General features: G+C 39.1%; 3 protein-coding genes, 2 non-coding genes and 1 pseudogene across 9 annotated transcripts; 3 read left to right on the top strand and 3 right to left on the bottom strand.

Moving 5' to 3' along the window:
• Positions 1-29,033: 29,033 nt before the first annotated feature.
• Positions 29,034-39,480, bottom strand: METTL2A (methyltransferase 2A, tRNA N3-cytidine). Of its 4 annotated transcripts, none has more exons than XM_057536882.1 (9): positions 39,348-39,480; positions 39,040-39,141; positions 36,973-37,331; positions 35,831-35,880; positions 35,426-35,486; positions 33,806-33,945; positions 32,222-32,328; positions 30,729-30,794; positions 29,034-29,873 (listed from the first exon to the last, which is right to left on the bottom strand). In XM_057536882.1, the coding sequence occupies exons 1-9, from the start codon at positions 39,352-39,354 to the stop codon at positions 29,719-29,721; spliced, it is 1,047 nt and encodes a 348-aa protein (XP_057392865.1). In that variant the 5' UTR covers positions 39,355-39,480; the 3' UTR covers positions 29,034-29,718. The 4 variants fall into 4 exon arrangements, 3 of the variants coding, with proteins under 3 accessions (XP_057392865.1, XP_057392864.1, XP_057392866.1); XM_057536881.1 differs by having other exon boundaries at positions 39,050-39,141; positions 39,348-39,474; XR_009006430.1 differs by lacking the exon at positions 30,729-30,794 and adding an exon at positions 30,795-30,949 and having other exon boundaries at positions 29,743-29,873; positions 39,050-39,141; positions 39,348-39,474.
• A 3,926-nt stretch (positions 39,481-43,406) lies between these two features.
• On the bottom strand, positions 43,407-87,746 carry EFCAB3 (EF-hand calcium binding domain 3). 2 transcript variants are annotated; one of them, XM_007175804.2, is made up of 10 exons: positions 86,600-87,746; positions 80,808-80,898; positions 78,360-78,436; positions 64,728-64,871; positions 63,178-63,249; positions 61,978-62,098; positions 56,026-56,219; positions 55,493-55,677; positions 48,720-48,842; positions 43,407-45,413 (listed from the first exon to the last, which is right to left on the bottom strand). In XM_007175804.2, the coding sequence occupies exons 2-10, from the start codon at positions 80,879-80,881 to the stop codon at positions 45,093-45,095; spliced, it is 1,311 nt and encodes a 436-aa protein (XP_007175866.1). In that variant the 5' UTR covers positions 80,882-80,898; positions 86,600-87,746; the 3' UTR covers positions 43,407-45,092. The 2 variants fall into 2 exon arrangements, with proteins under 2 accessions (XP_007175866.1, XP_057392933.1); XM_057536950.1 differs by lacking the exon at positions 86,600-87,746 and adding an exon at positions 85,854-85,916.
• A 127-nt stretch (positions 87,747-87,873) lies between these two features.
• On the bottom strand, positions 87,874-200,709 carry EFCAB13 (EF-hand calcium binding domain 13). Its single transcript, XM_057535190.1, is given in 14 exon segments — positions 87,874-88,354; positions 89,827-89,874; positions 93,166-93,219; positions 103,547-103,597; positions 114,647-114,790; positions 119,567-119,638; positions 139,171-139,314; positions 146,737-146,808; positions 149,116-149,253; positions 151,305-151,796; positions 172,134-172,205; positions 174,846-174,989; positions 182,275-182,349; positions 200,316-200,709. Coding segments are annotated over 14 exon segments (1,926 nt in total). The 3' UTR covers positions 87,874-88,328.
• LOC114236929 (small nucleolar RNA U13) lies at positions 107,517-107,620 on the top strand. Its single transcript, XR_003622776.1, has one exon. It is a non-coding gene; the product is annotated as a small nucleolar RNA U13 (small nucleolar RNA).
• LOC103004391 (polyadenylate-binding protein-interacting protein 2-like) lies at positions 115,013-115,553 on the top strand (annotated as a pseudogene).
• Positions 183,741-183,846, top strand: LOC114236926 (U6 spliceosomal RNA). Its single transcript, XR_003622773.2, has one exon. It is a non-coding gene; the product is annotated as a U6 spliceosomal RNA (small nuclear RNA).
• Positions 200,710-206,213: the final 5,504 nt, after the last annotated feature.

The following is a 206,213-nucleotide window of genomic DNA, read 5'->3' as shown; positions in this document are numbered from 1 at the left end:
GAGCCGGCGAACCCCGCCCGAACTTCCCCGGAGACGCCCAGTTAGTGAGTTGGCTGTGCCCACCCGTGTTGGCTGGCTCCCACGCCCCGCCACTCTCCAAACTCACCCTCCCACTCCCCAAATCCAAGCCGCCTTGGAAAGCGGACAGCGCTTCACCTCCACGTACCTGGTTGGCAGGACGTCTCCAGGGACAAGAGGTCCTCTGGGATCAAGGCTGAGTCCCCACCCCCACCAGGATGCTGCCCCAAAGGGATTCTCTCGGTGCCCCCGGGGGGAGGTTCCATTTCAACCTTTGATTAAAAACAAGGCCCTCCTGGGTACTTAGGGGGCTCGGAGGGTAAGGGCAAGAACGGAGAAAACAGGCCTGCCCCTCAGTGTCTGCTGAGGAATGGGAAATGTGAAAGGGTGCAGTAGCTCCCGCAGCTAGGAGGGCTTCCTGCACAGAAAAAGCCTCCCATTTTGATCACCCAGCACCGGAGAAAAAATCACATTCTCCACGGACTTCTATGAGCCAGGACACTGACTTCAACGCAAATACCCAACTTTTTATTTTCCTTTGATGCCGCCTTGATCAGATGTCTGAAGATGACTTAAGGACTACAGGCAAATCACTTGGGAAAAATTCAGATAATGAACAAGAGCCTTGAACTTTTCCAGGGGCTAGGCAAGTACTTCAAGTGGCGTTTCTGCCTTTCTTTCTTCCTTATTCTTAATTCATCCTGTATTAATGGAACACAGACCTGCTGGAAGGGCAAAGGATGGCAGTTTACTTTTTGTTAGTTGCCCAGCCTTCCAAAGCCTTGGACAAATTCAAGCACTGTGGGAAAACTCCATTCAACCAAGAGTCACCTTGCTTCGAACACAGCCAGGTTGGGCCCTGTGCACACACGTATTTCCAAAGATAACAATGTCTGAAGGGGAGGGGGAGAGCAAGTTCCAGGCAGAGGAGGGTAGGAAAAAGGGCAAAGTGAAGGACCATCAAGAGAGCAGGAGAACCAAGAGTACCTTCCCCTACAACTCGAAAAACAAGTGAGGCAAGCTCTGTCATTATAGCGAATGATCAAAAAAGTAACTCCTTAAAATGACACTGGAATGTCTCAAATGAGAAGAGTTTAAAAGGAAGAACACCAGACAGAGTTGGAGCTGAGTTCCAGCCAGCTCTTTCACAGACAAGCTGCATGGACCAGTTACCTAACCTTTCAAGTTTCGCCAACCTCATCTGTGAAGGAGTTTGGACTAGAGGATAATAAGAAAATAATAAGGCTATGATTCCATTTTTTGAGCTAATTTTTTTTTTTTGGCCACACCATGCGGCATGGGAGATCTTAGTTCCCCCGACCAGGGATCAAACCCGTGCCCCCTGCATTGGGAGCACGGAGTCTTAACCACTGGACCACTTGGGGAAGTCCCTGAGGTAATTATTTTTTAAAAAATAAAAGTAGTTACTGAAATACAGGAAAAGATGAGATTTTTACTTTCACTTTGCCTAGTGCGTTTTCCTCTGCATGTCAAAGAACTTACACTGCCATAGGTCTGTTCACAGCCCCACTCCACATTTAACACTCATCCCAACAGGAATTGCTCATAGGAATTTAATGAATTTGCTTACCACAAAAATGAGGTGCTTCTGTTTATAAGCATCATATAAATGAAAATATCAAATATCAACAGTAAGGAAAAAGAACAATAGGTGGATAATTTCAAAATAAGCTCTGTTGTTGTCAGATGGTTCTCACAATGTGATTTAACCTTGGGTTCATGAACCAACTTGTTTAAAGTGTGTTTACTGGGACTTCCCTGGCAGTTCAGTGGTTAAGACTGCTTCCAATGCAGGGGGCTCGGGTTCGATCCCTGGTCAGGGAACTAAGATCCCACATGCCCTGTGGCCAGAAATAAATTTATTAATTGTGTTTGCTCACAGGGCAACTTTGTGAGACTCAACTTGTCATAGACTGGCAAATGGTGACACTCCCCATGCAAAGGCCCAATTCCCATCAGCTTCAGAAGGCTCAAACATGGATTCATCTAGATGTGCACGTTGATCATCTGGTCCTTCCTGCCTTCAGTGTGTGACAAGTCCTCCAGGTTCATGTTCATAGTCACAGAGAGGACCAGGGCGCTGGTGTTCCCCAAGCTGTGCTCTGCACATCTCGATAGGTTAAATGCTTTAAAGGGAGTAGATGTACATTGGACCTCGGGAAACTCTAGGTTAAAGTTAAGTGGAATCCTTTATTTCAGTACTACTTAAAGCCTAAAAGGTAGGCATATGACAATCTCCAGGGGGGGATCAGGGTATTCAGTGGTTTCCTATTGATGTTTGGAACCACCACCCTGGTTTTTTGCTGGCTGGTTGGTGGTTTCAGGTACTCATGGGAGAGGTGTTTTGAGAAAGACACTGGGGAAAACTAAAGTAGTTCTAGCACTCTTTTGCCCTTTCACCTGTACCACACTAATGAATGTCCAGCATCTTCTTAAATGTTTCATAATGTCCACCATCTGGCATATATTACTGAGCAGGGGACCTTACGTGCACCTTTTCTAGAAGGGGCCTGCAGTGTGGTGGCTAAGAGGACAAATTTTCTAGTCAAGGGCCCTGGTTTTCATCTTGGCCCTGCCTCTTACCAGCTGTGTGGCCTTAGGCAAGATATTTAACTTCTCTAAGCCTCAGTTTCTTTATCCATCAAATGGTGTTAAAAACCTCACAGGACTGTTGCAGGATGAAATGAGATAATGTGTATGCCTGACTGAGTAATCCCTAAATAAATGGTCCCCAAACCACATTTCTACCAAGGATGTAGACATTTGTCATGAGATTGGTTAGCAGCACACAGTTTAACTTCGGAAACCAAGCTGCCAATGTACTGAGTTGTTTGTGGGGCTGTTTTCTTCATAACAGAAAAAGGACTTGATGTCCCTTTAAAGAAAGCATTACAAAAAAAAAAAGCATTACATTTTATTTGGGGCGGGGGGGGGTAAGTAGAGAAAAATGTAAAAGTCATCTGGTCTGTTTATGTTCTTCCCCCATCCTGGAGAATTTAGGGTTTCTAATGGTGAGAAGAAATAACAAATTTTGTGAAGGCAATATTTCCACTATAAATTCTGGTAGGCAGGGCAATGTAGAACGTCAGGGCACTGGTGGTTGGAAAGAACTAGGTCCTAACCCCGTCTCTTCACCTGTCAGGTTCCTCATCTGAAAACTGTGGCCAGCACACCTAATCCCATGAGTGGCTTTAATTAAAGTTGAAATAGTGATAGGAAATGCCTTGTAACTGTGCCTGACATACAGTAGGCATTTGGTCAGTGTTATTTCCTCCCTTCTCCCCATTCCTAACAAAGTGGAAAAGCATCTGGTTGCCATGAAAGTGCACTATAGATGAAAGAAATTCAGATCTCAACCTGCCTAAGATTCTCTGCCAATCTCTCCCCTATCTCTATGTTTTTCATACCCTCCTTTTGCCCAGCTTGCTTCAGAAAGCCTTCCTGAGCAAGTCTCCTTGACACAGTTTACTTTCTTTATCATCATGCGTTCTTCCCCACAGCCCAGTGATGCTGGAACAATATTCTTATTCTCCTGGAGAGTACCTCCCTTCTTTAATGTCCTCTTTCAACTCCCTCCCCAAATGTTACTTTTTAATACTTGTCTTCCCTGAATTGTGTGTTCCTTCTTCCCAGCAGCTGAAATGTAAAATAGACAAGTAGAGGAGCAAAGAGAATAAATGCCCCTGAAAAGTAACAAGCCCCCTCCCCTGAGCTTTTGAATCTTCCATTTTGGTCTTTCTCAGAAAACGTCAAGATAGGGAACAACTGCAAACACACTGCATTTGTGGAAGCTGGCAAAGTGTATTTTATAAATCTTAGTTCTTCCATTGACCTTTCATATTAGGCTTAAGTAATCAACCTTCAGACACAGTGACACAGCTCATGAGGGAAAGGGGGCCCAAGCCCACAGAGAAGAAAGAAGGGGATCATTCAGCTAGTGGCCTTGGGCATGGTCAGCCCAGAAAGGCAAGTCAGAAGATGGACGTTGTATAGCCTCTGAGTTAAGAATGAGTTTTATTTTTAATGGCTGAAAGAAAATCAAAAGAAGAATAGCATTTTGTGACGTGAAAATTACATAAACTAATTTTGGTATCCATTAATAAAGTTTCATTAGAACACAGCCACACTAATTCCTTTATATACAGTCTGTGGCTGATTTTGCACTACAAATGGCAGAATTGAGTAGTTGTGACAGGCAGGCAAAGCCTAAAATGTTTACTATCTGGTCCTTTACAGAAAAAGTTAGTCAACCCCTGCTCTAGGCCAGGGCTTCGCAAATTGGACCAAGCATACGTATCCCTTGGGCATCTTGCCAAAATGCATCTGGGATAGGGCCTAAGAGTCTGCATTTCTGACAGCCCCAGGTAATGCTGTTGCTGCGGGTCTGCAGCCCACACTGGATTCAAGGCTCTGAAGGCTTGTCTGTTACATTAGTGAATGCTCTATGTGAATGCTTTGTAAGTACAGTGAGCAAATCTTTAAAAATATGAAAAATTGGAGTGTAACCCATGATAATAACCTCAATAGAATCTTCCACATTTCATTCCACTGTTCTGGCATCATGTGACAGCCTGAATAGCCGTGGAAATGGATTTGCCAGCCACCTTGCTGAGGCCAAAGGGATGGCAGCCTCAGCCCTCTTGTGATGTGGTGCTTCCTTTTATTGGCCCTAAACGTACCAGTCCAAATACAGAAGGGCCTTCTGTGTCCTGGTATTGCAGAATTTGGAAAGGAGATCTGAGTTCACCTTATGCAAAATACTCAACTCTTCCAACTGCAGGCAAGTAGTCCTCTCCCAGCTCTTTCTTCAGTGAGCAGTGCTTCTCAGGGTGACAAACCCTTGCAGAAGCAGCTTGGATTCAAATCCCAGCCCTTCTACATACATGTTCTGAGACCCAAGGACACATGACTTCTGGAGCCTCAATTTCCTTATCCGTGCAGTGGAGATAATGTATGTAAAGCACCTGGCTTACTGCCAGATTCCTGCCAGGTGCTTCCAACCTGAAAGCATCATAAAACTTACATCCAAAACCTGCTCCTCCCCCTACCTAACTCATGTTAGAAAATGTCATTTCCATTCTTTCATTACTTATGTCAAAAACCCTGGAATCATCCTCTCTTACACCCTTATCCCCAGCACCTCCACTCCAGCCTCACTGGCCTCAGGGCCTTTGCACTTACTATCCCTCTACCTGGAACACTTTCAGCAGACACTTAGCAGGCGTGGCCACATGTTACTGCATTGCACGGAATGTGTCCTATCTTGCGTATGTGTGATAATGATACGGAGCTGGCAAGTGGCTGCCTTTCCATGATAGGGTGAGAAGAACCTCCAGGCCGTTTCAAGAGACAACCATGCTAGGCTTTTGAGTAGAAATAAGTGAGGAGGGCAGTTTGAAAAGAAAGACCATTTCATCACAAGAAAAACAATTTTTTGGGCTTCCTTGGTGGCGCAGTGGTTAAGAATCTGCCTGCCAATGCAGGGGACACGGGTTCGAGCCCTGGTCTGGGAGGATCCCACATGCCGCGGAGCAACTAAGCCCGTGAGCCACAACTACTGAGGCTGCGCGTCTGGAGCCTGTGCTCCGCCACGGGAGAGGCCGCGCTAGTGAGAGGCCCGCGCACCGCGATGAAGAGTGGTCCCCGCTCGCCGCAACTAGAGAAAGCCCTCGCACAGAAACGAAGACCCAACACAGCCAAAAAGAAATTAATTAAATAACAACAACAACAACAACAACAACAACTCACCGTCACATAGGATCTGGTTCTCAGGTCTTCGGGTTCCCCCGGCCCCAGAGTTAATCCAGTTTGGGAAGAACCTCATCAAAATGCTGAGAATGGTGCCCTGTGTGCCAACTCGTTCATTTCAAAAGGGGAATGTTACTGCCAAGCGGCAACATTTGACCCACAGACGCTGATCCCAGGATAGCTGCTCGGAAGGCTCCTCGGTGAGCAAGGGCAAGGGGATGGCCTTAATGGCGCCACCACACACAGCTGTGTTCAGCCGCCGTTCCCAGTTCCTCGAAATAGTGCCCTGTCTGCTAGAGGGACAGGACGCTGGGTCTGTCCCTCTCATGAAATTACACCAGAGCCCTGCTTTTTAGACTCCCCTCTCTTGGACTCTCCTCTTCTGAAACCACAATGTACATACAGGCTTACATTTTCTTGGAAATTTGGATAACCCATTTTTAGCCAAAGCTGCTGCTTTGTAGGTAGTTGATCTCCTCCATCCCCGTGGAGTCTTCCAAGTTTTGTTCTCTGGTTTTGCAGGTATCTTGGTGAGGCCTCATGTTTGAGATTCTGCTTTAATATTCATTAGCATAACACTTTCAGAAAGTTACTTCAACTTCCTCCTCTATCAAACTAGGAACTAACACCTGTTCTCCTCCCAGCATTGCTCCAAGGATTAAGTCAGTTAACACAATAAAGTCTTCTGAACTTTAGGGGGAAAAAAAGTGACATGTAAATGCAAAACAGAATTATTCTTTCAAGGCAAGTTTTCCCTAAAACAATAGTTTAAGCAACAGGGAAAGACGGTGACAGTACAGCTGGCCCTGCACGCGATCTGCAGCCTACACTGCCCATTCACACAGCAGCCCAGCAGCCCTCGTCAATGGGAGTACGGTTCCATCAGGTCCAGGAACCACTGCCCTAATAAATACTACCTCAATGTGAAGCCATCCACAGACTCTGGCTATTGTGTCTCCCTGGTCTCCCTGTGCTTTGTCCAGATTTAGTTTTTAGTTGCAGAGTAAATGTGACGCTCTGAAAGGTATATAAGACGCAGAGTCACAAGCCCTGCGTTCAAAACTCAGCTCTGCCGTGCATGCTGGGTGACGCTCAGCCAAGTGTCCTCCCCTCCGCCTGAACCCCCCGCCCCCCCACCCCGTAAAATGGGGCTGCTCACATGACCTGCCCCTTAGAGCTGATGTGAGGATGGGATGAGGTAACCGAGGTCCAGAAAGATTAGTGTGGTGTCTGGCATGCAGAAGACACTCCAATGATGCTTGTTTAAAATAATTAAATGTCATTGATTTGTTTGACGAGAGGAAGCAGTTTATCACTAGTCCTCTCCTCAAAATGCTTGCTTTCTTCAGAGGTTTTAACTTTTGCCTGACAAACCAAGCTCTTTTGTCTGTTAAGAAGGTTTTTTATCTTCCTATTCTAACAAAATATTTGGAAGCCAAAACAGATACTGCGTATGTGCGTGGGGGACAGACTTTCTTGGTCACTGTTTTAGCCACCCAGACAGTGGTGTTTTAGCTCCCATGTTTCTTAAATGGTAGCAGGGCAAGATTTACTTTTGCCGTTTCAATCACCAGCATCGATGTTGCAATATCACATAGTAACAGGTTCCCCAATCTGATTACTGGCTTAGCATCTTATTGACCAGCTGGTCCGTTCCACTCCTGTATCGGAGCAGGAAATACCCTGATAGGTTCTTTTCTTCTCCCACAGATACAAGACTCACCTAAGTTACCAAGTCCTTCTTCCCTGGGGCGCCCCTTATACATACGTCCACACTGACAATTCAGGAGCGGGACAGAAGGACCTGTGGGATTGGAATGTGGGGAAGGGGCTGCACTGGGAGGCCTTTGGTGGTCACGCTGCCCAGAGGCTGCATCCCACCTGGCACTGATACAGCATTTGCATGCTCCCACCTGCCCCATTTGGCTAGAACACGTGAGAGCTGGTCCTGTGTCCTTGTGGGTCCGACATCTCCTGCCCTCCCCTCGCCGTGCTCCCCATAGGATTGGACACCCCCAGGATGTAGGCCTGGGTTGGGTTCTCCAGCCCCTGGTGACTCATCTCCCCACTGGAAAAAGTATGAAAATTGTTCTTGTTACGTTAACAGATTCCTGAGAGCTGCCCCCGTTGTCCACTGAGGGAGTTTCCATCTTATAATTGGGAAAACAGAGGTGGTAGGTGTGAGGCAGAGAGCCTGAGCTGGGAGCAAAGCTGATCCAGGGTCCAGTCCAAGCTCTCCTCTCCTGGGCTCCGTGAACTTGAGCTGGTTACTTCATCTTCCCAGCCTCACCTTCCACATCTGTAAAAGGGGGATACAATGCCCATCTTAGAGGGTGGAGTTAGGCCCTTACAGCATCAAGCACAGCACTGAGCACAAAGTGAGTCAATAACCGGGGGCTTCTTTATATATTTTTCACACTTAAAATTGACTGTTCAGTGTTTTCAGTAAGTCCCCAGACTAGAGCTGGGTCCCAGCACTGAGCTGACTGAAGCATGACTGCAGAGGCCCTAGCAGCACCGGCCACAGAAGGGGGATTCAGGTGTCTCCACCCCCCTCCTTGGGGGCAGCAATTCCCCCATCGCCCACCCCCCATAACGCCCAGACAGTAAATATTTTAGGTTTTGCAGGCCATGTTGTCTCTGTTACGAGTCTCACCCTGCCAGCACGGCAGGAAGATAGCCACAGATGACATGTAATTGAATGACTGTGGCCGTGTTCCAGTTAAAGTTTATTTGCAAAAATAGGCAGTTTGCCAGCCCCTTCATGACTCTCAAATTTTGGCTCACACCAGAAACGCCTGGGGGGCGTCTTCCAACACACCTTGCTGGGCCTCACCCCCGGTGCTTCTGACTTTGTGGGTCTGGGCTGGGCCTGCATTTGCGTTTCTAACAACTTCTGGGTGACACTCCTGCTGCAGGCCTGGGAACCATTTTGAGAACCACCAAAGCTTTTCCCTCTCCCTTCTTTCTCTGTGCAGCTGAAACACTTTATTCCTACTGCAAAAGAGCATTTATTGTGTTTTACTATGGTTAGTGGTTTGTGTGTGGGTCTCTGGGATCCATTCTTAATCATCTTCCTACCCCAGTGCCCGACAGTAGCCACCACTCATCATGAGCACTGAACTCAAGGGAGGTCACGGCCACGGGAGCCCTGGGTCCAGCTCTGCTCCTTGGTGGGCGTTTCTCTCTGGACCTCTGTGCGACCCCCCCGTCACGGAGAAGAAGAAAAGGGACTTTGCCCCCCTGCCTGTCCAGATACAGATTAGGAGAGAGACATTCCCTGCTCAGACTAGACCTTGAACCTGGACTGTTTTCTAAGGAAATGAAACGAGGGTTGGGGGTTTGGTTTGTTTTAATTTTGTTATTTTTTACTTTGTGATGTATGAGTGTGGGGGGTTGAATCCAGACAGCTGACTGATGTGGAAAACCCCTATTTCTGAGTTGCAGAGACTAAGAAGGCATTTAAAATGACCTGCAGTCAGGGGTTTTTTCCTCAGATCAGGCAGAATCCAGTTTGGTCCTGATAAAAATAAATAATATTTGATGGGCTTCCCTGGTGGCGCAGTGGTTGAGAATCCGCCTGCCGATGCAGGGGACACGGGTTCGAGCCCTGGTCCAGGAAGATCCCACATGCCGCGGAGCAACTAAGCCCATGCGCCACAAATGCTGAGCCTGCGCTCTAGAGCCTGCGCGCCACAACTACTGAGCCCGTGTGCCACAACTACGGAAGCCTATGCGCCTAGAGCCCGTGCTCCGCAACAAGAGAATCCACTGCAATGAGAAGCCCGAGCACCACAACAAAGAGTAGCCCCCGCTCGCCGCAACTAGAGAAAACCCGCGCGCAGCAACAAAGACCCAATGCAGCCAAAAATAAATAAAAATAATAAATAAATTTGTTTTTAAAAATAAAAATAAATAAATAATATTTGAGACCTTCCCTATCTTGAGTGGCATGAGCAACAACTCCTGGGTCCAACTCCCTCTTTTGGAACTTAGTGCCTTACTCGTGGTTTTTATCCTGAGGACGCTGCGAGTAGATAGACCCAGGTGTGGACCCACGTGTGCTTTCCCACCTCTTCTTGCTGGTGGGCACGGAGGAGGCCCCGCAGGAGCTCGCCAGAGACAGGGAGCCACTTAGTCCTGGGCTGGTGTATCAATGACTTTCCTCTTCCCAATTCCCAGGCCTCTCCGATGCAAGCTTACATGGGAATTCCTTTTGATCTGTGAAGTTTCAAGACCATCCACACCTAATCTTCCGTGCCTCACTCTCTCCTTTCCAAACTAACAGACAGGGAGAAAGGACTCCTTCCCCTCCCCATCCTGATGTGCTCTGTGAACACTGTCCAAGGTCCAGACATTTGCTGCTCATCTAGACTGCGGTGTGGAAAGCTATGAGCTACGAGCCAGTAACCTGGAGCACGTGAAGTTAGCACGGCAAGGGAGCAGGAGTGACCCGAGTGGCTTAGAACTCCTGATATTCCCTGTCCCTGCCACCTCGTTACCCCTGCCTGCCAATCAGTTTTGCATCAATAAACTTTATGTTCCGGGCTTTGCCAGATGAATGAAAGGCGAGCAGCTAAAGACTGATCTCTGACCTCAGCGCGTAAACAGCCTACAGATTGGACTTGACAGTTAATAAAGGAAAGGCCTAGCAATTCTCTGATGCCTTTTTGCCTTAATTAGATTGAGCATTCATAAGCTTTGGGGAAATCTTCAATTTGAAGAGGAAGACCCCACAAGACAGGAATTCACATCTCTACTCATTCATCTGTTCAGACTGTCTGCCCCACAGTCTATACTCACTGACACTGATGCCACCCTATTACCTGTGCTCAGCGCTGTGCTAACGGCTCTCAAGCACAGGGGCTGTAAGAATTCCAGAAGTCCGCACCATACTCTCCTGGAAGACAGCGCCCAGCTCGGCACTCAAGCACATGCTTCGCTTCAGACAAATCTAAGCTTGAATCCTGATTCTGCCGGGTGACCTTTGGCAAGTTATTTAACCTGTCTGCCCTCAGTTTCCTCTTGGGGTTAATAATACCAACTGCCAAGGGTTGTCATCAGGACTAAGTGAGACCATCTGTGTGAGGCTTGCAGCACAGAGCCTGGTGCTTAGCAGGCACGCCAGACGTGCAAGTCCCAGCACAGCGCTCGTGGCTCGCTGGGCCGGCTCTCAGGGCCTGAGAGGCTCCTCCCCTTGCCCTGGCCTTCTGCCTGCCACTGGGGAGCCAGTGATAATACGCGTGGTCTCTGCCTTCAGCGGCCTGAGAGGCCTACTGTTGACAATGCTTTTAGTTTCTTCATCTATAAAATGGGGTAGTGGTGATAATCCTCCTTGGAGGATCAGGGAAGAGCCTAGCACAGAAGCCTGCAAATGCACTTTGCCGAAGGAAACGACTCTGGGAATATTAGATGCCGGTAGCAGCCTCTGGCTTGTCATCGGATGCCACGGCCCCTGCAGGCTGTCTTTAATAATAGATATTTTAAAATTCCTGAACCCGCTTCAAGCTATATTTGCTCACACACGGAGGTTTATTCAGTGTTAATCACATTAATGTGCTGTTTCATTTCACGCTGTGCAATGCCAGCTTCAGCGAGAGCCCAGAGACAGCAGAATTTACGCTCAAAGGGACCTCGTACTGCGTTTACCCAAGCGTCGTCAAGGCATCTCAGCGCCCCAGCAACCTCCGGGCCACCCCCCTGCTCCCCCCAGGGGTGTCCTCAAGCCTTAAGCAGTCTTCCTTTCAAGTGTCTCTCTGTATCTCTTGGTTTTTTACCCTCAATTAGAAACCTCTTAGGCAAGTGTCCAATTTTTACTAGCCATCTTTAATCCTTTAACAACCCAAACACGTGCTATTCAGTAAAAGCTCTCCATCAGGTATCATAAGGGACCCTGAGTGAACAGGAGTTTGCAGGGTCCTTTGAGAGCCCCCAGTTCAATCCCCTCATGTTACAGATGGAAAAACTGAGTAGCAGAGGGGTAAGGACTTAAATCTCTCCCCTGTTGGCTCTTCCCCTAAGCTGATGAATAATCGCCATTCAGATCTTAAACACCAAACAAATTTGCCAGCTTTTCTTTGGCTCTGTGCCTCAATCTGCTTGAAACAACCACTTGCCCTCCTGACTCTTGTCAGCTGAGAGCCTCAGATCCTACTTCCTGAGGGGTTGCCCCCCCGCACTGACCCCAGGGCCTGGCGCAGCACCTCAGTGCGGCGTCCCCTCCAAGCTCGGGGCCACCCGCCGGCCAGCCTTCCCAAGGACTTTACCCGGCACCTCTCACCCCTTTCTTACAACATCAATTTCTCCCTTTCCACGGGAACATTCCTGTCAACATACACGCTTGCTCTCATTTTAAACATTTTTGTGTAAAACCCTCCCTTGACCTCACGATCCCCTCCAGGTACTATACCATTTCTCTCCTTGAAAACTTGTCTGTTTCCACTTCCTCTACAGCCGCCGTTAACTTCTTTTTTTTAGAGTAAACGGTGTTTATTTTTTGTTGAATTTTTTCAATCAAATGGAATTGCTTAATTTAAAAAAACTTCTCTTTTCTCTTTAAATACTACAGACAGTTTCATTTTACCTCAGCAGACACCTAGAAGCAAAACACTGGACCCACCAGAGAAAACAGGGCAATAAAAGCATCAGAAATTCAAGTCAACTATGGAAGACCTACTGTTAGCTGGCAGCTCTCAATTCTAAACAGAAGTGTCCCGGAACCTATCGGGTTTGACAAAAGTTTCCTAGAACTTGGGATTTGGGAAAGTTGGACTCCAACTGAATTCTATTCCAAAGAGGGAAATTAAGGTCGATGCATCCAATGAACACCCAAAGAAACATTTAAAAAACGTGTTTGAAAAAAAAAAACGTGTTTGAGGGACTTCCCTGGCAGTCCAGTGGTTAAGACTCTGTGATTCCACTGCAGGGTACATGGGTTTGATCCCTGGTCGGGTAACTAAGATCCCACATGCCGTGCGGCCAAAAAAAATAAAATAAATTTTAACAAGTGTTTGACTAATAGTATGTGAGATTATTAAGTAATAACGTGTCCTCCTAGTTACTTTGTCCTGGAGTATATATAGGTTATTTGTAGCCACCACTGCTACAATATTTTCTGAAAGATACCAAGCTGTATGCAAGATCTTTTTGCTAAAGTCCAGACTGTCGACACTGATCTCGTCTTTTCTCTGCTTGCCCCTCACGCACACTGCTCAGTTTTAGGATAGCTTGGGGTTTGCTGTTTTCCCTCGAGGCCTCAAGAGTAACATCACACTTGCTATTTCAGTCAAACATCCTGAAGAAGTTGTTGTAGGAGCCCGTCATGATGACACTGTCTGACCCATTCCGCACACACTCAAATTTATCAAAAATGCAGTCATTTTTGTAGAGGGAGCACAGCTTGCTGCGGAGGTAGCTGTGAACCAAGTAAGTCTCAGTGGGGCGGTTTTCCATGTTGAGATCCCAAACTTTGATGGTCAGATAGTCTCTGGTCATGATATACCTCCCACTGTGGCTGAACTTCACATCCGAAACCGGAGAGATAATTTCAGAGAATAACGGCCTGTTGCTTGGATCTTCCGGCTCTTCAAAAACTGGTCATGGAGGGTCTCCGGGGAGGCAGGGGGTGTGGGGGGCAGCTGTGGCTCACTGTGGGGACAAGGACACTGCTGGCAGAGGTACTGGGGACCAGTCATCTGCGTGAGCTCTCTTGGAGGCCGCCACCCCCGTACCACCCAACAGCCTGCAGGCTACAGTGCTGGGACGCCTCAAGCCAAACAACAAACAGGGTGGGAACACAGCCTTGCCAGTTCACTCTTTCTAATTTTTTTTCCTTTTTTTAAATTTTTATTTTTAAAATTTATTTATTTTATTTTTGGCTGTCTTGGGTCTTCGCTGCTGCACGCGGGCTTTCTCTAGCTGCGGTGAGCAGGGGCTACTCTTCGTTGCGGTGAGCGGCTTTCTCATTGCGGTGGCTTCTCTCGTTGAGGAGCATGGGCTCTAGGCGTGCAGGCTCAGTAGTTGTGGCGCACAGGCTTAGTTGCTCCGCGGCATGTTGGATCTTCCCGGAGCGGGGCTCGAACCCGTGTCCCCTGCACTGGCAGGCAGATTCTTAACCACTGCACCACCAGAGCTTCTGCAGTGGAAGTGTAGAGTCTTAACCATCCGACTGCCAGGGAAGTCCCTAGGAAAAATTTAAGCCTACAGGAAAGTTGAAAAAGTGTTAAAACAGCCCCCCACCTAGATTTTCCAATTAGCATTTTGCCACATATGCTATATCTCTCTCTCTAATAGATAACGTGCCTATATATAAACTATATATATACCTATATATAACATAAATACTACATATATTATATGTAATATATACAGATATATATGTATAGTTTGTTATTGTTGAACCACTAGAAAAGTTTCAGGATCTTGCTCCCTCACCCCTAAATACTACAATACTACAACGTGTGTCTCCTAAGAACCAGACCTCTCTCACGTAACTGAAACTGCACAACTCAGATGGGACTCGAACCCACTATCTTTTAATTGAGATCACACACCTGGTCTCAGGACTTAATGAAGCTCAGATTCTTTACGTCTCAGCGCAGAAGTAATTCAGCAAGAGGCAAAGTGATAGGTAAGAAGTGGATTTATTTAGATAGATACACATTCCATAGACAGAATGCAGTCTGCCTCAAAAGGTGAGAGTGACCCCAAAATATCGGGTGGTTAGTTTAGTTTTTTGTGTTTTTTTTTTTGCCGTGTGGCTTGCGGGATCTTAGTTCCGCGACCCGGTATTGAACCCAGGCCAAGACAGTGAAAGCGTGGAGTCCTAACCACTGGACTGCCAGGGAATTCCCTGGGGTGGTTAGTTTTATGGGCTGGGTAATTACATAGGCTAATTATGCAATTACCCAGCCCATAAAAAGTGGGAGGATTATTCCAACTATTTGGCGGGGGAGGGCAGGGGTTTCCACGAATTGGGCCACTGCCCACTTTTTGGCCTTTTATGGTTAGCCTCAGACCAATCACGGTGCCCACGAGTGTGCCGTTTAGATGCTAATGCATTACAATGAGCGTGTAATGAGGCTCAAGGTCTACTGGAAGTGGACCATCTTCCACCATCTTGGGCCTAATCAGTTCTAACCAGTTTTTGTGGGATCTTCAACAGCTATGTCATTCTTTTAAAGGTTGTGCCCCGCCCTCTTCCCTCCTGTTTCTTTTTTTTTGGCCGCGCCACATGACATGTGGAATCTTAGTTCCCCTACCAGGGAATGAAACCCCGCCCCCTGCACTGGAAGTGTGGAGTCTTAACCACTGGATCGCCAGGGAAGTCCCTTCACCCTGTTTCATAACCACAGACCATTATCACACCCAAGAAATTAAATGCTGATACAATAATCTAATATAAAGTCCATTTTCATATTTCTTCATTTGCCCCCAAAAGGTCCTCCATAGCTACTTTTTAATCCAGGTTTCATTCAGGGAAGAGGCCCACCCCAACTTAACTTTCAGATCCACCACTCCACCCAGAGTGTTCAAAGTCAGGGTGACTTCTTTACCAAATCTAAAAAGCCCTCTCTGGCCTTGGCAGGGGGGTAACCCAGGGAAGTCTCCAATGTGAGCTTCTGGGTCAAAACACATTCAGTTTCCCCCCTCCTTCCTTGCTCTGTCCCCTCTACCAGTCCTGTGAATGTTGGGGGACCTCAGGCCTTTGTGCTGGGCCCCTCCTCTCCAGTTCCCAGGTGGTCTCATCTAGGCTGGTGGCCTTAACACCAGCTGCATGCTGATGCCACCCATATTTCCAGCATCCAAGCTCTGACATCCCCCAGCTCCAGACTGATGTACCCCACTGCTTTCTTCTCAGCACCTCCCCTGTGACGGGCCATCAACACCTCAAACTTAACATGCCCAAACTGAGGTCTTAACGTCTTCCCTTCTTTCCCATCTCAATAACAGCATCCCCCTCACCTATCATCTGCCCTGATGCCACCCTTCCCTCACCAGCCCCCCAGCCACTGGGTCTTGTCTGGACCCCTGCTCCCTGCATCTTCCCCACTGCCTCTGATGTCTGGTCCACCCTCAGGGGTCTGCATAGCGCCGGAGCCTCCAAACTGCTCCTTACCATTGCCCCCCACCCCCTCCAGCACATTTTCCAGCATTGCTAATCTTTTAAAATTGTAATTCAGGTCGGACCACTCCCTCTTTTAAACCTCTCCAACAGCTTCTCCTTGTAATGAGAAAACTCCCAACTCAGCAGGGTTTCTGAGGCCCCTGGTGGTCTTAGTCCTGGCTTTGTCCAACCTCCTCCACCATTCTTTCTGGTGACCCTACCCTGGCCTCCATTTAGTTCCTTAAATGCCCAGGCTTTACCCCCTTGGGTCTTTTGTTTCTACAGGCTCTCGCCTCTGGCTGCTACGCCCTTTCCCTGGGTCTCAAGGTCGGCCTGCCTGGCGTAGAGCGGCCCCGGCTCTGAGCTCACGCTGCCCTCTTCAGGCAACCTCCTGGGGAGGGCTCTGATTGGCTTAGCCGGTGTCACATGAACACCCCTGTCCAATCATCTGTGGCCAAGAACAGGTCACGGGGAAGAAAACACGGCTGCCAGGAGTTGCACTGGTTCCCTTGGGGGTTGGAGGGTTGGGGCAGGGGAGCGGTTTTGGGGGAAGAAGGTGGGCAATGTCTCTAAGTCTCTGCTCAGCCTTCAGTGCTCTCGGCCTCTCAGCAGTGCTTAACCTATTGGGAACTACCCCTTTTATTTTTCCAATAAAATGTCTATTTTAGCCAAAAAGGGCAATATATACTTACTGATAAAAGAGTTTAAAAATACAGAAAATAACAAGGGGAAAAAAAACCAGGATTACACCAGCTGAGGACAACCACCGCTAGCCTCCATCGGCTCTGTTGTCGCCTCCCTGGTCAATCTCCAACCATGAACCTTGAATGGATCCTCACCTTCCACCGCTTCTGCTTTTTCATTGTATATCTGGATTCTTTCTCCCATTTTTTTTTTTTTTCGGTTCTTACTGCGATATCACCCACTGCAATGGCTTCAACCAACCACCACATTTATGCTGGTGATTCCCTAACTGAAATCCTTTCCTACCAATTTCTTGGTTTCAGATTTGTATCCGGCTGCTGGATGGCCCCACAGGATGGCCGTGGGTGGCGCAAACTGGGAGGCTCTCCTTCCATACCCTGAAATCTCTTCCTTCTTCTCTGGATTGAAGCCCTAATTATGGCACTGATGAAGTAAAATTCATATTCTATGGCAAGACAAGAAAAATTTAAACAAAATTTTTCTTTGCCTATTTGGGCCTCCTCTCTCCCCTTTAGTGTGTAGTGTGCATCTGCATTAACCAGACCTTCTTAAGCAATAACCTTCCTTCTTAATCTTGTGAGGGGCCACAGTGACCCATGACCCACTACTCACTTTGCACGTGTAGATCTGGATTGTGTCAACTATCAATAATACATCATTTGATGTAGGACCCTTTGTCTCAAAAACTTATATACTGTGCTTTGACCTCTAGCTTATGGAACAGTCCTCAGAGTTTTCTGAAAGACTGTCTCCTGGGTTATAATCCTCAGGTTAGCTCCAATAAAATTTTCCATTTCTTTCTCAGAGAACTGTCCCATGTACCATCCTTCCAGAACAGCCATGATCCTGTCCATTTGCTGCTCTTCCCCCATAAATGGGTCTTTGTGAAATTCCATTTCTTTGGCTGGACACCATCATCCCATCCCCATCCACTTGGTAAACTTTTCATCTTCCAAGACCCTGCCCAAGGGTTACCTGCTCTGTAACATCCTCCCGAGAAGTCCTGCTCTTCTGTGCTCCAGGAAAATGCCGTTTATGGAAATCATTTCTGTACGAATAAATGTAAAAAGCCTGGATTTCGTTCCTCGATGCCATGGATGCCACCATTCCAAATTCCTGACCCACTGAGACTTTGCTCAAACAGTTAGACTGCCCGACATGCATACAGAAATGCTAAAGACTTTACACAACAATTCTCTCCACAAATGTTTCCCTGAGACAGTGTGGGTTGGGCAGAGGGAGAAGGTAGAGTGAGGGGTTCACCCACATCTACCTCCATCAACTCTGCCCCTCCATCTGGGAGGCTGATGCCACCTGAGGGGTCTAGTCACATTGTGACTTTCATGGGCCCTGGGCACTTTTGATTTCATGAGCCCTTTCCTCCATTCATTAAAAAAAATTTTTAAGGGCTTCCCTGGTGGCGCAGTGGTTGAGAGTCTGCCTGCCAATGCAGGGGACACGGGTTCGGGCCCTGGTCTGGGGGGATCCCACATGCCGTGGAGCGACTGGGCCCGTGAGCCACAATTGCTGAGCCTGCGCGTCTGGAGCCTGTGCTCCCCAACAAGAGAGGCCGCGATGGTGAGGGGCCTGCGCACCGCGATGAAGAGTGGACCCCACTTGCCACAACTAGAGGAAGCCCTCGCACAGAAACAAAGACCCAACACAACCATAAATTAATTAATTAATTAATTAAAAAAAAAGAATAAAGAGACTTTATTTAAAAAAAAAATTTTTTTTAAATAAATGTACTGGTATAAAAACAAACATAACCTAGGCTGCCTTCATTATCATATATTCATTACCAACTATTCATTTTTTCCTTCTGTTTTTTTTTTTAATTTATTAAAAATTTTTTTTTTTTTTTTCTCTTTGGCTGCACCAGGCGGCTTGTGGGCTTGTGGGATCTTAGTTCCCCAACCAGGGATTGAACCTGGGCCCTCAGCAGTAAAAGTGCGAAGTCCTAACCACTGGAAACCAGGGAATTCCCCTCTTCTGGTTTTAAAATAAATCAAATTAAAACGTTTTCAAGGGCCCCTAAAAGTACTGTGGGCCCAAGTCACTGCACTGTAAAGGAGATTGTGCCCTGTGCCTCATGAAGAAGCTGACTCTGGCTGAGGGCAACAACCTGAAACTCACTGAAAGCTGGATGGTTTTATCTCCTCTTCACTGTTCTTTGAGACTTTAGAGAAGAAATGTAGATTAGTGCTTCTTGCTACAATCTTATCAAGACTCAGGAACACATGGTTATTCTCTCCAGGCAAAAGTTGCCAAGGGACATACCATCTATATAACTGCTAAATACACAACATATGATAAAGTGTGCCTTATGCAAACTAGCCTTATAAATACATAATAGCCCACAGAGGTTGGCTTTCAGTGCTGTCCCCTCAAGGAGTTAGGATGGAGTTATGGGGGCCGCTAGGGCTGCTGGATTATTATTGTTCATACCTGATCGACAGTTGAGGAAACTGAGAATTAGAGGAATCCGGTATCTGAGCCAAGATGATGCAGAGAACAAATGAATTAGTGACTCCAGGATTTCAATCCTGGTCTGTGCTCTTATGAGTTGCTTTGGACAGACAGACAGAGTTTGAGGTGCCTGAGGGCCTTCTAGGGGAGAGAGACATCAGGAGGTATTTAGATAAACTAGTTCAAGGCTCAAGTGAGATCCTTAGCTCGTGACATAGATTTGGGAATTATCCAAGTGTTGGTGGCATTTAAAGATTCAAAGTGGATCAGCTTGTTCACTCTGTTGCAATCTCTGTACCATGAAACCACCCTGAGTGGGCCCCCTCCCTTGGGGAGCTGAGCAGCTTTGCTCTCTTGTGGGCTCTTACTCCCTACTCTTTCCCAGGTATGCCTGGCTCCTGAGACACATTTACCGGGCAACTTCTGTCCACAGGCCCTGGGCTACCAGCTTGGGCTTCCATCTCCAGCCCCATTATTTCCTGCTGGATTAGATGCCAGAACTTGACTTTCCTCACTTTGATGCCTGATCTCTCTGTGGAACCAGCACCTCTGTGCACTCACCTACACAGTAAGTATTTATTGAGCACCAACTATGTGCAGGACTCCATTGTAGGTACTGAGGATACAACTGTGAACAAAGTAGACAAAGTCTCTTGAACCCAAGGAGCTTATAGTCTAGAGGCAGGAGGCAGACAATAAACAAATAAGAATAGTTCCAGGTGTCAGGAATACGATAAAGCCTCATAATGTGGCATGAGTGAGGGCACGGGAGGGCTCTGAGGAGTGGCGGTGACACTGGTCAAGGTTGTTGGTGGGAAAGGAGTCTCAGAGGGGGGATGTTGCAGCTGAGCCCTGAATGAGGAGATGGTAGCAGCTGTGAGGAGATAGGGTGCGTGCAGGGCCCTTCCAGCAGGAGCAGTGAGCTGTGGGGGTCCAGGCTCGGCATGTCCGGAAGGCCCTCCTGATGGGGGGGAGGGGCTTGGAAAGGCAGAAAGAGCCAAGGCAGGCAGGGGGTCCTGCCCTGGGTGAAAGGCCCAACCCAGGGCCACCAAGGACCAGCTGATGAGATGGGAAGAGAAGACCCCTTTTTCCTGGGGAAGGAGAAAGAGGGAGGAAGAAGCAGCAAGGAAGAAGCAGCAGCAGGATTGGGGCCCTTGTTAAAAAATTGTTAAGAATTTCAAGATGGTGACAGCAGAGCACTGAACCTGGCGAGGGCCCTTCTGAGCACTGAGCATGGGTGCCACTCAACAGGACACAGTCCATGACACTGGCCCCAGCCCAGTGGAGACCCTTGGGAAGATGAGGCACGAATCCAGGTCCTCCTTTCACCCCAGGCTGAGCCTCACCTCGCAGGCAGGGCCACAGGGTAAAGGTGGTGGGTTAAAATTTTCTATTTTGATGAAAATGTTGCAAACTGTACAATGTTGCAAAACCAACATAATTTATGTAGCTGATTTCATGGACTTTTGATTACACTTCTGACAGCTGCAGTGTTCTTCTTTCCCTTGGGAGATTTGGGGCAGATGGGGCCCGGGAATCTCTCCTCCTCACAACAGGGTTAACCTCTGAGCAGGTGTGACATGTTCCCGGGCAGGCACAGTTGGTTGGAGCCAAGAATGTTTAACCCCCTATATTATGTCAAATATCATTTATAACAAACCACCCCTCCTTAATCTTAGGCTAATTACCTTATGATTAACACTAGTCCTCTGACCTTGGTAAACCATTTATTCTCCCTGAACTTCAGATTTCCTCATCTGTAAAAAGGAGATAATTATACTTCACAGGGGTGCTGTGAGGATTAAACATATGAAAAGCCTTTTTAGAGTATTAAGGTCTAAACAAATGCCAGGTAGTGTTACTACAGATCTCCTCAGTGGTTGCCTCACCCACGCAGACAGGGGATTCGGGACAGCCGCCGCTTGGCAGAAGCCTCTCTTTGTGCCACTGACTCTGAGGCTCTGGTGTATTCTTAGCAATCAACTTCTGATCTTCAGTTTCTCAAGCAGCTTCCTTTCCTGGGGAGATCCCCTTGGCTTGTCAGGTATGCCTCAGATCACAGATCAATAATCCTGGTCTATATAACAGACTCTCGTGAGTTGGGCTGCCTTCATAATTTTAATAGTCCCTAAATGAACCGAGAAGAATCAGATCCTGGACCTGAGGGTCTGAAGGAGACAAGTAATCATTCTTGCTAATTTCTTAGTGCATTTGGGTAATACTCTTATTAGTTTTTTAAATTAATCGGTAGTTGCGGCATGCGGGGCTCTCTAGTTGTGGCGCGCAGGCTGTAGAGCACGCAGGCTTAGTTGCCCCGCGGCATGTGTGATCTTAGTTCCCCGACCAGGGATCGAACCTGAGTCCCCTGCATTGGAAGGTGGAGTTTTAACCACTGGACCACCAGCAAACTCCCAGTAATATGCTTATTAAAAGGTGCTAAAGGCAGATACTTTTATTACAAGAGTGAGCAATGGTCCCCTAAGCTTCTATTTGAGATGCAGTGTTGCCCATGCCGTGGGGTGGAGTCTACCAAGATGCTTAGGCCTTTGCAGTGGCCGTTCCTTCTGCCTTGAAGGCTCTGCCCCCACGCATCCCATGAAAAATGTCACCTCCTCCAGGAGATCTTCTCTGCCCACCCCATCTCAGAGGGCCCTTTCCCCTGCTCCCTGTCACCTCTCTATCCTCCCTACCCTGCTCGATTCTTCCTGGCATATGCCCACCTGACTCATGTTTTATGGGTTTATTGTTGGAATCGCCCCATTTAAGTGTGAGCTCTGAGAGAGCTGTGACTCTGCTCTGTTCACTGCGGTGTTTCCACGCCTGGGGCTCAGAGCTTTTGACCAGCAATGGGATCCAGATAGAACTTGTATTATTCTCTTGTTTTCATTGTATTTATTTTTTAAAAATACTTTTGTTCAGGACAAATGATACTTATTTTACATTTATCACAGTGATATAGTTTCTTTTAAAAATAAATTTAAGAATGTAAGTAATTTAAAAAGATCAAGTAAATAACGGTGGTGCCCAGATGTCACATAAAGGGTGCTCTGTGGATGCCTTCTGGGGACTCTGCTTGGTCTGTAAACCCATTCTGGCAACCGCTTACTCCTAAATGTGTGCGTGCACACACACACACACACACACTCATATTACAGAGACATCAAGCCTTAGGGTTGATGGTCGCCTCCTACAAGTGGACCAATGAGCAGGGCAGGTCCTTGGCCAGACTGGGGAGTGCTGGTGAGCACACACTTCCCAGGGCTCCTGAGGCCCCTCTACCTTTCTGCCTGGGCGTCCATGATACCCTGTGTCCTCCTACCTTCTGTTTTCTCCCTTAAGCCAGCTTGAGCTGCTGATACTTGCAACCACAGCCCTGTACACTACGGTCTTCTGAAGTTAAATACAAACTGTGTGCCAATGCATGTCTGTTGTCGGGGGTGGGAGCATGGCAGGAAGAAGCTATTTAGTCATTCAGTCCTCATGCATCGTGCACAACTGTGGGCCAGGTGCTTGCTACTCGGCTAAGTGCTGAGAATACAAAGTTTCCCCAAGGAATTCATCATTTCCTGAGCTCCACTGAGTGTCAGCCTTAATCACCCAATAAATGTTGAGCAATGGGAAGCAAGGCTGAGCAGGGCGTGGGGGGCTCACTGGCAGCCCAGTACGTGAGGGCTTTCTCCAGTCCTGCTCCTCCCCGTGGAAGTGTTTAAAGTGTGGCTCCTTCTAAGGATAGTTTATTATTTTTTTTGCTGCGCCATGGGCTTAGTTCCCCAACTAGGGATTGAACCTGGGACCTCAGCAGTGAAAGCGTGGAGTCCTAACCACTGGACCACCAGGGAATTCCTGGATATTTTACGTTTTTTTTTTTTTTAACAATGAATCAGTGGTTCTTCTTCTTATTTATGGCTGTGTTGGGTCTTCGTTTTTGTGCGAGGGCTTTCTCTAGCTGCGGCAAGTGGGGGCCACTCTTCATTGCGGTGCGCGGGCCTCTCATTATCACAGCCTCTCTTGTTGCGGAGCACAGGCTCCAAATGCACAGGCTCAGTAATTGTGGCTCACGGGCCTAGTTGCTCCGCGGCGTGTGGGATCTTCCCAGACCAGGGCTCGAACCCGTGTCCCCTGCATTGGCAGGCAGATTCTCAACCACTGCGCCACCAGGGAAGCCCTGGATATTTTAAGTTTTAATGGAGAAAGGAAGGTGGGGATGAATGAATGCATGCAATTTGGGGCTTACCTCAGGGTGAAGATGCCAAGTTTGAGCCCTTGGTCAAGGTTACTGGCTATTGTGTCTCAGGACCCCCACTGGAGCATGGAATCTGACTGTGGCTGTTTGTCCTGTAACTTGGTCATGTAGTACATTCCACTGACTACAGTCAAGAGACAATCGATATCCAATCTTGCACCTAGAAATTCACTGGAGTAAAGTGAGGTGGCTGTGACACACCATTTTGGTGTTTTTACTTGCAAAATTCTTCACCAGCACTCCTCCCACCTCTCAACCCAGGCTCCCAAATCAACCTGCACACCGAATTAAGAAGCATATAAAAATGTGCAACGCATCGATGCAGCCCGGCACTGAAAATAGCAGCTGCAGCCACAAACCAAAATAAAGGCCTTTGTGAACAGAGTGAAAGAAGCTGCTTGTCCTCAGTTCATCTTTTAAGCCACGGATAGAACCCCCTACTATTACTAAAGTAACGTCTTTAATCAAAGATAGGAATCAATTAGAGGAAAGTAGGATGTCTTAGTACATTAGATTTTCCTTTTCCTACTAAGTTTCCAAGGCCCTAATTTCCTAGTCAGAGCCCAAGAGAGTATGAACTCACATGAAGGCAGGTAGTGGACCCATTGCAAAGCATAGATTTGACGGCATTAGCAGAGGCCAGGTTCAAGATGAAGCACACAAAATCAGGAGATGAATCACTTCTGAGGCGTAAGAACCCATGGTCTCCAGGTGAGTGTTACACCCTGACCCTGGGCACCACCTTCAGGAACACGGCTTCTCTCTAATAGCTCTGGTGCACCTGTCTCAAGTTAAACTGTCCCTCATGTTTCAAACAACGTTGAATTTATCTCCTCAGCCAAATTCACACCACTTAGGAAGATCAGTTTCAGAAACACTTCTCTACTAGACTCGAATCTAAACCACACAACTTCCTGAGCAGTTTCACATGTGGAGCTACCTTTCCAGCCAACACAGCACTTTTCTTGCTTTAAGAGTATTGAGTCAGACAGACATAGAGAACGTATGGACACCAAGGGGGGAAAGTGGCTGGGGGGGTGGGGTGGGGGGTAGCGGCATGAATTGGGAGATTGGGATTGACATGTATACACTAATATGTGTAAAACAGATAACTAATAAGAACCTGCTGTATAAAAAAGTAAATAAAATAAAATTCAAAAAAAAAAAGAGTACCGAGTCAGACTGGAGTCAGACTTACAGTCCAGGCAGCCTGTATTTTTTTGAGTGGCACTAAGGTCATACTTTAATCTACCCTGACCATGTTTAATTGTCCTCTGTACCCCATTAGTGATTCCAAGGCTGAAAAATTATGCAAAGTTCCTTACAGAGTTCAAGTTAGCTTGAGAGTCAGAGAGCTTGGCAGATGGCAGAGAGGTATAGGGAGCGGGAGAAGGGGAGGAAAAGGCTCAACTTTTATACCTAAGCCCAAAGCACAAGGCAGGTGCTAGGATGATGGAATAAAAATTGTTCCTGTTGCTTTGAAATGCTTCAGCGATGCCAAAGGAAGGTTTTCTTGTTCTGTTTTTGAAAGCTACAAATCATTATTCATCAAATGAAGCCAATGATCAGGTGTACCAAATTAAGTGTCCCCAAACTATAATTTTTCTGGTGAGGAAAGCTGCCTTTACTGGAGTGAGCAGACCAAAAGATAGAAAAGCCTTTTTGTGACTAGTTGAAACTTATAGAAACCCCACCAATTTTTTCATCTCCTGGCACATGGGATATGCTAATTCTTTGGCTTTTGCTGACCCACCTTGTAAAACCTTCTCTAAGTGGTCCTTGTTCATCTTCGGTTTTTCAATTTCACTCTTAATTGAAGCAAATTTCTCAATCACAGCATCTGCCACCATCAGCATGTAGCGAGCGGTGCTGATGCCAGCACTGAGGCAGACCACCTCCTCCACTGGGAGTCCCATCACTGCTGCATGGATGGAGACCTTGTTGGAGGTGCCCCCTCAGCTGGCTGGGTGTAGATGACCTCTGAGGTGAAGTCTATCACAGCCTTGCAGACTTCTGCAAGGAAGGTCTTTAGTGGATCATTTAACATAGCTGTTCTTCATTTCAAAAGACAAATGAAATACATTCCAGTGACTCAGTGTTTTCATTTTTAAAATTTATTTATTTTTGGCTGCACTGGGTCTTCATTGCTGCGCACGGGCTTTCTCTAGTTGCGGCGAGCAGGGGCTACTATTCGTTGTGGTGCGCAGGCTTCTCATTGCAGTGGCTTCTCTTGTTGAGGAGCACGGGCTCTAGGCACACGGGCTTCAGTAGTTGTAGCACGTGGGCTCAGTAGTTGTGGCTCACGGGCTCTAGAGCGCAGGCTCAGTAGTTGTGGCGCATGGGCTTAGCTGCTCCACAACATGTGGGATCTTCCCGGACCAGGGCTTGAACCCGTGTCCCCTGCATTGGCAGGCGGATTCCTAACCACTGCGCCACCAGGGAAGCCCCCGTGTTTTCATATTAAATAAATTCATTACAGTGGAAAAGATGGGAGCTCCTTTCCTCCTACCTTTTAAAACTCGACAGGTGAAACCAAGCAAGGTAGGTGTTAGTGCAGGTGCAGAGGGGTGGTGGCGGCTCTGTGGGGTGCTGAATCCAGGGCAGGAGGGTGTCTGGGTGAGGAGGGTGTCTAGGTGAGGTAATGATGGAAACAGTGGCTTGGAGAGGGTGTCAGAGCCCAAGAGGTGAGAGGGCATCCATGTGTGGTGACAAAAGAATGGTTATATATGACTGGATTATCCCAGTATGCTGAGGATTGTGGGCATTTGGGATTGTTGGAAAAGAGAACAAGTACAGAGAGAAAGAATAAAAACTAGAATAAATCCTGTGGTGTTGGATTGGAATCAAAGGTACTGGTTTGAACTAGTTTTCAATATATATTTAAGTACAGAAATATAGATGTAAGTATGTATACATACATATATCCCTGAACTCCATCCACTGAGGGGGCCTGGGAATAGGCACCACAATAGCAATGAGCACCCTTGGCTTGGTTTCTAAATACCTTGCTCTATTAAAAGAAACTAGAACTCCTTGGGGGAAATAGCTGGTTCAGACTGGGGCAGAGAAAGTACAAGGTGAGCCTGGAACAACTTGTGCTTGAAGTGCTGGAATGGTATTTCATTTGTCCTTTGAAATGAAGAACAGATATATTAAATGATACACTAAAGACCTTCCCTCGGCATCTTTAAAGCATTCATAACAACAGGAACAGTTTTTATTCCATCCTCCCAGCACCTACCTTGTGCTTTGCACTTAGGTATAAAACCCGAGTCTTGGGACTTCCCTGGTGGCGCAGTGGTTAAGAATCTGCCTGCCAATGCAGGGTAAACGGGTTCGAGCCCTGGTCCAGGAAGATCCCACACGCCGTAGAGCAACTAAGCCCATGTGCCATAACTACCGAGCCTGCGCTCTAGAGCCCGTGGGCCACAACTACTGAGCCCGCATGCCACAACTACTGAAGCCCACACACCTAGAGCCCATGCTCTGCAACAAAGAGAAACCACCGCAATGAGTAGCCTGCACGCAGCAACAAAGACCCAACGCAGCCAAAAAATCAATGAATAAAAATTAAAAAAAAAAAAAAAAAGCGGAGTCTTTTCCTGCTTCCTGCACATGTCAAAAGGTCACAGAAGCATTTGAAGGGGCTCCCACTGGCCAAATCTGGGACAATATGAGCATCAATATCATAATCAAAGTATCAAAATGATAGTAATATATAATAATCATTGAGTAAAACAGAAACCCATGAGTCCATAAGCAAATGAATAGAGAAAAGGAAGCCTTCCTTATGGTAGAATGCCAACCAATTAAGTGTAGGAGGAATGTGGGATTCAAAAACATTACTTGGCTGCCATCATAGTAGTAATTCAGCCAAGAAACAGCAATAGATGCTGAAACTAAGGGGTAGAGTTTAATGAGTAATGGGCTATTTAGTCTCAAAGCACCACCCTACAAAATAGTTATTAGGAACTTTTCAGTGGAGAAACCCAGCAGGCACCACCCCAATTAAGTGATCAAAGTTACCACCACCACCACCAGGGTTCATCAAAATCATGGACCACAATAGCATCACTTCTGATATTCCTGCCCAAAATACGTACTTGAACCAAATCATGAGGCATTAACAAACCCAATTTGAGGGCAGTCTGCAAAATAGCCTGTAATCTTCAAATGTCAAGGTCACGAAAACAAACCTCAAGGATTGTTCCAGACTGAAAGAGACTGAGAAATGACTACTACATGCAACAGAAGGCCTTTTTTTTTTTGATGATAAAGGATATTATTGGGACCATTGAGAAAACTTGGTTATCTGTGGATAGTAGGATTTCCATGTTAATTTCTACTTCCATGTTAATTATCCACTTCTGATGGATATATTCGGTGATATAGGAGAACATCTTCAGTTACACGAATTACACAGTATAAAATATGCAGCAGTGTTGGGCTATCACCTTGCAACTTACTCTTTTTTTTTTTTTTTTTTATAAATTTATTTATTTTTATTTTAATTTAATTTTGGCTGCGTTGGATCTTTGTTGCTGAGTGCAGGCTTTCTCTAGTTGCGGCGAGCGGGGGCTACTCTTTGTTGTGGTGCATGGGCTTCTCATCGCGGTGGCTTCTCTTTTTGCGGAGCACGGGCTCTAGGTGTGCGGGCTTCAGTAGTTGTGGCACACGGGCTCAGTAGTTGTGGCTCGCGGGCTCCAGAGCACAGGCTCAGTAGTTGTGGCACACGGGCTTATTTGCTCCGTGGCATGTGGGATCTTCCCAGACCAGGGCTCGAACCCGTGTCCCCTGCATTGACAGGCGGATTCCTAACCACTGCACCACCAGGGAAGCCCGCAACTTACTCTTAAAAATGATTCAAAGGGACTTCCCTGGTGGCACAGTGGTTAAGAATCTGCTTGCCAATGCAGGGGACATGGGTTCCAGCCCTGGTCCAGAAAGATCCCACATGCCGCGGAGCAACTGAGCCCGTGTGCCACAAATGCTGAGCCGGTGCTCTAGAGCCCGCGAACCACAACTGCTGAGCCTGGGTGCTGCAACTACTGAAGCCCATGCACCTACAGCCTGTGCTCCGCAACAAGAGAAGCCACTACAGTGAGAAGCCCGCGCACCGCAATGAAGAGTAGCCCCCGCTTGCTGCAACTAGAGAAAGCCCGCACGCAGCAACGAACCAACACAGCCCCACAACAAAGCCAAAAATAACTAAAATTAAATCTTTAAAAAAAAAAAAATGATTCAAGGGACCTCTCTGGAGGTCCAGTGGTTAAGACTCCATGCTTCCACTGCAGGGTTCACGGGTTTGATTCCTGATCAGGGAAGTAAGATCCCGCATGCCATGCAGTGTGGCCAAAAAAAAAAAAAAAAAGATAAAAAGATTCAGAAAAAAGTTGACTGTTCTCACAGTATTTCTGGTACTGTACTTCTCTGTAAGTTTGGAATTATTAAAATAAATGCTTATGACATATTTTTATAAATAAAATAAACGATTATGAGAATATTAAAGTTTGAGTTAAAAACCCAAAATGTAGGAATGAAGAATTGAAAATTCTTAATTCGGTAAAATGAAGAACACATCATATAGTTTGTGGACCATCAACGGGGGCGATCACATTAAAAAAGTAACAGGGATGAAAGGATCACATTCAGAAGTGAAATGGCTAAAATGTCTCTCAGTCAAACATTTAAGGGCACACAAAGACAATTTCCTAAAAGTGAAGATCCTTTTAATTTTTTTACATGCAGGTTACTTAGATGGGGAAACAGTACTTAAAATTCCATGGAACTAACGTCAAGCGGAGACCATGACCAAATACTTAACAAGGACACCATATTTTGATGCTCTTTTTTTTGAGTCAGGAAAATATCCAAAGACAGGTGATTCTTCCTAATTTGCGTCCCTGATGACCACTGAATGAGACCTTTAGTCATCTTTGTATCAGTTTCTTAGTCCAGGCATTTGAATCCTCAACTAATTTAATGCAACTTAGTCATTCACTTCACCATATATAATACTTACACATGGAAATAAATTCTTTGATTCCCATGAATAACATTTCAACTATTAAGTTACAAAATGGCAAGAAAGATTCTTTGAGATCTCCAAGTAAGAAAAAATCTTGAGAAAAGTATATATCACAGGGCTTCACAAATATGAAGCAAAAATGGTTAGAATCTTTTTTTGTTGTTGTTGTTGTTTTTAAAACATCTTTATTGGAGTATAATTGCTTTACAATGGTGTGTTAGTTTCTGCTTTATAAAAAATGGTTAGAATCTTGATATAAAATAATTCTTCCTAGGTTCAAATCTGTTGGAACCCTTGCATGGTTTAATATCTACAAGACACCATTTGTGGACGTTCTTTTTAAAAAGCCCCAATGACCTCGCCTGTCAGGAGCAGGTGCTCTCAGCTGGTGTTGGACAGAAGAGGCTTACGATATTTGCACTGAATCCACACTCGGTACATTGTCAGTTGTTTCCCTCGATTCACTTGCAACCGGCGATCCACCAGGTTCTGAACCTTTTCCAGTCCAGCAGTAGTGAAAAGTGTGTCCAGTTCATCTAGTTTGGAAAGAGATGTTTACATATTTTCCCCTGAAGAAGCAGCACTGTGCCTACCACTTCCCATGTTAAATGGCACTCTGTGAGATTGCTGTCCTTATTTATAGATTTTAAGTGGCTTGAGCAGTATTGTTTAGTTACACATACAGTAGCAGCTTGGTAGCAGCAAGTCCACATTTAGGTAGGGAAGGCAAACCATGTGTGAAGGGCAGCCTGGAACCCACAGGGAGAACCTCTCTAAGAGTTAGCTGGTGGGAAAGAATTTTCTAGGGTTCTATGTACACCTTACAATTATATGCAAAAATTGATATATATGGCATGTCAAAGCCATTTTTTTTTTTTTAGGAGAGAGGTTCCATCACTAACTAAAGGCTCAAAAAAGTATGTGACCTGACAAACGGCCCAGGAATGAAGCATTCATAAGGCACTGGAGGAGGAGGAAACCGGCAGCAGGACAAGCAGCAGAGGAGAGCAGTTCTGAGTTATACCTGGAACCCAGGGGGCCATGAGTTCACTGTAACTCAGGTGCACCTAAGGTACCACCCAGCTTAGAGGCTGAAACGGCTACAGTGGAGTCCTGCAAAATGGGCAGGTTCCTGTTTTGGACAACGTGATAGAGAGGAAGAGCAGCCAGCAGAAGAGCAAAGGAGGGACAGAAGGCTCCGACAAGCTGAGCCTACTTGGAGAACAGTGAGTGGTTCAAGGTGGCTGAAGGTAGGCTGAGAGGTGGGGAAGGGCAGAGAAGAGGCTGCAAAAGACAGAAGGGGCCAGATGATTTCACTTCTGAAAGCACATGGAGGAACATGTAATCTGGCCCTGCGGGGGCTGTCAGCATAAAGACGAGTGCTTTCATACCTTGTGTGAAGAAGTACACTCTGGTGCCATCGCCTCTCACATAGAAATTTTCAGACAGACACTGACCTGCAGAGTGATGTGGCAAAGACCAGAGAAACTTTAAAGCACTTCTTTCAATTTCACTGCCAATCAAATGTGCATCAAGATATCAATTTCTTGGGCCAAGAACGGATCCTTTTCTTGGTTACACTGGTACTTTGCAGGAATCTGCAATTTCTCTCCTACAAAGGAATGGTGCTTTGGAGAAGAGCAGCCCAAGGGGAATAATCAAACTTCAGTGTTAGCTAACACATGCAATTCTCAGCCCCCTGGTCTACAGTTCCGTTTCATGATGGAAATAGCTTGTTTTCCCCCTCCCTCCCCGATTAAATAATAGCGCACACACTGTTTAAAAACAGAAACAACTTTCTAAACGGCCTTCTGCCCCTTTAAAAACATGTTTAAAAAAACCTCAAGGAATATAGCTAAGTTTAAGGAAATTTGAGACAGCCACTATTCCTGTTTTAGTGACTGTCTTTTTGCATGTCTCTCCACGTATCCACATGCACATTCATAAATATGATCACATATATACTGTTTTTAGCAAGGACACAGACTTCCCCTCCTGCTGCTAAGCCCCCTGACCTTGTCAATTTAACAACCTGACATGTAATCAATCCTTCTATACCTTTTGAATGTCAAAATAATCTTATTTTTCCCCAGTTACTGTTATACATGGGATTAAGTTTAAAATACCCATGTGCACACTGCTTTTCTCACTTGGTAATATAGCATGGAAACCCCCCCAAGACCAGTGGTATGGGGTCTACCTCATGTGATATGCACAACATTCCCCTATCCAGAGGCAGTCACTTTGTTTCCAAGATTTTGCTTATTATACACATATTATGTGCTGGTTCTTGAATAAATCCCAAAAGGACTGTTGGATTGGATAGATAACACTAGAATGTTTAAAGAAAACCCATAACCATTCCTATTTCTACCAATAATGGAACAGTGTATCTCTTTCTCTGAATCAGCCAGCAATAGGTATCTCATTGTTATTTTTATCTTCTTGAAGTTTTGGTTTCGGCCATTTGGATCTGCTCTTTAGTAAATCAACTCTAAAACATTTCTTGTCTGTTTTTTGGTGGGTCACTGATCTTTTCCCTTATCAATTTGCCAACAGCCCTGCTTGAAGAGCACTGACATTGTCTTTATCTGTTCCTTTAACTCAAAATATTTGTCCTCAATCTGTCATTTGTCTTTCAACTTTTTAATGGCATCTTTTGCCATACCACAATTAAAACTATTTATGTAATCAAATGCCTTTTTCTAAAAAAGACCTCCCTAATACCTAGATTATACAAGTCTTCAAAAACATACCACCCTTATCATGTATTAAATGGCTTTATGTATGGAACTATATAATTCGAGAGTCTCTATTTTATTCCACTGATTTGTATGACTATTCTTATGGCAAAGCCATTGTTGTGATTATAGTGGGAAAATACCTTTTTTAAACCGAAGCTGAGCCATGTCATAGCGGCCATAATCTCGCAGAAGCATCATCCCTCCAGGCTTCAGAAGCCTGCTTAGCCTGTTGATAGCCTTTTGCATCCTGTGGGACAGCAGGGAATGAAGATCAGATCTCTTTAAGAATAGGGTTCCTCTCCCCTGTAGCATATCCCGAAAAGTCCTGAAATCTCCTCTGCTCTTGTTTCAGTTATAACCTGAGCACACGCCCAAACCTCTCATGTGCCTTCTGCTGCCTGCTCACAACTGTGCCTTCGATCCACTGCCTTCAGTATGAAGAGGTCTGACGAGGCCTGCTTCTTCAGCAGAGGTCCACCGCGGGGGAAGTTACGTGCTCTCTGCCTGATTCACTTCCCACTCCTCATGGGGAAGCCAATCCTACACCAGGCTCCCACGGATCTCTGAGAGGACCCCTGACCACCCGGTGTGGAGACTGCTAGTTGACCCATCTGCCTGCCCCACTAGGCCCAAGCTCTTTGAATGCAGCCTGCATCTTTCCATCTGTTAAATGAAGACTGAACCTCAAGAACTTACAATTTACATGGTGATACAGTCTGTATGCAAATGAGAACTCTGGGCAGAGTGCTTGACACTTCTGACTGCACTTTCCATATACAGAGTCTCAGTGCAGGTTTCAGCTTTAACCACTGCAAAAGTATAAATGCTTCAAACTTGCGAAAACCATTTGAAAGTCTATTTAAATATTGAATAATGAATTTTTAATTTTAATGTTTTGTTTCAGTCCATATCAGTTTTTAAAAGTGTACACCATGTAAGCTTTTGCAATTAATGTTTAAAACCATGCCAAGCTGTTTGGGCCGTCCTCCACCTGCCTTTATTTCTCACTCACAATATCCCTGTCAGGTCAGATGACACAATGCTACCCTAAAGGAAATGTGGGCTAGAGAGAGTCAGTCACCCCCCACCCCCCACAACTGCCCCGAATGCTACTGCCTCCTTGAGACAGTATTTCATCTTTGTCGGGACAACTGGCTGCCTGTCTAGGAGACTTTAATGGTATCTTTTAGGGTAAACCAACTGACTTTCCTTTTATCTAATCGTGACTTTACGGAATTCTCCTGTACTATAGTTTTCCGAAGAACTTAAACAGAGAACACCTGAGTTAAACTTCACTGTAAATTTTGTGCTGTTAATAAGCTTTTTTTATTGAAAGCATTTAAAAGGCCAATAATGGGATGTTCTCTAATAGCTGTGGCATCCACAGTTCTAAGACATCATGCTACGTGATCGTCAATAGGAAATTTCCACACACCCACTAAGACAGCCCCTTCACTCTCTGGGGATGTTAAACCATAATCATAAGAAGAACCGACCACTGCAGTCAACAAGCAGAGGTTTAGATGCTAAACCAGAAGCTGGACTCCAAGACAAATTTAGAAAAATAGTTGAGAAGCTCCTATTGCTCCTAGGATGGAGGAGCTTCTTCCTGCCTATCAGAACATTCATAAAATCCTTCTTATTTAGGTTCCAACTCTGATATCCAGGTCCCTGACCAAAGCTTTGTTTTTGCTATGCTACTGGCTAAGGGATCTAAAACTTACTTGTCTGGAATGATTGCTGAGAGAACAAATATGAGGATGATGACATCAAGACTATCCCCGGGCACTGGGTAACTCTTATCTTCATCACACAGGTCGTGAACAAAGGCAAAACACCGAGAAGGATCATATGCTGAATTTGTCTGCAGACAGATGGAAGAGAGGACACAGGCTAGAAACTGTTCACATAGCCTCAAGAAAAGCTATCTTGCTTTAAACGTAATCACCGCCTCTTCCCACTGAGGAGATAGTTCTTGCCATTACGGCAAACATTCTTACTCTTAGGGTAAGAATCAGGAACAACTCTAGGACCCTGTGGAATCTAATTGGTATGTTTAAAATGGAACGTTCCCAACTCCTCTAATTTTAGTCTTTATTCTGATGCGGAGTCAGATCTGAGGACTGGAAAATGACCAGGAAGGTAAGTGACCAAAAGGGCAAAGAGAAACCTCATAAGGAGGAAAACAAAACGTACTGAAAAAGCATGATTTAAACTCCTACTACAGCATATTACACAGATCATAGAATTCTCCAGGAAAATCTCTCTCTCTTGATGTGGAAGATTTAACCTACAATTTATTATCATTAAATTAACTAAGGATAAGCCTCAATATTCGTCTGGTATAGGTTTGCAAGAATAGTTCCAGAATTGGGAATTCCCTGGCGGTCCAGTTAGGGAATGCTTTCACTGTTAGGGGCCTGGGTTTGATCCCTGGTCAGGGAACTTAGATCCTGCAAGCCAAGCAGTGAAGCAAAAAAAAAAAAAAAAAAAAAAAAAAAAAAATCTGGAATTATTACCAATTCCTGAGCTCCTATGCTAGAGCATCATCATACATTATTGTAATACGCACATTTTTAGGGTAACTTCCCTATCGACATCTCTCTTCTCCAAAAAGGTGATTTTGTTCCTCATTAGCCACAGCTAATTGAAACAGGGCAAGTAGACTGTCAGCTGGGTTGAGTCAATCAGACATTCTGGGGACTTTGGAATCAAGACACTGTCATTCAGGGGAGGTTCTGGGAACACCTAAAGAGGGGAGACTTGTAAGGGACTGGGAGGGGCAAGTACGTTGAGGCCAAGGCCACATGCAAAACCAGGAAAAACCTATTAGAGAAAGCTGGTCTGCAAAGAAAAAACAAAACAAAAGGCAAATGGGCAATGAGAGATAAGACACTGTGAACTTGAGGGAGGTGTTGTGATAGGAGGGGGTGGCAACATCTCACCAGCCAGCCAGTTTGCCTTTGGTACCTGACACCTTTTCAGGGCTGAGTTTTAGTCCTGGCTATACTTTACGCCCTTGAGGTCTATGACATTCCCTTTAGCTGAGTTTGTCTAGAAGTTTCTGTAACTTGTAACTCAAAGAATCCTGAATGAAATAATCATATCATTTTAATCCTTAAAACATGAGTTTGGGTAGGTCAAGAGACCCGCCCCAAGTTTCACAGCAGGCAAGCAACAGATTCTGTATTCACATTTGGCCCTTTCCTCTACTCCATGCTGTTTCAGTACATCTTTTACTTTCAGACCACAGTACAATAAGAAAATAGCTAGAGACCTTGATTTTTAGCAGACCCTTTCCCCCTTAAGTCAGTGAAAATTAGTGATAGGAGCACTGCACTTACCTGGACCAGCTCTACAGCTGTGGAAGAAAAATCACAACAGTAAACAAAGAGTCTTGGGTCACTGAAATGGGCAGAAAAAACAGCACAACAATTAGATTACAAACTGTACTATGTCTATTCTCTTTCCTATGTAGCCGAGTTAAAATATGAAGGCACCATATATTAACAACGTAACAGGTTTAATACCCACTAATTTCCCTGATAACAAAGGTAACTTATAAATAAAATTAAGTCAAAACAATCCGTAAATGGATAATGTAGACATCTAATCTCCTATAACCCACAGTTCCCAACAACCACTATTACCACTATTACCACTTGGATGCGGTAAGACTTCTAAGAAACAACAACCCCTTACTTTTCTCTTCTTTGCTGTCATGTAGTTAAACTTTACAACAAACTTACTTGTTAGTCTGTAAAATTGGAAAGACTGTGTTTCCCACACCACAACCAACCTGTAGACAGAAATGAACTATTAATCACAGAACTTTCCAAAGAATTAATTCCCTAAAGCTAGATAAATAATCAACAATGGATAATCCTGCGTAATTGTATTAGGGAAGGTGTAGTGACCAGAGCTAAATAGTACCCATGACATTCCCTGCCCTTGACCTCAGGAACCCTTAAAGAGGTAGCCATAAAAGATGAGAGCATGGGCTTTCATTAGTGGGAGGGAGATGGTCTGGAAAAAAGGGCATGGGCTGCTTTTACTTTCTGAGTTTTGGCAAATAGTCCTGTAAACAAAACATTTTCTTACTGAGCTCCACTATACCATTATTGGAAAAATGTTTCTAGCAGACTGGGTTGAAAAATTCATGAAAGGAGGACCACGGCAACACCGTCCTAAATTCAGTGCTGGGTGTGGTAATAATAAAAACAGCACCATTTACTAAGGGCTTACTGTGTGCCAGACACTATTCTCAGTCATTTTACATACCTTGTCTCAACCCCCGTAACAACTATGAGGCAGAGAGAGGCAGAAGTCCCATTCTGCTGGGTAAGGGACGAGCACAAAGTCATGCCAGAGGACTCAGTCCCAAAACTAGTCAGCTTCCGGTGGAGTGTGTAGTCACTTCTGTGAATATTCGTTACAGTGCCCACCCTAGACACCTTTTCAGGTCTAGCCTAGCCTCTGCCACACATCCAAACTGAGAAGACAAGAATTCTCCCACAATTGAGAGTAGGCACCACCCCAATTAACCTCTCCATCTCACAACTATCTTAGAAGTAACAAAAGTTGTCTTCTGACCTGGGACTCTTTACTAGATGGCAGGTACAGCAGGATGCTACAACTTTTGGATGCAATATAATGCTCCCAGATAGCAGGTGATCTGTCTTTGTTTGCCATGACCACCAGGTATCTGGTCTGCATCTAGGGCATTTCATTAGTTCAAAAATGGAGGTGTTTCCAGGCCAACATATGGGTCCAGTCTAGTCAAGTTCATCAGTCAGAAGTTACTTTGGTGGTCAGCCTCTCTACTGCCACCCTATGTGCATAAAAAGACAGCCTCACTAATGCCACTACCAGGACAATAAAGGGAGGTTACCTCCAGTATTCGGTAGGTGGCTGAGGATCCAGGAAACTCATCAGCACAGATTTCCAGGTGACGGAGTTTCTGAGTTACATTCTCTTCCACAGGAGGTGGGTGTGTTTTATGTCCAAGGCTGACTGAAGAACAACTGTGCTGTTCTTCTATTATTAAACCAGATCCATCCTCACTGCTTCTACATGCAGGTACTTCACTCGCCTTGTTCTCTGAGAGCAAATCCTTCAAGTCATTTTGGTTTTGGCTAGGTGCCAGCTCTGGGAATTCAGTAAAAAGCCAATGTCTATCCTTGAAAAACCCATTTTCGTGGATTTTGTAGAAGTCATTCCAATATTTGTTGGCATTGATCTCATAATCAACTGTAAATATTTAAGAAAGAATTTTAAGAACCATCTCTCAATATTTTATCTGTATATAGTGTAAATCACCATCCTGCTTCACCAAAATTTGTACTAAAAGTTATACTCAAGTAGAGCCACAGTCTCAGAGCTGGTGGTCATTTAGTCCTACCACCTATCACACTTGAATTTGCTGTGTATCTTGTCCTTCCAGGAAATTCAACTTCTGCCAGAGAACTTACTACCTATCAAATCTCCCCCCACATCCTTGGATGGCTCTTAACTACTAGAAAATCCTAATATTAAGCAAAAAAATCTGTTTAATCATTTCTGATCAAAAGGTCCTACTATTTCTCAGGGCCAAAGAGAACAACTCTTTTGTATTTGAAGGCAGTTATTTCCCCTTCTAAATCCTCTTTTACAAGCTAAATGTCCCAGGTTCTTCAGTTATTCCCCATGTGAAATCAATGGTTAAGATACAGGTAGCTCTTTACATTATGTTCCTCTGTCAGTGATTCTTTAGTGTGGAGCCCAGAAATGAATTCTCTACTACTAATAGATACTAAAAATGGAAATAGAAAATGCTGACAAGAGGGGAAAATGTCTTCAGATGAGAAGAGATTTGATGATAGAGTACAGGAGAGACTAAGGTATGGACTATTTAAAAGAAAGCTGCTGTTTAAGGTGACTGAAGCAGTCCTAGATTTCAGTTTTTCCTTTTTATTAATTTATTTTTTTGAGATAACATTGGTTTATAACTAGATTTCAGTTTTCTGCTCTTTGCCAATACAGGGCCTTGACTAGTGTAGTAGGAGAATAAAAACCCGAGAAACTGGATTTCAATTCCACCACTACTAACTGCTTACCTCTGGGCAAGGCACTTAATGTCCTGAGGTCCAAGATTCTTTAACTGTAAAAAGAGGATATTGGACTACATGATTTTCAAAATCCCTTTAAACCTTAACTTGCTTTGATCTAGTCTTTGTCAAATTATGTAGGGTGAATATTTTGTAACCGGAATCTTCTAACTGTTGTTCAGAACTCTTTCAGTGGGTACTACTCTCCCATTCCTAGTGCTACCTTCAATTGTCACTTAGGACACAGGCCCAACCAGTCCTAGTTTTAGTATCTAGGGATATGTTGCAGTGAAATCATCCACCTCTGCAGAAGGGGCCTCTTTTTCTTTGGCCAGACTTATTTCCACTCTGCTTCATCCATCTTTCCTTGGCAGAAGCCCTAAATCCTCATAGCCATCACACAAAGAAAAGGCACATAATTCACTACTCATTAGCCATCCCCCCAACAATATTTAGAATCTGACCACTTGAATCTAGCTTTAATGGCAACATTTCCTCAGGCGAAGTGTAATGATGTAGAAAGTATCGATACACCCTCTAAGACAATCATGTGACCACACGGTTGCCACACCCCAGCCATATTAACAGGGATCTAGTCAACATAACTAAAGACTTAAATCACTAGAAAATACTATCAAGATGGTTATCCTCTTCCAAACAAAAAACCAAAACCAAAACCAGAACACGCTCTACGCCTTAACAAGATTTTAACGCGCAGCCCTTTCCCATCCTTGCCCATCCCCTTCCACTCCCGTTCTACCCCCGAGTTCTGTATCAGTCCACTAACAAAGACCCGGCAGCCTCGGTTCTCTGGCCTCTCCGGGAAAGCACGTCCAGCAGTACGCTGGCTGTCTATACCACTATGGGCCCACCTGGGCGCACCTTGCTTCTCCTGGCACACCCGCTGGGTACTGTTCTCCTGGACTTTCCTCTCCGCCGCCGCGGCCTGCTCTTCCGACCACTCCACACTGTCCCTGAGAAAATCAAACGGGCAGCTTAGGGGCCTCAGGTTCCCGCTGCGGGTAGGTGAGTCGCTGGCCCCGGAGCGCCTCTCCCGTGGGAGGAGAGCGCCTCGAGCAGGGCAGCGGGATTCTGGCCGGCGGTCAAGGGTTTCTCGGAACGCTCCGCGGCGCCGGGACAGAGGGCGAACCGCAGGCCGGGCGAGGGGCAGGGTGGTTACCAGGCATTGTGGTGGAAGACGCGCGCCGGGTCGCTCAGAAACCGGTTCCCGAACTGCTGCCTCTTCCCGCAGACCGCAGCGTCTGCACCTTCAGAGTAGGAGCCGTCCATGACACCGGAGCCGGAAATCCCTACCTTTCCCTAACGCGAGAACTTCCTGCGAGGTCACGCCCCCTTCCGGAAGGCGAGAGGTCTGGGCGGGAAAAGACGGAGGCGGGGCGAGGCGGGGCGAGGCGGGGCGGGGCGGCCCTGGGGGCGGGGCGGCCAGGCGGCGCTCGGGGTCCGCCGGGTGGCGCGGGGCTCCTTGGGGAAGGAGAGCTGGCGGGGTGTCGCCCTAGAGTCGTTTGTCCCTGAAGAGGCCGGCGAAAAAGTGGGAGACGTTCTACTTGAGCCTCTTTTCAATGCTGGGATCCTCTAACAGGGTCCCTAGTTTCCCTTAAGTTGTAAGGCTGGAAAAATCTAGAATCACTTTAAGAATTAAGGGTACCTAGTTCCACTGTAGAGCTAATGACCAAGATAACTGAGGAAGGTAGCAAGCAGGGTGACGAAATAGGGCAGTTTTCCAGCTTCTATAGTCAGATTATCATAGTGTGAAAAAGGAAAAAAAAATGTGTATACATGTATATTAAAAAAGTATATATATAATAGTGTGGGACTATATATATATTTTTCTGGGGGAGGGTATGAAGTGAATTCTGAGAACACGAGGTTTATTCGTCAAATGAAATCGAATATCCAAGGACAAGTTTAAAAATATTTTATAACTACCTTTTTGGATTATCCATATGAGAGCTTATTTGCACAATCAGAATTGTAATACATAAATTGTAATACATACACATATGTAGTTATATTAATGCATTTTCAGCCTTACATTTCTATTTTGATAATTACTACAAACTGATTCTCAAAAGAAGAAAGTGTGCTGTCAACATAAGGTAAGGTTAATTGAGAAGACTTCCAGGAGAAGAGTGATGACTACCATTTGTAAGAAGAGAAGGGAAGAGTTAGTTATTTAAGTAATGTAGTACTAGGTTTAGCATACTGGTAACCAGTGATAGTTTAACTCCACTGCTTAGTCTTTCCATAGGCAAAACCAAGGGGAGCAATGAAAGATTCTATACCTTTCCCACCAAAGAAATGGGAACAAGCTCTAAACGCTCTGTAATCACAAAGAAAAATGCAGGAGTGAATCAAAAAGATAAGATAGTAAAGAACTTGTACTACTTTATTTGAAGACAAAATACTTTTGCCATTCTCAAGGTCTTCTGAAACATTTTGAACAAAAGCTCCTTTCCAAAAAACAGTACAAGGATTTTTATCTTTTCTCAAGGCCTGCTGTTTGCAGATAAGGTGGTTGGTTTATATTTATTTTTGACATCTTGTTCCCTCATCTACAGGCTTTTTTTCTCCCCACACCGAAAGCTGTTTGTGGTCCCAATCAACAGTCCCACTGCGTATCTTCTTGCAGATAGCTCACTCTCTGTCTTCACTTGAAGTTACTTGCTATATTAGTTTCAATAATCAGAGCCATTTAAAGTGTCAAGCAACTTGGGCCTTTTAATAAAATGTGATAGAGTATCCTAAACTTAACTTTTTAAAAAAAATTTATTTATTTATTTATTTATTTATGGCTGTGTTGGGTCTTCATTTCTGTGCGAGGGCTTTCTCTAGTTGTGGCAAGCAGAGGCCATTCTTCATCGCGGTGCACGGGCCTCTCACTATCGCGGCCTCTCTTGTTGCGGAGCACAGGCTCCAGACGCGCAGGCTCAGTAATTGTGGCTCATGGGCCCAGCTGCTCTGCGGCATGTGGGATCCTCCCAGACCAGGGCTCGAACCCGTGTCCCCTGCATTGGCAGGCAGATTCTCAACCACTGCGCCACCAGAGAAGCCCCTGAACTTAACTTTTATACAATTATCTTTGGTTGACCTGTACAACTCATTTTTCTCCATCTTTTTTTTTTTTTTTTTTTTAATATTTATTTATTTATTTATTTATTTAGTCGCACCGGGTCTTAGTTGTGGCATGCGAGCTCTTAGTTTCGGCATGCATGTGGTACCTAGTTCCCTGACCAGGGATCCAACCAGGACCCCTGCATTGGGAGCATGGAGTCTTATTCACTGCGCCACCAGGGAAGTCCCTTTTCTCCATCTTTTGAAGCACCTAAAATAATATTTCGTAAGGAATTTGGAAGACATGTCTGTGAGTCCTCTGTGGTATCAACTGGACTGTAGTGTCAGCAAGCACTACCCTTTCAGAGGAGCTAAGGGTCCCTCTGCTGGTGAGTGTTGAGAACTCTTCCAGCTCAGTGGGTGGCATGGGTTCAAAGCATGGAAAGGTTAAGAACTCTCAGTCTGGATTATTGCTTTGAGTGTTAACCCTAGACAGGGGTAGTTAATTGTTTCAGGCTTTCTTTCAATTCCAGTCAGTGGAAGTTCTGGGCTGTGTAAGCATGTGCTCTGGAACTGAAGGACTGGTGAAGGTATCCTAGTGTCCTAATTTGCTCTCCTTAACAGTTTCATAGAACCTGGACAGCCTTCGTAGCAGCCCTAGATATTGAATAAGCTGGTTTAACAACGTTAATTTTAAAGCAGCTTTTGTGGTTTTTTCCTTATTGCAAAATACATATATGTTTATTGTAGAACATTTAGAAGATATAGATACGACAAAAAAAAAATATCCCATCCCACCTTTAATTTAATCCATTAGACACTTTGGTTTATATCCTTCCAGTGTTTTTTTCTAATTTATTTATAGAAATTATTTTTAAGTTAAACAATTTCAGAACAAACTGCTTTGTGCCCTTCTTTTTTTACAGTTTCATTGAAGTATAATTTACATACAATTAAATTCATCCATTTAAAATGGACAGTTTGGGCTTCCCTGGTGGCGCAGTGGTTGGGAGTCTGCCTGCTAGTGCAGGGGACGCGGGTTCGAGCCCTGGTCTGGGAGGATCCCACATGCCGCGGAGCGGCTGGGCCCGTGAGCCACAATTACTGAGCCTGCGCGTCTGGAGCTGTGCTCCGCAACAGGAGGGGCCGCGATGGTGAGAGGCCCGCGCACCGTGATGAGGAGTGGCCCCCGCTTGCCACAACTAGAGAAGGCCCTAGCACAGAAACGAAGACCCAACATAGCAATCAATCAATCAATCAATTAATCAATAAAAAAATAAATCTTTAAAAAAAATAAAAATAAAAAAAAATAAAATGGACAGTTTGATGGGTTTTCATAAAAATCTGTATTTGTGCAACCACCATCATAGTTAAGTTTTAGAACAACCCCATAACGTTCTCTCATGCCTTTTAGCAGTTGTAGTCTGCCTTGTAATTGTGAATATTATTCTTTTGTTTGAAATATGCTTTTTTAAAAAAAATTATTTAATTAATTTATTTTTTATTTTTGGCTGCATTGGGTCTTCGTTGCTGCGTATGGGCTTTCTCTAGTTGTGGAGAGCAGGGGCTACTCTTCATTGCAGTGCGAGGGCTTCTCATCAGAGTGTCTTGTTGCAGAACACGGGCTCTAGGAGTGCGGGCTTCAGTAGTTGCAGCACAACTATGGGCTCAGTAGTTGTGGCTCGTGGGCTCTAGAGTGCAGGCTCAGTAGTTGTGGCGCATGGGCTTAGTTGCTCCGCGGCATGTGGGATTCTTCCTGCACCAGGGCTCGAACCTGTGTCCCCTGCATTGGCAGGCAGATTCTTAACCACTGCGCCACCAGGGAAGCCCTGAAATATGCTTTTACAACATAATTTTAATGACCCTCGTATTGTTTTGTATAGCTGTATCATAATGTATTGGGCAATTAGGCTACTTTAAGTTTCTTACTATTAAAAATTCACCATGAGAAAAATCCTTATAACTAAATCATTTTGTACATTCATAATGCTTTCTTTTTTTTTTAAACATCTTTATTGGAGTATAATTGCTTTACAATGGTGTGTTAGTTTCTGCTTTATAACAAAGTGAATCAGTTATACATATACATATGTCCCCATATCTCTTCCCTCTTGCGTCTCCCTCCCTCCCACCCTCATGATTATTTCTTTAGGATTAATTTCTAGAAGTGGAAGTGCTGAGTGAATGGTTATAATTAGCTCTGTTACTAAGCTCTGGGAGGTCAGAGCATTTTGTCTGTTTGCTCACTGTTAGATATCCAGGTCTGAGAACAGGGTCCACCACACAGTTTGCAACTCAGGAAATAATTGGTGAATAAATGACTAAGTACCTGTTGCTATACTGTATTCCATCAGAGAGAGGGCAAGTTATGCTGTCATCAACAGTGTGATAATTTAATAGAATGTATTACTGCACATTTAAAATTCTCCAAGACAGATCTACTTAAAAATATTCTGTCCTGCTATCACATTGATCCAAGGAAATATTCCAGGAATTCAAATATTTTGGCATCCAAGTTAAATCTCTTAGGTTGCCTGTTATACTCACAGGCATACCAAAAAAAAAAAAAAATCTCTTGTCAAACCATAAATTTTGTCATTTATTTAGAAAACGTAGTCACTTATCTATAATGTTATCTATTTTTGTCCCAAACATAACATTATAAAGACTGGCAAATATACTTAGTTTTGAATTTTCAAGGTAACACAAAATTACTTCAAGGTTATTTCATTAAACAGTTTTGGGATCCTTCACTATCTTGTTTCTTCCTGGCATGTTATAATTTTACATTATAAGCCACTGTCTCCATCAATATGGAACATGTATTTTCCTTTTTCTAAAAGGAAAAAAAAAGTAATGGATGATATACACTTAAATATGATAAAATAATAAATTTTATATTATTTATATTTTTCCACAATAAAAAATTGCAACCCCTCAAACTTGTAATACAGTTATACATGATGTGCTCCTTTATTAAATGCATTAAAGAACAACAACAAGTATAATGGATGAGGCCACCTTTAAAAAAATTTTTTTTTGGTAAATACCTAGGAGTGGGACGGCTGGTTTTCTTGTTTATAAAATTCCTATCTAGCTATCCTTCATTCTGGGAATTTTTCTCCAGGCATACATAGCACTGATCAAAAAGAACACTACTTTTGTTTAGCAATGGCCAGAAGTCTGGTCTGGAACCTTTTTTTTGAGTGATAAAACTTGAAAAGAATATTCTTTCCAACCAAAATCCATCTTTAATCACAACTACTACAAAACTGTTACTCCCTGGACCTTAACAGTAAAGAGGGAGTGAAATCAGTTATTCTTCAGGGTAATCCAAGAGATCAGTCTGAAAGTGTGTGGCTAAGGAGGCTTAGAAAACCCAAATCTAATCAAGGTTCCTTGGGGGATTGCGAAATTATTCCCTGAAACTGAAGGGTCATTGTTATCTGCTGCCTCTGGCTTCTTTCACAAACGATAAAAAAACTAATGCCACTTAAGTCACATAAACTCAGATGCTTATTGCTGAGAGGGCTGTTAGGAGGTCAGAAGGGCAGGCCTGTGCTGAGGTAAGTGCCAGCTGTGCTTTTCTCCTTCCTGCTGAGGCCCAGGCAGTTTTGAACCAGGTAGGGGCAGCGCAGTGCAGCTGGTTGCTAGGGAAATAACCGCAAGGCATCTATCTACTAGCAAGAATTAGGAAAGGGAAACCATACTATGACTTAAACTTTTTTACTGGTCAGAGTTCAAAAGATGTCAACATTTCCAGCTGCTAAGAATGTATTAGACAAAAGCAAGAATAATTTTGATATCTATGAAAAAGTAGTTTGCAATGAGCTGTTTAGAAAATGTAGAAATTTCATTGTCGAAACCCTTTGAACCCTTTCCGTTTTCTTTTTCTTCCTGTGTCACACTCACTAATATCCGAAGAGGAAGAGAATGCAGAGTTGTGGAAGGAATTTCTATTCACATAGGCATCATATAACCTTAAGTCCTTTGGGGAAAGTAATTCTTGGCAGACATTCCAGGACCATGTATAAGTAGAAAAGGTGTCATAAAAGGACTCATTTTTACTGTCTATCCCAATCAAATCCCCTCGAATCTTCCGCCAGAGGTTTAGCATTTGTTTCCGGTGCTCAAGGGCAATTCCCAAGTTATAGGTATCTGTAGCTCTCTTTACCTGCAGTGAGAGAGCAGAAGTTTACAGTAGTTACCTTAAAATGTCTTTGGTTTGTGGACCACAATTCTAGATATCCCAAGAGTTATGTTCCCAGGTTACTTGAAAGTCACTGAATTTATATATTGGGTAGTGCCTCTTGAGGACATGTGAGTTAGGAGTTGATGGACAATGAAAATGTATTACTTGGGAATAATGAGATTTTAAGAAATTTTATAAGAATTTAAAAACACAGTAGACTAAAACAGGAGGAAATGTGGGATGGAGATAGGCTCTGGATATAATAGGAGTGCCAAGGATGGCACTCAGTCCAGCCGAGGGCAGGGAGGGAGAAGATGCTGAGCTGAGTAGGTCCTCAAGGATTTGATTAAATCAAGGGACTGGGTGGTGATGGGAAGGTGTTCCAGGGAGAGGGAACAGCATCAACAACGGCTCAAAGGCAATGCATCCTGGAGCTGGTAGGGGGAGTCCAGGCACTTTGGTATTGCTAAAGTGTCAAATTTGAGGAGAGGCAGGCCAGGTGTTGTTGCTGTAATCAGGCCCTGAGACTTGTTCTCAGTGAGGTTGGGGAGAGCCCTTTCATCAGTGAAAATCATGCTGTAGTGAGACACTTTTCTGTTGGAAGTGAGATAAATCCCTCAGTTGTACGGAGAGAAAAATATAGTTGAAAAACCCTGGCATCTCTGAGAGGGAAACATTCATTTCTCAAGCAGGACAGTGACAGGCTGGATCTTTGGATTCATTCCTCACAGCAGCTGTGTGGAGAATGGGTGGTGCTCCGAGGAAGGGATAACCGTTGGAGGTTGTTGGCCAGGTAAAGCCTAATGAGGACGTCAGTTGAGGCAGTAGTAACAGGATGGAATAAAGGGGACAGATGTGAAAAATCTTTGGGAGAATGAGAGTAGCCAGATTTGGTGATTGGTGGATGTGAGGAGTGAGGAAAAAGTATAAATTAAGGATGGCTCCTGGCCTTCTAGTTTCAGTGCCTGGGTAGATGGTAGTATCAACAACTGAGATATGGAATCCTCAAGAAAGAGCCAGTTTGATATAGAAGATGATGAATTCGGTTTTGGACATGTCCAGTTTGATATGTGGTGAGACAGCAGGGTAGAGATGTTCATCAGGCAATCAGTGAGATGAGGAAGAAGTACTGGAAACAAGTCTAGGCTAGTGACAGTTAAGAGTTATCAGGTAAATAGGTGGCAGCTGAAACAAGGAGGGTAGATTGAGATAGCTCAAAGAATACTCACCCTAGCTGTTCCTTTTCTTAATGCAGAGATCCCCAATGTTCTGTTGCGACTGGGTTATAGGGATGCCAAATTATTGGTCTTCTCAAGTTTCCTAGCCCTTGAGGCAGCTAGCACCTGAGGGCTGGAGCCCTTTGGCTATAAGCGACCTCCATTTACGCCAGTGTGAATTTATGCCATGATGAGACAGAGGTTGGGAGTCCACTCCTTTGCATTCTTGTGGCATGCTGTACTGACCTCCTGTAGTTCCATTTATCCCAATGTATTATTACTGCTCCTTTCCTTCTCCATGTCTCCCACCTTACTGCTAGCTCATTGAGGGTAGGAACTGTGTTTTTTATTCTGTGGTATCTCACAATCTCAGAACTTGTTAACACTGGATAAATATTTACTGAACAAATGAATGTATATAATAAGAAGAGCAGTAGGATGAGACTAGAAAACTAGGAACCATCAGGACTTAAGGAGGGACATCCCTGGTGGCCCAGTGGTTGAGAATCCACCTGCCAATGCAGGGGACACAGGTTCGAGCCCTGGTCCAGGAAGATCCCACATGCCGCGGAGCAACTAAGCCAGTGAGCCACAACTACTGAAGCCCGTGCGCCTAGAGCCCGTGCTCCGCAACAAGAGGAGCTACCACAATGAGAAGCCCATGCACCGCAACGAAGAGTAGCCCCCGCTCACCGCAGCTAGAGAAAGCCTGCGTGCAGCAATGAAGACCCAACACAGCCAAGAACAAAGACTTAAGGAACCTAAATGTCCATCGACAGATGAATGGATAAAGAAGATGTGGTTTATATATATATAATGGGATACTAATCAACCATGAAAAAGAATGAAATAATGCCATTTGCAGCAACATGGATGGACCTAGAGATTATCATACTGAGTGAAGTAAGTCAGGCAGAGAAAGACAAATATCATATGATATCACTTATATGTGGAATCTAAAAAAAGATACAAATGAACTTATTTACAGAATAGGAATAGACTCACAGACATAGAAAACAAACTATGGTTACCAAAGTTTGAAAGAGGAAAGGGGGGAGGGATAAGTTAGGAATTTGGGATTAACAGATACATGCTACTACATATAAAATAAACAACAAGGACCTACTTTACAGCACAGGGAAATGGAAAAGAATCTGAAAAAGAATATATTTATATGTGTATGTATAACTGAATCACTTTGCTGTACACCTGAAACACTGTAAATCAACTATAGTTCAAAAAAAAAAAGACCTAAGGGATGAACCTTCAGGAAAGAGGAGAGGAAAGGACACAGAGCTACAAGGAGAATTAAAGATGCAGTATTGTAAATGTTAAGGAAGTAGCAAGTGTCTAGGAGAGCCTGATCATTAGTGTCAAATGCAGAAGGGAGGTGGCATAAAATAAATACACCCCAGTCTGTCTCTAGAGGACAAAAGTTGCTAACAAGTCAGGGCACAAAAGTAGACAGGTGGCACACAGTTGTGGTTAATCCACAGTTGTGGATTCTGAAGCCAAGCTACCCATGCTTATAATTCTGGCCCTATTACTTCCTAGCTATGTGCCTTTGGGCAAGTCACTTAACCTCTCTGTGCATATGTGTAAAATGACAAGGAGTAACAGTGCCTACCTCAAAGATTTGTTGTGATAAGTAAATGAATTAGTACTGGTAGAGCACTTGTAGAGTACTTATAGAGCACAGTGCCTGACACCTAGGAAGCATACTTAAACTACTATTATTACAATTATTCTTTTAGTTGCCATAATAAAGATGCAACTCATCACAATTCACTCATCACAATTCCCTGATTACACCACTCACTGTGACCGTTGGTTTACTACCTTAATTAGTTGCTATTTCTAGCACGAAACAAATGAATGTCCCAGAAATGATGCTGGGTATGACTCCATAGGTGATTAGCAGGATGAATTATAACAGTTAACATTTGAATGCATTTGATTATAGAGCAAGAAATATCATTACAATGGATGAAAATAAGAAATGGTCTGGTCTTATTTTAAAGACATAGTTGTCAATGGTTTCTCTGAAGGTGTTCAACAAGTGAATACTCACGTGCTGTTTAATAGCAGCTGCATCAGCCACTGTCCAATTCTGCTTTCTCTTGAGTATTTGGTCAATGGCGAGGATGTCAGTTGGGAAGCCTGAGGTAGGGTCGATAGGCTTTGTATTTGCTGCCTTTATGAACATTTAAAAAGGAAGGTTAGTAATATATTTTAGTTGAATTATATAAGAAAGACAAAAATACACGGAAGCGTATTGTATTATGAAAGGGTGTGTATATGATTTACAAGGTTATTTCTACAGCACTTGTCAGTTGTTTTGGGGTACCTGGTATAGTGCCATGTGTAAATGGGCATCTAGCAAACTCTCTTTCTTAATAGTGAAGCTTACTCATAAGAGGAGTATAGACCACAGGATGGTTTATGTTTGGGATGGATGTGGAGGGTAGAGAGGAGTCAACTCCATCCTCACCCAAACTTCCAAAGCACTAAAAATGAATGTGCCCTCCACAGAGTACAACCTATACTACTCCCAAAATTCTCACAGGGAACCAGCCATCTGTTTTTTTTCCTGTTCCTGGGTTACTGAACAATGTTGGTGGAAATCATGTAAATATGCAGATTGCTTTCTTTGAAAATGCGTATGACCCAGTACCCATCCAGGCCCTCAGTACTGCTTGACATTACTTTTCTTCATTTGCTGTAAACTCTCTTACAGTCCTCATAGTGGCTGCTGGAAAACCAGACCTTCAAACTCCCTTAGCTGCGCTGCGCCGTCTTGTGGGATCTTAGTTCCCTGACCAGGGGTGGAACACAGGCCCTCCGCAGTTGAAAGCGCAGCGTCCTAACTACTGGACCCCCAGAGAATTCCCCTAATATGAATTCTTTCAGCTCTTCTTTCCACCTTATTATTTCTCCATCCTTTAAACCATTTTTTTTTTCCTCCTTCCCTCTTATATCTGAGAGTTTTTCTTAATTTCCAAGGTCTCCTCCTGTACCTTATCCCTTCAATTTTCCTCTTTCCAGGGCTGGCTTCATGGGTGTGTGATCTGTACAGTTACACAGGACCTTGTACTTAGAAGGGCCCTAAGTTTGGTTTAATGTTTTTTGTTTTGTTTCGTTTTGTTTTGTTTTTTGGTTTAATGTTTTATCGTTGCTGTCTTTATTTTTTTAAAAAAATATTTATTTATTTATTTGGCTGCACTGGGTCTTAGTTGTGGCATGCGGGATCTTTATTTGCAGCATGCGGACTCTTAGTTGCGGCATGTGGGATCTAGTTCCCTGACCAGGGATTGAACCTGGGCCCCCTGCATTGGGAGCGTGGAGTCTTAGACACTGGACCACCAGGGAAGTCTCTGTTGCTGTCTTTAAATTCTTAATTATTTCTGGACAAGGGGCACTACATTTTCATTTTGCACTGGGCCTAGCAAGTTATGTAGCCTGTCTTGCCCCTCTCCTACATCTTCAAACATCTTCAGTTTCTCTTCTCTTTGAGCAGTGGTTTTCAGCTTTGGCTGCATGTTGGAACTTTAAAAAATACTGAGGCCTGGGCCCCGTTCCCAGAGATCTGATTTAACTGGACAGGGTTGTGGCCTGGGCACCAGGATTTTAAAAGCTCTCCCTGGTGGTTCTGTTTTGCAGCCAAGATTGAGAACCGGAGTTCTAAGGGTTCTTCCTCCTGGCTACAAATTGTGCTCATCTCTTATGTCCTGAAACAACTTTTTCTAGACTCTGATTCTACATCAAGCTATAGTTTCATGTTTCTGTTAAACTTAAATTTTTGTAAGAGGATTTGATCCCCCCAACCGCTCCTTTGCATTATCAGTTTCTGCAGATGCATAAAAATCTCCCACTGTACTTATGGATTTGCTTATTCATTTAGTATTTATTTTTACCATGTATAATGCCTTAAAAAGTCTAAAGCCAATCTTTATTATTCTGTTAATTATCACCTTATCTGTTAATTTGCTAGTGTGTACAGATTCAGAATAGTTATATCGTCCTCATGATTTAAAATTTTTTTTCCAAAAAGAAAAGGGACTCCCCTGGTAGTCCAGTGGTTAAGAATCCATGCTTCCACTGCAGGGGACATAGGTTCGATCCCTGGTTGGGGAGATAAGATCCCGCATGCTGCATGGTGCAGCCAAAATAAATAAATAAATAAAAAAGTTGAAAAATTTAAAAATATGTATTTTTATTTTATTAAAAAATTTTTTAATTGAAGTATAGTTGACTTACAATATTATATGTTTCAAGTTTACAAACAGTAATTCAATATTTTAATAGATTACACTCCATACAAAGTTATTATAAAATATCAACTATATTCCCTGTATTGTACATTACATCCTTGTAACTTATTTATTTTATATCTGGTAGTTTGTTCCTCTTAATCCCCTTCACCTATTTTGCCCCTGTCCTCATCCTTCTCCCCTCTGGTAACCACTAGTTTGTTCTATGTGAATCTGTGTCTGTTTTATTTGTTTGTTTCTTTTATTGTTAAGATTTTCCTGATGATTTTTAAAAATCATTAAATAGCATCTTTATGTTTAGCTATATTTTCCTTAAATTTTCTTTTCCCCACACTAATGTACGGATAACAACTTATTTTGATTTGTATTTGCCTGATATATCTTCTTCTGTCCCTTTAAAGTTTCTGTGTAATAATTTAGGTGTGTCTCCCTTAAAGAATATATATCTTAAAATTATTTTTTTAAAAATCAGAATTTTTTTTTTAACTTGAAAATGATCCTTCCTTCCTTCCTCTTTATTTTTTTAAACTGGTGTGTTTAATCTTTTATTGTGATTACTGATATATTTGGATTTTTCTGCCTATTTTGTTTTGCACTTTCTATTTCTCATATTCTCTCTTTTTTCTTATTTTTTTCTTCCTCTACCGTTTTGGCAATTATTCATTTTAGTTTTAGTGATTGTCTTCACATTTTTAATACTTAAAATTAATGTAACAAATTATAGATTTAATCAATATCATAAGCCTCTCCCCAAACAGTAAAAGGAATTTAGAAAGTTTTAATTCTGAGCACTGCCCTCCTCATCTTCCATGTTACCATGGTGTACTATTTTAGTTCTTACTGTCTAATACTCTTCAAACCAGTACTTCCTTTTTATTTCAGTTTTTATTAGAGGGTAAAACATGCACATGGTTCAAAATTCTGAAAGTATGGTGAGTATACACTGCCATCTCCCTGGCACTTTTCTCTCCCAACCCCCTAGTTTCCCTTTCTACAGGCAACCAATGTCATAATTTCTTGTGTTTCCTTCCAGGCCATTTTACAAGAAAAAAATGTCCATATTTCATATTGACTTTTCTTCCTTTTACACAAATAGTTGTGTACTATTCATACTGCCTTGTATCTTGCTTTTTCCATTTGGAGATCTTTCACATCATTGCACAAAGAGTTTCTTAGTCATTAACATGGCTGCAGAACATTTCATTGTGTGTTTGGAGCCTAACTTAACTAGTCCCTATTAATGGTTATTTAGTCTCCCCCCCACCCCCCACCAATCTTTTGCTAGCAGAAATGACCCTGTAATGAATTACCCTTTTATGGGTGGCATTTGGAATTTGTGCAAGGATATCTGTGTATCTTAGGTGGTGTCCCAGGAGTGGAATTGCCAGGTCATGAAGGTGACAGAATATGCCACCCCCAAATATGCCACTTTGGCATAAGGATTATTTTGAGCTAAAGGCACTTGAAGAACAGCAGGTGTAAGAAGGGTACACTGAGTTCTCCTTTTTTTCCCCTAAATACAGGAGATAAACCCCCCATATGGAAGATGTCCTCCCTATACCAGGAGGAAAGTAACATTCATATCATTAGGGACAAGGAGTCAAGGCAAAGAGAAACCTGTACAAATTTTGTTTTTTATTTTATTCTGTTATGATTTTTTACATTCTTATTTATTTTTTGGCCACACTGTGCAGCTTGTGGGATGTGGGATATTAGTCCCCCAACCAGGGATTGAACCCAGACCCTCAGCAGTGAGAGCATGGAGTCCTAACCACTGGACTGCCAGGGAATTTTTAATGATTTTAGAAAAGTAATTTATTCTTATGCAGTTACTCTTAACATACCTTATTAAACTAACCCTTATCTTCCTATTCACTTCTTCACTCACTTAACTACCCTAGCTCAAGCCTCTTTGTCTGGACACTTTTTCACAATTTACTACTCTGTCCATTTCAGTACATAAGTGTTCAATTCTAATTGCTTCTTTGGGTCTTCATTCTCCCAGGTACATGTAAAATTTAATAAAATGTGTTTGCTTTTCTCCATTTTAACTGTCTTATGTCAATTTAATTCTCAGGCCCTACCAAAAACCTTAAGAGGGTAGAGGAGAAATTGTACCTCCCCTATAGTCAAAAGGAACGAGGTCTGTCATTTTGGTAAATATTACCAAATTTCCTCTGTAGAGGTTGAATCAATTTAAACTCGTATCTACAATTTAGGAGTGCCCCATATGTTTTTCAGCTTCTTGGTCTTGGGCAATCTAATATGGAAAGATAATATCTCAGGGTAGGTTTAAGTTGGGTCTTTTATGAAGAGTGAGATTGAATATCTTTTCATGTTTCTGAAAACTGTTCATATCCTTTGCTCATTTTTATATAGGTTAGTTTTTTCTAATCAATTTGAAGCTCTTTGATGTATTAGAGAAGTTAGCTCTTTGTGTTATGTGTTGCAAATGTGACTTTTTTGGCCATGTAGGGATTTTTGATCTTGAAGTACTTGAATTAATATCTTTCTGTTAAAAATTACTTTTGTGTCATTGTTAGGAAGGCCTTCCCAGAGTTTCAGTATTTTAAAGATTTCTTTTATTCTCTTCCTCTTTCCATTTTTTCCTTTTACCTATATATCTTTGATCCATTTGGAATTTGTGGAAGGTGTAAGTTATGCATCTCAATTTTTTTTCTCAGATGGCTACCTAGTACACTGTTTATTGAACAATCTATCTTTTCCATGTTGTATTGAAATGTCACTTTTTTTTTTGATTTGATTTATTTAATTTATTTATTTTTGGCTGTGTTGGACCTTCGTTGCTGCGCACGGGCTTTCTCTAGTTGCAGTGAGCGGGGGCTACTCTTCATTGCGGTGCGTGGGCTTCTCATTGCGGTGGCTTCTCGTTGCAGAGCATGGGCTCTAGGTGCACGGGCTTCAGTAGTTGTGGCATGCAGGCTCAGTAGTTGTGGCTCGCGGGCTCTAGAGCGCAGGCTCAGTAGTTGTGGCGCACGGGCTTAGTTGCTCCACGGCATGTGGGATCTTCCCCGACCAGGGCACAAACCTGTGTCCCCTGCATTGGCAGGCGGATTCTTAACCACTGTGCCACCAGGGGAGTCCCAGAAATGTCACATTTTTTAAAAATTAAAATTCTCTGTATATTTTTATCTATTTTTGGATTTTGTATTTTGTTCTTTGGATCTATTAATTTGACAATAGCTCCAGTATTTTAATTATTGAGACTTTTAAATATGCCTTAATATTTAGTAAAGTTACTCCCTGTGTTCATTAAGTTTTTCTTCCAGATTACTCTGACTGTTCTTATTTTTTGTGTATGAACCAGATTATTTAGTTATAAAAATCCTTTGGGTAAATTCAAAAAATCACATTAAAGTTATAGATCAAGCAAGAAAGAACAACATCTTTATGATGTCAAACATTTTAAATTGAGAACATGGTCTGCCTTTCTGTTTGTTCACATTTTCTTCTGGGTCCTTTAGGAGCATCTTAACCATTTCTTTATATAGCTATTTTATATTTCCTAAGTAATCTCTAGGAGTTTTATCTCTTCTGTTACTATTTTAAATGAGGTCATTTTATCTTCTTATGTCTTCTAACTGGTGGTTGTTTGTGTTGCGCCAGGGGACTCCTCCTTTCACTAAAAGGGCAGCCCTTTCAGATTCTGGTTTTGTAGAGGTTTCAGTCCTAGCTGCTCACCTACAGGGTCCATATCTCCTGACCCTGAACAGTCATCAAAACCCCAACCCCTTAAGGAGAGTGGGAGGGAGGGAGACGCAAGAGGGAAGAGATATGGGGACATATGTATATGTATAACTGATTCACTTTGTTATAAAGGAGAAACTAACACACCATTGTAAACCAGTTATACTCCAATAAAGATGTTAAAAAAAAAAAAGACATGAAAAAAAAATTTAAATAAACAAATAAATATTCATTCCCACTGGGGGGAAAAAACAAAACAAAACCCCAGCCCCTAGCCATCAGGGCCTAGATCCATATGAAGGATCCAGATCCATGTGAAGCCCCATGAGGGCTTCACCTCTCACCTCTCCCTCAGCCACTCACAGGGTCATTTATGAACATACCATTCTAGCCTTAGGTTCTCTCTTCTTTCTGAAACAAAGGGGTCCCTTTCTTTTGAATGCATTTTTATATGTCACTTTATTTCATTTGGTATTTTTATGTGGTCACATGAGTCTGTGTGATGGGTTGGGCATGGTGAGTGAGTAGATTGGTGGGGTAGTGTTCATGTTAGCTCAGTTACTTTCATTCTGAAACTTGAAAGTTCCATTTCTTGGTTTCTAATTGACATTTATTGTATATTAGATTAGATGTTGTAATGGACTAGATTAGAATGATAATATTATGTATTTTCAGTAAGTTTAACTATTTGTTGAAATTAAATGAAATATTTATACCTGGGCTTTAAATTTAGGAACATGGCTATGGAATCTGGTTTGAAATATCATGACTGAAAATATTTGTCATTAAAAAGCACATTACTAGTTCTGTTAAGTTAGAACTTAAAAACCTAAGTATTTAACTGATATGACATAATCTGTCTCACCTGTGTTTTCCAGTCTTTTTTATGGAAAAAATAGTTCTCAAAGAAATTCAGAGGCTCCTTTCTCCTTAGCATTTTAAATTTCTGTATGTCTTTGAATGGCTTTCCCATCACCACCCCATCCACATTAGGAACCAGTGGAAAGATGGGTATTTTTGAGTATGGGCTATCTGAAGGAGGACTGCATCCTAAGAAGATAAAAACTGGTATCACAAATAATGTAAGAAGAAATTCACATAAAAGACATACATGTGGTACCTATTTTGCTCTTTGTCTATTCATCTCCTCAGGGGCCATGCCTCCCCTTCTTCACTCTCCTGCTCCTACCACCCACACATCCACAGACTTTCAGCTTCATCAGGTGTCTGGGGATTCAGGTACATTTGCTTTCAAATGATATCTGTGTGACAGAGACCAGACACTCAGAATAGGCTGTGGCCCTACTCTTAAAGCACTTGGCATCTAGTATTTATTTCTGACCAGTAATATACAAATAAATCCTTTACAACAGTGGGGAGAGGACAAATGGCTCTTACTCTTGAGCTCTTCAAGAAATTTAAATACATCCTTTTCTTTCATTATTGCAATCCGGGCAGCATTAGCAAAGGCGGCTGTGCTTGAGCTTGGAGGTGTGCATATGTCTGGCTTAAATCTCCTTTTTCCATAACCCGTAGCATAAGGGCTCCACACCATTTCCGAGGTGGTTTCCTGGAATTTTCTTCGGAAATAGCTAGGAAAAAAAAAAGTAATTCACAGGTGGTTAAAAAGTGCTACAGTCCTACTGAAAAAAAGTGCCTGAGTGTTGGACAGAAAGAAAACAAAGTCAAGTTGCAAGTTATAAATGCTGAATGCGTTCATTTTAAATTTAATTTGTATATTCATTCAATATTATTTATTGAGGGCTTGTTTCTGTGACATTTATAGAACATTTACTGATATTTTCCACAGGCCATTTAATTACTTTATATATGCAGTTCCTGGGCTTTGCCTTCCTTCCTCTTCCCCAAGACTTCCCAGTCTTGTTTAGAAAAATACCTATCGATTATGATCCATGTTATGTTGCTTCTATGTCTTGGCTATTGTAAATAGCGCTGCAATGAACACTGGGGTGCATGTATCTTTTTGAACCATGTTTTTCTCCGGATATATGCCAAAGAGTGGGATTGCTGGGTCATATGGTAGCTCTGTTTTTAGTTTCTTTAGGAACCTCCATACTGTTCTCCATAGTGGCTGTATCAGTTTACATTCCCACCAGCAGTGTAGGAGGGTTCCTTTTTCCCCATACCCTCTCCAGCATTTATTGTTTGCAGACTTTTTGATGATGGCCATTCTGACCGGTGTGAGGTGATAATTTACTGTAGTTTTGATTTGCATTTCTCTAATAATTAGCGATGTTGAGCATCTTTTCATGTGCCTCTTGGCCATCTGTATGTCTTCTTTGGAGAAATGTCTATTTAGGTCTTCTGCCCATTTTTGATCGGGTTGTTTGTTTGTTTGTTTTGATATTGAGCCACAAACTAGGGTCCTTCCCTAGCCTTGAACCCATCCACTCACAATGTTCTCACTCACCTCTGAATATAGAATAATAGTCGTTTCTCTCAGTGTAATTTACTTCCTACTAGGTTCTTTAAGGCTCACCTTTCCTTTCCTTCAGAGTATTCTCTGCAGACTCTATGGCTCTGGGTGTGGTCCTCAAATCAGCAGCAGCAAGCAGCACTGGGAACTTGTTAGAAATACAAATTCTTGGGTCTCACACAAAACTCCTGAATCAGAAACCCTGGGGCCCAGCGATGTGTTTTGACAATCGCTCCAGGTGATAATGATGAGTGCCCAAGTTAGAAAACTGCTGGTGTAGTATAGAGTCTTTCCCTTCCCTGAGACTCTAATCTTTGTTTGATGATTATATACCAGGTTATATTTATAACTGTTTCCTTTCCTCCCTCCCTCCCTTCCTTTCCTCCTGTTTTAATCTTTCTTTAGTAGCACAGGTTTTCCTTAAATATCTCTTGATCCTTGGATGTCTATTCATACTTAAGAGTGAGAGTAAACACTCTTTTTTTTTGAATTTTTGAATTTTATTTTATTTATTTTTTATACAGCAGGTTCTTACTAGTTATCTATTTTATACATATTAGTGTATATATGTCAATTCCAATCTCCCAATTCATCCCACCACCACTACCCCCCCATCACTTTCCCCCTTGGTGTCCATATGTTTGTTCTCTACATCTGTGTCTCTATTTCTGCCGTGCAAACCGGTTCATCTGTGCCATTTTTCTAGATTCCACATATATGCATTAATATACGATATTTGTTTTTCTCTTTCTGTCTTCAATCTGTATGACAGTCTCTAGATCCATCCATGTCTCTACAAGTGACCCAATTTCGTTTCTTTTTATGGCTGAGTAATATTCCATTGTGTATATGTACCACATCTTCTTTATCCATTCGTCTGTTGATGGGCATTTAGGTTGCTTCCATGACCTGGCTATTGTAAACAGTGATGCAATGAACATTGGGGTGCATGTGTCTTTTTGAATTATGGTTTTCTCTGGGTATGTGCCCAGTAGTGGGATTGCTGGGTCATATGGTAATTCTATTTTTAGTTTTTTAAGGAACCTCCATACTGTTCTCCATAGTGGCTGTATCAATTTACATTCCCACCAATAGTGCAAGAGGGTTCCTTTTTCTCCACACCCTCTCCAGAATTTTTTTTTTAACTTTCTTAACATCTTTATTGGAGTATAATTGCTCTGCAATGGTGTGTTAGTTTCTGCTCTATAACAAAGTTCCAGCATTTGTTGTTTGTAGATTTTCTGATGATGCCCATTCTAACTGGTGTGAGGTGATACCTCATTGTAGTTTTGATTTGCATTTCTCTAATGATTAGCGATGTTGAGCAGCTTTTCATGTGCTTCTTGGCCATCTGTATGTCTTCTTTGGAAAAATGTCTATTTAGGTCTTCTGCCCATGTTTTCATTGGGTTGTTTGTTTTTTTTTAATATTGAGCTGCATGAACTGTTTATATATTTTGGAGATTAATCCTTTGTCCATTGATTCATTTGCAAATATTTTCTCCCATTCTGAGGGTTGTCTTTTCATCTTGTTTGTAGTTTCCTTTGCTGTTCAAAAGCTTTTAAGTTTCATTAGGTCCCATTTGTTCATTTTTGTTCTTATTTCCATTACTCTAGGAGTTGGGTCAAAAAAGATCTTGCTGTGATTTATGTAATAGAGTGTTCTGAATATGTTTTCCTCCAAGAGTTTTATAGTGTCTGGTCTTACACTTAGGTCTTTATTCCATTTTGAGTTTATTTTTGTGTATGGTGTTAGGGAATGTTCTAATTTCATTCTTTTACATGTAGCTGTCCACTTTTCCCAGCACCGCTTATTGAAGAGACTGTCTTTTCTCCATTGCATATCCTTGCCTCCTTTGTCATAGATTCATTGACCATAGGTGTGTGGGTTTATCTCTGGGCTTTCTATCCTGTTCCATTGATCTATATTTCTGTTTTTGTGCCAGTACCATATCGTCTTGATTACTGTAGCTTTGTAGTATAGTCTGAAGTCAGCCAGTCTGATTCCTCCAGCTCCATTTTTTTTCCCTCAAGATTGCTTTGGCTATTCGGGGTCTTTTGTGTCTCCATACAAATTTTAAGATTTTTATTCTAGTTCTGTAAAAAATGCCACTGGTAATTTGACAGGGATTGCATTGAATCTATAGACTGCTTTGGGTAGTATAGTCATTTTCATAATATTGATTCTTCCAATCCAAGAACATGGTATATCTCTCCATCTGTTTGTGTCATCTTTAATTTCTTTCATCAGTGTCTTATAGTTTTCTGAGTACAGGTCTTTTACCTCCCTAGGTAGGTTTATTGCTAGGTATTTTATTCTTTTTGTTGCAATGGTGAATGGGATTGTTTCCTTAATTTCTCTTTCTGATCTTTTGTTGTTAGCGTATAGGAATGCAAGAGATTTCTGTGCATTAATTTTGCATCCTACAACTTTACCAAAATCACTGATTAGCTCTAGTAGTTTTCTGGTGGCATCTTTAGGATTCTCTATGTATTGTATCATGTCATCTGCAAACAGTGACAGTTTTACTTCTTCTTTTCCAATTTGTATTCCTTTTATTTCTTTTTCTTCTCTGATTGCCGTGGCTAGGACTTCCAAAACTATGTTGAATAATAGTGGCGAGAGTGGGCATCCTTATCTTGTTCCTGATCTTAGAGGAAGTGCTTTCAGTTTTTCACCATTGAGAATGATGTTTGCTGTGGGTTTGTCATATATGGCCTTTATGATGTTGAGGTAGGTTCCCTCTATGCCCACTTTCTGGAGAGTTTTTATCATAAATGGGTGTTGAATTTTGTCAAAAGATTTTTCTGCATCTATTGAGATGATCATATGATTTTTATTCTTCACTTTGTTAATATGGTGTATCACATTGATTGATTTGCGTATATTGAAGAATCCTTGCATCCCTGGGATAAATCCCACTTGATCGTGGTGTATGATCCTTTTAATGTGTTGTTGGATTCTGTTTTCTAGTATTTTGTTGAGGATTTTTGCATCTATATTCATCAGTGATATTGGTCTGTGATTTTCTTTTTTTGTAGTAGCTCTGTCTGGTTTTGGTATCAGGGTGATGGTGGCCTTGTAGAATGAGTTTGGGAGTGTTCCTTCCTCTGCAGTTTTTTGGAAGAGTTTGAGAAGGATGGGTGTTAGCTCTTCTCTAAGTGTTTGATAGAATTCACCTGTGAAGCCATCTAGTCCTGGACTTTTGTTTGTTGGAAGATTTTTTTTTAAATTAATTAATTAATTATTTATTTGGCTGCGTTGGGTCTTTGTTGTTGCATACGGGCCTTCTCTAGTTGCAGCGAGTGGGGGCTACTCTTTGTTGCGACGCGTGGGCTTCTCATTGTGGTGGCTTCTCTCTTTGTGGAGCACAGGCTCTAGGTACGCGGGCTTCAGTAGTTGCAGCTTGTGGGCTCTAGAGCGCAGGCTCAGTAGTTGTGGTGCACGGGCTTAGTTGCTCCACGGCATGTGGGATCTTCCTGGACCAGGGATCGAACCCGTGTCCCCTGCATTGGCAGGAGGATCCTTAACCACTGTGCCTCCAGGGAAGTCCCTTCTTTCCATTTATATTTTAAGCTCCTTAAATGCAAATGCCACCTGTTAAATACTTCTGCCTGATCTCCTTAGGAACCAGGTATATGATAAGTAACTACCATAACCATAATAACAATAAAAACACCAACATCTGCTAACATTTCCTGAGCACTTACTGGATATAAGCAGCAATACAAGGAGGTGGAAAAGAGCATGGTTTCTGGAACCAGATAGTTTGTGCTAAAATCTAGGCACCCCTACCCCTTTGGGCAGGTTACTTAACTGACCTGTGCTTTAGCTTTTTTAATCTGTAAAGTGGGGATGATAGGGCATATCAGTAGGTGAGGATTAAAATAAATAATGTGTGTATTCTATACTTATTCTAGTTACTTTCACATAATAATAATAGCTAACATTTATTGAGCTCCTATGATGTGCTGAGCACTTTACCTGCATTATCACATATCCTCACAATTTCCCTATAATTGTGTTATGGGTATTATTATTCTCATTTTATAGATGAGGAAACTGAGGCTGAATGGTTAAGGAATGTGCCAAATTTGTGTACCAACAGCAGGCATTTAATACATGTATTTGACTTGGAATGAAGTGTAGAATGTTGTGCACCCTCTGTTCCACATCTGACCTAGGTGTAGGATAGTGTAAAGAGATTACCTGTTGAGGAGCAGAAGGATATTTTACATTGTTGGTGGCATTCTGTATTTTTAAGTCTCTCTAAGTGGGATAGTAGAATGCTTTGAGAGAGTAAGAGTTGAAAAGACTGATAACAGAAACATTTAATTTTTGTAATACAATGATAGACATAGATTGAGGAAATGTATCTTTAGTGATATTTGCTGGAATAAACACATTTAGGTGTGAGAATGTTTCCTTATCCTCTATTCTCAAGTCTAATTCTGGCTCTGCTCCAGTCCAAAGACTACTTTGGGAAGTATGAAATTGCTGTACCTCATCCCAAAGGACCTTTTGACAGCCCCTGGTAGATCCAGTGTGAATGGGAGTATCTTGTATTCAAACTAGATTTCCAAGCTCACCCAAAATCATTCCTGGAAAGGTCTCATTCCTCTGGGATTCTCTAGCCTAGGGTAGGAGAAGCTGAACTTTTTTGGCTGTCTTAGGCTTTCATGGGGCACTGAGATCGTCTGAATCAACCTTGCAATTTCAGAACTAGGCAGTGCAGTGAGGATGAAGGAATACGGTCTCATGTTGTGGCACATGACTATTTATTTGCCTATACACCTTCTCCTTTGTTTTGGAGCAGATCCATGGAGTAGGATGTTAGGGAGAGGTGGCTGCCTTGTTAATATCCTCATAAATGCTGCCGAGAAGGTCGTTTTTGTTCTTTCTTTGCCACCTACCTTACTATTTCCATTATAGCCTTTCTGGGTAAGGCTGAAGTCTCTACAAGCTTTGATAGGATTTCAAACAATAGGATCCCTGGGTTGCCAGCTAAATCTAAACAGTTCTCCGTTTCTGGAACTGTGGAGGGAAAAAAAAATTCAAAATGCCTTCTGAAAAAAACTCTATCATAAAAAGGATTAAAGTGACAGTTGTATTACTGTATATACAATATTAATACCAAGTCAAGAACAGAGAATTATAGAAAAACATCCGAAGTCTGTTCTATTTGGTAAAAAGGTCATTTTGATTACTGAACAGACAAAATAATCATGGAATTTTAAATGAAATACTTTTAGATCAGTGACTTCTAAGTAAATACAGTAATACATTTAACATAAACATGAATTATGTGTTAAGGACTATTGTTCTGTTCTTCTATGTAAAGGAATTGTTGATTAACATACTTCTGGTGTGCAGGCAAACCCTTGTTACTATAGTGATACTTGAAACAGTAACTTCTGTTTATACTAAAACAGTTCATAGCTTATGAAAGGATGTATTTTTCAAAACTGTATACAATATTTGGAATTTGGAATGCATTCACCCAGAAGACAAGATATGAATAGGGTTAGATTTTCCAAGGCAGCTTGTTAAATTCATAAACAAACTGTTAGAGGACTAACAGCAATAATTTGAGTACCTCCACTTCATTATACCCTTGTGTGAGAACATGCTCTCGAACCTCCAGCAGACTGTCCAGCCCTCACACCGAGGGCAGAGGCTTCACCAGGGTGAGGAAGATATTTTTCAGGAATAGTGAATTATCTATACCCAAATCTGCCTGAGAGAGAGAGAGCATTTTTCTTTTTCTAAAAAGATATTTTTTCTTCTGTAGGAGGAGTACCTCCCAAAGTAGCACAGGTACTGGTAAAGAATTAAAGTACTATAAAAGGTGACCAAAATTTTCTACATCACTGCCTGAGTGTTCTCATTGGAGTCCAAAAAGCAGTGTCTTCTGCAGAAGGACTTGATGCATTTAAGTTAAAATTCTAAAACTGTATCAATTTCCTTAGCAAATTTTGTTTTAGAGAAGCAGTACAAAAGTAAATCACATCCCAGACTACACCTTCCTGATTGGAGACCTAAATGAATAATCTTTACAGTGCCATGAATTGCAACTAACCATCTGCTATCTATTCAGCAATATCTCTACTCACCCACAGCCTTAAGGAAGCGGTTGTTATCTGTTAGCACCTTTATAAAGTCTGAGAAATTCACCTTCCCATCTCCTGCAACAGAAATCTAAAGCTCAGAACAAGGATATATTTACCTTCCCACTTCACTCCCACCTCTATATTTCTATTATTAGAATATGCCAGAGTTTTACCCTGTTTCCTCTAAAATTAAAGGATAGCGAGTGCTATTAGAGTGTTTATGTTTCAATGAAAGAATAAAAATTTGGGTAGAGTTCGTGGAAACAAGTGACACTTTAATTAAATGGTGACTGACACACATGGGATGCTGCTGATTGAATGGGGCACTGGCAGGTGGGTGAGGAGAGGTGAGATGAGGTACTGTGCTGAATATATATTCCACACAACATACCAGCTTGGGCTACTAGTCACTAAATCAGTATATTCAAAGAACACATTACCTATATGCTTTAAAAATATCAATAAAAATGCTGTGGCATTTAAGATTCAATATAGGTGGGCTCTAATGATGGAAGGAAGATTTGTACTAAAATGATTCAAACAGAAACAAAGGGCTTGGATTTCCTTGGCAATGTAGGCAGATAGGGTAGGGGGTCCCAGAGGAAGAAAACTAGGCATAACTTTCTTGACATAAGAGAAGCCATTTTAGGCCTAAGCCATTTTGTCATCTAAGCCTGGCCACAGTGCTTGTCCTTGCAGAAGAATACGCCTCATAGTTAATGATTTTAAAGGAACAAAGAATGTAAGAACAAACTGGTATTACCAGGCCAGGAAAATAACTTAACCATATTGGAAATAATATATCAGTTGTAAAGACTCCCAGTTCTGTTTTGAAGGTTGAGATTAGCCTGAAGCACATTCTTGAGCTGTTTTGCAGGATCCAAACCCCCTTGAGCACTCAACCTTTACCAGAATACCTAGAGCCTAAGGAATGATGCTGCTGACCTTTGCTGACCCTCATAACCTCAATCAACTAGAGCCTGGATCTGTCGACCTTTGCCCCAATTCTATGCTGAATTCTCCTCTGCTCCAGCCCCTTCATGAATATGCATGCACCCTTGGCTTAAAACCTTCCCATTTTTGCTGTTTGGGGAGACACTGCTTTGGGAAAGATCCCCAGCGTTCTCCTTACTTGTTGCAAGTAATAAATCCTTCCTTCTGCTCTTTGGCTTGGTTGTGTCTTTTCGCTCAACACCCACCAAGAGGCGAAGCCAGTTTTTGGGTAACAGTAACAGGTTATTTTTGAAATTGTCAATGCCTTTGTATCTGTTATTTCAAGGCACCCTCCAAAATGTACATTAGGACAAGTAATCTGAATTTGATATTAAATACAACAGTCACTTCGTTTCCACACAGGCTTTTTCAAAGACTAGCCCGTTTTGTAGCATTAATTTGATTTCATAACTTGTACACCGATAACTTTAAAGAGAAACACATATATGTGCTTTTGGCAAATGAATGAGGTTTACTTCTCATGTTTATGTAGTCTGAGAAAAAATATATATTTATAAAAATTTTTTATGAAAAAAATAATGACAAGTCAAAGTACTCACGATCAATATCAGCACATCTTAGTTCATTATAGACATCATGCTTGGTTAGATTCATTCCCAACTTAGCTAAAGTGCACATCATTCCATGTAAATCAATACAGCCAGTTTTATCCTTGTTAAAGAAGTTGTAGGCATCTTGGAAGGCTGGGGAAATGGAATTAGGTTAGGACAGTTATTTAAGAATAAATACATATTCTTATGGAACTAGAACAGATATTACCGTTGATTGGAGGTCACGTTCTGAAAAACTATTTAGAGAAATTTGAGTATTTAGTAGACATTTCTTATAAAGGACAGTGTCCTTCCATGAGATTTGAACTAGAATAAACTAATTGGTGGAAAAGCAAATATGTAGGCAAAATGGCTCTTTTTTTTTTTAAATTTATTTATTTATTAATTTTTTGGCTGCGCTGGGTCTTCGTTGCTGTGTGCGGGCTTTCTCTAGTTGCAGCAAGCGGGCGCTACTCTTCATTGCGGTGTGTGGGCTTCTCATTGTGGTGGCTTCTCTTGTTGCGGAGCATGGGCTCTAGGTGCGCGGGCTTCAGTAGTTGCAGCACGCGGGCTCAGTAGTTGTGGCTCACGGGCTCTAGAGCGCAGGCTCAGTAGTTGTGGCACACGGGCTTAGTTGCTCCGCGGCATATGGGATCTTCCCGGACCAGGGCTTGAACCCGTGTCCCCTGCATTGGCAGGTGGATTCTTTTTTTTTTTTTTTTTTCCCAATGAAAGTTTAGTATTAGTTGTTTTGTTTGTTTTTTTATACTGCAGGTTCTTATTAGGCATCAGTTTTATACACATCAGTGTATACATGTCAATCCCAATCGCCCAATTCAGCACACCACCATCCCCACCTCACCGCAGTTTTCCCCCCTTGGTGTCCATATGTCCATTCTCTACATCTGTGTCTCAACTTCTGCCCTGCAAACTGGCTCATCTGTACCATTTTTCTAGGTTCCACATACATGCATTAATATACGATATTTGTTTTTCTCTTTCTGACTTACTTCACTCTGTATGACAGTCTCTAGATCCATCCACGTCTCAACAAATGACTCAATTTCGTTCCTTTTTATGGCTGAGTAATATTCCATTGTATATATGTACCACAACTTCTTTATCCATTCGTCTGTTGATGGGCATTTAGGTTGCTTCCATGACCTGGCTATTGTAAATAGTGCTGCAATGAACATTCGGGTGCATGTGTCTTTTTGAATTACGGTTTTCTCTGGGTATATGCCCAGTAGTGGGACTGCTGGGTCATATGGTAATTCTATTTTTAGTTTTTTAAGGAACCTCCATATTGTTCTCCATAGTGGCTGTATCAATTTACATTCCCACCAACAGTGCAAGAGGGTTCCCTTTTCTCCACACCCTCTCCAGCATTTGTTGTTTGTAGATTTTCTGATGATGCCCATTCTAACAGGAGTGAGGTGATACCTCATTGTAGTTTTGATTTGCATTTCTCTAATAATTAGTGATGTTGAGCATCTTTTCATGTGCTTCGTGGCCGTCTGTATGTCTTCTTCGGAGAAATGTCTATTTAGGTCTTCTGCCCATTTTTGGATTGGGGTGTTTGTTTCTTTGATATTGAGCTGAATGAGCTGTTTATATATTTTGGAGATTAATCCTTTGTCAGTTGATTCATTTGCAAATATTTTCTCCCATTCTGAGGGTTGTCTTTTCGTCTTGTTTATGGTTTCCTTTGCTGTGCAAAAGCCTTGAAGTTTCATTAGGTCCCACTTGTTTATTTATTATTATTATTTTTTTTAAATTAATTTATTTATTTTATTTATGGCTGTGTTGGGTCTTCGTTTCTCTGCGAGGGCTTTCTCTAGTTGTGGCAAGCGGGGGCCACTCTTCATCGCGGTGCGCGGGCCTCTCACTATCGCGGCCCCTCCTGTTGTGGGGCACAGGCTCCAGACGCGCAGGCTCAGTAATTGTGGCTCACGGGCCCAGTTGCTCCGCGGCATGTGGGATCTTCCCAGACCAGGGCTCGAACCCCTGTCCCCTGCATTGGCAGGCAGATTCTCAACCACTGCGCCACCAGGGAAGCCCCCCACTTGTTTATTTTTGTTTTTATTTCCATTACTCTAGGAGGTGGATCAAAAAAGATCTTGCTGTGATTTATGTCAAAGAGTGTTCTTCCTATGTTTTCCTCTAAGAGTTTTATAGTGTCCAGTCCTATATTTAGGTCTCTAATCCATTTTGAGTTTATTTTTGTGTATGGTGTTAGGGAGTGTTCTAATTTCATTCTTTTACATGTAGCTGTCCAGTTTTCCCAGCACCACTTATTGAAGAGACTGTCTTTTCTCCATTGTATATCTTTGCCTCCTTTGTCATAGATTAGTTGACCATAGGTGCGTGGGTTAATCTCTGGGCTTTCTATCTTCTTCCATTGATCTATGTTTCTGTTTTTGTGCCAGTACCATATTGTCTTGATTACTGTAGCTTTGTAGTATAGTCTGAAGTCAGGGAGTCTGATTCCTCCAGCTCCATTTTTTTGCCTCAAGACTGCTTTGGCTATTCGGGGTCTTTTGTGTCTCCATACAAATTTTAAGATGATTTGTTCTAGCTCCGTAAAAAATGCCATTGGTAATTTGATAGGGATTGCATTGAATCTGTAGATTGCTTTGGGTAGTATACTCATTTTCACAATGTTGATTCTTCCAATCCAAGAACATGGTATATCTCTCCATCTGTTGGTATCATCTTTAATTTCTTTCATCAGTGTCTTATAGTTTTCTGCATACAGGTCTTTTGTCTCCCTAGGTAGGTTTATTCCTAGGTATTTTATTCTTTTTGTTGCAATGGTAAATGGGAGTGTTTCCATAATTTCTCTTTCAGATTTTTCATCATTAGTGTATAGGAATGTAAGAGATTTCTGTGCATTAATTTTGTAACCTGCAACTTTACCATATTCATTAATTAGCTCTAGCAGTTTTCTGGTGGCAGTTTTAGGATTCTCTATGTATAGTATCATGTCATCCGCAAACAGTGACAGTTTTACTTCTTCTTTTCCAATTTGTATTCCTTTTATTTCTTTTTCTTCTCTGATTGCCGTGGCTAGGACTTCCAGAACTATGTTGAATAATAGTGGTGAGAGTGGACATCCTTGTCTCGTTCCTGATCTTAGAGGAAATGCTTTCAGTTTTTCACCATTGAGAATGATGTTTGCTGTGGGTTTGTCATATATGGCCTTTATTATGTTGAGGTAGGTTCCCTCTATGCCCACTTTCTGGAGAGTTTTTATCAGAAATGGGTGTTGAATTTTGTCAAAAGCTTTTTCTGCATCTATTGAGATGATCATATGGTTTTTATTCTTCAATTTGTTAATATGCTGTATCACATTGATTGATTTGCGTATATTGAAGAATCCTTGCATCCCTGGGATAAATCCCACTTGATCGTGGTGTATGATCCTTTTAATGTGTTGTTGGATTCTGTTTGCTAGTATTTTGTTGAGGATTTTTGCATCTATATTCATCAGTGATATTGGTCTGTAATTTTCTTTTTTTGTAGTGTCTTTGTCTGGTTTTGGTATCAGGGTGATGGTGGCCTCATAGAATGAGTTTGGGAGAGTTCCTTCCTCTGCAATTTTTTGGAAGAGTTTGAGAAGGATGGGTGTTAGCTCTTCTCTAAATGTTTGATAGAATTCACCTGTGAAGCCATCTGGTCCTGGACTTTTGTTTGTTGGAAGATTTTTAATCACAGTTTCAATTTCATTACTTGTGATTGGTCTGTTCATATTTTCTGTTTCTTCCTGATTCAGTCTTGGAAGGTTATACCTTTCTAAGAATTTGTCCATTTCTTCCAGGTTGTCCATTTTATTGGCATAAAGTTGCTTGTAGTAGTCTCTTAGGATGTTTTGTATTTCTGCGGTGTCTGTTGTAACTTCTCCTTTTTCATTTCTGATTTTATTGATTTGAGTCCTCTCCCTTTTTTCTTGATGAGTCTGGCTAATGTTTTATCAATTCTCTTTATCTTCTCAAATAACCAGTTTTTAGTTTTATTGATCTTTGCTATTGTTTTCTTTGTTTCTATTTCATTTATTTCTGCTCTGATCTTTATGATTTCTTTCCTTCTGCTAACTTTGGGTTTTGTTTGTTCTTCTTTCTCTAGTTTCTTTAGGTGTAAGGTTAGATTGTTTACTTGAGATTTTTCTTGTTTCTTTAGGTAGGCTTGTATACCTATAAACTTCCGTCTTAGAACCGCTTTTGCTGCATCCCATAGGTTTTGGGTCGTCGTGTTTTCATTGTCATTTGTCTCTAGGTATTTTTTTATTTCCTGTTTGATTTCTTCAGTGATCTCTTGGTTATTTAGTAACGTATTGTTTAGCCTCCATGTGTTTGTCTTTTTTACGTTTTTTTCCCCTGTAATTCATTTCTAATCTCATAGCGTTGTGGTCAGAAAAGATGCTTGATATGATTTCAATTTTCTTAAATTTACTGAGGCTTGATTTGTGACCCAAGATGTGATCTATCCTGGAGAATGTTCCGTGCGCACTTGAGAAGAACGTGTAATCTGCCGTTTTTGGATGGAATGTCCTATATATATCAATTAAATCTATCTGGTCTATTGTGTCATTTAAAGCTTCTGTTTCCTTATTTATTTTCATTTTGGATGATCTGTCCATTGGTGTAAGTGAGGTGTTAAAGTCCCCCAGTATTATTGTGTTACTGTCTATTTCCTCTTTTATAGCTGTTAGCAGTTGCCTTATGTATTGAGGTGCTCCTATGTTGGGTGCATATATATTTATAATTGTTATATCTTCTTCTTGGATTGATCCCTGGATCATTATGTAGTGTCCTTCCTTGTCTCTTGTAACATTCTTTATTTTAAAGTCTATTTTATCTGATATGAGTATAGCTACTCCAGCTTTCTTTTGATTTCCATTTGCATGGAATATCTTTTTCCATCCCCTCACTTTCAGTCTGTATGTGTCCCTAGGTCTGAAGTGGGTCTCTTGTAGACAGCATATATATGGGTCTTGTTTTTGTATCCATTCAGCCAGTCTATGTCTTTTAGTTGGGGCATTTAATCCATTCACGTTTAAGGTAATTATCGATATATATGTTCCTATGACCATTTTCTTAATTGTTTTGGGTTTGTTTTTGTAGGTCCTTTTCTTCTCTTGTGTTTCCCACTTAGAGAAGTTCCTTTAGCATTTGTTGTAGAGCTGGTTTGGTGGTGCTGAATTCTCTTAGCTTTTGCTTGTCTGTAAAGCTTTTGATTTCTCCATCGAATCTGAATGAGATCCTTGCCGGGTAAAGTAATCTTGGTTGTAGGTTCTTCCCTTTCATCACTTTAAGTATATCATGCCACTCCCTTCTGGCTTGCAGAGTTTCTGCTGAGAAATCAGCTGTTAACCTTATGGGAGTTCCCTTGTATGTTATTTGTCGTTTTTCCCTTGCTGCTTTCAGTAATTTTTCTTTGTCTTTAATTTTTGCCACTTTGATTACTATGTGTCTCGGCGTGTTTCTCCTTGGGTTTATCCTGTATGGGACTCTCTGCGCTTCCTGGACTTGGGTGGCTATTTCCTTTCCCATGTTAGGGAAGTTTTCGACTATAATCTCTTCAAATATTTTCTCTGGTCCTTTCTCTCTCTCTTCTCCTTCTGGGATCCCTATAATGCGAATGTTGTTGCGTTTAATGTTGTCCCAGAGGTCTCTTAGGCTGTCTTCATTTCTTTTCATTCTTTTTTCTTTAGTCTGTTCCGCAGCAGTGAATTCCACCATTCTGTCTTCCAGGTCACTTATCCGTTCTTCTGCCTCCGTTATTCTGCTATTGATTCCTTCTAGTGTAGTTTTCATTTCAGTTATTGTATTGGTCATCTCTGTTTGTTTGTTCTTTAATTCTTCTAGGTCTTTGTTAATGATTTCTTGCATCTTCTCAATCTTTGCCTCCATTCTTATTCCGAGGTCCTGGATCATCTTCACTATCATTATTCTGAATTCTTTTTCTGGAAGGTTGCCTATCTCCACTTCATTTAGTTGTTTTTCTGGGGTTTTTTCTTGTTCCTTCATCTGGTACATAGCCCTCTGCCTTTTCATCTTTTCTGTCTTTCTGTAACTGTGGTTTTTGGTCCACAGGCTGCAGGATTGTGGCAGGTGGATTCTTAACCACTGTGCCACCAGGGAAGTCCCGGCAAAATGGCTCTTGAAGGATGTTCATACCCTAATTCCTGGAACCTGTGAATGTATTACTTTACATGACAAAAGGGATTTTGCAGATGTAATTAAGGTAGATTACCCTGGATTATCTGAATGAGTCCCTTATGAAGCAAGAGAGATGTGGCAGATGAAGTGAGAGATTCAAAGCAGAAGGACTTGACTAATTGTTGCTGGTTTGAAGATGGAGAGGGCATGTGATGTGGAATGCAGGCAGCCTTAAAGGTCTGAGAGAGGCTCCCGGCTGACAGCCAGCAAGGAAGTGGGACCTCAGCCCTATACTGCAAGGAACTGCATTCTGCCAAAAACTTGAACAAGCTCAGAAGCAGATTCTCCTCCAGAGCCTCCAGATAAAAGGCCAAGCTGGTCAACACCTTCATTTCAGCCTTGTAAGACCCAGAGACGAGGGACCAGGTGAGCCCACCTGACTTCTGACTATCGATCTGTGAGGTCTGAATGTTTTGTACAGACTCAAAGTTTTTTGTTTTGTTTTGTTTTTAATTTTATTATTTATTTATTTAATTTTTGGCTGTGTTGGGTCTTCGTTTCTGTGCAAGGGCTTTCTCTAGTTGAGGCAAGCGGGGGCCACTCTTCATCGCGGTGCGCGGGCCTCTCACTATTGCGGCCTCTCTTGTTGCAGAGCACAGGCTCCAGACGCGCAGGCTCAGTAGTTGTGGCTCACGGGCCTAGTTGCTCTGCAGCATGTGGGATCCTCCCACACCAGGACTCGAACCCCTGTCCCCTGCATTGGCAGGCAGATTCTCAACCACTGCGCCACCAGGGAAGCCCTCAAAGTTTTTTTAAAGAAACACTCAAGGCATTAACTGGAGCCAAAGTTAGACATGTATTTTCTAAAATTAGTAAATGAAGAGGTGAATCCAGAACAAGGTATTCTCCCAAATGGTACCAGTATAAAACATTTCATATCACATTCAAATTTTAGCATCTCTGTGTATAAGAATGATCAATTCTATAGAAATAAGATACCTGCCTTATATTCGTGTGAAAAGTTAACATCTTTCTCCCTTGATATAAGGCTGTCTTCTCTAGGGCTGGAACTATCTCTGACGTGTTTCTTTTTTTCTCCCAGTATTTCTGGCCATGTAGTAGGCATTCATGAAGCTTAATCAACAAATTTTTATTGCACGCCTTCTATGTGCCAGGTGCTGCTGTAAGTGCCTAGGATACATTACTGCACTAAACAGACAAAAATTATGCCCTTATATAAATGTAATAAATAGGTAAGATAGAGAGCATGTTAGAAGGTTAGAAGGCGGTAAGTGCTACAGAAAAAGAGAAAAAGTAATACAGGGTTGGGGGGCGTTGGGATTTCTAGGGATTGAAGGATAGGTTGCTTGTATTAAAATGTAAGATTTGAGCAAAAACTTGAAAGGTGAGAGAGTGGATATCTGGAAGAAGAGAGGACTAGGCAGAGGGAAGAGCTAGAGCACAAAGGCCGTAAGGGGAATGGGCCCGGCATGCTCTAGGAACAGCAAGGATGCTAGCGTGGCTGGAGCAGAGTGAGCAAGAGGAAAGGAGTAGTAGAGGTCAGAGAGGTAATATGTGCGTGGTTATGTTTTACATTTTTTTTTAAATTTTATTTCAGATTGGTTTTAGATGTAGTTGCAAAGATAGAACAGAGAGTTCCCTCACCCAGTTTCCCATAACATTAACATTTTACATTACTAAGGTACATTTGTCACATCAAAGAAGCCAACATTGGTGTAGTACTATTAACTAAACGGCAGACATTATTCGGATTTTACTGGTTTTTCCCTACACCCTTTTTCTGTCCAAGATCCCATCCAGGACACCATATTACAATTAGTCATCATGTTTTTTTAACCTCTTCTGTATAACAGTTTATCTGACTTTCCTTTTTTTCTGATACCCTTGCTAGTTTTTGTTTGTTTTTTTGGGTTTTTTTGGCTGCGTTGGGTCTTCGTTGCTGCGCGCGTGCTTTCTCTAGTTGCAGCGAACGGGGCCTACTCTTCCTTGAGGTGTGCGGGCTTCTCATTGTGGTGGCTTCTCTTGTTGCGGAGCACGGGCTCTAGGCGCGAGGGCTTCAGTAGTAGTGGTGCGCGGGCTCAGTAGTTATGGCTCGCGGGCTTAGTTGCTCCGTGGCATGTGGGATCTTCCTGGACCAGGGATCTAACCTGTGTTCCCTGCATTGGCAGCAGGATGCTTAGCCACTGCGCCACCAGGGAAGTCCTGCCCTTGTCAGGTTTGAGGAGTGTTGTTCAGGTACTTTGTAGAAGTCCTTCAATTTGGGTTTTTCTGATGTTCTTCTCATGGTTAGCCTGAGATTATGGGTTTTGGGGAGGAAGACCACAGAACTGAAGTGGTGTTATCATCATTATATTAAGGCTATCAACATGACTTATCACTGGTGATGGCAACCTTGATTAACTGGCTGAGGTAGTGTTTGTCAGATTTTTCCACTGTGAACTTCCTTCCTTCCTTTTTCATATTCTACTCTTTGGAAGCAAGTTGCTAAGGGTAGTCCAGACTCAAGGGACAGAGGGCTCAGGGGAATGGGGAATTAAGCTCTACCTCCTGGAAGAGGTAATATCTACATACATTATTTGGAATTCTCTTGTAAGAGAGATTTGTCTCTTCTTCATTTAAAAAATTCAATCATGGGACTTCCCTGGTGGCGCAGTGGTTAAGAATCCGCCTACCAATGCAGGGCACACGGGTTCGAGCCCTGGTCCAGGAAGATCCCACATGCCATGGAGCAGCTAAGCCCGTGCTCCACAACTACTGAGCCCACGTGCCACAACTACTGAAGCCCGTGCGCCTAGAGCCCAAGCTCCACAACAAGAGAAGCCACCACAATGAAAAGCCTGTGCACCGCAACAAATAGTAGCGCCTGCTTGATGCAACTGGAGAAAGCCCGCGTGCAGCAACGAAGACCCAACGCAGCCAAAAAAAAAAAAATTCAATCATTTATTTCTATCACTAGGGACTTATCGATATTTATTTTATACTTTGAGTTATAATCCAATACTATTCTATTTATTTTTGTTGTTCAAATTGTTCCAGCTTTGGCTGTTGTGAGCTCTTTCAGGTTCATTTCTGTATGTCCTTGACATGCTCTTGTCCTTTTGTATTTTGAGCATCTCCTTACTTTCTGGCACTGCAAAATATTCCAGGTTCATTTTGTATATTCTCTGCCAAAGCCCTAGAATCAGCCATTTATCCAAGGAACTCTGGTTCTTTGATAGGAGACGGACATTGGAAGTCAAGATCTGGGGGTGTCAGTGCTCTTAAGTCCTCTCAGCAAACAGAGCTAGGAAATATATGTACATATACTAACCCATGTATACACACATATCATATTATTTCTTGATCTATCCATCTGCAACCATATTAAGTTAAACATGAGTTCACACTGATGTCTTACTCTAATCCAGTTCCACTGCTTCACTTTAGCCTTCTCCCCTTGTTTATCTGAAACTTCCTACTCCAACAGAGAGAAACCTGGCTCCCACCATCCACCATTGAGTCACTTATTTATTCATTCGTCGTATACATGTACAACAGTTTCAGAATTGTTAATCTATACCCCTATGAGAAACAACTTTACTAATTAGAGTATATTGTGTGTTGTTTATGTATAGCTCCTTTTGTGTTCAGTCTTACAGTTTCTAGTCAAAATGTCGTTTTCAGAGTTACATAGGTCAGCGCCTCCCTCTCCCCGACCTGACTTATATTTTAACAGGATCACTGTGGCTATTGTTAGAACAGACTTTTGTAAGGATTTGGGTAGAAGCAGGGAGACTAGCCTCAGGTAGGAGGCTATCGTGGGTGAACAATAACAGTGCTTTAGACCAGGGTTGTAGCAGTAGAGGTGGTATAAATCTCGATATATTTTAAAGGTAGAGCCAATGAGATTTCCTGATGGATTTATTTATTTTTTAAAATACACATTTCTTCATTTATCTATTTATTTATTTATTTTTATTTTTGGCTGCATTGGGTCTTTGTTGCTGCACGCAGGCTTTCTCTAGTTGCTGCGAGCGGGGGCTACTCTTCTTTGTGGTGGGCGGGCTTCTCATTCTGGTGGCTTCTCTTGCTGTGGAGCACGGGCTCTAGGCATGTGGGCTTCAGTAATTGTGGCACGCGGGCTCAGTAGTTGTGGCTTGCAGGCTCTAGAGCGCAGTCTCAGTAGTTGTGGCGCACGGGCTTAGTTGCTCCACAGCATGTGGGATCTTCCCTGACCAGGGCTCGAACCTGTGTCCCCTGTGTTGGCAGGCGGATTGTTAACCACTGTGCCACCAGAGAAGTCCCTCCTGATGGATTTAGAGGTAGGGTGAGAACGAAGAGTCAAGGATGACTCCAGAGTTTTTCCAGAACAAGTGGAAGGATGAAATACCATTATCTGAGATGGGGAAGGCTATGGGTAGGTCAAATTTTAGAAGTAAGAGGCTGAGGGGAGGGGAGGATGGGGAGTTACTGGTTAATGGGTCTGGAGGTTCAGTTTGGGGTGATGAAAAAGTTCTGGAGGTGGATGGTAGTGATGGTTAGAGGACAATGTGAACATATTTAATGCCACTGATCTGTGTGAACTCTTAAAAATGGTTAAAATTGTAATTTTTATGTTATGTATATTTTACTACAATAAAAAAAAAAGAGTAAGAGGAACATATTAGGAGTTCAGTATTTTTTTTTTTGGCCACGCCATGTGGCTTGCAGAATCTTAGTTCCCTGAACCTGGGCCCCCGGCAGCAGCAGCATGGAGTCCTAACCACTGGACTGCCAGGGAATTTCCCAGGAGTTCAGTTTTTGACATGTTGAGTTTGAGGTGTCTTTTAGACATACAGTTGGAGATGTCAGGTAGGCAGTTAGATATGAGTCTGGAGCTGGGGAGAGAGACCTGGCTGGACATATACATTTGGGAATTGTTGGCATATAGGTATTTAAAGCCTAAGACTAGATGAGATCACCACATGTGTGAGTGGGATGAAGAAGAGAAGAAGATCAAGGACTGAGCTCTGGGGTGGTCTAACATTAAGAGGAATCAGGAGAAAGGGAGAAACTAGCAAAAGAGACTGAGGAGTGACCAGTGAGGTAGGAAGAAAACAAGAATGTGTAAATATCTAGGAATGGGAAAAATAGTTTTGGAGACAATGAGTATAGACACCTCTTTTGGGGAATTTTTCTGCAAAGAGGAGCAAAGAAATTGTGTAGTAGCTGGAGGAGGAAATGAGGTCACAGTATATTTCTTAGGGGAAATAATAGTAAATTTGTATGATAATAGGAATGATATAATAGGGAGCGAAAAAAATTGGTGTTGAAGAGGGGGGCACAGTTTCTTTGGTCATATCTTTGAATTTGAGAGAGGAGATGTGATCTAGTCCACAATGGAAGGATTGACTTTAGATAAAAGTATAAAGTTCATTTGTGGAAGAGGGAGGAGGGCAGAGTTTGTGGGTACAGATGCTGGTGGGGGTAGATATGGAAGTGGGAGTCTGTGGAAGTTCTATTCTGATTGCAGAATCAGAATTCTCTGATTATAAAGGGGTAGGAAGCAAGGATATCAACTGAGAGTGAGGATGGTAGCAGATGCTGGGGATTTGGAGGTGTTCAATAAATATTTGTAAAATGAACAAATTAACCTCTCATAGTGCTTAATCCTCACGACAACCATATTTTCTAGTTTCTGTATTTGATGCTTTGATATCTGGGGCCTTGCTGATCCTGGAGGGCCTGCCCCTCCCATAACTAGCCAGTTCCTAGAGATAGTAAAAGACTTGCCTGTGAGCATGTTCTTCATACACAAACCAACCAATCCAGAGACCATATCCCCAGTCACCAACTTTCTTAGGCTCTTAAACTCTAGGCTACTGTTCCTGTGTCCTAATCACTGCAGGGCCAGGTATCAGACAACTAGGGACAGTCCTGAAACCCAGAGCTCACTGAAATGATTTAACTAGCCAATCCTAAACCTGCTATTCCTGCCTTGTCTATTCCTTCCTGCAGAAACCAAACTAAGGCTCTTGCCCACTTCCCTCTACCCTTTGCCTTTTGACTGACTCTGGTGCTTCCCTGTTTGCCTCTTCATGGTGTGCTGTGTCTCTTACTTTTATGGATCTCTGAGAATAAAATACTTCTTCCAGGACAGTTGTTTCTATGTCTGTATGTATAACAATACCTGATTAAAACAAATAGTGGGTACCCTTAAGGCACCAATGTATATTAATGTACTTCAGAAGCCTTGAAGTTTTATAAAGCCATAAACTGTTATTATTAAGGTATTTAGTTCAGTTTTACAGTGAAAAATGAAGTGCTGATCCTGACAATCTTTTGTGTTTCCCAAACCAGCTTTCCCAGCAATAAAGGTGTTTTTTTGATTCTTGTCTCTTGGAGGAATTTCTTAGTTGGTTCCAAACTTGGAGGGGTGAAGCATTAACCTTCTCAGAACCCAAACACAGCCATGCTTGATTTTTTTTTTTAGTTTTTCTAGTGTGTCATGTTTTCCCTTTTCTCTGGACCTTTGCAGATTCCACTCTTTCTACCCAGAACACTCCCTTCTGTGCTCTTTGTCTGATTTACTCATTATTCAGCCTTCTCTGGGACTTCCCTCCTATCCTTACTGAGACTAAGTTAGGACACTTTCTTTTATGCTCCTTTAACTCTATACTTTCCCTATCATAACTTGTGTCATGTTGTAATTTAAATGGTTCAATCAACAAATTCATGGTTTAACTGTTTTCCCTGTAAGACTTCCTATTAGGGCAGGGAACATGTCTGACCTGTGTTTCGCCTAGTACACTGCTGGCTTTAAGTATTTGTTGTTTGGATGAATGAACTGTAGCGAGGGTAGCTCATTTTATCATGACAATTTTTTTCTATGAGAAATCCTGGTACTTTAGTTGTGTTGATACTGCTTTGTTACTTAATTTCTATTTGACCTTGTATTTTTTCTTCTCCACACCACAAGTTCTCCTTTGAATAAAAATATTTGGCCAGGACTGTCTAAATTCTTGAAGATGTCTATTTGAAAGTAATCCCCCAGGACTTCCCTGGTGGTCCAGTGGGTAAGACTACACACTCCCAATGCAGGGGGCCCAGGTTCAATCCCTGGTCGGGGAACTAGTTCCCGCATGCATGTGGCTACTAAGAAGTCCACATGCTGCAACTAAGAAGTCTGCATGCCACAACTAAAGATCCCACATGCTGCAACTAAAGATCCCGCCTGCCGCAATGAAGATCACACATGCCGCAACTAAGACTTGGCACAGCCAATAAATAAATAAATAAATAAATAAGTATTTTAAAAAGTAATCCACCTTCCTTCCCACAAATTAGACATTGTATCATAAAATATAGATATTTTTTGCTTTTAAATAACAGAGTACTGTAGACAACCCTTGAAATCCCAGATCTCCCTTAGAGAAAAAAAATCATCAGATATATTAAGGGGCTTTTGTTTATGCTTTCATTTTGGGATGGGTCTCATTACCTCGCATTTGTGAAGGGCTCAACTTCCTTTCTTTGTGCTGTAATTGGCTTGGCAGAGGTCCTGGTAAATCTTTATCCCTGAGAAAAGAGATACTTATTGAAACCAGCAAATATTAGTTCCCTTTATCAGTTTCTGCTGACTGGAGTGACTGTAAGCATCAAAATACATCCAGAGTCACACCACCTAAGGGCCCTGTTACTGTCAATTGCCAATAGCTACAGGATGGAGAGTGATGTTGGCCACGGAGGTCCACCTCTCCCCTATACTTGCCCATCAACCTTACCCCCTTAAAATATCTGATTTCTCCTATGTTACAAAAGAGGAAACTGAGGCTCAGAGGGATTAAATAACTTGTCCTGAGTCACACAGCTAATAACTGGAAGCCCTGGGATTCAAATCCAGGTTTATTTGTTGCCAAAGTTGAAGAATATAAGCCTCACACTATTCCTATTGTTAGAAATATAAGTTGTTTCAAATTTTTAACTAGTTTAAATAATCTTATGGTGAATATACTTATAGTGAAATTTTGTATTCACATTTATTTTACAACTTTGCCAAATTGTATTTTTACCTGCATATGAGAGAGAGAGAGAGAGGTAGATCGATCTCTTTCTCTCTCTCTCCCTCTCTCTATCTCTCTCTGTCTCTCTCTCTCTGTCTCGATATCTCTATATCAACCATATCTATCTATCTCTCATCAAGAGAGAAAAGTTCTGGAAAGTTTGGAACCCTAGGTGACCTTTTATTTCCTCAGGAAAGTAAAATCTGGAAAAAGAGGAAAATATTAATACTTTGGGGATATTTTGTATATATCTGCAGTAATTTTTTAGTTTAGGAACATAAAAATGTATTATGCAAAACTGGGTTTACTTCTAATATGGTAATTTAATAGTAAATTTATAATAATCATAATTTTATGGATTAATTTTATTTAAAATACATTTAGTTTTGATACTAGTAGAACTAAAAGTTTTAAGAAATATGTCATCTCTTAGTTTTTGTGCTTTTACAAGAAGCAATTTAAAAAGTAAAACTATAAGAAATACTAAACATGGTAGTTAAATAAAAAAATTATAGTTTATGAATTTAGTATCCTCTACAGTGTCTACTAGATTCAGCCCATTTTTAAAGAAGATCTGGTAAAATAGGAGGTGAAATGCACCATTCTCAATTTTTCTGACATGGAATTTGATCTAATTAGTCTTATTTTTCTCAGCTTTTACTAACATTGATATCTTCTAGTGTTTGCTTTTCATTACCAACTTGATGCCTTTACTCAGATTGGTTATTTTATATTTGTTGTATTTCTAAATATAAACAGATTTCTTTTGCACGATATAAAAGACGCAGTGGATGGAGAAATATGAAGTTCTCAAGAAGCAAGAAGAAAGTAGAAGCCCAGGCAATGTAAGTTCTTTATTAGCTACGTTTAAAAAACCATACTCTTGGCAGAATTTCACATCTTATCTTGGATCAAACATGGGAAATAGTTCTTTTATTTTACAGTGTTTCAAAGGTTCAAAGAACTTTAGATTTGGAATGAACCCAGTCTAGCCTCTCATCTCATGTAGGAATTCCCTCTACATGTGGTATTATCTAGTCTTTGCTTGACTACTTTCAGTGACAAGGAAGTCACTACTTCAAAAGATAGTTCGTGATGAAGGGTAAGGGAACAATGAGATCAAGGGATTTGGCTGCTATAAGGTTGTCTTACCCACATCCTGATAAAAAAGTCCATAATATATTCCTGTAGAATGGCATAGTCAAGGACACTAGGAGAAATACTCTCAAAGTGGCAAAGAAAATGGATAATTGTGAGAGAGGAGAGAGGCTTTTCTTCTTATGATCTGATAAAATTTACATCAGGCTTTCATTTTCAATCATTAGTGGCTACTGTTTATTGGAATTTGTAGTTATCAGATTGAGAAAAAGCTATTGTTAATGTCACAGGCGAACCTCCCTTCCCAATTTTAGCTCAAGGTTAGTCATAGCTAATTTATCAGATTTCATTTTACTGGCCATTTTTGAGCTACATACTCTTTCTCTATATTCTGACGCTTAGGGGTTTATGATCCTCTAAGTTTATTCTCCTTTAAACTGGCACTTGAAATGTCTTAATGTGTAACTGACAACTCCTTTAGCCTTCTGACAACCTTCTTCTTCTGGGGTATTCTGTCCCCTCACACAAAAATATCCTCTCATTTGGGAGAATAGGAAGGAGAACTCTTTGTTTCTCTAATCAAAAAGTATATATATATATCTTTCTTTTCATAAAAAAATCTTTATCTTCAATTCAGATGTTTTGTTTTATAATTAACTTTATCACAGAATAGATATTTGAAGAACATTCTAACTTGTTTCATTATAGCCTTTATGAGTACTTAATATATTCATCACCTTAATAATTCATCTTAATATATTGATCACCTTAATAAATTCATTACTTACCTCTTGCCATGGAAGCTGGGTACTTTTGTTGAAGGATTCAGTTTAAGTTTTGCTTTAATATCAGAAACTGCCATGTGGCCAGTAACTCTGTCTGGAATTCAGAAGATACAGTTAAGGATCAAATCACAGATTAATTTGTTTATATTCTTTTACAACTTTCCCAGCTCGAGACTTGGAGTTTGAAGTCCAGGGTCTCGTGGAATGGAAATATGTGCAAATGCAAGTTAGAAGTATGTGCAAAGTTGGAAGGCCACGTGGACGGGTCCCTTTACTATCCCAAGATCTCTAAGCGAAACTTCTTGCCATTGCTCCTCCTGCAAATAGTATCATCCTGATCCTGTATAAAAATAAATGGTAAAGCATTCTGCAAATATGCAGAAAAAGTTATTTAAAGACAAAATTTATTTTTAAAATGTGTTTTTCATCTCATAATTGACAGAGAATAAAATGTTATAGCATTTGCAAAATATTTACCTAATTGTTTATATCTTGGATAGCTGCCTGGTAGTAAGTAGATTTTCCCAGGGTTTCCTTCTGGGAGGTCCACCCCTGCCCTATCAGTTCTTATGAACCCACTGGTCTTTTTTAAAAATAAGAATAGGGGTGGGATATAATGCTGTTTTGCTACCTTAAATCCCCCTGAATGGACTATTAACCACTAAGGACTCCCTAGTCCTTCCTTTCTACTTCTGCATAGTTTAAGAATCAGAACCTATGGACCAGAAGCTGGGTTGGTAGGGCTTCTCCCTTTTATTGTTGGTCTTATCTCTCTAATTATCTTTTTTTAATATAAATTTATTTATTTATATATATTTATTTATTTTTGGCTGCATTGGGTCTTTGTTGCTGCGTGTGGGCTTTCTCTAGTTGCGGCGAGTGGGGGCTACTCTTTGTTGCGGTGCGCAGGCTTCTCATTGTGGTGGCTTCTCTTGTTGCGGAGCACAGGCTCTAAGCACATGGGCTTAAGCAGTTGTGGCGCACTGGCTCAGTAGTTATGGCGTGCGAGCTCAGTAGTTGTGGCTCGTGGACTCAGTAGTTGTGGCACACGGGCTTAGTTGCTCTGCAGCATGTGGGATCTTCCTGGCCCAGGGCTCGAACCCGTGTCTCCTGCACTGGCAGGCGGGTTCTTAACCACTGTGCCACCAGGGAAGTCCTCTAGTTATCTTTTTAATATATAGAGTGTATTAAGTAGTTCACTGACAAGAAAACTAGGTTGCTGACTTAGGAACAGCAGACAATCATACACTATTAAACCATGAAGAAAAAGTCTCTGAATGTTTGGTTAGAGTTCAGTCAATTTTCCTATGTCTTTACCTCAGACTCTGGAAAACTGTTGCTTCTAAACAACTCAATTACATGTGCTCAAAATCTGGAAACCTACCACAGAGCTGGGAACCCCGGAGAGGCTCGACAACGTAGGCAGTTGAAAGGTGCTGTGAAATCATCCTCATGGCTCAAAATAATCATTACTTTAAAAAACTACCTTCAATCTCTCACTGAGATGATTAAAAAAAAAAAAAGGACTCCTTGTAGATTCCTATAAAATCTGGATATTTACCTACTTCTAAGTGGTGCTACTTTACAACTTCTGGGCTTCAGTCAGATCAAGAATCCAATAAAGGGTTTGTTCCATCACACAACTGTGACCTCATTCACTTCTCAGGCTCAGGTCCAGGTAAGAATGACTCACAAGCTCCTTCCAGCTTTAGAGTAACTGTGATTTCAATGTGGTTCATTCGGCACCCTCAGGGTATGTGTGGGTATGACTTACAGAATCAGAATATTTTGACACTGATTGGATTTCAGGGAAGGGGAAGTTTTTTAAAAATTCTGTATTGATATATTTTCATGTTAAACATTGGTGAATTGAAAGTTGTTGAAGTAAAAAATTTTACCCAGTTCCCTTGGTTGAATGCTGATTAGGAACCATTTCATTGTTTACATCCAGAAAGAGGGAAAAATCAAACTCTCACAGGTTTTAGTCTATAGTGTTATCGAAAAGAGTGATTTTAAAAGAGCAATTAAGGAAAGTATTATGATTGTTTTAATCCGAAATTTTCAAGATCTGACAGGTCTCACAGTATTTAAATCATCTAAGCACAGAAGTTAGGAGTGTCTCTAGTCTTCATGATGGCTAAGCACAGATACCTCTGGCAGCAAAGGCTTAGGTTGAGCCCCCCAAGTTGTTTCAGGCTTCACTTGTTAGCTGCAATTCTAGAGATTTTCTATTCCTGCTCTGGGGGATTTATTTATTATGTGCATAATTTGACTTTTCCCTAGTCTGTCCAAACTTGGTATATTACCTTTCATTCTGGCTAGGGATACAGAGGAAAGAAAGGGAAGATTTAATTTACAAATTAAACAAATATTTAATTAGGGCCTACTATGTTAGGGGCTACCAAGACTTAAAATGAAGTTAATGACCACCATTCTACTTTCTGTTTCTATGAATTTGACTACTCTAGGAACCTCATATAAGTAGAATCATACAGTATTTGTGACTTGCATATTTCACTTAGCATAGTATCCTCAAGATTCATCCATGTTGTATCATGTACCAGAATTTCCTTCCTTTTTAAGGATGAATAATATTGCATTATATGTACCACATTTTACTTATTTATCTGTTGATGGACACTTGGGTTGCTTCCACCTTTTGGCTATCATAATAATGTTGCTGTGACACATTGGTGTACAAATATCTCTTCAAGACCCTGCTTTCAATCTTTTGAATATACACCAGAAGTGGAATTGCTGGATCACATGGTAATTCTATTTTTAATGTTTTGAAGAAATATCGTTTTCCATAGTGGCCACCATTTTACATTCCAACCAACAGTGCATAAGAGAGTTCTAATTTCTCCACATCCTTACCAATACTTGTTGTTTTCTGTTTGATAGTAGCCACCCTGATGGGTATGAGGTGATATATCATTGTGGTTTTGATTTGCGTTTTCCTAATTATTAGTGATTTTGAGTGTCTTTTTATAAGCTTGTTGGTTATTGTATATCTACTGTAGAAACATGTCTATTCAAGTCTTTTGTCCACTTTTTATCACTTGTTGTTGTTGTTATTGAGTTATGGGAGTTCTTTGTATATTCTGGATATTAATCCCTTATTAGATATGTGATTTGCAAATGTTTTCTTTCTGTAAGTTGCCTTTTCACTCTGTTGATTGTGTTCTTTGTTGCCTATGCTTTTGGTGTCATTTCCAAGAAATCATTGCCAAACCCAATGTCATGAAGCTTTTCTCCTATGTTTTCTTCTAAGAGTTTTAGGTTTTGTGTGTAGGGAGAAGTAGAATTTTAACACGTAGCATGTATCTCCTAGGGAAGAGTAGTCTAGGGTGAAAGAAGAGCAAAAGCACGTAGAGTAATCATGGGAGCTTGGGAGACAAGGAACTGTTCAAGACTGCATGAAGTGAGATAATGGGAGCAAAAAGGATTAGGTATTTGGGCTAGGGTTGGTAATTAGAACAGAGATTGCAAATTTGATCCCCATACAAGTTTTATTTGGCTTAAATAACATTAAAAATTTTTTTGAATTTCATAAATGAAAACATGGGTGATTTAAAAGTTATCAGTTTATGACTTCAGAAAAGCCCAAAGATCAGAGAACACATGTCCCACGTTCCTGCTTAGCAATAATTGGCAGGAGCAGAAAAACTGTCACCCTTTAACTGGAACCCAAGGTTTCCTGATTGCCACAGTCCCCCTCATTTTTTCTAGTCTCTTATACCCAGCATGTCACTCATTTAATATGTTTTTTTTTATAAACTTATTTATTTATTGGCTGTGTTGGGTCTTCGTTGCTGCACGTGGGCTCTCTCTAGTTGCAGTGAGCGGGGGCTACTCTTTGTTGTGGTGCGTGGGCTTCTCATTGTCATGGCTTCTCTTGTTGCGGAGCACGGGCTCTAGGTGCACAGGCTTCAGTAGTTGTGGCACGTGGGCTCAGTAGTTGTGGCTTGCGGGCTCTAGAGCCCAGGCTCAGTAGTTGTGGCGCATGGGCTTAGCTGCTCCGTGGCATGTGGCATCTTCCCCCGCCAGGGCTCAAACCCGTGTCTCCTGCATTGGCAGGCAGATTCTCAACCACTGCACCACTAGGGAAGCCCTTAACATGGTTTTTGGGGATACATGTACATCTTGATTGTTAAGCTAAGGGAGTCTAGACTTTATTAGCATTGGGGAATTCTGAAGATATTTAAGTAGAGATGTTGCATAAATATAGCTGTTTTCTATAGGAATTAATTCAACCATATCAATCTAAGAATCGCCTAGGCTCATATTCCCTTCTGATTTTATGAAGAATAAAAAGGCAGTGACTATTAGATGAGGGAGAATATATAGTATTAGGCTTCTTCCTATGTAGTACTGTTCACCAAAGGAGAAAGGAGCTTTATGGGAAAAGGTTGTGTCTCAATGTGATTTATAATTTGTGGACTCTGAAAACCTAACATTTTAGGGTAATGTCTAATTCATCCTGAATAGTTAAAGATATATGAGCCTTAAGGAGAAGAGAATCTCACCAGTTTCTTCAGTTACCAGACCAATGGGAACTGGATTTTTCAGGGGGAAAAAAAAAGTAGCTACCTCCCTCTCAGAGATGCTGCCCCTGCAGGTGAATCAGGCTTTACAGGCAGATGCCCTTCACTTCTCTCCCTGGCTCTTTTGCTTTCACTAAGTGTATAAGTACCTTGAGGTCAGAAGCTTAATATTCTATTTTCCCAACATTGGCTCTGTCCATTGAACATAGGTAGTCAATGAATGACTAGGGAAAGGCAAGATGTTCCTTCCTTTTGGGGCAGAGATCTTGTGCTTCACCATTTCTCCCTCCTCTTAGGCTTTTCTCAACCTCCATCACCCAGAAATCATCAGGGTATGGCAGCATGAAGGAACTGACTATTATTTCCCACTTCAAGTCTGGTAACCTGGGTAGGCAAAATTCTCTGGGTTGGCCTAATCCTGATGAGCCCCAGTTCCTCTCTTGCTCCCTCCTGACTAGTCTAGATTAATGATGGAGATATTTGCAGAAATTAGAAGGCTTACTCCTGGGACTTCCCTGGTGGTCCAGTGGGTAAGACTCCATGCTCCCAACGCAGGGGGCCTGGGTTCGATCCCTGGTCGGGGAATGAGATCCTGCATGCATGTTGCAACTAAGAGTCTGCATGCCACAACTAAGAGTCCACATGCTTCAACTAAGAAGACCGCATGCCACAACGAAGATCCCATGTGCCGCAATAAGACCCGGTACAGTCAAAAATAAATAAATAAATAATAAATAAATAAATTTTAAAAAAGAAGGCTTACTCCTCTTTACGCAATACCATTTAAGTTATTATGCATGCAAACCAACTAGTTATAATTTTTAAATTTAGTGTACACCAACATGGATGGTTTTTGGAGCAGCAACTATGTAAATGTACAGCAAAAAACCCTTACTCCCATACCATCCAACCAAGTCAGGGAGAGCAAGGATGTGAGAGGGCTTACAAAATCACATATAGAGGCAATAAGAGGAAAAAATAGAGAAATATGTGGCAACCACTTGCTCATCCTCATGATTTTTTCTTGAGAGTTGATCCAGAATGTCAGAAAATTTTCCTAGCATCAACTTAATAGCAAGTTATAATAATAGATTGCTTAACCCATGTTCTGCAGATCACTAAATACTCAGATTTTTAATATCTCCTCTTTATATAATATTTGAATCCATATGGATTTCATTTAGTTTCTTCACTAGTTCAACAAATATAATAGCATTTAACCAGTCTCTTATTCATTCATCTGTTCACCTCAAGAAATGATAATTCCATCTTTCCAGGCCTATGCTCCATCCTCTGTTGAAGCCAAAACGCGTGGAATATGCTTCAATCCTCTTCTTTTGTGTTCTACATCTAATCCAATTCATCCATTTCATAAGTACATTTTTAGTGCCTATTATGTTCTCGGCCCTGGGATATCTATCAGGAAATACTGTTGATTCCATCTTCAAAATATATATGTAACTCAACCACTCTCACCACCTCCACCTCTACTTCCTGCTCTGGATTACTGCAAAGACCTCCTAACTGGTCTCCCTGCTTCTGCTCTTGCTGTATCCACCCCTGCCAAGTCTCTTCTACACAGGAACCAGGACAGTCCTTTAAAAACTTAAGTCAGATCATGTCCTATCTCTGTTCAAATCCTCATTTTCCTGTGTTACTCAGGAAAAAAACCCAATCTTTATAATAGCCTTCAGGGTTTATACGATCAGCTACTCCCCACACCTGCACCACCCCCTTCCCCCAAAAGGAACTTCTCATTGCACAATCCTGGACTTGTACAGTGCATAGCTTATGTGGCTCAATGTGGTGGTCCCGTCCCCTACCTCTATGACCTTCTCTCTTCCTACATTGCCCTCGCTCACTCTGTTCAGCCACAATGGCCTCTTTACTCTTTCTCAAATATTACGAGCATGCTCTTGTATAAGGGCTTTTGCACTTGCTCTTCCCTCTGCGTGGAGTGCTCTTGCTCCAGACTTCTGCTCCCTGGTCTCCTTAGCTTTTTGCTTAAATGCCCTTTATCAGTGAGTCTTTTCTTGATTAACTTCCTCCACTTACAGTATCCCCTATACCCATTTTCTTTGCTTTATTTTCTCTGTAATCTCTGTCATACTATTATTTGTTTATTGTGTATATCTCTTCACTAGAAAGTAAGCTCCACGAGAGTAGTGAGCTTTGTCCCAAGCATGTACAATAAAACTTGGCACACGGTAGACTATGATTGTTAAGTGAATGGATACACGCATCCCTTCATTGCTTCAGCGGACACCTACTAACTGCAGGTACAGAGAATAAAAAGACTTACAAGATGGCACGTCTGGTTAGGGGATTAAGAGGTACAAACTACTATGTATAAAATAAATAAGGATACATTATACAGCACACGGAATATAGCCAATACTTTATAATAACTATAAATGGAGTATAACCTATAAAACATTTGAATCACTGCTGTGCACTTGAAACTAATATTGTAAATCAACTATACCTCAAAAAAAAAAAAAAAAAAAAGATGGTATGCCTACCCTAAAGTAGCTGACAGGGAAGTGGGACAAGTTCATCCAAATTCAGGTTTCTATAATCTGTGAGTGAATAGTGGTGACAGAAATCATCAAAATTAATAGGGTAGAATACATAAGGAACTAAACTATCCTGGGAAGTAGGTATGTATTATAATTTAGCTACATCAGTACTCATCTATTCAGAACCAAATGGGATGAAGGGCTGATTTCACTTAATTTACTGGTGGGCATATCCTAGGTAGTTTACAATTGGTGGACTGGTATGATACTTATCTGTAGGGCTGATGGTCCCAGGACATAAGCTGGGTTCCACAGCTTGGTGCACTGGATAGATGGAAGGTGCTTTGGGGTTAGGACTTAAGTTTGGGGCCAGCCTGTTGTTTATTATTTCCACTCACAGAGCTTGACAAGCAAACGGGCATGGATTCTGAGTCCTTGTGCTTTTCTTTTCTTTTTTTTTAGCAGATATGTTTTTGGGTCAGTCCTGCAATTAAAAAAAATTAAAATCTAATTCACATAACATAAAATTTACACTTTTGAAAGTGTACAATTCAGTGGTTTTTAGTATATTTACAAAGTTGTATAACCATTACCACTATCTAATTCCAGAACAGTCCCATCACCCAAAAACAAACCCTGTACCCATTAGCTGCTACTCCCCATTCTCCCTTCCCACAGTGGCTGTCTCCTGGCAACCACTAATCTATCTTTTGACTGTATGACTTTGCCTATTCTGGACATTTAATAAAAGTAGAATTATGCAGTTTGTAGCCTTTTGTGTCTGGCTTCTTTCTCTTAGCATAATGTTTTCAAAGTGCATCTATGTTGTGGCATGTATCAGTACTTCATTCCTTTTTATGGCTGAATAATATTCCATTGTGTGGGTATACCATATTTTATTTATCCATTCATCATTTGATGGACATTTGGATTGTCTTTGCTTTTTGACTATTATGAATCATGCTGCTATGAACATTTTTGTATAAGTTCTTATGTGGACATATGTTTTCATTTCTCTTTGGTATATCCCTAGGAGTGGAATTGCTTGGTCATATGGTAACGATGTTTCACATTTTGGGGACTACCAAACTCTTTCCCACAGCAGCTGCACCATTTTATATTCCCACCAGCACTGCATGAGGACTCCAATTTCTCCATATCCTTATCAACATTTGTTACTGTCTTTTTCAAATTATAATCATCCTAGTGGGTGTGAAGTAATATCTCATGGTTTTGATTTTCATTTCTCTAATGATTAATGGTGTTGAACATCTTTTTATGTGCTTACTAGTCATTTTTATATCTTCTTTTGAGAAATTTCTATTTAGATCTTTTGCCCATTATTAAAATTGGGTTACTTGTCTTTTTCTTGTTGAGTTAACAAGCTTTCTTTATATGTTTTAGATACTAGACCCTTAACAGATATATCATTTACAAATATTTTCTCCTATGCTGTGGGTTGTTTTTTCACTTTCTTGACAGTGAAGACCTTTCAGCCACAAAAGTTAGTCCTAGAATTTTAAAGCTGAAAGAGAACCGATAGATCATCCATCTAATTCACTTTTTTCATTTTATTGATAAGGACACTAAAGCCCAATGAGTTGAATTAATTTCTTTAGTGGCAGAGTTAGGAACAACTGCTTTGTATAACTGCACTGTAAATTGCACCAAATAGGTTACAATGTAGGGATGAAAACAATTCATCACAGTTGAAACCACTGGAAAACAATATGAAATACCTAATAATCACATGTGATGCAGCATGATGTGTACTATAAAGGCAAAAGGAACTCAGAAAAACAATCAGAGAGATAATGGTGTTCAAACACATGTCAACAAGTAGATAGAGGGTAGTAACTGATAAAACAATTAGGGAAAATAACTGTGGGATTAAGAAATATAAGTCAAAGTATTAAACCCCATCATTACAATGCCTTCACATCAGGCTTCACTCACCTTTAGTATCATCTGTGATTTTCATCAACTTCTGTAGAAGCACCATTCCTTTTGATTAAAGACAAGATTCAGAATCAAAATTATATAAATTTCTTAAGTTATGAAAAGTAGAATAGGAGGATGTAATTTTATATTAATTTTTCCTTAGATGAGTGGGAAACTGAAGAAAATGTTAGTTATATCTGATATACATCTTAATTAAAATTGCTTCTTTTCATGCCTTACTGTCTCAAACTCCAAAAAACATTTTTTTGAAAAGCATTATAGAGTCAGCATTGAAGTCAAGAGTATTCATTTATCATCTTTTAGGATGTGAAGAAGTGAAGTAACTTTGGAAACCTGCTGACTCAAGAGCAGGATGCTCTGCTACCCATTTCATTTTCATTAGTGCGTTGGTTATGAACTGTTGACTAATTACATACCTTTTAATGATACAGGTATTTCTTTCTAGTGGATTCTCCTGTGAAATGTGTGGGTACAATATATGTCATAATATTACCTGTAGAATCTCCTCCCCTCAGTCCACTCCATCCCACAGCCAGAAAAACAACAGCCAAACAAATACCTTAAAAGTACTAATTCAACTCTTTTCTCAAAACATGGGGTAGTTTGGTTTTCTAAATGTGAGGAGATTTACTCTCAGAAAAAAAATTGCTCAGTTACCGAGGTTTGGTTTAGTTTGGTTAGATAAAGCCAATAATGTACTGTTTTAATACCAGGAAAGGTCAGTGGCAGGTTATGGAAACCTGGAAAATTCTGTGGTAACTTTAGGCTGTGAAGGTGGTACAGGGCAACATATCATGCAGAAAGCAGTACACATAAAGTATATATATTTTCTTTATGGGAGGGGAGATAGTAATATTAATATAAAACACATAATGTGTAGAATTAAGAAAAACTGATCAAACTCCTTTTATTTCTTCTCCCTCCTTCCTCCCCTACCCCATTCTCTCTCTCATTCTCTCATTCTTTTCTTCTTTATTGCTCGGCTCTTCTCCCTGCCTAGACATTAGTTTGCTAAAGGCATCCTATGCCATTTTTGGATATTGTATGGGGCACCACTCTGCCCAACTCTGGTTGGGAATGTGACTTGGAAGATATCTGTTCCTGACAAGAAGCAGAATTTATTTTTATACAGTATTTTTTTTTCTAAATATGTAGTAGAGTTTCTCTATATTCCTAATGAGTGTGATTTTTAAAATTCTCAGATAGAACCCCACAACCCAAGCACAACTGAAGGTCAGAGTGGAATTTTGAATGTTCACCATCAAATGACATAAATATTAGCAGGTCTTGAAGTTGTTCATATAAATGTGTCATTTTCATGTTTGTGCCTAGGTAACTGAAATCTACCTTTATTCCTTAGAAAAACAGAAATGGTGAAATAGGAATTGGGGAAAAAGATTTTTGTGTGAAAAATGTTACTGTCTAAAAAGTGACTGTCTAGTCATCTGAAATTTGAGTGTGAAAACTTAAATCACAGTAGTACATGTTTGAATGCACAAAAAAGTCAATATAGTATTCAGAAATAAAATCTGTTCCCTTAATACCTATATCTACACAGAAAATTTAATAAGTGGAAATTGAGTATTATTTGGTGAGTTTGTGGAATAGACACTACTATTTGTAATTTCTAAAATTATAAAATATACTTTTAAATGTCTAAATTTTCTTTAATGCACTGTAGATTTCACAGAATAAAATATATTTTGGTGTCAGCAAGTGGAACGGGGCTTTTACAGTGATGAAAGCAAGAGGGTGAGCAGGGTGGGCATGTGAAATGTGTATGTTTGATAGAGACTAGAAGGAAAAGAAACAAACAAAAAAGCAACACCACTAGGAAAACCAGGGAAGCAGGAGTGAAAGAAAAATAATCTATTTATAGAGACATGGAAAAGTTAAGAAAAATAGGGAAAAAGAAGAAATGGAAGAGGAGAAAGAAGAGTGATGGAAAGGTAAGCAGGCAAGACTGTGAAGTTGTGCTTTCTCAGCTTTGTAAATGGTTTTTTAACAATTGATTCTGATTTGGGTGACTCACTTAGGACTCACATAACTGTTTCTTCTGAGTTGCCCGGATTGGGAGGGTTATCTTAAGAATGACCTCAATACAGCTGCTTGGGTTAGTGAATGTTTAATTATGTGAAAGCAGGAAACTAGAACCTCTAATAGTCAGTCAATCAATAAGCATTTATTGAGCATATACTATGTATTCAAAAACTAAGCCTTGCTGAAAAGCAGAAACTTTGCTTGTCTCTTTTTCATCTTTGAACTTTCTTTTTTTACACTGCTTGAGTACTCAGTAAACGCTTATTAATGAACTCAGATCTTATACATGACCACGAAGGATTACTTCCAGTATCCCTAAATTCAGCAGCATGGTTTTAAATGCTGGGGTTAAAGCCTACCAAAGAGACATTTCTGAAAGTTTTCTGGCACCGGCAACAGAAGCAGCAGTAGATGAGATAGAATGGACCTATTCAACGAGATCTTTTTCCTTTTACAAATAATAAAATAAAACAGCACTCACTTGGAAAGGTTAAGTGTGGGTACCCAGAATTTAAATTTATTTTCTCTTACCAAGATTCATTTTGTAGATACTTGCACAAAGTACCTTAAGTTATTTTTAAATTCTTGTTTTTGAAACACAATCAGGCTTTCAGAGACACATCAATTTTTTTTTTATCATACTCACTGAAAAACACTGGTGCAGAGAGCAAATTAAAATTACTTAAGAATGAAGTACAGACTGAGGTTGTATGTGTGCTGAGGGAAAGAGGGCAGAAGACAAGTTTTACTTGCCTCTACTGATCAATTTCACATTATAATTTTCAAACCTTCCATTCATTCTTTTCTATGTAAGTACAGAACATAGTATTCTGGCCCTGGGAAAATTATTTTAGACATAAATGTGATAAGAGGCCTGCAAACAAAAAGTACTGAGATTATGTATTAAATTTTAGAAGCATCCAAAAAAGAAATTTTAGGTCATTAGACATACTTATCAACAGGTAAGATTTTAATATTAATAAGAAAATGGGAAAGTACATTGCAAGTGGGACTTTAAAGCTAAATGCACAAAAATTGTGTATGCATAAGGAAAAAAATTGGGGGTGATGAAATTACAGATTATCACTGGTGATAGAAGTAAGGATTATTCAAATTTTTTTCGTTCTTTCATTTTGTGAATATAGAAATTTTCTGTAATGAATATGTATTACTTTTATAACCAAGAAAACACATATAAAATATGTTTTTAAAAAGAATTTTAAAATAAAATATAAAAATAAGTGCATAGCATCAGATTATCAATTTTATATTATATAAAAAATTTCTACTCACGTTTAAACTTCTTCAGGCCCTCCATTATTGAATGCACTTTAACCTTCCCATGTTCTATAAAACATTTTGAATCAGATACCGAAGAAGTCATATAAAAACTCATAAAAGCAGATAAAAGTTATGAAATTATTAAAATAACATGGCAGGCTGGAACTTCTTCCATGAGTTAGAAGAACTAGAGATAATATACTGGTTTGCTTTGGAATTGGATTAATTTTTCTCTCAGGTGAGTATGATGGAAAAAAGTATAAATCAATGACAGAACTATCTCAACTTCTTTAATGCAGTTTTCCTCTTCTGTGTTTCAAGGTATTACACTTCAAAGGTGATACATGGGAAAGGGATATTACACAAAGCACCAGGGCTTGAGTCTGGCAGCATCTTTTCCAAACTCAGATAGATGACATTTTAAAAAAAGATATGAAGAGACTTTGTTGGTAAATGCTCAGAGTTGGAATAGGGAGAGAAGGACTTGCTGTTTTTTTGTTCTGACAGGTTTTTCTTGAGAATCAACCCATTTGAGATGGCATGTTTGTCACCACTGTGTATAGAGTGTGCTTCTCTGACTGGAATGATCTTCTCACACTTGTTCAACTTAGGGTCTTCTCCAGGAAACCCCAGTCTTGACTAAACACTCCTTTAGCGCCTTCTGCATACATTTATCACATTATATTGAAATTATTTTATGTGCCTATCTCTTCTGTTGGACCATAAGCTCTTTGAGGACAAGGGCTGTGACTCATTCACCTTGGTACTTTGCACAGAGCCTAGCACATGGGATCCCTTCCTTTAACGACTTAACAATCGTTGGGAGATAGTATAAGTTTGACCTAAGGAAGAGCACTAAGGGGGATCAGTCTGAGTACTGGAGAACACTGATGGGGAGGTGGAGGCGAACAGAACCAGAAAAAATAGGAAGAGAGTGGTTGATACCTGAGAAGTTAATGTGAATGCATGAGAAACCCAGAGATTTAAATACTGTATCTAGGACAGAATAGCACTTGCAGGAGAAAAGACTAAAGAGTAGCCTAGAAGAAGAGCAGCTGTGAGACAAGTGGGACTGAATGTTTCTTCCATGATGCCACCCAGTAAGAGAAGGGGCAGAAAGGAACCCTGGGTGGCACCTTCAAGAATTCTGATAAAGGGGCTTCCCTGGTGGCGCAGTGGTTGAGAATCTGCCTGCCAATGCAGGGGACACGGGTTCGAGCCCTGGTCTGGGAAGATCCCACATGCCGCGGAGCAACTGGGCCCGTGAGCCACAATTACTGAGCCTGCGCGTCTGGAGCCTGTGCTCCGCAACAGGAGAGGCCGCGATAGTGAGAGGCACGCGCACCGCGATGAAGAGTGGCCCCCACTTGCCACAACTAGACAAAGCCCTCGCACAGAAACGAAGACCCAACACAGCCAAAAATAAATAAATAATAAAATTAAAAAAAAAAAAAAATTAAAAAAAAAAAAAAAAAAAAGAATTCTGATAAAGAAGTAATTTTTTGGGTCTATAAAATGTCACACACTCTTGTTTCAAGACTAACAGCATACATCTCTTTCTCCCTTCCTCTCTCCAAAACTCTGAATATATTTCTAATGTTTCCTCCTCAGCAATGAAATGGGAGGCTGGAACTTGAAGAACAGAAACAAAAATGAAAATTCCCCTAAAGTAGGAATAGTGGCAGAATCTATGAGAATAAGGACATCTATTATTTAATTTTAAGCAGTTTCAGTAAAATAAGCTACCAACCCAGCCTTGAGTTGAGAAATGATGGAATTAGGCAGCGTCCAGGGGAGTAACAGAATAAAAAAAGACAACAGCATAGTAGAGGAATGCAAAGCAGAGAATTCAAAGTAGAAAGTCAGAACCATTGGTGAGTAGGAGAAATATATGTCTCCCCTAACCTACCCAAGAGTCCCTAGATATTGGAGAGTTGCTGGATTTCGTCTATACATGATAGTATGACAAATCAGTTCAGTGTTGGGAAATTTGTTTGCCATGTGGAAAAAAAATCCAAGTGGGATCCCTGTCTTACCATATGCAGAGGTGGTATACAGAAGAATTAAAGACCTAAATGTGAAAGGTAAAATTATATAGTTAGTAGAAGTAGTAAAGAACAAGAAAATGAAGCGTTGGCAAATCTGGTGTTCATTACTGGGGCAGTGAATAGGTAAATTATGGTCATTGTATTGAAGGGATATTATGCAGCAGCCAGAATTAGATTGATTTATAGAAACATGGGTAAGTCTAAAAAATATAGTGTTGACTCACATCCACTAGGATGGCTAGAATTAAAAAGTCAGATAGTAACAAGTGTTGATGTGGGAGTGGAGGAATCAGAACCTTTATACATTGCTGGTGGGAATGCAAAATGATGCAGCCACTTTGGAAAACAGTCTGGCAGTTCCTCAAATGGTTAAATGTAGAGTTACCTTATGACCCAGCAATCTCACTCCTAGGTATATACCCAGGAGAAATGAAATATGTCCACATGAAAAGTTGCACACAAATGTTTATAGCAGCATTATTCATAACAGGCAAAAGGTGGAAACAATCCTAATATCCATCAACTGATGAGTGGATAAGTGAAATGAGATATATCCATACAATAGAATATTATTTGGCCATTAAAAGGAATGAAGTACTGATACATGCTACAACATGGACGAATTTTGAAAACATGTTAAGTGAAAGAAGCCAGTCACAAAAGACCACATATTTTATGATTCCATTTATATGAAGTGTCCAGAAAAGGCAAATCTATAGACATAGAATGTAGATTAATGATTGCTTAGGGGTGGGAGGATAGGCAGTGAAAGCTAAAGTGTACAGTGCTTCTTTTTCAGGTGATGAAGATGTTTGAGAATGACTGTGGTGATAATTGCACATATCTGTGAATATTAAAAACCATTGAATTGTACACTTTTAGTGAATGAGTTGCCTGATATGTGAACTATATCTCAATAAAGCTATTAAAAATAATGTTGAGTGAAAAGAAATAGGGGTTTTATAACACAATACCATTTAAGTAAATTAAATACCACACACACTGAATTTTTAAAGGGACATGTGTATATCTAAATAAACATGAGGAAGGTAGGTTGGAAGGACAAATATTAGATATAATAGAGAATGGACTTATGATGGGGGAAAGGAAATAGGAGTGGAAATAGGAGGTAAAGAGGAAAAATACAGTAAGTCCTCTAAATATGAACCTTCAAGTTGCGAATGTGCGTTCGCATGCCCAATCACATAAGTTAGTTTACGTGCCTGGTGTACATTGTCATGTGTGTGCATCCTCAACAAGTGGTTGTGCTTTTGTGTACTTTACTGTACAGTAGTGTATAGAGTACAGTAGTACAGTATCTTTATTACAAGCCTAGGATGTCTGGAAGCAAGTGTAAAAGCAGTGGTGATGTGACTGGTACTGTACTGTACTTTTCAAGGTACTGTACTGTAAGAATAAAAATGTTTTCTTTAGTTTTTGTGTTTGTTTTTTATGTATTATTTGTGTGAAAAGTATTATAAACCTATTACAGTACAGTACTATATAGCCGATTGTGTTAGTTGGGTACCTAGGCTAACTTTATTGGACTTATGAACAAATTGGACTTACAAATGCGCTCTTGGAATGGACTTGTTCGTATGTAGGGGACTTACTGTAATAAAATAAAACACAAAGGGTCCTTGCATGGACCAATGGTGATAGTGTGCCATACTGATGAGTTTGATTAACTCAACTGTGTGCATCTGATATTTAAGAAAAAGTTCACCCTTCCCCTGCAAAAGAAGTTTAACGTGCTGGTGAGATATGAAGGGAGAAGTATCTAGCAGGCAGCTAGAAACACAGTAGTGACAACAAATAATCCAGAGAGCAAAGGTTCTCAAACATTTTGGTCTCAGGACCTCTTTATATTCTTAAAAAATGTTGAGGACCTCCAAGAGTTGCAACTATGGATAATTACCCTATTAGATAATAAAACTGAGGAATAAAAAAATAATAATTCATTTTAAAATAGTAATAATAAATCCAGTATATGGTAACATACTTTTTAATGAAAAACATGTATCAATTGAAAATGAAAAATATAAATAAATTTCCCAAAAAGTTTAGTGGGAAAGGTAGTGCTATTGACTGAATATTTGTGTCCCCCCATCCCCCCAATAAAATCCTATTCCCAATGTGATGGTATTAGGAGGTGGGCCTTTGGGAGGTACTAGGATTAGATGAGATCTTGAGGATGGAGCCCTCGTAAGTGGGATTAGCGCCTTATGAGTCAGAAGAGAGCTTGCTGCCTGCTGCTCTCTGCCATGTGATGATATGAGAAGTTGGCAATCTGCAACCCAGAAGAGGACTTTCACCAGAACTCAACCATGCTAGCACCCTGATCTCTGACTTCTAGTCTCCAGAACTGTGAGAAATAAATTTCTGTCATTTACAAGCCACCCAGTTTACAGTATTTTTGTAATAATAGCCCAAGCTAAGACAGCATTGTTTTACATTTTTGTAAATCTCTTTATGTTTGGCTTAACAGAAGACAGCTGGGATTCTCAGTCTGTTTCTGCATTTGATTTACTGTGATATGGTCACAGAGTTATGTAGTTGGAAAAGAAATATTTTAATAGCTTTTTCAGATATATCATGGGTGGGGGGTATGTCATGTAGCTTATGAAAAATGCTACTGTACACTTGTGAGTGAATGAAGGTGATAAAGGCAAATAATGTCTTTGTGTTAAATGTCTTTGTGTTAAAATAGTGTTATTTAAAAAATAGTTTTGCAAATATTTTCAATGGACAAGGGATTAATCTCCAAAATATACAAACAGCTCATGCAGCTCAATATCAAAAAAACAAAGAACCCAATCAAAAATGGGTGGAAGGGCTTCCCTGGTGGCGCAGTGGTTGAGAATCTGCCTGCTAATGCAGGGGACACGGGTTCGAGCCCTGGTCTGGGAAGATCCCACATGCCACGGAGCAGCTGGGCCCGTGAGCCACAATTGCTGAGCCTGCGCATCTGGAGCCTGTGCCCCGCGACGGGAGGGGCCGCCATAGAGAAAGGCCCGCGCACCGCGATGAAGAGCGGTCCCCGCACCGCGATGAAGAGTGGCCCCCGCTTGCCGCAACTGGAGAAAGCCCTCGCACGAACCGAAGACCCAACACAGCCAAAAATAAATAAATAAATAAATAAAATCAAGTAAAACTTTAAAAAAAAAAAAAAAATGGGTGGAAGACCTAAATAGACATTTCTCCAAAGAAGACATACAGTTGGCCAAGAAGCACCTACTATGAGGTGTCACCTCACGTTGGTCAGAATTGCCATCATCAAAAAATCTACAAACAATAAATGTTGGAGAGGGTGTGGAGAAAAGGGAACCCTCTTGCACTGTTGGTGGGAACGTAAATTGATACAGCCACTATGGAGAACAGTAGGGAGGTTCCTTAAAAAACTAAAAATAGAATTACCAAATGACCCAGCAATCCCACTACTGGGAGTATATCCTGAGAAAACCATAATTCAAAAAGACACATGCACCCCAATGTTCATTGCAGCATTCTTTACAATAGCCAGGTCATGGAAGCAACATAAATGCCCATTGACAGATGAATGGATAAAGAAGATGTGGTACAAATACACAATGGAATATTACTCAGCCATGAAAAGGAACGAATTGGGTTATTTGTAGAGATGTGGATGGACCTAGAGACTGTCATACAGAGTGAAGTAAGCCAGAAAGAGAAAAACAAATATCATATATTGACTCATATATGTGGAATCTAGAAAAATAGTACAGATGAACCTGCTTGCAAGGTAGAAATAGAGACATAGACATACAGAACAAATGCATGGACACCAAGGGGGGGAAAGGAGGGGTGGGATAAATTGGGAGATTGGGATTGACATATATACACCAATATGTATAAAATACATAACTAATGAGAACCTGCTGTATAGCTCAGGGAACTCTACTCAGTGCTCTTGGTGACCTAAATGGGAAGGAAATCCAAAAAAGAGGGGATATATGTATACATACAGCTGATTCACTTCGCTCTACAGTAGAAACTAATGCAACATTGTAAAACAACTATACCCCAGTAAAAAAAATAGTTTTGATCTCACAGACCTCCTGCAAGAGAGGGGTGTTCCTGGACCATGATTTGAGAACTGCTACCCTAGAGAGTTGATAGCTCAAGCAGTGATCAGGAAGTAATATGATTAAGGGAGGGAAGGAATTAAAACTGAGAAGACTGAGAAGTAAACCCTGGATTGTTTCTACATTAGGAAATTAGAATAAGTGGAGCTGGCAAAGGAAATTATTGGTGATTTCTGATTCTGAGAGCTATTTCAGTAGAGTTGGGGAGTACGTGAGTGGGAAAGCCAATTGCAAGGATTCAAAGAGAGAATGTAAAGTGAGGGAGCAGAAGCAGCACCTAAAGACCAATTAAAAAGTGGGCTGAAAGAAATGAGGGATGAATGATCATAATTATAAGACAGAAGAACCAAGTCAACGTTAGTTTTTAAAAGGAATGGGGGAGTATATGCTACTTCATAGGCAGAGTAGAGAGAAATAGGTGAAATTGAATGTGTTGAATTATGAAATAACTTTTATACAAATATTGAATCATTATGTTGTACACCTGAAACTAATACAATATATCAATTATCCCTCAATAAAAAATATTTTTTGAAGAAGTGGGAGATGATCAGGTCAAGAGGAATGGATTTAGAAGGGTGAAAAGAACCTCTTCAACTGAAGAGAGGAGAGGGACATAGTATATCTTCCTGAATAAGAAGAAATAATTAACTGGAGAAAACAGAAAATGGAGATGTTTGCAATGAATAGGTTCAAATTTATTAAAACCATGATTTGAGAACATAATGGTTGTGTTTTATTTCCTACTTTCTGTTGGGTTTAGCAGAGAAAGTCAAATATGTATTCCCTTCTTCATCCCTTAGTATAGTTCCTGGACATATTCAGTGATCAGTAAATATTTGTTGTTTGAATAAATCAATATACAATCTTTTCTTTCAAGGCCAGAGCTGTACAGAAGCGTTCTAGAAACATCATTATAATAAGAAATGCTAATCCCCAAATGCTCCTAGATCATCTTTTTTTGTATCAGAACAACAAAGAGAGTAATAGAAATAAAAAGACGAGTCTAAAGTAGTTACATAACACAAGAGCCAGCATATAAGTCATGTAACTGGACTCAATAAGCGATAATAAAAATCTCAATAAGCAAATCAATCAATCAATCCCTAACTCCTTCTGCTTCCCCTATGTGTCTCTCCCTAATACTCATTTTTATTTGCTAATTTTAATTACTCTAAGAGGCAGTAGGAAAAACGTCTCGTGGGACAAACTGAAAGCCCAGCCTGCATCTCATGTGGGTTTGGAATCTAAATTTATACCACGTTCATGACATGAGGAAACAGCAGGTCGAAATGTAAAAACTGATCCAGGTCAATACTAATATGGAGTATCTGGAAGAAGCAATAACCAAACTGTGCTGGGGAGGCATTCTCAAGCCTAGGACTCAAGGGATTCCCATAGAAAAAATAAACTGGATAAGATGAGCCCAAAACAAAAGGTCACCTAAAATGAATGAAACTCAGCAGCTTCTAGAAGTATTCCCACATGATTCGACTTCTTAAGAGTGAGTATGTATAGGAAAGGAGATCAAATACATATTATATGAAGTCAAAGATGGAAAACAAAGGTAAATTTGTGCCTGCTGGAAAACAATGACCAAAACTAAATAACTGTTCTTTTAAAAATGTAGTGAGCCTTTGGGTATTACCTTTGGTTAAAAAACAAAATGGGACAAGTACTATAAATGGACAAATGAAGGTAGATCTCCTCTGGAGAAAGATTACATAACAAAATGAAGCTGCTGGTGCCAGGTCTTTGTTTTATTTCATAATATATGGTATTTTCCCACCCATGCTTATAACTAATGGAGGATAATTATCTAAATCAGCATATATAGTATCTAAATAAGCATATAGTATCAATAGATGAGAACAGTTAGATATGGTCAACAGATATTTAAATTAGTAGACTATTTTGGCTCTTATTTGTATCAATCTAAGTCTCTACTACAACTCCCTTTAGTGTCTTAACCTTATGTATATACTCTAAGATTGATTCCCATTAATAGAAAAAAATGAAAAAATCTCAAGCCAAAAGAAAAATGCTCACTGCTGGTGTCACAACATTTAACAGCTTCACTGAAGTCCTCCTTAGTTAAATTAACATTCAGACTTTTCAGGGCACACTGCAAGTTAGGTATACCAATCTTGCCATTATCAACATGTGACAAGATGTGAGCAGCTTCTTTAATCTCTACAAAGATAAGTACATACAAGATATTATATTTTTAATGCAAAATAAATTTCCTGAAGTCCACACTATAGGTAAACTCTCAAATTATTTATTTTAACCAAAATCTCTGCAGGAAAAATACTAATATTTTCTATTTATATAACGGATAACCCATTTATTTCAAGTAGCATTTGAAACCAAAAAATTTAATGGCAAAGAGAATACGGTGGGTTATCTGAATCCATTCACCCATTAAATACTGAATAAGCTGTAAGCCTTTCTTATAATAGTTATGTCCTCTACATGTAGGTCTAAAGATTTCTATCAACTGATAAGGCAAACAAAGGCTAAAATTTGAGATTTGAAGTTTTTTTTTTAAACTTAACAATTATATTTATTTTTTATTTATTTTAAAGATTTGAAGTTCTTGATCCCCAGGGCCACTGTTAGTCCATCTCATGCTCTTGTGTGAATTAGAAAAAGGCCCCCCCCCACTATGTTTCAATTACAAAAAGGCACACCCGCCTCTGGGCAGCTGCAATCTATCAAAGCTTGGAGGACACAGTGAAATATGGACTACATTTCAGCCTCCACTTGTACCCTCTCAGCCAGGCACCCTTGCACAAGGCACAACACATACAACCAAATGGGGCAGTACTGTTGATAACAGACGAATTCAAAATATAAGACATAATAATAATTGGGTGCTTTAATTTTTCATCAATATCATTTCCCACTCAACCCCAAAATGAATTTGTTGTATATGTTTCCATAGTCTGAAAAGTGTCACATTACACCAGCAAATCTAAACCTCGTAGAGGTCACTTGGAAAGAATACCATAATATCATCTTAGATCTATATTCATTCTACTAACATTAACTTTAGTACTATTAGCTATTAAGACCAGCAATGAAAATTTCAGCCATCTTACCAAAGAGTTTTCTGTAAATTCCTTGAAGACAGGGACTGAATCTGTCATGTCTTGTAAACAAAATTCTAATATATTATACAGTTGGTACTATTAGAAAAATATGCACAAGATAATATGCAAGCACTGAGAAGATTTAATGAGTGATGAACTCTGGGAAGTCTTATGGGGTGGGAGGTAATATCGGAGCTGAGTTTGGGGGGAAAATGTGAGATTGTCTAACAGGAAATATAAACAAAGGAAAAATCACATGCAAAGACATGGAACTGAAAGCAAATACAGCCAATTTAAATTATAATAATTAGTATGGCTACAGAATATATGCAAATGTAGAACTGATGAGAGATGATGTTAAAGAGATAAGACAGATTTATTCATTCATTCATTTCATAAATATTTACAATTGTATGAGTTAATAACATAAAGATTTGGAATGATGCCTAGCACAGTAAATATTATATAAGTATTAACTATTAGTATTAGCTATTACTAAGAGCCTGCTGAAACCCAGGATTGTGCTAGGATCTGGAGAAACAACAGTGAGCAAAGTGGAGACATGTTCCTTGGCCTAATGGGCAAGGGGAAGAAAGAGACATTAATCAAATAATCAAAAACATGAATGCATATTTATAAACGAAATAAGTGTTATGAAAGGGACATGGTTTAATGAGAGCACATAACAAAGGAAGCTAACCTAAACTAGCAGATAATGATAGGCTTCCCTGAGGAACCTGACATTCATCTGAAAGATGAGTAACATTAACTAGACAAAGAGGGTCAGGGAAAAATATTCCAGGGAATATAATATGCAAAGGCTTTGTGGTGGGAGGAAAAGAGAGCATCTAAGGAACTGAAAGAACACCAGTGAGGCTGAAGTACAGAAAGCAAGGATAATGGTCCAAAATTATGCTAGAAGGTAGGGTGTGCAGCATTTTTATCTTTACCCTAACAACAATGGGAAATGTTTAAAGAGTTATAAATAGGGGGAGATAACATGATCAGATTACTGTTTAGGAAAAAAATATCACTCTGGCTGGAGTGGACAGAATGGACTAGCAACCCGTTGGCATTTGGCAATCATCCTAAAAAATAACTCTTTTATAGGAAATGTTTTCTCATATATATATAAAGTTCTCACCATCTGCCTTTGGTAATTTCAGATTTGAAGACAAAGTCTCTTTCCTAAAACCTGCAAATTTAGAGAGAGAGAGATTACATAATAAGGCATGATATACTGATCTTACCCAGTTTGAAAGGAAACCAATGCACAGATTAAATACTTCACCTCTAAGTAACATTTATCATTGATGAGCATTTCCTTCTCACAAAATCTTCCCCTGGCTTCCAGAATATTATTATCTATTCATGTTCCCCTTACTTCTTAGACTCCTTCATGGATTTGTCATCGTCCACCAGCTCCTTAAATGTGGCAGGATTTGGATGCTTCCTTATTCCCTAAGAAGGCAGATTAATCCCCAGGCCCATATATTCAATAAAATGTTTAATTATTAGTCTGAATTGTCCTTCTCAGTCTCTGCTTGCCTACCTGTCTATTATCCATCTAATCCTGGAGCTTTTCCTAAGAACAATTTGCAATTATACACTCCTACATACTTCCTACAGAAATACAAATTGGTACAGAGATCTATTTGGGGGAAAAGTGATAGAAATAAAATCTGCCCATTTGCAGAGATGGACAATACTGCAGCTAAAGATTAGTTCAGAATAACTTGCAATTAGTCCAGGTACTACACCTTGAAACAAAGGGAGGTTAGAATAAAGGTAAATTATATTTACCTTAATTTTTAAAATTTGTTCTAAGCAGGATGAACAAATAGCTAACCTATTAAGAAGTACTTTCAAAACAGTAGGTTTGGGCAATTTTTTAAGATAACTCTAAGATAAAACTTAGAGTTTTGAGAAATGCATTGAGAAATGCAAGGTTTCTCAAACTCAGCACAATTAACATCTGGGGCCAGATAATTATTTGGGGGTGGGAGTACTATCCTGTAAATTGTAGGATGTCTAGCAGCATACCTTGCCTCTACTCACTAAATGCCAGTGGTCCTCCCCCATCAGTTTTGACAATCAAAACTGTCTTTGGGGCTTCTCTGGTGGCGCAGCGGTTGAGAATCTGCCTGCCAATGCAGGGGACACGGGTTCGAGCCCTGGTCTGGGAAGATCCCACATGCCGCAGAGCAACTAGGCCCGTGAGCCACAATTACTGAGCCTGCGCATCTGGAGCTTGTGCTCCGCAACAAGAGAGGCCACGACAGTGAGAGGCCCGCGCACCGCGATGAAGAGTGGCCCCCGCTTGCCGCAACTAGAGAAAGCCCTCGCACAGAAACGAAGACCCAACACAGCCAAAAATAAATATAAATAAATAAAAATTAAAAAAAAAAAAAGCTTTAAAAAAAAAAACAAAAAACAAAAAACTGTCTTTGGACATTGCCAATTGTTCCCCAGGAGGCAAATCTGATTTTACTTTTTAGCTGAAGCTAAATTTAGTTAGGAAAATGGCTTTCTAAATATGGGTAAAATTCATCTGTGGACATCCCAGATGAGAGTATAAATGGATCAGGTAAATTCTTTGTCAATACAGCAAACAGCAGATCAATACTTATATAGAGTGTTACAGAGACAAACACTTTAATTTAATTATTCAACAATAACTTGCACTTCTCAAAGGACCTTTCGCTTAAAAAAAAATAAAGCTAGAAAACTCTTAAGACCTTTCTAAAACTCATAAAAGGAAAAGGGTTAACTCTGGAATAAAATTACCATAAAAGGAAACATTATTTCAAAGCCATGCAAAAACATATGTAAATAGTTTGAGACCAATTTTATAATCCAGTCCAGGATATTATCTAGGCATTTGATATTGTAATAACTAAATCTCTGTGGATATACCATATAGGGTATATCCCTTAAATCTAGTCTATAGTAAACAGTGTTACAATAAGTTTTGGTGTTATTTAAGAATTTATTAAGACAATTAGTATTTGGTAAAATAGTTTGAAACTCTTGGATAAAATTTTAGCAGAAATTTTTATTATAAGCTGCTGGTTATCTGCTCAACCAACTCACCTTCAACAAATGAATCATCTGGTATTTCTTTTCTTTTTTTTTTTTTTTAAAGGAATTCCTTTATTTTTATTATTTATTTATTTATTTATTTATTTATTTATTTTTGGCTGTGTTGGGTCTTCGTTTCTGTGCAAGGGCCTTCCCCAGTTGCGGCAAGCGGGGGCCACTCCCCATCACGGTGTGCGGGCCTCTCACTATCGCGGCCTCTCCTGTTGCGGAGCACAAGCTCCAGATGCGCAGGCTCAGTAGTTGTGGCTCACGGGCCCAGCCGCTCCTTGGCATGTGGGATCTTCCCAGACCAGGGCTCGAACCCGTGTCCCCTGCATTAGCAGGCAGATTCTCAACCACTGCGCCACCAGGGAAACCCTCATCTGGTATTTCTTGAAGACTATCATCAGTGAAATAAATTTTATCAGTGTTTCCAAGTATATCTGAATATTTGTCCTTATCAGACTGATTACTTTCTTTCATGCAGTCCAATGTACTGATGGTCTCATTCAATGCTACAAACACAGAAAATATACATACTACATGTAATCCAGGCCATGGATCTAAATTTGGGGAAATAAAAATAAAACTGATGGACTCGGGACTTCCCTGATGGCGCAGTGGTTAAGAATCTGCCTGCCCATGCAGGGGATATGGGTTCGATTCCTGGGCCAGGAAGATCCCACATGCCACAGAGTAACTAAGCCCGTGCACCATAACTACTCAGGCCCACACTCCGCAACAAGAGAAGCCACCGCAATGAGAAGCCTGTACACCACAACGAAGAGTAGCCCCCGCTTGCCGCAACTAGAGAAAGCCTGTATGCAGCAACGAAGACCCAATGCAGCCAAAGATAAAAATAAATAAATAAATTTATAAAAAAACAAAAAACAAAAAACAACTGATGGACTCTTCTAGATTTGCACTGTCCCAAATGGCACCCACTAGCCATGTGTGGCCATTTAAATAAGTAGAGCAGTCCATTCTCCACTCCTACAGCTTTCTATAGCCCCTTATCTTTGTTCTTAAAATTATTTTGTTACAAGTCTCTGTTTTTTGTTTGTTTTTGGTTCTTGGTTTTTGGTGGGCTATTCCTCTATGAACAAAAGTATACCAAAGTTTCTCTAGTTATTCTTTTATGAGCTCACCATTTCAGTAAAAAATACCCTTCATTCTTCTTAACTGCTCTCAAATCCCAATCTTTCCTTTTCCACTTTCCTTCCCTACACCCTTGCTCCTCTCAGCTAACTTCACTCAATTTAGAGAGTCATCATAGTCTATCATGTTTAGCACAATAACATCAAACATTTGAACTAGAAAATACATGACTGACCTCCCTTAATTTTTAAAAGAAAACTTCACATTTCTAAACTAGATTTCTAAAGAAGCATCTCTCAAGATTCGTTAAAATAAAGTGATAATAAATTACTTTAATATTAGCTAATTTATGTAAAAGTATAATTTTATAGATTATTTTGTTCTATGATATAGTAATTAGTCATTGGTAAGAAGTTTCAAAAACATATCATGTGAGGAAGAGTTGATGGGAAATTTGAGTCTAGAGAAAAGATGGCTTAATGGGAAAGAAATAAAACCTAAGAGTTCTCACATCTCTGGAGGGCTACTGACAGAAGAAAGAGTCCAAATGTTAAATACGGTTCAGGAACAGAATTATAAAGATTTCTACCAAATATGTGGAATAGTTGCCAAGTTCTATAGCTGTCCAGAGACATACAGTGGAATGAGTGTACAATGCCATTAGCCTATCCTCAAAACCCACTGATTTGATTTTTTAAATTAATATATAAAAATTAAGGAAACTCCATATCTAATGAACTAGGGAACTATTAAATCCCCATACTACAGAACTCATTCTCTGACCATGATAAAATACTGATAAAACTAGAAATAATCAACAAGGATAGGGCAATAATGAAATTCAAATTGCCTTGAAATTTAAAGTTTTCTTTTAAACAACTCTTACATCAAGGAGAAAATCAAAACACAACTGGAAATGTTTAGAAAATAACAAGATACTTTTGTAGTTCATAAGTGTGATGATTCGGTGTTCATGCAGTCGTGTGATATGCGCCTCCCTGAAACCTTGTTATGACACCAGCATATTACCCATCTGATGTAAAAAGAAAAAAATAACAACAATAACAAACCAGACTGTTATATAAACCAAAGTTTTACTACAATGAAAATTGATAGTCTTAAACATATTTATTTCTCAGCAAGAAAAAAATTAAATTAATAACTTAAACAAGAAGTTAGAAAAAATAGAAAATGGGCATAAGGGAACAATAGAAAGGACTTCATAAAGATAAAAACAGAAATTAATTTTTTAACTATAAAGAGAAACACTAAAGATAACTCTAAGAGTTAGTGCTTTAAAAGACAGATAAATAAGACATTTGCTACATATGGCTCTGGTGACCAGAGGGTAGGGCATTGCTTTGATGCACAGGTCATCTCCTACAAAAGGCCACTCTTCTCCAAGGTCAAGAAACATAATCAATCTAACAAATACACAGAAATAAAAACAGAAAATTAGGCAGGGGCTTCCCTGGTGGCACAATGGTTGAGAATCCGCCTGCCAATGCAGGGGACACGGGTTCGAGCCCTGGTCTGGGGAGATCCCACATGCAGCGGAGCAGCTGGGCCCGTGAGCCACAATTACTGAGCCTGCGCGTCTGGAGCCTGTGCTCAGCAACAAGAGAGGCCACGATAGTGAGAGGCCCGCGCACCGCGATGAAGAGTGGCCCCCGCTTGCCGCAGCTAGAGAAAGCCCTCGCACAGAAATGAAGACCCAACACAGCCATAAATTTAAAAAATAATTAATTAATTAATTAATTAATAAAATTTAAAAAAAAAATTGGGTTGGCCAAAATGTGCCTTAAAGAAAAAAAAAAAAAACAAACAAACAAAAAAAAAAAAAGAAAAAGAAAATTAGGCAAAATGAGGTAACAGAAGAATATGTTCCAAACAAAGGAAAAAGATAAAACCACAGAAGAAGGACAAAGTGAAGCACAGATGGGCAATCTACCTGAAAAAGAATTCAAGGTAATGATAATAAAGATGTTCAAAGAACTCAGGAGAAGACTGGATGAACAGAGTGAGAAGTTAGAAGTTTTTAACAGAGTTAGAAAATATACAGAATAACCAAACAGAGTTAAAGAACACAATAAATGAAATGAAAAATACACTAGAAGGAATCAACAGTAGATTTGATGATACAGAGGAACAGATCAGCAAGCTGGAAGACAGTGTAGTAGAAATCACTGAAACAAAACAGAAAAAAGAAAAAAGAATAAAAGAAAATGGGGACAGTTTAAGAGACCTCTGAGACAACATCAAGTGTACTAACATTGCCATAGGGGTCCCAGAAGGAGATGAGAGAGAGAAAGGGGCAGAGAGCATATTGGAAGACATAATAGCTGAAAACTTCCCTAACCTGGGAAAGTAAACAAACATCCAGATACAGGAAATACAGAGTCCCAAACAGTACCAACCCAAAGAGGATCACACCAAGACACATTGCAATTAAAATGGCAAATTAAAGATAAAGAGAGACTATTAAAAGCAGGAATGGAAAAGCAACAATTTACGCACAAAGGAACTCACATAAAGCAATCAGCTGACTTTTCAGCAGAAACTCTGCAGGTCAGAAGAGAATGGCCTTATTTAAAGCGATAAAATGGAAAAACCTACAACCAAGAATACTGTACCTGGCAAAGTTTTCATTCATATTTGACAGAAAGTTCAGAAGTTTTACAGACAAGCAAAAGTTAAAAGTGTTCAGCACCACCAAACCAGCTTTACAGGAAAAGTTAAAGGGACTTCTCTAAGCAAAAAAGAAAAGGCCACAACTAGATAATGAAAATTATGAAAGGAAAAAGTTCATTGGTAAAGGCAAGTATACAGTAAAGGTAGTAAATCAACCACCTACAAAGTTAGTAAGGAAGGTTAAATGACAAAAGTAGCAAAATCATCTATACCCACAATAAGTAGTTAAGGGATACACAAAATGAAAAGATGTAAAATATGATGTCAAAAACTGTTGAGGGGGTTGCAGGGTTGTTAAAATGCATTTGAACTTAAGAGATTGGCAACTTAAAATAATCACATATATTGATATATATAGAGAGAGGGAGAGATTGCTATATATAAATCTCATGGTAACCACAAACCAAAAATCTATAATAGATACACACACACACAAAGAAAGAAATCAAAATAAAACAATAAAGATAGTCATCAAATCACAAGAGAGCAAAAGAAGAAGAAAGGAACAAAAAAACCCTACCAAAACAGCTTCAAAACAATTAACAAAATGGCAATAAGTACTTACCTATCAATAATTACTTTACAATAATGTAAATGGACTAAATGCTCCAGTCAAAAGCCACAGAGTGGCTGAATGGAAACAAAAACAAGACCCATATATATGCTGTCTACAAGAGACTCACTTCAGATATAAAGACACACACAGAATGAAGGTGAGGGGATGAAAAAAGATATTCCATGCAAATGGAAATAAAAAGAAAGCCAGGGTAGCAATATTTATCAGACAAAATACACTTTAAAACAAAGATTAAAACAAGAGACAAAGAAGGACATTACATAATGATCAAGAGATCAAGCCAAGAAGATATAACAAATATATATATATACACATACATATATATGTGTGTATATATATACACACACACACACACAATAGAAACATCTAAATACATAAAGCAAATATTGACAGACATAATGGGAGAGACTGACAGTAACAATAATACTAGGGGACTTTAACACCTACTTACATCAATGAACAGATCATCCAGACATAAAATCAATAAGGAAATAATGGCCTTAAATGACACATTAGACCAGTTGGACTTAATAGATACCTATAGGGCATTCATCTAAAAGCAGCAGAATACAAATTCTTTTCAGGTGCACATGGCACGCTCTCCAGGATAGATCACACACTAGGCCACAAAACAAGTCTCGACAAATTTAAGAGGACAGAAATTATATGAAGCACCTTTTCTGACTACAATGGTATAAAACCAGAAATCAATTACAGAAGAAAAATTGAAAAAATCCAAACATATGGAGACTAAACAACATCCTACTAAAAAACTAATGGGTCAGTGAAGAAATCAAAGAGGAAGCCAGAAAATACCTAGAGATAAATGAATGAAAACACAATAATCCAAAATCTATGGGACTCAGCAAAAGCCATTCTAAGATGAAAGTTTATAGCGATACAAGCCTACATCTGGAAACATGAAAAATCTCAAATATACAACCTAACCTTACATCTAAAGGAACTAGAAAAGAAGAACAAACAAAACCAAAAAATAGTAGAAGGAAAGAAATCATAAAGATCAGAGCAGAAATAAATGAAATGAATATTAAAAAAAAAATTAAAAACATCAATAAACAAAGAGCTGGTTCTTTGAAAAGATAAACAAAATTGATAGATTTTTAGCCAAACTTATCAAGAAAAAAAAAAGAGAGAGGGCCCATATCAATAAAATCAGAAATGAAAAAGAAGTTACAATTGATACCACAGAAATACAAAGGATCATGAATTTACTATGAACAATTATATGGACAATCTGGAAGAAATGTATACATTTCTAGCAATCTATAATCTTCCCAGACTGAATGAGGAAGAAATGGAAAATATGAACAGACTGATTACCAGTAACAAATTGAATCAGTAATTTCAAAAACTCCCAACAAACAAAAGTCCAGGACGAGAAGGCTTCACATGTGAATTCTATCAAACATTTAGGGAAGAGTTAACACCTAACACTACTCCAGAAAATTGAAGAGGAAGGAACTCTACTAAACTCATTCTACACAGCCACCATCACCCTGATAACAAAACCAGACAAAGACAGATTCAATGCGATTCCTATCAAAATACCAATGGTATTTTTCACAGAACTAGAACAAATAATTCTAAAATTTGTATGGAAATGCAAAAGACCCCCAAGTATCTGAAACAATCTTGAGAAAGAAGAATAAAACTGGAAGTATCACACTTCCTGATTTCAAACTATACTACAAAGCTATAGTAATCAAAGTAGTATGGTACTGGCACAAAAACAGACACAACGGAACAGAACAGAGAGTCCAGAAATGAATCCACACTTATATGGGCAATTAACCTATGACAAAAGAGGGAGAATATACAGTGGGGAAAAGACAGCCTCTTCAATAAATGGTGTTGGGAAAACTGGAAAGCTACATGCAAAAGAATCAAACTGGACTCCTCTCTCACACCATGCAAAAAAAAAATTCAAAATGAATTAAATATATAAATGTAAGACCTGAAACCATAAAACCTCTAGAATAAAACATAGGCAGGATGTTCTTTGACATCAGTTTTTGTAATATTTTTTTTGACATGTCTCCTTAGGCAAGGGAAACGAAAGCAAAAATAAACAAATGGGACTAAATCAAACTAAAAAGTTTGCACAGTGAAGGAAACTATCAACAAAACGAAAAGGCTACCTACTAAATGGGAGATGATATTTGCAAATAATATATCTGATAAGGGGGTGAGTATCCAAAATACACAAAGAATTCATACGACTCAACATCAAAAAAACAAGCAAACATATTAAAGAACGGGCAGAGTATCTGAATACATATTTTTCCATGAAAGGCATACAGATGGCCAACAGGCACATGACAATATGCTCAACATCACTAATCATCAGGGAAATGCAAATCAAAGCCACAACGAGATATCACCTCACACCTATCAGAATGGCTATTATCAAAAAGACAACAAATAGCAAGTTTGGGGAAGGATGTGGAGAAAAGGGAAATCCTGTGCACTGTTGGTGGTAATGTAATTTGGTGCAACCACTATGGAAAACAGTACGGAGGTTTCTCAAAAAACTAAAAATAGAACTATCATATGACCCAGCAATTCCACTCCTGAGCATATATCCAAAGAAAACAAAAACACTAATTAGAAAAGATATATGCATCCCAGTGTTCACTGCAGCACTATTTACAATATTCAAGATATGGAAGCAACCTAAGTGCTCTTAAATAGATGAATGGATAAAGTAGATGTGGTGTACATGTACATGGAATATTACTCAGCTATAAAAAAATTAATAAAATCTTGCAATTTGCTGCAACATGGATGGACGTAGAGGGTATTATGCTAAATGAACTAAGTCATACAGAGACATACAAAACTGTATGATTTTACTTATGTGTGGAATCTAAAAAAAAAAGAGAAATGAACAAAAATAATGAAACAGAAACAGATTTTTAGATACAGAGAACAACCAAGTGTTTGCCGGTGGGGAGAAGGAGGAAATAGGTGAGGGAGATTAAGAGGTACAAACTTCCAGTTATCAAAGAAATGAGTCATGGGTATAAAATGTACAGTGTGTGGAACATAGTCAATAACTATGTAGTATCTTTGTATGGTGACATATGGTAGTTAGACTCATCCGAATGATAAGTTTGAAATGTTTAGAAATATCAAATCACTATGTTGTGTAACAGGAACTAACATTGTGTTGTAGGTCAATTATACTTTAAAAACAAACAAACTCATAGAAAAAGATATCAGATTTGTGGTTACCAGAGGTAGAGGGTGGAGGAGGAGGAATTGGATGAAGGTGGTTAAAAGGTACAAACTTCCAGCTGTAAGATAAATAAGTACTAGGGATGTGATGTGCATCATGATAAATATAATTAACACTACTGTATGTTATATATGAAAGTTGTTAAGAGAATAAATCCTAAGAGTTCTCATCACAAGAAAAAATTTTTTCTATTTCTTTAATTTTGTGTCTATATGAGATGATGGATGTTCACTAAACTTACTGTGATCATCACTTAATGATGTATGTAAATTAAATCACTATGCTATACACCTTAAACTTATACAGTGCTGTATGTCAATTATATGTCTATAAAACTGGAGGAAAACAAGAATGAGGTAGCTTATATAATAAAACATGGAACAATATCTAAGATACACTGTTACTTTTTAAAGCAAGTTATGGGATATTATGGACATAGTAATCTAATTTTTAAATAATAATTTGGAATATACAAATGTTCACTGATGTAAAGGAAAAAAGCCTAAAAGAATATTTACCAAATATTAACAGGGGTTTTCCAGAGGGTATCATTACTAGAGGCTATACTTTGTATTTCGTACATTTCTGGTCATTAAAATTTTTGTAACATTTAAAATATTGCTATTAGTATATAATACAATTTTCTTATTTTGACTACAGGAAAAGATAACAACCTATGTTTTCCCAACTTTCCCATCACAAATGCACAATTCTTAAATGAAAAAATATAGTCAAATTTACCATAATTGGAAGTGCTCAAATATAGATGAAACAAACTTCTGTCACAGATACTACAAAGAAGATTAAGCACCCAGTATAGTGTTTGACTAAATGAATGAGTCCTGAGCTGTTGCTTTTTAACAGTTTTACCATAAAGATCTTATCAATAAAATTGGAAAATTTCTGGGTGTCTCTCAAAGCCTTCATACAGTCTTTAACATTCACCATATTGTCTTCTGGAAGGAAAAGAGAGAGGGGTCACAAACAAGAGTTTGTGGACAAGATAATATTAAAAATACAGTATCAAAATCAGCATACAACTTTTATATATTCTTAAAAACTTTATTTACAAGATACTTTGGATTCATTTTCATCCAGTATGCCTTGCAATAACCCTACAAGATTGTAGATACACTAGTTCTGGTTCTGCCTGCAAAAAAACTAAAATACCAAGAAACTTTTAAAGTCCAATAACTTAACTCTGCCCAAAGTGACAAAGCTAGGATTTCTATTCACAGATCCTGAATTCCCAAACTATTCTTCAGTCACTAAATCAAGATATAACTGAGGAGAGAGGATTCCAACATGCCCACTCCCCACAAAATTTCAACCTGCTTGTTAAACTTATTCTCGTAACTGCAAAAGAGGAAAACTCCATTTCAAAGATAATGTTCAAAGTAACAAGCAAATACCTATAGATATTTGCTCAACAAAGGAATTGCATTTACTTGAACAAAGACCTTGAACACTTTCTTTATAAGTACTCCTACCAAAACAAAATGAGACAGAAAACCTGATAGAAATATTTAAATGCTTACCAGAAACAAAATCTGATTGAAGGATTTTCTCTACCTCTTCTTTAGGTGACTTAATCCCAATATCTCTTAGAAAGCCTTCCAAGTCCTTCCCAGGTATCATGTCACCTTCAGGCAAATCAACAGCTAAGACAATCTCCCGTAACTCTAGAAATAGAAAGAAGTTATTTAGTAATTGATCTAACCTCTGATTTTAAGAGCAGCAGCCATCACTAAAGGCTTTTGTCAGTGGCAGCCATATTCCTGAATCGAGGAATAAGAAATCTCAGCGAATAATCCAGCCCTCAGGAAATTCTATGTCCAGCAGTACAATATGGTCTATCATGTTTCTCTGGTGCTAATATAAAATTAGCACAACCTAAGCGCGCCTCGAGCGGGGGAGCGGTGCTGCCTGTGGAGATCCGCGGAGGCCGACCGGATTCGTTGGCTGCCGTCCCCGCTGCCGTGCACTGGGTTAAAAACTACATCTAACGCCAACCATGAAAGATCCAAGTCACAGCAGTACTAGCCCAAGCATCATGAGTGAAGAAGTGATTATTAACGGTCATTCTCATGAAGATGACAATCCATTTGCAGAGTACATGTGGATGGAAAATGAAGGCGAATTCAACAGACAAATAGAAGAGGAGTTATGGGAAGAATTTATTGAACGCTGTTTCCAAGAAATGCTGGAATAAACCACATGAGTGGTTTATTCCAGCTCGAGATCTCCCTCAAACTGTGGACCAAATCCAAGACCAATTTAATGACCTTGTTATCAGTGATGGCTCTTTCCTGGAAGATCTTGTGGTCAAGAGCAATCTGAATCCAAATGCAAAGGAGTTTGTTCCTGGGGTGAAGTACTAAAATATTTGAGTAGATGGGGCTATCTTTTGGTGGATGTAGCGCAATTTCCACACTGTGAAGGCAGTATTAGAAGACTTAATTGTAAAAGCTCTCTCTTGTCACTGTGTTACACTTATGCACTGCCAAAGTTTTGTTAGTCTTGCATACTTAATAAAACTGCTGAGACTGTTATTAGGTAAAAAGCTGTCAAACATTTACCAAAAATAGAATTGGCCCATGGCTTGATGTGAAGACAGGGAGGAAAGAAGCACTAGTCAAGTTGTGTCAAAGCACCAAATTAAATGACCTCTAAATCTTAGTGAATTGTCCTTTTTGAGACTAAACTGTTCTCTTAGGGTTAACTAATACTTGTTAATGTCTAAACTCTTTTTAAATGAGTAAATTTAAATTAAGTTCTAGTTGTTAAGTGAATTTCTCAGTTCAGACTTAAAGTTGCATTTGCCCCCATCAAAAAGAATCTCCTTTTTCTGAAGAAGGCTTGTTAGTTAATTTGAAATAATTCATTACAGACAAGTATGTCTTTGGTTACTGAGGTTACAAGGTAGTGAACCTAAGTCCTAGCTTTTATGGTATGTTTTCATGTAAGAAATATTGAATTCTCCTAATGTTATATCGAGAAAGTATGTGATTTGCGAATTGCATCCTCTTCTAAGGAGTCATTGCATCATAGCTATACCTGTCTGTGTAAAGTCTAACATTTGACCAACCCATAATCCAACTGAACAAAGAAATTGCAACATATGATTTGAGTGCTGCTTTTCCTTGCTTTGTTAACCATCTCTACAATAGTCTGCAGCACAACTTTTCTTTTAACAAAGCTAGAACAGTTTTGGCTCCTTAAACTTCTTATTTGGGTAGGTTAAGCTGCCATACGTATTCAGTGTGAATAGTGTTTAAGTTGAAAATATTGTAAAAAAAATTATATATTTTAAAAAGTATTTAAAAAATAAATAATAATAGAACTGAAAAAAAATAAAATAAAATTAGCACAACCAAAATGATTCATATAGCTGAATTTTTCACTGCAATTACATAGAGTAGTTATTTTACCATGGAGCTCTAATAGTTGCGAGCAAAATTAACTTTCTTTATTGAGGTGAAATAAATTTCAGAATCATGAGAAATATAAAATATGAAACACAAGTATCACAAGGACTCATTCACCTTTTCTTTTCAATTCTACCAGAACTCAATTGTACCCTAGCAACTGGAATTCTGCTGCATGTCCAGCCCTTTCAAAGGAGGTGTTAAGTCAGATAGACCTGCATTCAAACCCTGACTCTGGGATTTGTGACCTGGAACTGTGTGACCTTGAGCAAATTTTTACTACTTAACCCCTCTATAAAGCTCAGTTTTCTTATATATATAATGAGATTATAATAATACCTACCTCACAAGGTTGATGTGGAGATTAATATGATAATGTACTGAAAAACACTTAAAACAGTGTTAGACACATACTAAGGGCTTAATAAATGTCATATTATTAACAGCGATAAAATAATAATTGTTATTGTTATTATTATTATTAAAACCAACAGGAACTAGCTACAAATAGTAATCACAGCTTCTTAGTTCCTTAGATCCTGCCTCTCTTCCTGTCCCCCTAACATCATTTGGAGGCAACTGCAAATGGCAATGTGAGCTTTGCCAGCACCTGAAAACCTGTATCAGCTCTGCTTTTTTGTCTTAACTAAAACTTGGTTTCCTTTAAAATACTGTTTCCTTGCACAACCATCTTGAGTAGAGTCTGTTCATCCTCCCATGCTCCACATATCATAGCACCAGGAAGCCGAGCAACATTCTCCTAGTTTTCTGCTGCTGTTGTCAGCCTATTTTAGTTCCAACTTCAATCAAACTTTATCTCTCCCCTTTGAGGCTCAAGCCTGATATTCAACTATGCCACCCTCCTGACACCATCCTCTATTACTTTCTGATCACTCCTTCCCATTCTCTAAGGACTTTGGCATGTTGCTCATAATCCTCCCTCAACCCCATATCCCATTATCATCCCATGACATTAAGGATGATCCTAACCTCAGAGCACCTTGACCTCTTAACTTTCACTAGCCTTCACTTCTTTTCCAAAGTCATCCACACCAATGGCTATCCTTAATCCTCATCATTACCTAGTATTGCCTGCCCTACCCCTAATATCTTAAACTACAAGATCAGACACTGACCAAAATCCTTTAAGACTCTATGTGTCTTTGCTGAAGGGAAGCACAGAACTTCGCACACTATGCCTCCTCTCCAGGCCCTTCCAAGTTCTCCAGCAGAGAGTCTAGGCACAGTGAACTAGCCTGATCAGTTAGTAATGGAGGAAACATTCTGAACATCCTCAGGCCTGCTATGTTAACTCTTCTCTTCTCAGGTAGCCCTTCTTTACTCTTCCCTGTAGTTATTGGCCTTACATTGCGCTGGCTGGCAGATTCCAATGCCATCCCCCTAATCCCTGTGACCATCCCCCAGAGTCAGGTACCTAACCTATATCTATCTGTTCTCCTTTCTCAATGGTTTAATTTCAATTTTTTTTTCTTCCTTCACATAAAAAGTTACTTGTCCTGAATACCAGTCTTTCTGAGCCCTGCTCTCTGATTTCAAAATTAACGACCATTTGCTAAGCAGATAATACGTACCTAATAACTAGGTTATATGCTTTACATGTGTTTTTGCAGTTGATCCCGACAACTCTATGAGAAACATGATGTTATTAGTGTCCTTGTTTTAAAGATGAAGAAATCAGAATGGCCTAGAGTGAGCAGCCAGCTAATAAGTCAAAGAACCACAAACCCATCTCTATCATACTCCATAGCCCATGTTCTTTTCTACTGCTATGCATTGTTTCCTATAGCTTAGCTAATCTAATTAACTACTATGCTATGTTGATGCTAATTATGTTATGACCCAGGTAAAATATTTATATGTAAACAACAAAATATTAAACATATTTCTTAACCTAAAAGAGAAACTCTTATGGCAGTAATTTCATATGCCAGGGCAGACTGAGTATTGAAAATCTGTAAAGTATTTGTCTCCTTCTTTGCCCACAGAAATGACTCTGCATTTGTTTCCCTAACATTTGTCTGTGTTGTCATTCTTTTCCAGAGAGTGCTCACTGACCAAATAGTCATTTGAATGGTTATTCAAAATTACCAGTGATGTTAAGTTTTAAACATATTTTCCAAACAAGAAAGTACACAAACTCCACAAGTACTATCTTCATTGGTTTCAGTCCTACTTTTTAAACTTTTAAACAAAAATGGAAGTCAAATAATAGAAAACCTGTGCCACCAAACTGCACATGGTCTCTCTGGTATTTAACAAAAACTAAAGAAAGGAACATGTGGAATGTCTATTAAAGAAGCAAGGGACTTCCCTGGTGGTCCAGTGGTAAAGGATCCACCTTCCAGTGCAGGGGATGTGGGTTCGATCCCTGGTCAGGGAACTAAGATCCCACATGCCCTGGGGCAACTAAGCCCGTGCACCACAACTACTGAGCTCGTGTGCCTCAGCTAAAGAGCCCATGTGCCGCAAACTACAGAGCCCATGCACTCTGGAGCCTGCACCACAACTAGAGAAGAGAAAACCCACATGCCACAACTAGAGAGAAGCCCGTGCGCTGCAACGACGATCCCGCATGCCACAATGAAGACCCGACACAGCCAAATAAATAAATAAATAAATATTAAAGAATCAAAATATTTATGAGAAGTTGTATAATATAGAAGCCTATACACAGGATGGAGTCCTAAGTCTGAGGCTTAAGATGATATACAGAATATTCATATCTGGAAAAATTTTAAAGCCAGTAGCTGACTTTACATAACGCCCCAGAAACAAAAAAGGATTAAAAATAGCTTTAAACAGACCCCTTTCTAGAAAGAGCCTTTTTCCTTTCATTATGAAAGCTGCCAACTTTTAATCAAAACCAAGTTTTGCCTACCTTTAAACAGATCAATGCCAACATATTAACCAGAAATTAGCAGAATCAGAAAAGGTAAAAAACAAAACAAAACAAAAAGGCATCCCTTCAATAAAAGTAAATTTAACAGTCACAAGTAATCCAATACTTACCTTCTAACCTGGAGGCATCATGCATATCCTTTACCACTTTTGCAAATTCTTCAATTTGTACTTTGTCACCTTCTGCAAGAAAAACATTTAAGATAAATCAGCCTCACTGAAGCAAAAGTTGGATCCAATAAAGCAATCTTTGCAAATGTGAATTATTTGATGTACTCATAAGAATTATATTTCCTTTGCATATTGTTGAGTGACCAAAAGATTAATTTTATGGAATGAATAAATCTTAAGGTTACAGAAGTCAGGCTGAGTTTTTCATTTCCATTAGTCAAGAGAAACTATGCAATCCATATCCTGAGAAATAAAACTGAGACAAATCTCAGTTTAAGTTAAGCCTTTCAAATGTTTGAAGATAAAAATACCAGATTAAAAACTTTTTCCAATGTCAGATGTTTCTATAGCTATAATTTCTGACTGATGTTTACACCCATTTCTTACACAAGAACACATAAGTACTAGATTACAAAGTCAAAGTGACAAACACAGGAGACAGAGGCAGCTTTGTTTTCTGAGTCTGGAACAGGGAAAATTAATCCAAGGATTTAGAATTGCTATAGTTTATGATCATAGACTAGAATACAGCATAGTCAGCAAAGTGTATCACCAGCAGATAAGAGCCTGCCTAGGGTTTAAATATATAGCTACAGTGACCAAAAGGTATATGAAAAGATGTTTAACATCACTAGTCATCAGGGAAATGCAAATCAAAACCACAGTGAGATATCATCTCACATCTGTTATCAACAAGAGGTAACAAATGTTAGTGAGGATATGGAGGAAAGGAACCCTATACACTGCTGATGGGAATGTAAACTGGTACAGTCATTATTTTTAAAGTATGGTGGTTCCTCAAAAAATTAAAAATAGAACTAACATATGATCCAACAATCTCACTTTTTAAAATTATATATACATGATGGAATATTATTTAGCCATAAAAAAGAAGGAAATTCTGCCATTTGTGACAACATGGATAAGCCTGAAGGGCATTATGCATTTCATTACATGAAATAAGCCAGACAAAGAAAGACAAATACTGTAGGGTATCACTTATATGTGGAATTTAAAAAATAAAAAAAGCCAGTTTCACAGAATCATAGAAGAGATGTGGGGGGGAGGGGAAATGTAGGTCAAAGGGCACAATCTTTCAGTTATAAGAATAATAAGTTCAAAAAAAGAAAAAGAACAATAAGTTCAGAGAATCTAATATACAGCATGGTAATTATAGTTAAAAATATGGCAATCTGGTAATTTATACTTGAAAGTTGTTGAGAGTAGATCTTAAGCATTCTCACCACTCACACAAAAAATTAACTATGTGAGGTGATGGTGTAAATGTGTTCATTATCTTGATCTTGGTAATCATTCCACTATGTCTTTCAATCATAATGTTGTACACTTTATATACAATTATATTTGTCAATTATTACTCAATAAAGTTGGAAATATACATACACACATATAGCTACAATTAATAATTTCTTATCTTCTATCTTCCTTGGTTTTTAAATTAACACCTGAATTTTTAGGAACTGTACTCTATAGTAAGAGCATGTGTCTTTATTGCATTTTTCCTGCTTCTGTCTTTTAGTAGGGCCCTACATCTCCCTAACTACAAGAGCTCTGCCTTAAATATGTCAGGTATCTCTCTGATGTGGGGAGAAAGGGTAGAGAAGGAATAGGAAGAGTTTGTGTATCCCATTTCCCATGATTCTTTTATACTCTTATCACTATGGATAATCTCCTACCAGCCTCACATCAACCAGCAAGGCAAGATAATCAAATGTTCTAAGATCACGTTACAAAAAGACCTTCTCAATTAAGTGCCTTCAATTTATAGCAGCTTAAAGACCAGCTTAAAGTAAGTAGTAGGCATTGCAACTCAGTCACCTAAGTGGAGCTCCCTCTGAATCCAGTACATATATTCAAATACAACTAAGTTCAGCTACTTAGAATTCTAAAAGAAAGAAAGAAAGAAAACAAAACAAAACAGTGAGCCATCTGAGGTGATCAGGTGCTGATAACACTAGGAGGTGACCTAACAAAATCTGCATCTAGGTTTGGGGACACAAATCTCTGTGACCTATAATTCCATTTGATCCTTAAGTTCTTACATATGCTGAAACAGAAAAGCAACTACTGGTTTTAGAAAAGATTCCTTGGGCACCTTTAAATACATCCTATGAAAAGACATGTGGGTGGATAGAGATTTTGGAATTTGGGGCTCATTCTTTGCTAAACCACCAAAACAAGGTTAATCACAACTGGTGCCAGGTTTCAAAGTTAGAGCCTGAAATAAATATTCAGATCTAATTTGAACAGATATTGCACAAAAGTAGCAATATAATGAAGACAAGTTCCTTGTCAGGTTGTCAAGCCCAAAAGAAAACAAAGTTATTAAGCTAATTTCAACCCCATCAGAGGTTAGAGTCAGGAGGAATAGAACATATACATATCAGTTTAAGTTTAAAAATCTAAAACAAGTAAAGCTGGAGAAACCAGCAGAGAAGAGAACATCTGAGGCCTTGTGCCTGGCTATGCCTATAATTATTTCCTCCATATAATTCCTAGCCTATGGATTCAGTCTCTCACATTCGCCTTAACTACTTTCCCCATCATCTTGACATATTTTGGCTCAATCCCAACTCTCTTCATTTAGGTCTTTCAGCAGAAACAGGAGGGACTCAAAAGCTGTATAACTTGATATTTGGGAAGAATTTCTGAATTTGCCAAATGATACATACCTTTCCTACTTTTCAATGCTTTTTTGTAACCATTATAAAATTAATTTTTAAATTTTAAATATACTTTAAAATATTGAGGAGTCAATATGGAATACCAACAATAGCCAAGAAGTAATTCACTAGTTAGAGGGAACCCAAATCTGTTTTTTTTCTTTTTAACATACCTGGTCAAAAGATTACCTCAGGACAATAATTTTAAAGTTTTTTCTCATATTTCTAAGGATGTGTTGAGATGCTTTAGCAGTTCACTTGGTCATTCTACCCACTTTGGTCAGAGAAACTCAACTTTTATGTTTTATACATTGGGGTACTCCACAAGATTTCATTTGGAACAAAAGGATTCTACTGCTTTAACAGCACCAAATATAAACAAAAAAAACAAAAACAAAAATAACAAATTTCAAAACTTTGCATACCACCACATTAAAATAAGAACTAAGTCACTTTGTGCAGAAGGCTTAATGCTAAAAGAAGAAATAGTGTGACAGATGGGGTGCACATACAGTTTTTAGTATCATGTATATATTTGGATTTAGATGGTAAAATAATCTACATTTTACACACTGTATTTTTGCTTCACAAGTATACAATAATGAATAGGATACAATATATGGGGTTTTATTATCACAAAAAGTAATTTTATTGATAGCTGAGTTATTTTTATAACTCATAAAATATTATTTTATTGGTCTGATTAAAATAAATGCTATATAATACTTTCTCTGATACATGTTGCCTACAACTTCCATTCACTGTATCAAAAGAACCTGAAGCTTTGCCACAGAGGAAAAGAGAGGGGGTAAAAATCCCTATTACCAGGTAATTAATACCCTTCTGTTTTCATCAACCCTTCTTACCTCAAATATCCCAATAAGGAAAACAATCAACATACTTAAAGCCCAAAATTACCAGCCTCAATTAAACAGGAGCTTAGCAGAGAAAAGGGGGTAACAGCTCTCACAGAGAAAGACAGTTCTTTGACAAAGACCCCAGACAGCACGCTCATGTTACTAGGCTAGTCCTGCATAAACATTCCATACAAAAGAGTATAAAAGTACATTTGTAACTTCAAGGTACTAAGAATATGAGAGAGTAGAAATGATCACATGTAGCTGTGGACTCTTTCTTTCCTACATGCAGAATATCAGCAGTAAATAATGGAGTATTTATTTTTAAAATTTTAATCTATGGTCTTTGTTTTACAGTACTTTTGTGAACTTTATTTTTTTGTTTCGTTTGAATCATTTTTTACTTGCTAACTAAGTAGAGGTGGTAGCCACCAGCAGGTGTGTTTTCCTAGCAAATTAAATAAAAACTTATTTCAACAAAATAGTATGACTATCCCAAGTAGTGTTAATATAAAACTGGAATATAAAACATTTCATAACAACCCCCTCTGCATTCTATTGTTCACTGGGATATACTATTTTCCAGTAACATGTTACACAACTTGAAAGTAGTCATGTAACCAAGCAGGACCCTGTGGGGCCTTCCACCTTCCCAGGACAGAACCCCCCAACCCCACCCCTCCCATTGTCCTCCACCTGCCTCTTTTTTTTTTTTTAATTAATTAATTAATTAATTTATGGCTGTGTTGGGTCTTCGTTTCTGTGCAAGGGCTTTCTCTAGTTATGGCAAGTGGGGGCCACTCTTCATCGCGGTGTGTGGGCCTCTCACTGTCGCAGCCTCTTGTTGCAGAGCACAGGCTCCAGACGTGCAGGCTCAGTAGTTGTGGCTCACGGGCCCAGTTGCTCCGCGGCATGTGGGATCTTCCCAGACCAGGGCTTGAACCCATGTTCCCTGCATTGGTAGGCAGATTCTCAATCACTGCGCCACCAGGGAAGCCCCCACCTGCCTCTTATATGTAGAAAAGCTTTACTCTCCCAGGCTTCCCCGGAGTCTCAAAAGGCTGGCTCAAGAGTTAATGCCTATGGGGAGGACCTTCAAGATGGCAGAGGAGTAAGACGTGGAGATTACCTTCCTCCCCACAAATACATCAAAAATACATCTACATGTGGAACACCTCCTACAGAACACCTACTGAATGCTGGCAGAAGACCTCAGACTTCCTAAAAGGCAAGAAACTCCCCATGTACCTGGGTAGGGTAAAAGAAAAAAGAAAAAACAGAGACAAAAGACTAGGGACAGGACCTGCACCTCTGGGAGGGAGCTGTGAAGGAGGAAAAGTTTCCACACACTAGGAAGCCCCTTCACTGGCAGAGACAAGGGGTGGGCGGGGTGGGGGGAAGCTTCGGAGCCACAGAGGAGAGCACAGCAACAGGGGTGCAGAGGGCAAAGCAGAGAGATTCCCGCACAGAGGATCGGTGCCGACCAGCACTCACCAGGCTGAGAGGCTTGTCTGCTCACCTGCCGGGGCGGGTGGGGGCTGGGAGCTGAGGCTCGGGCTTTGGAGGTCAGATCCCAGGGAGAGGACCCAGGGAGAGGAGGGGTTGGTTGTGTGAACACAGCCTGAAGGGGGCTAATGCACCACAGCTAAATGAGAGGGAGTTGGAAAAAAGTCTGGAACTGCTTAAGAGTCAAGAGACCATTGTTTTGGGGTGTGCAAGGTAAGGGGATTCCTTCCCTGTCTGCCCACAGAAGGCAGAGCACCACCTAAACAAGCTCCAGAGATGGGAATGAGCTGCGGCTATCAGTGCGGACACGAGAAATGGGCAGGAAATGCTAATGCTGCTGCTGCAGCCACCAAGAATCCTGTGTGCGAGCCCAGGTCACTATCCACACCTCCCCTCCCGGGAGCCTGTGAAGCCCGCCACTGCCAGGGTCCCGTGATCCAGGGACAACTTCTCCAGCAGAACACACAGCATGCCTCAAGCTGTTGCAACATCATGCTGGCCTCTGCTGCTGCAGGCTACCCCCCCACCCCCCGCATTCTGTACCCCTCCCTCCCCCAAGCCTGAGTGAGCCAGAGCCCCCTAACAGCCACTCCTTCAACCCTCTCCTGTCTGGGAGAAGAACAGATGCGAGAGGGCGACCCACATGCAGAGGCAGGGCCAAATCCAAAGCTGAACCCCAGGAGTTGTGCAAACAAAGAAGAGAAAGAGAAATTTCTCCGTGCAGCCTCAGAAGCAGTGGATTAAATCTCCACAATCAACTTGATGTACCCTGCATCTGTGGAATACCTGAATAGATAAAGAATCATCCCAAAATAGAGGAAGTGGACTTTGGGAGCAACTGTAGACTTGGGGTTTGCTGTATGCAACTAACCAGTTTCTGATTTTTATGTTTATCTTAGTTTAGTTGTTAGCACTTACTAGCATTGGTGGATTTGCTTATTGGTTTGGTTGCTCTTTTCTTTTTTTTTCCTTTTTTTATTACTTTTAAAAATTTTCTTATTTTAATATTTAAAAAAATTTTTTATTTTAATAACGTTTTATTTTATTTTATTTTTCTTTCTTTCTTTTTTTTCTTCCTTTTCTTCTGAGCTGTGTGGCTGAGAGAGTATTGGTGCTCCAGCCGGCTGTCAGGCCTGAGCCTCTGAGGTGAGAGAGCCGAATTCAAGACATTGGACCACCAGAGACCAACTGGCCCCACATAATATCAATCGGCGAGAGCTCTCCCAGACATCTCCGTCTCAACACTAAGACCCAGCTCTACTCAACAACTAGCAAGCTCCAGTGTGGGACACCCCATGCCAAACAACTAGCAAGACAGGAACACAAACCCACCCAATAGGAGAGAGGCTGCCTAAAATCATAATAAGCTCAAGGACACCCCAAAACACACCACCAGATGTGGTCCTGCTCAACAAAAAGACAAGATCCAGACTCATCCAGCAGAACACAGGCACCAGTCCCCTCCACCAGGAAGCCTACACAGCCTACTGAACCAACATTACCCACTGGGGGCAGACACCAAAAACAACGGGAACTACGACCCTGCAGCCTGCAAAAAGCAGACCCCAAACACAGTAAGTTAAGCAAAATGAGAAGACAGAGAAATACACAGCAGATGAAGGAGCAAGGTAAAAACCCACCAGACCAAACAAATGAAGAGGAAACAGGCAGTCTACTTGAAAAATAATTCAGAGAAATGGTAGTAAAGATGATCCAAAACCTTGGAAATAGAATGGAGAAAATACAAGAAAAGTTTAATAAGGACCTAGAAGAACTAAAGAGCAAACAAACAGTGATGAACAACACAATAAATGAAATTAAAAATTCTCTAGAAGGAATCAATAGCAGAACAACTGAGGCAGAAGAACGGATAAGTGACCTGGAAGATAAAATAGTGGAAATAACTACTATAGAGCAGAATAAAGAAAAAAGAATGAAAGAATTGAGGACAGCCTCAGAGACCTCTGGGACAACATTAAACACACCAACATTCAAATTATAGGGGTCCCAAAAGAAGAAGAGAAAAAGAAAGGGACTGAGAAAATATCTGAACAGATGATAGTTGAAAACTTCCCTAATATGGGAAGGGAAATAGTGAATCAAGTCCAGGAAGCACAGAGAGTCCCATACAGGAAAAGCCCAAGGAGAAACAAGCCAAGACACATATTAATCAAACTATCAAAAGTTAAACACAAAGAAAAAATATTAAAAGCAGGAAGGGAAAAGCAACAAATAACATACAAGGGAATCCCCATAAGGTTAACAGCTGATCTTTCAGCAAAAACTCTGCAAGCCAGAAGGGAGTGGCAGGACATATTTAAAGTGATGAAGGGGAAAAACCTACAACCAAGATTACTCTACCCACCAAGGATCTCATTCAGATTTGAGCGAGAAATTAAAATCTTTACAGACAAGCAAAAGCTAAGAGAATTCAGCACCACCAAACTAGCTTTACAACAAATGCTAAAGGAACTTCTCTACACAGCAAACACAAGAGAAGGAAAAGACCTACAATAACAAACCCAAAACAATTAAGAAAATGGTAACAGGAACATACATATCGATAATTACCTTAAATGGAAACGGATTAAATGCTCCAACCAAAAGACATAGACTGGCTGAATGGATACAAAAACAAGACCCATATATATGCTGTCTACAAGAGACCCACTTCAGACCTAGGGACACATACAGACTGAAAGTGAGGGGATGGAAAAAGATATTCCATGCAAATGGAAATCAAAAGAAAGCTGGAGTAGCAATTCTTATATCAGATAAAATAGACTTTAAAATAAAGACTATGACAGGAGACAAAGAAGGACACTACATAATGATCAAAGGATCAATCCAAGAAGAAGATATAACAATTGTAAATATTTATGCACCCAACATAGGAGCACCTCAATACATAAGGCAAATGCTAACAGCCATAAAAGGGGAAATCGACAGTAACACAATAGCAGTAGGGGACTTTAACACCCCACTTTCACCAGTGGACAGATCAACCAAAATGAAAATAAATAAGGAAACACAAGCTTTAAATGACACATTAAACAAGAGGGACTTAATTGATATTTATCGTACATTCCATCCAAAAACAACAGAATACACTTTCTTCTCAAGTGCTCCTGGAACATTCTCCAGGATAGATTTGTGATTTGGGTCACAAATCAAGCCTTGGTAGATTTAAGAAAATTGAAATAGTATTAAGTATCTTTTCTGACCACAATGCTATGAGCCTAGATATTAATTACAGGAAAAAAACTGCAAAAAATACAAACACATGGAGGCTAAACAATACACTACTAAATAACCAAGAGATCACTGAAGAAATCAAAGAGGAAATCAAAAAATACCTAGAAACAAATGACAATTAAAACACGATGGCCAGGGGCTTCCCTGGTGGTACAGTGGTTGAGAGTCTGCCTGCCAATGCAGGGGACACGGGTTCGAGCCCTGGTCTGGGAAGATCCCACATGCCGCGGAGCAACTAGGCCCGTGAGCCACAATTACTGAGCTTACGTGTTTGGAGCCTGTGCTCCGCAACAAGAGAGGCCGCGATAATGAGAGGCCTGCACACCGCAATTTAGAGTGGCCCCCACTTGCCGCAACTAGAGAAAGCCCTCGCACAGAAACGAAGACCCAACACAGCCATAAATAAATAAATAAATAAACCCAAAGTTTAAAAAACAACAACAACAACAACAAAAAAAACACGATGGCCCGAAACCTATGGGATGCAGCAAAAGCAGTTCTAAGAGGGAAGTTTAGAGCAATACAATCCTACCTCAAGAAACAAGAAACATCTCAAATAAACAACCTAACCTTACATCTAAAGCAATTAGAGAAAGAAGAACAAAAAACCCCAAAGTTAGTAGAAGGAAAGAAATCATAAGCTTAGATCAGAAAGAAATGAAAAAGAAATGCAGTAAATGATAGCAAAGATCAATAAAACTAAAAGCTGGTTCTTTGAGAAGATAAACAAAATTGATAAACCATTAGCCAGACTCATCACGAAAAAAGGGGAGAAGACTCAAATCAACAGAACTAGAAATGAAAAAGGAGAAGTAACAGCTGCCACTGCAGAACTACAAAGGATAATGAGAGATTACTACAGCAACTACATGCCAATAAAATGGACAACCTAGAAGAAACAGACAAATTCTTAGAAAAGCACAACCTTCCGAGACTGAACCAGGAAGAAATAGAAAATAGAAACAGACCAATCACAAGCACTGAAATTGAAACTGTGGTTAAAAATCTTCTAACAAACAAAAGTCCAGGACCAGATGGCTTCACAGGCGAATTCTATCAAACATTTAGAGAAGAGCTAACACCCATCCTTCTCAAACTCTTCCAAAACATAACACAGGGAGGAACACTCCCGAACTCATTCTATGAGGCCACCATCACCCCGATACCAAAACCAGACAAAGATGTCACAAAAAAAGAAAAATACAGGCTAATATCACTGATGAACACAGATGTAAAAATCCTCAACAAAATACTAGCAAACAGAATCCAACAGCACATTAAAAGGATCATACGTCGTGATCAAGTGGGGTTTATCCCAAGAATGCAAGGATTCTTCAACATATGCAAATCAATCAATGTGATACACCATATTAACAAATTGAAGGAGAAAAACCATATGATCATCTCAATAGATGCAGAAAAAGCTTTTGACAAAATTCAACACCCATTTATGATAAAAACTCTCCAGAAAGTAGGCATAGAGGGAGCTTACCTCAACATAATACAGGCCATATATGACAAACCCACAGCCAACATCGTTCTCAATGGTGAAAAACTGAAACCATTTCCTCTAAGATCAGGAACAAGACAAGGCTGCCCACTCTCACCACTATTATTCAACATAGTTTTGGAAGTTAGAGCCACAGCAATCAGAGAAGAAAAAGAAATAAAAGGAATCCAAATTGGAAAAGAAGAAGTAAAACTGACTCAAAATAACTCAAAATTGAGTTATTTGTAGTGAGGTGAATGGACCTAGAATCTGTCAAACAGAGTGAAGTAAGTCACAAAGAGAAAAATAAATATCATATGCTAACACATATATATGGAATCTAAAAAAAAAGTGGTTCTGAAGAACCTAGGGGCAGGACAGGCATAAAGAGGCAGATGTAGAGAATGGACCTAAGGACACTGGGATGGGGAAGGGTAAGCTGGGACGAAGTGAGAGAGTGGCATGGACATATATACACTACCAAATGTAAAATAGATAGCTAGTGGGAAGCAGCTGCATAGCACAGGGAGATCAGCACAGTGCCTTTTGACCACCTAGAGGGGTGCGATAGGGAGGGTGGGAGGGAGATGCAAGAGGGAAGGGATATGGGGATATAAGTATACGTATAGCTGATTCACTTTGTTACACAGCAGAAACTAACACAACAATGTAAAGCAATTATACTCCAATATAGATGTTAAAAAAAAAAGTTAATGATTATGAAATGTGAAGATGTGAAAACAAAGAATAGCTATCTGTTGGGCCAGGAAACTGGTAATAATTTAGACTACAAACCAGCCACATAGCAGAGTCACTGAGCTCCCAGTTCCCTGAAGATATCGATAAAGGCCTAACACATATTCCTCAGTTGTTTTTACAGGAAGCAGACCCCCCTCAGATGAAAACTGCTAACTGCAAGCACATAGAACCCAAACCAATTAAAGCCAGAGGATTGGTGTTGCCTGATACTTTACCTTGATACCAACCAATCCGAGATTGTGCACAAGCTGTTCACACACCCTGCAGCCCCCTCCCCCACACTGATTTTAAAACCTTTGTCTCCTAACCAACAACTTGGAGATGGTCCTAGGACATTGGTCCACCATCTTCCCAGGTTGCTGGTCTCCCGAATAAAACAACTTTTCCTTTTCCACCAACACTTGTCTCTTGAGTATTGGCCTTTCAATCAGCAAGGAGCCAAACTTGCTGGCCTCAGCCGGTTACAGTCAATACATATTTGATCAATGTAGAGTAATAATACATTAGATATTAATATTTTTCTATAGAACAGTCAAACAATCTGAACTTTCTTTATATTTCCTAAATGTATATATTGGCATATCAGTCAAATACAAGATACAAGGACAAATAAAGATTGATAGAAGATAAAACCATATATCTTTTAATTTTAGTATTTGGAATACTCATCATCAACTGTTGCTAACTTCAGTGCAGCTAGGAATTCGTCTTTTTTTTAATTACTTTTCAAACTAGACAGAGTATTCCACAGGTCAGGAGCACTCATCTTCTCTTTGCTAAGATTGTGGAGGTTTTCAATAGTATCAGGCAATACTAAAGGGTACATAAAATACAAGTTTTACAACATACTTGTCCAAGAAGTTAATACAGTAAACTATTATCTGGAATAGTTAGGAATTGACATTTTTATGGTTAAGAAGAATAACAAATACAGTATAAATTAATTGCCAATTTTCAAATATTAAAGCAGAATAAAATAACACAAAATTAAGTATATCTTTGAAGATTCTAAAATATTTCACGAACTTATAGTGTCTGCACCTCTAAATAATCATTATAAAGAATAACTTCCATTGAACTATAGATTTACAAAAGGCTGAATTCACAAACATGTCCAACTGATAAAACCATGAATTAAATAGCTTTTGCTCTATATCTCCCCAAAAAATTCTTTCCTGAATAACTACTTCCTCTTTAATATACCACCACAGACCATGGAAGGAAATTTTGATTAAAATTCCAATAGAAAACCTTTGGAAAGCTTTAACAGGAGAGTGGAGTTATCATATTACAAAAGTATAAAAGATCACTCTGTTGCTATGTAGACAATGAACTTTCTGAAGATCAAGCAGTTAGGAAGCTATTGTAGTAGGTCACAAAAAAAATGATAGTGGTTTCAACAAGGGTGAAAGTGATAGAGATAAGGAGAAGTGAACAAAAACAGGATACATTTTGAGCATGAAGCTGAGAGTATTTAATGATGAACTGAATAACAGTCTAAGGGGGCGGGGGCCATGAAGAACTTATAGGTTTGAGACCTGAGCAACTGGGTGGAGAGTGGTATCAACAGCTGATATAGGAAAGACCAGGGAAAGAATAAGAATTCTTTTTCATACACATTAAGTTTGAGATAAATAGGGGTGTCAAAAGGATACAGATATTATTTTAAAGCAATAAGATCACTCAGGAAAAGCCTTAGAGAATGGGACTCAGAATGGAATCTGGGATCACACTAATATTTAAAAGTCATCCAGAAAAGAAGCAGCCAGCAAACAAGACCAAAAAGGAAGGGCTATATATACAATGGGATATTATTTAGCCACGAGAAAGGAGGAAATTCTGCCATTTGCGAACTTGAGGGTATTACTTTAAGTGAGATAAGTCAGACAGAGAAAGACAAATACTCTAAGATCTCACTTATATGTGGAATCTAAAAAAGCAGAACTCATAGAAACAGAGAATAGAATGGTGGTTACCAGGGGTTGGGGAGTGGGGGAACTGGGGAGATGTTGGTGAAAGGATACTAACTTGCAATTAGAAGATTAATGAGCCCTGGGGATCTAATGCACAGCATTGTGATTATAGTTAATACTGTATTATACACTTGAAAGTTGCTAAGAGACTAAATCTTAAATGTTCTCACCACAAAAAAGAAATAATATTTATGTGATGTGATGGAGGTGTTAGTTAAACACTACGGTGGTAATCATACTGCAATGTATAAGTGTATCAAATCAACAGATTGCACACCTTAAACTTACACAATGTCAATTATACCTCATTTTTTTAAAAAAAGGAAGAGCCAATAAGATGAGAGGGACATTAGGAGACTACAGTGTCACAGAAGACAGGAGAAGAGAAATTTTTAAGAAGAAACATATCAAAACCTGCTAGAGGTAAACAAGATAAAGACAGAAAACTGACCATTGGATTTAGCAAGATGAGATTTAACTTTTCATAAAAAGCTAGTATGAAGTGGCAAGGTCAAAAACCCGAATGAGTGCTTTTAAAGCGAGAACTGGCAATATGGTAGACTGAGAATAGCCAGATTCCCCTTCAACCTCAAACATAAAACATATTCTAATGCTAAATTAAGAACATCAATGATATTCTTAATTGATATAATATCAATTATATTTGCTGGTGCTTACGCAAGCAACACATCAGGAACAGTCCGGTTCCTTGAGGGTGGCCACTCTACCACAGCTCACCCCCAACACACCCTGAGAGGCCACACAGGCCCCGCCTGCCCTGCGGTGTGTCTCCACAACAGGCTGGGGGCAGGGATCGGACGAGAAGGACAAAGCAGACTTGCACCCAATACTGCATCTGAGTGGAGTGACGGAAACAACTGCTGGCCCCTGCACAGGTAGCATATTGGAGATACCTCAGACCTCTGTCTGTGACCGATACAAGCCGAGAACATGCATGGACCCCACTTGCTTCAGCTCTCCTCCCCTTTCAGGCAAGGGTCCCGGAGCAGGAAGAAGGGAAAGCACACACTTAAAGAGAACAGAGCCAGGCCTGGCCCAACCCTCAGGGCTGCTGCTTCAGCAACTTGGGATCAAACCCCGCCCCGATAGGGCAGTGATGGCCACTGAGCAGAGAAGTCCTACCTCACACCTCACTCCATCTCTAGCCCCTGCATCTCTAGCCCCGCCCCTACCAGGCGATAGCTGCCAGCACACTCTGAGAAAAGATGTGACCTGTGTCCATGCCAAATCCAGCTCTCCCACCAAAGGTATTGTGCACACCCTGTCTGTATAGGGATGCCCCCACATAAGAAAGCCCCTCCAAGGCCACAGTAGGTAACTGTTTTACCTAAACAGAGGCAGAGAAAGTTAAGCAAAATGAAAAGGCAGAGGAATTGCTCTCAATTGAAAGAGCCAAAGAAAACCCCTGAAAAAAATTAACAATGAAACAAATAAACAATTCACCAGATAAAGAATTCAAAGCATTGGTAATAAAAATGTTAACTGAATTAGGGAAAAGAATAGATGAACAGTGAAAAATTTAACAAGGAACTAGAAAATATAAAAAAGACTTAATCAGAAATGAAGAATTCAATAGTTGAAATAAAAAAAAATACTAGAAGGAATGACTGGCAGACTAAAGTGATACAGAAGAATACCATCTGGAAAAAAATGTAATAGCAAATATAAGTACAATAAACAGTTGAGAGATAAACGTGAAGATGCAAAATATGACATCAAAAACACAAAATGTGGGGGAGGTGAGTAAAAACTGTAGACCTTTTAGAATGTGTTTGAACTTAAATGACTACCAGTTTAAAACAACCCAATCAAAAAATGGGCAGAAGCCCTGAATAGAGGTTTTTCCAAAGAAGACATACAGATGGCTAAAAGGCACGTGAAAAGAAGCTCAACATCACTAATTATTAAAGAAATGCAAATCAAAACCACAGTGAGATATCACCTCACACCTGTCAGAATGGCTATCATCAAAAAGTCCACAAATAACAAATATCAGCAAGGATATAGAGAAACGGGAACCCTTGTACACTGTTGGTGGGGATGTAATTTGTTGCAGTCACTGAGGAAAACAGCATGGAGGTTCCTCAAAAAGCTAAAATAGAACTACCATATGTCCAGCAATTTCACTCCTGGGTATATATTTGGAAAAACAGAAAACACTAATTTCAAAAGATAGATGCACCCCAATGTTCACAGCAGCACTATTTACAATAGCCAAGAATATGGAAGCAACCTAAGTGTCCATCAACAAATAAATGGATAAAGAGGAAACGGTATGTGTGTGTATACACACACACACACACACACACACACACACACACACAATATTACTCAGCCATTAAAAAGAACAAAATTCTGCCATTTGCAGCAATTTGGATGGATCTAGAGAATATGATGCTTAGTGAAATAAGTCAGACAGAGAAGGACAAATACTGCATGAAATCACTTTTGTGTGGAATCTGAAAAACTAAAACAAGTGAATGTATACAGCAGAACAAAACCAGACTCACAGTTATAGAAAACAAACTAGTGGTTATCAGTGGGGAAAGGCAAGATGGAAGAGGGGGATGGGACAAGACAGCTGTATGGGATTAAGAGATACAAACTACTATGTATAAAATAGATAAGCAACAAAGATATATTGTATAGCACAAGGAATTATAGCCATTATCTTGTAAACTACAAAAAATAAAATTAAGTAAATGAATAAAAACCAAGATAAAAGAATAAAAACTAAAATTCTATGACAGCCACATGGAATGATCAAGTGGCTTACATAAAATCTGAATGAGTACACAATGTAAAAATATATGTCCAGTCATTGGATGTGCTTGAAATGGTTTTATTAAAATTATTTTCTGTTGGCATTTACTTTAATTAAAAAAGTACTTGAAGAAAAAGAGTGAGAAAGGAAATATAACTACAGATATGAATAAGATATTATACAACCCTGTGCTAATAAAATTTTTTATCTCCATGAAACTGAAATTCCTAGGAAAAGTGCCTGACAATGCAAATAATCCTTTCATCCAATTAATCAATTGTGTTTCCTTGTATAGGAGACAAATTAAATTGATAAATAAGGTAAAAATAGCTGTTACTTAAAGTGCACTATTACCTAATATGTGGCATAAAACACAATCCTACTTTTAGCCCCAATCTTCAAAGTACTAATTTCACTCCAATATACATATATGACCTTACATTTTTTTATAGTGAGCTTCTTAGTGACAAAGACTGTCTTCTTCATCTTAGCACTCTCACAGCTTAACATATAATCTGGTACATAGTAATGGCTCAATAAATGTTATTGAATAAAGTGGAAGATGAGAAAAAATATGAACAGCTGAAACCAGAAATTCTGCATTATAGAACTCAGCTATGGTCACTAGATGGCATCACTTTCCCAAAGTAAGAAAACATTTTAAACCTTCCCAAAATATGAATTTCATATATGTGGTTCTAGCTCTTTATAATAAAGTGTGAGGTTGAACAGTTAAGATTATGATAGCTTTCAATTCATTTGTATGTGGAAGTTCTAAATTTAGGAATCAGTAATGGAGAAGATTAAGATCAAACATAGCAGGAAGCCAGGCATTTATTTGCCTGATGATCTTTAGGATGGCTAGCTCTTTTAATACATTATACTCTTCTAAAATCTGTCAAGCCATTTAGTCCACAAAAAGCACAAGATACGATGTTCTAACATAATTTTTCAGAGAAGCGTCCCGTGTTGCTCATCATAGTATCAACAAATTCTTTAAAATTCACTTTTTTTGTTTCTGAAGGGAAAAGAACACATTTTCTTCAGTACCTTCAAGTATTAAATTATTATGATAAATACTGAATTATATAAAATAAGTTATATATTCAGGGTGATAACATAATTATATCCAACAGCTAATACTAACCACGAAGATATATGGGTATAAGGGGGAAAAGCAATTCAATTTACAGGCAAAAGCTAAACCCTGAAAATACCAAGAAAATTTATCAAAATCCTTCTAGTCACAAGTGTACAACATTTTTAACTTTAAACTTATATTATCTTGTCTTGGTCTTGCAACAACTCAGTAAAATATGTAGGTAAAGAATTAGTATGTTATTTTACATGTTTAAAAGAAAACACTTATACGTGATATGATTTTTTTTTCTACGTTCACAGTAGGAAATGCAAGATCAGGAATTAGAAGCAAGCTCTCTTGACTCTCTGTTTCTTCTACATCAGGCTAACATTCACACTGATATCTTTACTCTAGTATACTATTGAAACCATTAAACATCTTAATAGTCATTTTATACCTAGACAATGGCTTTCCTTGATTACGTATAACTCTTCATAATATTCTAATGTTAGAATGGATAAAATATTTCTAAGAATTTTCTAAGGCCAGATATAAAGGTTTTATATAAATATAATGAGCTTTTGATAACCCTAGTCCTTTGCTTACCCCAGTGAGAAAAAAAATTCTAATGCACTGTAAAAAATACAGCACAGTATACTTCCTATTCCCAATATTAAATATCTTTGAGTGTTTACTTCAAAGAGCACCAAATCACTTTGTATTCTTAGCCAAATTTTTGGAGACAAAAAAAATGAGACCTTGAAAAATTCTGGGGGAATTATAGAGTTAGTTAAGATTTACATTCCCTAACAGGAACATATAACTTTCTAAATATTTGCAACATATATTCGTTATGAAGCGTGATTATACATCAAACCACTGGGAAGCCACCACCCAGCTGAGGAAGATTATTAATGCCATTGCCTCTGTGCTTTTCCCATTCCATTATCCTGCTTCCCCCACAAAGAGAATATTACTGAATTTTTAAAATTTACCAAACTTTTGCTCTTTTACATATAATTTGTAACTGGATAAATAAATTATTTTTAATTTTGTTTTCAAGCTTTTGTTACACTATAGCAATCTGAGACTTGCTTTTTTCATTCAATATTATATATCTAACAATCATCCATATGCTATATTGCTATGTTCATTTTCACTAATGTGTACACCATTAGTATTCCATTATACAGCAAAGGTATATATCACAATTTATACATTCTGTCACTGATCATGTTGTTTTTTTGTTGTTATTATTAAGATCAGTGTTGCCACGAACATTCTTGAATATGTCTCCTTGTAAATCAGTGCAAGAGATTTCCTTGAATTTATAGCTAAAAGTGGATTTTTCTAAGCCACAGGGATATGAAAACCTTATAAAATACTACATAATGTTTTTCAAAGTTGTTTTATCACTTTCACCATATTTACCAACACTTAGATTAACAGACATCTTAATTTTTACCAATTTAGTGGGTATAAAAAGTTATCTCACTGTGACCTAAATTTTGCATTTCCCTGATTACTAATGATGTTGAGAAGCTTTTCATATGATTATTAGCAATTTGTGTTTCTTCACCTGGAAATGACTGTTCTTGAAATTTAGCCATTTTTCTATTGGGTTGTTAATTTATAGGGGTTCCCTATATATTCTCTACAACAATCCTTTGCTGTTATAAGTGTTGCAAATAATCTTTACTCAGTTTGTGGCTTGTTCTCCTTGTATTATGTTTTAGTAAAGAGAAGTTCTTAATTTTAATGTAACCAAATTTATCAATCTTTTCTCTTCTGCTTAGTGATTTTGTATTTTTTAAAAAAAATCCCTCCTAACTCTAAGTCAGAAAATTTTTCTTCTTTTTTTCCTAAAACTTTTACTGTTCACATCTGGAAATTATTACTGAATATGGTATATAGATAAGGATCCAATTCCATTTTTTTCCATTTGAATAGTTAATTATCCCAGCACCATTTATTAAGTGGTGCTTCTTTTCCCTGCTGTGATCTAACACCTCATTATATATGTTGCCATATATGTATGTAGATAGATTTGGAAGTTCCTTATCTTGTCCAATTGGTCAATTTCTCTATCCCTGTGCCATTCTCACGCTGTTTGAATTACTATAGCTTTATAACGAGACTTGATATCCAAGAAAGCTGGTCTCCTTCAACACCACACACACACACACATACACACACACACACACACACCCCTACTTTTTATTATGAAAAATTGTAAATACATACAAAATAGAAAGTATATGGTGGACATCCCTGGTGGCGCAGTGGTTAAGAATCCACCTGCCAATGCAGGGGACACAGGTTCGAGCCCTGGTCTGGGAAGATCCCACATGCCACGGAGCAACTAAGCCCATGTGCCACAACTACTGAGCCTGTGTTCTAGAGCCTGCGTACCACAACTACTGAGGCCACGTGCCACAACTACTGAAGCCCACGCGCCTCGAGCCTGTGCTCCACAACAAGAGAAGCCACCACAATGAGAAGCCCATGCACTGCAACAAAGAGTAGCCCCCGCTCGCCACAACTAGAGAAAGCCTGCGTGCAGCAACGAAGACCCAACACAGCCAAAAAAATAAATACATAAATTAAATAAATTTTAAAAAAAAAGAAAGTATATGGCAATGCACACTCATGTACTCTCCCTGGTTGCAAATATTATCAACTTATGGCCGTTATTATTTCATCTATAACCTCACCCACCCCTCTACCTCACTCTCACCCTTTCTCTTTAGGAAAGTTGCTGCTATGTTCTACAGGCACCTAAAAAAATTGCTACCTTTATTATGAATTGTCAGCTTTGACATAATAAACAGTCCTTCTTTGTCCCACTTAATACCTTTTGTCCTAACTTCTGTCAATCAGAAAGCAAAATCACAAACCCTGCTTTCTTTTTGTTTGCATTTTTGCCTAGGAAAAAAAGGTTTGAAAAGACTATTAAGACTGCTTATTTCTGGACAATGAGATTTTGAGTGTCTTGCTGTACTTTTGAGTATTTTTGTACTTTTCAGTATTGGCTTAATTTTAATGGACTCTTTTTCTAACAAAAATTATAAAGTCATCATTCTGAGGAAAAGAATAGCAAACTGATCCTCTTTTCACATGCATCAACCCAGTTTTCCTGAAAATATATCACTTACCACCAGCTTCAGTCAACTCTGTGATCTTCTGAAATTCTGGCTTAGAAAGGTAAACTCCAAAATTTTGAAGACAAGTATTCAGATCCCCATAATCAAAATTTTCATCTTTAATTTTATCAGTAGCTTTGATGACATCGGTCAATGCTGAAAATAAAGCAGTATGCTAATAAGCATTAAATATAAGTCAAAAGCAAAACACCAATAGTAAGATGAATTTTAGTTCTAACACACTAACAAAATATTAAAAACTTCAGAAACATTATATGTGAGAAGCATTACCAGAATCTTTAATAATATGAAAATTAAGGGCTTCCCTGGTGGCGCAGTGGATAAGAATCTGCCTGCCAATGCAGGGGACACAGGTTCGATCCCTGGTCCGGGAAGATCCCACATGCCATGGAGCAACTAAGCCCATGCGCCACAACTACTGAGCCTGCTTGTAGTGCCTGCAAGCCACAACTACTGAACACCGTGTGCCTAGAGCCCGTGCTCCGCAATAAGAGAAGCCACCGCAGTGAGAAGCCCGTGAACCACAACGAAGAGTAGCTCCTGCTCACCACAACTAGAGAAAGCCCACATGCAGCAACAAAGACCCAACACAGCCAAAAATAAATAAATAAAATAAAAAATTTTTTTAAATTAAAAAAAAGGAAATTAATAAGTTATAAAATCAGAGTATGAAATATATTATTCCACTCTCCCATAGCCTTTGTATCTAAGGAAGTGCCAATTTAATTGCACTGACAATACCACAACTAAAAATACATAGGATCAAAAATATTATATAATTTCCCCCATTTAATTCTCTAACAATTTAAAATTCCCTAGCAGTCTGTTTCTTAGTAGCAGAAACAGAAGTAGAAAACCTTCAATCTCAAATGATAAATTGGAATAAGCTTTTGTAACAATACATGGCTCAGTCATCAGTAAATTTATCTTAGTTTATCTTCTGTAAATATAAATCATTACTTGAAAACAGCTATGCTACATGTCTTTTTACAATACTTTAGAATGTATGCTTCACAAATTTGGGCAGTATTCCCTCCATTAAATTTAAACTGATAAATTTTTACTGCAATGAAAACTTTCTTAAAAGAAATTACTTATAAATATATGGATTAAGGAAGTTGACAGATGTGCGTGTGTGAACTCTGGAACAAATTAAACTCAAATAAGTTTTCTCTAGTAGATTAGGATAGGTAAAGTGAGGAGCTGGGCAGTGGAGAGCATTAAAGTCACCATCAGTAGTTAATCTTCTTCAAGCAATCACTGGAAGTCATTATGGATTGCAAAACAAAGAAAGAATGATCAAAATGATTTCTGAACTAGATGATCCTTAAAACGATTCTTAAAAAGATGATTCTTATGTGTAAATACATGGAATAAGACACCATGTTCCTATCTTGTGAAAGTTTCAGGTGAAAGTAATTCTCATTTAAAAGTTAACAACAGAGGAGTGACATCAGCAAGACAGTTGAGTAGGAAGCCCTGGACTCCCCTTCTCCCCTCACACACACTGATTCAGCAAAAATTCATGGATAAATTCCTTTTGTGAGAAATGAGAAACTAACTGAAAGGCTCTAACATCCCAGGAGAATGCAAATCCAGATTCATTGAAGCTGGTAGGGAGATGTGGGACACCCTTTTGCTGGAGACCCTGTCCCTATTGCAGCACCATATGATCTGAAAGAGACCCCTTAGCTCCCAGCTTCACTCAGGGGAAGATAGAAATTGGTTTGCATGTCCAGCAGTCCAACTTTTCCAAAAGGCCTCCCCAGAAGACTGGCTTCTATCTTGCCAATCTTGGGGCTCTGATAGGTCTAGTATAGACTAGTAGTCTGGGATAGAACAGAAGTGGTGACATAAGCCAGTCAATGCCAATGATCCTTGCTCAGCACAGAGTGAGTAGATATAAAATGCCAATTCTCAGCTGCCCCCTGGATAGCAAAAGAATTGATTCATGCATCCAGCACCCCAACTTCTTCAGGGCCTCCCAAAGGACCAGCATGTGTCTCACCAGTCCTAGAGCCTGGGGAAGGAAAGAGTTGGTAGAGGTCCCAAGAATATTGGCTAGGCTAATTGGTAGGGGTATTCTCCTGTATAAGGCCAGTCTATGAAGACTAAGAGAGGTGCTTGCTTTGTGTAATGCACAGACTCCAACAAAGAGACTCTCATAACTCTAATAAAAAAGATAGATAACTCTCGTAAAGATGCTCATCAAAATCAAGAGAACAATGCAAGAACAAAGTGAGAATTTCAACACAGAGATAGAAAATATTCAAAAGTGCCAAACAGAAATCATAGAGGTGAAGAACACAATAACTGAAAATTTCACTAGAGGTGCTAAACAGCAGACTAGATCAAGCAGAAGAATGGAGCAGTGAACTAAAAGACAGGTCACTGGAAAGAATTCAGTCAAAGAACAAAAAGAAAAAAGAATGAAAAACAGTGAAGAAAGCTTAAGGGATGTATGGAACACCATTAAATGGACCAATATACACATTATGGGAATCCCAGAAGGAGAGAGTGATAAAAGGACAAAAAATCTATTTAAAGATATAATGGCAGGAAACTTCTCAAATATGAATGTAAAGTGCTGTACATTTGAGATTTTGGTTCAATTTGTCATGGGGCTCTGTTGCTTCAACTCAAACAATGCTTTTTTGATATGGGTGCATCTAAAGTGTTATACACTTAAGAAAAAAGGCCAGCTTCACTGTAAAACTCTCTTGGCTAAGCATAACACTTAAAGAGTAGTATATTCCTTCTTCCGCAAAGTATCAACATAACCTGGACAGGAATCTCCCTACCACTAGCAGGAGAAGAAGGCTTAGTTAGATCCAGTCACATCTATTCTTTCAGTATCAGCAGTTCCAGCTAACAGAAAGTGGTTTAGACTTTCTTCATGAAGGTTGTGACAATCGGCTCCTTACTCTAGGCAAATGTAGCCCAATTCAAAGTATATGGAACATTTACAACTGAAAATTACGAAAACTGAAATAATAAGCTCAGTGGGTCAACAGCTGAATGGAGGAGAGAGAAGAAAGAATTAATGAACTGAAAGACAGCAATAGGAATCACCCAATGAACAACAGAAAGAAAATAGACTGAAAAAAAAAGAATAGAGTCTCCGGGACCTGTAGCAGTATAAAGAAAGATCCAACATGGTGTAATCAGAGCCTCAGAAGAAGGAGACAGAGAGAGCATGGTTAAAAAGGTACTCAAAGAAACAATGGCTAAACAATTCCCAAATTTTTAGCAACAGATATTAACCTACAGATCCAAGAAAATAAGTGAAACTCAAACAGGATAAAGCCAAAGAAATCCATGTCAAGACACATTATAATTAAACTTTTGAAAACTAAATGCAGAGAAAAAAATCTTGAAAGCAGTCAAAGAAAAATGAAACCTTACCTATAGGGGGGGAAAAAAACCCAATTTGAATGACAAGATTTCCCTCAGAAACCTTGGACATCAGAAAGAAGTGGCACCATATTTTTCAAGTGCTGAAAGAAAAGAACTAGCAACCCAAATCCCATACTTAGAAAAAATATTCTTCAGGAATGAAGGCGAAATCAAGATGTTCTCAAATGGAAGAAAACAAAGAGAATCTGTTGACAGTAAACCTATGAATGGCTAAAAGGAAGTCCTTTAAACAGAAAGGAAAGGATAAAACAAAGAACTGTGGAATATTAGGAAGGAAGAAAGAAAACAGTAAGCCTAAATATGGGTAAATATAGTAGGCTTTCCTTCTCCTCTTGAGTTTTTAAATTACATTTGATGGTTGAAGCAAAAATTATAATACTGTCTGATATGTTTTTAAATATATGTAAAGGAAATATTTAAGACAATTATATCATACATAGGGGAGGGTAAGTGGACATAAAAGTAGATAAGATTTCTATACTTCATTTGAACTGGTAAAATGATGACACCAGTAGACTGTGATAAGTTATGTATATGTAATATAATACCTGGAGCAACCACCAAAATGCTATAAAAAGAGATACACTCTAAAATACTAGATAGGGCTTCCCTGGTGGCGCAGTGGTTGAGAATCTGCTTGCTAATGCAGGGGACACGGGTTCGAGCCCTGGCCTGGGAAGATCCCACATGCCGCAGAGCGGCTGGGACCGTGAGCCACAACTGCTGAGCCTGCGCGTCTGGAGCCTGTGCTCCGCAACGAGAGAGGCCCGCGCATCGCGATGAAGAGTGGCCCCCGCTTGCCACAACTGGAGAAAGCCCTCGCACAGAAACGAAGACCCAACACAGCCAAAATCAATCAATCAATCAATCAATCAAAAACATACGCATCTGATTCAAGATCCTCATTAAAAAAAATAAAATAAAATAAAATACTAGATAAATCAAAATGGAATTCTAAAAATGGGCAAAAGATTTGAATACATATTTCACCAAAGACACCTGAATGGCTAGCAAGCATATACAAAAATACTCAACGTTATTAGTCATTAGGGAAATGCAAAATTAAAAGCACAATGAGGGGCTTCCCTGGTGGCGCAGTGGTTGAGAATCTGCCTGCCAGTGCAGGAGACACGGGTTCGAGCCCTGGTCTGGGAAGATCCCACATGCCGCGGAGCAGCTGGGCCCGTGAGCCACAATTACTGAGCCTGCGAGTCTGGAGCCTGTGCTCCGCAATAAGAGAGGCCGCGATAGTGAGAGGCCCGCGCACCGCAATGAAGAGTGGGCCCCGCTTGCCGCAACTAGAGAAAGCCCTCGCACAGAAACGAAGACCCAACACATCCATAAATAAATAAATAAATAAATAAAAATTAAAAAAAAAAAGCACAATGAGATACCACTACAAACTTACTGGTTATAATTTTAAAAAAACAAATGTTGACAAGGATGTGAAGAAACTAGAATCTTCATACATTGCTGCTGAGAATGAAAATGATATAGCCACTTTGGAAAACAGTTTGGCAATCTGTTAAAAACCTAAACTTAAATTTACCATACAGACTAACAATTTTTCTCCTAGGAATTTACCCAAGAGAAATAAAAGTGTATGCCCACAGAAAGACATGTATGCAAATATGAATTTCAGCATTATTCATAACAGTCAGAAGCTGAAAAAAATAAAATGTTCATGAACTGGTCAACCATCAACAAAACAAAGTATATCCATAAACTGTAATATGGGTTTATTTATCAATAAAAAGGAATGAACTATTGATACATACTACAACATGAATTAACCTTAAAAACATTATGCAGGGCTTCCCTGGTGGTGCATTGGTTGGGAATCCGCCTGTCAATGCAGGGGACACGGGTTCGAGCCCTGATCCGGGAAGATCCCACATACCACAGAGCAGCTAAGCCCATGAGCCACAACTACCGAGCCTGCGCTCTAGAGCCCGCAAGCCACAACTACTGAAGCCTGCGCGCCTAGAGCCCATGCTCCGCAACAAGAGAAGCCACCGCAATGAGAAGCCCGTGCACCACAATGAAGAGTAGCCTCTGCTCGTTGCAACTAGAGAAAGCTCGCCCGCAGTAACAAAGACCCAACGCAGCCAAAAATAAATTAAAAAAAACAACCAAACATTATGTAAAGTGAAGGACCTCAAGTATAAAAGACATGTTATATGATTTCATTTATATTAAATGTCAAAAAAAGGCAAATTCATAGAGACAGAAAGCAGATTAGTGGTTGTCTACAGATGGGGTGGAGATTAATTGCAAATGGGCATGAGAGAATTTTTAGGAGTGACAGAAATGTTACAAACTGGATTGTGTCTACTTCTGGGTACATATCTAAAAGAATTCAAAGCAGGAGCTTAAAGAGATATTTGCATGCCCATTTTCATAGCTGCACTATTCACAATAACCAAGAGGAGGAAGCAACACAAGTGTCCACTGATGGATGAATGAATAAGGAAAATGTGGTATACACATACAATGGAATATTATTTAGCGTGAAAAAGGAAGAAAATTCGGACAGCTCTTGGGGGCATTATGATAAGTGAAATAAGCCAGTCACAAAAAGACAAATACTGTATGATTCTACTAAGGTATCTCAAGTGGACGACTTCACAGAAACAGAAAGTAGAATGATGGTTGCCAGAACTGGAGGGGCAAGGATGGGTAATTTTTATTTAACCGGTACAGAGTTTCAGTTTTGCAAGATAAAAAGTTGTAGAGATTGGTTGCACAACAATGTGAATGCACTTAACACTAACATTACTGAACTGTACACTTAGAAATGGTTAAGATGGTAAATTCCATGATATGTGTTAGTTCCCACAATTTCAAATAAAATTTTAAAATAGTATAATGGGGAAAAAAGAGGAAGAGACAGCTGTGACCAAGACACTACTTCACAAAATAGCAATGAAAGAATGACTGAGTTGGTGAATGAATGATTGCATGGTGAAGCATTCAAGAAATCGATTTACTAATAGTATCTTCAAGAAATCCAGAGACTTAAACATTTACATTCATCAGAAATGACAAATGCTAATGCAGTTTTTAACATGAGATTCTTCATCTAGGTATAAAAGAAAGTTTCTTCCTTTGGATTAATTTTTTCTTTTTTTTTTTTTTAAATTTATTTATTATTTTTTTATATTTATTTTTGGCTGCGTTGGGTCTTTGTTGCTGTGTGGGGGCTTTCTCTAGTTGCGGTGAGTGGGGGCGACTCTTCGTTGTGGTGCGCGGGCTTCTCATTGCGGTGGCTTCTCTTGTTGCGGAGCACGGGCTCTAGGCACGCGGGCTTCAGTAGTTGTGGCGTACAGGCTCAGTAGTTGTGGCTCGCGGGCTCCAGAGCACAGGCTCAGTAGTGTGGCACACAGGCTTAGTTGCTCTGCAGCATGTGGGATCTTCCCGGACCAGGGCTCGAACCCGTGTCTCCTGCATTGGCAAGCGGATTCTTAACCACTGTGCCACCAGGGAAGTCCTAATTTTTTCTTATAAGAGAAATCTTTTGGGAAGAGAGAGAAAGCTCATCTTTTTAAAAGTATATGAATAAACAGAAGGAAATAAACAGCAAGCCTTCATAAAACTTTCATTTCTTTTTAATATCACAGAAAAAATATTTAATTATTTGTATAAAAAATAAAAACATTGCAAGTAAGAAAAACTAGATTGTGGTGTGACTCTATAATATAAATCAGTGCATGGGTGATTTTATGTATGTAGATTTTACCTCAATAGAACTGTTTTACAAAATGTTCTAAAACAAAGATAAACCAAACAAGTATTTCATTCAAACAAGTTCCTTATAAAAATTAAAAATGAAATCACCCGTCAATTGCTAATAATGGAGCTAATTACCTATTTGACTTCCTCATTATCATTTCTATTACTGTACATTTATATAGCACTCTCCAGTTCATAAAATCCACATAACAACTCTGTGAACTAAGCAATTTAGCTGTTATTACCCTGATATACCAAGTTTTTAAAAAAACTGGCAAATGGCTTGCTAAAGGGTTTTGGAACTATTAAGTATCTATACAAAAAGCAAACTCAGTTCAGTTGAACCTAATTCTCCTCAACCTAACTGCTCTTTCCCCCAGATGATTTTAAAATAAATTTCCTACCTACCATCATATCCAGGAAGATTTTGCTCTTTGGAGAGAGCATGCACAACATCATCTAACTTCACCATTCCATTTTCTGTAAAAGAAAAGTTTAGATTATACATTCTATTATACTTCTGTATAAAAGGTAAATACACATTTTAATACAACTATGAAAAAACGCTTATCCTTTACTTAATCATCATCCTATTTCTTCTTCTTATCTTGTCTCCCTAGATAAGTCTTTCTAAATTAGGTCAGTTCATTTCCTTTCAGCAATTACTGACAGTATATTAGTGCCAAGAACTATGCTAGGCACCAAGGATACAAAAATAAGTAGGACACAGTCCCTGCTTTTTCAATGTTTATTATAAAGTGCAAAGGACTGGGTTAGGTACTCAGTTCTTGATAGATATAGGAAAAAGGAAAGGTGCCCATAGAGGTAGACCATGAGAAAGTTAAGAAGTCTATTTCACATCATCATGAAAACCCAGTCAAATCAATATGCCGTCCACTAAGACACTTTGACAATGCTAACCAGCCCTGACAAACCCAAGTATCCCCATCCTTACCCTTAGTATCCATCTGGTCCAAATAACTACCTATTTTTACATACAAACCCTCCACAGTGATCATACTAATCCTGATAAGCAGAAGAAAGGGCTGAATAATTTTAGTGGCATCTACTTTTTAGATTTTTAAAAATTTATTTTGTATTGACATTACAAACATTATATGTCTCATGTGTACATTATATGTCTTTAACATTAACATTTATATGTCTCATGTGTACATTATATGTCTTTAACATTATATGTCGCATGTGTACAACATTAACATTATATGTCTCATGTGTACAACATTATGTCTTTAACATTAACATTTATATGTCTCATGTGTACATTATATGTCTTTAACATTCTGTCTCATGTGTACAACATTAACATTATATGTCTCATGTGTACAACATTATATTTCTACTTCTGTATACACTACAGTGTGCTCACTACCAAAAATTAAGTTTCCATCTATCATCATACAATTGATCCCCTTTACCCATTTTGTTCTACCGCCAACTCTTACCCCCTGGTAACCATTACTCTGATCTCTATTTCTTAGATTTTTTTAAAAATCAAATATTCTTTCTTATTTGCCTTAACTAAGGAATTTTGCTCAGGTTCTAATAATTCACTTCTAATGTTATTTCTGTCAGTCTTTTCCCAAACTGTTGCCTCTGCCCTCTCCTTAACTGAACTTTTGCTGTGGACAATTCCTACTTAATGATAAAACAACTTCTCTAATACAAGAGTCTTTCTTAGGGACTTCCCTGGTGCACAGTGGTTAGGAATCCGCCTGCCAAGGCAGGGGACATGGGTTCGAGCCCTGGTCCGGGAAGATCCCACATGCCGTGGAGCAACTAAGCCCGTGCACCACAACTACTGAGCCTGCGTGCTACAACTACTGAAGTCCGCGCACCTAGAGCTCGTGCTCCACAACAAGGGAAGCCACAGCAATGAGAAGCCCGTGCACTGCAACGAAGAGTAGCCCCTGCTCGCCACAACTAGAGAAAGCACTCACACAGCAACGAAGACCCAGTGCAGCCATAAATAAATAAATAAATTTATTAAAAAAAAAAAAAGAATCTTTCTTAGAAACTTAAACTCTGTCCTGAACTTAGGTTGGTGAGTGGGATATGCTATTTAATTTATAGATGCTAACTGCCTGCCTTGGTTAAAAGCCTTAAATTCCCTTAGCCCTAAATTCCTAGCTACAGTACTCGTTCTACATTTTAGAATCTCCAATTATTTCTCCTTGGACCCCTATGCTATTGACTTAGAGATTTTTGAACCTCTTGGGTATTGTAGTCTTGCTACCTGAACCTCTATTCTACAGCTAGATAAGCTTTCCCCAGTACCTGTCTCACACTAGAAGGCATAGCTAGGAATAGTAATGAAGAACCTTACAGAAACAGTTCTGAGATATGAAAGACCTAGCCCCTCCAAACCAATCCATTAGGTCAAACTTCCCAGGAATTGTTTTTTTACTAATCCCAATTTTAAAAAAAATTTATTGGAACATAGTTGATTTATAATGTCGTGTTAGTTTCTGCTGTACAGCAAAGTGAATCAGTTATCCATATACATATATCCACTCTTTTTTAGATTCTTTTCCCATATAGGTCATTACAGAGTATTGAGTAGAGTTTCCTGTGCTATACAGTAGGTCCTTATTAGTTATCTATTTTACATATAACTACTTATAATTTTTATATTTGTTCTTTCTGAATCTTCTTTAGAATGGCCCATTCCATTCCATTCCTAGTTGAGAGAATTTACTCCAACATTTAATACTCACATAAAAGTATCTAATATTTTCAAAACATTTGGTATTATCAGTCTCTCACCATTTCTAGTAGTGTCTGTCACAATCTTCTTGAACTCTTTATCTGATAAAGTAATTCCTACTGAATGCAAAATGGACTGAGGTTCTTCTGTATCAATGTAATTTTCTCAGAGTTTATTGATAGCTTCACAGACATTTCCTAAGTATACAAAATGTGAAGGACTATTCAGCAACATAATTTATGTGTCTTGAGCAATAATTGGCAGCTAAAATCTTTATCTAGTAATCAGAAATCAAGTTTTATTTACTTAATATCACCTTACAGAAGGACTGCTTTTCTGTCCATATTTCTGTTGTATCTTACATTACACTTAATCTTTCTCTTATAGCTCAAACACAAAACTGTCTTGAAATTCTATAAACATTTATAAACTACTTGTTTGGAAGAACAGCCTGTTCTAGTGGCCCAGCCAATGCAGCTTGGTTCTGATTAAAATATAATGAATGAGTCCAAGAGATCAAAACATCAATGTGCTTTGTTTAAATTCCAAGATTTCAAACAAAAATTGAGAGTTCTTTCCCTTCCTATCACTTTACCCTACCATGTTTTCAGTTCACAACCTTCAAAATTATAAAATCCTAGCAGACACACATGGCCATCATGAGCCTCCTAATATTATGTACTGAGATGGACAAAATATCTCCTGTGTTGTATTCTGGCCAAAATGCATACCCTGAACTTATTCATGAAGAAATATAAGGAAACCCAAAACGAGGGACATTATACAAAACAACAAGTCAATACTCTTCCAAAGTGTCAAGGTCATGAAAGATTGAAAAACCATCCCAGACTGAAGGAGACTAAGGACACATGACAGCTAAATGTAATATGTGGTCCTGGATGAGATCCTGGATAAGAAAAAGGACATTAATGGAAAAACTGACAAATTTTGAATAAGGCCCTTAGATTAGTAAATACTGTTGTATGAGTGTTAATTTCCTGGTTTAGATCATTGTACTGTGGTTATATAAGATCTTAACACTTGGGAACACTAGATGAAGAGTATGCAGAAATGTTTTTATTGTATTTTTGTATGATTCTTATGAATTTAAAATTATTTCATAATGAAAATTTAAAAATGTTTTTTGAACGTAAATCAAGTGACAGTCACATTTCATAGCTGCTCAATCACCATCAATCTATTTGGAGAAGTTATACGAGATAAGCTATTTCATACTTCTCTATATACAGAACATTAAGTGTGGCAGTGGTAGGTGACATCATTTTATTTTAGTGACACCAGCAAGGTAGATAACCACTTTTTTCCACAGCCCTATTCTACCCATTGGCTAAATGCCTATTACTCCATTATTCCTTTAACCAGGGCTTTAATTCTTACTGAAGTACAAAAATCTCAGAAATAGAAATGAGGCACAGAGTAAAAGCAGAGCATTGGTAAAGGAATCGGAATAAACATCTTTATGCCTCCTTAATAGATCACACTCTTTTTTCAACTGAGTTATTTAAAGTATGCATTAGTGTATAAGAAGCACTAATTATCCACAAAGCATTCACTTTAACAATTACATTCAGTACTAAATACAATTTTTTTAAAGGCCAGTAAGTTTCTTTAAAGAAAATAAATATAACTTAAGCAACTTCAGCTGAGGCCTACAGGAAAGAGTGTTTAACTGGGTTCCCTACACAGTACTTCTATGATATAAGCAGCACAGAGGGGAAAACATATACTGGTTGGGAAGCCACTGCTCATCTTTGAGGAATACAATAAAGCCTTGGGGATCTGAGATGTAGAGTATTAATGATTTTCTCTTGATATTCCCACATCCATAAGAGATAATATCTGAAGTATTATGGATATCATAAATTTAAATTATGGAACTCTGAGCAAAAATTTCACATAGACTTCATACATACTTGGTTATATAAATGACCAAAAAAGAGCATTTCCAAATGAAAACAGGCCCTCTACTTTCTAGGGAACTTGAGTGACTCCAATTAATCACTGAATAAGCTTCTCAGCCAAAGCTAGGCCCCCACAAAAGGGAGCATCTGGAAAGGAACTACCATCAAAACTACAATATTGTATCCAATGGTCTACATACCAGAAGTGGTGGTTACCCAGAGTACTAACAATTGAAATGCCTGCAACTATCTAATAACTGCTTAATTCAGCTCATTTCTGTAATGATTCAAAGATCTAGATGTTGACTTACATATATGATACTGACCCAGAGCATTAATTGCAGTTTTTTCCTTAGATAAAACATGTTTTAGAAGGCTGGTGCGCCTTCTCACAGCTGGCTTCTGAAGTTTTGGGATACTAAAAATATCACTTTTATCCAGGGACTTTTTGAGGCTTGTAACACTCTTCAAGTTTTGTGGTTTAGACTTTGAGTCATGAATTTCAACCTTCTCTGAACTTCTCTTGAAGTTTATGCCATCCTTTGAATATGGTTCCTGGAATTCTACATCACTGCTGTCAACCTCATCCTGGAATTTTCTTATTTGCAAAATATTTTTTGATCTTTTAAATTCAAGGTCATCATTCCCCTTCATAATTGTATGATTTTGGAGGCTCTTTGTATTTAACTTTTGGGATAATGGCAATTCAGATAGTCTGGAAGATAAAATGCTTTTCTTCGTATATTGTGGATAGCATCCTGATACATGTGATAACTTTCTTGAAGTAGCTTCATCCAAGGCTGTTCCTTTTATAATTGCTAAGCAAGAGAAACATATTCCATTATTTCATTTACCTGTACAATTTGTAACGCTTTTTAAAAAATAATACCTAAGTCCTCATGAAAGCTGTTCAAGAAATTATCAGTTGCTTAAATACATAAGACGAAGTTAATAACTTGAAAAAACTAACAGAGCTGATGACCAAAAGATTAACTATTAACTAGGTTAAATATAATCTTCTGGTTTAATATAGTTAAATATTTCCATCCAAAGCTATTCATAGTAACCCTGAATCTAAAATGATAGCTTACTGAAGTGCATGGTTCTCATTCCCTACTCTTTCCCAATTTAGAAAGATAATAGACTAATAAGCCAATTCAGATACAAACTCCTTAGTTATGAGGATGCGGATCTATGAGAAAGTTGTAAAGGGAAGTTTTTTATTTATAAAGTTATAATACTTTATAAGTAAAATGATACTCTGCTAAAGTAAGAGAGTAAAATAATTACTCTCTTAAAGATTCCTAGTACTTGTGGGGGGAAAATATATATAAAATAACATTTTTAGAAACTTATTAAAACAACATCCCAACTGGGGATTCATTTACAAAATTCACCTCATGGCTCAGAATAGTACCTTACATTTGAATAACACATTTTAAAGTATTTCAAATGTTATAATGCTTGATCCTTCAAAACAACTCCATGAGATTGTCAAGCTCCTATAAAACTGAAGAAAACAAGAGACTTCCAACAGAGTAGCAATACAATCTTGACTATGAAGGCATTTCATTTAGATAAAAAGAAAAGTTTCTTAGCTTAGTCTATATTACAATGGACAATTGAAGGAAAATATTTGGATTTTAAAGGTCTGGAAATTTTTAAAAATTAATTTATTTTTTTAATTGACATATAACACTGTGTTAGTTTTATGTATTAGAAGTCTAGAAATCCTTAAAGATGATGACATTGATCTCTAAGTGCTATCTATCAAAGAGAAAGGGGGTTAAAAAAAAATCTTTGACATTTCTGTTTTGGGCCAAAACACTGTAATAGGAACTAACTTTACGCTCTAACCTTAAGCAACTAAAACACTGGACAAAATACGTGAAAAAGAACAGTTTTCAGACATTGGACAATAGGCAGCACAGGACAGTAGTCCTTTAAAGAAGGGTAACAAATGAGCTGAACCCTACCACTGCACCAGCTTACTGTCTAGACAGAGTTTCCATGTGACAGCACAGGAAAGTAAAACTTGAACAGAGCCCGCTGGTATGAATGAGTAGAGATAAGATATAAGAGATCAGAAAGGCCAAAGAGGCTAGAATATGAGAGCAGAGAGAACAGCTGAGCTCTGGAGATCAGCAGAGGGGTCCACTTGAACTTTGGGTGAGTATTGATCTGCACATACATGAGAGGATATGACCCAAGAACAAGGAAAGAATTACCAGAAACTTGTAAGTAGAACAATTCCTGTATCTCACTGAGAATTGAGAATAATTTGTGATCTCACCTGCCAGAGCAGAAAGATCTCATAATATATGGGAATCTAGTAGACTCATCTGAAGAATGCTGCCTTAGTAGTAGAGCTAAATTAGCATTAAAAACTGCTCTGATTTGCAGTTCTGTAATAATTAGTGATGTTGAGCAGCTTTTCATGTGCCTTTTGCCCATCTCTATGTCTTCTTTGGGAAAATGTCTATTTAGGTCTTATGCCCATTTTTAAATTGGGCTGTTTGTTTTTTTAATATTGAGCTTCATGAGCTGTTTATATATTTTGGAGATTAATCCATTGTCCTTTGATTCATATGCACATATTTTCTCCCATTCTGAGGGTTGTCTTTTCGTCTAGTTTATAGTTTCCTTTTCTGTGCAAAACTTTTAAGTTTCATTAGGTCCCATTTGTTTATTTTTGTTTTTATTTCCATTATTCTAGAAGGTGGGTCAAAAAGATCTTGCTGTGATTTATGTCAAAGAGTGTTTTTCCTATGTTTTCCTCTAAGAGTTTTATAGTTTCTGGTCTTACATCTAGGTCTTTAATCCATTTTGAGTTTATTTTTGTGTATGGTGTTAGGGAGTGTTCTAATTTCATTCTTTTACACGTAGCTGTCCAGTTTTCCCAGCACCACTTATTGAAGAGACTGTCTTTTCTCCATTGTATATCCTTGCCTCCTTTGTCATAGATTAGTTGACCATAGGTGCGTGGGTTTATCTCTGGGCTATCTATCCTGTTCCATTGATCTATGTTTCTGTTTTTATGCCAGTAACATATTGTCTTGATTACTGTAGCTTTGAACTATAGTCTGAAGTCAGGGAGTCTGATTCCTCCAGCTCCGTTTTTTTCCCTCAAGATTGCTTTGGCTGTTCGGGGTCTTTTGTGTCTCCATACAAAGTTTAAGATTTTTTTGTTCTAGTTCTGTAAAAAATGCCATTGGTAATTTGACAGGGATTGCACTGAATCTGTAGATTGCTTTGTGTAGTCAGTTTCAAAGTATTGATTCTTCCAGTCCAAGAAAATGGTATATCTCTCCATCTGTTTGTGTCATCTTTGATTTCTTTCATCAGTGTCTTATAGTTTTCTGAGTACACATCTTTTACCTCCTTAGGTAGGTTTATTCCTAGGTATTTTATTCTTTTTGTTGCAATGGTGAATGGGATTGTTTCCTTAATTTCTCTTTCTAATCTTTCATTGTTAGTGTATAGGAATGCAAGAGATTTCTGGGCATTGATTTTGTATCCTGCAACTTTACCAAATTCATTGATTAGCTCTAGTAGTTTTCTGGTGGTATCTTTAGGATTATCTATGTATAGTATCATGTCATCTGCAAACAGTGACAGTTTTACTTCTTCCTTTCCAATTTGGATTTCTTTTATTTCTTTTTCTTCTCTGATTGCCGTGGCAAGGACTTCCAAAACTATGTTGAATAATAGTGGTGAGAGTGGACATCCTTGTCTTGTTCCTGATCTTAGAGGAAATGCTTTCAGTTTTTCACCATTGAGAATGATGTTTGCTGTGGGTTTGTCATATATGGCCTTTATTATGTTGAGGTTGGTTCCCTCTATGCCCATTTTCTGGAGAGTTTTTATCATAAATGGTTGTTGAATTTTGTCAAAAGCTTTTTCTGCATCTATTGAGATGTTCATATGGTTTTTATTCTTCAATTTGTTAATATGGTGTATCACATTGATTGATTTGCATATACTGAAGAATCCTTGCATCTCTGGGATAAATCCCACTTGATCATTTAAACATTTCCAAAAATGGAAAGTTTAAAACTTAAAAATATAATAATCAAAGTAAAAAACAAAACAAAACAAAACTCACCAGATAGGCTTAATAACATAATGGAGATGTCAGAGGAATAGTTCATGGAACTGAAGATGTATAAATAGAAATTATTCAGTCTGAACAGTGGAGGTAAATAAGAATGAAAACAAAATGAACGAAGTATCAAGGACCTGTGGGACAATATCAAAGAGGGCTAACATTTGTGTCACTGGAGTCTCAAAAAGACAGGAGAGAGTGTAGTGCAGAACAAATGTTTGAAGTTATAATGGCAAAAGTTTCCAAATTTGGCAAAAGACAGATTCAAGAAGCTCAGTGAACCCTATAGGATAAACTCAAAAAATACACTCCCAAACACATCATAATCAAATGGCTAAAAACTAAAGAAAAAAGAAAGTACCTTGAAAGCAGTCAGATAAAAACAATGTATTTTATTATTTGGATAACATCAGATTTCTCTTCAGAAACTGTGGAAGTCAAAAGTAAAAGGAACAACATTTTAAAGTGCTGAAAGAATCCATACTTGTGCTTCTCTTCATAATCAAATGAATCTTTTGTGCTTTACTAAAGATTCAAATGGGGGGTGGGGAAAGCATGACTGTTGTCTCAATTTTTTTTTAAAATAATTTATTTATTTATTTATTTTGGCTGTGTTGGGTCTTCGTTTCTGTGCGAGGGCTTTCTCTAGTTGTGGCAAGTGGGGGCCACTCTTCATCGCGGTGCGCGGGCCTCTCACTATCGCGGCCTCTCTTGTTGCGGGGCACAGGCTCCAGATATGCAGGCTCAGCAATTGTGGCTCACGGGCCTAGTTGCTCCGCGGCATGTGGGATCTCCCCAGACCAGGGCTCGAACCCGTGTCCCCTGCATTGGCAGGCAGATTCTCAACCACTGTGCCACCAGGGAAGCCCTGCCTCAATTTTTTGAAGCCTTGTGGGAATAAACAAGGCTGATATTCCTGTGATAAAAATAGACCTAGCGACGAACCTTCCTGCTAGCCCAGTTTGTGAGACCTGGTGCTCCCGATGCAGAAGTTCTGGGTTTTATCCCTTGCCTAGGAGTATGATCCCATGTGTATCTAGCAACTGGGAGTTCACATGTCACAATTAAGGAGCTCTCCTGCTGCAACTAAGGAGCCCACATGCCGCAACCAAGACCCGGTGTAACCAAATAAATATTTAAAAAATAATAATAATAAAATAAACAAATAAATAAAGTGCTGAAAGAAAAATAACTGGCAACCCAGAATCCTATATCCAATAAAAATATCCTTCAGAAATTATAGAGAATAAAGATATTCTCAGATGAAGAAAAATTAAGCTAATTCATTTCTAGTAGATCTGCTCTTTAAAAAAAATGATTAAAAGCAGTTCTCCATAGAGAATGATACTGGAATTTTTTGTCAGGCAATTTCAACATCTTTTTCATCTTGGTCTTGCATCTATTGATTGTCTTTTCCCATGCAAATTGAGGTTTTCTTTGCTCTTCACATGTGATAGGCGGTCAAAAATGAAAGAAGAGAAATATATAATGGTAAAGATTTGGTTAAATATAAGACTATGCTTCTCCTCTTTAGATTTTAAAATATGTTTGATCATTGAAAGCAAAACTTAGAAATATTATCTAATGGTGTTTTCAATGTACGTAGTCCTAATACATAAGGAAATCAGAACATAAAATCAGAAGGTAAAAGACCTATACAATGGTAAAATTTCTATATTCCACTTGAAGTGGTAAAATATTTATTTTGGTATACTTTAAGGTTAAATATGTATATTGTAATCCTTAGAACAACCACTGAAAATGCAGAGATATGGTAAAAATACATATAGGTAAGTTTTTAAAGAATTTTTTTCAAAGTTCCCAAAAAAGAAGGCAGAAAATGGTTGAAAAAGAGAGGAAAAAATAGAAAAGAAATAATAATATAGTTACCTATAACTGAACATATAACTAATCACATTTAGTATAAATGGCTTAAACACTCCAATCAAAAAACAGGGATTATAAGAATGAATATAAAATCATCACCCAACTCTATGTGGTTTACAAAATACTTCAAATATGATGATATGAGAAGGTTAAAAGAAAAGGATGGAAAATATATACCATGTAAACACTAATCAAAAGAAAACTGAAGTGGTTATATTAATATTAGAAAAAGTAAACTGCAGAGCAAAGAAAATTACCAGTAATTACATATACATTACATAATGATAAAAGAGCCAATTTGCCAAGAAGATATAAATATCCTAAATATGAATGCAACTAACAGAGCTTTAAAATGCATGAACCAAAACCTGACAAAACTTAAAGGAGAAATAGACAAATCCACAATTATATTTCAAGGCAATGCTCCTTCCTCAGTAATAGAACTAGTACAAAATCAGCAAAGATCCAGAAAAAATTAATAACATAAACGATTAGAATCATGCATGGGAGTGGGTATGTGATTATCAGTAATATCTATGCAGGAAAAAAAAAAAACTTCTATACCAGAGACAAAATTAGAATTCAAAATAAACTTTGAAACTTTCAGGTAATGATGGCAGCCTTCAAAAATCCCATTAAAACTAAAGGAATTCTTAAAACATCATAAATCCATAATAACAAGAAGAACAGGAAAAGAACCAACTGCAATAAAACTTTGGAAGCTGGGAAGCTAATGAACTTAGCAGATCTGAAAAGGCAGAATCCTAAGCCAGAAGGAAAAAGCCAAGAAACAAGCCAATTGATAACACAAAACCTCCAAATGCTCATAAATTAGTGGCATTTAGTTACCTCTAAAAGTGAAGGTAATAGTAAAACTGAAAATAAACGATTGGTTAAAAGTCTGTTTAAGTGGTAATCAGATACCTAGATTCCCTTCACACAGCCATATATTTTCACATGGCCAGATATTGATCTTCTCCCACTCCAGCAGAAGACTAACAATTCACCAGAGGGTTAAACGCAAAGGTCTCTGGATTAGGGCATTCAAAACACAACAGAAGGTAAGAGTATTATTTGGAAAATGAAGAGGGAGGGTTACAGGACAATTACCACTGAATAAAGAGAACTCCAGTTCTTTTGTCTCATTACACACCTGAAACTCTGGCAAGCAAGCTTAGTTTCTTCTTTGAATACACTGACCATCTTGAAAGGGGAAAAACCCTAAAGATGGTGATATCAAGGGTCTTCTAGGCAAACAAGCCACCAGATCACCCTACAGCAGGGTATCTCGACCTCAGCAGTACTGGCATTTGGGGACAGATAATTCTCCGAGGGGGGCTGTCCCGTGCATTGTAGGATATCTAGAAGTGTGGACAAAGAATGTCACCTGCCATATCAGTAAACAAAGAATGTTGAGGCCATCAAGCCATCAGCCACTGCAGCCACCCACATGGTGCACCTTGAGGGGATTCAGGATGGAGAAAAACAGGATACTGGCCCTAGATAGTTAAGGTGCATATCAAAGGAATAATTTCATTAAGCTCAAACTCTTGCATCTTCCCATACATAGAAAACCACTAAATTCATTAACTTGAGATGTCTGGGTTTTCTTTAATCAGCAGTAATCTTTTGATATTCGATTACTTGGGTTTTTTGCAAAAATTCCTATATATCCCTTACCTCTTTGGAACAGTCCCTCAGAGTTATCTGAGAAGCTATATCCTGGGCTTAAGTCTCAGTAAAGCCCCAAATAAAACACAGTTCTCTACTTTTAGGTTGTGTATTTTTTTTCAGTCAACAGAAGCATCCCCAGCCTCTAATCACTTAATGCTAGTAACACTAGTTGTAATGACCAAAAACCATCTCCAGATGTTGCCAAATGTTCCTAGGGGAGAGAGGAGAGAAGGGAAAAAAATCCCCAAATCACCTCTGGTTAAGAACCACTACTCTACAGTGTTCAGTCCATAGTCAACTAGTTCCATTCTCAGTTTCAGAACTTCCAAACAGCTTTTTAGTTCATTATTCTCAAACACAGGCAGACAACCAAAGATCACCAGATATTTGGAGGATGCCTCTAAAAGGAAAACCACATAAGACAAAAATAACTTGGAGGAAACAGTATGAATGTAAAAGAAAATTTTAAAAATATCATCTTTAGCGCAATAGAAGATATTATGTCCATGGAACAACAGGAATGTCCTGTTATAAATCAAGAAGAGGATATTATAATAAAATACATTCAGAGGGGGGAAAAAAGTTCTTGGAAATTTAAAAAGTACAAATGAAAACCTAAATACAAGAGCTGGGAGATAAAGTTAAGTAAATCTTCCAAAAAGGCAAGAGAAAAAGGTAAAAAAAAAAAAAAAAAAAAGAGAATCCATTCAGGATGTCAAGTATTCAAGTAATAAGCGTTCCAGAGAGAAGAGAAAAATAGAGAAAAGGAAGTCATCAACAAATTGTTTAAATTTCCCAGAATCACAGTATACCATACCCAGAACAATTGTTGCAAAGAAACCTATTTCAAGGCATATCATCATGAAATTTCAGAACACTAGAGGTAAAGAAATCCTATAAGATTGCAAAGAAAAAAAATTAGTTGCATAAAACGGTCAGTAATCAAAAGAATTTTGGACTTCAACAACAACATTGAAAACTGGAAAATAGAAAAATTCTGAGGAAAATTATTTCCATTCTATACCCAAACTGTCAATCAAATATGAGTACAGAATCTGATACAGGTGAGAAAAGTGAAAAATTTCCAGAATGTTAATGAAGAGAAATCCCAAGATGACAGGTGCACACAAGACGTAGAGGGCAACAAATCCATATGAAAGAATATCAGAATACTCTAAGGTATATTTCTTCAAGAAGATAAAGCTGACAGTTACAGAAAGACAGAGAAGATGAAAAGGCAGAGGGCTGTGTACCAGATGAAGGAACAAGAAAAAACCCCAGAAAAACAACTAAATGAAGTGGAGATAGGCAACCTTCCAGACAAAGAATTCAGAATAATGATAATGAAGATGATCCAGGACCTCGGAATAAGAATGGAGGCAAAGATTGAGAAGATGCAAGAAATGATTAACAAAGACCTAGAAGAATTAAAGAACAAACAAACAGAGATGACCAATACAATAACTGAAATGAAAACTACACTAGAAGGAATCAATAGCAGAATAATTGAGGCAGAAGAACGGATAAGTGACCTGGAAGACAGAATGGTGGAATTCACTGCTGCGGAAGAGACTAAAGAAAAAAGAATGAAAAGAAATGAAGACAGCCTAAGAGACCTCTGGGACAACATTAAACGCAACAACATTCGCATTATAGGGGTCCCAGAAGGAGAAGAGAGAGAGAAAGGACCAGAGAAAATATTTGAAGAGATTATAGTCGAAAACTTCCCTAACATGGGAAAGGAAATAGCCACCCAAGTCCAGGAAGCGCAGAGAGTCCCATACAGAATAAACCCAAGGAGAAACACGCCGAGACACATAGTAATCAAAGTGGCAAAAATTAAAGACAAAGAAAAATTACTGAAAGCAGCAAGGGAAAAACGACAAATAACATACAAGGGAACTCCCATAAGGTTAACAGCTGATTTCTCAGCAGAAACTCTGCAAGCCAGAAGGGAGTGGCATGATATACCTAAAGTGATGAAAGGGAAGAACCTACAACCAAGATTACTCTACCCAGCAAGGATCTCATTTAGATTTGATGGAGAAATCAAAACCTTTACAGACAAGCAAAAGCTAAGAGAATTCAGCACCACCAAACCAGCGCTACAACAAATGCTAAAGGAACTTCTCTAAGTGGGAAACACAAGAGAAGAAAAGGACCTACAAAAACAAACCCAAAACAATTAAGAAAATGGTCATAGGAACATACATATCGATAATTACCTTAAACGTGAATGGATTAAATGCCCCAACCAAAAGACATAGACTGGCTGAATGGATACAAAAACAAGACCCATATATATGCTGTCTACAAGAGACCCACTTCAGACCTAGGGACACATACAGACTGAAAGTGAGGGGATGGAAAAAGATATTCCATGCAAATGGAAATCAAAAGAAAGCTGGAGTAGCTATACTCATATCAGATAAAATAGACTTTAAAATAAAGAATGTTACAAGAGACAAGGAAGGACACTACATAATGATCCAGGGATCAATCCAAGAAGAAGATATAACAATTATAAATATATATGCACCCAACATAGGAGCACCTCAATACATAAGGCAACTGCTAACAGCTATAAAAGAGGAAATCGACAGTAACACAATAATAGTGGGGGACTTTAACACCTCACTTACACCAATGGACAGATCATCCAAAATGAAAATAAATAAGGAAACAGAAGCTTTAAATGACACAATAGACCAGATAGATTTAATTGATATATATAGGACATTCCATCCAAAAACGGCAGATTACACGTTCTTCTCAAGTGCGCACGGAACATTCTCCAGGATAGATCACATCTTGGGTCACAAATCAAGCCTCAGTAAATTTAAGAAAATTGAAATCATATCAAGCATCTTTTCTGACCACAACGCTATGAGATTAGAAATGAATTACAGGGAAAAAAACGTAAAAAAGACAAACACATGGAGGCTAAACAATACATTACTAAATAACCAAGAGATCACTGAAGAAATCAAACAGGAAATAAAAAAATACCTAGAGACAAATGACAATGAAAACACGACGACCCAAAACCTATGGGATGCAGCAAAAGCGGTTCTAAGAGGGAAGTTTATAGCTATACAAGCCTACCTAAAGAAACAAGAAAAATCTCAAGTAAACAATCTAACCTTACACCTAAAGAAACTAGAGAAAGAAGAACAAACAAAACCCAAAGTTAGCAGAAGGAAAGAAATCATAAAGATCAGAGCAGAAATAAATGAAATAGAAACAAAGAAAACAATAGCAAAGATCAATAAAACTAAAAGTTGGTTCTTTGAGAAGATAAACAAAATTGATAAGCCATTAGCCAGACTCATCAAGAAAAAGAGGGAGAGGACTCAAATCAATAAAATCAGAAATGAAAAAGGAGAAGTTACAACAGACACCGCAGAAATACAAAACATCCTAAGAGACTACTACAAGCAACTTTATGCCAATAAAATGGACAACCTGGAAGAAATGGACAAATTCTTAGAAAGGTATAACCTTCCAAGACTGAATCAGGAAGAAACAGAAAATATGAACAGACCAATCACAAGTAATGAAATTGAAACTGTGATTAAAAATCTTCCAACAAACAAAAGTCCAGGACCAGATGGCTTCACAGGTGAATTCTATCAAACATTTAGAGAAGAGCTAACACCCATCCTTCTCAAACTCTTCCAAAAAATTGCAGAGGAAGGAACTCTCCCAAACTCATTCTATGAGGCCACCATCACCCTGATACCAAAACCAGACAAAGACACTACAAAAAAAGAAAATTACAGACCAATATCACTGATGAATATAGATGCAAAAATCCTCAACAAAATACTAGCAAACAGAATCCAACAACACATTAAAAGGATCATACACCACGATCAAGTGGGATTTATCCCAGGGATGCAAGGATTCTTCAATATACGCAAATCAATCAATGTGATACACCATATTAACAAATTGAAGAAGAAAAACCATATGATCATCTCAATAGATGCAGAAAAAGCTTTTGACAAAATTCAACACCCATTTCTGATAAAAACTCTCCAGAAAGTGGGCATAGAGGGAACCTACCTCAACATAATAAAGGCCATATATGACAAACCCACAGCAAACATCATTCTCAATGGTGAAAAACTGAAAGCATTTCCTCTAAGATCAGGAACGAGACAAGGATGTCCACTCTCACCACTATTATTCAACATAGTTCTGGAAGTCCTAGCCACGGCAATCAGAGAAGAAAAAGAAATAAAAGGAATACAAATTGGAAAAGAAGAAGTAAAACTGTCACTGTTTGCGGATGACATGATACTATACATAGAGAATCCTAAAACTGCCACCAGAAAACTGCTAGAGCTAATTAATGAATATGGTAAAGTTGCAGGTTACAAAATTAATGCACAGAAATCTCTTGCATTCCTATACACTAATGATGAAAAATCTGAAAGAGAAATTATGGAAACACTCCCATTTACCATTGCAACAAAAAGAATAAAATACCTAGGAATAAACCTACCTAGGGAGACAAAAGACCTGTATGCAGAAAACTATAAGACACTGATGAAAGAAATTAAAGATGATACCAACAGATGGAGAGATATACCATGTTCTTGGATTGGAAGAATCAACATTGTGAAAATGAGTATACTACCCAAAGCAATCTACAGATTCAATGCAATCCCTATCAAATTACCAATGGCATTTTTTACGGAGCTAGAACAAATCATCTTAAAATTTGTATGGAGACACAAAAGACCCCGAATAGCCAAAGCAGTCTTGAGGCAAAAAAATGGAGCTGGAGGAATCAGACTCCCTGACTTCAGACTATACTACAAAGCTACAGTAATCAAGACAATATGGTACTGGCACAAAAACAGAAACGTAGATCAATGGAATAAGATAGAAAGCCCAGAGATTAACCCACGCACCTATGGTCAACTAATCTATGACAAAGGAGGCAAAGATATACAATGGAGAAAAGACAGTCTCTTCAATAAGTGGTGCTGGGAAAACTGGACAGCTACATGTAAAAGAATGAAATTAGAATACTCCCTAATACCATACACAAAAATAAACTCAAAATGGATTAGAGACCTAAATATAAGACTGGACACTATAAAACTCTTAGAGGAAAACATAGGAAGAACACTCTTTGACATAAATCACAGCAAGATCTTTTTTGATCCACCTCCTAGAGTAATGGAAATAAAAACAAAAATAAACAAATGGGACCTAATGAAACTTCAAAGCTTTTGCACAGCAAAGGAAACCATAAACAAGACGAAAAGACAACCCTCAGAATGGGAGAAAATATTTGCAAATGAATCAACGGACAAAGGATTAATCTCCAAAATATATAAACAGCTCATTCAGCTCAATATCAAAGAAACAAACACCCCAATCCAAAAATGGGCAGAAGACCTAAATAGACATTTCTCCAAAGAAGACATACAGACGGCCACGAAGCACATGAAAAGATGCTCAACATCACTAATTATTAGAGAAATGCAAATCAAAACTACAATGAGGTATCACCTCACTCCTGTTAGAATGGGCATCATCAGAAAATCTACAAACAACAAATGCTGGAGAGGGTGTGGAGAAAAGGGAACCCTCTTGCACTGTTGGTGGGAATGTAAATTGATACAGCCACTATGGAGAACAATATGGAGGTTCCTTAAAAAACTAAAAATAGAATTACCATATGACCCAGCAATCCCACTACTGGGCATATACCCAGAGAAAACCGTAATTCAAAAAGACACATGCACCCGAATGTTCATTGCAGCACTATTTACAATAGCCAGGTCATGGAAGCAACCTAAATGCCCATCAACAGACGAATGGATAAAGAAGTTGTGGTACATATATACAATGGAATATTACTCAGCCATAAAAAGGAACGAAATTGAGTCATTTGTTGAGACGTGGATGGATCTAGAGACTGTCATACAGAGTGAAGTAAGTCAGAAAGAGAAAAACAAATATCGTATATTAATGCATGTATGTGGAACCTAGAAAAATGGTACAGATGAGCCAGTTTGCAGGGCAGAAGTTGAGACACAGATGTAGAGAATGGACATATGGACACCAAGGGGGGAAAACTGCGGTGAGGTGGGGATGGTGGTGTGCTGAATTGGGCGATTGGGATTGACATGTATACACTGATGTGTATAAAACTGATGCCTAATAAGAACCTGCAGTATAAAAAAACAAACAAAACAACTAATACTAAACTTTCATTGGGTTATTTGTATGGAAATATGTTAATATAAATGTTTCAGACATTACATGAAATTTCTAAAAATCTTATATTTGCATTTGTATGGAAATATGTATGGAAATATGTTAATATAAATGTTTCAGACATTACATGAAATTTCTAAAAATCTTATATTTGTATTTGTATGGAAATATGTATGGAAATATGTTAATATAAATGTCTCAGACATTACAGGAAACTTCTAAAAATCTTATATGTTCTGGTATAATGTTATAAGTCATAATCCTAGTTATTACTTTAAAATGTATATCTCAGAAATAACTAATTTTCTTGTCAACTGCATTATTATGAACTTTCATCAAATCTTTAACCGTGGTCATTTTTAAGTCTTTTGTCATTTACAGACAGTTCTGGGTGTACTCTGATGATTTTGCAAATATGTTCCTATAAAAGGGTTTCATCTTCAAGAAATAAAAAAATAAAAAAAAAAAAAAAAAAGAAGATAAAGCTGATAGAATACCTGGTGTATCCAAAATTATGGAGAGGATATTTAGACATCTGGCAGAGTTTAGGGTTGAATCAGCAATATACTCTTTTAACAAAACAAGCAAATAAATTTTAAAAAGATAATTTTAATACAAAGAGAGAAAAAATTGCACAGAAAAAAGAAAGTAATCACAAGATATTTACTATATGGCTCACCTGTGAATAGTGTTTATATAAACATATTAATACAAATACTGAATTAAAAACTAATCAAACTACCATATAACTATGGGAGGAGGGATAGGTAGAGGAAGAGTAGGTGGATGTGGTGTGGACAGGGAAGATAAAACAGAGCTAAATTCTTATTTTTCATAGTAGTAAGTTTACTCTGTCTACCTAAAATTTTAGAGATCAACAGGTAGCAATATAAACATTTACAGTCATGACGATAAATATCAAGTAATTGGCTAAAACATTTGAAACGTTTGCCTCTGGAGAAGCTGAGAGGAGGATCAAGCAAGAGGCTGCTTTTTTTTTTTTAAACTTTTATTGGAGTATAATTGTTTTACAATGGTGTGTTAGTTTCTGCTGTATAACAAAGTGAATCAGCTATATGTATACATATATCCCCATATCCCCTCCCTCTTACGTCTCCCTCCCACACTCCCTATCCCACCCCTCTAGGTGGTCACAAAGCACCGAGCTGATCTCCCTCTGCTATGCAGCTGCTTCCCACTAGCTATCTATTTTACATTTGGTAGTGTATATGTCAATGACACTCTCTCACTTCGTCCCAGCTTACTACTTCCACCTCCCCGTGTCCTTAAGTCCATTCTCTATGTCTGCATCTTTATTCCTGTCCTGCCCCTAGGTTCTTCAGAGCCATTTTTTTTTTGATTCCATATAAATGTGTTAGCATACGGTATTTGTTTTTCTCTTTCTGACGTACTTAACTCTGTATGACAGACTCTAGGTCCATCTACCTCACTATAAATAACTCAATTTTGTTTCTTTTTATGGCTGAGTAATATTCCATTCTATATATATGTCATATCTTCTTTATCCATTCATCTGTTGATGGACACTCAGGATGCTTCCATGTCCTGGCTATTGTAAATAGTGCTGCAATGAACACTGTGGTACATGTATCTTTTTGAATTATGGTTTTCTCAGGGTATATGCCCAGTAGTGGGATTGCTGGGTCATATGGTAGTTCTATTTTTAGTTTTATAAGGAAACTCCATACTGTTTCCATAGTGGCTGTATCAATTTACATTCCCACCAACAGTGCAAAAGGGTTCCCTTTACTCCACACCCTCCCCAGCATTTATTGTTTGTAGATTTTTTTTGATGATGGCCATTCTGACCGGTGTGAGGTGACACCTCATTGTAGTTTTGATTTGCATTCTCTAATGATTAGTGATGTTGAGCATCCTTTCATGTGTTTGTTGGCAATCTGTATATCTTCTTTGGAGAAATGTCTATTTAGGTCTTCTGCCTATTTTTGGATTGGGTTGTTTGCTCTTTTGATATTGAGCTGCATGAGCTGCCTGTATATTTTGGAGATTAATCCTTTGTCAGTTGCTTCATTTGCATATATTTTCTCCCATTCTGACGGTTGTATTTTTGTTTTCTTTATGGTTTCCTTTGCTGTACAAAAGCTTTTAAGTTTCATAAGGTCCCATTTGTTTATTTTTGTTTTTATTTCAATTTCTCTAGGAGGTGGGTCAAAAGGATCTTGCAGTGATTTATGTCATAGAGTGTTCTTCCTGTGTTTTCCTCTAAGAATTTTATAGTGTCTGGTCTTACATTTAGGTCTTTCATCCATTTTGAGTTTATTTTTGTGTATGGTGTTAGGGAATGTTCTAATTTCATTCTTTTACATGTAGCTGTCCAGTTTTCCCAGCACCACTTATTGAAGAGGCTGTCTTTTCTCCATTGTATATTCTTGCCTCCTTTATCAAAAATAAGGTGACCATATATGCATGGGTTTACCTCTGGGCTTTCTATCTTGTTCCATTGATCTATATTTCTGTTTTTGTGCCAGTACCATACTGTCTTGATTACTGTAGCTTTGTAGTATAGTCTAAGGTCAGGAAGCCTGATTCCTCCAGCTCCGTTTTTCTCTTTCAAGATTGCTTTGGCTATTTGGGGTCTTTTGTGTTTCCATACAAATTGTAAAATTTTTGGTTCTAGTTCTGTGAAAAATGCCATTGGTAGTTTGATAGGGAAGGCATTGAATCTGTAGATTGCTTTGGGTAGTATAGTCATTTTCACAATGTTGATCTTCCAATCCAAGAACATGGTATATCTCTCCATCTGTTTGTATCATCTTTAATTTCTTTCATCAGAGTCTTATAGTTTTCTGCACCCAGGTCTTTTGTCTCCTTAGGTAGGTTTATTCCTAGGTATTTTATTCTTTTTGTCGCAATGGTAAATCGGAGTGTTACCTTAATTTCTCTTTCAGATTTTTCATCATTAGTGTATAGGAAAACAAGAGATTTCTGTGCATTAATTTTGTTTCCTGCTACTTTACCAAATTCATTGATTAGCTCTAGTAGTTTCCTGGTAGCATCTTTAGGATTCTCCATGTATAGTATCATATCATCTGCAAACAGTGACAGTTTTACTTCTTCTTTTCCGATTTGGATTCCTTTTATTTCTTTTTCTTCTCTGATTGCTGTGGCTAACACTTCCAAAACTATGTTGAATAACAGTGGTGAGAGTGGGCAGCCTTGTCTTGTTCCTGATCTTAGAGGAAATGGTTTCAGTTTTTCACCATTGAGAACGATGTTGGCTGTGGGTTTGTCATATATGGCCTGTATTATGTTGAGGTAGGGTCCCTCTATGCCTACTTTATGGAGAGGTTTTATCATAAATGGGTGTTGAATTTTGTCAAAAGCTTTTTCTGCATCTATTGAGATGATCATATGGTTTTTCTCCTTCAATTTGTTAATATGGTGTATCACATTGATTGATTTGCATATACTGAAGAATCCTTGCATTCCTGGGGTAAACCCCACTTGATCATGGTGTTGGATTCTGTTTGCTAGTATTTTGTTGAGGATTTCTGCATCTATGTTCACAAGTGATATTGGCCTGTATTTTTCTTTTTTTGTGACATCTTTGTCTGGTTTTGTTATCAGGCTGATGTTGGCCTCGTAGAATGAGTTTGGGAGTGTTCCTCACTCTGCTATATTTTGGAAGAGTTTGAGAAGGTTAGGTGTTAGCTCTTCTCTAAATGTTTGATAGAATTCGCCTGTGAAGCCATCTGGTCCTGGGCTTTTGTTTGTTGGAAGATTCTTAATCACAGTTTCAATTTCAGTGCTTGTGATTGGTCTGTTTCTATTTTCTATTTCTTCCTGGTTCAGTCTCGGAAGGTTGTGCATTTCGAAGAATTTGTCCATTTCTTCCAGGTTGTCCATTTTATTGGCATACAGTTGCTTGTAGTAATCTCTCATGGTCCTTTGTATTTCTGCAGTGGCAGTTGTTACTTCTCCTTTTTCATTTCAAATTCTGTTGATTTGAGTCTTTCTCCTTTTTTTTTTTTTTTTTTGATGAGTCTGGCTAATGGTTTATCAATTTTGTTTATCTTCTCAAAGAACCAGCTTTTAGTTTTATTGATTTTTGCTATTGCTTCCTTCATTTCTTTTTCATTTATTTCTGATATGATTTTTATGATTTCTTTCCTTCTACTAGCTTTGGGGTTTTTCTGTTCTACTTTCTCTAATTGCTTTAGGTGTAAGGTTAGGTTGTTTATTTGAGATGCTTCTTGTTTCTTGAGGTAAGATTGTATTGCTCTAAACTTCCCTCTTAGAACTGCTTTTGCTGCATCCCATAGGTTTTGGGTCGTCATGTTTTCATCTTCATTTGTTTCTAGGTATTTTTTGATTTCCTCTTTGATTTCTTCAGTGATCTCTTGGTTATTTAGTGTGCATTGTTTAGCCTCCATGTGTTTGTATTTTTTTACAGATTTTTCCTTTAACTGATACCTAGATTCATAGCTTTGTGGTCAGAAAAGATATTTGATACAATTTCAATTTTCTTAAATTTACCAAGGCTTGATTTGTGACCCAAGATATGATCTCTCCTGGAGAATGTTCCATGAGCACTTGAGAAGAAAGTGTATCCTGTTGTTTTGGACAGAATGTCCTATAAATATCAATTAAGTCCCTCTTGTTTAATGTGTCATTTAAAGCTTGTGTTTCCTTATTTATTTTCATTTTGGATGATCTGTCCATTGGTGAAAGTGGAGTGTTAAAGTCCCTTACTACTATTGTGTTATGGTTAATTTCCCCTTTTATGGCTGTAGCATTTGCCTTATGTATTGAGATGCTCCTATGTTGGGTGCATAAATATTTACAATTGTTATATCTTCTTCTTGGATTGATCCTTTGATCATTATGTAGTGTCCTTCTTTGTCTCTTGTAATAGTCTTTACTTTAAAGTCTATTTTATCTGATATGAGTATTGCTACTCCAGCTTTCTTTTGATTTCCATTTGCATGGAATATCTCTTTCCATCCCCTCACTTTCAGTCTGTATGTGTCCCTAGGTCTGAAGTGGGTCTCTTGTAGACAGCATATATATGGGTCTTGTTTTTGTATCCATTCAGCCAGTCTATGTCTTTTGGTTGAAGCATTTAATCCATTTACATTTAAGGTAATTATTGATATGTTTGTTCCTATTACCATTTTCTTAATTGTTTTGGGTTTGTTATTGTAGGTCCTTTCCTTCCCTTGTGTTTCCTGCCTAGAGAAGTTCCTTTAGCATTTGTTGTAAAGCTGGTTTGGTGGTGCTGAATTCTCTTAGCTTTTGCTTGTCTGTAAAGGTTTTAATTTCTCCATCGAATCTGAATGAGATCCTTGCTGGGTAGAGTAATCTTGGTTGTAGGTTTTTCCCTTTCATCACTTTAAATATGTCCTGCCACTCCCTTCTGGCTTGCAGAGTTTCTGCTGAAAGATCAGCTGTTAACCTTATGGGGATTCTCTTGTATGTTATTTGTTGCTTTTCCCTTACTGCTTTTAATATTTTTTCTTTGTATTTAATTTTTGATAATTTGATTAGTATGTGTCTTGACGTGTTTCTCCTCGGATTTTCCTGCATGGGACTCTCTGCACTTCCTGGACTTGATTGACTATTTCCCTTCCCATATTAAGGAAGTTTTCCACTATAATCTCTTCAAATATTTTCTCAGTCCCTTTCTTTTTCTCTTCGTCTTCTGGGACCCCTATATTTCGAATGTTGGTGTGTTTAATGTTGTCCCAGAGGTCTCTGAGACTGTCCTCAATTCTTTTCATTCTTTTTTCTTTACTCTGCTTGTAGTAGTTATTTCCACTATTTTATCTTCCAGGTCACTTATCCGTTCTTCTGCCTCAGTTATTCTGCTATTGATTCCTTCTAGAGAATTTTAAATTTCATTTATTTTGCTGTTCATCATTGTTTGTTTACTCTTTAGTTCTTCTAGGTCCTTGTTAAACGTTTTCTTGTATTTTCTCCATTCTATTTCCAAGATTTTGGATCATCTTTACTATCATTACTCTGAATTCTTTTTCAGGTAGATGGCTTATTTCTTCTTCATTTGTTTGGTCTGGTGGGTTTTTACTTTGCTCCTTCATCTGCTATGTGTTTCTGTCTTCTCATTTTGCTTTACTGTGTTTGGGGTCTCCTTTTCGCAGGCTGCAGGTTCATAGTTCCCGTTGTTTTTGGTGTCTGCCCCCAGTGGGTAAGGTTGGTTCAGTAGGTTATGTAGGCTTCCTGGTGGAGGGGACTGGTGCCTGTGTTCCGGTGGATGAGGCTGGATCTTGTCTTTTTGGTGGGCAGAGCCACATCCGGTGGTGTGTTTTGGGGTGTCTGTGAACTTATTAAGATTTTAGGCAGCCTCTCTGCTAATGCGTGGGGTTGTGTTCCTGTCCTGCTAGTTGTTTGGCATGGGGTGTCCAGACTGGAGCTTGCTGGTTGTTGAGTGAAGCTGGGTCTTAGTGTCGAGATGGAGATCTCTGGGAGAGCTCTCGCTGATTGATATTATGTGGGGTCAGGACATCTCTGGTGGTCCAATGTCCTCAACTCAGCTCTCCCACCTCAGAGGCTCAGGCCTGACGCCTGGCCAGAGCACCAAGACCCTGTCAGCCGCACGGCTTTACTATGTGGGATGCACTCTAAGAGTTTCTATCCTGTTTTCTTTTAATGCTTGGTCATGACCCTCTAAATCAATTTCACGACTCCACAGTTTGAAAAACACCAATCTCGAGGCTGCTTTTCTTGTAGCAAGCTTTAGAACTATATAATTCTTAAAATTATGTACATAGATAATCTTGACTGAATGATATTTGGACAAATGAGAGAAAGAGTAAGGAGTGACATGATGTGCAATAGGAAAAGATCAAAAACAATGCACTTAATGAAGAAAAACTAAACTTAATAATGAGTGATAGAGAAAAACATACTAAAATTTTTTTAAAAGCCAAGGTCAGGATGTCAGAATGACCTGCAAATGCAAATTAAATATTATCTTTTTATAGTATTACTATTTTGTTTTAAAGTTGACTATGTTGCAAAATATTAAGGGAAAGATAAAAGTAGCAAAATTATGAGACAGTCATATTATATAATCAATATTAATTAGGTATATTCAGGGTATTATATTAAATTTTATCTCTCTGATTTAAGAGAGTAAAGGGTTCAGAGAAGGCTTTCAAAACCCATATGATAAAACCCATAAATTATTACTTATTAAAGACAGTTTATTTATAAACAAAACTTGCTATAGCAATAAGAGATCACTTACAAACATCCTCATACTGTTGCTGTAATTCAGCCAAAGTAAATATAATATCCCCAATATCCACCATTTGGTTACCCATAATAGAAAAAATAAGTTTAGATACTGTATTTCCTTTTGAACACAAATACAACTGCCATCCTGTTCTAAAATTAAAACACCACATAAATATGTGGAAGTAGGAATAGAGGGCCAGCTATTATGGGCTTTGAACAATATCTGGAATTGTGAAGTAATACTTCAGTACACACTGAAACATAAGACTTCATGAATATGAGAAGATGAAGAAATCTTGCTCCCCATGACGGGGGGAGGTAGAATAACAGGTAAGAATTATTAATTCTTTCAAAATGTTTCAGCAGCTAATATGTGCCATATGCACTGTGCTACATACTGAGGATATAATATTGAGCAAAAGTAGACATGATATCTGCTCTCCTGCTGCTTAGTCTTTTTTTTTAAATTTTATTTATTTAATTTTGGCTGTGTTGGGTCTTTGTTTCTGTGCGAGGGCTTTCTCTAGTTGCGGCGAGTGGGGGCCACTCTTCATCGCGGTGTGCGGGCCTCTCACTGTCGCGGCCTCTCTTGTTGCAGAGCACAGGCTCCAGACGCGCAGGCTCAGTAGTTGTGGCTCACGGGCCCAGTTGCCCTGCGGCATGTGGGATCTTCCCAGACCAGGGCTCGAACCCGTGTCCCCTGCATTGGCAGGCAGATTCTCAACCACTGCGCCACCAGGGAAGCCCTTTTTTTTTTTTTTAAGTTATTTATTTATTTTTGGCTGTGTTGGGTCCTCGTTTCTGTGCAAGGGCTTTCTCCAGTTGCGGCGAGTGGGGGCCACTCTTCATCGCAGTGCGTGGGTCTCTCACTGTCGTGGCCTCTCCCGTTGTGGAGCACAGTCTCCAGATGCACAGGCTCAGTAGTTGTGGCTCACGGGCTTAGTTGCTCTGCGGCATGTGGGATCTTCCCAGACCAGGGCTCAAACCCGTGTCCCCTGCATTGGCAGGCAGATTCTTAACAACTGCACCACCAGGGAAGCCCTGCTTAGTCTTAATTGAGATACAAACCTTAATCAAACCATTAAAAATACAAATTGCTACTGTGATTAATGCTGTGAAAGTGTACAATATGAGAATATGACCTAGTCAGAGAGGTCAGGGAAACATCCCTAAAGAACAGAGTTTAGTTTAGATTTAAAGTATAAGTAGGAATAACTAGGAAGAGAGGAATGTTCCAGGAAAAGAAAAGAACATGTGTAATGGCTATGGCAGGAGGAGAATGCTATGTAGTTGAAACTCTAAGAAGGCACAGAGAGTAAGGGAGAATGTGGTCTGAGATAAAGCAGAAGATCTGAAGATAAAAGTTGAAGATCTGAAGATAAAGCTGAAGTAAAGGCCAGACTTTGCAAGGCCTTGTACATCAAAGAGTTCTTTATCCCAAGAGGTATTAGATTTTATGCACTGAGGGTAATGTGATCAGATGTTTGTTTTGAAAAGATCATTCTGGCTACAGTGTGAAGGGGGATAAGACTGTATATGGGTAGACTTGTTAGAATATCGGTAGATTTGTTAGAATATGGGTAGACTTCCAATTGTCCTAAGCAAAGATTATGGTAATTTAGGTTAAGGTAGTAATGCTGGAAAACAGGAAGAGTGAAGAGATATCTAGGAGTTTAAAATAATAGTAGTTCATAATGATTTCACGAGGAGAACAGAGATAACGCAGCTGTCAAGGATGATTCTTAGGTTTCTGCTTCACATTTCTTGAGCCTGTTCTAGGTGCCAAACAATGATAAATTTTTATATCTAAGTCCTACAATAATCCTATTAAATTAGTATTATTTGTCTAATCTACCTCCCCAAATAAAGTGGGAGACCTGGAAGCCCAGACCAGAATTCCATAAGCCAAAAAGCAAGGCACTACAGCAGTTTCAGATATGATTTCTGTTGCTCCTGGTACAGCATGTCCTAAAGGCTATTTAATAACATGGCTTGAGGTTAGTCTTTAAAATCCCTATTTATAGACATCTTCATGCTCCAGTACATATCTCTCCACTTATGTTTATCACCCCGAGCCCACCATAAAAATTACCTAGTAAAACTGCATGCAGCCTGGTTCTATCTCCAGACCACACTTCAGCAACCAAAGACCCACTATAAAGCCACCACTACCAAATGACAAAAACCAGTAGAAGCCCACTGGAAAGGATACCATGTCTGATTATTTTCCTGCCAATAAATCAAGCAATCACTTAGGACATCCCTGGTCACATGTAAACATCAATACAAAACATCTGCTAAATATATTATACTGTTTAAAGAGAGTATAACTGAATAGCATAGGAAGATTTTGTAATCAAAGCTACAAAATGAAGCTGAAAATTCAAGAAATTTAGGTCTCCTAAGTTGCATAGCCCATGCTCTTGACACTATAGAAACTACCTCTCCACAGAGATAAGAAATGACTATTGGAAAAGAGAGATAAGGTTGAAAAGAAAAAATTCCATTTTTCTCTTATAATTTTACCAAACATACTAAAATATAACACATTTGAGAAACTTCTCACTTAATTTTTCTAGATTATCTTTTACCATAGACACCAGTAAGCAGTGTCAATGGCATAAGGCAAGAATCAAGAAGGAAAAGAAGAAGAAGCAAAGGATGAATCGGAAAAATTGGTAGCCAAGAAAGATACATGTACATATCAATTCAAATAACTCACTGTCAATACTAGCATGCTTTATCACTTCCTGAAAAGTTTCAGGGATTACAGGGATAGCCATGCTATCCAAAACGTCACCCACTTCAGAAGTTGAAACTCGACCACCTTTTATCCTACAGAAAATCTTCAAGGCTTTCTGAAATGCTGCAAAAATACAACAAACAAGGAAATTATTGTACCATGAGAATCAATAGCTTTTCTTGGAGGAGCTGATTTTGACCAGGGAAAAATAAATTTAGGGTTTTCTAAAAATTTCCCTGCAAGTAGGCATTTGCCCAATTCTGGCCATATTCCTAGTATAAAATCTAGCTTTTGCTATTATACTACTAAAATAATATTAATAATAATAGCTGGTTTTTATTGAATGCTGTTTATGCGCCAGACACTGTGCTAAAAGTTATGGGCTATATAATTCCATTACCACAATTGGCCTACAAAATAAAAATGATCATTATCCCTACATTACAGATAAGAAAACTAAGGCTTAGAAGGTCCCTTTTTAAACTGTTTTTAATTGAAGTGTAGTTGATTTACAATGTTGTGGCAATCTCTGCTGTACAGCAAAGTGACTCAGTTATACACATAGAGACATTCTTTTTATTTATATTCTTTTCCATTACGGTTTATCCCAGGAGATTGGATATAGTTCCCTGTGCTATACAGTAGGACCTTGCTGTTTATCCATTCTAAATGTAACAGTTTGCAACTACCAACCCCAAACTCACAGTCCAACCCTCTCCCTCCCCTGCTCCACCTTGGCAACCACAAGTCTGATCTCTATGTCTGTGCGTCTGTTTTTGTTTTGTAGATAGGTTCATTTGTGCCATATTTTAGTCCACATATAAGTGATATCATATGGTATTGGTCTTTCTCTTTCTGACTTACTTCACTTAGTATGATCATCTCTAGTTGCATCCATGTTGCTGCAAATGGCATTATTTTGTTCTTTTTTATGGCTAAGTAGTATTCCATTGTATATATGTACCACATCTTCTTTATCCATTCATCTGTCGATGGACATTTGTTTCCATGTTTTGGCTATTGTGAATAGTGCTGCTATGAACAAAGGAGTGCATGTATCTTTTCGAATTACAGTTTTATCTGGGTATATGCCCAGGAGTGGGATTGCTGAATCATATGGTAATTCTATTTTTAGTTTTCTGGGAACCTCCATACAGTTTTCCATAGTGGCTGCACCAACTTACATTCCCACCAACAGTATAGGAGGGTTCCCTTTTCTCCACACCCTCTCCAGCATTTGTTATTTATAGATTTTTTAACGACGGCCATTCTGGTTGGTGTGAGGTGGTTATCTCATTGTAGTTTTTATTTGCATTTCTCTAATAAGTAGTGATGTTGAGCATCTTTTCATGTGCCTACTGGCCAACTGTATGTCTTCTTTGGAGAAATGTCTATTAAGGTCTTCTGCCCATTCCTTGACTGGGATGTTTGCCCTCTTGTTGTTAAGTTGTATGAGCTGTCTGTATATTTTGGAGACTAAGCCCCTGTCAGTCACATTACTTGCAAATATTTTCTCCCATTCCATAGTTTGTCTTTCGGGTTTTTTCTTTTTTAATCATTTCCTTTACTGTGCAAAAGCCTGTAAGTTTGATTAGATCCCATTTGTTCATTTTGTTTTTATTTCTATTGCCATGTGAGACTGACCGAAGAAAACATTGGTATGATTTATGTCAGAGAATGTTTTGCCTATGTTCTCTTCTAGTTTTATGGTGTCATGTCTTATGTTTAAGTCTTTAAGCCATTTTGAGTTTATTTTTGTGCATGGTGTGAGGGTGTGTTCTAACTTCATTGATTTACATGCAGCTGTCCAACTTTCCCAGCACCACTTGCTGAAGAGACTATCTTTTTCCCATTTTATATTCTTGCCTCCTTTGTCAAAGATTAACTGACCGTAGGTGTGTGGATTTATTTCTGGGCTCTCTATTCTGTTCCATTGACCCAGGTGTCTGTTTTTGTAACAATACCACACTGTTTTGATTACTGTAGCTTTGGAGTATTGTCTGAAGTCTGGGAGAGTTATGCCTCCTGCTTTCCCCCCCCCCCCTCAGGATTGCTTTGGCAATTCTGGGTCTTTTGTAGTTCCATATACATTTTTGGATTATTTGTTCTAGTTCTGTGAAAAAGGTCATGGGTAATTTGATAGGGATAGCATTAAATCTGTAGATTGCTTTGGGTAGTACTGCCATTTTAACAATGTTAATTCTTCCAACCCAAGAGCATGGGATAGCTTTCCATTTCTTTGAAACCTCTTTAATTTCCTTTATTAATGTTTTATGGTTCTCAGCATATAAGTCTTTCACCTCCTTGGTCAGGCTATTCATAGGTTTTTTTTTTTTTTGGTGCAATTTTAAAAGGTACTGTTTTTTTACATTCCCTTTCTGACATTTCATTGTTAGCGTAAAGAAATGCAACTGATTTCTGAATGTTAATCTTGTATCCTACTACTTTGCTGAATTCCTTTATTAGATCTAGTAGTTTTTGTGTGGAGTCAATAGGGTTTTCTATATATAGTATCATGTTATTTGCATATGGTGACAATTTTACCTCTTCCCTTCCAATTTGGATGCCTTTTATTTCTTTTTCTTGCCTGACTGCTGTGGCTAGGACTTCTAATACTATGTTGAATAGAACTGGTGAGAGTGGGCATTCTTGTCTTGTTCCAGATTTTAGGAGGAAGGGTTTCAGCTTTTCACCACTGAGTATTATATTGGCTGTAGGTTTGTCATAAATAGCTTTTATTATGTTAAGGTATGTTCCCTGGATACCCATTTTGGTAAGAGTTTTTATCATGAGTGGATGTTGAATTCTGTCAAATGCTTTTTCTGCATCTACTGAGATGATCATGTGATTTTTGACTTTTATTTTGTTAATGTGTTTTATTACCTTGATTGATTTGCATACATTGAACCAGCCTCAGGAACTTGGGATGAATCCCACTTGGTTGTGGTATGATCTTTTTTATGTGTTGTTGTTTTTTTTTTCCTAATATTTTATTGAGAATTTTTGCATCTGTATTCATCAAATATATTGGCCTGTAATTTTCTTTTTTGGTGGTATCTTTGGTTTTGGTATCAGGGTGATTGTGGTTTCATAGAATGTCTTTGGGAGTGTTCCCTCCTCTTCAATCTTTTGGAAGAGTTTGAGAAGAATCATATAATTTCTTCTTTGTATGTTTGGTAGAACTCGCCTGTGAAGCCATCTGATGCTGGACTTTTGTTTGTAAGGAGTTTTTTTTTAAATCACAGATTCTATTTCACTTCCAGTGATCGGTCTGTTCAAGTTATCTATTAGAAAGTCCCTTTTGATTACACAGCTAGCAAATAGAAAAGCCAGAATTCTAATCTATTCCAGAATGTTTGCTCTTAATCATTATACTATGCTCACCTCTTAGTTAAAACTTTTAGCTATAACAATTTCTTACCACTTGTATAATCTACAATAGCAGGGAAGCTTAATCCAAAATTGGGGGCAGTTATTAATTACTTTAAAATGTAATTTAGGAAAGATACTGTAAAAGAAAGAAGAATGGTGTAGATACAAAATTTCTCTTCAGATTTTTAATATACTACAAAGAATCTGGCAATGATTTAACCACTATTAAAAGGTTTCCTATTTATCCATATAAACTTCATGTTTATGCTAACAGTCCTTTATATCATAAGTGAACTGGGAAGAACATGGTTAAAAGAAAACATTCATAATAATGAAGATAATTCCCCCCCAAAAGAAGTCTTCCTTAAAACCTAAAGATATCTGTGTCCAAATGCTACATTTAAGTGTTCCTCAGACCACTGTATCCCTAATTTACTTTGATAAGGAAACACAATTCAAATAATTAATTTCAGAGTGCAAATCACTTGTTAGTCAGGCTAGATTTTCCTGGAATTCAGGATATAGTAAACATAATGATCCACAAGTCCTTAGATAAGCACAACCAAGGGGAAGAACTGGACACTATTTATTCATTCAACTAGCAGTTATTAATCAAGTGAGCAAAAGTTGCAGAGGAAAGACCTCTGAGAATCCTTTCCTCTACAAAACAATGAGAACACTGGCAAAAATCGTCAAAATCAACTTTCTTCAAAACTCTGGAAATCAACCAAAGGCTTACAAGGAATGTTTTTTCAAGAAAAATGGCTTAAGAACACTAAGCTTTGTGGCCTCTTAACTTGCCATATTCCCACCTCCCCATCAGGAGCTTCCAGGAGCCCTGAAAAAACAAGAGCCTAAAATCACAAAGAAAACCAGCAGTCTGAAATCCAGTGGAGAAGAATGAGGTTGGAACTTCTTCAAAGCCCCATTCCCTGAGAACTATTATTATTAGACCTGTCTGGTGGTTCCCTGGAAGACCCTACTTGCAAAGCTGTTCTTATATAACATGACTCAAAGCTTGCCCAGTGCAAACAGCCTTTTCCCTGGGAGAATTCATTAAAAACAATCAGAGACAATTGTTTAACATTACAACTGCCAGAAGTGGTAGATAACAGAGCAAACAGTAGGCTAACAAACAAGATTAAAAGGAAAATCTGGGAAATGAAATTTTCATAGGGGGCTTTGAAAATCTCCAACATATTCTTGGGAATCTAGATAGCCACACACAAGGGCAAGGATGTAAAGACGCTCAGGAAATACTTGAGAAGGTCCTATACCCTCACCACTGTCTTACCTTAAGGATACACATAAGAAGGAAGTGAAGACTAAGGCAGAGTTGAAAAAACTATCTGGTTAGGTGTTGAAGTCATGTCCCAATGCACACACTGTTTCTCCTCTGCCTAATAATTTATAACTCATTTTGCCTTACAAAGGTATGATAAAGACACATGCACACATATAAATATAAAATATAACATCAAATAAATATATATAATATAAAAATAAAAGAAAAGTTACAATCACTGTGGAATTGTTTACAATAGTAAGACAATTAAAACGAATTAAATATTCAACAATATGGGATTAAATAAATTATAGTATATCTACATTTTTCAGATACCATGTAGCTATTAAAAAGTAAAAGGCTGGGGACTTCCCTGGTGGTGCAGTGGTTAAGAATCCACCTGCAAATGCAGGGGACATGGGTTTGATCCCTGGTCCAGGAAGATCCCACATGCCGTGGAGCAACTAAGCCCGTGCACCACAGCTACTGAGCCTGCGCTCTAGAGCCCGCAAGCCACAACTACTGAGACTGCATGCCGCAACTACTGAAACCCGTGCACCTAGAGCCCGTGCTCCACGACAAGAGAAGCCACCACAATGAGAAGCCCACGCACCGCAACGAAGAGTAGCCCTCACTCACTGCAACTAGAGAAAGCCCATGCACAGCAACGAAGACCCAACAGAACCAAAAATTAATTAATTAATTAATTAATTTAAAAAAAAAAGTAAAAGGCTGACCTATATCTACTGACATCGAACTTTCCAAGACGTATTACTTAGTTTAAAAAAAATACTAAAAAATAATGTATATAGTATGATCCTTTTCTCTTAAAGTATAAGATATTTCTATTTTTTCCATTTTTGGAGGGTCTCTTGATTCCTAACTGTATGCTTGGTCTTTTTACTAGCCTCTGTGAGATATAGGTCCTCTGCCTAAAAATCGATAACTTATTTCATCTTATGAAACATATATATATTCACAATTGCATATAAAAATGATTCTAAGGTCAACATTAAACTATAAAAATCTAGGAGGAATTAAAGAGTGTCTTCCACATCTTCATACACTTAAATATTGCTTGGATATTTTATAAAAATAACATATTCAAGAATTACGTGTATTGCTTTAAAAGGAAAAATAAAGAAACCTGGGACTTCCTGATTGGTCTCAGAACACATGGCCATGAACAGAAATAAGGTCAAAATAGGAAACCAGGAGTTGAAAAACCAAGGAATGGAAGAGAGAAAATAAGCTGGTTCAGCAAGTAGGCAGTACTTAGGAGTCCAAGCAAACATATAAATCTATAGTCAGGAAAAAGCTGTAAGTCAAAAACCAAGTAGATAAAGGAGAATCCCAGTGTCACAGGAGTTAATCAAAATGCCAAGTAGGAAGTAAGGAATTAAAAAAGGAAAAGCAAACCAAGCATCATATCTATATTGTTCATTGCTGCATATGGTAGGCATTTAATAACATTTATTACATTAATGAATAAGTAAACATTAAAGAGTTTTTCTTGCCTCTTGTTTGCTTATTCAGGAATATTGACTATCACATTCATATATCCTTGATTCTAAGAAAATATAGTCTGGTTGACAATAAATATATATAATCCCAAGGACTGAACATAGGAACTTGATCTTGCCTAATGGAAAAACCAACGAACTGCTAAAATTAGATCATGAACACTAGAGATCTCGGATTTTTGGAAGCACTATTTCTATCTTTAACATGAATAGTCCCTCCAACCACTTTCTTTACAACTTATATGTAGTGTAAACTAAAAGTTACTAGGAGACCCTTCAGCATCTGAAATTTTTAGGGAGAAATTCAAGCAGACTCTAGACAGTGAAAAAAGTACTGTTAAGGGTAGAGAAGAAAACAGATGTGAGTTTTCAATAGAGGAAAAAAAAACATGAACAAAGGCATGGAAGTAAGAATGAAATTGGCATATATGGAGATTTATGATTCACTGGAGCTTGGGGTTCTTGCCTGGGAAAGATTTATGGAGAAAGGAGGAGCAGCAAGCAAAATTATGAAGAAGTGAGGACGTCAAGCATAAGAGTTTGGACTAAGAAGAGCAGCTAAATTTTTGAGATAATGACATGACAAAAACTTTGTTTTAAGAAAATTGGTCTATCAATTGTGTAAAGGAAAAAGTGGAGATTGAAGATAGAAAATTAGGACAGGACTTCCTTGGTGGCGCAGTGGTTAAGAATCCGCCTGCCAATGCAGGGGACATGGGTTCAAGCCCTGGTCCGGGAAGATCCCACATGCTGTGGAGCAACTAAGCCCGTGTGCCACAACTACTGAGCCCGCACTCTAGAGACTGTGAACCACAACTACTGAGCCTGCGTGTCACAACTACTGAAGCCCGCGCACCTACAGCCCATGCTCCACAACAAGAGAAGCCATCGCAAGAAGCCTGCACACCACAACGAAGAGTAGCCCCTGCTTACTACGACTACAGCAAGCTTGCATGCAGCAATGAAGACCCAACACAGCCATAAATAAACAAATAAATAAATTCATTTAAAAAGAAACAAAAGAAAATTAGGATAACATGGCAGTGATCCAGGTTTTTTAGTGCTTTTTATAGAATAACTCATGTCTAATTTTTCTCAACCTAGACTACTGGGGCAAAAAGGAGTTAAGAGATTCTGAAAAAGAGTAAATTCATATAACCACCCCACCCTAAAATCAGTTACTATCAAAATCATTCTCTTCTATAATTTTGAAGAAACATCTTTTTACCTGGATCCTGAGAGACCAAATAACAAACTTCATTCACAGCCTTAAGGTAATCTGAAAAATCCATCATTCCATTAACTATAAGAATGATTGAGAAACAGAAAGAAAAAAACTGCATTAGCAAACTTATCAGCAAACTCACTAAGAATATAAAAGGGCAAACTAAAAATGTAACTAGAATTAACTGATATTAGAACACTATAGTCTATACTACAAAAGCAGTCAAGGTTAACATTAAATATAGAATGTAAAAAGAAAACTTATCAGAAAATATTTACATATCATAATTATGTAGTAAATAGTGCTGCAGCAATAATAAGAATGATATATAGACTAGAACTGGAGATATTACACTTCTGTTTGCTCAAGGCTCTAATTTTTATATTTGTAATTAGGTGCAAAAAATACATGCAACATGCCAATTTTACATACACAGTGGTTTTATCTTAAAAGGATAGGACTGATTTCATCATGTTCTAGAAAAATCCTCTATACCTGTGGTTTGGGGGTAGATTATGGATCTTGTTGAGATTCTAATGAAAGCTTTGCCTAACACCATTCCACCTTTCTCTCTCTGTGCCTTTCCCTCTCTCTCTCTCTCATCACACACACACACACACACACACACAAAATGAATTAAAACAAATGTACACAATACTGCACAATATTAAAGTAATCTTTACCCCCAAAAAAGTCTCATTTTTCATGCAAAAAGTAATGGCTATTTCTTAAAAGAATAATATCTGAATTGTACAAATGAAAATTTCAGTAAGAATTTTTGTCTGGCTTGAATGAGAAGTTGAAATTATGTAGTGGGTTTTTGAATGATATTGCACAGGTCATCTCTGATAGCAACTAGAGCTGAAAATCCAGACTTACAAATTGTGCCAAACCACAGAATCAGGGTTCTTAAATCTCATTTTCTAGACAAGCATAGATCTGTGTTAAGGAACTTCTGAATTTTTCAAAATTCTTCAAGTTAAATATCTATGAAGTTATTTTCCTCTGTCTTTAAGTAAATTAGGCCAACTTTGAAAGGATTTACATCAATGTTACCTATGTCCAGAAGAAAATTATTATAAATCCACATTTCAATTTAATGTCATCTGAGCAAAGTAACTTTAGAACACTTCAGTGCTTCCAGTGGTCTGCAGGCTTCTACCTGCAGAGAAGTTGACAAGGCTTGGTTGTTCTCATTTCCAAACAACAGAAGCACTTTCTCCAATTTTGGAAAATTCATTAAGTTGTCTTCCTCAAAAATTCTTTTTCAGTATAACAACTTGAAAGTGGTTTCTCCTTTCCTTCAAAAACAATAAAATGTCTGCACAAATTTCAGTCAACTACTTTGACTTGTTTTCTGACTTCTATGTGACACTGGGTTAAGCAAAACTTTAGATAAAACATCAAGAGTACAATCCACGAATAAAAAAAAATTGTAGACTAGATTTCATCAAAAGTATGAACTTATGGCTCACTTTGGCAGCACATATACTAAAAATTGGAACGTTACAGAGAAGATTAGCATGGCCCCTGCGCAAGGATGACACGCAAATTTGTGAAACATTCCATATTAAAAAAAAAAGTATGGACTTATGCTCTTCAAAAAACATTTTTAAAAGAATGAAAAGACAAGCCATACACTAGAAGAAAATATGTGCTAATCACATGTCCAATAAAGGACTTGTATTCAGAATATATAAAGAACTTTCAAAATGCAATAATAAGGACACAAACAAATTTTTAATGGGAAGGAGATAAGCAGATAGCAAGTAAGCACATGAAAATGTTTAACATCATTTGATCATTCAGGAAATGCAAATTAAAATCACAGTGTGAGATAATACCATACATCTGTTAGAATGACTACAATTTTTAAAGGCTGACCAATTTCAGGATTGGCAAGAATGAGGAGCAACTGGAACTCTCATATATTGCTTATGGCAATGCAAAATGTTTCAACCGCTAGTGGGAACCTGCTGTAAAGCACAGGAAGCTCAGCTCAGTGCTCTGTGATGAGCTAGATGGGTGGGATGGGGGAGGGGGTGGGAGGGAGGTCCAAGAGGGAAGGGATATATGTATACATATAGCTGATTCACTTCATTGTACAGCAGAAACTAACACAGCATTGTAAAGCAATTATACTACAATAAAAAAATAAATAAATAAAAAATGGTTCAACCACTTTGCAAACACAGTTTAATAGTTTCTTATATATGACCCAATTATCTACCACTGGGTATTTACCCAAGACAAATGAAAGCATATGACCACATAGAGACATACAAATGAATCTTATGCCAGCTTTACCTGTAATAGCCAAAAACTGGAAACTATCCAAATGTCCATCAATTAGTGAATGGATAAACAAATTATGGCACAGTCATATAATGGAATACTATTCAGCAATAAAAAGAAATTAACTTTTGATATACACAAAAGCATGGGTGAATCTCAATATAATTAGCTGAGTGAAAGAAAGCAGACCAAAAAAAAAAAAAAAAAAAGAGTACTTACTGCATGATCCCATTTATATAAAATTCTATACAATTCAAACTAATCTATGTGACAGAGTAGATTTGTGTTTGCTTGGGAGTGGTGAGGGGCATTGTGGAGAGGGAGTAGGACTTACAAAGGGGTATGAGAGGTATTGAGGCTTCACAAGTTTATACATATGTCAAAATTTATCAAATTGTACACTTTAAATCTGTGCAGCTTATTGTTATGTCAATTTTACCTCAATAATGTTATAAAATATGCAAATAATTTTAAAATCCATTGGTACAGCCATTATAGAAAACGGTATAGAGGTTCCTCAAAAAATTAAAAATAGAATTATGGTATCATCCAGCAATTCCACTTCTGGGTATATATCCAAAGGAAATAAAAGCATGATCTTAAAGAGATATCTGCACTATCATGTTCATTGCAGAATTATTCACAACAGCCAAGATATGGAAAGAACCTAAGTGCCTGTTGATGGATAAATGAATAAAGAAAATGTGATAAAATACACACACACACACACACACACACACACACACACAAACATACATATACAATGGAATATTACTCAGTCATTAAAAAAAGGGAAATTCTGCCATTTGCAACAACATGGATGAATCTGGAGGACAATACACTAAGTGAAATAAGCCAGACACAGAAAGAAATATACTGTATGATCTCACTTATATGTAGAATGTAAAAAACTTAAACTGATAAAATCAGAGAGTAGAATGATGGTTGCCAGGGTCTAGGGGTTGGTGGAAATGGGGAGACATTGGTCAAAGCATAAAGACTTTAGATATCAGATGAACAAGTTCTAGGAATCTAATGTACAACATGGTGATTATAATTAATAATAATGTGCTGTACACTTGAAATTTGCTAAGAAAGTGAATCTTAAGTGTTCTCACCACAAAAAAGAAGGGGGGAAGATATGAGGTGATGTATGTGTTATTTAGCTTGATTGTGGTAATCAGTTCACAATGCATACATATATCAGATCATGTTGTAACCTTAAATATATAGTTTCTATTTGTCAATTATATCTCAATAAAGCTAGAAAAAAGAGCATTTAACATAAACCATTTTCCTATGGATATGTGCATATTCTTTGACCCAGCTTTTTCATTTCTAAAACACTATCCTATAGAAATATTTACACAAATGTGCAAAAATTGATGTGCAAGGATGTTCTTTGTAGCACTATTTGTAATAGCAAAAATTTTAAAGGTAACTTCACCGGTAATCAATATGAGACCAATTTAAAATATATATATTACATATGTGTATATATATCAATATATTATATATATAAAACCAAAGGACATGAAGGATACCCAAAAAATTATCAACAGTGTTTACCACTAGGGATTACAGAGAAAGACTGGGGTGAATAAATAATTTTCATTTTGTAATTTATGAACTTCTATAACCTTAAAATACTAAATTTTAAGAAAAAGCTTCTTTATAGGACATGTTCTATGTTCAGTTATTAAACTTTTTCTTGTATTTACATTTATTATCAAGACATTCAATGTACAATAATTGTACATTATTCTCAATGTAACAATTAATGGATAAAAGTTTAAACTAACATATGTCATCTAAAATTGGTTGTATGAAGCTACAGTAATCAAGACAGTATGGTACTGGCACAAAAACAGAAATATAGATCAATGGAAGAGGAGAGAAAGCCCAGAGATAAACCCAGGCACATATGGTCACCTTATCTTTGACAAAGGAGGCAAGAATATACAAGGGAGAAAAGACAGCCTCTTCAATAAGTGGTGCTGGGAAAACTGGACAGCTACATGTAAAAGAATGAAATTAGAACACTCCCTAGCACCATACACAAAAATAAACTCAAAATGGATGAAAGACCTAAATGTAAGACCAGACACTATAAAACTCTTAGAGGAAAACATAGGCAGAACACTCTATGACATAAGTCACTGCAAGATCCTTTTTGACCCACCTCCTAGAGTAATGGAAATAAAACCAAAAATAAACAAATGAGACCTAATGAAACTTAAAAGCTTTTGCACAGCAAAGGAAATCATAAACAAGACGAAAAGACAACCCTCAGAATGGGAGAAAATATTTGCAAACAAAGCAACTGATAAAGCATTAATCTCCAAAATATACAAGCAGCTCATGCAGCTCAATATCAAAAAAACAAACAACCCAATCCAAAAATGGGCAGAAGACCTAAATAGACATTTCTCCAAAGAAGACATACAGATTGCCAACAAACACATGAAAAGATGCTCAACATCACTAAACATTAGAGAAATGCAAATCAAAACCACAATGAGGTATCACCTCACACCGGTCAGAATGGTCATTATCAAAAAATCTACAAACAATAAATGCTGGAAAGGGTGTGGAGAAAAGGGAACCCTCTTGCACTGTTGGTGGGTAAGTAAATGGATACAGCTACTATGGAGAACAGTAAGGAGGTTCCTTAAAAAACTAAAAGAACTGCCATATGACCCAGCAATCCCACTACTGGGCATATACCCTGAGAAAACCATAATTCAAAAAGAGTCATGTACCAAAATGTTCATTGCAGCTCTATTTACAATATCCAGGACATGGAAGCAACCTAAGTGTCCATCATCGGATGAATGGATAAAGAAGATGTGGCACATATATACAATGGAATATTACTCAGCCATAAAAAGAAATGAAATGGAGGTATTTGTAATGAGGTGGATGGAGTTAGAGTCTGTCATACAGAGTGAAGTAAGTCAGAAAGAGAAAAACAAATACAGTATGCTAACACATATATATGGAATCTAAGGAAGAAAAAAAAAGGTCATGAAGAACTTAGTGGCAAGATGGGAATAAAGACACAGACCTACTAAAGAATGGACTTGAGGATATGGGGAGGGGGAGGGGTGAGATGTGAGACGGTGAGAGAGTGTCATGGACATATATACACTACCAAATGTAAAATAGATAGCTAGTGGGAAGCAGCCACATAGCACAGGGAGATCAGCTCAGTGCTTTGTGACCGCCTGGGGGGGTGGGATGGGGAGGGTGGGAGGGAGGGAGATGCAGGAGGGAGGAGATATGGGAACGTGTGTATATGTGTAGCTGATTCACTTTGTTATAAAGCAGAAACTAACACACCATTGTAAAGCAATTATACTCCAATAAAGATGTTAAAAAAAAAAAAGAAGACAGGAGATAACAAGTGTTGGCAAGAATGTGGAGAAACGAGAACCCTTATACACTGTTGGTGGGAATATAAGTTGGTACAGTCACCGTGGAAAAGAGTATGGAGAGGTTCCTCAAAACAATTAAAAACAGAACTACCATATGATCCAGGAATCCACTTCTGGGTATATATCCAAGGAAATGAAAACAGGATCTCAAAGAGGTATCTGCACTCCCATGTTCATTGCAGCATTATTCAAAATAGCCAAGATATGGAAACTATGTAAGTGTCTGTCAACAGATGAATAGTTAAAGAAGATGTGGTAAATATATACAATGGAATACAATATATTTAGCCATGAGAAAGAAGGGGACAACATGGATGGACCTTGATGGCATTATGCAAAGTGAAATAAGTCAAACAGAGAAAGACAAATACTATAGGATATCACTTACACATGATTTTTTTAAAAAAGCCAAGCCACAAGGTGACTATAGTTAATCCTGTATTGTATAACTGAAATTTGCTGAGAGTAGAACTTGTGTTCTCACCAAATGAATAATAATGATGATGATGATGATGTAAATATGTGAGGTGATGAATATGTTACTTAACTTGATGGTGGTAATCATTTCTCAATGAATACATACATCAAATCACCACATTGTACATTTTAATAAATTACAATATTATTCGTCAAAAAAAAAAAAGGACAGACATATGGATAATGACTTTCTTATAACTGGAAACCTATGATAACTTATAGGCTTCCACATGGCTGTGAGAGAAGTGAGAAAAATATGAGAATGGCTATCTAGGAATTAAAACCATGCCCCTAAAAGAATGGCCACCAATATGCATGATCCACCATACTTAGTACATTATGAGAACACATGAGTTACATTTTTGGTTCTCTTAAACTGGCAAAAGCATAATTCAATTAAGTAACCTCACAGTTTAACTTACTTTTTAGTGTGTTCTGGGCTCAAACCCCTAACTTCAGGTGAAATTCTCTTCTCTGTTGTTTTAGAAAACTTGATGTATTTCGTGCTGTCAATATTTCTTGATGGCAAGTCAGTTGCAAAAGAATTATAGCCATCATCTGATAAATCAGTATTTTCTTCTCCCTGGGGAGCAATCAAAAGCCACAGTCAGCCATGTTCTCTTTGCACACATAAATTAAATATGACATACTGGGTCAAATCATTCATTTTAGATCAACATTCTCTCTAAAATGGTGCTATCGAAAAGAATTTTGTTGAAAAGAGTTAGTTAATGCATTAGTCTGGATTAGGTATATATTTTAAATGACTCCAACTTTCCTTCGTGCATTATGCAGCTACAAATGCACAGCATTCATGAATATATCTAACACTTATTAAATCTAGTTCTCAAGGCATCATTAAACTTAACTTCATTAATTAAAAATTTCTGCTTTGTGAAAGACACTGTCAAGCAGATGAGAGGACAACTCATAGACTGGGAGAAGATATTTGCAAAAGACATATCTGATAAGGGACTGTATGCAAAGTATCTTTATTTTGTATATTCAAAACTATACAAGGAACTCTTAAAACTCAACAATAAGAAAAAGAACAGGGGCTTCCCTGGTGGCGCAGTGGTTGGGAGTCTGCCTGCTAATGCAGGGGACACGGGTTCGAGCCCTGGTCTGGGAGGATCCCACATGCCGCGGAGCGGCTGGGCCCGTGAGCCACAATTGCTGAGCATGCGCGTCTGGAGCCTGTGCTCCGCAGCGGGAGAGGCCGCGGTAGTGAGAGGCCCGCGCACCGTGATGAAGGGTGGCCCCCGCTTGCCGCAACTGGAGAAAGCCCTAGCACAGAAACGAAGACCCAACATAGCAATCAATCAATCAATCAATTAATCAATTAAAAAAAAAAATAAAATCTAAAAAAAAAAAAAAAAAAAAAAAAAAGAAAAAGAACAACCCAATTAAAAAATGGGCAAAAGATCTTAACAGACACCTCACCAAAGAAGATATACGAATGGCAAACAAGCACACGAAAAGATGTTCAACATCATGTCATTAGGGAATTACAAATTAAAATATCAAGATACCACCACACGTCTATTAGAATAGCCAAAATCCAAAACACAGACAACACCAAATGCTGGCAAGAATGTGAAGCAAGAGGAACTCTCATTCATTGCTGGTGGGAATGCAAAATGGTATAGCTGTTTTGTAAGACAATTTCACAGCCTCTTACAAAACTAAACATACTCTTAGCATACAATCCAGCAATTGCACTTCTCCATGTTTACCCAAAGGAGTTGAAAAAGTATATCCACACAAAAACCTGAACATGGACGTTTATAGCTTTATTCATGATTGCCAAAACTTGTAAAAAACCAAGATGTTCTTCAGTAGATCAGGAGATAAACTGTGATACATTCAGACCGTGGAATACTATTCAGTGCTAAAAAGAAATGAGCTATCAAGCCATGAAAAGACATGAAGGAAACAAATGTATACTGCTAAGTGAAAGCAGCCATTTTGTAAAAGCTACATACTGTATGATTCCAACTATATGACATTCTGGAAAAGGCAAAACTATGGAGACAATAAAAAGATCAGTGGGGGCTTCCCTGGTGGCGCAGTGGTTGGGAGTCCGCCTGCCGGTGCAGGAGACACGGGTTCGAGCCCTGGTCTGGGAGGATCCCACATGCCGCGGAGCGGCTGGGCCCGTGAGCCACAATTACTGAGCCTGCGCGTCTGGAGCCTGTGCTCCGCGGCAAGAGAGGCCGCGGTGGTGAGAGGCCCGCGCACTTCGATGAAGGGTGGCCCCCACTTGCCACAGCTGGAGAAAGCCCTCGCACAGAGGCGAAGACCCAACACAGCCATAAATAAATAAATAAATAAAATTTAAAAGAATAAGGCTTTAAAAAAAAAAAAAAAAGATCAGTGGTTGCTAGTGGTGGGCGGGGGCTGAGAAGAGATGACTAGGCAGAGCACAGAGGATTTTAGGGCAGTGAAACTATTCTATATAACATTTTAATAGTGGCTACATGTCATCACACATTTGTCCAAACCCATAGAATGTACAACATCAAGAGTCAACTCTAATAGAAACTATGGACTTTGGGTGATAATGATGTGTCAATACAGGTTCATCAGTTATAACAAATGGACCACAGTGATGAAGGGTATTGATAGTGGAGGAGGCTGTGGGGCACAGGGTATATAGTAACCTGTACTATCCACTCAATTTTGCTGTGAATCTAAAACACATCCACTCAATTTTGCTGTGAATCTAAAACTGCTCTTAAAAAATAAAGTCTATTAAAAAAAAAGCTATATTCCTTCTAAATAGAAACCCCCCCAAAAAACAAACAAACAAACAACTAGAGCCCAAGAGCAATTAACATGTTTAGAAAAAGAGGAATGAAGTTGGAAATATTCTCTTTCTTGAAATACGGCAGTTTGCAGTTTGGACTGCATCTAGTTGATCAAAGGTACATTAGTTTTTAATCCCTGAACAGATTACACAGGCAATTTATAATGCAGATTACCATGGGAATTTAGAGAGACCTCTATTTCTGCATTAGATAGAAATTAAGAGAACTATTTCAGTGACTTTTAGAATTTGCACACATATATCTTACAACAGAGACACCCCTTTAAAAACTTGTTTCTAAAAGGCAATCTGATTTGCTGTCCTGATGAGATGTTTATTACAAATGATGAAAGGATTATCAGAGAGGTTAAGAAAAATGACCCAAAATCGAAGCCATTAAAAAAAGAAGGGGCTTCCCTGTGGCGCAGTGGTTGAGAATCTGCCTGCTAATGCAGGGGACACGGGTTCGAGCCCTGGTCTGGGAAGATCCCACATGCCGCGGAGCAACTAGGCCCGTGAGCCACAACTACTGAGCCTGCGCGTCTGGAGCCTGTGCTCCGCAACAAGAGAGGCCGCGATAGTGAAGAGGCCCGCGTACCGCGATGAAGAGTGGCCCCCGCTTGCCGCAACTAGAGGAAGCCCTCGCACAGAAACGAAGACCCAACACAGCCAAAAATAAATATAAAAATAAATAAATAAATAAAAGAGCCTTCCCTAAATTAAAAAAAAAAAGAAAGAAAAGCAGCTTCATTATAAAAAAAAAAAAAAAAAAAAGAAGGAGGGGATCTAAAAAGACAGAGGGGCACAAAAACCTGTTATCAAAGGCCTGATGAACAGAAACAAATAGTGGATAGAAACTTTAACAACACAGAAAAGGAAGAAAAGAATTTCTAAAACTCTAAGGATAAAGGTGAACCACCTGTAAAATACAAACTATATAGTTTAAGGGAATAAATTGGTATGATATATTAATATTGTTAACTTTTTTAATATTTAAGAATTCATCTTCAAAATCAGTTTATAAGGGTACAATCAATAAAGTATTACAAATAAAAAGATGGAACAGGTTAATATGTACATATATATTACATGTCTCAGTACTTAGCAATAAGCCCCTGAAGTTGTTTTTTGGAATTACAGTATAGGTACATGCCTCATATGGTGGCACCAGCTCCGCTAAAAGAATAAATTTAAAGATTAAGACTCTCGTGGAATATTGCTCAGCCATAAAAAGAAACGAAATTGAGTTATTTGTAGTGAGGTGGATGGACCTAGAGTCTGTCATACAGAGTGAAGTAAGTCAGAAAGAGAAAAATAAATACAGTATGTACAGTATGCTAACACATATACATGGAATCTAAAAAAAAAAAAAAAAAAGGTTCTGAAGAACCTAGGGGCAGGACAGGAATAAAGACGCAGATGTAGAGAATGGACTTGAGGACACGGGGAGGGGGAAGGGTAAGTTGGGACAAAGTGAGAGAGTGGTATGGACTTATATACACTACCAAATGTAAAATAGATAGCTAGTGGGAAGCAGCCACATAGCACAGGGAGATCAGCTCGGTGCTTTGTGTCTACCTAGAGGGGTGGGATAGGGAGGGTGGGAGGGAGGGAGATGCAAGAGGGAAGAGATATGGGGATATATGTATATGTATAACTGAATCACTTTGTTATAAAGCAGAAACTAACACACCATTGTAAAGCAATTATGCTCCAATAAAGATGCTAAAAAATAAAATAAAATAAAATAATTTAGAAAGTCCATATTCAGATATGAAAAAAAAAAAAAGAAAAGATTAAGACTCTCAACTGACAATGTTAAATTCTACCTGAGTCTTGTGCTCCTGAAAAACAGTGAAAGAAGAATTCCCTCATTCTTTTGTGTTCTGGATAGTGGCTGACTGCAAAGAACCACCCTTCCTCAAATGATTTAGATAAGACTTACCACATACCCCTCTTGTTTACCTATGACAAGGCCAAACACCTTCAAATTTTCCTTTCTTTGCCTCATAAATGGTTAGCTGAACTGTTTTATCCTCACCAATTAATCAGGACAAAATGCTTATTAACTAGGCTTTGGTTAAGCTTCTCTCCTTCTCCAAGCCCCTGAACTTTGGCCCACCCTCAGCCTGAGCCAGTCAGCATGCAACCCCTCCAGAAAATAGGCTGGCCTCTCAGTAAAATATTCTCTGATCTATTTATCCGATCATGCCACTCTAACATCCCATTTCCCCATACCCAGCTCTTCCTAGCCTTGTTTACTCCTCTCTATAAAAGAAAACCCTTTTAATCACTTTGCTGTACACCTGAAACTAATACAACATTGTTAATCAACTATACTCCAATATAAAATAAAAATTTTAAAATAATAATAAAGTAAAATTAAAAAAAAAAAAACAAAAAGGAAAGAAAAGAAAACCCTTTTTCCCTAAACCTTGGATACGCTTGCAGATCTTATGGTCACAGTGTTCTCCCTATTGCAATAGTCCCCCCCTCCTCCTATTTCTATAGTTTCTTTCCTCCCTTACAATAATCCTTTTGAAAAAAGTCTCTCCATACTAAGTCCAGATTTGTTTTTATTGACACAATACTGGCCAATACATAAGAATATCCCCTGAATCACAGATAAGAGGGCTAGAGAAACTTGGTATCTTTTAAGTTACCTTTTGATTAGACTGCCATATTAATTACATTGTCTACAACCTCTCATGTAGGTTTAAATCCTTTGGTCTCCTGAAAAATTGTCCCTGTCCCTTTCCCCAAAAATACTCTCATCACACATCACAGATCTCTTGATACTACATGGGTTGCTGGGATGAGAGTTCAACATATATCCACTAAAAGTGTTCAAAGGTCACCTCAGTTATTAAGCAAGATCATATGACTATGTTGCTATGAATCTGCTTACTGATTATGGGTGTGAGGTAATGTAAACTAATTTTTAAGAAAGAAAAGGAAGGAAACTTTAGAAACTGTTTTGAAAAATACCTGGCAAAATAAATGTACTTTAGTTTCCATCTTTCTGTTTAGAGGTAAATTCTGCCCTTGAGGACTCAAAGAACTTGATGAACAAGTGTGAATGAACAGTAGCACAAAATGATTTCCTGCCAAAAAGAGAAAAATAAAAAACCATATCCCTGTTTAGGAGACATAAGTAATTATATTTAACTACCTTAAGTTATTCTTTCAATGTAACACTCACTTATAGCACAATACCTAACAGACATTTCCCAACTCACATATATATACAAAAGCTAGAAAAGGCAGTTAATAGATCATAAATCACAGGAGATCATCCAGTCCTTTAACTTTACCTTTGTGGTATAAGGAGGAGAATAGAAATCCAAATTCAAATGTCATGAAAAGCAGAAAGTTGTTATAGGTATTTATTCAAATAAGCCCAGTTAAGCAGAACTACTAACATAGCCAGTAATTGCTAATGCTATTAAATACTTATTGTGAGACATTATGATAAACACTTTGACCTGCATTATTTCATTTATTCCTGAAAACTACCTTTCAAGGAATTATCATTCTATTTTACAGATGAGGAAAATAAAAACTTAGATCAAACTGCCCAAGATTCCACAGCCAACGAACAGTGGAGTCACATTTTGAATTCAGGCATCCTAACTCAAGAGCCTGTGGTCTTCAGCACCACACAACATTGCCTCTCAAAACAATACTATTGCAAACAAAAAAATGTTTTAGCCAGTTCTACACTATGTAAATGTGATAACCAACTTTAGAAATTTAGAATTTCCCAAATTTTTCACAATATCTTTTACTTATATCTGAGTCACATTTGATGAGTGGTTTATTACATTGCTAGCGACATTACATTGTTAGTTGCAATTATTAGTATCTTTTTCATATTGTGAAGTTTAACTGCAAGTATTAATATTCTGTCTAATAGAGAGACAGTACTTTAAAATAATTTATTTCTGTAAATGTTATTGTAATTACTGTTGAATGTGGTATGCCCAACATTCCTGGAATTCAAAACATGTTAAAAATAAAATGAAACCACATTAAAAATACCTATCTCAGAAGACATTAGAAGGCTGTACAGGTTTCCCCAGCAACCCACTCTATATAACCTCTTCTAAAGCTTCTCTAACCAGTTCAATCTTCACCTCTAAACTTCTTGGCATAGCACTTACTGTCTTCATTTTTCTTATTGTCTTCATTATTCAACTGGCATTAATCATTTGCCTTGTATTTTTATTTAATTATCACATGTATAGCTCTTACACCAATTTCTAAGGAATGGGCTGGTATCTCATCATTCTTTGAATTATTTCTCACAGAACAAAGCACAGTGCTATAGACATATTGTAAAAGAAGGAAAGAAAGAAGGGAGGGAAGGAGAGAGGCAGAGAAGGAGGGAGGGAGGGGGAGGGAAGAGGGAGGAAGGGAGGAAGGAATTCTGTCCCTACTGAGCTTACTCACCAAGAGTTCTTAGGTCATCCAAGTACTTAATTAAGCAGAGTAAACACGATTTAAATAAACTTTGAAAGGGAGAACTGTTTCATAATTATTGATCAGATTATCAAAAAGTTGGCAGGGCTCAATCTGCTGGATAAATCAGATACCACATAAGTCTCTGCAAGCTAAGAGAAAAAAATAGCACAGGAAGTCTCTTTCCCATAACTCTGACAACAGAATTGTTTCTTAACTCTTTTAATCCTATGACATATATGCGAACTTGCAAGGGCAAACCAAGGAAAGTAAAAAGAGTCGTATCCCTTTTCTCCAATCCATTCATCCCTCCATCCATGAATTCAACACATATATATTGCAACATGGGGGACACCAACTACCCTAACAGGAGCCACTTGGGTGTTATGATACAGAAATAATGTCCTTGGAGTGAGTTTAAGAGAGAATGGGGGACAGAAATTGGAGACAGCCAGAAGAGATGACTCAAGGAGTTATTCTATAAAGGGAAAGAGAAATGAGGTAGTAGCTGAGGGGTCAGAGCGGTTATGAGGTTTTAAGATGGGGAAAGATAAAGAAATGTTCATATGCTGATAGATATAATCTAGTGGAAGAGCAAAAATTGATCATATAGGAGGGGAGAGCTACTGGAACAATATTCTCAAGTAGGAGAAAGGAAATGGGATTTAGGGCAGAAGGGGAGGGTCTGGCCTTAGCTAAGCACATATTCACAGTAGTAAGAGACATGGCGGAGTAACTGGGCATAATTACATGTAGAGTAGGTGAGTAGGTGTGATCGTGGGAGCTAGTGGAAATCATCTCTGATTGCTTTAGTCTTCTTAGTGAAACAGGAAGCAAAGTACTCAACAGAGAATGAGGATGTGAGAGGAGGAGCTGGAGGTTTGAGGAGAGAGGCATTGTTATAAAATAGTCACCTAGGAGAGTGGAAGAAGTAATAGTCCAATCAACTCACACCTGTTGGAATGGCTATCATCAAAAAGTCTACAAATAACAAATGTTGGTGAGGATGTAGAGAAAAGGGAACCCAAGTACACTGTTGGTAGGATTGTAAATCGGTGCACCCGCCATGGAAAACAGTATGGAGGTTCCTAAAAAAAACTAAAAATAGAACATGATCCAGCAATTCCACTCCTGGGTATGTATCCTAAGAAAATGAAAACACTAATTCAAAAAGATACATGCACCCCAATGTTCATAGCAGCACTACTTACAATAGCCAAGACATGGAAGCAACCTACGTGTCCATCAAAAGATGAATGGATAGGGCTTCCCTGGTGGCGCAGTGGTTAAGAATCCACCTGCCAATGCAGGGGACACGGGTTCGATCCCTGGTCTGGGAAGATCCCATATGATGCAGAGCAACTAAGCCCATATGTCACAACTACTGAGCCTGTGCTTTAGAGCCCGTGAGCCACAACTACTGAAGCCCGTGTGCCTAGAGCCCATGCTCCACAACAAGAGAAGCCACCACAAAGAGAAGCCCGCGCGCAGCACAAAGACCCAATGCAGCCAAAAATAAATAAATTTAAAAAAAAAGGCGAATGGATAAAGATGATGTGATATGATATATGTGTGTGTGTGTGTGTGTGTGTGTGTGTGTGTGTGTGATGGAATATTACTGAGCCATAAAAAAGAATGATATTCTGACATTTGCAACAACATGGATGAACCTAGAGGGTATTAGGCTTAGTGAAATAGGTCAGACAGAGAAACACAAATACTTTATATTATCACCTATATGTGGAATCTAAAAAGAAAACAAATGAATGTATGTAACAAAACAGAAACAGAGAACAAACTCCTGGTTACCAGTAGGGAGAGGGAAGTGGGGAGGGGCAAAATAGAGTTATGGGATTAAGAGACACAAACAACTATGTATAAAATAAATAAGCAACAAGGATATATTGCACAGTACAGGGAAATATAGCCATTATTTTGTAGTAACTTTAAATGGAGTATAACCTATAAAAATATTGAATTGCTATGTTGTACACCTGAAACTAACATAATACTGTCATATAATCAACTATACTTCAATAAATAAAATAATAAAATAAAAAAATTTAAAGAACGGGTAAAACTAATAAATGGTAATATAAATTAAAAAAAAAAAGAATTAATAGCCCAGGGGAATCTGATATGATTGCTGGACAGCTTGAAGGGTCCCTTTAGGTAAGTGATCATGAATTTAAAGTGAAGAGTAATCATGGTTGTGTGTTTTCCTCCAACCATGTTCATTGCAAAAATGCTGAAACTCAGTAGGCAGAGATCTAGATTAAATCTAGGGTTATGATTTAGCCAAGAAAGTAAAATGAACTGAAAAGGTGGTAAGGGAACTGGGGGGAAATGAAAGGGAGTGGTTTTAATTACTGACCATGAAACAAACTGAGTAGGTGGGTGGGAAGTAAGGACAAGAGAGAATGGGTGACATTTAAAAAAAATTTTTTTTAAATAAAAGTAGGAATGTGATGGCTGGAGAGTGTGGCATATTGAGATAACAGAGTTGCAGTTATTGGTAATATAAGACAGAAGCTATGAAGGGAGCAAGTGACTGAGGAAAGGTGAAATTATTGTAGGAGAGGAGGGCAAGAACTGAGAGACCAGATATTCAAAGGATCATCTATGTGAATACTAAAATCACAAGAATTATGACAGAAGTATTGCTAGAGTGGTAGAAGGCCTGGAACTGAAATTTGACTGCAACAAGGAGTAGTAGTGTATGGTATAATCTGATGTGAGGTGCAAAACTGAAAGTTTTGAGAATGGGAGGAAGAAAAGTCTAGAAACAGCTATGAGAAGCACGAAGGGCATCTATTCCAGCAAAGGTCCCAGTGGTACTAGGAGAGTAAGAGACAAAACAGCCACCAGCAGCCATATCCTGTATTCTGCCCACCACACTCCCACACACACCATCCTTTCTCATTTTCCTTTGCTTCTTGGTTGTCATCATCTGACTCATCAAAAACTACCAAAAAGAAGTGAGAAAATTCAAAACCCTCTGATACATCAAAGGTATTTTTTTAATATCATGATTGATTCATTCCCTATGTAGATCAAGCTGTATTTGTTACTAAATGGCTTTCCAGTCCTTGGCAAAGTATAGAATTTTCAAAATTTTGTAACTTAAAAGATATATGTTAGGGACTTCCCTGGTGGTTCAGTGGCAAAGAATCTGCCTTACAATGCAGGGGACGGGGGTTCGATTCCTGGTCAGGGAACTAAGATCCCACATGCCACGGGTAAACTAAGCCCGCGTGTCACAACTACTGAGCTCACGTACCTCAATTAGAGAGCCTGCATGCCGCAAACTACAGAGCCCACGCGACCTGGAGCCCACGCGCCACAACTAGAGAGAGAAAACCCACAGGCCACAACTAGAGAGAAGCCCGCGTGCGGCAACTAGAGAGAAGCTCATGCATCACGACGAAGAGCCCGCATGCCCCAACGAAGATCCCGAGTGCCGCAACTAAGACCCGATGCAACCAAAAATAAATAAATAATAATAAATCTTTAAAAAAAAAAGATATATGTTAAGGGCTGGGGGGTGGGGGGGGCGGGGACTCCTTGTTTGATGTTACATGACATCACAGAATCCATAACAGAACTAGAATGATCTTAGAAATCTTTCCAGTCTAACCCCTTATCAATTACACATGAGGAAATTGATGCACAAAGAGATTGTGATTTGCGCACACAAAGTACACAAGAAAATACATAGCAGCAAAATTCAGGTCTCTGACTCCTGAATTCAGGGATAGTTCAGTAAAACTCCATTGCTTCCTAGTAAACCGAGAGGCAGAGCTGAGGCAGAAAACAAAGAGCTTCTGACTCCAAAAGCCCAAAATAAGATTTAATTTTGTTTAGGGCCTTAAGGTTTACATTGTGCTTCCACAGTTGTACCTTCTCCCTTGGTGAATTATCATCACCTCCACAGAATAACTGACTGCTTCTCAGAGTGACGTCCCCTCACAAAGTACCTTCCACTCTTTCCTTTCACACCGCTTCCCTCACGAGCTGCCTCACTCACTCACTCTTCTCCACTTTTGTTGACGGCACACGTCCATTAAATGCAGCTGTATAACCACGTCACTGCATCTACTGATTACCCACAATCGCCACCTTTGTTTAACAAATATTAAGTGAACATCCACTTCATGCAAAACCCCGCGCTGTGGAGGATTCCAAGGGGCCCTGCTCTTGTGAAGCTTACGACTTCTTCGGGAAGAAAAGCAAGTAGACAAGTGGACAGGAAAACCACCCGCGAAGGTGGCAACAACTGCTCTAACGGAGGTCTAACTGTATGCGAAGGAGCAGGGAAGTCTCCCCGCCACAGTGACCGCCACCCTCCGAGAACCACCACCATTTCTGAGGGACCGCCGGCTCCGGCCCAGTCATCCCTCACTCCGCCCCTTGATTGTCCGCCTCGTCACCTCACTGCCCTTTCTGGAACCTTCACTCATCTCCGGAACTGTTCTACTTTGTACCTCACACCGCGTGGCCGTCCTCTCTCCCTCAGCCTCGGAGGCTGTTCCTCCCCATCGCCTTAGCAGGTCTCCCCTCCCCACCTCTGTCCCCTGAAGGTCCCACCGTCGGCCCCCTACGGCTCCCCAATCTGTCCCTCGCTCCCTCAGGTGTCTGCGGGTCCTCACGCAGGTGCTTCAGCCCCTCTGCCCTTCGCTCGGCGTGACGCTCTCGCTCCACCTCCTTCCCGGGCTCCGGCGCAACGAGGCCCCGCCCCCGGGTCACCTGACCGCCCTGATGCTCCGCCCACTGAGCAGCCGGCGCTGGGCGATCGCGGGACCCATGCCGCCGCCACGGCCGCCTTGCAGGGGCTCCGGGGCTCCGGGCAGCGGCTGAGGTCGCCGCCACCTCCGCCCGGACTAGACAGCGCTGCGGCCGCACCCGTCTGCCCCACCTCATAAGGGCCTGTGACCTCACCCGGCCGGGGGTCGGCGGCATGGACACGAGTGGCGGGACTCATCACCGAGCTTTCCTTCCTGCACCCTGGACCTCGATTTCTCCCTGCATCCTACACGCTCTCTGCTCTTCTGGTAGCTGTGTTCATTCTCTGGTCCGCTGTCCTTCCCCATCTGATCCCATTTCAATGTTATCTTCTATCCATCCTTTGAATACCTCCCGCCCTCCCTTTCTTCTAAAACATTTCATCCTGCTTCGCTTCTATTACTTAGTAATGGACAGTGGCTCCAAGCCGTTTGTCCCACAACCTTACTGAGATTTGTTCTAGGCTGCCCTTCAGAGGACTAACTCTACTTTTGGAACAGATACTTTGTTTTTTTGCTGAAAATCAACTTTTCTTTTCATGCATCATGCAGATGAAATGATATTGGTGAAAGAAAATACACAAGCAATTGTTCATGGCTTTCCGCAGGAGTCCCTAAAACGTCGTATGAATCCAATTCGATGAAATTAATCGTCTTTAAGGTTTGTTAAACTAAAGTTGTAAATGCTCTGTCAAGCAGAGTGTTTTGAAAATAGCCCACGATTTAAAGTATCTTTTCTTTACAAACATATAGGTAAAATTGTTCACATTGATCGATCCAACCTGAGCTCTCCATTATTTACATGTGGTGAACAGCATGTGCTTTAGAGACAGATGAATCCAAATTCAAATCCTGTTTATTCATTGCACCTGGTGGGGCAAATTACCCATGCTATCTAAGCCTCAATTTTCCCTGGATTGTGATAATTCAAAACTGTATGTATAGTACTCAATATGTTACCATAGTTAATTCCTTCAGGGATACTGCTATGATCATTTGTACCTTAAACCCTGCTCTGTAGACATTCTTTAGTACGTTCAAAATGTATACAGTTTATCTCCCTAAATAGTCTATATGTAATCTGAGTGCTGAGACCATGTCTTTTATTTCTGTTAACACCCCACTCTCCATTCCCTACTTCCCCACACCCCCACCTTGTTTACAGTCACCTCTTTTAATGACCCATCCCATTTTCCACCAATTCATACAGCATCAATTTCAAATGTGTAAGGACTCTAATGGCTGCAGTCTGTATGCTGATCAACAGACTATGAATGCTTTAAAAATCTTGAACAGTTGTAGTTTTTTTAGCACTGAATCTCTTCATGAGCTAGTTAGGTACTGTATTAGTCATAGACCGCCCCCCCCCCCAATAGCACCAAGTATATATTAGTTAGGATTAGATTCTTTTGCCAGTAACAGAAAATTCCTAAATAATAGTTGACTAAGCAAGAAAGAATTTTGTTTCTCTCTCACATTCAAGAGGTTCAGAGATAGTCACTCCAGGACTAATGTGTACCATAGTTGCAGGTACACAGGCTTCTTCTATTGTATTGTTCCAATGACTTCTGTTCCAGGGGTGATTTAATGGAGCTACCTCAGGGTATCTTTCAATCAAACTAAAGACTAAAAATTTTAAGGTTATGCTTCTCAGATCTTCTCATTTAAACAATAGAGCTTCTAAAAAGCTTAAGGCTTTTTTCCTTCGGCAGAAGCTCAAGGTAGAGAAAGATTTATCGCAAAGATACTTATGGATATAGCTTTTCTCTCATGGACTGAACGCCAGTAAGATTCACAGGAAATTCACAATTTTTAAAGAGAATTTTACTGTCAGAAACACTGCCAGCTTGGCCTCAAAGGGACAGAGAGAGTACAGAAAGAAAAGAGGCCTTTGGACCCTCATGTTCTATGAGCAGGGAGCAGGCTGAGAAAACTATTTAGGTGCAAACACGGGCTACCTTTCATGAAAAAAGGATGACTTAGAGGGTGTAACAAAGAGCCTACAGGGTAGAACCTAGAGCCATGGAGAATTATTCTGAGGCCTTGAAGGTGGAACTGCAAACCTGTACCTGAGTGAATTTGAGAATTGCAATGGACCAGGAACTTCCGTGCACCTCCTGTTTTCTGTCTGTTGGAACAGGAGTGTCTGTAGTAGTTATCCCATCTATCCCACCATTTTACATTGGTTGTTGTAGGAAGGAAGCATATAGCTTTTTTCTTTAGTTCACAGGACTTCAGGTTGAGAGGTACTCAAGTAGCTGTATATGAGGAATTCACCCAAGAAGCCTATCTACCCCTGCATATATTTAGAGGATAAGACTCTGGACTTTGAGCTGATGCTTGTTAGTTTGCGACCTTGGGAGCTTCCCGGGATGAAATCTGAAACCAGCCCCCCCACATGAAGGGCAGGGAGAGACCAAAGAAAGAAAGAGGCAGACCACTCCACATTGGTAGGTGGCAGGTTTAATAAGCAAGGGAACTTACATACGAGGCTTGTCTTGGGAGGCTGCAAGACAAGTAGATCTCTGCACCCACCCACCAGAACCCTGAAAGTTTATATAGAGGCTCTGGGAAGTAGGAAGGGGCAGTATAGGGGTAGAGGATTAAGAAGTACAAACTATTATGTATAAAGTAAAAGTACAGCACAGGGAATATAGCCAATATTTTAAAATAACTATAAATGGAGTATAACCTTTAAAAATTGTGAATCACTCTATTGTAACTTATATAATATTGTACATCAACTATACTTCAATAAATTTTTTTTTTTAATTTTAAGTTTATATAGAGGCTTTAACTAGGTTCAGTCATATATAACATCCGGACAGTCTCAACAACACCTTACTGTCTCAAGGCTACGTCCTTGAGAAAGTTCCCACTGTGGAAACAGTACAGTAGGCAAAATGTATATGCCAAGGACAGGCGAGGAAGTAAGGAAGCTCCAGTTGGCCAGGTTCAGCTTGTGGGTCATCCAGCAGTCTCATCTTCTTGATTACCTCCTCCAACAATGCTGTAATAGGGTAAGACTTGGGGGGCTTGGAAGGGGTGAGTTTATTTTGCATGTGGGAGGACTATAAATTTGTGACCATGGGACTTCCCTGCTGGTCCAGTGCGTAAGACTCTGCGCTCCCAATGCAGGGGGCCCGGGTTTGATCCCTGGTCGGGGAACTAGATCCCGCATGCATGCCACAACTAAGAGACCACATGCCGCAACTGAGTCCACATGCCGCAACTAAGAAGTCCGCATGAACAACTAAGAAGTCTGCATGCTGCTGCAGCAAAGAGCCCGAATGCTGCAGCTAAGACCCGGCACAGCCAAAATAAATAAATAAATAAATAAATAAATAAATAAATAAATAAATAAATATTTTTAAAAAATAATAACTTGTGACCAGAGGGTGGACTGTGATGATTTTAAAATATGTCCACAAATACTTTGATGCTTGTATTAGTTTTCCATTGCTACTGTAGCAAATTACCACAAACATCATGGTTTGTGGTAAAAAGCAGCAATTTTTTACCTTACATTTATGGAGGTCAGAAGTCCTAAATGGGTCTTACAGGGCTAAAATCAAAGGCTGCATTCCTTCTGGAGGCTCTAGAGGAAAATCCATTCTTACCTTTGCCAGCATTTAAAGGCTGTGTTCATTCCTTGACACATGGCCATATCACTCTGACCTGCTTCCATCATTACATTTACTACTCTCATTCTGATCCTCTTGCCTTCCTCTTATAAGGACTCTTGTGATTAAATTAATCCTACCCAGATAATCCATGATAATTTCCCTATCTCAAGTTACTTAATTACATCAGCAAAGTTCTTTATTCCATGTAAGGTAGCATATTCACTGGTTCTGGGGATTAAGATATGGATATTTTTGGCCGGGGGTGGGAGTGGTCACAGGCAATGATTTTGTCTACCACAAAGTTCTTCTTTTCAAGAAGTGGCGTCTAGTTCCCTCCCCTTGAATGTGGGCTAGATTTAGTGAGCTATTTATAGTAAAGAGTATGGCAGAGTGATGATGTGACACTTAAAAAAACTAAGTAATAAAAGACATTGCAGCTTTCTCCTTGCTCTCTCTTGGATTACTCACTTGTGGAAAAGCCAGATGACATGCCACGTGAACACTCAAGCAGTCCTATGGAAATGTCCTATTGTCAATAGCCAGCATGGAACTGATGCCTCCTGCCAACAGCCATGTGAATAAACCATCCTGGGAGAGGATCCTCCAGCTCCTTTGAGCCTTCCATTGACTGCAGCTCTGGCCAACAGCTTGACTACAACCTCTTGAGAGACTCTGAGACAGAACCACCCAGCTAAGCCATTCCTGAATTCCTGAACACAGAAACTGCAAGATAGTGTTTGTTGTTTTAAGCTGCTAAAATTGTGTGGTAATTTGTCATACACCAGTAATCCCCTAGGTCACATCTTGATCCATGATGTCTGCTTACAGTCTAGCCATCATCTCTACATTCCAGCCTGCAGGAAGAAGGAAGGGGAGAAGAAAGTCATGCTCCCTCCCTTAAGTGGCACTTACTGGAAGTTGTGTGCACCTCTTTCATTAACATCTGTCAATAGACGGCCATCACACACCTAGCTTCAAGAGAGTCTAGGAAACAGTATTTATTCTGAGCAGCCATATGGCCAGCTAAAAACTAGGAGTTCTAATACTATGTGAGAAGGTGAAAACAGATACTGGAGCACAATTAGCCATCTCTGTCACAGTGGGTGATCAGAAGGGTAAGGAAAAGTAAAGTCTGGCATACATCCATCAACATTTTTCCTTTTTCTTAACAAAATATTTCCATCGGCCATCACATGATATTTATACAGGCATCACTCTGACCTCTCCAAAGAATCATGCCTATTGTGCTTGAGTCACACAAAAAACTAATATATTAGGTAAAACACAATGAATTGTGAAACTTTTTCCTTTCAAAGATATTTTCAGGGACACTGTTAAAGAATAATTTACAATGGAGGTTTTGCCTGAAGTCTCTTAAATTTCCTAAATTTTGCTTTCTAGATACTTACATTCTGTGTGCATTCTTTGGTGTACTGTCAGAAAATACACAGCTAATGAAAAATATTTCCTCTATGCAAGAGGTTGGAGAGACATCACTATGACATTAGCAGCTGCAAGGAACATGGTCATGTTCCTGATCTATACTTTTCCTTTCACACACAATCTATTCTTGGATACCCACAGTAAGTGGATTTTAAAAATTTTATTTAACAGTATGGTTAACCCCGATCAAAAGGTTTAAAACTGCCTCCTTGTGTGCTTTAATCAAACTAAAACAAATTAGGAAAATGTATTTCCAGAATATATTATATTACAAAACCAAATAGAAATTATTTTTCAACAAGTATTAAATAGCTTATCTGCAAAGCATATATTATTGTTTCCTTACATCATTGTGAAAAATGAGGGCATTGTAATTCCAAGAGAATCCGCTTATAATTGGTCCCAGTGGTCATTAGATGTCTATTATAATAGAATTCAAACTACAGAGGTCAAGAGTTAAAGGATTACACATATACTTGACATATTGCTTTCCATTTCTTTTTCACATAAAGTCCTCCATTTTCATCCATTTAGTCATCAGTTACCATGACGTAAATAAAACACTGAATCTTACAAAATTTCACCATATAAGGACTCAGTCTAGGTTCACATA

This window comes from Balaenoptera acutorostrata, chromosome 20 (assembly GCF_949987535.1).
Source record: "Balaenoptera acutorostrata chromosome 20, mBalAcu1.1, whole genome shotgun sequence".
In the NCBI taxonomy this organism is placed as follows: Eukaryota; Metazoa; Chordata; class Mammalia; order Artiodactyla; family Balaenopteridae; genus Balaenoptera; species Balaenoptera acutorostrata.
This window is presented reverse-complemented; position numbering and strand designations above follow the sequence as displayed.

What these genes read in the sequence shown, in the direction of transcription:
- METTL2A (XM_057536881.1), bottom strand. Translation starts at nt 39,457, where the DNA reads ATGGACGGCTCCTACTCTGAAGGTGCAGACGCTGCGGTCTGCGGGAAG. An exon ending in CCACCTACCGAATACTGGAG is followed by an intron (nt 35,881 to 36,972) that starts GTAACCTCCCTT and finishes TTCTGTCTACAG; the next exon opens with GTTGGTTGTGGTGTGGGAAA. An exon ending in CCAATTTTACAGACTAACAA is followed by an intron (nt 35,487 to 35,830) that starts GTAAGTTTGTTG and finishes TGCCCATTTCAG; the next exon opens with TGACCCAAGACTCTTTGTTT.
- EFCAB3 (XM_057536950.1), bottom strand. Translation starts at nt 85,893, where the DNA reads ATGGAGTCTTACCCACTGGACCACCAGGGAAGTCCCAGGA. An exon ending in AAGATGTGCTGATATTGATC is followed by an intron (nt 63,250 to 64,727) that starts GTGAGTACTTTG and finishes TTTCTGTTGCAG; the next exon opens with GAGATGGGAAGGTGAATTTC. An exon ending in AAAAAGACTGGAAAACACAG is followed by an intron (nt 48,843 to 55,492) that starts GTGAGACAGATT and finishes ATGTTCATAAAG; the next exon opens with GCAGCAAATACAAAGCCTAT.